The sequence below is a fragment of the Brachyhypopomus gauderio genome, chromosome 7 (assembly GCF_052324685.1).
Source record: "Brachyhypopomus gauderio isolate BG-103 chromosome 7, BGAUD_0.2, whole genome shotgun sequence".
NCBI lineage: Eukaryota > Metazoa > Chordata > Actinopteri > Gymnotiformes > Hypopomidae > Brachyhypopomus > Brachyhypopomus gauderio.
The window spans coordinates 14,233,135-14,521,492 of NC_135217.1; the positions used below are offsets into that span (position 1 = coordinate 14,233,135).

The window sequence follows — 288,358 nt, forward strand, 5'->3', positions numbered from 1 at the left end:
ACCGCCATGCTGCCGCCACACAAGACAGATTAGTTAGGGATTGCCACTGTTGAAAAATGGGCTGTAATGGAGATAGGCTATCAATAGCTTTAAAGTAAGGAGATTGCTGGACTAATTGCACTGACAACAATGCCCAGATTATTTGCATATATATCAGTGAATATATATGAATGGTGGCGTGTTTCTCTGTAAGGTGGCAGTAGCACATTTAAAAAATTTGTTGAATGAATTGAATTTGTTGAATTTGGATGCACTCATGGGTGTAGACTCACGGTTCAGTGGGTGGGTCGGCGATGAGAACATCAGGAACTTCATAACGAGGTCTGAGAGGCTTCAGCTCATTTATTTTAACACGTGTCATGTTGCCGTGCAGCCTGTACAGCTCCAGCAACAGACGAACCTATGCAGACATACACCGAACACACACTCATATGCTCCTACTAGAGATCAGAATATAGAGCACAATGTGAAGCTGAGCGTTCTGCATCACCTGCTGACCTTGTTATTGTCATTGATGAGCTGCAGGGTGATTCTGGAGTCACTCAGCTCCAGGGTATCCAGCAGTGCTCTGTATGGAGACTGACCTGGGTTCAGCTCCCTTTGCCGCCTACACACACACACACACACACACACACACACACACACGAAAAAAACACAGCTAGAAGCAGGACAAATGAAAGACATTTGTAACACATTGTTATAATGTGAGAATAAGAAACTAGTACTACTTTAAAATTCGAAGGACACCACATCGAGAAAATAATTTTTGTCATTATTTACTCACTTGCAGAAAGAACTTTGGTCGCATGTTTTGAAGTTGCTGCGATCCACAGCCTCAGCACCGAGACAAAGACACAGCAGCCACACCAGCACCGGCACCATACTAGAATACAATAATCTTAAAGGTAAAGTCGATACAAATGTCAGTCATATCAAGCATTCCCGGTGCTACTAAAAGCGCAATAGTGTGATAAAATTGTGTAACGACGAGACTGAAGCAAGAACATGAAACACACAGCTAGTCCTTTGAGGAAACTATGAAACAGCATAATATAAAACAAAGCAATATGTAACAAAGTGAATGGACTGCCGATTAGCTCGAAAAACAAATAAGGCGGAGTTGAACGAGCATGACCGTGGCAGCTAGCTAGATAATTAGCTAGCTAAAGCCAGATCTCTTAAGCCTCTGCTAAAGGTATCCTCACTCAGGATTCAACAATAGTATTAATTAGGATAACGTTATTCGGAAGTAAATACTAAATAACAAATTGGAACTGCATACAATTTAAAGCATTTTAAGCAAACAATTCATTTTTGATTTTTATTAGCGTGCAAGGCATTGTAAATATAATCCTACTAATTCTACCTGTCAATGGAAGGCGCCATATTGTCTATGAACTTTGCCCCCTGATCATATGTTCCGGATTTTATTTTTGAGACGGTGCTAAAATAACCCGATGCCTTATATCGTTAATTCGGAATAACTGGTTTTACTGAAACGTGCATAAAATGCTTAAACCGTTTATATTATAAAAAAGTCTAAACGTTTTTCAAACTTACCCGTTCTAGCTGCATCCAGCGCTCAGATGACGTAGGCGGGTGTTTCTAGAAGGCTGTTGGTGATTGGTTATGTTACTCCCCACGCTGATGTCGCAAATGACTTGGGCGGGTGTTTCTAGAAGGCTGTTGGTGATTGGTTATGTTACTCCCCACGCTGATGACGCAAATGACTTGGGCGGGTGTTTCTAGAAGGCTGTTGGTGATTGGTTATGTTACTCCCCACGCTGATGACGTAAATGCGTACATAAATACTGGTGGGCAGACATGAGGCGCTCTCTTTCATTGTCACTAGGAAGTCTTGCCTGTGCTGTTCGCTTCAATATGTAAGTTAATAGTTTTGTCTTGGGCGTCTCGATTGGTTCTTCAAATTATATTCGTTAATTTTTTCTTCTTTGAATAGATGCTTAAAATTAGTTTGATTTTCGAAGTTTTAAACACGTCCGCCGTTTTGGCCTGGTGTGAATCGGCGCGTGAATTGTACAGTACTTTCCTCTGGCTAAGCTTTGTGGGCAAACCTCCTTTCTTGGTATGCACGAAGTTTTTCAGTACTCGTGCGTATATGTATGGAGGAATAGAATCGCCAGTGTTATGTCTTCGGTACCAGCATGTTCCCATCTGCTGGTCCTATCCTCAATCGCTGGTACATCCATTACAGCTACCAAACCTAGTTTTAAAATGACGTTAATGAAATGTGCAGAAGAAAAGCTGTGGGAGTTGTTCTTAAACTGTGTTTTTGCTTCATTTTAGGCGTTTATGATGGAGAAATGTGCAAATAAGTAAGTTATATGCAATGCTTAGGTTTGATGCGTAGACCTGGCATGAACTCCACCCTCCTCATATTGGCACACATGGGATTCTGTGCCCATGTGTGTAATCTCGGGAGGAACAGTATCCTGTCATCATGGAGCTGGTTGTAAACTGGTTTATCATGCTAGCTGCCATGTTGAGACACTTCCTACATGAAGTAACATGGTTTAGTTGCATTCACATGCCTCAAGTGTGGATATAAATAACTTGTTACCAGTGAGTTCTCCCCAAATCTGATAACCAGAATGGTCAATTGACCTCTTAAGTGTGTATGTATGTGTATAGAGTTTGAAATGAGTAACGGATTTAATCAATGTGTTCTGTTTCAAAGTAGTTGTGTAATACTATCACTGAAGTGTCTGAAGCTAGTTGGCTGTATGTTCAGATGCACATGAGGCAATGACTGACATACAGGTCTTTTTTTTTTTTTTCCTTCTCAGGGGAGTGGAGCTTTTCACCATGATGGGTTCAGAAATTATGAAATCGCCGTGCTGTTCTTGGTAATCTTAATAAAGCTATAAAACTCAACCTGTCCGTTTTGCTCCAGCAGTGGTTTTTTTTTTTTTTTTTTTTTTTCCCCTGTTGCTATGCACCATGTGGGGAATTAAAGTGATTACTTGGCTCTCAGGAGTTGAATCTGTTGTGGATGTGCAAGGGAAATACAACCATGTCACTGTTTATGAACCATTTCTGTAGGGTGAAGTGAACCTTTGTACCCTTCAAGCAGATGAAGGCGAATGCCTTTTTTTTTTTTTTAAATAATGAAATCTTTAATAAATCCCTATACATACAGGGCTATACATATGCACGATGTTGCATCTTTAAGCCAACACGTCTATAACCTTTTCATTTATTCAGAGTACAATGATTCATATAGCAGTGATTCTCAACTGGTGGTTGACCCAAAAGTGGGTCACAGACACTTCTGGGTGTGTCGTAGCTTGTTTAAAAAAAAAAAAAAGTAATGGGCTACTCTTCTTTTAATGTCTGCAACGTCTACAAATTACCTTAACACGAATGCAAGTGGCGATCGTAAAGGCGCCAGAGCACTGCGCACTAGTTTTTGCAATAATTTCAATAGCTTATAAATGGTCCATCTAAGACCACTGCTGCAAGGTCTAAGGCACCTTCTACAAATGACCTTAACAGACAGAAGTGGCAGTCATAAAGACCTTGTTTTTTGCAATAATTTCATTAGCTTTTAACTGGTCCAAACAAGACCACCAAAGAACTTGTAGGTTGTTGTAAATAACCTACAACTAAAAGATGGCACCAATTTGTGATTCAGTTTTTGTCAAATATTTCAATAAATTGTAAAGGTTTTTAAAAAAATTTCTGTTGATTAGGATGCACTTAATGTACTATAACTTGTCATGCTCTTATGATGGACATTTTTAAAGCTATTGATGTATTTGACAAAATGTGCACTTAATATGTATACAACTTGTTTATCTTATGAAGGATCGTTTAAAAACTTGAAATTTTTGCAGAAAAACTGCAGTGCTCTGGGGCCTTTTCGACCGCCACACATCGTCCATGTTAAGGTAATTTGTAGACGGTGACAGTATTACATTTAAAATAACACGTCTAATTCTGAATATGCGAATGTGAAACCAACTTTACCACAGTTAAAATGAAGAGAAAGACATCAGGTATGTTGGACGACAGAGATCCTAAATAACAGCTGATCTGAGTCTTGCAATGCTTATTAGTTTGTATATTATGGCACCTAGAAAAAGTTATTGGTGCTTGATTTTTTCCTTTTAGGACCTACTGTATGGGTTTTTGTCTGGAGCCCAGCATGTGAACCAATTGTTGCCATGGTAACCACCAATTGTTTACCCTTTTAGTTTGTTATAACATTTGTACTGTATAAAACTGGGGCGCGACTTAATGACAATGAGAAAATGTGGGTCCCGGGCCAAGACCAGTTGAGAACCCCTGGCATAGAATCCATCCTGCTCAAAAGTTGCCGATGTTCATTGTACACTTCTCCTGTTCCTGTAGTTGCAAAGTGTGCCTTCATGTTCGCTCCAAATGAATCTCAAAACACACTGAACTAAAATTTAAGTACACTGAACAGTTGTCAATGGATGCATGTTTTGTTAATTTGCAGATGTAAACATTAGACAAGATTTTCCAATCCAAAAAATGGATGCTTCTATATGGAACAATCAAATGAATGTTAATCAATAGAGAGGTTCATTGAGAAATCAAGGCAGTTTGATTCATATGGGAGTCGGATGAGACCAGCAGTAAACATTGTATTTCATCAGGCACAACCTCATAAGTCCCTTGCATACTGCCCTTTCCTTTGCCCTGGAAAATGCATTAAGTGTCTTGCAACCATCACACATTATTTAAATATTAATTGTGCACTTTGACACTGCTTATAGGCCACCTTGTCTCCCTGCCTAACACTGGACCTCCCTAAATGAGGGATGGGATGAAGACACGTGTTTGACCAGTGTGACCATCAGTTCCTCTCATGGCCCTCCTCTTTGAATAAAGAATGATAGTCACCCATACTTTATCTCCTTAGGTTCACAATACTACTTTGCAGTATGGTGTGTCCATACCTTGCAACCTTCAAACCCCAAAACTCCCTCTATTACCCTCCAGTGGATCAAAAGTGTGTTATTATATATTGTATGCTTGCCCCTTGAAGATGTCACCTTGACATGCTCTTTTGCAGTTTAAAAGATCTGTAACAGAGGAATGCAAACTGAATCATGCGACGACTGAAAGTGGGCTGCAGCATTCCTGGGTTTTTTTTTTACATTTAAAAATACAAGGATTAAACTCCTGGAGCGACTGAAGCGAGAGAATGACGCAACCATCCATAAGCGTTGGAGAGACTGTAAAACGGGGAAGTCACAGTTGGATTTTAGACGATATATTGGTATTGACTTTGAATCTTTTGTTGAGACAATGTTGAAATAAAATTTTTAATGCATTTCCTCCTTTCCATTATTTGATAGGGTTTTGATGTCTCCTAATTTCCAGGTTCTATATTACGTGACATTTAGACATTAAAAACTGCCATTCACACTGTTCTGACACGACTGTGGTCACATACACACACACACACTGTATCAACATACGGAAAGCAGGTGGACTGCATGGAGTTCCACAATGGATTCTTAGACACTGTGCCACAGAATTAGCTGGAGTGCTTACAAACAGTTACCATAATTTTCAACCAGGGTTTTAAGTTTTTGTGTTTTATGTGAAATAGTGTTCCCACCTTGTTTTTTGAGTGACAGTCACCAACTTCGTGGCCTCTAACATTTGTTCCACCATGTTTCTCCACTGTGTATGTACAGTCATGGCCAAATGTTTTGAGAATGATACAAATATTAATTTTTACCAAGTCTACTGCTTCAGTTTTTATAATGGCAATTTGCATATACTCCAGAATGTTATAAAGAGTGATCAGCTTAACAGCAATTAATTGCAAAGTCAATATTTGCCTAGAAAATACCCCAAAACACATTTCAACTTCATTGCAGCCCTGCCTTAAAAGTACCAGCTAACATCGTTTCAGTGATTGCTCCATTAACACAGGGGTGGGTGTTGATGAGGACAGGGCTGGAGATCAATCTGTCAAGATTAAGTAAGAATGACACCACTGGACACATTAAAAGGAGGCTGGTGCTTGGCATCATTGTTTCTCTTCTGTTAACCATGGTTATCTCTAAAGAAACATGTGCAGTCATCATTGCACTGCACAAAAATGGCCTAACAGGGAAGAGTATCGCAGCTAGAAAGGTTGCACCTCAGTCAACAATCTATCGCATCATCAAGAACTTCAAGGAGAGAGGTCCCATTGTTGCCAAAAAAGCTCTAGGGTGCCCAAGAAAGACCAGCAAGTGCCAGGACTGCCTCTTAAAAGTGTTTCAGCTGCGGGATCGGGCTACCAGCATTGCAGAGCTTGCTCAGGAATGGCAGCAGGCAGGTATGAGTGCATCTGCATGCACTGTGAGGCAGAGACTTTTGGAGCAAGGCCTGGTCTCAAGGAGGGCAGCAAAGAAGCCACTTCTCTCCAGAAAAAACATCAAGGACAGACTGATATTCTGCAAAAGGTACAGGGAGTGGACTGCTGAGGACTGGGGTAAAGTCATTTTCTCTGATGAATCCCCTTTCTGATTGTTTGGGACATCTGAAAAACAGGTTGTTCGGAGAAGACGAGGTGAGCGCTACCACCAGTCTTGTCTCATGCCAACTGTAAAGCATCCTGAAACCATTCATGTGTGGGGTTGCTTCTCAGCCAAGGGAATCGGCTCTCTCACAGTCTTGCCTAAAAACACAGCCATGAATAATGAATGGTACCAGAATGTCCTCCGAGAGCCACTTCTCCCAACCATCCAAGAGCAGTTTGGTGATCAACAATGCCTTTTCCAGCATGATGGAGCACCTTGCCATAAAGCAAATGTGATAACTAAATGGCTCAGGGAACAAAACATAGAGATTTTGGGTCCATGGCCTGGAAACTCCCCAGATCTTAATCCCATTGAGAACTTGTGGTCAATCAAGAGACGGGTGGACAAACAAAAACCTACACATTCTGACAAAATGCAAGCATTGATTGTGCAAGAATGGACTGTTATCAGTGAGGATTTGGTCCAGAAGTTGATTGAGAGCATGCCACTGAGAATTGCAGAGGTCCCGAAGAAGGGTCAAGACTGCAAATATTGACTTGCTGCATTAACTCATTCTAACTGTCAAAAGCTTTTGTTACTCATCTGATTGCAATTATATTTCTGTATGTGATAAACATCTGAAAAACACACATAAAAACCAGAGGGCAGCAGATCATATGAAAATATATACAGTATTTGTCATTCTCAAAACTTTTGGCCATGACTGTAGACGGTTACAATTGGAATTTTGTATATTTCTGTTTTTATATTTCCAGTTCTTTGGATTTACTAGAAGCTCCTATATTTGTCTCATCATATTAAATCAATTTGGAAGTTCAATGCTAAAAACAATAAATGTGTTCTAAAGCTGTGTGTGGTCATTAGTCAATGTACATGTAAAGCATTTTTTATAGTTAATTTGCTATATAATTTAAACTAGTGACAACTGGTTTTGTTTTGGGTTTTTTTTTATAGCCAGAGCAGTATTTTTTTTACCACCAGCAAAAGCAGTTCCTCTGGGTCTACACATTCTGCTTATTTTTTCTGAGATGACATGCATAATTAATAAATTGAGAGAAGATGATTAACCCACTTTCAACTCGTATGAATAAACAGTTTGTCTAGCCTACATCCGGGTTTCAATAACATCCATGGCAAGGGTGGTCAAATCTGGTTTTGGTGATCTACCACCCTTTACATTTTTGTTCCAAACCTGTTCTACCATACCTGATCCAGTTAATCAGGTCCTTGTGTAACATCGTGTTATCAGAGCCAGATGTGGTATTGTAAGGTTGGAATTAAAGTTTTCAAGACCGGTCTTAGACACCCCTGCGTTGGGGAATATAGCTTCTACTTTGCTGTCTAAGCTGCAATAACGGAAAGTAGACACTACGTGGCACTGCGAAGTAACAAGTAATTTGTAAATATTATTTTTGACGGCTAGCTCACCAGCAACACTTGGATACCATGGCGGAAAGCGATTGGGATACCGTGACTGTCTTGAGGAAGAAGGGTCCTTCTTCAGCACAGGCTAAATCAAAGCAGGTTGGCGGCAGCTGTCTAAGGACCAGGCACACTTCCTCCCGATGCTTTAGCTAATCCTGTTCAAAACAAAGCACGACGGGCTAGGTAGCCTAGCGCTAGCTTTACTTACTCCTGATTAGATTAGTTAGCTAGGTTAGTATAACATAACTAGTATAAATATTTATCTAGATAGTTAATTATGTAGTTATTACAGTCATCTAGTTAATTTATCTAGCTAGTTAATAATGCAATTAAATTGTGTGTGTTTGATTACAATTGTTTATATCGTACAGCTTACCATGTTAGAAGACGGGACGTGAACAAGCATGAACATACTAAACCCGTAGTATACTAAACATACTAAACTCTACTGGCATCCCTAGTCAAATTCAGCTTATAAATTTCCAGGCTGTCATCGCTGCCCAGAGACGTGGGGAGGACGTAGAAACCTCCAAAAAATGTAAGTTTGATGTAGATAAATTAGTGAACGTATGTTCCATATAGCTACATAGATATGGAGGGATGTAATGCGATTAATGAACTTACATCTTAAAACGTTAATTATGGTATCAGTGTTGATGTGATGTGTCTTGGACACTTTTTAGTTGGACATAAGCTTTGATGCAACTGTAAACTTTCAAATGAGTAGTTAGCTCGTACAACTACAGGGCATGGTGTGTTTTCCAGCAATTAGGTATGTCATCCAAAAGCAGTAGCTGCTGTAAATTCTTGACATTTTATCTAAGTGACCCAATGATTAGTCAGAATGTAAGATTCTGATAATTCCCATTTCGGTCTGGTAACTTCCTTTCGCAAGTTTGTTGTAAATAAATTAGTATAGAGTGTATGATTCCAAATTCTTGAGCTTCTCATGTTGCCCAGGTCATGATGCCAAAGACCTCACTCTGAGGGTGGATATGTTTGTTGTGTGGCCATGTTTATAAATGTCTGAAAATTCGCCTTTACTGTATACCTGTTTGATTATGAAATGAGAAAGGAAACAAAGCATGGATGTTCCTATCTGCCAGAAGCACACCAGCTACGGATTTTGATGGATGCTGTATTGATCACCACAGAAGAAAGCATGGCTCTAAGTAATATGAGCTAGGAAATGGGTAATGTAAGACATGCCACATACTGTTCACCCACTTAACAAGTAAAATGTAGGCTCGCCTAAGCAGATGCATTTGTGTTTGTCTTGAACATCAAGCGTTCATTTGTCCCTTCCATAAATTTGATGCTGGTCATCAGTCGAAAGTGCCCTGTGTACGTAACGTTCAGTGGATGTAATGGAGTGTCGTCTAGACTGAAAGTGCCCTTCACTACAGGGGTCTTGCACCTCATGATCATGTCATGGATTATCATCAGACTGTGATTGTGATGCTTGTGTGATGTGTTTGTTCTTTTGTTTGTTTGATTTCTTCTTTTTGGACTTAGGGGCTGCAGGACAGAATAAGCAGCATTTGCTGACCAAGAACACAGCCAAACTGGACAGGGAGACTGAGGAGCTGCACCATGAAAGAGTGCCGTTGGAGGTCGGCAAGGTGATCCAGCAAGGCCGACAGAACAAAGGGCTGACCCAGAAAGACCTCGCTACTGTAAGTGAGCTTCATTTAACTTGGGTCAGGGGAAAATGAGACTTGTTTATTAACTGATCTCCTCATGTAAAATTTAAATAAGCTCATCTTTATTGTTGCAAATATAAAACATTGTCACATTAAAGTGAGTTCATCTTATTTGCTAGGAAATACGGTTTGATTTTCTAAGCACTTTCTGTACAAATCGTTTCCTCTCGCCAAAGTGACCAAGCTCCTTCAGACAAATAATGAGACTATTGTGTCTGTCCATCAGAAAATTAATGAGAAGCCTCAGGTCATCGCTGACTATGAAAGTGGAAAAGCAATACCCAGCAACCAGATTATGGGCAAGATAGAGAGAGCCATTGGTAAGGCATCTAGCTCCATGTGATGCCCTGCGATTGTATGAGCAACATAACATGCAGCAAACATTTACTGTTAAAGATAGTTAGTTAGATATTTAGACATGTGGTGCACTTTTAAAAACCCAGAGCACAGTGATCCTGATAAGACTTCTCTCATTTTTTAATGTAAAGTGATCCCATAGGAGGAATTAATTAGCAAATGGTTTTCTTTTTTAAAGGACTGAAATTGCGTGGTAAAGATATTGGACAGCCCCTAGAGCCTAAATCCAAGAAGAAATGAGGACAAAGCCTCGAAATCAGCCCCTCCCTCCCTTCTCCTTACTCCCCAAGAACTCCCTACACACCCAACTGATTTATGCTTCTGCCACAAAGCTTGTTGTCATGTGACCTGAATTGCCCACATGCATAGAGAAAACGATGCATGTGCTATCACTTAGCTACAGCAATGCTGTGTGTTATGATGTTAATTGCTGGTAGCACCCGTATAGAATCATCTGTATTCACTGCAAAAACAAAATTATTTGTTTTGAAAGCTGCCAAAATTTACTGATGAATCTCATGCACTGCCACCTGTTGTTTTGGAGTAGTGACACAACACCTGAGTACTTCAGGAGGCATGTTTATTATAATAGAGGACCCAGGCATTTGGTTGTGCAGGATGCATAAATCAGCCTTACCTGATTAAAACCCCTTTTGAACCTTTTGACCATCCCCTGCTCCACTTCCCCTTTTCCTGGGCTGATCTCACCTGGGTCCTACTTTAGGACCTGGTGCTTAGCTGCTTTTAGAAGCTGCATTATGAAAATGCCAATCAGAACAGCTATATTCAAAATAAAAAATGACACTTGCAAGACTTTTGGTAAATGATTGGCATGGAACCTTAAGATCAGGTCACCATTAATGAATGTAATTTGCGATGATGGAATAAAGTTATGGAAAAGCACGAGTTGGTTTTGGTATTGTATTGCTCAGTGATGTTACTTTGAGCTTTTTGCTTACTCTGTCATACAGCAGTTTCCAGTTTGATGCACAACATAAGGAGCACTACAAAAACAAACAGTAATCTGGTACTGATTTGAATTCCTTTGTCACAGAAGAATGTGTTAATCTTTTATTAAATACCTAAAAATCACACCTGGTACAGCACTTTCCTGACCAGTTTCAGGTCTGAAGTGGCATTGAATTTTCTCTCAAAAGCAATGTCAAATCAGATGGAAAAAACACCTTGGGCTGTCCAAGCTTACAGCATCATTATTCGAAATTCATGAGTGGGGTTACGGCTAACATAAATAAGCACAATTATAAAAGTAGGCTATTGATTGGGAAGGCAGTTTAGCATTTTATGCAAAGTGGTACTGCCCTTTGTAGACCAGACAATGAGACCTAGAACAAGAAATGCACCCATGATATGAAGACCTCAATTTTCAGTACATATTTGCACTTGTACTATATATCTGGGAAAAATGAATCTTTTAAAATCAAATATTTACAAAACACAATTTAGACACATTTCAGTTTTAACAACTGGATAGAAAGTTGACAGCAGATCATAAAGTTCACATCCAACAAAACAAGAGTCTTGCAATATGAGGGCTTGTGTAAACAGAACCCTGAGAATCCATAGTGACCAATCTCTAGCAAAACGACTTCTCTCAAGGTTCTTATTAAAACTGGTTTATGTATCAACAAGGACAGGACAAGAGAAGCACTCTGGTTTCACCTATTCACCACCAGCCAAAGAACACACAACGGAGAGGGAACATACACCCCCTGGATCAGAACAATACCAGATCTTTTGTTGTTGCTTGCATGATGGGGTCAAGAGGAAGCCACCCTCATTAAACGTAGTGCTACAGCATCTATACAATCCCTTATCCATTAGTGAAGATTCATCATCCAATTCATTTCCTTCTTTATTTGAAGACTACAGTGAGTTGTGGATATTATTGCTTGATGCTTAACTGATCTGCATCATACTCTACAGTCATTCCTGTATAAAAATTATCTCCATCCCGTCAAGTAATTTTGCACTCAAAAAAGCGGATTTTAGCACTTTAGCAAAAGTGAATCCAGGTTGAACTCATTTAGGCTGCTAAACAGCTACCTTACAGCTCATATGCGTGTATGACTTTGTAGAACTCTTAGATACAGTAACCGTGTTGCACCTCTGCGCCTGCTGTGCAGTAGAAGGCGGAAATCTAGGAGCTGTTTTGCTTGTGCAGTGTGACTGAAGGCTGTAGCTGGCTCCTCCACCCCTGTAGTGCATCACGTTGGAGTGTGTTACTGCAGCACACACATCTCAGCACTGTACTGGTCGCGGTGCTCTCCCGGACGCTCCACGTGCCTCTTGTCTGCAGTCTCTCCGTTCTGTTCGTGTGATGATGCAAGACTCTGTCTGATCTCCATTAACAAGTCTTTTCCTTCACTGGGTGGAAGGTTGCCTAAGTAGTATTGAGGGGCAAGTTCCACCAGCCTATATGGGAACACATGCAAGAGAGCCTATGTCAAAGGTTGCAGTTTCACACATTTCTACTAGTGTCATTCTAGAGTCATTTCTACTAATCAAATGTTACAGGTTTAGAATCCAAACCTCAGGGACCTCTAGGCTATCCACATATTCCCTCTGTTCTCCTAACCTGAACCTCTTTTTTGAAACTTTTTTGAAACCGCCTGGCTGCGGTGTAGAGGGAGCTGGCTCAGATCAAAACCTGCACTGACCGAGGGGCCCTGAGAACGGCGTGAACGACCTCTTGGCCCAGACAGCAATTTTCAATTTGCGGTCAAAATTCAAAAAGCACCAGCCGCAAGGCCACGGGCGGAACAATAGCAAGTGACAACTCTGCAGACTGGCTTACATGTGTGGATGGACTTCTGAAGCGGTGCAGATGCAGTTGTCATGGGAGATGGTGAAGTCGTGGTACAGGACCCATGCGGGAGGGTCAGGCAGAGGCTGGCGGCACATGTATGTGGAAAAGGGATGCAGGTGAGCCACGTGACGGTGCGTCAACAATAAATAGTTCCCCAAGCCATCTACGTCATGGGCGACCTAAAAGAGGACCAGAAACTATCAGGGAGGCTGCAGGATTAATGGTGACTCGGTCCAGAACAGTTGGTTCATTCCAACAGGGTACCTTAAGGAAGAACCCTGAGATGAGAGCCCGCTTTATATTTGTGATGTTGTCCTGGCAGCCAAAGGCTGGTGGTGAAACTGGCAACTCAATTCGCTGCATCACTTCCAATAGCTCTGCCCTGATGATCACAGCCAATTGAAGTGCAGAGGCGTTCAGGAAATTGGTAGCACACCATGCTTCATCCTCATTGTCTATTGCAAGAAATTATGATCATTACTTATACACTTTGTTGTAATTTGAATTGCTAGAACATTTGCACACATTTATCTCTGTTGTGTTAGAAGTTCTGAGGGTAGATATTCCCCAACCCTAATCCTAGACATTGTGAAATACTGGCACACAATAAGCCTCTCTCTGCACATAACTAGTATTGTCAGTAGTAGTAGTCAGTAGTATACTTCTATGGATAATACTCCATAGTAAAACATGCTGTATGCTGTATGTTAGCCCAATGTTCCAGTATGATTTTTTTCCCCCCTCCCATTTTATCTTGTTTCAACACTGATTGTCACTGATACATTGAACGTTAATATCAATTTGCAAATGCATTATTATAACGCTTCATAATTCTAAATAATTCTCACAAAAACTAAATATTATTTTGTGTGATTATACATCATGACGTATTTAAGTATTACATGACATTTTCTGTCATTTTGCCTGCCCCTCCGTTTGGGGTGAACTCACTCTGCAGGTATGCGTTGTAGATGTTGATGAGGGTGAGATGGTCTCCCTCCGGGTGCATAAACAGCCGTCTATGAATTGCAGCTGTCTCCTCTTTGTTTGGCGGAGGTGTCACAAAGCATGGGGAAGCTGTGAAAAGACAGCAGTCCTTCACTTCCATCAGACACGAGCAAAAGAGGCTGAAGAATATCCAAATCAAGCAGTCAATGCAATTTAAAGCTATTAATTGTACAGCTGTATACCTGCTCCTATTTGTGTAAAAGAATCATTTCTAAGTGAAATGGTAGGACATTCAGTTTATACTTGATGGATGTCCTGTTTACCGGTGAGCATGGCGGCTATGGTGAGCAGCTCGCTGACACAGTCAAACTCGCAGGCTGCAATCAGGGCTTTGGCCAGCGGCGGCTCTAGGGGGAGTTCAGACATGATGATGCCTACTTCAGACAGATTGCCATCGTCATCCAAAGCGGCAAGATAATCCAGGTCCTCCAGAGCCTGCATCAGAGCCTCTGGAGCTACAAAGAGAAAGAGACAGAGGGAGGGATAGACAGAAAGGAAAGAGAGAAGTTTTGTTAGGACTACAGCCTGAGGTGACCCACATTCTGTATAATTAACTGGACTATAATGACTCCTGAATTCCAATGACCGTAGCTGAAACGTTTATATCTGTGCTACCATCTTATCTTTAATGTTAATTTAAAGTAATTACTCACTTAAAAAAGTTATTTTAGCTAGTAATTTTAATTCCAAATTAAGTCACTAGGCATGAGATTTTGCAACTGACTGCACAAAACTCAAGAGTTCCCACCTGGCCGGTCCAGGAACTTGCACTGGCCCATATCTGCTATGTCCAGCCTCTTGAGCAGAAGGACTAGGTGGCTGAGGTTGGCCTCAGTGACTCCTGGACAGCGAGCTTCAGGCATCCCCTCCTCATACAGGGACTGGGGGTACAGACGAAAACACACCCCTACAACAGAGAAGAACTGCACTCACACATATTGTCAAACCAGACCTGTCATGGAGATCACTGGACATGAGGTACTTTTAAATGTGCAGTCTAACCCAGCTCAGGTCTAAACATAATGCAGAAATATTGGCCTTTGTTTCTTTTCAAAGACCGCTAAAAACAAATTCTGCAAATTTTTTGTCTACTGTGTTCAGCACACAAAGGTCTGAGTAGCATTACAACAGTTGTCTTCAAAGTGAACCTTATTCTGTGTTCTGGGCCTCACCCTCCTGATAAGGAAGTTGACAAAGTAGAGGACGATAATTATTGCCAGATTTCAAGAACTCTGTAGTCTATGAATGTAGCGGTACCAACGAGAAGGATTCACCTGGCAAACTGCTGTTCACTCTCCGAGATCGTGTGTCTGCCTGGTGTTTGCTGATTGGTCGCTGAAGCTGAGAGTCTGCTCGGATTTGTGGGTTGTACACCTAGAATTCCACAGAAGAACAAGAGCAAGTGTTTCTGAATGTAAACTACAACAAACAAACTTGTTTGTAGTAAACTTTGACTGCCATTAAAAAAATGTGCTTTTAATATTTATTCTATATTTGGCTTTGTGAACATTGCCCTATCGATCAACTCACTGTTTTGAGCTGGAGGCCGGTGTCGATGACGTAGCGGACGCTGGGCAGGGAGAAGGAGGCCTCTCCCAGAGCGTCTGAGAGGATGACCCTGCGACTCAAACCAGGCCCCTGGCCACCGTCCGGGTCCCCCTGCTCCTGTTCTCCCGCCTCAGGCTGGGCCTCCCCCACCTCCATGTCATACACGTGCTGTGCATCCCCGCCGAGGCCAGCGTGGAGCGGTAGCACCCGTAGCGCCCCCTGCTGGGGGCTGAGGGCCACAGCTTCCTTCTCCAGCTGGGCTGCACAATCGCCAATTTCCTGTAAGCAATCCAAAGACTGGCTGAACGGCATGAAAATGAGGATGCCCACTTTAATACTGGCTTGTTGTATAAAAGTAATAAAATCCTAGTATTGTGGAAATGTGTAACCGACACGGGGCAGATCAACTTTACTGTACAATTACTACCCAAGATGTTCTTTATAAACATACTGACCTACCCACATGGGGCAGTAAATTTAATATCCATGCATGCCACAGGCTGCGCCCACTTTAAAATGTGAGACTATTATAGGGCTGTTTCTCAACACCTTCAGATCAAAAACAAGATGTACCTGCTTTGTCACTTTCCATGACTATACAGCCAGAATGACTCCTTTTCACTACGAAACACTTGCAAGTAGTGACAAAGCAATATGCCACTACTTGCATATTTATGCATTTAAAAAAATATCTATTTTGATCATGATAGCATTGGAAAAGATGCAACATGCATTTTGGTACAGAAGATATTTTTTCCATGCAGTAAAATTCAGGACACTTATTCTGCATCTTTTAATATGGACAGGCTGCTAAGAGCGGACAGTTTTTCTTGTTTCTGTTATATCATTACAAAATTTCAATTTAATGCAGTAGTGTCTTAATTGGGCTCTTGAAAATAAAGTTAATATATTTCTGTTTCTATGCATCCATTACTGCACTAGGGAAAATTGAGTATAATATAATCGTTGAGGCTGTGCTAATATTGACAAAGAAGGAGTGGACCTTTGTGTATTTTGTATGAGGGAGACAGTAATTATACTGTAATGCATCAGAAATATGGTTGGAAGACTTCTATCAGATAAAATATTATTCCGCCTTGCCTTGTTTTACAGACATTCACTTGATAAAAGGGTCATTATATATATACAATTAAATACACAACAATTGCACAACAACAACAACTGCACATACAGAGCTATTTTGTATTACTGTACTTTTTGTAACATACTTAATATTTTAAGATTTTAACTACAAAGTATTCTTTGTAATTTGAAGACACTTGAGACCTGGTGAGATGCAGCCAATTCTGTGACATCATCCCCTTTGATGGGAGTGAGCAATCTTAGTGGTGTCACACACCAGACACCCAATCCACCCCCCCCATGGTGTAACACGGTGGTACCCAGATGGTAAAGGGCAGACAGACGTACATGGACGGACATGGTCCGCAGAGACAATCAGAGGTCGAGAGCATTACGTGCAAAATACGAGTGAAGGATTTGATAACCTAAGGACTCCATCAATCAGTCAGCTGTTAATTTGGATGTTGGGCTGCACTGCTACTAGACTCTTTAAGGCACTGCTGAAAAACACACTCATGAATACACTTTTAATCATCCCCCTGTGGGTATTATCAACATAGTTCTGGGATAATTATTAAATTTCTGAAGCATTTATTTACTTCTTGTCATAGATGACAATGGACCATGGAAAGCGTAATTCAAGCTACTGAAACTGAGATCCAGGGGAAGGCCAAGATAAGCCTAAGGGAAGAGAATGATGAAGGGCCTTACTCTGCTTACACGGGTAAAAGCACCACACTAAGCATCACCAGGCATCTACAACCGTTCAGAGCCTTTTTTCCCCAAAACATTGCAGTATTAAGATCTTCTTAAATACTTAAAGCGTATGAAATTTCCATTTTATTGTTTGTATCCTTTGTAAAGCATTTTGTGACAGTTGTCTTAGATAAATGCTATATGAATCAATTTTACTTACTTTACTTATTTTACTTCTTAAATACTACAGACAGTGTGTGTTCAGGGTAATATTTTGTTACCATTCAAAGATGATTGTTATGTTACGATACTTGTGAGAATCCTAGCTCGGTAAAATGTTGGCAAAGTTATGGATTATTGGGTCATTGTTATGAATTATTATTAGACCAGTCAGGGCTACATACGTGGGCACTGGGAAGAAAGACCAGTATGTCTCCAACTTCTCCCCGTCGGTGGAGATCCAGCACCATTTGGCATGAGGCCGCAGCTGTGTCTCGGCCGGCAAGCGGCTCTCGGTACACCGTCTCGATGGCGGGCTCTTGGGCCATTGGGGGCGTGGTTAAGAGTGGCACTCCCTCGCCCAGGAAGGCAGTGATGGTGGTGGCCGCGTGCGGGGCTGCAAGCACCACCACGTGCAGGTCACCACGCTGCCGGCACACATCACGCAGAAGACCCAAGAGTACGTCAGTGGCCACGGTGCGTTCCTGGGCCTCGTCCACCACTAGAATGCCGTACTGACGCAGGAGCGGGTCTGACATCATCTCCTCCAGGAGCAGAGAGTCTGTCACAAAACTAAATGGGGAAACATTCAGACACTGAGCTGGAGTAAGTGCATGCTGGAATGGCTCGGCTGCAGCATTTCAGCATGGAACATTCATAATCAGCATCGCAAAAGGTGGGAATGTGTCACCCGGCTTACCGCAGTAAAGTGTCTGGGGTGCAGCCATCATCATGGGGGACTCTGTAGCCCACCTCCAGGCCCAGACTCAGGTCCATCTCATCGGCCACACGGATTGCCAAGCTGCAGGCTGCTGCCGCATAGGGCTGGGAGCAGCACACAAGGCCCTGAGCAAACTGCATGGACAGCGCGTACTCCACACACCACTGAGGCACCTACACACAGCCAAATACAACCATCAGTACACTCTAGTGTTAGGCATGTGTAATGTGTGTAATGTGCCTGAAAGCTTGCTAATGGTCTAATTAAATAAACAACCAACATGAAAATAAACTGTTACTGAATACATTACAATTAGTTATGCATTTGAGTTTGTAAGAAATTGTTCATTGACTACCTCCTACTACAGGCTGAAATCCAAGAGTGTGTCAGTATGCGAGAGGGTCTAGTGGACATGTGTAACAGGAGGATGACTCCTTACTTGGGTGCTCTTGCCAATGCCACCCTCTCCACTCAGTACCACCATGCTGTGGGTTTCCAGGTGCTCCAGCAGGCTGTACTTCAGACTGCACACAGGCAGTGACCGCCGCTGCTCCAGCAACAAGTAATAACGTGAGGAAAAGGGCAGTCCGTCATACGGGTTCACTTCCAGGTCAGCCAGATCACCCTCCCCTCCCTCATCCCCCCCCTCGAGGTCCTCAGACAGCAGCGAGGACACAGAGAGGTTGTCCAGTGGCGGGAGGCCAGGAATGGCCTTCCGGACTGATGGTGAGCATGACATGTCAGCAGAGAAGAAGTCAGTGGCCAAAGATTTGCACCTGAGGAACTCAGGAAGTCACAATTACCTATTGAGGGAAAGAGATTTGTTAGATCCAAAATCATACAACAGAACGAGGCTTTTCATGTAGAGAAAATAATGAAGCAATCTTCCATCAGGAAGTCAGTCAAACTGATGTATGTGGACATATGAGGACAATGGGGTTTATTTTCACGTAACATTTTAAAATGCTGATCCCATATGAGCTCGCAGAGTTTAATCATGAGCCCAAGGCCAAGCAGGGATAGCCTGGCTAAGTTTAAATAAACAAAAACAACTGTTTTTAAATAACTGAGAAATTTGGCAACTCAAGTAAGCTGCCAATTATCTTCAGCTGTGACTCTCTGCTATTTTACACATTTTAGGTATGTCAGCATATGCCTAGTGGCTATCTGCACAAATGTTCTTCAGCTCATGTCCATGTTGTCCTTGCTACAGGTTTTTCATAACACACACAGCTACAAATACAGTTGGCAAACTACTTGAGATCTGGATGAGCCATCAGTACATATGCAAAGGTGAACACCATGCAAACCGTTCCTTGGCACATCTTTCTCTATGAGAAACATACACTATGAATATATATGAGCATGGTTTGTTTTTCTACCAAATGCTCTGTAGGGATGTATTCAGAAATAACTTAAAACTGTCACAACTTCAGTCACAAATAAAATATATTCAGAACTAGGTATAACTGGGGTAAATTCATTTGTTTTGTTGTGTGTGTTGCAGTTAATTGTGATTCAGTATAATTCCAAAAGCAATTTCAGAAAAAAACTGCACTGATATTAAAGCTATATAACGGTAGCAATGTCATCGGCGAGCCTGCAGTGACACCGAAATGTTAATATCATGACACATATAACACAGGCTCAGGGGAGGTGCGACGTAATGTAATAACTAAAACGGGAGCATCTAGCACAAAGGATAAACTGCAAGGGTACAAGTTTAACAAAGCAAAGCGGAGACAGTTCACTGAATGTCGAGAAACTAGTCCTAACAATACTCACAATCGCTACACAAAATATTAAGCAAATAGCTCCGTCATAAAAAGTAAACTGTGTCCGCAAAGGGCAGGAAAAACAGCTAAAATGTACAGAGATATTTAACGGGGAAATCTTAAATGCCTTCTGGAACCTGTTCTTTGTGACAACAATCCTGTGCAAATGAATGTTGACCTCGGCAACAGCCGACGTGTCATCTGACCGTCAAGTGCAGCAGCAACAGAACGAACCGCTTCGTTAAAGAATACAAAAAACGCAGTTACACTTTAAGACAACACCGAAGTGCGGTAAAAAAACAAATAAACAAAACCGACACTTTACCTGAAACACATGTCTTCAATGGGGAACATCGAAACCTCTCAACCACGCACGCATGGGCGGGTATGTTATCGATTTTAACGCCCGGTCATATCGGTGTAACACTGGAGTTTAAATCAACTATTGAAAGTCAGACGACTGCGTTACCAACTACAGTAGGCTATAATCGGAGTAAACAAAACATTAAACGGCATTATCTAATGGTGAATTGTCCAGGCCTCAATAATATATGACTGTTGACGTTGGTCATCGGCCATTGAGTCCTACCGAATCTCCGCCATCTTTGCTGTGCTCACCGTCTGCAGGTGGAGGTGGAGTCGAAGCACGAAGGAGGAGCCGCTACGTTGGGCGGCGTGCAGTGATAATAATAATGAAAGGCTGAACATATGATTTCAATGTAAATGCCCAAATATTCGTAAAATGCAGAAAATGCACATAATACAACTATTATAAGTAGTAACTATGATTATCGTTATATCATGTTTTTTTAGAGTAATAATCGTTTCATTTGACTTGTTTTATTACATGGTCACTTAACACTTTTATTTTAAATGCAAATTTTGCTAAAACATGAGCTGCATTTTAATGTTTAAAACGTGGTATATAAATAACATTCTGCGATATGTGTCTGCAAAAACATAATAGCATCACCTCATTTTAGTTGGAAAGGTCAAGAGTTTGACATTGATAAAAAAGTTAATAGCAATCTTTCCATTTTGTCCTGGAGCAGAGGTTTTCTAATTAATTGAATTCTCTAGACACATTCACTATTACAGCTTAATTAGACATGACGGATGGAAAAGCAGTGGCGATGTGGCGAGTATGATAGTCTCACTGTTAGTGAGTGACCTCAGTGACGGTCTCCTTTTACATGTATTGTTCAATCTAAATTCTTGCCCTGCTATAATTAATATGTTCGTTAGCCATTTTAGTTAGGCATTTAAGTATCAGTGTAACCTGCACCTGACACATGGAGGTTATACTGTGTGAAAAGTGTGATCTATTCAGCTAACAATGGAACCAACATAGCAACCATCGCTAACATGCACTGCCAAATGTTCACCACCCAATTTATTAGAAACATCTATTACATAAAATATATATGTGTGTTACCCTTACCGTGTCACACACAGGTTAATCATAATAAAACTTAGGACTCCGTCACCCTCAACTGGAGGGAAAACCGTTGGTAAAATTTCACCGGCGCTAGTTTACTGCCAGCAAAATAAAATTGTTGGACTGCAGAGGTTGAGATACACATAATTTATTTATTGTACAATACATAAAATACCATAAATTCCTAAAAGCACCATGCGGCACAGCCACAAGCTTTAGAAGCAACACAGCCAACATGTCCACATGGGCCCCACGTGTGATTTAACTGGGTATGGGTATGGGTTTTATCTGGGCATGGGCTTTTGAAGGATTCTGTTTAGGCCCCAGTTGAGTTACATTTGTGGGCCCCACTGGGGTTATAAATCCTGGCCCCAGCTGGGGTATAGTTGCAGGACCCACATGGGCATTATCTTTAAAACATATCCTAGTTTTTAAATTCGAACTACAAAACAAGCAGACATATTTACATAGTGCATAATTTTATATCTCAGCTTATGCAAAAGAATGGCAGAACTGCATATTCCTCTGGCACACAAACAAATGAAATGCATGCCGTTTCAGTTTAACTTCTGAAGCTATTTTAATAACTAAATTCATTCAAAATGTTAAAGTTAAAACAAAGTTAATGTACCCGCCTCTGATTTGAGGAATAAACCATTGGGCCAATACCCATCACCTCCACTCGTGCGCCCCCAACGAAAGTCTACAATGTTCTCCCACTGTGACAGAAAGTAAGATTTTTAAAGGGATTATTTTATATAAAGCCAAGTTTATCTTCCTTGGGCAGTCAGTTAGTGTACATCCCCTTCTTGGCAGTCAGTTCACGAACAACCCTGGGATCTGCTTGTTTTGCTGTGAAAAAATTAACTTTGTTGCCGCGCATGAAAGGCGACATTAGCAGGGCTCTCAAGTCTCACGCATTAAGCGTGTGACACACGCATTTGACCGTCTTCACAGGCTCACACGCCACACTTCCGATTTCACACGGCGAGAAAAAAAAATCTAGTTTATTTACCTCCGATTCATATCTATAGCCGGGTTTCCATCCAAACCTTTCGAAAAAATAATGCGCAATTTCCAAGTTTCGGCAGAAAAAAATGCGACTTAAGCCTTGTTTCCATTCATTACAGTTATGCGAATAAACTTTAGATCACGTGAGAGGACGCCAAAACAATAGTGGTTTTACGTCCATCTGGCAGTTATGCATTTTTGCACGTTGAGGTTTTGAAACATTTTTTTCTTTTTCTTTTCTATACATGGAGAAGTTAAATTCAATTTTTGCTCTCTCCAGAACTGTTTTTTGCATGCATTTGCCTCTTTACATCGCGATCATGTACAGAACCACATGACTTGAGGCATGACACGTCATCGTTTATGCGAAAAACCCTTTTCCATCCAGTTTTTTCGAATTTTGGCGATGCGATAGTCTAACTTTTCCACCTCCTCCTAGCGTAAAAATCTTTTTGCGATTTTTGGGGCTTTTTTCGAATTTTGGTCTTTTTCCATCCAGCTTTTTTCAATGCGCAAAGACTCGGTGGATGGAAAACCCACTTATGACGCCCTCCACTGGCGATCGATCGCGAAATACAACCCCCCCCCCCCCCCCCCCCCCGCTCGACAATTAACGTTCGCCACACCCCCCAGCCCCCCACGTCAACAACTCTCACACTCTGACATGAATCCAAAACTTGAGAGCCCTGGACATTAGTATCTCGTTCCCATGCGTTAATTATCTCGTTCCCACGCCTTAAATATCTCGTTCGCACGCGTTAGTAAGGCGTTCGCACGCGTTAGTAAGTCGTGGCTACGCCTTATTTTATTTTTTACATGATGTCACCTTACGGGCTCCGTACTTTTGCTATCTATCTATGTGTACAAGAACAAATTTACAAAAAAGGAAAACTACCTGAGGATATGATGCCTAACAATATCTTTAATTCAAAACTAACTAAGCTAGCTAGCTAGCTACTAGCAAAAATGACCGTTAGCCGTTAGTATTGATAGGTAGACCACGAGCAGTTAATTTGTAATCAGCGAAAAAAATACATTACATTTTAAACATCAAGTTTATACATTATCGACGTAACTAACCTAGATATAGTTACCTGTAGTTTTCCACTCGGATAACTAACTATAGTAACCCAGATCAGCTAAGACATAAATGCACATTTTCGATGTTGCTAGGCTAGCTAGCCTACGCTAGTGAGTTAACCTACCTTAGCAAACACTAGACTACTCAGTAGTTATCTAGGTTAGCTCACTAATTAGCTAATTGGGTTTAGAGAAGGTTTGCTAAAGGATTAAGGTAAAAAATGTACCGTTAGTTATTAAGTGATTCATTTTTACAGTTAATAGTAAGTCATGTCCTAAACAGAAGCGACATTAAAATATGCCTAATGCTGTTTAATGGCATAACGTGCATGCTGTTTCAGTGAAACTTGTGATCCAGAGTTATTTACTTTTAACTTATTAACTAGCTGGGCTAGTTAACCTATTAATCAGTTCAGAATGTTAAATATTTATGATTTAACACAAATGATTTACACAGAGAGGGATGTTTTTCATTGCAAAAAGTGGCTGTTGCGACTGCTTTAATTAAAATCTCTCTCTCTCTCTCTCTTTCTCTCTCTCTCTCTCTCTCTCTCTCTCTAAGATGTGAAACTACACAACCCAGCAACACTCAGTGAAGAATTTTTAATACACGACAGGTTTTATGGACATTTTTGGATTTTATGTATAAATTATTAATTCATGTATGTTTTCAATAAAAGGATTGGTTGAGCATTTGTTGTAATTTAAATGTAAGTATTATTAAAAACGGCTCATCTGTGATTGAAATTACTTATGATAATAAAATCTTCAATGCTGTGCTATTATCCAACAGTTTCGCAAAGTAAGAAAAGCAACTGAATATTGCTTTAGGTATGTACAGCAGAGACCTCACCTGAAGCCCTCCATGACTCCATGCTCTGTCAGACACAGGTCTGTCAGTCAATTCATTCTGCAGTAGTCAGAAACAAACCAGTAATGTGCAAGAAAGAACGTGACTAATGGCAGTATACTGTGTGTTCTACAGACAGGGGCCAAAGTTTGTAATTGTCCACCCATAAAATGTACCTCTAAAATTAAAAAGTGACAAGTCACTGAGTTTTTAGTTTTTAGGCCAGAAATACCCAATCTTAACTTCATCTTAACCTGATATTGTATTTGATCATATGTATGATCACGAGCTGTATATTAATGACTTACATCCTCGTGCTTAGACCACATAGTGACCAGTCTTCTGCCCAGATCAGTTCACACAATTAATATGTGCCCAATTAAGGCTGTTTGATTGAACTTAACAAGCAATGACGTGGTCATACCACGCTTTGAATAGAATGTTGGGGTATAAAAAGGGGACTTCTCAAATCTTACAAAAGAACATTAAATACAACTGATCAGCTGTATTGTTCCCTAACATCGGTCTTGACAAAGTAAGTATGGTAATTTGAAGTTTGTTTTTTGTCAGAACCGATGCTGTAATCTAATGGTTGGATGGCATAATCTAATTCAATATTTAACTTGTTTTGAGAAACCATTATATTAAAATGATCAAACCTGAGTGAATGTTATCTGAGTGAATGTTTGCAGTTACAGACTTTGGTGCCTTACTATCTAAATTTATCTGTTGATATTTCACTTTTTTCTGATTTTTCTCTACCTCTTCTGCAGAAATGTCCGGAACACCATTTTCAGCTTTCTGCCTGCTGTGTCTGCTGTCTGTTTGCATTGCCTGCTACATTTCAAACTGCCCCGTTGGTGGCAAAAGATCAGTGCAGGACATGCCCTTTCGACAGGTTTTTACACAATATCCTCTGCCATAACACCATAACATCAGTGCTAAAAATGTAGCGCAAAATGAAATAAGCTCTGTACTGAGACTTGAGTGGCAGGAACTACATGATCAATCCACTCTAAGTTAAATAAATGAAAACAGCAACCATTTGTATTGATATGTTAGTATTAATATACACACCTTTAACAAATTCTCACCTCTCCTTAGTGTATGGCGTGTGGTCCTGGAGACAAGGGCCATTGCTTTGGCCCGAGCGTCTGCTGCGGGGAGGGAATAGGTTGCCTGGTGGGGAGTCCGGAGGCTGTGCGTTGCCTGGAGGAGGATTACCTGCCCTCTCCATGTGAGGTTGGAGGGAGGCCGTGCGGCCCCTTGGCGGGTCGCTGCGCTGCTTCGGGGGTGTGCTGTGACTCAGGTCAGTGGGTCATGTAATTTTGTTTGTTGATTGATGTACAATTTCTGCAACATTGTTTATAATGAAAGCATTTATAAAACTGGGTACATTTTGCTAAAATATTTTTGTTACATGAAATACTTGTTTGGTAGAGATTTCAGCTAAATTAATGTCTTTTCATTTGTATAATAAAACATTAACATTCCAGGATTTAGACTCTGGGCTTTTATTAAACAAACATTTTAAAGAGTTTGGTTAGATTTTTCATATGAACATTTTCATTACCAATTAATGTGTTCTCATGATTCATCTGACATGTTCATATACATCAGAGGGCTGCAGCACTGATCTGTCTTGTTTGGATGGAGAAGGTGGCATCAGTCAACCAGCCACTGGCAAGGACCTCCTACTGAAACTTCTTCACTGGACGAACCACGCCCAACCCTACAGGCTCTACCAATGAGATTTTGCTTAGAAGATGACGGTCTTTGGAGAAACCAATACCAGCCATGATGGTTCTAAGAGGCCATAGTCTACCTTTGTACACAGATTTTGTACATAAAAAAATTCTGGATGCAAATCTAAGGGTTAGAAATTAATATGGTACTGCATTTTGCTGACAGTATTGACTATAATTTTCTGCAACAATTAAAGTCTGAGACTTTCAGTGTTGGTGTGCTTTACAGCTATATTAGGTGTACTGTGTGATTCACTCAAAATGTCTACAAATCAATGATACCACATTTAAAATGTAACACATGACCTGGGAGATCTGGGTAATAATTAACTAGGAACATATCTAATTATCTTCACTAAAGTGGGGCAGTCATGGCCTGGTGGTAGGGAACTGGTCTTGTGACTGAAGGGTCGTGGGTTTGATTCCCAGACCTGAGGCCATGACTGAGGTGACCTTGAGCAAGGCACCTAACCCCAACTGCTCCCCGGGTGCTGGGCTAGGGCTGCCCACCGCTCTGGGCGATCCACAGCCCCCTAGTAATCACTAGTGTGTGTGTGTGTGTGTTCTAACTGCACAGATGGGTTAAAAGCGGAGGACAAATTTTGATTGTGGTGAAATAAATCACAATTGACAAAATATGGCACACATTTAATAAACATAATGCAGTTCACATCAGAAGGTTCTACTTTGTCCTAATTATCTCATTGGCTATGATGAAGAGCCATTTATAGTGAATGGACAAATGATCTTTGAGTGTCTGTGTCACTTAGTAGCACAGAGACAAGATCACTAGGATTGCTGTTTCAGTGATCCTGCCTGACAAGAGTCCAGAAGGTCAAATCCTCTGAAGCACAAGCCCCATAAAGGTTTAGCAATAGAGATAATCCGGGTGTGTGCTCATACACACCCACACACAGTAAAGGCTGAGAGAAGGTGATGCATAGCAGTCTGAAGACAAAAAATCTGAAAGGGGAAAAACAATCAGATAAAATAAACTTGAAATTGTAAAATATTAATCAAAGAAAACAAAACAGTGGTTTTATGTGAAACACTGTTCAACAAATGTAATTTATTGTAAAAGGTTTGCAGGGTTCCTAATGGGTCCCAGAACCCCAGTGGGTCATTAAGGTTCAGTTCTCCTTGATGGAGGAGTAGAAGGGCTCCCCACGCTGCCTGGAGGAGTGCACAGCCTCCAGGAGCTCTCTCAGCACAGCTTCCCAGTCATCCCCCTGCTCCAGATCTTTACAGCGCGTCTCCTTTGTCTCCAAGGCTCTCAGCACTTCAGGGAGGTCGAGGGGCAGGCCGGCCTTCAGAACTGCCCCCACAAACTTGGCCGGGGAGGCAGTTGCCAGGCAGCACCTGGGTGAGGCCCAGGGAGAGTTTAAAGCAGATGGGTCAGGACGTAAATAGTGTCACAGAGTCATCATGACACATCATAGTGTGACTTTCTGTTTGCAGTTGGTGTGTCACGCTTGCATTCATTAATGAGAAATTGACACTGGCAAACAGATAGAGCATGTGTGTGTGTGTGTGTGTGTGTGAGACCTGTTTTCCCCAGGGCGGATAGGGGAGTGGTAGTGATGCCAGACACCAACAGCTGTATGAGGGCACACCAGATACTGATTTTCCTCCCAGCATTTCACCATAGTCTCAATTATACCCTCATCGGTGACAGAGCCTGAAGACAACACTGAAGACAGCTGCACAGACAGAGAGAGTGAGGGCAACATGGTTATATTCCTTAACAATGATCTCCTCAGAGATTTCTAAAGCACCTAACTGAGAAAATTATGAATATAAAGGCTTGGTACTGTATATCAGAGCAGACCTTTTTGTGGAGACTCTCAGACAGAGAGAGTCTATGGCTCATCTGAAACTGCTCCATCATCCCCTTCACCAGTGCTCCATCTTTCCCCAATAACATCCAGAATACACGCTCCATGTTATAAGGGTCCTAAGCAGATGTGAGACTATTAGCATGCCAGGATTATCTAAACCAGATAGGTTATATTGAAGCTACATTGACCACACTGCTCAGCTCACCTGGATATCAATGGCTGGAGCTAAAGTTTGCTTGACGCTGTGTGCCATGGAGAAGTCTCCTCTCTGAACTGTGCGGTGCATTATGTCGTTAGAATTCACCATGGCAATGAGTTGTAGAGGAACCCCCATCTGTTTTACAATGCATCCAGCTACAGCAATCCCCCCCCACACACACACACACAAACACACACACCACAAAATGTAAAACAATAGTTTTTACATTACACCTTAATAATAACAATTAAACCCAAGCAACTCAACCAAACCCAATTTAAATACCTGTACCTGTTATATTGCCTGCTCCCCCTGTGGGCACAACCACCTCCAGCTCTGGCAATCGGTCTCCTTCAGTCTCTTGCACTCTGCTCAACTGAAGGTAGGCATACAGAAAGTGGACCAGCTGTACCAGAATCCGTGACCAGTTCACAGAGTTCAGGCTCATAAGGCCATGGCGCTTCACCAGGTCCTGATCCACAAACAGCCTTCGCATGACCACATCAATGTCATCTGAGCTTCCATTCGCTTTAATTGTACAGTAGTTGGGGATGGGTTTCATGAAATTAAGATCACAAGAAAAATGCTAAGGTTTAATATAATAAATGTAACAAATCTTTGTACTGTAAATGCATTTTGGTTCCACTTATTAAGCAGAAATAAGAATTTCTTGTTCGGTCTACTCTGATGAATCTTTGCTACTTGCCTGCAAACACATGGACATTGTCCTCCAAGTGAGTGGTCATCTGTCTCTCCTGCACTGTGGTGATGCGGCCGCGGGGGAAGACCACAATCGAGTCCACTGTGCTCAGGCCTGACACGCTGCTGATAGCTGAGCTTCCCGTGTCCCCAGACGTGGCTGTGTGGAGCAGGTTGCAGAGACACAGATTCAGTTCTGCAGCATTTTAAAAAAGCCAGCCAGACTCAAACACTCTAGATACAAATCAGCCAAGTTTTGACAGTCTTTGTTGAAAAATTGTAAACCTGCTATCTATGTTGGAATGATGTCTGGCTTGTTTGGTTAGGTGGTGCATCTTTCTAAAGAGTGTAGCATCTCAGTCAAATAGAGTCATAGACAGGACCAAAACATGTAGATTGCAAATTCACAAGATAGTGTGGCATTTTTCAACCTGGCACTAAGGATCCACTAGGCTGTGTTCAAGGCACTCTTCTGAACGAAGTCATTAAGATGAATTCCTAACACCTGCTACAGGTGTGAGCTGGGCGAGAGCAAAAATGTAGACGGACAAGATTCGACTTTTAACTGAGATATGAGATACTGCGGGATTCGCTTACCTACAAGGATGGTGGCACGCCTGTCCTCCTTGTGTAGGAAATACTCCAGGAAGTGGGCAGCGCATTTCATGCCCAGATCTTTAAAAGCCAGTGTCTCTCCATGGAACAGCTCCAGGATGGACAAAGAGCCCTTTAGTCTCACCATCTTCACTGCATCCGGCACCGAGAACTTGGAAAAGGCACTTGATATGAGGGCTGGAATTAGAGGAGATAAAAAAAATAGTGATATAAAGAGTGTCATTTTGAATTCCAGTTTTGAGTTGAAAGTATCATGAACAGAGTTTAAGGTATCAAATATCAACAACTGGAAATTTTAGATAAGAGGCACTGAGCCAGGGATAGAGTCACAACTTGACAAAGAAAGAACAACTCCGTTACCTTCCAAATCATGTTTGGGGATCAAATCCTCAGGGATGAAGAGAGAACACACTTCAGTCACCAACTGCTGGTAGGACAAAGAGCTCCAGGAGCGGAGAGTGGCAGGGGACACATGGGGAATGGTTTCCGGCATGAACATGCCCCCGTCTGGGGCGTAGCCTGAGAAAAGCACTTCCCGAAACCCCCATCCCTGGACCCCTCCACGCGTGCTACAGTAGCGCATCTCGCTTCTACCTGCAGAATCTGTTGTGAATTTACAAAAGAAAGCTGGTCAATTAATATGTCATCAAATATCTGCAGTGAATATTTACATTAAGGTAAAACGAATGTTACTGAAGAGACTTATAAAATGATTCTAAAATGATTCTACTATTATATAACTATATTCGTTACAAAAAATATTTTTTGAAAGAACAATACCCTGCAAAAACCTTAGAAGACAACATTCTTTCTGATAGCACAATAATCCCTTCAGCAGACAGGGAACAATGAGGTTTTAACAGTGCTATTTTTATAACGGAATAGAAGACAACTCAGCAAGATGTTTTCCGACTCTCGTTATTGATAAAACAACCTGTGTCAACAAATCATAAATACACTAACTAGCAACAGGCATATTTGCATAGTAAAAAGCATATTTGTATAGTAACCTTAGTACCCAAACGTTTTATAAAAAATATAGGCTACTCCTGACTTATAAACCTAACTCTGTAGAGCGAGACAGTTCCAGGCTGCGAGACGACCGGCGAATAACACATTAAACTAGAGGAACGTATTTCAGTGTAACACCAGCGCAAAGGCCAAAGTTATTACGTGGGGACAGCCAATACAGAGCCAATACGGAGACACAACGAGCATAAACGTATACTTCTATTCCAAAATGAAAGATATAACTAGTTGTTCTAAAGCTTTTCAACGTTTCTTCAGCCGTATGTAGTATACAGTACGTAGTAGCCTATATTCAAACATAGGGTCTCTTTTCGATAGGAACATCTTAAAGGGTTTGGTCGGGGAAAAAATAATGAATAGTTTTTGTATCCCCGTAAAAGTTTTGCTACAGCTTTACGCTTTATCATACAAATTGGCCTGAACTGTTAACCTACGCTGGAGTCGTAACGGCATTCAACCTCTACGTCACCCAACATAGATCCTTATGACCACAGAAGCGACGAAAGGCTGTGTACAAACACCAGCGTTTAATCTATTAGCCAGAAAATAAGGGGAAATTCCGAGAATTATTGTCGAAGAAATAAGTTAACTGCTAATATTCTATATAAAAATTCATAGTGAAAATATCCGTCATATAAACTTTTAATGCTCCAGATTTCGTATATCAAGAATTGTGAATAGCTGTTTGATTATCATAATTCCTATGATAGATGGGCTGTAAGGGAAAATATATGACACGTCGTGCTATGCTGTATCACAAAAAAATATAGCTGAAGTTGCTGTTTATAGTTCCAACAACATTAATGCGAAGGAATGCAAAACATGAATCGTTCCGTCCGTTCTGTACCGTTGTAAAGAGCGCCGTACTCTGGTAAGAGTGAAAATAACATGTAAACATCTAAAATAGCTTACCTTTAAAAATGATTCTTAATCCGTGTATCATTCGTTCATTTGATATTCAACTGAAAATCAAAATCGGAAAATCAAAAAAACAATTAATTATTTTGTTTTTCGTTTTAAATACAAAACAAACAAACAAACAAACAAACAAAAAAACAAACCAGGTTTGTATTTTTCAGTTTTTTATTTGATGATCCAAACAAAAATAGCTAAATTAAAAATCGGATTCGGAGCCGAACTTGATTTTGATTTTTTAACTCGACCCATTTGTTTTATGATCTTATGATGCACCGTTTAAAAGCTATTGACATAATTAGACAAAAACTGACCTCCACAAATTGGTGCAAGGTAGAAATACCCACATAAATGTGCCATATTTTGTCAATTGTGATTTTTTTTCACCGCAATCGAAATTTGTCCTCCACTTTTTACCCATCTGTGCAGTTAGAACACACACACACACACTAGTGATTACTAGGGGGCTGTGGTGCACACGTGCCCAGAGCAGTTGGGGTTAGGTGCCTTGCTCAAGGGCACCTCAGTCATGGCCTCAAGCCTGGGAATTGAACCCATGACCCTCCGGTCACAAGACCAGTTCCCTACAATCAGACCATGACTGCCCGTTGTATTACAAGTTGTATTACACAAAGTGCATCCTAAATAACAACTATATAAAAGTTGCAGATTGTTATTTAGGATGCACTTTGTGTAATACAACTTGTTTGGTGGTCTTATGATGGACCATTGAAAAGATATTGAAATTATTGGAAAAAAAAAAACCAGAGTGCGCAGTGCTCTGGAGCCTTTACTACCGCCACTTGCGTCTGTGGTAACCGTATTAATGTAATTTGTAGACGGTGCCTTAGGTCACAATAGTACATTTTAAATAAAATGTTGTATACAACTTAAATATGTATATTCCTGGCGTAAACAAAGTTGTAGGTATTTATTTTGCTTGCCAGAAATGAGAATTTGCACATTTTGGCACTTATTATTGAAGAAAAAATTCCGAATATGCGAACGTGAAACCAACTTTACCGCAGTCAAACGAAGACCACGACGAACAACTTCCGGGGCACACAAATGAGTCGAGTTAAAAAATCAAAATCAAGTTCGGAATCCGATTTTTAATTTAGCTATTTTTGTTTGGATCATCAAATAAAAAACTGAAAAATACAAGCCTGGTTTGTTTTTTAATTTTTATATTCAAAATGAAAAACAAAATAATGAATGGTTTTTTGATTTTCCGATTTTGTTTTCAGTTGAATATCAAATGAACGAATGATACACGGATTTGTGTGCCCCGGAAGTTACTGATTTTCTTCGTGGTCTTCGTTTGACTGCGGTAAAGTTAGTTTCACGTTCGCATATTCGGAATTCATGTCCCGGGAAATACGGACGTTTGGTCACCCTATCGTACTAGGAATACATTTAGCAGCTAAGTTATTTTTACTGACCTGCGCGTTAGCCCCAACATGTTTTGCGTTGAGGTGGTAATGAAGGGTGGAAGTGCTCCTGTGATAAGCGAACTCCTTCTTGCATAAAGTGCACTTTTTGTGTTTGTACTTCCATCTGGAAGTTTCTTATATTTAAATTTCCCATCCACACTGATAAAAATACTGTGCTTTATCTACTTAAAAAAAATCAAGGCAACTTTTTGCATCAGATTATTGTGTAGATCAAATACGACTAGTCTTTGTATGAACTACTTAATTTTCTTTGTGCATGTTCAGTCAACTTGACTTTGCAAGTCCAGTCAACTTGACTTTGCAAGCCCTGTCAACTTAACTTTGCAAGTCCTGTCAACTTGACTTAGTGTTTCTTGGCATTGTTTTGTATTAATATAATCACCTTATGTTATCAACTTATATTTTGGAAGATTTTGAAATGCAAGTTCACTCAAAACAACTTGATCTAAGGACTTACTTTTATTATGTATACTCACTGGTGAACAGTCATGGTTTTATTTTTGTTATTGTTTTATTCTATCTTCAACAATAAAAGGACAAGGGCACAAACCCTCTACCTTCACTATAACATAAACTATCATAATAAAGAAAAAAACAATTGAGTATCGGAACCTGAGAAAGCATATTGGGAGAATCTGAGAGAGTTGGGACATAGCTGGGAGATTCATCATTCAGATGTGACACCAGGTCAGGAGCTCATCTTCCATTTAGCATGGGTTACCTCTCTGTCTGCTTGTACATCCGTTTCTAAAAGAAAATAAAACATACACAAAACATGTTAATTTAGCTGTTCATACTCCTTTTCCATGGTCAAATTCAAGCAGTTTTAAAGCACTTTCAAGGTGTATTTTCTATATTTTCCAGCATCTTACAGCTGTAGTAAATTGCATATTTATACAAATACACATACTCAAAATGATTTGTTCACTTTTCATCATATTAAAAGAGATGATACCGTGTTTGGTAATAGCAGAAAAATAAGTGTAGTACATAAACTTGTTGGCGTATTCAGTTAACTAGCTATCTTAATATATGCTTAAAATATATGGTAGTTTGGTTGGGTTTGCTCTGGTAGCTAACCAAGCTAGCATATAGTTTAACTAGATTTGCATTTCCTGAAGGAAATACATAGTGCTTGAAAAGAGATGCAAGTCTGTGTGTGTGTGTGTTTGTGGAGTGAGTATAGCCAAATTTCGATTACATTTTCAAACATGGAAAATGCAACATTAAAATTAAAGCATGTTCCAATGATTTCAAGCACTCGTATGACCGTGTTCGCGCTAAAATTACAAAATGCTAGCTTTCCGCCACTATGAGCCACTATTTTTATAGTCGCTTAGCAGTAGCTAGTGAGCTGTCGCACGTTTAGTTAGCTATCTGAGGTAACTGTTAGCTATGCAGGTTTCCTCTGGGTAGCTTTCTAACGTTTATACACACACACACACACACACACAATGATTCTGCTTTATATTATTTTTATTTATGCTACGATGCAAAATTTACCTTCCGTCAGGTGTTGTTTGTCCTTGCAGGAGGTTCTCCATTTCCACGAGTGTCTGTGGCCAGTACAATGGTTGTTAAAAATAAAATTTGAAATATGGAGAAACGAGGAAAATAACTAGTGGCTCCTCCCACTTCGCGGTCATTGGAAAATAGTAAATATAACAAAAAAACAGTTTGTTGTATGGGTGTACGTAGAAAGATTAGCTGAATTTACATAAACACATCTTATTAAGGACAAAATGCAAAATATCTTGTATTTTGAACAAATACAAATTAATTTCAAAACAAGATATTCATGTAAAGTTACAAACAATTTTTATTGTTAATATCACATATTTAATTATGTTACATTTACATCTGCTCAGATTGATTTTTTTCAGTGCTCCGTAGCCTCTTCAGTCATCTCCATCATTATCTTATTGTGCGTCCATATAATCCGTGTGTGCCTGGAACTCGTGCACTGAGAAACATTCCAGTCTCATGCGTTAAATGCGTAAATTTTTTTAGTTCGTTATTTTCCTGTAATTAATTAATCGAAATTTTATATATATATAAAATACACTGATAAAACAGTGTATTTGATGGGTGACTAATGTTTTCTGGTGATTATTCGTACAGCCCTTTTCTGTAAAGTTATATAAGGATTGATAATTGTTTTGCATGCATTACCACAGACTTCAATACAATAGTTCAGGTGTGGAGCAATCATTTCATTATACAGCATATACAGAGCTTTATCATTAAATAAATCCCTTACTTTGTACATCAGTGAAATAGATTTGGCAATTTTTTTTCTTATATGATTTGTGTGTAGTCTCCATGTCAGCTTTTCATCAATGGTGACACCCAAAAACTTTACCTCACTGACTCTACGTACCTCAACACCATTAATTCTAAATGGAATATCTATAGTTTTCTTTCTATTACCGAAAATCATATAATTTGTTTTATCCAGATTCAATGATAATTTATTAAGTTGAAACCAAGTTTGTATTTTTACAAATTCTTTCTGTGTCATATCCAGCATGCGTTCTATATCATTCCCCGAACAAAAAAATGTGGTATCATCTGCAAATAATATACATGTGAACAGTCTTGATACATTCACCAAATCATTCACATGTGAAATAAATAGGTTTGGACCAAGTACGGAACCCTGAGGTACTCCACACGTAATATTACAAAGTTCAGATCGTACATCATTTAATTGTACAAATTGTTTTCTATTTTCCAGATAGCTAGATACCCACTGTAGTGCTGTTCCTCTAATCCCATATTTATTCAATTTTCCAAGAAGAATATTATGGTCAATGGTGTCAAATGCTTTCTTTAAGTCAACAAATATGCTAACACAGTACTGTTTTTGATCAACAGCCATTGTTATCTGTTCCATCAGCTCAATGAGGGCCATTGATGTTGAATTATTTGTTCTAAACCCATACTGACTGCTACTTAAAATATTTTCTAATCTTTTCACAAATAATTTCTCTAAAATTTTTGAAAACTGTGGCAACAATGATATTGGTCTATAGTTTTTAAAGAGAGATTTGTCACCATTCTTAGAGAGAGGAACTATCTTAGCTAACTTCATATTATCAGGAAATATTCCAGTTGAAAATGATTAATTACATATATATGTGAATGGTTCTACAACACAATCAATTATATCCTTCACTAACATCATATCCATGTTAGCCCAATCTTTTGATCTTTTATCTGTAAAATTTTAAACAATGCTTCATATTTCCTCTTTATCAGTTTCACCAAGAAAGATGCTGTTGACACAACCCATGAGTGTATGGCTTGTATGATTATCATCTTTTGGTATTTTATCTGCAAGACTTGGGCCAACATTCACATAGTATTGATTAAATTCATTCACAATTTCACTTTGATCAAATATTTCTTTATCATCTTTTACAAAATACTGTGAAACACCTGAAGTTGTTTTATGATTTTTCAAAACACTATTCATTACTCCCCATGCTGCTTTCATGTTACCCTTACTTTTATTTAGTAAGGCACTATAATGTTCCTTCTTATGTTTTCTTAAAATCCATGACCACTTGTTTTTATACTTCTTGTATCTCTTCTGCTTCTTTTGTTCTCAATTTCAAGAAGCATGAATACAAGTAATTATTTTTCCTACAGGCATTTCTTAATCCGTTCGTCATCCATGGCTTATCAACAACATTTCTCTTAACACAAATTTTTTGCATACAATTTTTTTCATACAGTGTTCCCAAAATATTCATAAACACATCATATGCTCTATTTACATAATTAACATACACATCTTTCCAATTTTGTTTTTTTTAGATCATCTTTTAGTTTATCCATAGCTTTTTTTTTATCTATTTATCATTTGTTTTTTTATTAAAACTGTCTCTTTGCTGTGCTGATTATTTTTACAAATTGTAAACACTGGCAAATGATCACTTATGTCAGCTATCAAGATCCCACTTAGCACCTCTTCATTTCTTATATTTGTAAAGATATTGTCAATCACTGTATCACTGTGGGTTGTAATTCTTGTTGATTTGGTTATTAAAGCATAGAGTCCTAAGCTATACATTGTATTGATAAACATACTATTATTATTTGAATCGTTTTGACTTCTTAGATCAATGTTAAAATCCCCACACAGAAAAAGTGTTTTATTACAACTACTTTCCAGGAGCTCAGTGATTTTGTCTGTAAATACGTCAATATTAGAACCGTACACCTGTACATACAACTAATTATTATATTTTTGGAATTGTCATTTATTATTTATTTTTATGGGTTGTAATTCTTGTTGATTTGGTTATTAAAGGATAGAGTCCTGAGCTATACATTGTATTGATAAACATACTATTATTATTTGAATCGTTTTGACTTCTTAGATCAATGTTAAAATCCCCACACAGAAAAAGTGTTTTATTACAACTACTTTCCAGGAGCTCAGTGATTTTGTCTGTAAATACGTCAATATTAGAACCGTACACCTGTACACACAACTAATTATTTTTGGAATTGTCATTTATTATTTATTTTTATGTAATCATTTCCATTATACCATCAACACTTATCGACATTTTTTTCTAATTTTACACTTCAATTCAATATCAATATATAACGCAACCCCCCCACCTCTTTTATTGCTCCTATTCATATAATATAGTGTATATCCTTCTATTTCATAATTATTTATATTTTCTTCATTGAACCAGGTCTCTGATATAGCTATTATACTGAAGTGTCTGTTTAAATGTTTTAAATAGTCTGTTATTTTTGAAAATTTTGAATTCATACTTCTACTGTTAAAATTAATGATTGAGAAACCTCCATTTACCATTTCCTTGTCATTGAGTTGCTCCTCATTATAATATTGACAATCTTCAATCACTGGAAAAAAATCTGATTCACCCATAATATCAGCATCATATATTTTATACTCTGATTCTCGATGAGTATTCATATTTTATTTTTATATTTATCCAAGTCCAATAACACAGTACCATATTAAATTTTTTTTAAAAGAAGAATGAGGGGAAAAAAAAAGAATGGTTGTGTATCCAACTACTTATCATCTTCTAACCTATCTAGTTGCACTAAGGATCTAATCCATAGACCCTTAGCATTCTCAGGGGCATTTTTTGTTTTTATAAAAACTTTACAGTTTGTTGTCCATGTTGCCTGGATTTTATTCTGTTTCTTTAGTAATCTGGCTTTCTTAGCAATGTCTGCATTCTTTTTGGTGAGATGTTCATTAATATATACATTTGTACCTTTCAGATTTCTTCCCTGCTTCAGCAAATCAATCTTATGTTTTCTGTTATTGAATCGAATGATTATTGGTGATACAGCAGACTTTCGATTGATAGAGTATGACAGGCTTCAATATTCTCAATTTCAATGTCAATATCTTTACTCTGCAGGAATGTGACTACCTGCTCCTCTGTTGTACTTTCATGTTCTGAAATGTTGTCAGTCCTGCTCCTTCTCACAGCCTGTGAATAGTTCCGTGGTTTTATTACTAGTCCTGTTATCATGACATCATTCAATCGGGAATACTGCTCCAAATCAGCTACTCAGTTTTCCAAAGACTCTATTATTTTAGATTGCTCCATGTTTAGCATTTTAAGCTGCTTGATTTCATTTAGTAGTTCAGTTATAATTGTCTGTTGTTTAGTCAGTGTAGCCAACTCCCTGGACATCATGTTCATGGAGTCTTTTAGTTCCTCTGTATCTTTTTGTATTACTTTCATAGCCATGCTCTCTCTCCCCTCCACCGCGGGCCGTTCTCACTCTGCCACGAAGATCGCTGCACCTCACCGCGGGCCGTTCTCACTCCGCCACGAGGATCGCTGCACCTCACCGCGGGCCGTTCTCACTCCGCCACGGGGATCGCTGCACCTCACCGCGGGCCGTTCTCACTCCGCCACGGGGATCGCTGCACCTCACCGCGGGCCGTTCTCACTCCGCCACGGGGATCGCTGCACCTCACCGCGGGCCGTTCTCACTCCGCCACGGGGAATCGCTGCACCTCACCGCGGGCCGTTCTCACTCCGCCACGGGGATCGCTGCACCTCACCGCGGGCCGTTCTCACTCCGCCACGAGGATCGCTGCACCTCACCGCGGGCCGTTCTCACTCCGCCACGGGGATCGCTCTGTCTGCGCTGAGCGTGAGGGGAGCTGACGTTCTCGTTCACGTGTGGTGCAGCAGTCATCGAGCTCCGTTTAGTTATTATATTTATATAATATAAGAACTAATTATATATATAATATTTAGTTATTATAAGAGATCATTATAAACTTTATGATTTAGTATTTGTCCATTCTGGCTAAGCAGAAGGACTACAATGATGAATTAGTGTGTTTCAGTGTAACCATGTTTAGTTCATGTTAGGCATGTGTGCATGTTATCAAATATGTATAATTTGTACTTTTCATACTAGTCCTAGCATCTTCACTCCATCACCTTAAATCACACTTTAAAATGCTAAGATTATCTATAAAACCTAAGGTTTTCATAAATTTATATTTTTCATATGCATCACAACGCAAAAGGGAGAAAGTATTGCAAAAAAAAGGCAGCAACATAAAATGTGAAACACAAAGAAAAAGTAGTGTGACGCGCAAACAAAAGAAAGAACCGTAAAAGAGGGAATGTATTGCAAAAACAAAATAGGAACGTAAAATGCAAAATGCTAATCTTATATTTGCAATATATATTTTTTTCTCATCACCATTAAAGACCCCAATTTGACTCCATAAACAGCGAGGCCCACAGACTGAAGGAGATTTTGTATGGATGTATGGATTGTGTTCACATCAGCTAAATGCTGAGTGCTAAGTAAGAAAAATGCCTACCAGAAAATAGTTGCTTTGTGGTAAAGCAAAATGAAACTTTTATTAAGTATTTGAGCCTGGACTGGATCCTGAAGTACTCGTGGCCATAGAGAATCAACACAGTGACCTGGACTGAACTTTAACCTCAACCGTCGTCCTGTCCAGGTTGCTGAGGCTGTGTGATATCACAACGGTGCTCCCAGTGTTCCAGCTGTGGGTCATTCTGCAGTGGAGCAGAAGGGGAGAAAGGGTTGGACTGTGTGTAAGAGAGAGGGAGAGTGAGGAGGTGTGAAAGAACAGAGAGAGTAGAGGTATAATTTAGTCAAAAACAACCATTCTGTAGAGTAAACAAAATTTAGAGCCAAAACATTTTGTTTTCTATATTCTCCGCTGGCATTATTCACGTTCCTCCTTTTGATAAATATATATTTGCTACCATATCAGTGCTTCTAAACCACATGACCTATCTAGAACATTAGGCACTCTTAACAAAAATATAGTAAAGTGTAAACTGTTAACCTCATAGCCACAGAGTGTCAAGCTTATGGACGGTGTGGAGCTGATCCTAAATCTGCTCTCTGGGCCCTATGCTGGAGATGTCTGTGGGACATTCTTCTGATTTTGTCTCTGGTTTCCCTGACACGGTCCCCTTTTTTCTGCACTGCCAGTACTCATTTTGGCCAGGGAAGCTTTACAGGCTCCAGCTTGCCCTGGCCACAGGGCTTCTGGCACGACGTCCCTCCTAATATGTAAGAAAAACACTATAGTTAATACAATGGTAATAAAATGGCAACCCAGAGTACACATGTTTAACTTACTACAGCCTGTTTAGAAAAGTAAAAAGCTTACATGTCAAAATGTGTCAAATTTCAATCTAAAAATGTAAAATTTGTCTGTCTGCTGAACACGTGCTTGGTCTTCCACAGAAATAATTGTACCTGGCGTGATCTTGTTGGCACCTGGGCAGTGGGCAACTTCAGCACGTTTGTGCACATTTGTGCTGTGGTTTGCAGGCACCTTCCTCACAGCCGGGGCACTGGGATGGCTTTGGTGGTGGCCCTGCTGAATCCACTTGTGTTTCAAAGCCTCCTCTGGGGTGAGACGCTCAGCAGGATCCCACCTACAGGGGGCAGTGGGTAACGAAAACCACACATACACCATTGGCTTTGATAGACCTTTAGCAGAGAGCAAGAATTTTAATGCTCAGGCTGTGGCAAACTGATCAGAGATTACATACGTGAGGCAGCGCCTGATGAAGTCCAGAAACATGTGGCTTTTGGTCTTCAGGAAACTGGCCAGACTTGCAGAAACAGGGCGCCTGACTCTGCTTTTTCTAGAGTCTTCAACATACAAAAAACATTTTTAGAACCACTTACTTAAAAAAGACAAAAAGACATTGAAAATGTTCATTCTTAAAGAGAGCTCTCACCAACAAACTGTTTTGCTTTGGACTTGAGAACCCTGGATGGTGGCATTCCAAGAACCTGAAAAAAAAAAGAATAAAATATCTATGAACACTGCAAGAATCAAGTTCTTAATTAGAATTTAAACTGTATATCTAAAATAAGTGTGCTTTTACCTCTGTTATGCAGGCAAATATGTCAGACACAGTGTCTCCAATGAACAGTTGCACACCTGTGAACAGCTCAGCTAGGGTGCAACCCAGACTCCACATATCAAAGGAGCTATTATAAGACTGACCCAGGAACATCTCTGGTGCACAATAAGGATATGTTCCTGCAGTTGCATAAACTACAGAGGAAGACGAGAGAGAGAGAATAAAGAGAAAAATGGAAGAATAACATGAGTCTACTAAATATTTTATTATACATACACAAAGACTCAATCACACAGGAGCACGTTTATTTTACACACCTCTCTTATGCTCATAGCTGCTGAGTCCAAAATCAATGACCTTGATCCTGCCTTTTCCTTCCTGTGACAACAGGATATTTTCCTTGGCAGACAAAAACAACAAGTAAGTCTCTCAAATAACCAACTGCTTTGAGATTTTGTGCTTGTAGTACAGCTGATTAGACCCACTGTGTAGCCCTGGCTACTTGATTTACTCTTCAAGGCCCACAAGGTGCAATCACAAGACTGCAGTCATACTCACAGGCTTAAGGTCATTGTGGATTATCCTCTTCTGCTTTAGCATCTGCAGACATTTGAGCAGCTCTCGGGCATAGTGGCGCACCTCAGCCTCGCTTAAACCCTCAGACTTCTTCTTGATGACATCATAGAGGCTTGGCCTGAGCACAGACAGAAGCACATATCAAGTAAGAGGGCAAAACTGAGGTGAGGTTCAATGCAGGCAGCACTGCTACCCCACTCTCCAATGGCCAGTAAAGATCAGGAGGAAAATTAAGCTCTCCTCCTCCCAGGAGTCCCAATTTAAGAATGCACCCATGCGTCCATTCCATAATGCTCACTCACCCCAGCAGCTCAAAACTGATGCAGAGGTGGTTCCGGAATCTGAAGTAATCCTTCATATGAATGACATTGTAGGAGTCATTGGGATCCTCTCTCCTCAAGTCATCCAGGATCTTCAGCTCCTCATTTGAATATAGTTCAAAACTGAAAACAGGCCAAATGACAAAAAACAAAGTCAATTAATGTATTCTTAGTTCAGTCTCATTTTATGCAATAAATTAGGCTTCATGAATTACTCCAGCATTTGCAGATTAGTCATAGCATGTGTTTAAAAACAGAAAAAGATATCCAAGTTTATATGAGGGCATGTAGATCAAAATGTTGTATAACCTCGCTCTGCGGCTAAGCATTTTCACAACCACCATCTCGTTGGTTTTGTGATCCAAGCACTTGAAGACCTTTCCAAATGCTCCTTCTCCAACGATTCCCAGAATCTCATAGCGATACGCAATATGATCGTGAAGAACCTGTAAACATATCGCGCAAGAAGAGTTCATGTCTAATGATCCTTTAATGATTTGGTGAAATGACGATCTGGCTAAGCTACTGTTCATCAGACATGAATCAACACACAGGCTATGAAATACCTTGATATAGGTGCCACTCTCATCATCGTATCCCATGTTATGGGGCTTTTTGGAGGATGCCTTGATTTTTTGGGCATTCAGGCCGAAGTACCAGATCTCAGAGAAGCCCATGATCTCCAGTTTCTCATATGTGGTTAATGAGTTGTTGAAGTAGTTCAACACCTCTGGAACACACACACATAATAGAGCAGTGAATGTATGAGCAGACAGTGACCGTTTTTCCATGTACCATTACTGGTAGCTTAGTTGTAAATATGGATGGTAGACAGTTACTGTTATACTGATGTGGTCACATACAAAGGACAGACAAAAAGTGATCTTATACTATGACATTTTAAGTTCTTCAAATTCTCTCAATATCAGTTGTATTGTGTGATGACACAATATGGGGAGGAGACTAAACATTAAATCAGGACCTCCCCTGGTTTGATGGTCAAAAAGAAGTCATAAATCACATTTGCATTTGTGATTAACACCTCCAGAGCAAAAAACCTAGGACTGGATCTCCTACTCTGACTTCCTTTCTGAATAAGGTTTATGTTTCCACTTGTCCATCCCAGTCTCATACCTATGGGAGTCATGGGGAGTTGATGGCCTTCAAACTGTCTGTTGTGCTCCTGTTTGTTGCAGAGCATTTGGGTGGGAAGGTTCTCCTGCATGCTCCTTAACTCACAAGAGCTTCTCTGACCTTCATTGCCCTTTCCTGCTGTCTGCTCCTATTTCCACATTGCATGTACATCATTTAACTGACATTTCAGACCGACATCTAAAGACCCATACTGCTTTTTTGTTAAATCACCGTTTGGTATTTTGATCTTTACGTTATGAAGTACGAGTCTACTAAAGGTTTGACCACGTGATATCATTTATAAACAGTAATGGGATTTAGTGTAATGGTTGAATAAAAAAATTAATACTTTTTAAACAATAAAATTGGTAATATCTATAAGAAAAATCTGAATAAATTAGTCTAAAGGACGCGTAATGAGCATACCTTTTCCAGTGTGGTTAAGTCCTTAAGCATCTTTCTGCCAAGTTTTAAATAATAAACAACTCTGGAACTTGTATTAGGACTGTGAGATACTTACATGAAGATGCCCCTGGTGGATCGGAGGCAACAGGCCAACGTGTTCTTTGTTGAACTTGGCATCGTGGGTAGGCTGCAGCTTTGGTTTCACTGGCAACTTAGTGCCAGCACCCAGGCCAGAGTTCTAAATGAAGAAATGATAAATGAAGAAAATAAATCAAGAAATAAGTTAATGAGGTGTATCTCATGGGTTCTGTGACAGGAAACAACGTCATTCGTACCACTTCATTCCCCTGAATCAGCAACACTTCTTTCAGTCTGGTACTTTAACTTAGCTAGTGGTCATTTTACTTAAACCCCAAATAACTGGTTACAAAACATCTTGCACTTAGTTAGCTTGATCACTTATTTTCTCTTGGGATTCGGTTTGCAGTTACGGTACGGTTAAGATTAGTTGTCCTGCTGACACGCTGCCTGGTGGGCCACTGGGGGAATCCCTTCTTAATTAACTATATCAGTATACAGATTGATGGAGTCTCACCAGTTTAGGGAGCTGTCCACATCCTATTCCAGCATTCTTTTTTTGCTTAGATGGTCCAGCAGCAGGATTACCACCCTTTGGAGACAAAGAAACACATACAAGCTCATTGGTGCTCTGTCACATAATCAAGCTCATGTCAGGCCACAAAATAATTCTAGCAGTCGATATCCAAGTCAAAAACAGTAAGTACAGCCTGACTCCATGGTAGAACACAAACAGCCTAATCATGAATATGATCTTTTGAAGATCTTCATAAGGATATTCATAAAGAGGTTATTTTGCCACCGTCTCTAGAGAAATGCAAGAATAGTTATCGTGTGGAATCAGCATGAAGTATTCTGAAGACATTACTCGTAGTTTAAGGACAGAAAAATATATATGCTTCACAAAGTAACGCACATTTTCAAATCCACATGTTAATATGAAGCCGCAAATGAATAGAAATAATACTTTCAACATTTTACTTTCAAATGAAAAGATTTAAGTCCTAAACCGAGAACAGCAAAATAATAGATAATAGCCTATAGATTAATTGTTAACAGATCTTTGCGTATTTACCAACTTTGCTGGGTTTTTTTCCCCTGATCGATTAACCGTTGACTACAAACGTGAACACAAACTCAAGTTTGGTGGAGACTACAACAGAGGTACATTCTCAGTTGTAACGAGCATGTTTTTATGTTCAGTGGGATACTGATAGGCCTACATTACATTAGTTTGTTAGACAGAGGCAATAGCCTACACATTTGAGGAGTCAGTTTTTAGACAAGCCTAAAACAATCGAATAGATTATCGAATAGAATCGCGCGCACACCTCTAAAGCTGGCCATCTTTTAAAAATGATCCGTAATCAGTTTATGCACCTGATGATTGCTGACTAATATGCTGTAGACCTGAGATTCTTGATACAGCTTCAGTGCAAGCTAACACTATGCCTACGTAATCCTACGTAAAGTAGGCTACTCCTGCCTCGCAGTTGTTGAGCAGTGAGTTTTGAAAATTATTTATACACCCACTTTTCAATATCTATAACACTGCATGTTTATTTCTTACATTGCACCTACTTGGTAATCTGACATTTCAATACTGTGCGTTGGGTTTTAACATTTTTATTTTAAAATCTACAGTATTAAAATTGAATGTCATTAAGTAAACCTTTTGAGGAACACGCCAAAATACAACTGCAAGGAGATCGGTAAGAGCGTAGTTAAAATAACCAAGGAGAGAGACACAAAAAATGCTCTAAATAGACAGTAAAACATGATTCGAAACATGAACTTACAAGAAAAATAAAGAAGGGGAAAGACATCAGAGTGGATACAGAAATCAAAACACTATGCCATGAGCGAGGAACGCAAAAGGCAGTTGTTATATTTGAGTAATTTTCCCACTTAATAAACTTTGTTAATTGATCAATGAAAATCAAGTAATACATTTTAAACAATAAAATTGGTAATATCTATAAGAAAAATCTGAATAAATTAGTCTAAAGGACGCGTAATGAGCATACCTTTTCCAGTGTGGTTAAGTCCTTAAGCATCTTTCTGCCAAGTTTTAAATAATAAACAACTCTGGAACTTGTATTAGGACTGTGAGATACTTACATGAAGATGCCCCTGGTGGATCGGAGGCAACAGGCCAACGTGTTCTTTGTTGAACTTGGCATCGTGGGTAGGCTGCAGCTTTGGTTTCACTGGCAACTTAGTGCCAGCACCCAGGCCAGAGTTCTAAATGAAGAAATGATAAATGAAGAAAATAAATCAAGAAATAAGTTAATGAGGTGTATCTCATGGGTTCTGTGACAGGAAACAACGTCATTCGTACCACTTCATTCCCCTGAATCAGCAACACTTCTTTCAGTCTGGTACTTTAACTTAGCTAGTGGTCATTTTACTTAAACCCCAAATAACTGGTTACAAAACATCTTGCACTTAGTTAGCTTGATCACTTATTTTCTCTTGGGATTCGGTTTGCAGTTACGGTACGGTTAAGATTAGTTGTCCTGCTGACACTCTGCCTGGTGGGCCACTGGGGGAATCCCTTGTTAATTAACTATATCAGTATACAGATTGATGGAGTCTCACCAGTTTAGGGAGCTGTCCACATCCTATTCCAGCATTCTTTTTTTGCTTAGATGGTCCAGCAGCAGGATTACCACCCTTTGGAGACAAAGAAACACATACAAGCTCATTGGTGCTCTGTCACATAATCAAGCTCATGTCAGGCAACAAAATAATTCTAGCCGTCGATATGCAAGTCAAAAACAGTTAAGTACAGCTTGAGTCCATGGTAGAACACAAACAGCCTAATCATGAATATGATCTTTTGAAGATCTTCATAAGGATATTCATAAAGAGGTTATTTTGCCACTGTCGCTAGAGAAATGCTAGAATAGTTATGGAACCAGCATGAAGTATTCTGAAGACATTACTCGTAGTTTAAGGACAGAAAAATATATATGCTTCACAAAGTAATGCGGATTTTCAAAACCGCATGTTAATATGAAGCCGCAAATGAATAGAAATAATACTTTCAACTTTTTACTTTCAAATGAAAAGATTTAAGTCCTAATCTGAGAACAGCAAAATAATAGATAATAGCCCATAGCCCCCATACTCAAATAGCGGCCCGCTATCTATTTCTGGCCCGCGAGCTGTTTTGAAAAGTGTTTTTTTTTTTAGGAATCTTTTTTTTCAATCGCGCTACCCGCTCTTATTTTGAAATCGTGCTCCGCGATCTCAAGACGATGCCGGGGATTGCCTTTATGGCAACAACAAACAGGTAGCAGACGCCCAAATGCTTCCCCCCCCCCCCCCCTCCCCCTCCCCCTCCGTCGACAGTTTACGTTCACCCCCCCCCCCCCCCCCCATAACCGGCCCCTTCAGTGATTGAAAAATTTAAATGTGGCCCGTCATCATTTCTATTTGAGTACTCCTGGCCTATAGATTAATTGTTAAACAGATCTTTGCGTATTTACCAACTTTGCTTGGTTTTTTTCCCCTGATCGATTAACCGTTGACTACAAACGTGAACACAAACTCAAGTTTGCTGGAGACTACAACAGAGGTACATTCTCAGTTGTAACGAGCATGTTTTTATGTTCAGTGGGATACTGATAGGCCTACATTACATTAGTTTGTTAGACAGAGGCAATAGCCTACACATTTGAGGAGTCAGTTTTTAGACAAGCCTAAAACATAATCGAATAGACTATCGAATAGAATCGCGCGCACACCTCTAAAGCTGGCCATCTTTTTTAAATGATCCTTAATCAGTTTATGCACCTGGTGATTGCTGACTAATATGCTGTAGACCTGAGATTCTTGAAACAGCTTCAGTGCAAGCTAACACTATGCCTACGTAATCCTACGTAAGGTAGGCTACTCCTGCCTCGCAGTTGTTGAACAGTGAGTTTTGAAAATTATTTATTACACCCACTTTTCAATATCTACAACACTGCACGTTTATTTCTTACATTGCACCTACTTGGTAATCTGACATTTCAATACTGTGCGTTGGGTTTTAACATTTTTATTTAAAAATCTACAGTATTAAAATTGAATGTCATTAAGTAAACCTTTTGAGGAACACGCCAAAATACAACTGCAAGGAGATCGATAAGGTCGTAGTTAAAATAACCAAGGAGAGAGACACAAAAAATGCTCTAAATAGACAGTAAAACATGATTCGAAACATGAACTTACAAGAAAAATAAAGAAGGGGAAAGACATCAGAGTGGATACAGAAATCAAAACACTATGCCATGAGCGAGGAACGCAAAAGGCAGTTGTTATATTTGAGTAATTTTCCCACTTAATAAACTTTGTTAATTGATCAATGAAAATCAAGTAATACATTTTAAACAATAAAATTGGTAATATCTATAAGAAAAATCTGAATAAATTAGTCTAAAGGACGCGTAATGAGCATACCTTTTCCAGTGTGGTTAAGTCCTTAAGCATCTTTCTGCCAAGTTTTAAATAATAAACAACTCTGGAACTTGTATTAGGACTGTGAGATACTTACATGAAGATGCCCCTGGTGGATCGGAGGCAACAGGCCAACGTGTTCTTTGTTGAACTTGGCATCGTGGGTAGGCTGCAGCTTTGGTTTCACTGGCAACTTAGTGCCAGCACCCAGGCCAGAGTTCTAAATGAAGAAATGATAAATGAAGAAAATAAATGAAGAAATAAGTTAATGAGGTGTATCTCATGGGTTCTGTGACAGGAAACAACGTCATTCGTACCACTTCATTCCCCTGAATCAGCAACACTTCTTTCAGTCTGGTACTTTAACTTAGCTAGTGGTCATTTTACTTAAACCCCAAATAACTGGTTACAAAACATCTTGCACTTAGTTAGCTTGATCACTTATTTTCTCTTGGGATTCGGTTTGCAGTTACGTTACGGTTAAGATTAGTTGTCCTACTGACACTCTGCCTGGTGGGCCACTGGGGGAATCCCTTCTTAAATAACTATATCAGTATACAGATTGATGGAGTCTCACCAGTTTAGGGAGCTGTCCACATCCTATTCCAGCATTCTTTTTTTGCTTAGATGGTCCAGCAGCAGGATTACCACCCTTTGGAGACAAAGAAACACATACAAGCTCATTGGTGCTCTGTCACATAATCTCAAGCTCATGTCAGGCCACGAAAATTCTAGCCGTCGATATGCAAGTCAAAAACAGTTAAGTACAGCTTGAGTCCATGGTAGAACACAAACAGCCTAATCATGAATATGATCTTTTGAAGATCTTCATAAGGATATTCATAAAGAGATTTTTTTGCCACTGTCTCTAGAGAAATGCAAGAATAGTTATCGTGTGGAACCAGCATAAAGTATTCTGAAGACATGACTCGTAGTTCAAGGACAGAAAACTGTATAGGGGAGACCGGATATGTTTGTAACATGGGGAGAGCTGCAACACCATCAGTTCCACCGATCACGGATAAGATAGGAGTTATATGATCATTCCAGTATTTACCCAATTCCTCCCTGATCTCACATATCAAGGAATATCAAGGCTGGAAACGGGCACATGCAGATTCCATAGTGAAAAAACTGATTTTGAGGTGAGAAAGTAAATTTCTGAATCAAGACTATATTTTGTTTAGTACTTATAATTCATATGGTTTTATCTGCAATAGTATATTACATTAAACTGTAGTTTCTCAGGTAAATTGTGCATTTTTCCCCCTGTTAATTTCAAATCACCTTGCTAATACAGCTAGTTAAACAGTGGCTGACAGGGGTGGGATGGGTTGTAACACAGCTTTAAAAAGTGGTACAACCTTCACCTTACATACAACTAAGAAAACCTTCTTGATTTTTAATAATTTTAAAGAAAGACTGACAGGTGTGTGCCTGCAAATGTTTTTTAAAAAAGCATCTGATGGTCACAAAGAAGGGCAAGTCAGTCAGATCAGTTGCAAAGGCACATGGTATCTGCCATGTCTCTCTCACACACACACGCGCGCACGCACGCACGAGTAAAACAGAAAGTTGATATGAGTCATGGTCAGTCACAGAGAGAGAGAGACATTGTTCTGGTTTTTTTTTTTTTTTTTTTTTAAGTATTTTTTAAGCATTTTGCACGGTGTGTTTTTGCTTATTTTGTCTAATTGTTACAACTTACCCCAGCATGTGTTACAACCTACCCCGCTAGTGGTTATCATTATTATGGTTGTCATTATAATTTAAAAAGAGAAAATACAGTGATTGGACAATAAATGGCTTTACCCAACCACTAAACATGAGTGGAAAAAAGGTTTGTGTTTTATCATTAATATTCTCTGAGAAAAGAAAGCAAAAATTGTAAATTGTAAAAAAAAAGTGTAAATTATTAGCTGTGAAGACGGTCAAACGCGTGTTTTCCACTACGCCGGTTTTAAAAGTATTAGCGGCTCGCTAGGCTTGTAAACTAACCGCGCACCACGAAAATGTAGCAGTGTGTCGCCCCGTTTGTGCAGGTGAGCCCGCGGACCGGCTGGGGAGCCGCATGAAACCAGGCAAAGAGCCGCATGCGGCTCGTGAGCCGCGGGTTGGCCACCCCTGCACTAGTGTTTGTGTGTGTGTTCTAATTGCACAGATGGGTAAATGCGGAGGACAAAGTTCAATTGCGGTGAAAAAAAATCATAATTGACAAATATGGCACATTTCATTTTTTTTAGCTGGCCATGAAGATAATACAGGACTTCCTCTCTGGAACCTCAATAGGTCCCACAGATGAGCTAAGCGTCAGAGGTGAGATTATATATATTATGTATATATATAATCTCAGTGGGGAACCGTCAGGGCCTGCGAGCTGTTTTGAAAAGTTTTTTTTTTCTGGATAGGGCTATCCGCTCTTATTTTGAGATCGCGCACCGCGATCTCAAGACGAGGCTGGGGATTGCCTCCATGGCAACAATAAACAGATAGCAGCAGCAACACGTTTAAGCACCCCCCCCCCCCCCGCACACAGCGAGCAACTAGCTGATCGGGCACGGGGCTTTACGGACCGGAGCAATAATGACATGCCCAAAATTTGAGTATTTGAGTACCCCTGGCCTAAAGTATTCTTAAAACAAATATATATAAAATAATTTATCCAATTTTATTTTATCTACTTACAGTTTGACAATCGACATCTAAACAATTACAAAAATATAAGCAAATAAATTATTCAACCGTGTCTATTCAATCTGAGTTGGAAGGCGAGGGGTTAAGTAGAAGCCTGTGTCTCCCCCTATGAGGACTGTGATGCCTCTGCAGAATGTTAGTAATTGGTGGTCCCGCTGTTCGGTTATAGAGGGCCAGGCAGTTATAATTCAGCACAATACCAGTTTCAAATGATAGTAAAATTGAACAATCATATATTCCGTCTTATTGGGCGGGCTTAACTGTATGATAATTTCCGCCCGCTGTGGCGACGCTAGCTGTCGTTAGCGTACCACCGCTAGCTAGTTTCGATTCATGCCTTTGAGGCCATCGTGTGCGTCGTTTACATTACTGCTAAATAAATCTAATTTCGCGTAATGAGCATACCTTTTCCGGTGTGGTTAAGTCCTTAAGCATCTTTCTGCCAAATTTTCTGAAGATAAAGAAATATAATTAGTACAAGGCCAGAGATAGTATCATGACATGGTACAATAGCCAGAAGAAATATTTTTAACTTTACCTTGGAGAATCTTTCATACAACTCATTTTTATGATTTCTTCTGAAGAAGAGAGATTCGCGTGTTCAAACACTTCGAAGGTGCAATGAATACAATGAAGGAGCGAAATTATCGCGTTTATATACCTTGGCTGATTGTGCCGTCATCACTCCGCGGACGCATTGCCAAGCAACGGCATATATACACAAGACATTTTTGTATCGGTGCTTAAACAACCTGCAAAAATGCCCCTCAAGATAGGTAAGCTATTCAATGAATGAATTGTTAATCTCCGGTGAATATACAGACGAACAAATAAGGACAGCAACAACAGACTCACAACAAACTTCTAACAGTGTTGCCAACTCTCACGCAATGAACGTAAAGCTGGGCGTACACTGCGATTTTTGGCCCATTTCAGCCGATTTTTCACTCGTGCAACTATTTTTGCGATCGGGCCGAGTTTCGGCTCAATCGCGTGTCGTGCATCGTGTAGTTTACACAGGTAAACGAGGAGCGATTCACACCTCACGACCAACTCCCGATCAGAAATCGCAGCGTCGCAAGATTATCAAACATGTTTCAAATTCAAATCGCTCCTCGTGAGAGTATCGCACTGTTGAAGCAGCTCCACGAGTCGACGCTCCCTGCGATTTAGTCGTACACTTTGAGCTGGAGCTGAGTACACGATTTAAAATATCGTACAGTGTACGCCCAGCTTTAAGCCAGGTTCACACTACACGACTTTTCAGTCGTCAGGTTTTTGTGCCGTTCGCACTACACGACTGGTTGTGCTGTAATCGCGAGTCTCAGTTGTTGTGGCTTTCACACTACATGACTGATCGGCGACGCCGGCTCACGAAGACTCTCAGTCGCCGACTGGGCTAGATATTAAACATGCTAGATATCTGCCGGTCGTCCGCGATGAGTCGGCGACCACTCGGCGAGTGTCTTTCAGCAGTTCACACTACACGACTGAGCGAGCGCCGAGTGATCGCCGATTTGCCTCCGACCACAGTTTCTGTCGGCGATCTACAAAAACAGTCGGCGACTGAAAAACCAGCCTAAAATTGTGTAGTGTGAACCGGGCATTAGGCGCAGCATAAAGTGTGACTCCACACTTACATCAAATTCTGAACTGCAATGACAGCAGAACAACTGAACGCGCTGGAACTGACTTGAAATGAGCAAAATACAATTCGACAAACAAAGTGGGCTACAAAGTGCTTCATGGACTGGCTCTTATAAAATGACTAAGGTCAATTTGGGAACAGTAGAAAAGGCTGAGCTAAATAATTATTTTATTTTGGCCAGTGAACTGTTCAGTTCAATTGTTGTGGAACTACTTTTTGGTGGAAGGCACAGTCCGTATTAAAGCATATTCATTATGAATGACTTGAGGTTCTTGGATTTATTTTCTTCATTTATTTTGTAAAAAAACTGTTGTATAAAAGCAATAGAACACTCAAGGTCATGTGTTATCGTTAACATCACGGCTGTAATGATCTACAACCAAATCACAACTTTGATGTTATTCGCGATAACACTCCCTCTCGTGTTCTATTGCTTAAACATATATCTCTCTACACATTTCCCCCCCAAAGTATTATCACCTTCGTCTAACAGTATGCATGGACCATGTTATGGCCTGGTGCTGTCCAGCTCCTCATTCTACAAAACCTTTCTTGGATTTGGACTAGCTTTACGGTTACTTGATCCTGTTCACAGAGGTAACGGTCATCCAAGTGAACATGAGTGAATGAGTAATGAGTGAAAACTTCCTAAGCCTAAACAGCACAAAATCTGAAGCCATACTGATTTCCTCACCTGTGACTACCAGGAAGCTCAGCAACATTCCCTTCTCTATACTGGGCTTTGTTGTCTCTTCCTCTGTTCAGGTCCACAATTTTGGTGTCACTTTTTGACACATCACTTTTGTCATTTGAGCCTCATATTAAAAATATCTGTAAAACCACCATCACCTCAAGAACATCTCAAGGATCCGCCCATATCTTTCTTTTTCTGCTGCTGAGACCATTATACATTTATAACATGTCGTATATAGATCACTGTAATGCAGTACTACATGGTCTCACCAATCAGCTGTTAGACTGCAGTATGTTCAAAACTCTGAAACCAGGGTACTGACCTATAAAAGATCTTGGGAACACATTACACCAGTGTTGAGGGATCTTCACTGGCTCCCAGTACATTTGCAAGTCCAGTATAAAATACTGGAAACTTTCAATTTTTAGACGAGCCTAAAACTGTCTCTTCAAATGTGTAGGCTACTGCCTCTGTAATGAACTAATGTAATATAGGCCACTGAACCACTGAACCTAAATACACACTTTACATCCGAGAACCTCTGTTCCTCTGTTGTAGTCTCCAGCAAACGTGAGATTGTGTTCACATTTGTAGTCAATGGTTAATCGATCAGGGGAAAAAACCCAGCAAAGTTGGTAAATATGCAAAGCTCTTCTGAACAATTAATCTATAGGCTATTTTGCTGTTCTCAGTTTAGGACTTAAATATTTTCATTTGAAAGTAAAATGTTGAAAGCATTATTTCTCTTCATTAGCGGCTTCATATAAACATGTGGTTTTGAAATTTTGCATTACTTTGGGAAGCATATACATTTTTCTGTCCTTGAACTACGAGTAATGTCTTCAGAATAAGTCATGCTGGTTCCATACGATAACTATTCTTGCATTTCTCTAGAGACTGTGGCAAAATCCTCTTTATGAAGATCTTCAAAAGATCATATTCTTACTGTTTATTTGGTCTGGATCATTATGCTTACTGTTTTTGACTTGCATATCGACGGCTAGAAAGATTGTAGCGCCCTCTAGCTAGGGGTTACTAGACTACGCCACCCCTTAGATTTATAACTCACTTTAGGCGGAGTAAGGGGCACTGAAAAAGAAGGTGAGCATAAAACGTGAATGCGTACAAAGTACAAACTTTATTAAAAGCTAGATCAAGCCACATTCAATGAGGCAAAAAAGAAAAAAACACACAAGTTAGCCTATTCAGCGACCTGCTATGAGCCCAGGTTATGAGACAGTATGGGGTCAACTAAACAGGAGTACAATAACACGTGAATATTTCTTAAAACCACTGCACAGCAACCTTAAAACACTACAAAAATCACACGACCTGTGAACACCCCAACTATGGTTGACCCAAAGTTCCCCAGTATCTGCCACAGTTGTAGCCACAGCTGAATAAAAAAAAAGAAAATAATCATAACACTAAAAAGAAAATTTCCAAACCAATTTAATAAAGTACTTTACTCCGCAGCTCAGGCTCGACTCTAAAAGCTACAAATAATCCGTACAGAGTTAATGATTAATAAAAAAAAGTAAAAAAAAAAAAACTGGTCATCCAAACCCCAGAGCAGTTCCCAATAAAACCGTTCGTTATGGTAGAATGTAAAACAATCAAAGGTATAAAAATAATAAGAAAACAGCAGCTGGCAACCACTGACGCAGTGGTCTTCACTTCATCAGGGTGGGATACTAACTTCGCCCATGGACAGGATGGCAGCTCTAGTCTGATAAGAACACACTCATGGTTAACCAGGATAACTTATGCAAGCTGCTGCTTAACCACTAATTAAAAGAAACAAACAGTGCAAATCAACGCATAGAAAAATATGAACAATCCGCTTCTAAAAACAAAACCGCCTACCTCTCTGGTCACGTCACCAGGCCCAACGCGCAGACCGTTGCTATTTTTAGCCACACCGCCGTTCACAGCCGCTCACCCCTGAGAATTCCGTCATAGAAACGTCTCCAGCCACGCTGCTCCTACCATTAGCTTAGCCACCAAATCACTACTTCCTTAGGATCCCACAGGTGTCTATATATGTGCCTGGAAGGCCACACCCCCTCGTTAATGCCAGCGTTGCCCCAATCAGTGATGTCACTCACATACAAAAAATAGTAGCCCTAGATTAGACCGGCTACATATTTAGTGGCCTAACATGAGCTTGAGTTTATGTGACCGATTGCCATTTTGAAAATAAACAACCATTAAATAATGTGATGAAAAAGCAAATTATTTCAAATCATTACGAGTATATGTATAAATATTTAACTTAATTAGGTTTAACGTGCTGGGAATTATTTAAATGGATCTTGAAAGTGATGTACAAGTGCTTTAATTCCACCTTGTAAAGTTGTATGACCCCAGCAAACATGACTTGGTTCATTGCGCTGAAGCGCGGCGCCCGTGAAGTTACAAACTTCGAGAGGTGCACGACCTCGCGAATCGACAGCGTACGAGGCCCTCACACACAGGCAGAGCCACCGCAATTACGTCATTTTCGTAATGTGTTCAGCTGTGTCTAGTTTAGTCCTGTGTACTTGTATCTCTGTGTTTCGCCCGTTGTAGGTAATTTGTGGTTTGTTCGGTTTTGTGGATTAACTCTGTCATCACTGTTCTGGTATTTTTCGTCTCCGTTGTGTTTCTCCGTTGTGAATGGCTCTCCTGTTACAACTTCTGCCTGTCCCGTTGACCACTTGGACGGCTCTCCCGTTTTGACCCTGTACAAACGACTTCGCCTACGGAATTCCCCTTATTAAATCTCGCTCTTCTCAGCGTTTGTGTCCGCTTCCTCGCTCCGCAGCGCGAGCTGCGTTACAGTTCGTTGATATGAAGAAGTTCAAATTCCTTTTTGCACTTTTTTATTAAGCAAATGTTTTGTCTTTGTTGCTTATTAAGGACATGTTAATGCATTTATATGCAGAAAATAGATGTATGTTGGTGCAATAAACATACAAATCTGAATTCATTTAAAATGTGTTCTTATTGAGAATAATTAGTAGTGTCTTTCATATCCAATTATTTGAAGTGCGTGGTCATGTGGCCCTCCAATAGTGCTGAAAAAATGTTGGCCCTCTTTATCATGGAAGTTGCCCATCCCTGATCTACAGTAATGGGATTTAGTGTCATGGTTATGGAAATATGTAAGCATGTAACATGTGGTAATTGATAATTAATAAAAATTTGGAACTTGTATTAGTACTGTGAGATGCTTACATGAAGATGCCCCTGGTGGATCCAGGGTTGCCAACTCTCACGCACTGAGCATGAATAGTCACCAAGATGGCGCCGCAGATGGCGACACTGGCCAGAAGCTCTGTGCTTTTTGGAAGTTTTAGTGAGCAGAGCAGCCGCACTTGGCTGGAGATGCAGGCGGGGGAGCGCTCTTTAAACTCCGTCAGTGCGGACTCCGCACAGCGCTACCAAGCATTCATATGGCCAACCTCCGCTCGCTAGGCAACAAAATGGACGAACTTTCACTTCTGAACCGGACCAATAAGGACTTTTCTCTCTCTGCGGCGCTGTGCTTCACCGAGACCTGGCTCACTGAGGCCACCCCGGACAGCGCGCTGCAGCTCGCCGGCTTTCATCTCTACAGAGCGGACCGCGACGTGGAGACCTCGGGAAACAGAGGCGGCGGAATCTGTTTTTACTTTAACCGCAGCTGGTGTACAGACGTCACTGTGCTCATGAAGACCTGCAGTCCTGATATGGAGTCTGTGTTCATCAACTGTAAACCATTCTACTGCCCGCGTGAGTTCTCCTCCGTGGTGGTTGTCGGAGTTTACATCCCGCCAAGCTCGTGCGTGCGCGAGGCACTGCGCGCTCTCACTGACCAGATCATCACCACGGAGCACAAACACACAGACTCCGTTTTCATCATTTTAGGGGACTCCAACAGAGCGAAACTCACTAGAGAGCTGCCTAAATACAGACAGCATGTTACCTGCCCCACCAGAGAGAGTAATATTCTCGATCACTGCTATACTGTATTAAAGGGGGCATATCGCTCTGTTCCCCGAGCTGCTCTGGGCCTACCTGACCACTCTATGGTCCATCTTCTCCCAACCTACAGACAGAAGCTCAAGCGGGCAAAGCCTGAGGTTAGTACTGTGAAGAAGTGGACCAGTGAGGCAAAAGAAAGGCTTCAGGACTGCATGGAGTCAACAGACTGGTGTGTGATTGATGACACTACAAGCAGCCTGGATGAATACACTGACACAGTGACGTCCTACATCAGCTTCTGTGAGGACATTTGTGTTCCAACCAGGATTCGCATTAGATACAATAATGACAAGCCCTGGTTCAACGCAAAACTGAAGCAGCACAGGTCTAAAGAGGAGGCATTTAGGAGTGGGGACTGGGCGCTCTACAACAAGGCAAGGAACACACTCAAAAGAGAGATCAGAGCTGCTAAGAAGAGCTACTCCACCAAGCTGAGCAGACTGATGTCCACTAACGAGCCATCAGCCATCTGGAGATGCCTGCACAGTCTCTCAGGCTACAAAAGAACCCCCCACCAGACAATGGGGGTCGTCAACTGGCTGATGACCTTAACAGATTTACTGCAGGTTTGAAAAGCCCAGCTCCACCCAACCGGACAGCACCAATTCACACCCCCCTGACTCTCTGCCACCCATCCAGCCTGCCCTGAAGATCAGTGAAGGAGATGTGCACTCTTCAAAAAACAAAGAGTGAGGAAGGCACCAGGCCCAGACGGAGTGTCACCCTCCTGCCTGAGGATCTGCGCAGACCAGCTGCTCCTGTCTTCACAGTGATCTTCAACAAATCACTGGAGCTGTGTGTCGTACCGTCGTGCTTCAAATGCTCCACAATAATACTCATCCCCAAAAAGCCCACCATCACAGGACTGAACGATTACAGACCCGTTGCACTGACCTCTGTGGTCATGAAATCCTTCGAGAGGCTGGTTCTCACTCACCTGAAGGAGATGACCAATCCCCAGCTAGACCCCCTGCAGTTCGCTTATCAAGCAAACAGGGTGGTGGACGATGCAGTGAACATGGGTCTTCATCACATCCTCCAGCACCTTGACCATCCAAGTACATACGCAAGAGTTCTGTTCTTGGACTTCAGCTCTGCATTCAATACGATCATCCCCAGACATCTACACACCAAACTGACCCAACTCAGTGTGCCAGCCTCCACCTGCCAGTGGATCACCAGCTTCCTCACTAGCAGAGAGCAGCAGGTGAGGCTGGGAAAGATCACCTCAGGAACCAGGACCACCAGCACAGGAGCACCACAATGGTTGTGTTCTCTCCCCTCTGCTCTTCTCACTCTACATTAACGAGTGTACCTCCACAGACCCCTCAGTCAAAATCGTGAAGTTTGCAGACGATTTGACAGTCATTGGTCTCATCCGGGACAGCGATGAGTCTGCTTACAGACGGGCTGTTGAGCATGTGGTCCTCTGAAGCAAATACAACAACCTGGAGCTGAACACAGCAAAAACAGTGGAGATGAGAGTGGACTTCAGGAGAAGCCCCCCAACCCTTCCAGCACTCACCATCCTGGACAGCACTGTAATGGCTGTGGACTCCAACAAGTTCCTTGGCACAACAATTTCCAAGGACCTGAAATGGGACTACAACATCAGCTCTATCATCAAGAAAGCTCAGCAGAGACTGTACTTCCTGCGTCAGCTGAAGAAGTTCAACCTGCCCCAAGAGCTGATGGTGCAGTTCTACACCGTCACTATTGAGTCTGTCCTCACTGCATTCATCACAGTGTGGGGCAGCTCAGCTACCAAACATGACACCCACCGACTGCAGCGCATCATCAGGTCTCCAGAGGGGACCATTGGTGTGTCACTACCCACTCTGCCAGATCTACACACATCCAGAACCAGAAAGCGGGCACAGATCATTGTGTCTGATGCTTCGCACCCTGGACACCACCTGTTCCAGCATCTTCCCTCAGGACGGCGTTTTAGACAACTGAAGACTAAGACCACCAGACTAAAGAGAAGCTTCTTCCCACTCATCACACTCATGAACAGCTGAACACTACTACACAACATACAGTATACAGTCTGTCACATACACACAAGACTGTTACTTACAATCCACCCAGCTCGTCCCTCTCACCCTGTTCACCACCTGTACTTTCTGCTTCCTGCTTTCCTCCTGTACAGACGCTTTTCTGTCAGCTCTGCCTGTCCTTTCATTTATTTGAGTTATATCTACAAGTTCAAGTTATTTTTACAAGTTAAAAGGATCCATTACTCGTTACTTCACTTGGTAAGCTTTTTTACATTCATCTATAAAGGATTATTTAGCATTTTTTACATTCCGACAGTCCGACACTGCGAGTGAACTGTTTTTTGCGCCTCATCCTTGTGAGTGGTTTTTGTGCACTGTTTTATCAGCAGCTGATATTGTTTTCAGCTGTGAAATACCTGCCAGAACTTATTGGGTGTTATTTTTGCACTTTGGATTTTAACTTGGATATTTGAGCCTTGTGCCCGGTGCTTTTGCGATTATGGCTCATGCTTCCACATCATCTATTTGCTCTGAGTGTATCAAACTGTCTCAGAGGGTTGCAGAACTTCAGGAAAGAATCCATACCTTACATTCTATAAGGGAGGAGGAAGAATATCTGGACTCGATTCTTGCCACACAAACTGCTGACAAAACCGTCCCTGTGACTGGCAAAGAAAGAGACGTTTCTCTCCATTGTCGCTGGGATGTACTGGGGGCAAAGCCTAAGCTCATCTTGGCCTCAACTCCTAATCCCGTTAACAACAACAATGATAAGGGCTGGACTCTTGTTCGGGGGAAGGAACGTAGCAGAAACCAGCACAGCAGCGGCGGCAAGCAGCAATCTTCAGAACAGAACATTCTTCTCGATAACAGATATGAAGCTCTTGCCTCAACTGAAGTAGCAGAAACTGAGCAGTCTCATCACAACATACTGCCTCCCTCTCCAGGACATTAAGGACATCAAACGCACCCCAATCAGCATCAGAGATCCGACTCCAGTCTGGCTGCTAAGCTTGCAAATAACTCTGGCCATTCGCGGACCAACCACCAGGCTGCCAACTGTGTTAGCCAGCAGCATGCTAACAAGCATGCTAAGAGGGTTAGCCATCAGGATGCTAACCATGTTGGCCATCAGGGTGGTAACCATGTTTGCCATCGGGGTGGTAACCATGTTGGCCATCGGGGTGGTAACCATGTTGGCCATCGGGGTGGTAACCATGCTGGCCATCGGGGTGGTAACCATGTTGGCCATCGGTGTGGTAACCATGTTGGCCATCGGGATGCTAACCATGTTAGCCGCAGAGGCATTAACGGTGAAAGAAGACGAGGAACACCGCCACAGCCCAAAACGCTGCTAATTGGGGACTCAGTCATCAGAGATGTATGGAGCAACAGTATTAAGGCCTTTTGCTTTCCTCGTGTTACTGTCTGTGAAGTGATACCCATGATTCCACACATATTGCATGGCCATCCAGCCACGGAAAGACTGATTGTACATGTCGGCTCTAGCGATGTTTACAAACAACAGTCTGAGATACTGAAACAGGATTTTAACCATCTGCTCGACATTCTGGAGTTTTCCCGGTGTGAAGTGTTCATTTCTGGACCAATACCAACTGCACGTCGAGGCAGGCAGTGGTCACTTTACCAGACTGCTGGCTCTAAACAGCTGGCTCACTACAGCCTGTGCACATCGGAAGGTAAACTTCATTGACAATTTCAACATCTTTTGGAGGCGTCCTGAGCTTTTTAAACCTGATCAGCTTCACCCTAACAGGGCTGGGACTCAAATGCTTGTGGATAATCTAATGTATGGAATCACTCACATGCGGAATCTGCACCCAACCGCCAGCAGTAACGTCAGTAATGTCAGTCAAAGGAGCCCATCTCCTGTCAGAGAATCTGTCCACAGTCTCAGAGGTAAACTCCAGGAGATTGAAGAGGTTCCACAACACTACAGTCTGCAGTCTTGTAGGAACTCACCTACTTCTCCTGCACACTCAGTGATTTCTCAGGTCTGACACACTGGAACCCATGCTCCTAGTCAGTGCTACATTCCAGTTATTTTAAATAGCCGGTGGCATGGCTCTCAGAATCGAAATAAAAATGTAATCAGAAGAAAACATAAGGGTACAAAACATTGTAACAAACAAAATTTGATCCCAGTGAAATGCACAAGTGATGTAAGCGATGCTGATCAAACACATCAAGTCTTCAAAGTCTCCTTACTAAACGTCCGCTCACTCACAAACAAGTCTTTTGTAATAGCTAAATTAATTGAAGATTACTGTCTGGACTTTCTTTTTCTAACAGAGACTTGGCTTGATAGCAATGGAGCAATAGTGCTAAATGAAGCTCTCCCGACTTTAACTATTTTAATGTCTCCAGGGTAAATAAGAGAGGTGGTGGTGTTGCATGTTTTTACCATAAAGCATTCCGCTGTAAGCAGATCTCATTAGGGGAACATCCTACGTTTGAATATCTGGCAGTACAACTCAACAGTACTTATTCAGTTCTTTTGATTGTTATCTATCATCCTCCCAGACTACATGCAGATTTTCTTGAAGATTTTGAAGAAATGCTTTCAAGGATTTTAATTGATTTTGATTATGCTTTAATTGCTGGGGATTTTAATATTCACATGGATATATCCACAAATCCAATCACTTCAGAATTCATGAGGATGCTTAACTCTTTTGATCTCATACAGCATGTATCTGGCCCAACTCATAAGCATGGCCACATCTTAGATTTGGTCATTTCTAAACGTATAGAGGTTAATAATACTGAAATTACTGATGTTGCAATCTCTGACCATTTTGGTGTATTTTTCAACATGTCATTATCTACTAGAACACTCAGTGAAAAGCGCACAATAACCAAGCATTATCTCAGTGATGGCAGTGCCGTGGCCTTCACAGACATGATACAGTCCCTCCCTCCCCTCTCAGAAAATGGGAATGAGCTAGTTGAAACATTCACACACAGAGTTAGGAACTGTATTGATGCTGTGGCACCAAAGGTAACTAAAATAATCTCTGGTAAAATTAAGATGCCCTGGAGAAACACTCCATCTATTGTAAAATTTCGGCAAGATTGTAGGCAGGCTGAGAGACGTTGGCGAAAGTCAAAATTGCAAGTACATTTTGATATTTATAAAACAACATTGCAGAATTACAACAGTGAAGTGAAATCAGCAAGGAAAAACTATTTCTCTACCTTAATCAATTCATCCAATAATAACTCAGCTGTCTTGTTCAGAAGCATAGATCAGCTAGTAAACCCCACCTCCTGTGGCTTCCCTGAGACTGTTTCAGTTGAAAAATGTGAGGAGTTTGCTATATTTTTTAGGGACAAGATTACTAGTATAAGGCAGAACATAGCAACAAGCACTAATAGACCATCCACCCTTATATCAGTTACTCAGCCTAACTTTAATATGTCTTATTTCCAAGAAGTTGACATGGTAACACTACTTGATGTGATTTCATCACTAAAATCCTCTACTTGTGAACTAGACCCTTTACCAACAAGCTTTTTCAATCAGGTTCTGAGCTCATTAGCAAATGAAGTTCTAACGATTGTTAATCAGTCTCTGCAATTGGGAGAATTCCCTAAAATTTTTAAAACTGCAATGGTTAAACCACTATTAAAGAACAGAAATCTTGATCCCACAATTCTTAATAATTATCGACCTATAAGCAAAATCATTGAAAAAGTAGTGTCAATCCAGTTGAATAACTATGTCAAAGTAAATCAAATAAATGACACTTTTCAATCTGGTTTCAGAGCTCTCCACAGCACTGAAACAGCCCTAGTTAAGGTAGTAAATGACTTAAGATTGAATAAGGATGCAGGCAAACTCTCAGTCCTTTTTCTGCTAGATTTAAGCGCCGCTTTTGACACCGTTGATCATGAAATACTTCTTGATCGACTACAGAGCTGGGTAGGCCTTAGTGGCTTAGTCTTAGACTGGTTTATATCGTACCTAACTGGGCGTGATTACTATGTAGCATTAGGTACCTCTTCCTCCACACATCAAAAAATAACTTGTGGCGTCCCCCAAGGATCAATTCTTGGGCCGTTACTATTCAACCTATATATGCTTCCGTTACCACACATCATTAATAAACATGGTATTAGTTATCATCAATATGCAGATGACACTCAACTTTATATTTCGCTAGAACCTAAAGCCCTAAAATCAATTTGCTCACTGTTTGACTGCATAGATGATATACAGACATGGATGTCTGACAATTTTCTGCAGTTAAATAAACAAAAGACAGAGGTTCTTGTTCTTGGCAGTGATTCACAAAGGAATGATGTCCAGACTTATTTAAATCAAATGAATCTGAAAGCCAGACAATGTGTTAAGAACCTGGGCGTCACCTTTGATAATGAGCTCAGCTTCAAATCACACATCATGACTACATGCAAGACAGCTTACTTTCATCTTCGGAACATCGCTAAGGTCCGAGATATGCTCTCTCCTGCTGACAGTGAAAAACTTGTCCATGGATTTATCACATCAAGGCTAGATTATTGTAACGCTGTTCTATCTGCTCTTCCAAAGAGCTCTATTTCGCACCTACAGCGAGTTCAGAACGCGGCTGCAAGGGTTCTGACCCGCAGGAGAAAGAGAGATCATATTACACCTGCACTCCACTCACTGCACTGGTTACCTGTCAGCTTTAGAATAGATTTTAAGGTTCTAGTCATGGTTTTTAAATGTCTTCATGGTCTTGCCCCTCATTACCTAAGTGAAATGATGGGTAGATATGTTCCAGTCAGGTCTCCAAACAGTAATCTACTGGTGATTCCTAAAAGCCGATTAAAGATTGGCCAGGGTGCTTTTAGCCACTATGGCCCAAAGCTCTGGAATTCTCTTCCTGAAGAGCTCAGAGGCATTTCATCCTTGCATAGTTTTAAGAGCAGTCTCAAAACATTCCTGTTTAGATCCGCTTTTAGTTAAGAAACTCTATCTTAATAGTTTTATCTTATTTACTTTACTTTTTATTATCTTACTTACTTCACTTTTTACTTTTTATGTTATTTTAATATTTTTATCTTTAATTTCTTTTAACATTTTCTTTTTGTCTTTGTCTTATCTCCTTTTAATGTTTCTTTTATTTATACTGTAAAGCACTTTGAGTTACATGTATGTATGAAAGGTGCTATACAAATAAAGATTATTATTATTATTATTATTATACTGCACTTTATTAACTGGTGATGGTGCATAAGAATACACTGTACTTATTGCCCCTGCCAGAAATGATCCTGTTCCCATATTTATATGCCTTATTTGAATTCAGCTTAATTTATTATCTAATTCAGTCTGCACCTCAGTGCCTGTTTACTGCTGTACTCAGCACTTTACTATATATATACACACAACTCTGTACACTGTGTACAATGTATGTATGTATGTGAAAAAATTTATGTTTTGTGTGTGTGTTTCATGTGTGAGTAAATTTTTTTACTTCGGTAATGTTATTGTTAGTTTTTGTGCACTGGGAGCTACTGTTACCAAACAAGACTGCAGCTTTGGTTTCAAAGGCAACTTCTTAGTGCCAAAACCCAGTCCAGAGTTCTAAATGAAAAATGATGAATGAGGTGTATCACATGGGTTCTGTGACAGGAAACAATGTCATTTGTACCACTTCATTCCCCCTAACACTTCTTTCAGTCTGATACTTTAACTTAGCTAGTGGTCATTTTACTTAACCCTAAATAACTGGTTATAAAACATCTTGCACTCAGTTAGCTTGATCACTTATTTTCTCTTTGTGACGGGTAGGGTGAGCGAAAATAAATGGAAGCGATCACGCCAAGTCTCAGGGAAATAGGATGGTTTAATATGTAAAGTGCGCAAACCAAAACCCGTGAACTGATCCGAATTAAGGATATAATAACCAGCAGTCAACTGGTACAAAGACAAGACATATATAGACGAACAAACGACCCTCAGGTGAGACGGATCGCGGGCTCCGCCCACCTGAGGGACGAACACAATGCCACACCCACAGGACAAGCTGCTGCTGTAGATGGGGGCGACCAGTAGGGGGCCGCCGTACCGTGACAGATCCCCCCTCCAAGCCGCACTCCCCTCCACCGGCTGTGCGGCCTACAGCAGAAGCACACAAAACAAAGGGGCAGGCAGGCAGGGACAAGGGACACACCCCCTGTAGTCCCGGAGCTGAAACACAAAACAAACAGGTTAGCTCACCTACCTGGGCGGGACCCTGGACCGACTGGGCCGTCAACAAGACAAAACCACGCCCCGGTCGGTCACAGGGCCCTCATGCCCTAACCAGCATTAAGCCGCATAGCCCCACAGGTGCGAGGACGACGGGCCACGGCTCCTTGTCCGTCCGGGGTGTATGTGTGTGCAGATTACCTCCCTGGGGCGTGGCTACGTCACCTCCAGGACCCCGTGGAAGGGTCTCCGTCTTGTGCAGGAGCTCTTCAGACCGGAGCCCCATGGTCCCCAAACATCCGGGGGCCCCAACCCTCTAGGGAGGGGCTCTTTAAGACCGGGCTCCGGTCACCCCACACCATAAGGGGGCTCCTGCCAGGTGGAGACCTCCACAAGGCCCAGGAACGCCACGATCCACCGCCAGGGAGAAACACCTGCACATAAAACACAAATGCGCACACACACACCCACACACACCAACACAAAACACATACGCGCACTACCCTGATCCCCCCTACAATGGGGGAGGGGTCTCCATCTTAGCAGGGGACTTCCACCTGCTCAGGAGAACCCCCCACGTTCCTGGTCAGGGCCTCCCTCAGGAGCGACGCCCTCCGTGCCACTCCCCGTGGCATGGGACCATCACTGGTCCACCCCCAACACACACTCAAGGGGGAGGAGCATGTGTGGAATTACATACAACATATCACAGGCACGCGAGAACACACACGCAAAAACTAGACAAACAAAAAACAGTGTACAAACAATGAACGAACGGGACTCTTACATGCGCGCTCGGTTTAATTTTGTGACGTGCCGCTCAGGTTCGCAGTCGCTCCCCCACACAAAACACAAGACGACAGGGGAGCGAGGCGACAGTGACGAGCGGCACCCGCGTCACACACGAAACACTAAACATAACACCACGAGCACGCACACTGGTCCACACGCCCATTCACACGTACACTTCACCCACACAAAACATGAAGAGTATACAGGGAAGACGCCCTGGTCCTCGCCGTGCAACACACAAAACAAACGCACGGCGAAACTCTTCCGACACACAAACAACGGACATGAAGAGCTGTCTCAGGGCAGACTGCCCTGGTCCTCGCCGTGCTACACACACACACACACACACAACACAAAAGCACGGCGGAGCTCTTCAAACAAAACACCACGCAGACAAACACTTACCACGAGACATGACCATGAACGAAGGAGAAAGTAAAGGAGACTGGCGGCTTCCGAAAGTGGCTGGTTATTCTGTGACGGGTAGGGTGAGCGAAAATAAATGGAAGCGATCACGCCAAGTCTCAGGGAAATAGGATGGTTTAATATGTAAAGTGCGCAAACCAAAACCCGTGAACTGATCCGAATTAAGGATATAATAACCAGCAGTCAACTAGTACAAAGACAAGACATATATAGACGAACAAACGACCCTCAGGTGAGACGGATCGCGGGCTCCGCCCACCTGAGGGACGAACACAATGCCACACCCACAGGACAAGCTGCTGCTGTAGACGGGGGCGACCAGTAGGGGGCCGCCGTACCGTGACACTCTTGGGATTCGGTTTGCAGTTACGGTACGGTTAATATGTAGTTGTACTGCTGACACTTTAGTAACCTCTGCCTGGTGGTCAGCTGGGGGAATTCCTTGGACTCTGACCCACCTAATGACACCATCGCGGTGGCTCCACCACTGTTTTATTTTGCGTATTCATGTATTGTTATTAATATTAATACAAGCAAATTGGATTGTTTACATCTTTGTATGAACATGTTTTTAGCCTGTGTGTCATTATAAACCAGCATTAAGTTCATTAACACTATAGTTAGGAAATTTCGACAGCCTAAATGTCATTATAAAACATCATTAAGCCACCAAAATCATGACGTAATAGTGACTTGCACATGTGCAGTAAGCCTAGTTAGGAATTTTTCGACGGGTAGGAAAATTCGAGAGAACACCGGGTTCATACACCTATACAAGGTGGAAACACTTGTACAAGCATTGGAACGTCATTTTCACGGTCCATTTCTATATTTCCCAGCACGTTAAACTTGTATTTTTTTTTGTTTATACTACCACATATCATTTCGGAGACCACTGCAAAGAATGTGATGCGCCAAGTATTATTCGCCTCTGCCGTTTGCGCAGGTTCGCACGAGGTGTGCGGAGTCGCGAGCTAGAAAGAAAGAAATTGTTTTTTAAGATATTTTGTAGGATAGAGTTTTGTTTGTTAAGGCTCTATTTGTTCTATTATTTTGTACATCACTGTTCCTGTATTTTTTATTATTTATTTTATGTTGCACATTGCTGTTGTCACGGAACAGCTCCGGACCCTTCTCTGTGGGCGTGCCGCTACGTTGTCTGCGTGTCGTTATGTCCATGTTTGTACTTCCGTGGGCGTGGGTCGTCTGTGAGCGTGTTCGTTTGTTACACCTGTGCCTTGTCTCGAGGTCACATGGGTCCGTGTAATTCACCTATTTAATGTGCGTTCGCGCAGTGTCTTGTGCTCGTCTTTGTCTAAAGTTCACGCCTGTGTAAGCCTCCGCATTTGCGTGCTTGCACCGTATGTGCTGGGCTTTGCGTTTTTGTCATTAATAAATGTTCTGTGTGCAACACAAGACGCTCATCGTGTTTCCTCCTTGCTCCTACACGCCAGCGTCACAGAAAGACGAGCCGAATAAGAAGAAGTATGCCAGGATACGCTACCCGTGCCCCAAAGGGGAGGAGGAAGAGCCGACGGCACCACGGCTCTTCCCCGGTTTGGTGTCACGAATCCCCCGTCACCGAGCAGACTATGCAGCAGGACCCCATGTGTGCGTACCTGCTGTGCGCGGCTCGAGAGACTGAGGATGAAGAGATGGCAGAGAGTATCCGCCAATCCGCGCTACGCATATGGGAGGAGAAGCACCCTCCCGTGCCCCTAGGGCTGCCACCCAGGGCGATGGGCAGCAGCGGACCGGAGGATAGGGGAACACCGCTCCTGGACTTCCCGGAGGAGGAGTCCAGTGAGCCGTTTATGGTGGGGGTAGGCGCCTTTGCCCTCACTCCCCCCAAGCATGAGTTCGGGAGTGAGGACTCCGGAGAGGAGGAGAGTGAGGGTGAAGCCAGCTGCCTTTCCCCCACGTCAGCGACTCCCCTGACGTCGGACGAGGAGAGGGAGACCAGCCCCACGCCATCGGTCTGTTCCGATGCCAACGAGCACCCCGAGAAGGCGGAGGGTAACGTCAGTCCTCCCCCATCTGTATACTCCGACTCAACAGTGTATTACGGAGAGGAGGAGGATGTTAGTCCCCCTCCGTCCCTGCACTCCGAGACAACGGTGTGCTACGGGGAGGGAGGGAGCGACAGCCCACCTCCGTCCATTGGTTCATCGTCCTTGGTGAGCGAGGACGAGAGCGAGGGGATGGACAGCGCCTCGGGGTGTTCGGGGAAAACCGTCCACCCAGAGAAGAAGGTTCCTCAGTCCCCATCAGCGGCGAGCCGCATGGATTGCTCCTGCTGCCCGACCCCGGAGGTACCCATGTCGCTGGGTCGAAGCGTCGCCGACAGCGAGGAGGAGATGGAGACGTCGAGGGGCGAGGTGAGGGCATCCCCAGGAGCGCAGGGGGTTCCGGGTGTAACCAGCGGTCCGAGGTGGTGTCACGCGCCCTTGGAGCCGCCGCGGAAACCCGCCCCCGCGCGGCGCAAAGCCAGGACTCCGGTCGCGCCCAGAGGGAGGACTAAAGCTCCTCGGGGGAAGCCACCAAGAGCAGGACCAGCGGGAGCCCCGAGTGGCGCAACGCGCATGCGGAGTCGGAACCCGAGAACCGGAGGGACCCCGTCGCCGGTACCCGCCTGCGGCGTCTGCACCTCCTGGAGGGACTCCGCCGCCTGTTCCGCCTGCCGCGCCCGCCCAGCCTGCTTTCCCTGGAGGGATAGCGCCACCGTTTGCGCTTTGGCAGGCAGCCGGAGCGATGCCATGGCTGCCTGTCCCTATATGTTTGTCTATTCCCCTCTGTCTCCCTAATTTCCTTTCCCCGTTCGTGCCTCTAGTGTTTCATGTTCCAGTGTGCTTGTTTGTGACTGTGCCATTGTTTAATGTTTTCTCCCCTGTCTTCCCAGGGAGGGTGTGCTAGAGCTGTTGGCTGCGGTTCTCGCCGTCAGGGGTGACGGCTCTCGGAGGCTCGTGATCCCGGTGGCTCCGGACCTGCCCGTCAGTGTTGGTTCGGGGCTTTCCAGCTGCGTGGGACGCTCCGGGAGTAGCGAGCCCCTGGCGGAGGGTTCTGTCACGGAACAGCTCCGGACCCTTCTCTGTGGGCGTGTCGCTACGTTGTCTGCGTGTCGTTATGTCCATGTTTGTACTTCCGTGGGCGTGGGTCGTCTGTGAGCGTGTTCGTTTGTTACACCTGTGCCTTGTCTCGAGGTCACATGGGTCCGTGTAATTCACCTATTTAATGTGCGTTCGCGCAGTGTCTTGTGTTCGTCTTTGTCTAAAGTTCACGCCTGTGTAAGCCTCCGCATTTGCGTGCTTGCACCGTATGTGCTGGGCTTTGCGTTTTTGTCATTAATAAATGTTCTGTGTGCAACACAAGACGCTCATCGTGTTTCCTCCTTGCTCCTACACGCCAGCGTCACAGCTGTTTTAATAGTGCACATTGCTGCCACCAAAAAAAAGCCACTAGATAGCAGGTACCCTCTGTGACCTCTCATCTTTGTTATTATTATTTGTTTGTTTTTGTTGTTTTACACTGAGAACAAGATTGTTACATTTATCTTAATTAAATTATTTAAATTTGACCATTAGTGCCTAACGTGGTGTATTACAGATCACTTGTATCACTTATATCAAACTTTTGAAATAAGATATTATAAATTTAGACTAATCTAAAACTGGCGTAGGCCTCTCTGCTGTAAAAAAAAAAAAAAAAAAAAAAAAAAACGAGAATCGAATCGTGACTAGGGTTACAAATATGAGATTTTCACGGTATGATAACCATCTCAGAAATTATCGCGGTATCATGGTTATCACTTATAAAAATAAGCTGTACACCTGTTTATATAAATACTGCAAAATTAGAGTAACCTAAATGTTTAAATAAAAATCAATGTCTCTTTAGAAAGAAAAATACTTCTTTGTAAACATACATGTGAGAAAAGGTGCAGCAAAATTCTTGAACAGTTCTCCTGAGATCAGACTTTTAGTGCAGCAGTCATTTGTGTTTAATATTCATGCCAGATTATGATGCAGAAACGTAGGCATTTTAATATATATATATCAGTGGGGAACCATCAGGGCCCTCTACGCCCTCTCAGAGGGCCTGAAATATTCTTAAAACATAAATATATATAATATAATTTATCCAATTTTATTTTATCTACTTACAGTTTGACGATCGACATCTAAACAATTACAAAATATAAGCAAATAAATTATTCACCTGTGTCTATTCAATCTGTGTTGGAAGGAGGGGTTATGTTAAGTGGAAGCCTGTGAGCCTGTGTCTCCCCCTATCAGGACTGTGATGCCCGCTGTTTACAGAGGGCCTGGCAGTTATAATAGGCCTTTCTCTCGCTTCCGGGGTCGACGTTTCCGGTCTAGACAGTTCTGTGTAAAATCATTTCCGTTTGGAGCGTTCGTACTTCTGCCATGGCGCAAGTGACTAGCAAGTGTTTTTGCAGCGTACCGCTGTGCTCTAATTCCAAACAAAAACAGCCTTATTTGAGTTTCCACTCGTTCCCAGCTGACGAGGAACTCAGAAAGAAGTGGTTGATAGCCATTAGAAGGAGTGAGGGGCCGAATTTCCAGGTTATTAGGAACAGCACGCACGTGTGTAGCGCACATTTTGAGCCGCAAGACATCTACGTTACGGCAAAGGGCAAAACGTGGCTGAAGAAAGGTGCTATACCGCGTTGTTTCAGCTGGACTCGGCCAGAGAAGCAGTCTGTGTACAGCAGAGTGAAATCCCGCCTAGAGGCTTTCCGTGCACATCCTAAGTACAAGTCTGTCTGGGCTTTGGGTCTAGAGCACACACACACACACACACACACACACACACACTATGCTAGGATACCATAATCGGACACAATTTTGTATGCTATAATACAAGAAATGGGAATAATCACCAACCTCTTGGAATGTTTTGTACAAATATGCGTGCCTTCAGGTGTTTGGTCAGATTCGTTGTGTTAAGCTAGGTTTATACTTTCGCGAGTGACCATAGCGCGCACGTCCGCACACCTCACGCGACCCTGCTCGAACCGCTTGTCCGAAACGATATGTGATAGTTATAAAGAAACACCCCTCAACAACAGGGGAAGAAACATTTACCTGACCAATTTTAATGTTGCTTTGTTTCAGGTTTGAAAAGTGCTGGAATTTAGATTAAAGTGCTTGAAAATGCTTGAAACAAATAAAAAACCATGAGCTTTGACCTCTAGCTTGAGTGGTTCCTCACTTTTTTTTAAGGACCGGTAGCACCGAGCCCTTACACGGATCTTCTTATCTACAACATTGGACACTGAACACACAAAATCATAAGACACAATAATGCAGGTACTTATAATAGTACAATGAAACACATGCTTTATTTAAAAATAAGATAAACAGTTTGATGAAGGCATAAATGATAGAATGTTGAGTGAGCATGGAGCTAAGACCCTAGCTAGGCATGCTAGCCAGTTAACTTGGCTAAACTAAACTACAGAACTGGATCCATTTACCTTCATAATCAAAAATAAACTGCTCGAAAAAAACTTATATCCTTTATCGAGTTTCGCTCGTTTGGTCCTCGTTAGCTCCTCGACGGTTCTGGCAACATCGTCCTGCCAAAAGCGTGGAAGGTCAGCCAAAGATGGAGAGTAATAAAACGCATCCCTCCTCCTTGCGTGAAAAAGGCTTATTCAGCGCAATACCAGTTTCAAATGACAGCAAAACTGACCAATCATATCTTCCCTCTTAGTGGGCGGGCTTAACTGTATGATAATTTCCGCCCGCTGTGGCGACGCTAGCTGTCGTTAGCGTACCACCGCTAGCTAGTTTCGATTCAGTCCTTTGATGCCCTCGTGCGCATTGTTTACATATTCCGCTTCCGAGGAACACGGAGCTGTGAACCTTATTTTTTTGGAACCTTATTTTGCTTAAGAAGCTATCTAGTACATATTGTAACGTATTGAACAGGCAGAGAGGGATCCAAATGCGGAAGAACACCGCTTTTATTGAAATGAGACGCTGGTACAGAAACTGGCAGGTGAATCAATAGCACTAGGACAAGTAGCAACAGCGTTTTCTTGGCGTGGTCAGGAGAGTCCAGGGTCATAGGCCTACCGGGGGAGCAGAAGTCAGGAGGTACAGAGGGACTAGGCAGGAGACGGGAGAGCAGACAGGTAATAGAAAGGCTTGGTACGCGGCATGTGTCGGCAATACTTCGCGACTGGGGAGTGGAATGAGGGCGTATATGTATAGTGCACAGGGGGCGTGGTGATGAGCGTCAGGTGGAGATCAGGTGGCATTCCTTACACATATGCTATTGTTTATTGCGTTTCTAAAGCTGTACTGTCGTCTCAATTTAAATTTTTTTTAAATTACAGTTAATTATGAGAGGAAACAATTTTTTTTGGCGGGGGGTGGCAGCGGGCCCAGGTATAATGGTCACGGTTCGCTACTGATATATATATATATATATATATATATAAGGCACCCAACTCCAACTGCTCCTCGGGCGCCGGACTAGGGCTGCCCACCGCTCTGGGCACGTCTGCACCACAGCCCCCTAGTAATCACTAGTGTGTGTGTGTGTGTTAAAAGCGGAGGACAAATTTTGATTGCGGTGTAAAAAAAATAAATAAATCACAATTGACAAAATATGGCACATTTACTATATATATATATATATATATATATATATATATATATATATATATACACACACACACACACACACACACACACACACACAGACACACACACACACACATTAAATGTACTCTAAGAAGTAAAGATCCGGTATGTAAAATATATACAATTATTTAAGTTTAAATTATCTGATTAACTGAACCTGGGTCAGTGTCTGATCAACAACTGTTGTAAACGTCCGTTTTACTGCCAAGTTGGAATATAACCAGATACTGCAGAAAGAGAGGATTTATTTCTGACATGATCCTCACAATAGAGATATCTATTTTAAGGTTTTCACACCGAGTCTGGTTTTAACATATGAAAAACAGGCACATCAGAATTGGAAAATGAACGCATGTAAATTAATGGCGTCTTTCACATCCAGTTCGGCAAGGACCTTAAAGCCTGGTTTATACTTGACGCGGCGCGAGGGTCCGCGTGGCAAAAATTACGCAATTGCAGTGGCTGTCGCGTCACGAGGTTGTGTGCCTCTCGATTTTTTGAAACATCGCGAGAGCTGCACGTCATTGGAATGAAAGAAGTCATGTTTGCAGGGTTCATACACCATAATTCAAGTACTTGTATGGCTGTCACGTCCAGCCCCTCCCTCCTCCCTGGTCCCGCCTAGCTTCCCCGTTCCCATGATTTCTCCCTCTGTCTGCCACGCCCCTGTCCTCATTGTTCCCACCTGCGTCTCATTTCACCGTCATGTTGTCTGTGTATTTAAACCCTTCCATGCCACACTCCTATGATGGTCATTGTTTGTACGTGAGTCCCACTTTGCTCTTCTGTTTGCTTCATGATGCATGTATTCAGTACGCCTGTTCTTATTATTGGTTTCGCTTTTAGTCCTCGTTGTCGGTTTTGTTTCATTCCGTTTAGCTCTTGTGTTTTTGTTGCATAGGTTCCCTGTCGTTAATGGTTATTGGTTGTTTGTTCTCTCGTTATCCGTTCAGTTATTCGTACATGGTTTGGTGTTTGTGCCCAGTTGTACACAAACAGTGCCCCTGTAGTCGTTGCTTCATTTGTGTTAGATTCTCCCCGTAGGGGAGAGTGAGGTGAGTTGTGCCAGTTTTTACTTAAAGTGACTTTAAAGTAAGACCATGACAGTAATGCTTCCAACTAAAATATGTACATATATTTCCGGATGTGGTGCGTCCCTGGAATCCGTCACTTTGGATGTGAAATATAGTATTTAAGAAATACAGCTTTTTGAAAAAAAGTGGTCTCCTGGCACAACTTGCCCCCAGTGTGGGGTAAGTTGTGCCATTAGAGAGAATACATTGGGGTAAATTGTGCCATTAATTACTGAAGTAAAACAATATATTTTGATCTCAAGAACTGTAATGCTATATAAAAGCGAGACAAATTCAATAAAAATTACTAATTTAAGGTTTATTTAAAGTTACTTTACAACATCAAACGCCAATTTTCTACAAGCCTATTTTGCCTCATGAGCACACCAAAAGTCAATTTTCTTAAACAAGGCCTAGCACTTCAGAACAAAGTTCAGTTCAAAATTAAACAAAAACAGTAGCAAATATTAAAAGTTTGGAAAAAAGCCAGTTGTCAAAAAGCCATGGAAAAATAAACCTCACCAGCGAGGGACTCCTTCCCAGAGCCAGTGAAGGATGAAAGATCGAAAGTCACAAAGAAACCGGTGGCACTCTGCACCAGAGTGATGTCTCCAACCACATCCGAGTACTAGTTCGGGAGCGAGGACGCCCCCCTCGTTATGCTCTGAGGAAAGGGGTCTGCACGCATGCCCAAAGAACCTATGGCGAGGGGGCACTCTGGGGATCCTGTGGGGGGATTCAAAGGAAAACCACCAGCTCCTGTAACCCTAGGATTGCCAGGTCTGCCAATTATGGGCCTCCAGGCATGAAGGCCTGCTAATCTGTTTCCCTTCGTGTCTGTGCCTGTGTTTCTGTCTGTCTCTGTATTTCTCCCCAATCCCTTTTTCGCCGTTCATGTTCAGTGTTCCTGTGTGTGTATTCGGGAATGTCCCTGTTATGTCTAACATGTTTCCCCTGTCTTCCCAGGGAGGGTGTTCTAGGCAGCCTCGTGGTGGACTCCCCGCCTCTGGGGGTGGCGACTCCCGGACGCGTGTGGTTTCGGTGCCCCCCTGGGCTGCCCGTCGGTGTGGGTCTGGGGATTCGCTGGGTGCTCCAGGAGGAGCTGCCCCTGGTGGGCGGGGGTCTGTCACGTTACAGCCCCAGACCACTCCCTTTTGGGGTGGTGTGCTGCCACCATACTATTGAGCGCAACTCGTCATTGTCATAAATAAACGATGAACACTCATCTTTGTGTCCTCAACCCCTTGCACATTACCGTGAACTTATGAGAAACCTTCAGATTTAACTCGTCTGTCAGGAAGAAGCGAGATCCTTGGATGATATTGTGGTCCTCACAGTTTGCACACACCTCCCAGGACATATCCCGTAGGTAGATGGTGTTTCATGTTTGTTAACCTTCTAAATAATTTGTTGCAAAATCAAATTCAGCATCACTGATTACTAAAGTATTATAACTTACAGCAAATGAAGAACAAGGAATTGTATAGTTTCATCACAATTTATTGAATGGGAGATATCTTTATTCGTAACTCAAATCAGAGTAATTCGCAGATATTAAACATTAGCTTTGTTTCCTTCTCATTAGGGCAGGTAATTAATTTAAGAAAGATTACGTTAATTACTGCTTTCAGAGCTTTCAGCTTCATAAGTACCAATCTCATCAAGTGCAAATGACACACAAGATGCCCACAGAAATAGGTGTGCTCTCTCCAGTTCACACCACTTGCTTAGCTTATGGTGGCACTAGAGTATGCAAGCATTCAAAGGTTTGTTTGCTATGAAAACTTTCTGATGTGTCACTTGACCTTTCCTCTCTAAACGGCTGCAGTCTTGTAGCTGAGGGCATGCTCCCGCATGCTGTGGTAGACATTCTCGTTCTGCTTGAACATGCGCAGCTCCATCTCCGTCTGCGTGCGCATGTGCTAGGTAAACACACAGGTTTCGCCTTTTACAAGTCGAACTGTTAATGTGTCACAAGCACTGGGTACTAAAGCTATAATACTGTAACAAAACAAAGCATGATGTACTATACAGCTCCATTAATTAATCTGTTTTCACCCATGGAGGAATACATATAAATAGACAAAAATAAATACATTTTAGACCATTGATTGGCCATTTTAGTCCTATTTTGATATCCAAAAAAAATGCAACAAGCCACTTTTGAATGGGGAAAACAGTGCTATAGGTTTATAACACTTTGGAATAATAAAGAATGGTCATTAAGTTATGAAACCTTTAAAACATATGCAACTTAGCAACTACAGTTCCATGAACAATATCTGTTAATGCAGATGTTTTACCTCTAGATCCTTGGTGATTGGGTGGTGGGGTCCATGGGTAATCAGGAGGATTGCATAAGCTTTACAGATCATGCCATGGCCCACTTCGATCAACCCTGCATGCCAGTGTGTGACACCTGCCTTCATGATCGCCATACCCAGCTGGGCATTGACTGGGGGATAGAGCTTCCTGATGAAGGGAAGAATAGATTCCTAACATACTCCAAACATACTCCTAACAAAGATTCCTAACATACTCAAGCATTCCCTTAGTTATGGCTTTGAAGACCTGATTTTGCACTTGCACTCTGAAACCTTTACAGTTACCTATATTTTAATTGATTTAAAATGTATATACAGGTGCTGGTCATAAAATTAGAAGATCATGAAAAAGTTGATTTCAGTAATTCCATACACTGGACCTCAAGCAACATGGATTCTGTGCATCTCCTCTCAATACACAAGTTCACTTTTTGAACGGAATTACTGAAACAAAAAAACTTTTAGTCTGTTTTAAACTGTCTAATTTTCTGACCAGCACCTGTGTGTGTGTGTGTGTGTGTATGTATACACACACACACAGACAGTCCTATAGCGATGGGACATGCTTACGCATAGCCCTCCACCATCCTGCCTGCATATTCTGCGGCTTCCTGGAAGTGCTGCTGGAAGGACAGCACCTCGCTGATCATCCTGAGCACACGCAGCAGGTGGAGGTGCGTGTCTGCCAGCACGGGCTCCTGCTTCTCCAAGCACTCCTGGCAGAGTTCAATCACCTGTTCCAGGGACACGTCAAAACAACACCAACAAAAAATATCAGCTAAAAAGAGCACGAAAGACTTGTTTGAAGTTTCTACAATGTTACACTGCTGCCCATAAGATTGTTAAATCTTTAAACACCAACATTTTGTCTTGATAGGCTTTGGACATGAATTTATTCTGTTGCCAAGCAATGTTCCTCCATAGGAGCGTGTTGGATCTGAGGGCCTACCTCAGTCAGCTTTCTCTTTGCATGAGCTTGCTCTATTTTGGACAGTGCCTGCAGACTTAAGTCTGTCACCTCTTTCACCAGGTCAGCAGAGGGCTGAAGACACAGAACGAAAGCAGTGGAAAAATTAGCGTGAATTAAAGTTCATCACTAAAATTCAGTTAACAGTTGTCAAATTTTGTTAACATCCATTGACCATCAATAATTACCCCTTAACTTTGAAATACTGCATGTTTGTGGATCTTAGGGACAAGAGAGCCTTAAATTAAAGGACTACATTTCAAACAAATGTACTCCAAGAAAGTTTTTTTGCTATATATTGAAATTGTGAAAAGTTTCTTAGAGTGCACTACTGGCTATTTCAAAAGTGCTGTTAATTTTAGAAACTCACCTGGGCATTCTCATAATTTCGTCTTGCATGCTCTAATAACCATGCCTAGTAATGGGGCAGGTATAATTCTCTGGAACTGGGCAGTCACATTCCTCTGCATTATTCATCAGTTCACTTGAAAGGCAGAATCAGGCCACTGTCTTTTACAGGCCACATTATATATGCCTCTGTTCCTTTTTAACTTGCATGGCACACACATTCTATTGCCTGACAGCACACCTTTTTGCCGCCAATCTCCTTGACGCCCATCATGAGGTCATCCTTGATGCCTTTGCTGCAGTATTCACACTTGCAGTCAAAGTAGTACTGCTTCTTCAGCAGCTGCTTTCGCTCCATGGACACGTTAAGGAAGTCCACATAGCTGACCGTCAGTTCCTCGCCTTCTGGGATCTTTCCTAGGGCGCGCAGCTCAATTCTGGCATTGGAGCAGTACATAAAACCCATTCAAAGATTTAGGTAGATAAAGATGGAAGAGAAAGCTATGAGTATGAGGAAAGAAGCAGTAGTGGATACCAACACCAACCATTGTTAGCTAACACAGCAATAGTGGACACCAACATCAATCACTGTCACTATTACAGTCTTTGACCTTTTGGTTATAAACATGTTTTATAGCAGTGGTTCCCAAACTTTTTCTGCCGTGCCCCCCTTTAGTAGATAAGAATATTTTTGCACCCCCCCCCTACACACACCCCCATATTGACACGTGCACATGTTTTAAGCCTGGTTTATACTTGACGCATCGCGAGGGTCCGCGCGGCGAAAATGACGTAATCGCGGTGGCTCCGCACGTGCGCGAGGCCTCGCGCGCTGTCGATTCGCGAGGTCGTGCACCTCTTGAAATTTGTAACTTCGCACGCGCCGTGCTTCAGTGCAATGAACAAAGTCATGTTTGCAGGGTTCATATACCTTTACAAGGTGGAATTAAAGCACTTGTACGTCACTTTCAAGGTCCATTTCAATATTTCCCAGCACGTTAAACTTAATTAAGTTAAATATTTATACATATACTCGAAATAATTCGCTTTTTAATCACATTATTTAATGGTTATTTATTTTCAAAATGCCCAATGTTAACGTCTTCATGTTCTCTCATGTTTTGTTCTGGAATTACAAGAGGCTTGTATTTGTTAACGTAATACAAGAGAACTGTTCAGTCAGACAGATATTTGTTGTGAAACGAAGTAGTTACAATTTCAAACATTTTCAAGTACTTTAGCCTAAATTCCAGCACTTTTCAAACCTGAAACACAAAGCAACATTAAAATTCGTCAGGTAAATGTTCCTTCCCCTGTTTTTGAGGGGTTTTTCTTTATACTACCACCTATCGTTTCGGACAAAATTACAAAGAATGTGACGCGGCTAGTATAAACGCCTCCACCATTCGCGCATCTATAGAGATCTATGTATATATATAGTGTGTGTGTATATATTTATTTATTTTGATGCCTGGTGTAGCGTGAGGTAAAAATGTTCTTTCACCGGTTTTGCAGGGGTTTTTTATTCTCCACTGCCACCTATCACCACCTATCGTTTAGGACAGTGGTTCCCAAACTTTTTCTGCCGTGCCCCCCTTTAGTAGATGAGAATATTTTTGCGCCCCCCCTACACCCCCCCCCCCCCCCCCCCCCCCCCCATATTGACTAGGGATGTGTTGAAAACTTACAAAAACAATAGGTTCACAACTTTGGTCAAACATGAAAAAAATTAACTGCAAGAAACATTTTAAATGGTTCAAGAATTCTAAATGTAATTTAAAATAAATAAGGAGATGAAATAAGAGAAACAGCAATACATATGCGGCTAGTTTGCAAGCGCAGACATCACGCAGAGCACAAAGCATGTAACGGCCAGAAATATGTGTACTGTCTCTTTAAGGGAGCGAGTTGAGCGCGCGTACGGAATATTGTTGTTTTTTTAGCTTTCTGCCGTAGACCGAGTCAGACCACTGCTCTTTATTTTATTTCTGTAAGTAACGCATTAAATGAGCTTTGGACAACTCACCAGTTCATGTATGAACAGTGAAGTATTGCTGGAGCCCAGGTTTATTTTGGTCAACCAGCAAATAAACGGACTAAGTGGAATACCACCAGCGCGAGTATTAGGGTTGAACTAACTCCGAAAAGCAAGCAATACAAGCATAGAATTAGAGTGAATAGATCTGTTTTTATGGATCGGCCACATTGTCCCCGATACCCGATCTAGAATTTTTTCAGTGTTACGCCTCGCCGCCGATCTCGGCGGTGACGCGTTGGTTTAAACGTAGTGAGGACTCAAACGCGACCCGATAAAACAAACGGCAAAAAACTGCCAAATGAAACCTCCGCGAATGCGGGAAAAAATGAAAACAAAAACCCCAGAGGGAAACAACAGAAAGACAACACGGAGAATCTCGACGTGTGCAAAGACCAGGTAAGTAAAACAAACAAAAAACACGCGGAAAGAAATACAACGCGTCCAAAAAAGAAAAATGGGAAAAAACGAAAAGTACACGGAGGCAAACTCGACGTGTCAGAGGGGAAGGGAAAAAATAAGAAACAAAAGAGGAAGCTATGGTAACAAGACCAATAGCTTCTACCTGGTTACCTGCCAGTCTGTTAACCAGAACACTGGAGAACAAACCAACAAAGAACAAAGAGGGAAAAGACAGAAGGAAACAAAAAACAACCTGAGAACACTCAGGGTTGAAACAGGAGAACTAGAGAAACGAGAGGAAATCCAGAGACGAGAGAAAACTGGCTTGGGCTGTGTGTGCATAGAACAACAAACAACTTCAGCAATGAGTTGCTGAAGTCGCTTGTCTTAAAAAGGCTGTAGAACAGGTGCATCCTATCGGGCTTGATTGCCCCTGGTTACAGCTCGCGGGCTCCGCCTAGTGGCAGCAGGAGTCACGTGCCTGGGTCGAACCCTGACAGAACCCCCCCCTCTGGGCCCGAGTCCCCGCGGGCCCAGGGCCACAGCCCTGTCGCGATAAAAGGAGGTGATCAGGGAACGATCCAGGATGCGCGCCCTGGGGACCCAAGACCGCTCTTCAGGCCCATAACCCTCCCAATCCACCAGAAACTGGTCCCGCCCCCTAACCCGACGGACGTCCAAAAGACGTCGCACAGTGTAAACCGGACCCCCACCAACCATACGCGGCGCAGGAGGAGCCGGGGCGGGAGAAGAACCACACAAGTACGGACGGAGGTGGGACACGTGGAACACCGGGTGGACACGCATGGACGGAGGGAGAACCAGACGGTAGGTAACCGGGTTGATGCGACGGTCTATCTTAAATGGACCCAGGAAGCGAGGAGCCAGTTTTTTAGTACCACCCCGAACCGGTAAGTTTCCAGCCGCCAACCACACACGCTGCCCAGGACGGAAGGACAGCGCAGGGAGACGGTGCTTGTTGGCGCTGCGGCAATAGGCGGAGGAGGCCTTCAACAAGGCCGAGCGGGCCCTTGACCATGCCTTGCGGCAGCGCCGAAACTGAGCCCTAGCGGAAGGCACAGCCACGGCTTGTTCGTGGTCTGCAAACAGCGGAGGGGCGTATCCGAACAAGCACTCGAAGGGTGACATGCCCAGAGCCGAATGCCACAGCGTGTTGTGGGCGTACTCGGCCCACAACAAGTGGTCAGCCCAGGACGCAGGGTTAGAGGAAGCCAGGCACCTGAGGGTCTGTTCCAGGTCCTGGTTTACGCGCTCAGTCTGGCCATTGGACTGGGGATGGAAACCCGAAGACAGGCTAGCGGAGGCGCCGAGAAGGGACAGGAACGCCTTCCAAAAGCTGCTGGCGAACTGGGGCCCTCTATCGGACACCACGTCCTGAGGGAACCCGTAATTGCGGACAACATGGATGAGCAAGAGAGACGCGGTCTCCCGGGCGGAGGGCAGTTTGGGCAGGCCGATGAACTTACTAAACTTGGAAAACCTGTCCACGACCACGAGAATGGTGGTAAGTCCTTTAGAGGACGGAAGCCCGGTGACGAAGTCAAGGGAGATGTGAGACCACGGTCTGGAGGGTGTGGGTAACGGGTGCAACAACCCCCTAGGCTTGTTGCGTGGCGCCTTACTTCGGTTACACACCTCGCAGGAGGCTACAAAGTCGCGGATCTCCTGATCCATAGCTGGCCACCAAAACCTTCGTCTTATGAGCTCGGCGGTCCGCCTAGCTCCAGGGTGCGCTGCGTAACGATCAGTGTGTCCCCACAAGAGGACCTTGCGCCGGACGGTCGAGGGGACGTACAGACAGCCAGGAGGAACACTACTAGGCCCGGGTTCATTGGCGAGTTCGTCCTGCACGGTTTTTTCTATACCCCACCTGATGGGTGCCACTACAACCCCCGGGGGAAGCACGGTTTCCGGGGAACTGTCAACATGAGGAGGTTCCCACTGCCGAGACAAAGCGTCGGGCTTAGTGTTTTTAGAACCCGGACGATATGACAACGTGAAATTGAAACGGCTAAAAAACAGGGCCCACCTAGCCTGTCTAGCGTTGAGACGCTTGGCCTGCTGGAGGTACGTCAGGTTCTTATGGTCAGACCAGACCAGAAAAGGGTGACGAGCTCCCTCCAGCCAGTGCCGCCACTCCTCTAAGGCCATTTTAACGGCCAGGAGTTCTTTGTCCCCTACGTCATACCGCCTTTCCGTGGGGGTGAACCGGTGCGAAAAGTAGGCGCAGGGGTACAGCTTAGGCGGTTTCCCGACTCTCTGAGAGAGAACCGCCCCAACGCCCAAATCAGAGGCATCAGTTTCAACAATGAAAGGGAGTTCGGGGTCCGGAACCCGCAACACCGGAGCACTGGTAAAAAGACCCTTAAGCGTCTCGAACGCCTTCTGGGCTTCAGGGGTCCACGTGAATTTCCCCAACTTCTTACTAGTAAGGGCAGAGAGCGGAGCAGCAAGGGAACCAAAATTTCTGATAAACCGTCTATAGAAGTTTGCAAAACCCAGAAAGCGTTGAACCAAACGAACGGACGTGGGCACGGGCCACTGAGTAACGGCTTTGATTTTGGCGGGGTCCATAGCCAGGTGACCCTTAGCGACTATGAACCCCAAGAAGGCCACCTCGGAGACGTGGAACAATGATTTCTCCAGCTTAATGTAGAGGTGATTCTCTAATAACAACTGGAGAACGCGGCGAACATGTTGCTGATGCTCGGTGATGGTACGGCTATATATCAGGATGTCGTCGAGATAAACATAGGCGTATTCATCCAGAGCCTCCCTAAGAACACCATTAACGAACCTCTGAAAAGCCGCGGGTGCGTTCATAAGACCAAACGGCATGACTAAATATTCGTAATGACCAGAGGGAGTATTGAAGGCGGTTTTCCACTCGTCGCCTTCTCTGACTCTCAACAGATTATACGCGCTCCTGAGATCTAACTTAGTATAAACCGTTGCCCGTTGAAGGGCCTCGAAGGCGGAAGACATAAGAGGCAAAGGGTGACGGTCTTTGATGGTGATCTTGTTAAGTCCCCTGTAGTCGATACAAGGACGGAGACCCCCATCTTTTTTTCCTACAAAGAAGAAACCTGCACCAGCGGGAGAGGTAGAGGGACGGATAGTACCCGCAGCGAGCGCTTCCTGAATGTAGGTTTCCATAGCCTTGTGTTCAGGTAGTGCCAAAGAAAATAAACGCCCCCTAGGAGGAGTAGTGCCAGGTAAGAGATTGATAGCTATGTCGCAGGCCCTATGCGGGGGTAGGAAACCCGCCTTGCGTTTGCTAAATACGTCTTTTAAGTCGTGGTAAACAGCAGGGACTTTTTCTAAACCCGCTATTTCCTCTGGTCTCTCCCCGGGTTTACTGCAGCGTGGCACCAAGCATGATTGTTCGCATACTTTACTCCATCGGTTGATAGAAAGGTTGAGCCAGTCAACATCAGGGTTGTGGCGTTGAAGCCAGGGAAACCCCAAAATCAGCTGCAGTTTAGGAGCAGCGATGACATAAGGGGTGAGTGTTTCGTGATGGTTCCCTATAGTAACCGTTAGAGGAACAGTCTGGTGGGTAACATCACCTGAAGTGAGCATCTTGCCGTCTACGGCGGACACTGAGAGAGGCTTCTCTAAGGGAACCAGAGGTATGGAGAGGGAAGCTACTAGGTTGGAGTCGATGAAATTACTAGTGGCCCCCGAGTCTACGAGAGCCACAACCCGGTGTTCGTCAGAACCCCTCCATGAGACTACTACGTGGGGCATCAGACCGCAGTTGGGGACATAAGCACCATGACCCGTCGGTGCAACCCCATTAACTTGCCGAGTCTGCCCTTTTCCCTGAAGTTCGGGGCATTCGGCGATCCTATGACCAGCCCGGCCGCAATAGAGACACTTGCCCTCTCGTAAGCGAGTTTGTCTTTCTTGAAGAGAGAGACGAGTGTGCCCTAACTGCACGGGCTGTTCTGAAGTTTCGCCGTTCCCCTGAGCAGTCTTGAGTACAGGAGACACTGGTTTAATACTGGACGGAGCGAACAAACGGCGGTGTTTGCGCTCCCGTAACCGATTGTCCAACCGAACTGTGAGTTCTATAGCGTCATCTAAATCGCTGGGTGGCTCTCTGAGGGACAGTTCGTCCTTTATCTCTTCGCTTAGACCTTCTGTGTATATAGCCCCCAGTGCTTCTGAACCCCAGTTGCTCTCTGCCGCCAGAGTGCGGAACTCTAATGAGTATTCTGCCACAGTAGATCTGCCCTGTCGTAAACGCAACAGTTTCGACGCGACAATACCTCCAGAAGCCGGATGAAAAAACGTCTGCCGCATAGCCCTAGAAAACCGTTCGAAAGAGGAACAGAGTTCGGGTTGATTCTCCCACACGGGTGTAGCCCACCGTAGTGCTCTCCCTGAAAGCAACGCCATCACATAAGCCACTTTTGCACGCTCTGTGGGAAAACGGGATGGCTGCTGCTCGAAAATCAGAGAGCACTGTAATAAAAACCCCCTACACTCGTTGGGATCACCACTATAACGTGCCGGAGCGGGCAATGCGGGTTCTGTACGGGAATCGGCAAGCAACCCCACAGCTCCGGAGAAAACCGGAGGACTGGCAGCTGTCACGGGCGGATCTGGCTTTTGAACCGCGAGAGAGATAGCCTGGAGCTGGGTAAGTACTTCCCGAAGAGATTGCTCGTGCCTGCCGATAGCCTGCCCTTGCATAGCGAGGGCATTCCGCACCACGTCGGCTGACGGGTCAGCTGAGTCCATAACTGGCTGAAGTTGTTCTGTTACGCCTCGCCGCCGATCTCGGCGGTGACGCGTTGGTTTAAACGTAGTGAGGACTCAAACGCGACCCGATAAAACAAACGGCAAAAAACTGCCAAATGAAACCTCCGCGAATGCGGGAAAAAATGAAAACAAAAACCCCAGAGGGAAACAACAGAAAGACAACACGGAGAATCTCGACGTGTGCAAAGACCAGGTAAGTAAAACAAACAAAAAACACGCGGAAAGAAATACAACGCGTCCAAAAAAGAAAAATGGGAAAAAACGAAAAGTACACGGAGGCAAACTCGACGTGTCAGAGGGGAAGGGAAAAAATAAGAAACAAAAGAGGAAGCTATGGTAACAAGACCAATAGCTTCTACCTGGTTACCTGCCAGTCTGTTAACCAGAACACTGGAGAACAAACCAACAAAGAACAAAGAGGGAAAAGACAGAAGGAAACAAAAAACAACCTGAGAACACTCAGGGTTGAAACAGGAGAACTAGAGAAACGAGAGGAAATCCAGAGACGAGAGAAAACTGGCTTGGGCTGTGTGTGCATAGAACAACAAACAACTTCAGCAATGAGTTGCTGAAGTCGCTTGTCTTAAAAAGGCTGTAGAACAGGTGCATCCTATCGGGCTTGATTGCCCCTGGTTACAGCTCGCGGGCTCCGCCTAGTGGCAGCAGGAGTCACGTGCCTGGGTCGAACCCTGACATTCAGATATTAATATCGGAATCGGTGCATCCCTAATTGACACATGTGCACGTTTTACTTTCAAGCTCCGCGCCCCCCCCTGCAATAGCTCCGCGCCCCACCTAGGGGGCGCGCCCCCCACTTTGGGAACCACTGGTTTAGGAGAACACTACAGTGAAGCTTGCGCAAGTATAAACGCCTCCACCGTTCGTGCAGGGTTGGGCGAGGTGGGTGGAGTCACGCGCTATGGTCACTCGTGAAAGTAAAAACATTTTACTTCCAAGCTCCGCGCCCAGTGGCGGATTTAGCAATTTGGGGGCTCAAGGCGAATTTAGCTAGGGGGCCCATCAACATTAATATGCGAGAAATAAGTTAGCTAGTCAGGGGGCCCCTACAGTGGGCTGCAGTGGGAGGGGCCCAAGGCAATTGCCTAGCAATGCCTCTATGCAAAGACCGCCTCTGTCCGCGCCCCCCCCTGCAAAAGCGCCGCCCCCCACTTTGGGAACCACTGTTTTATAGGAGTTCTGAGTTCATGTGGGTGGTTTTTGAATGCTAGAGACAAAATCTTATAGACGTGCTTAAAATGATACATGAACTCAGTCAGTTCAGTTGAGTTTTGTCTTACATTGTTCAGTATAATGTAATTTAGTCCCCAAATGTAACAAAGCATGAAGAAAACACTGTTGTACAAAAGACTGTTATTTATTTGTTCTGAGCCTTTAGTTTATTGTATTTATTGATGGGAGTTTCACCTGCATTTCTTATATTCGAAATGACGCCATAGTACCAATGTCCAGTTAGCATTGATTTTATGTAACGCCACGAATTAGCGATATGTTACGGAGTCTGCCATTTCCACTATATCGGGGTGACAGGGTGTAACACGATCTCTTACCTTGCTATTAATCGTGTGCGTTCATTGAAAGTAAGTGCTGTTTTTGTTACTGTTATTTGCTATTTGTTATTGTGCATCTATCTCACCGAGTTTTCTGACTGATGAGCGTTTTTAAGTATGCCTTTCTAGTCTCTAAAAGAAGCTAACACTAGCCATGTAGCATTGTTCCGCGATGTATAGTCTGTCTATGGCTCACGTGGTTTGGCTAAATGTGTAGCATAATGCTTAAGCAATGTACTAGTCATGTTTAACTATGCATTTTGTTTACAATTATGTCTAGTATATTGTAGACATTTATGTTTCTATTTGTTCTTGTTATGGCTTACAGAAAAACCACACACACACACACACACACACACACACACACACACACACACACACACACACACACACACACACACACACATATGCTCATAAACACACATATTCACCAATTCATATGTGGAGAATAAAGGGGTGTTAAGTGCAAGACTGGGCCAGCTCTCTCTCTCTCTCTCTCTCTCTCTCTCTCTCTCTCTCTCTCTCTCTCTCGTCATCTCAACTCACCTGGATGTATGCAATTGTAATCCTAACCCGATCATCTGTAGTGATTACAACATAGCCTAACTAGTTCACAGTCCTCCATACAACTGTATTTAATTCATACATATATTTCTAAAGATGTTATTTGCATTGACTTATGTAAAGCAATTAGCAGTACTTACATTACACATGCATAGTCCAAAGGTATAGAAAAATGGGTTAAAGCAAGACCGGCACACTTAATTATCTTACAGTAATGACCTATTCACAAACATGCTTTTAGTCCAGCCTTGTATAGACTGACTGATTAAAAACATACTCCACAATGCACCAGCCTTTGACTTTATAAGTGTCACCATCAACAAGGTTAGACTTTCCAAAGTTTTAAATAAAATTTGTCATACTAAGTAATCAGTCAGCAAAAAGAACTGGAAGAACATTTGTCATCAAGAAGAGATGCTGTGAGTTCTTCAAGTTCAAAGGTTAGTTTACGCCCTCTCACCCACCTCCTCTGAGAGTGGAAAGCTGTGTCCAGAGCAGTCTGACTGCAAGGGAAGGAAAGAGTCTGGCTCACAGACAACCACAGAGCAACTAAATATTTTTGCTTTGCTAAAGTTGACTGAGCACTATTTAAAAACATCAGATTAACTTCTTAAAATCTGCATCATCATCATTCTTATTTTATCCTGGGTTTACATAGAGGACAACCCTCATCTTCTGTGCAGCCAATAGCCACAGAGGATGTAAAGGAGAAACTGCAGAATAAGAAGTGAATTATAAAGACTAACTATCAAGTAAAATCAAGTAATAAAAACAATAGTAATAAATATTACTATTCAGTGATACTGCACAATTGTCAACACACCATTGAAACAACTGTACTCCATTCATTTTACTGTAAACTGCTTGACTTGCTAAGCTTACAAAGAGCTGTGAAATATGATGAAGAGGTTCCAACACTCACTTGCCATGGTTGAGGATGACGGTGCAGTTTGGGCAGCAGTCATGGTTGACTAGACAGAGGTTTGGGAAGATACCCACTCCCACTGCCTGAAGCCCCCTCTGGTCACTCAGAGTGAATGCATTGCAGTTGATCTGAGGACAGACCGAAATGAAAGCCCATTTTCACACACAGTAGCCCACCATACCAAATACACCAGGTTATTCAAAATAAAACACTTACTTTGGGATCAATTCTGTATATAGAAATTAGACTTTCAGTTCTTCAACTGGTTGTATTTATGTTTGAATGCCTACTTGGTACCGTCGGTATGTAACTAATTGGTTGTACACTCTGTATTCTATTTAGAATTGTTAGTCTATTTAGAATTGTTAGTTTAGAGTTATAGGTGGATAGTGAAGGCGTGCCTACCACACCAAAGATATGTGAGATGTAATCGACTCCATACTGCTTGCTGTTGCTTTGCCAGTAGTCCAGGAAGCTGTGGACAGCCACCTTGAGCTCTTTAAGGTCTTCTGGGGTCATGTCAGAAATGTGGTCCTCCAGGAGATCCAGGGTTGTCAGCTGATTGTCTGACACCTTTCCTGTATGCTTCCGTGTGCGCCATAAAATACGAGCTACCAGACTGGGGTGGAACATGGTGAATGAAGAAAACATAACAGCAAAACTCAGTTTACATGAAAGATGCATAAGCTAACACCAAAGGGTAGAAAATGGGAATGTGAGTAGACAAGTGACCAAATGATTGGTTTAATGATGGTTTTTGAAAGCTGATTCCTTTGTAATTCCTTAGTTACCTGAGCAGCTGGTACAGTAATGTTTAGATACTGTACAGTAATGTAATGCTTAGATATGAAAATCTGTAATCTAAAGAGAATCTATTTTGAGCCATGGGATAGATCTCTACTAAAGTTACAATATCATTCAACCCCAGGGCACAAGAGTTCACAAAGTGAAATGGGACCTCAACATCATCAGCCCAATCCAATCATTTGTGCCTGAGAAATTTAAGCAAGTATTTTCCAAATCTTTGGAGCATAAATCTATTCCCAGCTTTTCATCCAAGTGGATTCACACCAGGTTTTATAAATGAAAAAGATGTTCATGTACAGTATATCAGTGGGTGAATGTGACTCTTGGCCCCACCCACCGCGTGTTCTCATTGGGTGCTTTCCCGAGCCTCTTGATGGCTGCACACTCCTGCTTGTGCTCCTCCCAGGCAGCACGCTGGCAGGTGTGGTCGCAGTAGTAGGCAAACTTACACTGAGCACAGCGGTGCAAGTCAGCCTGTCTACGGAAGCAGCTGTGACACACCTGCATGGACAGACTGCAGGAAAGACAGTAGAGGGTGGGAGAGGGCAGGGCGGTCAGAGACCAAAACACCGTATCCTCTGCAGCATCTGTGTGCCATCAGAGAGCAAACTGTCTCTACTCAAATTTGGAGGGTTGGGTGTAGAAAATGAAAGAAGCCTAGATCAAAAGAATAGACAGCTGCTTTACAAAATATTTCTGCATGAGGATGACTCATGTGATCTGATATTCATCTAAATCAATATAACAAATATTTTTAATTGTTGTAAAATCATGTAAAACATTCTATTTATTATGAATTAACTGTGAACAAATTCCACAGTTTGCAACGTTTTTATATTAGTTTATCAAAAATGTTTTTTTTTATTACTTGTTCTTATTACTATATTTCTAATGTAAATACTCTACATAAAAGGAAACATTATATAAAGCTCAACCTATTAACAACATTAATGATAGCTTTATTCATTTTAAGTGTGACGTTTGGCTGAGCGGCGAAGGATGAGACGCAATCCTCGGCTTTGCAACAGGACGTCACTTTTATTAATACACACATAGCGCACATAGAACAGATAACGTACACGGCAACGTGTAGACTTAGACAACGACGAGCACAGGACACTGCGCGAACGCACATTAAATAGACAAACCACATAAGCACCACGTGATTACAAGACGAGCCACAGGTGAGACGGATTATCACAAGACACAACCGCACCCACGGAGATCCACAGACGCAGACTAGGAGACGTAGACGACGTAGACACACGCCCAAAAGGGAGGGGCCGGGGTCCTCAATGTGACATTAAGAAGATCTATTTAATTTTAGAAGACTTTATAAACCAAAGTTTACAAAATGCTTTGAATTAAAATAACGAAAAATTAATGAACAAAAAAAGATTAACAAATGGGATAAAATGAAAGTAAGAAATTAAGATAAAACAAAGAACACAACTGTGACGGGCAGGGTGAGCGAAATAAAATGGAAGCGATCACGCCAAGTCTCAGGGAAAATGGATGGTTTAATGAAGAAAGTGCGCAAACCAAAAACCCATGACATGAGCCGAAATAAGGATATAATGGTGCAAAGATGAGACGTATATAGACAAACAAACGACCCTCAGGTGAGACGGATCACGGGCCCCACCCACCTGAAGGACAAACACAACACCACAACAACAGGACAACTGCCGCTGTGGACAGAGGCAACCAGTAGGGGGCCCGCCGTACAGTGAGAACAACAATGAAGCGAGAACGTTTAGCAGTTTAATAAACAAATGGGTCCAGATAACCTTCCAATGCCTTTTTTATTTAAAGTGTTTATCTGTCAGCCTTAAATAAACATGTCTGCTTGTCTGAGTGACTTTCTTTTGCCTTTGTATAAATCAGCCCAGACGAGCAAGCGAGCCTCTCCCTCTAATTTACGTCACCAATACCAGACAAAGCTGACAGGCAGATGTTCTTCAGAAGGAGCTTTATAAGGGCAACAATGAACTGCAATCTTGTCTCAGGGACACGTTGTCAAATAAGGACCCATCAGGGAGCAGGACAGAGGGGTTTTTTTCTTTTATCTTTAGTCTAGTAGTGCCATTGGCCATTCCATGACTGCTGCTGCTTCACAGGGTAATGCATTCCCAAGCTTTTGTGAATTTGAATTCTCTGGCAGCCATGATTTTGATATTCCCAAAACAAGCATTCATTTGAAGGGGACATTGGCAAAAGGCCTCTTAATTATTTATTTCCACTGTGCCAACAGAGACATGTGCCATAGGGAACTATTTACATCTCATCAGTGTAATCCGACAAACTCAGGAAATAGTGGATGTAGCCAGTTATGTAATAGCCTATTTTCAGACGATACTGTACTATGATGACACACATGTCCTCACTCACTCTTTCTCTCTCTTTCTCTCCATTTAATTCCTTCTCTTTGATTGCTAACTGTAATGCCATCCATAGTTTCATTTAGTCAGGCCATAATGGAAACTAGTGTTTCTGTTTACAGAGTCTTTAAGTGGTTAGCTCTGTGAGCTGCACTGCTCTGCAGAAGCTGCCTACTAGGCTAACCTTCATTACTTTTTAAGGAGGTGAAATGGTAATCCAGTCACATGAGAATGGAATCTCTCTCACCCTTTTGCTGTTATTAACCATTTACAGTACCTAAATAAGACTAGATGTGAGAGCAGGGCTGTACAATTCTAGTTGAAGCATGTGTGATGGAAATCATTAAACTGCTAGACCAATGATGTACCCCTAGAAAGCTGTGGGTAGAATTTACACCACAAATGAATTTGATTTATGTAACCATATTTAACTGATTTCATGCTGTCTTTTAGATAGACTCAACTGTTCCCAGTTTAACAAATGCTCTAATAAAAGAAAAGGAAAAACATACAGGCAGTTGTACTGCCTATATCTAGAATTAATCTATCAGCATTTATCACAGGATATTTACATAATCACCTTACATAATCCAGACACACAGAAGAACAAAAAGCAGCCACTGTCAAGCACCTGCTGAAATAGGTGAAGCTACAACCTGCCTGATTGGAGCAGCTTGTGCTCTCTATTTACGTGCTAGACTAAAAATCCCCACCTAGCCAGCTAGACTTTCACTGCAGCCACTAGGCTACCCATATTGACCCGTCATTCACAAACCAGACCAGTGATTGCAATTTCTGGTATTGGGAATCTGTCATTTATCTGTCATCTGCCAGTTATTTCCTGCTGCCTTACAACCCCATTCATTTAAACCACTTACTAGATTGCTATTCTATATACACCGGCCAGGGTACTGTGTGGTGAGAAATGTGTCCTGAGAGCAATAAGGCCTCTTGTAAAACACTAAACCTATCTGTAAAGCTCAGGGCTCCCTAGCAGAAGTCTCCAGATCTGTTTTATCAGGTTACAGTAACACATGACCCATCATATCTGCCTTGGTAATAATAATTTCCAAAATTAGTAATTACCAAGGCATGTAATTGCTAATAATGTTTATAATAATAAACAATAATAATGTTAACTTTATGCTAAATGTACATAAAACATATTTTTATAATGATATTACCAACAGTCTCATCTTTCATCTTCATAGTCAATTACAGTACAAGACCTGACTCTGCATTTCATTAACTGATAATAGGCTGCAAATTGCAAGGGCTAACATGCTACTTGCCCTCTTATAGACAGAGCTATAGAATACCACAACAACCCTGCTGTGTGAGATGACTCATGTTTTCAAAGCCAGAGATAGAGATTAAATGTCTATAGAGAGCATTCCAAAGCCAGAGACCTCTTCACCGAGGTCAATGCCAAGGGTGACTTCAGTTTCATGGCACAGTTTTAACTGATCACGTATCTGATTTGGAGTTGTAATTGGAACACTGAACCTTAACATCAGATCCAGTGAAGCCTTGTTCTGCAAAGCCTGAACATGCCATGTGGATGCTAACGTCAAGAACTGTAAGTCTACATAAACCAAATTTTTATAATCAATAGCAGTAACAGTGAACAGATTCTCACTGATGCACAGAATTCATGGAAAAACTACAATAACCGTGTTTTGCTTCAATGTCATGATATTTACGTCCATTATTATACCATGGGTTTCAACCTATTTCTTCCAAAACTGAAGGCAAACCTTTGGATTGTCACCCTAACTCTTGTTTAGGGTTGTTCACTCTCAATTATAGCTGTACTCAGTCCAAAAACAACATACCTACCTGTCAAAGACCACAGCAGCAAAGCTGGCTTCTGAGAAGACCACTTCACCAGCTCGCATCTCCTTGGTCGCCCGGAGGCCGCGGCCTTTCTCTCCGGCCGCAAACACCTCCACGGCGTCCATTTTCTCCAGGGTCATCTTGTGGAGAGAGAGTGCTGGCTGCTGCTCTTGCTGAGGAAGAAACTGCACACAGTGCACACTGACTTTCCACAGAACGTACCTAGCCAGTAACCCCCACCCCCCCCCAGTCCAAAATAGACTCATCCCATTCTTGCAGAGATGTACCATGTACCCCAGGAAGGGGGAGTTGGAGGTTGAAGAGGGAGTGGGTAGTACTGATGAGGTAGAGGAAGGTGGACACATGAAGTGCATGCGTACATGTCCCACCCTTCTTTGGGAGAAGTTAGACCTAGCCCTGAGAGTATTTTTATCCAGCAGCTGTGTATGCCTGTCACAGTGGTGATGTAAAACGGGTTGCCCAGCCAGATGGGAGACCCTCATCTCCCACATTGGTCTCCCATACAGGTTCCCAACCTAGCCACATTTTTTATGTTTGATTATTTGCCTTAACACAGTGCAATAAATACCTTGATAGCTTGTAGGAGTATAACTACATTTGGTCAGTTATGGTTAATCAGATGGCACAACAGAATCAGTTGAAATGTATTTAATATATCATGCCTTCCTCACAGTATGTCAGAAATATCCTATGGCCTTTCTTCAGCATATGATGTGAATGTATGTAGTGAAGTTTGGGGAATCATGATGGTGTTTATATTTCTGTAGAAGCTTTATTCATGGTATCCATCAGTGATTAATCTTTGGAAAAAGTCATCTTTCCAAACAGGCATAACTGTTTCCATAATCTCACTGAAACAAAAATGTTTACAGTGTGGAAAGACTTTATGGGTTTGTTTCATGTTTGACCAGATGCTGTCCAGAGGCTCAGATGGACTGGGAAAAATCAAGACATGTAAAAGATGCAACCATATGGCAAAATGTGGTACACGCAAATGACGAAGAAGTATCTGAGATATCTCAGTGTGACCTTCAAAACAAGCAGCTTGTAGCCATTGAATAGAGATTTTCCAACTGAGGGTTCCACAAGCCACCACTTCTTGTCACCATAATAAAATCTAATATCCATGCCATTTATAAACCTTATGTTTTTTTCCATATGAGACCTTTGACTGCATAATACAAGATCATAAGTGATACTGTCATTTTAATACTCAATAATGTACTATGCACCATGTTGTTTGAAATGTGTTTAGTATACAGTATAATGTAAGAACACACTGAAGAGATGATCTAATAGATGTTCCCTGGCTTATGTCAGAGATGCTGGCCCTTTAAGATGAAGTTTTGATTATCACAGAATGCCAAAATTGTCATAAATATAAGTTACATGGCATTTTCCTTTACTTTCATTTCTCTTTTCTACCTTTTCTATACTGTGCAAAAAGACATTGTAGAAAAAAGCACAACAGAACTGGTTTCAAACTTTAAAAACTTAATTTGAAATCTGTTAGATATTTGAAAAACATTTAAAAGGAAAGAGTATCTTTAATACTTACAAATACAATGTTACAATAAGTATTGAAGGTTAACAATACACAAAAAAAATATGACAATACAATCATTCAATAATAATACCAAGTCATTTTTTTTTTTTTCTTGTGGCCCACCTCCACCCCCCCATCTTTGGAGGACAACTTTGTTTTTATGTACAGTTCAAATGACAATTATAACAATTATAACAATATGCAAAGTGATAATTATTGGGGTTAGGTGGACCAAGAAAAGAGGGGGAGAGAAAGAATAAAAAGGGAAAAGACAGAAGGGCAGGGGGGAAAAAATTATATATAAATAAATAAATAAATAACACAACCAGCTCGAATGACCACGAATGAGCAAAATAAATCAGAAAGTGTACCCAAGACATATAGCACAAATGACTGGGATGTATGTGTATGTGTGAGTGTGTTTACGTGTAACCTAGTAGTGCAACATAGGATAAATGTATAGAATGTACTTGCCAGCAAGGGTAGAAAGCTGCGACAATATTCCCCCAGAGGGCAGAGGTAGGCGGAGAAAGACCCGGGAATCCCACCCGCCCACGGCCCCCCCAGGAGCAGTGGAGTCCCAGGGCCGCACTTCCCAGTGACTCCCGCAGGCGGGAGAGGGAGACCCCGGACAGCGCCCCCACAGCCAAGGAGCCCAGGTCCAGGGGAACCAGAGGAAAGCCCCCCCCCAGGATGCCTAGGCCTAACCCTGGACCACAACCGCCCAGGGGAGCGGGCCAACCGCCCCCACGACGGAGCTCCAGGCCAGGCCCCGGAACCCCAAGGCGCCCTCCCTCTGGAGTGGAGCAGTAACCACAGGGGAGCAGCCAGGAGTGGACCGGGCCTGACCAGCCCCCGACCCAGAACCAGCCGTCTTCACTCATACACTCAAACTCATATATACATTTGTCCCTATACACCCACACAACCCCTTATATACCCCCCTACCATGCACACATCCACACCCATCCCCATGTACATACACACACGTGCCCCCAAACTCACCCTCACACGTAGACCCTCACACATATACACCTACACACACATTCATCCCAACATAAATTCCTCCACACATTCGACCACACACAAATACACTCCTGCGCACATGGGCACACCCCCAAATGTGCCCACACCCCAATATATACACACATACCCATATATTCCCCCCAACATGTACTCATTCATCTACCTATACAAAAAGAGACAAGGACAAAGACACACATTATCCAAACTAACACACCCTCCGCGGCGGGGGCAAATGGCTGGACCAGCAAGGATCGGTAGTAGTTTCCAGGACGCCACCAGCCCAGCCCCACTCTAGCGACCCACCCCCGCCCCGGCAGGGAGCAGGAAACGGGTGAAGGAAGGCCTTCCCACCCCTCCACCCCCAGTGCTGTGTTGTGTGTTGGTGTATATGCATGTATGGTAGTGTGTGATACTATGGTGTAGTTAAAATTGAGGGGACAGGTGCTAGTACAGACGTGGGCAAAGCCCCGGGTCACTGGCCAGTTTTTGTCCACACCGTCCCCTCAAAGGCCCTCAATGTCTAAGGTGCAGTAAAAACTGAGGGACAGACAGTGGTGAGGAGACGGGTGAACCAAGGCAGCAGGCCCACCTCATCAACCTTTGGGTAACATGCCTGCCCCCCAGGATCCTAAATGTACAAGGACTGTGTGTGTGTGTGTGTGTGTGTGTGTGTGTGTGTGTGTGTGTGTGTGTGTGTGTGTGTGTGTGTGTGTGTGTGTGTGTGCGTGTGTGTGTGTGTGTGTGTGTGTGGGTGGGTGGTAATGCGTAGGACCAGAGGAAATGGTCCATTGAGCACTGAGCTTCACTGAACCCCCCCCCCGGCGCAAGGCAGGGAGTGGTCGACCCGGGGAGACTGCGGGGGCAGCCCTCTCCGTCACTGCATCCAAGCCCAGATCCCCACCACCCCCACCACAGAGAGCAGCCGGTCTGGACATCCACATACACCTAAACACATATTCTTCTTCGCATACGTATACACCCACACACATTCATCCCTTTCATCCACCAAGTCACTTAAACTTCAGGGATATCAATCTGTCCGGTTAAAAAGCATATGGAATTGTGAAAAAATTTTACCTGCATTGGTGCAAATGGAAGTGACATTAGCAAGACAACTGCACAAAAGGGCTGATTCTTCTCTACAGTACTGTAGTTTTGCATTGCATGCCAGTATGAAGCTGTAGCCCATTCAGGTTTCACAGGTAGTCCAACTCCTCCAGGACTCAACATGACAGACGTGAAAGAACCGGGAGATGCTGTGAACATTATGTTGCCTTGACCCATCATGTTGTTTGGCACTGGGTCAGTAATAGTCTTGGGAGGCATATCCATGGAAGATTGCATAAACCTCATGATGATAAACCACATGATTACAGTACCCTGACTGCTGTTAGGTGCAGGGATAACACTGTGCCATGAAATTGAAGTCATCCTTGGCACTGACCTTAAATCAGTTAAGAGGTCGCTGGCTTTGGAATGCTCTTTATAGACATTTAATCTGTACTCTGTATCTCTGGCTTTGAAAACATGAGTTATCTCACACAGCAGGGTTGTTGTGGTATGTTGTGGCATGTTAGCGCTTGCAACATGTAGCCACAATGATTCCTATTATTGGTTAATGCAGAGTCAGGTCTTGTGCTGTAACTGACTATGAAGATGAGGTAACTGAGAACCATGGACTGGGAACCATGGAATGAAAATAAAACCATATGTGATTTGACTTATGTGATAACTTATTATTTTCTTTTTCTCACGCCAGTGTCATTTATAATCATTTCCATTACAATGAAAGTGATGAATATACAATAAATCTGTATTATTTTAGCAAAATAATAATTGGGAAACAGTAACTGTAGAACCATTCAAAATAAAAAAAATTGCAACTATAATTCCATTGATATGATTTAATTGCCAGAAAGATTTTAAACAAAAACTAATAACATAAGAAATCCATAACAGAAACACTGTACAGACTAGCCTACAGTAGCAAAGTGTGAAATCTGATAAACACAACCATCAAGTGATCTTAAGGCAATAAGCATCTTGATGGGGTAACCTCATACCCGGAATGAACTGTATCCACAGATTGTACAGCTGCGTGTTGGATTGGTCAGGTTGAGATGCAATTCAATATACTGTATATAACAAGCACTATGTGTTTAACAAAGCAGCAAAATAAAACAATAAGGCCATTATTTATAAAATTATTTTCAAACAAATTTTAGAAAAAGGAAATTGTAAACACCCACAATGACAGACAGACATTTTATTATACCCCCAGTGTCCATCATACATTAGTGGACTAATCTATAACCACACCCATCAGACTGCCATACATTTCTTTTCCTTTTTGTTACAAGTAAATTCTAATCCATATGTATTTACAGCTGTTGTATTTAGAGTTCAGCTGCACTGGGGTGTATACAGTGTGGAGATCAGCTCTTACACGCCTCATTATTGACTAATCTTTTTGGACCAAGTAACTGCTGTTATTTGGTAAGTCAGTAACTGGATTCTTTGGATATGGGAGCCTATTGTCCATTTAAATAAGATGTAGCTTATAGAATTACTGCTGAATACATGCCCTTTAGGAAATTATTGAAAAATAATGCAAAATAATGAGAACAAGGTTTATCAGTAACAAAATAATGAGAGTAATGATTATCAGCAACAAATGGAAAATAGTATAGAAGGCTTATGGCTTGTAATTTGCAATATATAATTTTCAACTGTATTTCTAGATCATGAAATATTAGGTCTTACAATTATTTTCCATAGCTGATACTGTCAAAATGTGCTAGATCCATTATAGCTGGGATTTGAAGTGGAATATTTCATCAGTGTGATGAACAGGTATTTTACCATTTCATATGGATAAGAATGAGTTAGAGATCGAAAGAAACATATACTTCAGCATCTGTACTGTAAAGCAGCAGGGTTGCCAACATTTCAAGATCAATTGGAGTGAAAATTGTTGACGGGTGGGGGGGCAATGTAAATTGTTGACTACACAAACTACATTTTTTTTCACCGTGAGAAATCGGATGTATGGCGTGTGAGCGTGTGAAGACAGTCAAATGCGTGTGTCTCACGCTCATTGCGTGAGTTGGCAACCCTGAAGTAGTTCTTGCCTGATGTCACTGAAAAGGCCATAGTAGTGCATTTAAATTCATTGTGTTCAACTTTTAAATTCAAAATGGTCAAGCACTGATTTAAATGTATTTTCATGTGACAGGCACATTCACTAATTTAGGAACAGCACTGACAATATTTACACCAAGGTACAGTTTTCAAACTTTTCAAAGCTCCTTTAACAATACAGCCATTGGAACACCAGCATCACACTGATCAAACACTCCACTTCAAAACAGCCATGGAATGAAACAGATACAACACAGTGCATCACTGATACCAAAGAACTAAACTACTTCTACTACAATTTCTGCTTTCAGTATTGGTCCTTTTCTAATCAGTGCATTTCTGTTGTTACTGCACTTACACATCAAAAAAATCTACGTGAGCTCCAGAGGGGTAGTTATCCTCCTGCAACACCTTTATTAGCTTACTGACAGATTCCTCACAAGTGAGCACATGGCCATCAGAGTACATAGCTGCGATAAAGTCCTTCAGTTTGGTGTCAGCCGTGGTCGTCCTGGCTTGCAATAGCATATCTGTGTCGAGAGGGCCTGGGAAAATACAATGGAGATTAAAACAAATAGGTGGCACTGCAGGACCTACTGTTCAGCTGAAGGTAGACCCATGTGATAAGCAGCGATTATTGGTGATCATTAAGATATACTATACAAACGAGGTCTATACGAAATCCTCCAAAAATGTGGAGCTTCTAATATAAGCCCACGTCTGGCCGCCTCAATTAATTTCGAATGCTGATTTGTCATATACATAATATGTGACAATGTCAGGCACTAGTGGGTGTGTTCTGCGATGTCATGGCATGCGTAGTATATTTTAGTCTCGTTTTATTTTTTTAATATGACGGAAGTATTGAAACACCCACACCCCCATTTGTTACGTCCCTGGTGTCAGGTGTTTTACACGTCTACCTGGGGCATAGTTTAGAACCCGGAGGTCCTTCTCTTCCTCAGCCAAGACTCGGAACATCATATCGCGCGCAGCCTTCCCACTGCAGTAAAGGACCCAGGAGGCGTACGGCTTTACAGCGCATACGGAACTGATGTTGACTATGCAGCGCCGTAGTCCGATGCGATGCGGAAAGGCCCCCAGTATCCCCGCAGTCAAGCACAACGCTGAGCTCACGTTGAAAGACCAGTAGGAGTCCACGTCGTCCATGTCGGTGAAACTTCGTGCGAACCGCGACACATCGCCAAGGGAGGCTACGGGAGGTGAAATGTGGGCGATTCAAAAAGTTACATTAAATAAAGTTACATTATACATTAAAGTATACATTATGATTTACATTTTAATGGAAGTCAAAAATTTGTGTTCCGTTCAATTATAAATTACAATCTTATGATAAGTACACATAAGCATATAAAGTATATAGGCTATGGACTACATAATTTTATGATGTAAATGGGCGCCACCGAGCTAACGCTAAGCAGGCTGTAGGAAGAACATTCTACTTTACATTTAAATTGATCATCACCTGCGTTGTTGAAAAGCAGTAGGTGGTCGATGTCAGAGCATGAAATATCTTTGGCCTGTCTTACAACGCTCTCCACTCCCTCTTTGTGGCTCAGGTCTGCCACTACACAGCGAATTTGCAAACCGGCTCCGCCAGCTTCGGACGAGACCAAATCGTCCTGCAGATCTTGAAGCTTATCTCCAGATCTAGCAACAAGTAGAAGAACTGATCCCGATTTTAAAAGCCCTGCTATTTCTTTAGCCAAGCTCCTACCCAGACCTTTTGAAGCCCCGGTTATAATGCAAAGCGCTGTGCCGAAGTCTGTCGCCTTTGACGATGACATATTTTCGAGTACAATGTAATCCTGGCCGAATGCCCGACGACAATACTTTATAACTCAAAAATGGTTTCGTGATAAGTGCGTCGACACCTCCTCAGTTTTAAGATACAAATTATCCACTGTTGTGTGTGAACTCCATGAACTTCTCCAGCCTTGTCCAATGATCTTCCTCCACGCCCCCAACACCAGGCGCGCTGTTAGCCGACAAACAGCACATCCGAAAAAACGGGCACGTAAAACCTTTCACATGCTATAGATTATTTTTAGTAGGCCTAAGTATTTTACAAGATGATCGGATAAATATCAGGATCTAGCAGGGTTTCAGTCGAATCTGAAATTTTGTTCCCTTAAAAACGTGCTTTTCTTTTGCATATGTATGTGCGTCCAGTAACTGTAAAATTGACTCCGATTCACATACATAGCCCACTAATCAAACAAATGTGATTCCTGCATTCACAAAGCTTGTCATAACCTATGCTAGCTTTAGAAGCCAAATGAATCATTCCCAACGAACACCATACATAATTGAATGCTTACTGCATCGCACCACCATATGGTAAAATATAAAACAATGAACATTTGTATTAATGTTAAATTCAAACGAAAACATTTTACAGTGCAGTAAGCTATATATAAATTTCCTTCGGGATCAATAAAGTATGTATCTATCTATCTATCTATCTATCTATCTATCTATCTATCTATCTATCTATCTATCTATCTATCTATCTATCTATATGTTTCAGTATTCACAAAAGTTTAAATAACTTGTGTCTGAAGTTCAAGAACGGAATTAAGAAATTTTGTAGTGAAGTAAGTGACATTTCGAAGTGAAATATGAAATAGTGATATACCAGCTTATTTTTATTTCCCGTCTGATGTCACGGTTGTATTCAGAATCCACATCCCTGTAAAATGCTATTGCAAGACGTGATTACAACTGCCAGATGTATTTTGGCACACAGCTGTTTTCACAAGTGACCCAAAGCGTTAGATAAAGGAACTGAGGAAATATTGTATGAATGTACCTAAACAAGCAAAAGTGGAGGAGCAGGTGTTCACGCTGGATCAAGTGACTGACCTATGTTTCCAATGTACACTTCAGAAACAGCAGGTGGCAGTAATAACACTTCGATGGCAGTATATTAACGAAGAAGCACAAGAACGTCTTACAAAAAAATCACATGGGTGCGCGCAAGCATGGCTGTGGATATGAGATTACCGACTGTTCGAAAAGAAATATCTCTGGCAGGTGCTTATTCCAGTACGGATGGTAAACATTTGGTTGTTCCTGGAGATGTAATCACATCCGACATAGGTTTTATGAGGTAATTACGCATTCTCTGTATTCGCCGACTGGTAATCATGATCATCATTTATTGTTAGCTTCTTAACTAGCTGATTGATATTTACATTTTTCCGTTGTTTGCTGAACGTAATCATTATCGTTTAGTGCTGAAATGAAAAACCAAAACAAATAGATGCATGTTAGGAGGGTCTCTTCAATTGTAACTGTACTTAAGTTTTTTAATCGATTCTACCCGGAATCGGAACCATCGAAAGTGACTGGCACAACGTCCTCGTTAAATCATTTATCTTCTTGTTATTGCATTTTTCAGGGGGCATGGGACGTACATGGATGACGAGAAGCTAACGGCTTCAGTGGCTGGGGAGGTTGAACGAGTTAACAAACTCATCTGCGTGAGACCCCTCAAAACAAGGTAAGCGAGCTCCCCACCCATTCAGTGAAAAAGTGAATTAGTTTATAATTAGATCCTCTACTGTCTTTCTTTTCAGGTATAATGGTGAAGTTGGCGATGTAATAGTTGGCAGGATCACAGAGGTTTGTGAACAGGGTTCTTGATATATATTTTTGCTATAATAATAATGGAGCTTGAGAAGTATCCCTTTTAATTATAGGTTCAGCAGAAACGTTGGAAAGTGGAGACCAACTCTCGACTGGACTCCGTACTGCTTCTGTCTTCTGTCAATCTTCCGGGAGGAGAGTTGGTGAGCAGACACTTTATGCTTTATATTAAAGCTGCTGTAAATGATTGATTTTAAGAACACTTCAGCTTTATTATTACAGCAATAGTTGATTTGAATGGGGAAAACATTCCAAGCAAGGGGGATGGGGTAATGGACAGAGACTCTGCAGGTGGTTCAGTCTAGTGGAATGTAGCACAAAATGTAATATCGTTTATAGCTTTAATGTATAAACCTTCCTGGTCTGCCTTGTGGGTTAGTAAGAGTTGTGAGTTATATTGCTGTACAATAGCAACTGGTATAAAGTTGCTTACTAAACTTTGATCTTGTCTCAGAGGAGGCGATGTGCTGAGGATGAGCTTGCCATGAGGGACTATCTTCAAGAGGGAGACTTGATAAGTGTATCCTGAAAGATGCTCAGTTGTTCTTAAATGAATCTGCGTAAATCCCCTATTTCACTGCTACCATATTGCTCCTTATTGTACAAGGATTTCCTTGACCTGTTAAAGGCAGAGGTCCAGTCTGTATTTTCAGATGGTGCACTGTCCCTTCACACACGCAGCTTGAAGTACGGCAAGGTTTGAACAGCACCTACTGGCTTCCCTTTAACTTAGATCACAGGCAGAATACACTAGAGTCCATATTTGGTATAATTCCCCCCCATTAAGTAATTGTAAATGAACATCACATGTGCAAACCAACATTGGTGTTTTTCCTTGTATTCATTTCCCATGTAGCTTGGACAGGGTGTATTGGTGCAAGTGTCCCCCTCTCTTGTGAAGCGACAGAAAACCCATTTCCATAATCTGCCATGTGGGGCTTCCATAATACTCGGCAACAATGGTTTCATTTGGCTGTACCCCACACCAGGGCAGCAAGACGAAGAAGCAGGAGGGTACTTCACGAGCCTGGAGGTGAGGGAAACATCAGACATAAAATAACTCATATGAGCTCTGTGTATTGGCATTTTAGCTTGTATTGCCATGTGTTTTTGGCATAACTCTTTGATTAGAATCACTATTGTTTTGCCTGTTTCTGGTCCAGCTTGTCCCACTACCAGATCGAGAGGTCATTTCTAGGTTGAGGAACTGCATTCTTGCCCTGGCGGCCCATAAAGTGCTTCTCTATGATACCACTGTGCTCTATTGCTATGAATCCTCCCTCTTACACCAGGTACTGTGCAATTCCATGTCCTTGGCCTAACATTATGAGTTGAACCCTCATTACAAACTACTGAAGTTTCCAATAGTTTGATTCCCTGATCTGCTTGTCTTTTTATAAAAAAAAAAAAAAAAAAGATGCACCTTGTGTCTGTAGCCATACAGAGGGAATGTCCTTGACTACGTCCTAAAAAATGTGTTATCTGTCCTTTTGTAGATCAAGGACATCTTAAAACCAGAGACTATGGACGAAATTGTAATGCTGACACGGCAGCGACTGCTTGAACAAGAGGGCTAGAATGTCAGTAACCAACAAAGTAAAGTACCAAGGCTCCTCGCTGCAAATGTTGTATTTACTCGAAAGGATGTACAATAACGTTAAGGGAAAAACTGTACTTTTCCTGTCTCTTCTGGATTAAAATGACAGTGTAAAGTGGTTTGTACACGGCACCACTTGATATTTTTATGCTCTGCTCTTGAGGAACATCAGTCCTGTCCTATAATCATGTCCCGGTCCTCTTTTACCTGCTCATCTAGCCAGCTGTATGCTTCATCACTGTTTTATTCTTCCCAAGAGAGTAAAGAACGTATTCCCCACATGCTGGAAGATCTGCTGTTCAAGAATGTTCACCCTGGCCACACATTCCACCAGGCTCTCTCCTGAAGTGTTTAGATGTTCACTGCTGAGGCTTGAAACTTGCCCTTGGAACTGTACCTTTTACATTATTTTTGGAAGTGTGTTTGAGCAGTAGATGGCGCTTACCCTAAAACAATGAGGCAAAAGTTAATATTAGAGTCATGTATGATTATAGTTGTAATTTAATATGTTCATCATTGGAGTTCATGTTTTGACATTTCATGCATGTTATATTGGCGCAATGCCGGAAACGGTGAACTTGTCAAAATTTCCAGCTACATTCTAGCTTGTATTTAGCTGCCTTGAACTGTTTTGATACCATTTTCATACAGGGAAAAGTTTTGTATGAACAAGCGCAGATCTGCCTCCATTTATGTTGAGTAAAATGAGATACGCAGTGAATGACTCTGTGTAGTACTTGGAATATTGATGCATTGTGGAAGTAAGTATGGGCACCTAAAAGTAGTAAAACTATATAGGATGAGATTTGTTACCGCAAGAGGGCAGTCCTCAAGTACATTTTCGGTTTTTCGTACAGAGTGCCCTCTTGTGGCAATTTGATATTCAAAACCACTCAACTTGTTTAAATCAATACATCTTTGAGTATCAGATCAAAATACTAATCCCTATAATCCAGTTGATGCATTGTATAATGCAATAATGTAACATTCAGAGCATTCACTGATTTCTTGGAGCACAAAAAGAACACCACTCCAGTTAATCGGTTGTGTGCGTGTCAGTTAAACAAGAAGAGCCATTATCCAGACAAACAATCTATTATTTAATTACGATGCCAAGTAACTATACTAGTGATTGTAAATTCACTACTTTGTAGTGCAGGGTTATCGAAAAGTTGTCTCTAATATTTCTTTGCGTTGCTATAGAAATAAACTCTATTCCACTATACGAACTTCGATGAAAGCCAATTTTAAGGTGATGGTCTTTTATCATTAATTTAGTGTAAACAATTTTAATCTATTTATTTATTTCTTTTTGGCGGAAGAACGCACAATCTGACGTCAAACGCAACCCTTCTCAAAAACCAGCCCACCTTGCGTACGGAAATATGGCGGCCCCTGCGTCGACGACTACTCGATAGACATTTATTCCTCAAAAAATATTTGAAGTTTAAGAAATACATTAAGACACAAATGGTGTTAACACCAAGAGTTTGTACCTTCCTTGTGCACACCGGTTGTTAGGGAAAGGGTCTGACAGCGTCCGGACAAACGCGAGAGAAGCAGAGGCTGAGAGTGCTGAGAGCCTCCGGTCCGGGTGCCTAAGCACGGGAGGCAGAGGCGAACGAAAAGCTTTGGACACGGAAGTTGAGGAAAGGAATTCGGTACCAAATAATGAGCTCTTAATCGTCCTGAATTGTTTTGGGATAAGCTACCCTTTGGATTCATACGTTACAATTCTGCTTATGGGCTGCTACAAAACTTGCCAACTAACTTAACCTGTTGTTGACTAACGCGTGAACCTGAAGTGAGCCAGGCAGACCCTGAGGACTTGTTAGCTAGGAGATGCTAAGTTTGCTGTAACATTCGAAGTAACTTTAATGTTCAGTTGTAGGTGAGTACAACATTTAGGCATCTCGTTCCTCAGACCCTGTGCTTCCTGTTGCTGCCAGTGGTTTGTCCTGACTTGGAATCCTGTGCGTGTGGAATGATAGTTTGCACAAGTAAATATCATAATATTGGGTTCACATTCATTTCGTTTGAGATACGTGTGCTAATCAGTTCTTTTTTTATTCCCCTGGAGCTAGCTAATGACTACTGCTACGATTGAGCTCTTTTAATCATTTCAAATGATATTCAGGTTTACTGTGAAGTGTCAGATTACCTTTACATTCTCAATGCACTAGACATAGGTCTATACAAAAAAGCCAGATTGGTTACAAAATAAGTGCAGGTGCAGTTTTACTGACAGTAACTGAATATTAGCTCTATATAGACTATTGACTTGTACAGTTCCCAAAACAGCTGGTGGTGTTGGCGGGAAGTCCTCACTAACTGTAAAACAAGATGGTCCTTACCCAATTTGACAGTGTCCTTATATCTGATCCGCTTATTACTCTGTCCCTAGGCATTTTAATTTTGTTTTGATTTCTTATGTTCAGTGTATTAAGTTTTTAGAACTGGTTTTAGAACCATTAGTAACTGATAATGAAGCCAGTTACTGTTGTACTCCAACCCTGCCAAACTCAGAATGTAGTGGAGGGGTTTTTGTTTCTTTGTTTTTAAACCATTTACATCCTCAGCTTTATCACTATTCTTGGGTGGTACGATGAGACTTTTTCTGTGTATGAGATTGACTTAATAGTTGTGGAGCTGTTGGCAGTTTGTGCATGGTAAAGTGTTAAAATTCATGCCTTCAGGCTAGAATCTGAGAATAGTTGGATGCACAATAACATAAGAGCAGAGCCCCCAATGCATGACACCGACAGAGCGTCAAAGCTCTGGACACAGGGTCTGCCTTGCCACTGTGGAGGAAACGGAAAAAACTACGCGTTGTCGTGGGATTTGGTGGGATTTGGGATCTGGCGGTCCTGTCTCCCACCCTGCAGTTCAGCCAGCAGCAGGTCTGACGGAGAGCGCTCTTGTTGAGGTGGTCCGCGCCACGGAAGGTCCCGTTGGCTGCGTGCAGGTCCACCACCTGCCCTACGCTGAAGCTGTGATCATCATCAGCTGCCCTTATGGGGCAGCAGCCGGGGAAGTTTGTTGGGGACCAGAGGCGACCAAGTCTGCCTGCTCTGAACTTCATTAAAGGGGGTGGGAAGAGAGAGACAGCGAGGCATGGCGCGCAGCACCTCAACGTGTTCGAAGTTCACGGTAAGGAAAATGTCACTTCCTCCTCTTCTCCTGTCACAACTTCAAGGTCGCTTGCTTCTAGTTTTAAAATCGCCTTGAACTCGTCATGTAGTAGCAGAATGGAATAGTAGCAGAATGGATTAATTCATTATCATTACTCCTTTAGTGTTATGTAGTTTACTGGACTTTATGTATTCTTCTCAGAGCTGGTTTGTTATTGTCATATTTGAGGCTTGTAAATACTGCCAGTAAACTCTAATAAGATCAAGTGAATCACCTCCTCTCTGAGTGATAAATAGTCATTGAGGTTGGGATGTGCACCAGCCTATTTTCCTCTACATGCAGCAATCTAAATCCAAGTACATAAAACAAACAGCACAATTGTGATTTATAGTCGGCTGTGTTGAAGCAGTGTAAGCTTGAGAGAATGGGACAAACTCAGTTAAAATGTAGGCTAGGCTAGTGATGGAAAGAACAAAAATCTACATCCCTAATTTAATTTTGTTTAAATGGATTTAAGGAGTTTCCATTTCGACTAAACAATGTTAATTGATCATCCAAATATTCTAACTCGTCCCTCAATGTTGGCAAGCACGAGAGACTTTGCGTCCTGCTCTAGAATGGCCGGTCTCATGCAGCCGTGACCTGGATGTGTGGGCGACTGACAGCAGGGTCAGTGCTGCCTGCCTTTGTGTTCCAGCCCGGCTGTCCTCAGCAGTTCCTCTCCATAACACCACCATTGTCACGGCAGGCAGAGAGATCTCAGATTCTTGGATTCCGACAAGCCTTGCGCAACAGGAGGTCGATAAGTTTAAAAAAAAAGAGGCGAAAGAAAAACAGCAAACCTTCTGCCGTCCAGCAGCGAGCAGAGAAAGAGCAGCAGTCCTTGTGAAGCGGAGGGAGGATGAATGGCGGTGTTATTTTCACTGTGTGGGGTGTTTTTTTGAGCGCTCTCCTTGGGCCGGATGAGGGGATGTGAGTCACAAAGTGAGATCGGGGCCATGTCTGCGGGGATGCAGAGTGTCGTTACGGAGACGCCTCTGGCCTCAGCCGTCTCTCACCAAGCAGGTTAAGACTGCACACGCTCTGTAGCGGGGCAAGCAAAGGCCTGTCACACTGCACTCTCGCACGCCATTTACTCTCTGAAGAACCCATATGGTATGGGGTCTGGAGACGGCTGTGTTTTTTTCCATATTGTTTCATATTTGGGTGCTATCTGGTCGTTGCTAAGCTCCTGGGGTTTATTCATACCTGTAAAAGCTCTTAATTTTTAGCTCTGTGTGTCTGAAAAGCCACACAAACAAGTATGTGGTAAACCTCACTTGGTTTAATGCATCGGCTCTGATGGTGGTAGCTTTGTAATTCGGTGCAGTACAGACTACTGGTTCAGTGGCAGCATAGGGCAGTCCATCATCCAGTATCTCCTTCAAGTAAGAAGACACGTCAGAACACTTCCTCAAACAATAAAGGAGAGCTCAGAAACCTGTGTGGTCATAAGTAAATTATGGGATGCCTTTGAACTTCATTCATGCCTTTCAGGTATTTACCCAAGCAGAGTATATGCTCTCTGTCTGTCGGCTTTGGCGCCGTAGTGGTGTTCTATCTGCTCTCTTAGCTTCGTGTTCATTCCTTGCCCACATTACCCTGTAGACCAACAGTTGTGCTGAACATGTATGGACTGTGGTGAAGTGTACCCTGGCGTTTTTTCACTTCCTCCTCCCATCTCTTAGCCCCCCCTCCCCTTTTTTTTTTGGCTGGAACTTGTGGAATCTACACAGTCTAGACACCAAAGCTCCCCCATGATTCCTGTGGGTCCCAAAGACATTGGTTGGTTTTCTACGAGGTGGCCTAGCCGCCTCCTGGTGAGATCTGCGACTCGGCTGGGCACAGCTGTTGGGTCGCAGCGTTCCTTGCCGTCCCCCCAGCCGCGCGGCTTCTCCTGTTGACACTGGATACGGGCTCGACTGGAGTATGTCGTCATGGATTCCTTTGTCTTGTGGAAATGTTGTTCAGCTGCGTGTATATCTGTTTCTCGCAGAAAAACTAAAGCGGGGGAAGTCCAGTCAGTGGCGTCTGCGCTGGGTTTCCTCTGCTAGCATTCTGGTTTCATCGCCACTTTTTGTCCAGTTTTGCCCAGACTGACTTGAACTGTAGCGTGGGTGGCCTCTCCAGTTCTGGGACTTTCCTTCCAAAATATAGGCCGATAACTATGCTTTAGAACTGCTACTTACCAGACTTGTTGACTACAGACTGTGAATGCAGGGCTTCTAGCATCAGTACATCTGCCACTTCTCCTCTCACTGTCAGGCTTGTTCTGTCTCCCTGAGCATGTGTTCCAAGCAGAGCTCTGGGTGGGTCATTCTACTCTGCTCATGTCTTTACCTCCTGGGATGCAGTTGCTGGCAACTTGTGCCACTTGTGCACAAGTTCAGCTAAGGACTGAAAAAAGCAGGTGGTCATAACATGGTGTCCTGAGGCACTCGGCAACCCGTGTGCATTTTGTGACCTCACAAGCATGACCCCTTGACCCTAGACCTGCTTGACTCCTGGGGTTGCGTACTGAAAATGCTGCAGACTCTGCTGAGTCCGCCATCATAGTTTTATTAGGTTTCCTTTGGTTTAATCAGTCCGTGAATATCAATTTTAACCCAGTGCTCACTCACGTAATCTCTTCTATTAAAGAGGTTACAGCACACTGTGTCTCATGTGTTGTTTAATTACAGGGCACTTATTCCCTGAAATATTTACATTGTCCTTGTGCACTGTGCAGCCAGTGAAAGAATAAAGTTTTGGTTGTTTTAAGACCTCGGAGAGCCACAAAATTATATCTTTTAGTGTTGAAAAATGCATTGAACTGAGGAAGGAGTTCATTTGTGTTTTCATTAAAACCTGATATCTGTGGTTTGAGAAAACAGTACACATTAACCCTAGTGAGTGATGGCAACGTTTGGTAAACTAATCGATGTAGACTTTAATGTCTCTGCTTAATGTGACCCTCTGTCATCCACATACCCACTGAGAAGGATCCACTTTAGTCTGTGCAGAAGTGCATGTAATGCAGCTTCTGTGGAGTAATGCTGCCTGTCTTGAAGGCACAGTTGAACATAGGGCAAGCCACAGCAGTGGAGTCAGGAATGTGACCTCCCATGCATTCCTCTTCAGTCTAACTCTCTCTCTCTCTCTCTCTCTCTCTCTTTCTCTCTCTCTCTCGTGTGTCTATTTAAATACATATACACACACATTTCTGACCCTACCATCCGAATGTCGCAGCAGAAATCGAGAATCATCAGACCAGGCAACGTTTTTCCAATCTTTTATTATCCAATTTTGGTGAGCCTGTGCAAATTGTAGCCTCACTTTCCTGTTCTTAGCTGACAGGAGTGGAACCCAGTGTGGTCTTATGCTGCTGTAGCCCATCCGCCTCAAGGTTCGGCGTGTTGAACGTTCAGAGATGCTCTTCTGCATGCCTTGGTTGTAACGACTGGGTATTTGAGTTACTGTTGCCATTCTATCAGCTCTGGCCATTCTCCTCTGACATCTGGCATCAACAAAGCATTTGAACCCACAGAACTGCCACTCACTGGACTCACTCTTTTTCGGACCATTCTCTGAAATACTCAGCCAATCTGGCACCATATATATATATATTAGTGGTATGCACAGTTATGTATTTACATCAGTAAAGAATTTTGACAAAGGAAGCATTTTACTGCTTAGTGTTTTACTAGTTTGATCACTATATTTGCCCTTTGTTTGCATATGTTTGTTTCACGATTCCTCTCGTAAGTCATCTGATTAGAATGACTTAGGTTTATTAGCCTAAGATATTCTATACAGCCTATATCTGTAATCCAGACCAGTATACTCAAGAATTTATAACAGGATCATGTGGCTTTAAATTCCATGCAGTTTTATGATTGCATTAACCATGTGTACCAATACTGTAATGCAGAGGAAGTGTCACCTAATTATGCAGCACTTTTAAATTGGAGCTCTTCCTTTTGTGGACTATGCTCTGCATATAGGTGTGTGTATGGACACAACCGCTCATACACAGAGAGAGGAATTTACTGTCAGGGTCCCCTGTGCAACTCAGCAGCACAGATGTTGGGTCAGGCTTTGACCCTGCTCAACTCTTACCTATGATGTGAATTCCAGCCTGTGATAAAAATTCCGTCTAGTCACAGCTTGTTAATACTGTATGCTTTTGGAAAGCTGTGGTTGACAAATGCTTTAGAAATCTGCTTTCTATTTACAGAGTTATTTATTTATTTATTGTTGCATGTGTTCTTGTTTTTATTCTTACTTTGATTATTTAAATATTTCTGCTGCCCCATCTGTAAAATGTTGTTTGGTGCTTTGCATTTTGTGCCCATGTGTGGTGTTTATATTACTGCTGTTATTAGCCTCAACAGGCTTCTTTAGAGGCTAGGCTTATTTATCCTCTCTACTTTCTGTATTCATTTGTATTTTGTTCATCACTGCCCCCCAGGGTCATGCAGATCTTTGCATTTACACAGGGAAGAATTGGCAGAGTTTAGCCGAAGTCCACGTTGGCTTCTGTGCCTGGAACTGTAGCCCGTTCCAAGGTTGCAGGGATTCAGCTGGAGCTGTTCAACCCTGAGACCAAAGTGAGTGAAATGTGCCGCCTCGTTCTGTTCCTCTGTGCTCGGCTGCCTCAGCCAGAACATCTGTGGGGTGTCCCGGCACTCACCACCACAGTAAAGGGGCTTCACCTTCTCATTGGCTCATGTTGCAGTTAAATACGTGGTGCCTGGAGGTCAGCTGTCCTGGTGAGGCATAGACGTTACTAGGGGTCAAGGCCCTGTCACAAGAAAGTCTTAAATTCAGCCTGAAAATCATTGTATTCAATTTGAATTTGTTACATTTCAAAGTAAGAAAATATAATATAAGACAGAAATGATTTGCAACATAAACATTACCAAGCTATTAAATGACCCTCTGATTTAAAAAGGAATTGTTACCATTATGGTATTGACTATTACTGAAGCAAAAAAGGCTGCAAGTTCAACATGAAGTAAACTGTTTATTCATTATGCTTGTCTTAACATAGTGGTTTTGTCCAGTTTCATTAGCTGCTGGGGATTCAACTTGAACAAATGGTTAACATACTCTGCAAACTTGAAACTTGGCAAACATGATGGTTACATAAACAGTTGTTAAGTCCTGGTGTTGCTTCCAACCTCTGGGAAAGCACGATGCATGTCTTGGAGGCCTTATCAAGGTGCTTGGGTGATTCTGTTCTGTTGCTAGGTGACAAACATTTACTCCCAAATGAAGATTAGCCATCTGCTGCTTCAGTCTTTGGCCCTCCTAGATAACTGTTTGTTGAACTTGAGGGTGACACTGATTTGATGAGCAACTCTTGATGTGTGCACCCTTGTGTAGCTAGCTAACAAATGGCATAAAGAAATGTTGGCAAGTTGTGTAACAATGCCACCTTTAAAATTAACGGATCAAGATGTGTCTTGACAAGTTATGTGTATCTTATGGAATTCTTAGGTTTGAAAAATAATATATATATTTTTCAATTGGCTCCATCACAAAGTAAATTTATTTCAGAAGGTTAATAACTTCAAGCAAGAGTGTCTTGGGTGTTTGTTTATGTACTTTGTCTTTGGCCATGGGATACACTTTTATGGCCAGATTAGGCATCCTTGTCTTAATTAGGACACTTGTTCTTAATGTATGTAGGCATTTGTTTCACCAGTGAATCTGAGCTACATCTTCTGTTTACTTCACTGTCCCATGAATATTTTATTGCCACTTCTCATTAGTCTTATCAATCAAGTGGTGCTGAATGCCAAGTCCTGCTACTGAGATCTTTGTGTTGTTGTGTGCAGCTGATTTCTGAATTGGGAAGAGGAGAATAGCTAGCAATGTTAACATTGGCTCTTATGGAATTACACAGCATGTCTAATCATAGCATTTGTGGAATGAAGTAACTTTCCCCACTACTAGGCTCAGATTTGCTCTATAGCTCTCCAGCATCAGTCTGTTGAGTATCTGGGGTGACAAAGGACAAACTGAGCCCAAGTCTACAAGGCCCCTGACACCCAGAGGGAATTCTCCAAAGGACCCTACATAAACATTGCCAAATAGCTACGCTGGTTGCTGGGTGACTTGAGACATGTGAGTTGATGGCGATAACCTAGGGCACAGCTTCATGAAAATGAACACAGCTTGTCCTCCCCTCTCTGCATCATATTAGAAGGGCTGAGTTACTGCCCTCTTTGAACAGAATTTGTAAGAGTCAGAGTTGAAACTGGTTGACATTTCTACATTGTAAGGTGGTGTTGCATTTGTTTTTAGGATTGTGTGTATTTGCAAGATAATTATGTCAGTCATAAATTGATGTCCAAAGAGGCTTCTTGCACCAGGCTCACATTTCCTCCACCCTTCAAGCCCGGTGTTGATGCAAGCCCTTGAAACCCTGCAGCCATTCCAATTTGGTAAAATGGTTCACATTTAAAAGCTCTTTGAAGGGCCAATCGAATTGTATGAGGCTAGTAAGTGAGCAATAGGTGCGCCTTCATTCTCTTGTGCCCTAGGATTTGGAAAAAAGAAGAGTGAGAGAAGGGGAGGCGAGCAGTAAGAACCCGTACTGTGTACGTCAGCTAACTGTTAACATACTGAGACTGGGATTATATAAATCGCATTGGAGTGATTCTCCTATGAGCTCATCACTGAACCATGTGCTTCATGTTTCTCCATCTGCAGCCTCCCTCCTCTTTCTCAGAACCTTGCCTCTGCTCACTTTGCTTTGTTACTGTGTGGAGGTTCTCATCAGTTGAAGTTTCTTGTCAATGGTTTGAACATTGATTGTAGAGCTAATGCCACAGATGATGTAAATCTTCTGCTAACCATTTTAAATATCAATAATTGATATTACTGTGAAGCTGGATGTGCTACTTCAATGAAAGTGTTTATAAGGATGCATGTAGAAAAGCCACACCTGTGGAATATTAGTGCTGTCAATTCCAGGTTCAAAGATTAAAAGTCCTCACCAGGATTTTGCTCAAGCTTGCTAGATTTTCTAATTAGCAATCCAGGTAAAATTAGTGGAATCAACACAATCCAGGAAGCCTGAGCAAAATCCTGGTGAGGACTTTTAATTTCTGAACCTAGAATTGACACCTCTATGGAATATACAGCTTGATGCAGATGTCCTGAGTCCAGGACTTTTCACCAAAGTCTTCCAGGCACATAGTTTAAAACCTTTGCTGAGTTTATTATTATTGATAATAAAGCACAAGCATCTTCCAAAGTCCTAAGGCACTAGCCATTTTTGAAACTGTTGTTAATCACTTATAAGCATTTTTTTGTAATGCTCCATACTGAAACAAAGCGAGTTGACAATGGAATAAATCATTTTAGTCCTGGAAAATTTGCATGCAGTTTAATTGATTTAGTGCTTAGATTGACTGACCTTTTTTGGTATGTAGAGTGCAGTTGCTTTTGAACAGAGATCAGCTCTCTTGTTAATGAACCAGGAGAACTGAAATACCATCGAGCCCTTGCTGCTGTAGGTGGTGTGGCTCATTTCATACTCCAGTTCCATTCTCATTTCGTTGGCTAGACTATAAAGGTTGAATTGTATCATTGTCATAATTTAAGTCATTTTAGCTCCCTCATGACTGGAAAGTCAAGGGAATGCATTAACTGGCCTGTGCGCCTCTGGGCTTGAGTGCCCTGGGTTCCCGCCTGTCTGGAGACACCAGTGGACTGGTGTAGGGGCTGGTGATGTCAACTCCAGAGATGGTCCCAGAGAAACAGTAATGCTCCTTTTCCACATTCTCAGACTGTAGCATGGAAACCAACATTAGCTAGGAGCGGCACCCTATTTGGATCAGACCGTGAATACGAGTTGCTCGGGTTTGGTTGATACAGACTTTTTGTGAACAAGATTAATGTAAGAGAAAACAGTAAATATTCAAAAATATCGGCACTTGTGACACAAACCTTGTGATAAGTAGCTTGGCTTGGTTGCTTTATTTAGTCAACGTTTTAAATCATTCACTGGTCCTGAATACTGTCACAAGGCAAATAAGCAGAATTCTCTAAACATGTACAAAGTATTAACACAATTACTATGATGTAAAAGGAGGAGAGATGAATTGTTTCCTGTGATCTGCATGCCTGGAAACTGTGAAAATATTATTTAGACAGTGGATCAATGGATCTTGGGTCCAGCAACAAACTGCTACTATAGGGCAAAGAAGAATTGGAAGCTGTTACTTGGCAAACCTTTTACTGAGTGGAAAATAAACAAAAAAGGAAACCCCTCCCATCCATGTATCAATTACCTTTGTCTTAACTTGACTTCTAACTTGTGTGACAGGGGGAATATGCTACGTAAGGGATGGCAAACACAAGTATCCTACAAAAGTGACAAACTCCAGCACCTAGTCTATAAAAAATACATGAGTAATAAAAAAAAATGCATAATTATTTCTTTAAATCTCTTAGGCTTCATAGCGGGTTATGGACTGGACCAGTTTTGGAAATTTTAATAGTTCCCAAATCCTCGTCATCATACTCAACGTTACACTACCCAGCCATACTTCCATGCTATATTCTTTAAAGTTCTAAACATTTTTCCAATAGAACAGGAGTGTAATGGTGACTGAAGGAGAGAGGGGGAAAATGTGGATCTGGGGGTTGTGGGGGGAGGGGCCTTCCTAAAAGTGCCTTGTGACTCTCCAGCAGAACGACAAAGGCAGATTCCAGCTCCTGCCTTCTCACAGCATATCATTTCCCTAAGCCTGACTTGTGGCGGTATTTCAGCGGAGAGTCTTGGTGTCCCTCTCTGTTGATGTGTGTGTGTGTGTGTGTGTGTGTGTCGGTGCGTGGTTGTGTTTGGATGTGTGTTTTGGGGGAGGTGGGAGGACCTAGCCAGCTGATGTCATTCAGTCCAGCAGGCAGCGCCTGAAAGAGGTCCTTTGTTGGCACACAGCAGCACAAGCACTAGGCTTCTCCTGCTCTCGACTGGCGGACGACGGGACGGCACCATGGCAGGACCAAGACGGCATCTCTCTATATCATGTCGTTAGATTCAATACTTGACCAAATCACGGGGTCGAGTAATCCTCATCTGGATGGGTATTTTTGTTCCAGCGAAAGAAGAGAAATCAAGCCAATCTGGCCCGGGTGAAAAAAAATGGAGCCTCAGGGGTTGAAAGCTCGGCGGTACAGTCATAAAGTGAAGGCTGTGCAGTTTTGAGATGTGGATATCAACATTTTCCTTCCATCGCTAATTTGTCTGGGTGTATGTTTCGTTTTGCTGCTTTTTTTCTTCACTTTTAAAATATTTTTCCCCCCTTTAATACAAGTTTAAACGAATGAACTTTTGGATAACGGACAGATAAGTAGGAAAGACTTTTCTTCAAAGTGGAAGTGTAAGAAAACCAATGAAAATGTTGGAGATCTGTTTGAAATTGGTGGGCTGTAAATCTAAAAAGGGCCTCTCTTCCTCCTCCAGCTGTTACTTCGAAGGTAAGAATTTGGAATTGCGTCGGAGCAGCTGCGGAAAGTTAGCATGGCTGTGTGTGCATGTGTGTGTGGGGGTGGGGGGGTGCAGGGGTTGTTCTTTGGGAAGAATTTCAATTACAGAGGAGGGTAGTCGGAACAAGAGCCAAGAGAGCAGGCAGCAGAGGCGAGTTGGGGTGGTAGTCTGAAAACCACAGGCTTCAGCGGCTTCACCCCGAGGCCTCCGAGCCCTCTTCCCTGCCTGGCCGTTTGGAAAGTGGAGGAGGGGGAGTCAGGACTAGAGGAAAGCCAGACACTCTGACTCTCAGCGAAAGAAAGGGAGGAAAAGAAGTTAGGGAGGAGAGAATACTAGGAAACCTGACTCCTGCCTGCAGAGGAGCGTTTAAACATTTTAAAACTGTGTGGAGTAGTTCATGGTCACATGTGGAGACCCTGAAGTGTTCTTTGTTCTACTGTCTTACTTCTCTACATTTTATTCTCTGTGTTTTATATTGTCCACGGTGGTGTGTTTGAAAAGAGACCAAGATTTTCAGCCTTTCCTCTCTGGGCTTCCTGAACCTTGAATAATAAAACAATATTTAGCAACCTAACAGTTTAACAGTTCTTCTGGTGTAAATAAGACACTTCAAAAGATTTTGATTTGTCAAAGGGCATGTTTTATCCACATCTTAATTTGTAATAACATGGTTGATAACATAATAATAATATTGATATGTAGATAGATGGCCTAATAAAAATAATGAAAAGAGTATGTATAGACTGCATTAAATGCTGCAGTCATGGTGAGGATCATATGAAGAAAATGATTTAGTGGTTTGTGAAAAGAAGAGCCACCCATTCTGAAAATAACCAAACAATATCCTAATAAAAACAGCCTGACCCGTCTTTTATCTGGATGAAAACATCTGCCCTGTGCTTGTGCTTGTATCTGTCTCAATGTCCTGTTTTCAAAGGCAGCCCCCCTCCCTTCTAATAGACAAGGGTTGAGGGGAGCTGTGCTGTGATGAGAGCAGGTCCCAACCATGACAAAAGATACCCCCCCCCCCCCCCCTCCCTCAGGCGTCTTGCCTAACAGGGGGATCGCGGCCAGCTCCCTTTTCGTTTATTTATCCCCTTCTGTCGCTGCCTCGTTCTCCTGCCAGACAGCGCACCTCCTATAAGTGTCATCTTACAGTGACAACTGTGCTTTTAGACACACGACTGTCCAACGATGCTCTTCTCGCACTGTCCAGAGCTGACAAACATTGAGGATAAAAGACAGATTTACCTGCAGGACATTATCAGTGACTGTTGTACCAGTGTGGGAATTATCAAGGAGATAATGTTAAAAGTAACCTTTCTTTTAAAAAAAAAAGGTTTTTTGTTTTGTTTTGTTTTATTATTCATTGACCTATCACCTATCAACAGTCCATCAACTATATTAAACCATTTGTCAGGGAGTATTTACTGTTGCTTGTAACCTGAGCAGGTTTTCATTTTAATTGCACAGTCTAAGCCCATGCATGTGTGTGCGCGTTTGTGTGTTCTGTACGTGGTAGGGAATGTGTGAGAGGTGGTGGGACCCGTGCGGGGGACAGCTCAGTTGTCAGCGTGTCATGTGAATCACTGTGTGGTCTGGGCTTCTTTTGACATAAAGGAATTTCAGCTATTCCTCAATGTGAGAGAGCAATAGATCAACATTTCAGGCAGGTTACGGTTGTTTATATGTGTCACCGTGGACAAGGTTAAGAACAACTGACTAGTAGAAATTGTATGTGGTTTTTACTCCTTCAAAAATCAAATGTGCTGAATCTTTGACACTGAACTATTGCTTCACTCCCTTGGTCACTGCTCTGGTCACTTGTGTATTATTAGTTACATGCCTGCTTGTCATCACTGCCACCAAATTAATTTCTGTCTGCTGCATCTTGCAGAAGCTCTTCAGCGGCCGGACTTCGAGCCCCCTGGTCTGTCTGAGGCGGCGCGCTGGAACTCCAAAGAGAACCTGTTGGCAGGGCCCAGTGAAAATGACCCCAACCTGTTTGTAGCACTGTACGACTTTGTGGCGAGTGGTGACAACACACTCAGCATAACTAAAGGTAAGGCTGCACATCATTGATCAGGCTGTTTTAAAACCCTTTCCCTGTAGCCATTTCAGAATGAAGTTAATAAGTTGTGAGATCAGTTTACATTGCCAGCGATGAGTCAAGTTTGTTTTTCTCTAGGATTTCTCAGAAGCTAGTCTTCATAAGAAGTGGAAACTTTGAATGCCTCCTGTTGGCATAGCAATAAAGAGGACATGTCAGTAGTCATTAAGAGTAATCATTATCAATAATAAATATAAATCAAATAAAGAGAATATATGACCTGTTTGTCTTTCCCCACTCCAAACATTTTTAGTGATTATTTACTCTCCACTTCTCAAGTTCAGAACTGGCTGAAATGCCCCATTAGCCAATTACCCTCTCTGGATTTCAGCAAACCTTACCCATAAACACAAATATTGAGCTTCCCTTACTGAAATCCACGCCAGAACCACCATAAGATGAATAACGGGTATCAGACCAACGTAAAATGACCAGTAGTCTGCTGGTATGCTGTAGGGGTTGAAAGGTCTAACATGTCTTCTCACAAGAGCAAAGTGATGCAACTGCGTGGTAATCCACTTTTGCCTCACGTGCCCTCATACGTCTCCCCTCACGTGCCCTCATACGTCTCCCCTCACGTGCCCTCATACGTCTCCCCTCACGTGCCCTCATACGTCTCCCCTCACGTGCCCTCATACGTCTCCCCTCACGTGCCCTCATACGTCTCCCCTCACGTGCCCTCATACGTCTCCCCTCACGTGCCTTCATACGTCTCCCCTCACGTCCCCTCATACGTCTCCCCTCACGTCCCCTCATACGTCTCCCCTCACGTCCCCTCATACGTCTCCCCTCATACGTCCCCTCATACGTCTCCCCTCATACGTCCCCTCATACGTCTCCCCTCATACGTCCCCTCACGTGTCTCCCCTCATACGTCCCCTCACGTGTCTCCCCTCATACGTCCCCTCACGTGTCTCCCCTCATACGTCCCCTCACGTGTCTCCTCTCACGTCCCCTCACAGGAGTTCTTTCCACTCAGCTTGTTAAAAACAGTATGGTTCCTGCAGCTATGGTCAGTCCAAATGAAGCTGATCATATTATGGAGAGTTCATATTTTATTAAGCACACTGGGGTAGATTTCGGATTTACACTGCCCATCAGGTGAAGTGGTCAGTACAACTTTCAGCAAGTCACTAAATTACTAAATTCAGTAAATAAATTAAGTTATCATTTGATTATTGTTAAGCAAGACAGCAGTGTCGTGAGATTCAAAAGCTCAGCAGTATGGTAGCAACAAATGAGTTTGCAGACAGCAATGCTAACCACAGTAACCTTTTACTGGCACATGGAAAAACCTGTACTGTCATGACGCAATCTCGCAGATTCTGGTGTTCTGGAGTCACAGCCCTACCAAGGTGTTGACTCACCACGGGGCTGTTTTAGGTCACATCCGGATGTTTTCATGTGACTCAGGAGTGTACATACCCTTTCTTGGTAATTATGTCAGGAAGGCCTTGAGTTGACTGGGCTTTCAACACTTTTTAAAACATTCTTTCACTTTTTGTCTTTGTCTGATAAATATAGATTATTTATCTATAATTGGCTAATTATACCTGAATCTGGTTTTGAAAGGTTTTGAAACCTTTCATCTACACTCAAAGATCACCTTTTACAAAACATCTCCCTTGTACTGGTGAAGAGTTTAGAAACTGTAGCCTCTTTAATGCTATGCACAATTTATTAACTGCCCTTTACCATTGCTGCGTTGAGAATTATCTTCCACCTTGAAAATACCCAAATAACAGTGGTCCTGACCAGAGAAACTGACCATTAAATGAGGGTCAAAGGATGGTCAACCCAAGCTGAATATTGCCATCTTCTGGAAATTTAGAAACTCACTTTTGAACATAATAAAATAGGAAATATCAGTTTCTAAAAATATTTACATAATACAAAGGTCTGCATGTAACAGTGGTCCATTAACAAATGCATCAGAGCTGCATAACCCCTGCTGAAGAATCAGTGTGTCAGAAAGCTTCTGCATTAGCTTGCTCTTCCAGGGCGAGACGCACTGGTCTGTAAGGGTGTGTAACAAGGTGCTACGCTCTGGTCTCTTAAGGTGAGAAGCTGCGCGTGCTTGGCTACAATCACAACGGCGAGTGGTGCGAGGCGCAGACCAAGAACGGCCAGGGCTGGGTGCCCAGCAACTACATCACGCCCGTCAACAGCCTGGAGAAGCACAGCTGGTACCACGGGCCCGTGTCACGCAACGCCGCCGAGTACCTGCTGAGCAGCGGCATCAACGGCAGCTTCCTGGTGCGGGAGAGCGAGAGCAGCCCGGGCCAGAGATCCATCTCCCTGCGCTACGAGGGTCGCGTCTACCACTACCGCATCAACACCGCCTCCGACGGCAAGGTGAAGCTTCACACGGCACAAAAAACACCAGAATTAAACACTGGGGAATTGCTTTCTATAGGGGACCACAATTAAAATGATAGGATAGAAAGATAGAAATCTTTAAGCATTCTAGGCATTTTTTAATTTACTGTAGGCTTGATGAAATTATTTTCATAATTACAGGTTAACAGCTGAGACTTGACATCTCAAATGGTTGCTTACAATTAAAAACTTAGAAAATTATAACAACAGATTAAAGATTGGGCTTCGTACCAGTAGACATTTTTTTGCTACCTGAGAAATTTTGAAGATCAACTTAAACCTCTATGGCTACATTTCCATTTGCATATTTAAAGCGCATCATGGTACAGTAGTCCAAAACAAGTCACAAAACAACTGCAGTTCCTTCTTGCATATGAAGCAGACTCCCTCATTAACGTTACAGCTCCAAATACCTCCATGAACAAATGAGGCACCCTGTAGAGAGCATCAGCTGAGTTGAAGTTCTCAGTCACATTTTGCCAGTACGAGTTTTATCTGGACACTTTGCCTGAAAATACTCAGCATCATGTGCCTTCAACCCACACAAACAGCCACCCACTGCAAACTCATCTGGCCCATTAAACCAGTGAAAGGTAGATGCCTCAGTCCTCCCATCCCCACATGCACCACAGCGCATCATGTCTGCTGGAGCTCTGGCTTCCTCTATATGCTGAGATGAACTTGTGGAACACCAGTCACGACAAGAATGCTCATGGCAGACACCACACTCCTTCCACACACCCCCCCATCCAAGTATCTGCCCCAGACAGAGAATCCTCTCGCACCAAGCTGGGCTTTAAGCACTCACCACCACTTTGAAATTGTAATCTCAATCGCACTTTGACCACAAAACACAGGTTGACTGGGTGATTAATGCAGTGGTAGTCTGAATAGTCCAGATTACTCCATGATTTATTAGATTTCGTTCTCTTGTGGCTTTTGTAGGTCATCCAGCTATTATTACCTAATTTCAGGCATTCCACCATCTTGCTGGTGTCACTTTATTACTAAGCTTTCTGTTAAAGTTGAATAATAATAAACAGCAGTATATCACTCATTTTTATGAGTCCTGGCTTGCATTGTGCCTTACATTTCATGCCAGTTTCATCATTTAAAGTCATACCACATTCTACCAAGATAAACCACGTATGAAATATTACAGGGTGCCTTCTCTGAAAACTAGACCACTTTGGTCAGCTTTCTTTAGTTCGCACTCATAATTGTTGTAATGAGGAGACCTAATCATCTTCTCTTTTTCATTTATTTCTTCGGCACAGCAGAGCCAAAGTGCTGCGGAGTCGGCTCTGCCTTCTTCAGTGTGCTATGTAAGAGATACAAATGCCAAAAGTGACAGTCGGCATGAACTGCGAGCTGCTCTTACAAATCTTTCAGACAGGCATTGCACATAGATCATTACCAATCCACAAGCATTACTCATGACCCACTAATCTCGCCCAGTCAGACCCTAAACCCAGAAGGCTGCTCGAGTGGCTCACTCCCTCCATCTCTTCCCCTCGCAGCTGTACGTGTCGTCGGAGAGCCGCTTCAACACGCTAGCCGAGCTGGTGCATCACCACTCCACCGTGGCAGACGGCCTCATCACCACGCTGCACTACCCCGCACCCAAGCGCAACAAGCCCACCATCTACGGGGTCTCGCCCAACTACGACAAGTGGGAGATGGAGCGCACGGACATTACTATGAAGCACAAGCTGGGTGGAGGCCAGTATGGAGAGGTGTACGAGGGAGTCTGGAAGAAGTACAGCCTCACTGTAGCTGTGAAAACACTAAAAGTTAGTAACAATCAACATGAATTGTTTTATAAATGGGTACATGCAGTATCATGTCCTTGCCCGTGCTCATCATATGATATGTAGCATTTTTTTTATAATTTGCATGGAATATTTACACTTACGGCATTTGGCAGACGCCCTTATCCAGAGCGACTTACATTTTATCTCATTTTTATACAAGTGGGCAATTGAGGGTTAAGGGCCTTGCTCAAGAGCACCTCAGTCATGGCCTCAGGTCTGGGAATCGAACCCACGACCCTCCGGTCACAAGAGATATTCTTGGTATTGCGGCTTGTCATAGCAGGAGTAATGCTTCCTTCGTCTTTCTTTTGTGCTGTGTAGGAGGACACGATGGAGGTGGAAGAGTTCCTAAAGGAGGCTGCAGTCATGAAAGAAATAAAACATCCCAACCTGGTTCAGCTATTAGGTGAATTCTGGGGTGGGGACGAGGAGTTTTGTGTAGAGCCATTTTATTTGGTCTTTCATGACTACAGCATTGAAAATAAGCTTTAGATACTTCTTCAGCTAGACTTATGTAATGAAAGGGAGCGTCTTCAAGAACATTGTGTAATTGTAAAGACATTTGTTATAATTTCCTCCTCTTTTTTTGCTGAGCCTCTGAAGACTAACTGCCTTGTTTATCTCAGGTGTCTGCACTCGAGAGCCTCCCTTCTACATAATCACTGAGTTCATGACCCACGGTAACCTGCTGGACTATCTCCGCGAGTGTAACCGTGAGGAGGTGAATGCTGTGGTACTGCTCTACATGGCCACTCAGATCTCCTCTGCTATGGAGTACCTGGAAAAAAAGAACTTCATCCACAGGTTGGAGAAAGTAGAAATACTGACCATGAATCATATTAGTTCAATATGCTACAAGCAACTATGCTTCTAAAGTGGTTGTGCAGAAGCTTGCTGAATAGTAGCAGTTTGTGTTTAGTAACTACAGCCGACATACTTTTTGTTCAATTTTTGTAGTTTAGTTACAGTTAGTTGTTTTTGGCAACACAGAAAACATGACTAGAAAAAGTGACAAGCACTATAATTTGTTATTCATACATATTTGATTAATTTTAAGATGTTCACACTCATAATAGACACAGAAAATGATTCTGTTTGAGGTCTTGATTATAGTTAACAGGTTTCGTCTGTATTCCTTCTATAGAGATTTGGCTGCCCGCAACTGTTTGGTTGGGGAGAACCACTTGGTAAAGGTGGCCGATTTTGGTTTGAGTCGCTTGATGACCGGGGACACGTATACGGCTCACGCAGGAGCCAAGTTCCCTATTAAATGGACTGCTCCAGAAAGTTTGGCATATAATAAATTCTCTATCAAGTCAGATGTTTGGGGTGAGTTGATGAAATTATGTTCTGAAATAATAAGATACATTGAATGTAAATTGTGGTAGTATGCTGTACGGTATTTACACAGTGTATTTATAGCATTGCACACTGTGGTTTTGTATTGTATGTTCCTTGATTGTCCTGCTTGTCACTCAGCTTTTGGAGTTTTGCTGTGGGAGATTGCCACCTATGGGATGTCCCCATATCCTGGGATTGACCTGTCTCAGGTATATGAACTGCTAGAGAAAGACTACCGCATGGACCGGCCTGAGGGATGTCCCGAGAAGGTCTATGAACTTATGAGAGACTGTAAGTAGCAGTTGGGTTTTTTGAAGCAGTTGAGGTGATTGTGCAGTGTAATATAGCACTGACACTACCATCCATAATAAAGACCTCAATTTGCCTTGGTATACTTGAATGTGATCATAAGCTGCTAATCTGTTGGACTAATGTTTATTTTTTGTCCAACAGGTTGGAGATGGAACCCAGCAGAGAGGCCTACCTTTGCTGAGACCCATCAAGCATTTGAAACAATGTTTCAAGAATCCAGCATTTCTGATGGTACATCATCAGTGTGCACAGAATGAGTGTGCTTTGCTTTGGCTTTTCTCAGTTTTACCTAATAAGCTGTTTTTACTCTGGCAGAGGTGGAGAAAGAACTGGGGAAAAAGGAGAAAAAGCTGTCACTTGGCCCAATACAGCAGGCCCCAGAGCTGCCCACCAAAACCAGGACACTACGTAGAAACATGGAAAAAGACGGGGATAGCCCTGGTGAGTATTCTGACAGTACAGATCAGGAGGGTATACTATGCAGCTATAGGCGAATGAGTGGTTACATTTGTTCTGTTTGTATTATTTCAAGATGCTCCAGAGGCCGAGGTAGCTGTGTCCCCAATGCTTCCTCGAAAAGAGAGACCTCTGGTAGATGGCAATCTGAATGAGGACGATAGGCTGCTGCCCAAGGACAAGTCCAAGAGCAGTCTCAATCCCTTCAATTTAATCAAAAAGAAGAAGAAAACAGCTCCTGCCCCTCCAAAACGTAGTAGCTCCTTTAGAGAAACGGATATGCATTTTGACCGTCGAGTCCTAGGTGATCCCAGGGAAGATTTCAACAATGGCTCTTCATTTACGGAGGCCACTCAAAGCATAGAACCCTTAAAGTTCTTTTGTGTAAATAATAATGGAGCCGGGGGTGTCACTAACGGGGCCCCCACATATCCTGGTCAGATCTTCCCTCCACATCCACGGAAAAAAGGCACACTAGCAACACCCAGTGGGAAGATGGCTACGACAGCCCCAGGTGAGGAAGATACCTTATCCAACTCTAAGCGTTTCCTGAGGTCATCATCAGCATCCAGTATGCCCCCTGGATCTGACCGTATAGAGTGGAAGTCAGTCACGCTTCCCCGTGACCTGCAGTCTCGTCACTTTGACTCGTGCGCCTTTGGGGATAAACCTGCCCTGCCACGCAAGAGGGGAAATGAACTAAAAACTGACAATGTCCCACGTCGCAGTACTCTTACTCCTCCTCCCCGCTTGCCCAGGAAGACTGACGATGCTTCAGATGATGTTTTCAGGGATGCTGAGTCTAGTCCAAGGTCAAGCCCACAAACGCTAACCCCCAAGCTGAGTCACCGGCCACAGACCGATGGTTCCAAAACTAGTGCCTTGCAGGCAGAGCTTCTCAAATCCAGTGTATTTCCTGCCCTTGGGGCAGCTGGTGAGGAGTGCAGAGCACGCAGGAACAAACATCCCCTAGATATGTCTGCTCAGAGGGGAAAGTTTGCAAAACCAAAACCTGCTCCTCCTCCACCACCACCTTCAAATGTCAAATCTGGGAAGAGTTCAAGAAGCCCCACTCAAGACCTAACTTCTGACACTAAAATTAAAGGCACTCCTGACCTAAGCCCCTTGAGCCCCGTCTCAAATGAGCAAGGAAGGCCCCTCCTGACTGGTGCTGATGGCACCAAAAAACTCAGTTCCTCAAAAGGACAGCCATCAAAGGGCACTTCCAGTTCTCCGACCAGTCCATCGCTGGTGGCTGGGTCAAGTTCTCCCGTTGATCAGGCCTCAGCCACTGCTTTTATCCCTCTCATGACTACACGGCGCTCCTTGCGAAAAACCCGCCAGCCAACCGAGCGTTTTTCCAGCTCGGCCATCACACGGGAGATGGTTTTGGAGAGCACGGAGCTCCTGCGTACTGCCATCAGCAGAAACTCGGAGCAGGCAGGCAGTCACAGTGCAGTTCTGGAGGCTGGCAAGGACCTGTCCAAATACTGCGCGAGCTATGTGGAGTCCATACAGCAGATGAGGAACAAGTTTGCCTTTCGCGAGGCCATCAACAAGTTGGAAAGCAGCTTGAGAGAGCTGCAGATCTGCCCTACAGCCACTGGGGGCACCAGCACACCACAAGACTTTACCAAGCTCCTGTCCTCTGTCAAGGAAATAAGTGATATTGTTCAGAGGTAGCGCAACAGCCTGAGTCTGGCATTATTCCTTGTTTCCTACACTTCAAGGTAACCATCAGAACAATGAATTCCATCAGAACAGTAAATAGAAAAGGGGTGGACCTTTTCTGAATGGCTGTGACATACACTTTCACATATTGTTTTCACAAAATACTGGAGGACTCAAAAAAGTCACTTGTTACTGTGTAAAAAATTCAAAGAAAGCTTCATGCCTGGTGAGTTTACCATCAGAGATTCTTGAAAAACAACTAGGTTGGCTTATCCAAGACCAAGTGTTAATTACTTGAGAACAGTTGGATCCTGAATTCCACTTTGCTTGTTCCTTTCATTTCCCCTTACATTTCTCAATGATGACCTTATGTCACGTTGCTGGTGACATTATCAAAAAGTCAAGTTTCATATGCAATATCTTCTAGCACCAACTGCTTTGAAACCAAGTTAAATGTACCTTTATGGATCCTTATAGATGCATTTTAATTATAAGACTTGACCAGCTATGCTTTCCATTTCTTTTGTGGTTGCACCCATTCTTGTAAAGGCCTTTGATGTGTGATGATAATAGCCCCATGATGTGAGGAATGGTTGTCCATATTGAGACCAGTTAAGTATTATACAATCACTGTGCCGTGAAAGTTCCAAATCAATAAAGTTCTTTCCACTGTGCTGCTGGCCTTTTAAACAAGTGCCTTAAATGCTATTGCTGGAACAGCATGCAGTAGCAGTTAGACTACGCCACCAAGAATCAGCAACACAGCTCTGAAAAAAAAACCCTGAACATTATAAGTTATATATTTGTCTACATCAATGGACATGGATGTTTGAGTCTGAACACTACTGTCTCCAGGAGCTGGAGAAGGACTGGTAAACAAGACCAGCATCATGAGGACCTATGTATCTGAATGTTTTATGTTGTGAAAGAATACCAGCTACCACTCAATGATGTCATTTCCTAATATTCTGCACACCACTCACAGAACTGCCAAAAGGCTTTAAGGATTAGAATCACTAACGTCAAGGACATCCCTTGAGTTCTTTTGCCGCAAGTCTCATGGTTCAGTGGCACTTGTCTTCTAAAAAGGATTGACATATTGAGTGCTATGAAAGTATATACTTAAACCAATGAACCTTCACTGCTACGTCAAAGTCACTAAAAGGTTCCTGTTTTATTTGTATAATTAAAATGCAGTTGTTTTACAGTATTAGTGTTATTGTTTCCAACACTTAGCCCTCTGACTGCGATGCTTGAGGATAAAGCCAACCACAAGCTGACTTTTTCAACATGGTACTGCCAATGTTGATTTCTTTTTATCATAAAAAAAACATGCCACTACTCTTTGTATGCGAGCGTCAGTTTTGTACACTAATGTGCTCGTCTCTGTAAATATACATTTTCTTTTTTTTTTTGTTTCTTCCTGTAACCATGGTGCAATTTGTTGCGTAAAATACAAAGCTGTTTTGCTACTTGAAAAAGTCTCCTTTTCATGGTCACCAGAGGATGGGCAGAGGATTCACATTAGCTTGGTAAGGCTCACCGTGACTGGTGCAAGGTGAAACATGTCCATGTAATTAAAACTATACTAGCCAATCACTCCTTTAAAAAAATATTCAGCACCTCCAAAAGAATCTTTTCTCTCTAGAACATTTTATTATTATTCAAATCAAAATGTCAACATCTTAATCATATACACGCAAGAATGCATTTTAAATGTTAGCACAGCTCCTTCAAAATGTATACATATGTATACATTTATACATACGTTTTAAGTTTGTATGAACACACAGCCAGTAGTGGTGATTCAGACAGCAGAGAGGGCAGGGCAGCAGGACTAAACCCTAAAACCTTCACTCCCCCTACAGCAAAGCAAACATAGCAATCACCTTTCAGACAACATGAAATCCTCCTGGTGTAAGAGTTAAGGACATGGATAAAATGATAAAGTAAATTTGTTTGCTCTGTTTGCCACATATATGCAGATCTGCAAACATAAGTGCTGCACCAGTCCCTGCTTTGAGTTTGCTACTTTCAGCTAGCAAACCTGTACTGTGGAATTTGAACAGAACATCTAGTGCCCAGAGAGTGAGTCTGTCCATACACACATTTAGTAAGAAAATGTTAAGTTTCCTAGGTAAGAGATAGCAGTGACTCACAATTAGCTATACATTAGAGCCCGTGCTGTTGTCCCCCCCCCCCCCCCCCCCCTTGCATCATCACCAACAGATATTTAGCCTTATATACAGCTGCTGAATAAGAAAAGCATTTCATATGGTACATGAATGAAATTATAAAGTAGATCCCGAGCACTGCAGTGGAAGCTGTTCTGCGAGGTCTGTGGTGTTACTATACAAGCCTATATGACAGCAGCCAGTCAAATGTACAGACAAAACATATGCAAAGCTTTTTTCTGCCATACTTCTCAAAGATCTAAAATAAAATATAGCAATATTGTAAAACAGCATGTTTTATTTTGACAAAGATGTCCAATCTGCAGTATGTTAAGTGCAGCAAAGTAAGATTAAACAGTGATGGTAATATTAACATTTAATTATATAATAAGGCAACAAAAAATGCTGGTCAAGACAAACAAAGTTCTATTGGATGTGGTCAAAAAGGAAAGGAAGGTGGAGGGAATCGTTGCAATGAAATGATCAGGGGAAGAAATAATTTAAAAAGTGGGGACAGGGAGGCACCTTTCTTTAAAGTGCGAAAGACAGATGATAAAAGACCCCACTCCAGCCCCAAACAAGAACTTACACACACACACACACAGTGTGTGTGCTGCCTGCTACCTACCCATATACAATTACACTGATGAGAATTCCCCCTCTGCCCAAATCTTTTCCATGTTCTGTCTGTATATAACCTGCATTCAATGTCTAAGGTGGCTGCTCTCAACAATTCAGCATTGTATGTACTGCATTGGGAAGCAATGTTCTGAGACCTTGACTGGGCGTTCTCTCTGTAAGTCACAGGCGATGGACAGAATGAAATACAGGTCAGAAATCTCACTGACCAACACAAACTTAACCACCACCTGGTGAACCAACACTGTCCAAATGACTTCAAAGTAAGTCACTGAACTATTGTGTGCCACGTTTTCCCATAGCCACATCATACCTGACATTATAATCATTTCAGTCCCTCAGAGCTGAGAGCCAGACTTAATTATTCATCTCAGTAAATCCTGTTTTCATAAATAATACAGGTATTAGAAACTAAACCACGCAGGAGAGACAGATGTACATAAATCACCCAGGGCTACTTTCTACAAAGCCCTGGATTGAGAGATTCTCTTGGATAACCTTTGAATTGTTATTGAGCTGTACAATGAATTAATAAAAAAAAACCAGCCTGCTTGGTTCAGCTCTTAGTCAGTATGCTCAGGTTTTCCTGCAACAGGACTGTACCACATGATGTATCCAGTGACAGTGAAGAGTGCCAGATGTAGTCAGCTTGAAGGAGAGGGGGAGGGGAGAGACAGGTGAACAAGTAAGCAGTGAAAGAGGGAGAAGACGACAAACAGCCAGTCATGTCCGTCGCGCCCTCCCGGTCAGCCTTTGCTCATGCTCCCCCTGTGGGTCAGGACGAGGTGGGTGTGGGCCTGGATGGGGTGAAGGGTATTGGGGGTGGTGGTGCTGGGTGGGGTAGGTGGGTATGTAGGCCTGTAGTGTTGGTCATTAGCAGCCACATCCTTCCCTCTGAGGCTGTGGCTCGCTGGTTAGCCGGCCGCCCTGAGGAGCAGAGGGCTTGTGCTGGACCCCCGACTCTGCTGCGTTTAGGTCCAGGCTGCCATCCTGGATGTTTTGGTAGATCTTCTTCGCCGCCTCCAGGAAAGCATCCTCCACATTCTCGCCTCTGTCGGGCAGCAATGGGACAGCAGTCAGTCAGGGCCCGTTCACAGGTCACGAGAGTGGCGCCCAACAGAACCCTACTTACTTTACCCACATTGTAGTGTGTTAAGATTGGGGCTGGGACTGAGGTCAACCTGAGGATTTGGAAGTGGCCAGTACTGACATTACTGTTAACTTACGTTTTTGCACTTGCTTCCAGGAATAGCAATCCTGCAGGGAAACGTGCACATATCAGTTGGGGTTGATGTGTTCCGGCTAAAGCTGCAGCATATCAAATCGTACCTTTCACTGTATGTTTTATGAATAATGTTTTGCATCAGTAATAGTCAAGTCTGGTGTGAAGCATCTCACCGTTCTCTTCTGCAAACTGCTTGGCTTCCTCATACGTAACGTCTCGCTGAGCTTCCAGGTCCGCTTTGTTGCCTATGAGAATGATCACCTACAAATAGACAAGTTTCCACACTTAAAATAACAAACAAACAAAACTAAACACAAAATGTAAAGGAAGTGGTGAAAGTTCCATCATGAAGTCCGTGTGTGTGGGGGTGCTCACAGTATTGGGGTTAGTGAGGTTCCTTGCATCAGTCAACCAACTGCTGAGGTGGTTGTATGTGCTTCTCCTGCCATACACACACACACACACACACACACACACACACACACACACACACACACACACACATGCACACGGGAGCACAGGGAAAGAGAGAACACTGGTTGTCATGACAGCAGACGTCCTGACACCATCATGTCTACTGTAGCAAATCTTTGGTGAAGCATAAATCTACTAAAAACGTTTATTTGACCACATCCTGTAACATCACGTGTTCAGATACAAAACAGCTAGTGTATTCAACAGCGTTAATTCAATATATAATACGCTAGTGTAAACAGTGTTCCCCCGCGAAACGGAACCTGCATCCCTGTTCAGAACATTAGAGCCTTTCTGGGCCGGCTGGCCAAACCCAACAGGGACAGGGTCCTCCTCAGGGACAGGGTCCTCCTCAGGGACAGACAGCTGCTGTGTCGACTTGGCAGGTAGCTGATAACATTTCTTCATTCTGAGGGAACTGAGGGGCAGGTGCGGGGCGACGTGCGGGTGGAACATCCTTACAGCGCTTTCCCAGCTCAGGCCAACCAGAAGGGGGCGTACCTTGTGATGTCGTACACCATGAGGGCCCCGGCGGCGCCCCTGTAGTAGCTGCGCGTGACCGCCCGGAAGCGCTCCTGCCCCGCCGTGTCCCAGATCTGCAGCTTAATCTTCTGCCCGCTCACCTCGATTATTCGCGTCCCGAACTCCACGCCGATTGTGTGAGGGCAGTCCGCCATGACTGAGGGGAAAGCAGGGGTTCATAGGATCTTATACAGAGACGAGACCTTCCCCACAAAAGAGAATGTACACAATACAAGATTTCGGACACACACACTATACGATCCATATATTTGAATACGATCATGTAGCGGCTTTGAGTCTTTATTCCCCATAGCACAGTTCAGCAGTCATGCAGTGCAATACAGCCCCTACTAATCAGCGTTTACTAAACATCTGTTTTATTTACATTCATACGGCCTTGAATGAATGATCCATGTGGATGACCCTCTCAGAAGGCCTACAGTGGTCAACATTAATGAAACCAAAAGGCACTCTTAGCCTGACTACATTGCTACAAGTGTCATTCCTGTTGTAATTAACTTGGGTGTTTAAAGCTAATAACAGTAATTACACCAGGTCCCATTCACTGTGCATAGAAGCAGGGCGCTCCTGCTGAGGCACACAGAGACTACATCCACACACACACACACACACAATGCTTGTGCACACACACACAGACTATACGTACATGCACACACGAAGACTACACCTGCGCACACATACACAAAGACTATACCTGTCGATGTCTGTGTACACACAGAAACAGGTTGGGCCCATGTTCAAAGAGGTGAGTATTTTTGAACGCATAAAGATTCACACAGACATTTGCCAAGATGTGTTCCTGCCTGTTCTGGCAGAAGGAGACAAATAACCCTAATGAAAGTGAAGAGACATTCTACCCTGTGTCTGTCACATGTTGAATGCCAGAACAGCTGGGTTTACCACTTCACACACTGATGCTGAATTTCTATGCCCTCCCTCTCCCTCTGATGCACCCTGCAACCTTTCATTTTTGGTTTTTACTTCAGTGTGCAAATGAGGAGAGGGGACTCTTCAAACCTGAAGAGACACACACACACGCGCGCACACACACACACACACACACACACGCGCGCACACACACACACACACGCGCACACACTCCTTCCATTTGTTCTGCGCTCTCAATGGGCCTTTTGTGCGGGTGGGCGCAGGATGCCCCGGGTGAGTGTGAGCAGCACATCTGCACTTCCGCTGGCCTATTGAAGCCAGGCTCTTCCCCTGAGAAGCGCCGACGTGACGATGCACTCCGCCACACGGCCAATCAGGCACTATTCACCGTCAAGAGCCCCTTCACCACATTAAAACCATCAACCTCGCTTGCCTCACACATGCGTCTGAATGACAGCGGGTTCACACTAGCGAGTGTCGTACTTACATTTCTTTTCTGTAAACTGGTGAAGCAAGCATGACTTCCCTACCCCCATGTCCCCTGAGGAAAGAGCAGAAAGGAGGTGTTAAAGTCCACACACAACCATGACACCTGTGGCCCCGTCTGGTGCCAATGATGAGAAAGCACTCGATGACCAGCTCTAGGCTCATGATGGGAGTAACAGGGAGCAGGGGGGGCTGAGTAGTCATCACAGGTGAAATATGAACAGAAGACAGGCTGCCAGCAGATGGCATGTAATACACCTGCCCACAAGAGGTGGCGCCGTCTGACCTGCGGATTACCTTCACACACACTCAGTTTTACTTACCGATGATGATGTACTTAAAGATGTAGGAGTAGTTGTACGGTGCTGTGGCCATCGTGGCTCTGAAAACAATAAGAGCAAGAAAAAACTAAACATAAGTGACGACAGGAAGTCCATACTAGAGGTCTGCACTCCCGCGGTAATCCCGCAGGACCCGTCAGAATATCTTGCGGCGCGGGACATAATTTAATTGTTACTGGTGGGAGCGGGAGTTTAATTAGTCCAGGCGATGCGGGAGCGGGACCGCATATTAGGGCTGAACGATTAATTGCATTTGCGATAATCTCGCGATATTTTAAAACACGATTCTCTAATCGCACAGGCTGCGATTTAAACTGGTCACGTGACTTGGGAGCGAGCCGAGCCGAGTACGAACGGAGCAAACCCGAGCAGGAGGCAGGGAGGTGGAGAAGTGAAGTTAACACAGCGCACTTTAACTTGTTGCACAATGGCTTCAGGCTCGACAGAAGCTGACACAACTGAAAGTCTAATACCAAAGAGGGCAGCACATCAGTTGTGTGAAATTACTTTGGCTTTTAAAAAGATGCTGCTCAACGTCAGGTACCCTGCAAAACGTGCCTTGCTACTGTTGCTATGACGCGAGGTAACACTACAAACCTTCTTCAGCATTAAAAAAACACCACAAAGCCTCGTATGATATTTGTAAGGCTAAAATGTCAACGACCAGTGCTGCGTCTTCAAATACGCAAAAGTGTTTCTCTGCGATTATACAGCCTTAGTATGCGGTGAGCAGCGAAATACCGTAAAATCACGCATATAGGCGCAATAAGATTTAAAGCACGGATGAATCGCATAGCTTCACCGGTCCAGCAGACAGGGTTCACTGACCGAACCGTTTGAAAGTGTAACTCCTTATGGATAGAATTCGAAGAAATAACTGAAATAACGCTGAAATAACTCGGGCAGTAACGGAGTTCATAGTGAAAAACATGATGCCCGTTAATATAGTGAACAAGCCCGGCTTCACGGCTTTGTTAAACACACTGGATATGCGCTACCAAATGGCCTCACGCACATATTTTAGCCAAGTTGCTATACCTGCAGGGCTGCCAACTCTCACGCATTGAGCGTCTTAGACTAAAAAGTTACTAGTTCGCTCTGGCGCCAACCACAGGCGATCGATCACGATATAATAATAATACTTAAATTTAGTCCATTCCACTCCAAGCGATCTTGAAAAGTTGGCAACCCTGTATCTGAGCTGTATAAAAAATACCGGAACAGTTTCCTGAAAACAGTGGGAAAATATCGCGATTTTAAATCGCAATCGCAATTTATAGATAAAAAATTGCAATTAGATTATTTTCCAAAATCGTTCAGCCCTACCGCATATACATGTAGAAAAATCCCGCCAATTAATAAATAGTCTAGACAATTATAATAATAACAACGCATTGATTTCCATGCATAAGGAACAGGACGAAAACATCTAATCATTCAGTAAGTAAGCAATAAACTAATTCAATATATTGGCTAAGCAACTGATCACGTGAACATGAAGTGTGCATCATTTTGATACAGAAATGGCAGAGACTGTAGAAGGTCAACCAGTTTCAGCTGTGGAAAATTTAATTAAAACAGGTGAATACACCACAATTAAGCCAACTACAGGAAAGTCTGATGTATGGAAGTCATATTCCATTGTAATTATTGGAGATGGAAATTGTCTACCATTTGCTTGTTGTGATAGATGTCAGAAAGTGTTGGTGGTCACCTGACGGCATGTGTTTGGACTGTGGTAAGAAATGGCACAGCGCGATCCATCAATATATTGCTGTTTTAATAAATACATAAGAAAATTTCAAGTACTAAATTTAATTAATTCAATTCATATGAGGATTGCGGGCGGGGGCGACAGAAATGAGTATGTGGCGGGCGGGTGCGGGATTAAAACAAGCGATTTTTTGGTGGGAGCGGGCGGGAGCGGGACTAAAACAAGCGGGATTAAAAAAGCAGTCCTGCGCAGACCTCTAGACCAGACCACCATAGTGCATCATGGTTACCAATGCTGACGAGGCCATGTGTTCCGCACTGGAGTCACTTCAGTGCTGAGCTGTGCTTTACCGTGACAGGACCCACCCAATCCAACACTGGATATTTCACTGTGATTTACCCACACTTTCCCTACACGTGCACATCCTGAGCACCAGCAGCTGGGCAGAGTCAGTGTTCAGCACCTGCTTGCAGGCATATGAAGCAGTCTTGACCTCTTTCTGCAGGTGAATGGGGTATGGCTTTCAAACTTCTTGGCAGCAATCACACAAACATTTTAGCTGACATAATTCAGTCAAATGGGCTCATCCAATCTGTGTATAAACTTCAATTTCCAATGAAACATAAATAAGAATGTTTTGATCCACAGTTAATTATTTTTGGCTGTATTAATGCCTTCACAGCACAATTTCTACAGTACATACATACAATTTCTTTCTGTAATCGGACTAAAATATTTTATTACAACATTCAAATTAAATTAGTGTCTTGGGCCCTCAAGGAACAATTAAATTAACTCATTAAACTAATGCCATGCCAAAGACGTTTTGTCCTCAAGGGAAGTCACTAGTGAAATGAATAACTAATGAATCAAGAGCTGTAAACAATGGCAGAGAGCTGCAGCTATGACATGCATGAGTTCCAGTCCGCTCCTGATGAAAAATATTCTAATCACTAATCCAATTCTGTTATGCAAAGAAACAGACTGCACAGGCTGTAATAAGATGAGACAAAAACCAGACTGCCGAAGAGCAGATGACTGTTCTATGCTCGAAGTGCTTCAGTTCCAACTGTAATGTGAGCCGTAGTCAGTCAGGCTTGACAAGAACAGAAGAGAGAAAGGATGGCATCCTTATGTTAAGGGTCCTTGTTGTTGGGCTCAGCAGCAATCTTAGTTTGAGTGGCTACATTATATGATCCACAATCATGTAAGCATAGTTGCTTAAATGTTACCTCAAGCACAATGCAGTGAACATAGCATGAATTACCTTACCATAGAACAAATTATTCAGACTTCCCACAACAGAAGAGACTTTTCTGAAAAGGGTTTTCCTAACCAATGGCGTTTCCCTGTAGAGCAGTCAAACCTGTCCCTGAGGTTACAATCATTTCAGGATAACTTTTTTTGCCTGCAAACAATCTTATCTTGCAAAGCAAAAAACTGAAAAATGTGTCACGATAGCAGTTTCTGGTTGTGCAATGTTTCAGATCCTTGCTATGATGCCCCAACCACACCTTTCAGAAAGGTCCCCGTGTCAAAGATTCAGTGAGCCCTCAGTGCCTCCTCAGACTTCTCCTCCCCTCACATGACCCTGCACCATGTGCTGCTTTCATTAGACTACATCTGTGACATGGCACAACTCTGTCAGTCTCACAAACAAGTTGTCCATGCAAACTGCTTCAGGGACCTTCATGTATCTCACCAGTCAAACAGCACACACCCACTTTCATGGAAGCAAGTGTCCTTACAAAAGCAGACCCGAGACAAATCACAAATCTGATTTCACATCAGTGGACAGCAACCTCTACTAATAAATTCTTGCACCACAATAGTGTAAAACTGAAAACAACTGTTTAAAAAAAACCTCTTAACAGGGTTTAGTTGCATCTAAAGAGAGGCAGTGGAAAACTTGTGATCAGGATGCAGTTTCAGTACTTCCCTGTTTGGTTCAAACTACTTATTTTTCTTTCACATGCCTTTCATGGCCTTAGGTTTTTATAACGCGTCAGTGAGCGCATTATTGTGCGTTAATACAGTTCCTCACCCTAACCAATCTAGCCACCCTGAACTAGACGACTTGTTCGCCATAACTAAGATTACACCCGTTGATGCTCCGGCCTGCTCGTCACAGTCCAGTAAGCAGTTACATTTGACTCAATGAAGACCTAGCTAGCTAGCTAACCATTTAAAGTAGACACTAACTTACACTTTTTCAAACCCATCGATTTGGCAACTGATTCTTTAGAATAAAGAAGCAGGTTACGGTAACGTAAACTACACTACAACCGCTTAGTCTGTGCAGTGACAATGGTATTTGGAGTTGCTATTAACTACCGAGCTAATTTAACCAGTCAGGCAACGTTAGCATTGCTAGCTAGGAAAAGCTATGTAACTAGCCAGCTAACACGGAATCATATTTGGATACCCATTGTCGAAATTACAATAAATGCGCGTTTGGAGATATCGTTATATGTGCACCGACGTATCATAGCAATCTTACATGTTATACAGCGTGTCATAAGCTGTTTAACTACACACCAACAGTTACTTCCGAGGAGCTGGCTCGCTACTATTAAACATTACCGACTTAACTGTGAACTTGCTAAACATCTCCGAATAAAATCATCCTCCTACCTGCAATAAAGCAATCTCGATTGAAGAAAATGTATATCTTAACGATATAAAAACAATTTTAATGTTATAGGTTACATTCCAAATACGACCAAAATTGGTTTGGGTGTCGTCTAGTCACCTTCTTCCTGTTTTCCTAACGACACCAACTGCCCACCAGTGTTCATTCTGCACCAGCTACCTTGCTAACAAAGCTATGCTGGGTAGTTAGCTAGCTGGAGAGGTGGGTAGCAGGACACATACCTGAGTGAATTGGTTATCTAGCTATGTTGCTGTATTTGCTAGCTAGCGAGCTAGTTAGCTTGCTAACCAGGTGTTGTTTCTCTAAACATTCACTCTAAAAGGTATGCTGAAACATGAATGGTGTCGATTTCGTAGAGACAGACAACATTTCAATCATATATTATATGGTATGTGTCCTTACCAAGGATTTTGTTGTTTATTTCAGTGCCTTGAGCTTCCCGAAGGGATCTGCAGGTTATCCTGGGTTGGAGAGAGACTGACTATCCAAGATGGCGCCGCACAGGGTTTCCTCTGTCGTATACACTGTGATCGTGGGACAAAGGACGTCTATGCAGGATATAATTTCAGATACATTTTAGATAGCATAAATGTGATTGCTGTAGAAAGAAATCTTAAAATGTATGGTTTGTTGCTGTTGTGGAAGGGTACGACAGGTTACACCTGGTGGGCTAGTGACTAAAAACTAAGATAGCTACACACACCAGTGTAACCATCATTTGCAGCAATTAAGAGGTGGACGTTGAATTTTACTGTAGCGAAATGACAACCTCTTTGAGACGGTAGTATAGATAGAATGGATGCAGGACCGTTAACTCTTCGTTCACTCTATCGCTTATGTCATTTAATGCAACGTCCTTTAATTAATTTATGCACGGTCGTATACCCATTAAAATAATTAGAAATTGTGGATTTTCATTGATAATAAAGACAGCATAGGCTAGATATTAAACATGTTATGTTCTTTTACAATGGAAATGGCCACAGTTTTTGTTTAAGGGACAAGATATTCGTGTAAGTCTCGCGTTTTACAAGAGAACGTTGGCTAATTTAATGTAGGCGTCGGGTGATTTGGTTACATGTGGTCCTTGGAGAAATAATCGTTTGCCACTTCAGTCTATATGTAAAATAGTTTTTTTCATACTGTGGTTGCTCATCCATACAAACGTTTAAGCCCTTCCATTAGTGTGGATTCTTTGCGTAGTGGTGGTTCATTAAAGACACAGTACGGTACAAATTTAGGCAACCATTTTGATTTTTTAAATTATCCAAACAACAGCATGGTGTCTTAAATGTATTTAATACGGTTTAACAGTTATGTCCATGCAACACATGGATCACTGACAGCACAAAATAGCTGCATATAAATGTAGGATTTAATGTGTTAAACGATTACATGAAATACAATTTTGTACAGGACCATGAAAGACAAATAACACGTTATCATATGGATGTAGAAATTACATACCTTAGTCACGTGCTGCCGGGACGACTTCACTTATTTTACACAAAGTGATACATATCTAGCAATGATCACAGTGATTGGAACAGAGTTATTGAGAAAAAAATCATAATTTCAACTTTTAACAAATAAGCTTTGTCCTCATGGGAAGTCACTATTGAAATGTGTGAAAAAAAACTTTTAACCCTTTCCCTGAGGGCCCCCTTTCCATTTAACATAACAGGCTCATTTACCAAGTTTTTAAAAGAAATGACAACTGATCTGAATGCCCAACTATCAACCTCTGAAAACGCAAGTGATTTTAAAAGGTAACATTATTGTCCTATAATTCTTGTGAGCACAGTACCAAATTCTACAGACATGGATAAAATGTTTCCCAACCTTTGTCTTTCCTTCAGTTCCCACTTCTTGACTGTATTTGGGAGCATAATGATAATTATATCCATAATTTAAACCTGCTTAAACAACAAACAAATATATAAAATGGTAAAACACTGTTTCCATAGAACTTTCTCACAGCTGCATCCACGTTGTCAAGAGGCTAACCAGCACACAGATATAATGCAATGTGCGCGAGCGCCAGTGGGGGGCCCTGTTACATAAGTCCGAATTACAGCAGTGAATGCTCACACCCGGCAGCTCCTGTTGCTGACAGTGGCGGGAGGTAGCGCAACCACTTGTCAGGACAATTCCCAAAGCCGCTGCAGAGGAAGGAATTATAGGACAATGATTATAGCAGCATTCTAAAATACAATCCTGAATTTGATAGCTAATTTATTCAATTTAAATAAAACCCATTGGGGTTATTCCTGACCCTTCACTTCAGAGTCAGGAGTATTGATGTGATAAGTCAGTTATATTTACACTATTTCTTAATGATTATAAACTATATGGCAGGATTTAAATTTAAATTCCAGAGCTGAATACTGTCACATGGAAGAATATAGGATGACTGCCTCAAATATTTCATTCATATCTTTTGCTTTTCAAAGGTTTACTCAGACAGACTCATACTACTTTTGTGTATCATACCTGTTGCCACAGATACCACTGGTAGTGAATGTAAGATGTTTTGAGAGTGATGTCAAAGTATTTTATCCACTCAGTCTTAGTTCACTTAAATCCCATAAATAAAATGTTTAATAGTTCTGTCTGACTCTAGTTTTATCAGTTAGAGTATTCACAAAGGAATATTTAGTGCACATAAACTTCTTCCTGGGAAACTATGAAATCAGCAAAACGAGTTAAGCAGCAAAAATTAACGTCTTGTCAAAATGCTTAAGCTAAGCAAAGAAGTCAAATAAGGTGAAATCAGAATTCCCTTCATCCTCTTTCTGCTCAGATTTCTTTCCATTATTTGTAAGACTGCATCGAGCTAGAAATAGGCTGTTAGTATCAGCTGTTAGTCCCTGCTTTACAGGTAATTTCTAGGACGTGCAGTTTGCATTAATACACAATGTCCAAGAAGCAGGCCAGAAATTCAGCACTTGGTCATAATCAAAGCCGTTAAGCATGTTATGCAACTCCCCTCTTGCAGGACTGAAATACTTCTTTGCTGGGATTAAAACAGTGCGGGTCCAGATCAAATCCAAGACGGTGCTCTAAAGCCTGATATGGCTGGCTGGGCCTTGTTTGAGACACCGGCCCGTGAGCATTTTAGAAGCCTGTCATCAGCAGTCTGTGACACCATTATTCCCCGAAACCTGTGCTTCCTCAGCCATTGGTCAAACACGGCGTGCTCTTCAAACGTATGCAAGATTGACATGGCCTCTTAGGTGGACATCAGAATGATTCATTATTGACTATGTAGGTCTTTTGGAAACTGGGATCTGCTGCATGCAGAAAGTTTAGCAGGACTCTGTATAAATTTGACATAGTGAGGTGATCATAAATGTATATCTGTTTATTTCTAATAAAGATGAGTTTCATCCTACATCTTATAGTAAATATGTCTATCGTGTCTGTATTGATTGTTCTTCATGGAAATACCTTGCTTTTGATGTACAGCTTTGCAACATGGACTTGTATATTATCATTATTACATGATACTAATCATATTATACATAAGTATAGTATAGTCTCTTGTCTAAGATTAGAAGGTGTAATTTTGTGTAGAATGCATTAACAGTCCTTGAAAGTGGTCGCTCCACTCCTAGGATTTAAAATGATTTAGCCCATGCAGTAAATGTAGATCATTCAGGCACATCACATAAAAATCTAAATGACAAGGAAAAAAGATTTTCCTGGATATTTTAGCCCAATAAAACAGTCAGTGCAATTTCCAGCAAACTCTGGAAGACATAGTTTGGTATATCATTTAACTGATCTTTGAAATTGAAATTGCATATTTTTTCTGTGCAGATGTTTTCATTCCACAGACCAATATTATTATAGAACATTGAGGCTACTCACTGCTCTGTGTCTTGATGCAGAAGCGATGTTTAAAGCCTTTGTGGGAATGAGTGCAGGTGATGACCTCAGGGTTGGTGCAGCCCACATCCACATATCTCTGACCATGGATGATGTTACAGCCATAGCACTGTAGTCCTTGGACTTGAAAGGAAAACAACAACTTTTGTTGCACAACAACTGTCCTGATATTTGGATCCAAAACTCCATGTGGGTCCTGCTTTGAAAATCACATGTGAATGGGGAATTTGTGGCTTTTTTTGTTTTGTATACAAACACTAATGTTTAAAGATGATAAAATAAGTACTCAGAATCAACAACTTTGTGTTATGGTACTGAAAGGCAATCACTGTGTTTGATTAGGCAACAAAAATGAATGCTGTACTCCCATCTTGAAAAGGTAATTTAGTTTCTCATATCTTGTCTGGTTTCCCTCCAAAAGTGTCTTCAGGTGACCTTCAGTGCTGACATACACACATAACATTGAAATGAGCCTTTATGACATTTTTTAGAAAATGAACATGTCAGCATGGTTTCTTCATCTATCACTGTCACCAAGAAAACAAGATACGCATTATAACAAAGGGAAGTAATCAAAGAGAAAAGCAAAACATAAATTACAGGTTTCTCAGGTTTCTATGCAAATTTTCGTAGTCGATAATAAACATGCTAATACAGAAGAGAAAATTGTTTTTTGGTTGTTTGTTTTTCATGCGTACTCTGAAGAGTTCTTTTCCATGTGGGAATGAAGCAAGATTCCATGGTCATTTTTACTATGCCAAGCATACTGGCTTACTTATTAAACATCAGGACATTCCTGTTGCATTCCAGTCAAACCATTTTGTTTCATCCAGTCAAACAAGCTCTCAGCTTGGGGGGGGGGGGGGGGGGGGGTCGGAAGGTTGGGGGTGAAATCAGTATATTAAAGCTCCAGAAACAGGTACTAAAATGGCCTCTTTGAACCTACTATACTATCAGGATCTACTTCACGTTGCTCTTTTATTTATTAATTCTTTGCTCTGAGAAGATTTAATGACGCAACAGTTAATGTGTTGGACCTATTTTCGTTATGTACCAAAATATTTTATTGCTACTAAATAGCACAATATTAAGCTCAGTCAGTTCAGGAAATTGTTCAGCTTGGGATGATTGATGCATCTGTTGTATGGATGGCTAAATTAATGTGATCTCATTTAATTTTCCAATAACTCATATGGATGACCAACATTAAAATCATTTTATGCAATTAATAGGTTTTCATTTTAGCATAAGTAAATGGATAAGCTTGTGCATTTTAGCACAAGCTAATGTTAAGCTTGGCATTGATCCATCCTTCCACAAAGAAAGCACTCTCATAAACATTAATGCAGTACAGGCGTGTATGAAAGAGTCGTTATATGGATTTTCCATGCTCACATAAATGTATTCATTTAGATTGTAGCCACACTCTCATGCCACTGTCACACTGTTGTTGTTTATTTATTTAATTAATGCAGAATTAATTCAGTTCAGTTGAATTAATATTTTACACCTTTTCCCCCAAACCCCAACCTTTAGACCAGGGGTAATCAATTAAATCTTTCCGCGGTCCATTTTTGGCAGATAGCTCAGACCTTAGGTCCGGGTCCGCGGTGGCGAACGAAAGTTGTTGAGCGGGGGGGGGGGGGGGGGGTGTTGGCGAACGAAAGTTGTTGAGCGGGGGGGGGGGGGGGGGGGGGGGGGGGGGGGGGGGGGGGGGGGGGCGAACGAAAGTTGTTGAGCGGGGGCGAACGTAACACTCGTCTGAAAATAAATTCTCCGGTTTAAAATATAGTCTCCCGTTAAAATTTTTTTGGCATTTGGGTCCGTATCAGGAATGTGATTGGGTCCGGACAGGACGGCGTTCGGGTCCGGATCCGGACCGCGGTCCGCCATTTGGTGATACCTGCTTTAGACTGTCTGTCCCTTTGATAAATATTGTTCATAGTGAAGAAAATAATATTCAGTCACATCAAAGTAATGTAATCTCTCACCAACACCCCCCCACACACACCACCACCACCACCACCACCACCACCAACACCAACACCACCACTCCACCCCCACACACAAACATTAGCACAAAATCAACTTTTTATCACTCACTCACACACTCACTCACCTTGTGTTGCAAAGAACGCTGATGCTAAAGTCAGTCCAACTCCGTATAGCAGCCAAGTCTGTAAAGTCATGGATGCTCTGGTGAGGTCCGTCAGGGCTGGAAATTTACTGCGCGGCAATGTGCCGGCGTTTGCATCCGAGCTCCTATCAGACTAGAGGTCCATAGAGCGCGCTTATAGGCACAAGCCTGTTAAACCCAGACTCGCAGTCTGAGCGCGAAGCACAGGCGGGGTGCTTGCTAGCAGCAGGGGGCGGGAAACGCCTCATTGAGCTCGCGAAATAAATCATTTTTCTTCCAGTTGTCTGGTCACGTTTTCAGAGGTAGCCTACAATCTAGTAAGACGCATGTCTAAATGAAATTTGTCACTGGTCCACGTTTTATTAATTTTCCTGCCTTGTGCTCGGCAAGAAGAATGCAAATTCATACGAAGGGAAATAAAACCAAGTGTCTCTGCTTGAAATTAGACAATTATTATTTTTATTAATTTTAATAATCCGTGTTATCTAATAGTAGCTATCACAATGTATTGATGCCCAATGGTGTTCACAATATGGTGAACTTGAAGACGAGTGAGTGCTATGACTCTCGACAGCAGGTTCTATCTGTTGAGTGTATCGCCCTGCTTTCGCTTAGTAGAGACATTCTAATCAAGAATTAAAGGCTAAATCCTTTCTTAGAGTGTGTAAAGCTGCGGATAAGTCAGGCTTTGGAGTAAACCCAGTCCCCTCTGCACTCAAAGCAACATATGGCCGCGCTTGATAGATGATAGACTACAATTCTCTCATAACGAGACATAGGCCTATATTACACGGATAGTGACATATTTCATTCAGGTTATTCAATGTTGACTTACAACCCAGTGTCCGATTGGTATGAGTTTAACGCACCTTTGATTGTGACAGGGAACTGAGGTGCAGTCTTAGTTGAGTTTAGGGCTTTTGAAACCCTTATCAATATTCCACTCACAGCTTTGTGAAAATGGCATGTTATTTTCCTTCACAGAAGCTATTATACTGTCAGTATGTTCCCCGTACTAGCATGTTCAAGTGAGATGCAATGTAAAAAAATCACCCCCCCCTCCAAAAAAACTAAACAAAACCAGTATCTTCCAGAACAATAAATAAATAAAAAACACTGCATATTCAACGTTTGATACAATTAGTTTAATGCGGTTCTTTATTTGTTTGGCATTACAATGTGAGATGTCAACAAAAATGTGTTGAAGCTAGCCTGCCTCTGAAGCGAGGGTACCAGCACAGCTTGTGAAGTGTTTGCTTCACAAGCTGAAACGGATGAGCTGTGGTCTCGGATGAAAGCGCGCCTTTGCTCAATAGCTTGCTACTTATCTAATGTCACACAAAAGCTCTTAAAAATCCCCTTTAAGTCCCTAGCAGTGACGGTGAGGGAGTGTGTAGCCATAGAGCTCAGAATAGACCTGCTGAAATTTTTATGAAACTGCATTTAAAGGAATTGGAGGCATAGAGCCAGAGCCAGACAATTGCAAATAAAGAGCATAAATGTGAAAAATGCTCCAGTCTCGACTGCCTAGCTTCTATTATATTTCTCCATTAAATGTCTGTTATGAAGTTAACTTGGGACCTTACCAAATAATAAAAGAAAATAAAATAAAAATCTCTAATTATAATATTGGATTATACCATACAATTCCACATGTATTTGGTTGGCATGACCGAATCGATACTAAGTACTAGTTTAGTCATCCAGACCTTCTGGAATATTGTGGAATATTTTTGTCACACACACTAAAACTGTTTCTTTAATGCTGCTACTTGCCATGAGATTAACAACTGAGAACTATACTAGACAGGGCGGTATTTACCCACAGATTATGTAGAGTAAGTTTTATGAGAGACAGAGACAGAGAGAGAGAGAGAGAGAGAGAGAGAGAGAGAGAGAGAGAGAGAGAGAGAGAGAGAAGGGGGGGGAGAAAATGGGAAACAAATTCTTTGCAATTTCATGCTGCAAAGAACCATTTTAGCACAGGGCCAAGAGTATAGTGAAGGGCTGGATCAACATCAACACTGAAATGTTTGCTACAGAAATACCAGAATAAATGTACACACCGACAATTACCAACTGACAATGCTTTAAATGAAACAGGTAAGTATAATCAACCATTCATGGTACATTTGACAAATGATTGTGAAAAAAAAAACATTCACAATAGAACACACAGCCTATCTGAGATTGCATTAGGCTCTTTGGAATGACCTCCCTGATAGGTGCATGCTGTTTGTCCAATAAAGGACCAAACAAAGGCCATATTTATTAAAGCACAAACACACTCTGGAATGATGCCTACAGATGGAGCTCAAGGGGAAACCACCATCTGTGAGTTTTGAGTAGGAAGCACTGTCATGCACATTGTGCCATGCCAGACTTTGGGTCCAAACTCTTATTACTCTATGTCCTTGTCACCCTAAGTGAAATTTCATATGTTCCATTCAGAGGCTACATGAAACATATTTTAGTATCATTAACACATTTTATTATTTTAACTAAAATCATAATTTAAAATTGAATCATTGTTTAAGGTGTCCAGTTTTAAAATTATGAACTAAAATAACTAGTAGTAATTCTAATTATTTTAAATTATGTTTTATGTATGAGTAGATGTTAATGTTTAAAATCCAATTATGATCAAGATTATTACTGTGACGCTGGGGCTGTAGCAAAGGATGAGACACGGAAATCCTTCTGACTGACGCCACGGTTGCTTTATTGACAGATAAGCGCATAAAGCGCACGAAAAACATAGAAGCCTTCACACAACGTGTAAACATTAGACAACGACGAGTACAGGACACTGCGCGAGCGCACAATAAATAGACAAACCACATTAGCCCCACGTGATTACGAGACTATTCACAGGTGATACACATTATCACACGACATAGCCATCACCTCGGAGTTCCACAGACGCAGACAAAGCACGTGGACCACGTATACACATGCCCAAAGGGGAGGGGCCGGGGTCCTCAACGTGACAATTACATTGTTATTTTTTTCATCTGGAACAAGTATGCACTAATAAATGTAATTTTTAATTCATTCAGTACATTACAAATTTTAAATGATTGTTTTGAAGCTACATAGGACATGAACAGATATGCACAGTGTATTTGCTATCAAAAGACCTAGATGTGAATTAGAATAGAATGACATTGTGTTGTAAACAAGAGGGCTGGAACCAGTCTTCTCGTTAAGAGCCCTGGAGCAGTCTCCTCGTTAAGATCGTTAAGTTTCCTCAGCAATTCACTGGCTCGACACACTCCCTGCATTCATTTAAAATATTCCAAGCAAGAGCATGTTAACATTTTGCTAACTTGCATAATGATATTCATTATAGATTTACTGTGGGTATATGATTTGAATCAAAGTAGTCCCAGATCTTAATCAGCATCCAAGAAACCTGGCCCTTTGATGACTTATAGATGCAAAATTTTAAGCAGCTGTGTGCATCTTGAGAATTAGATAGTAATATAGACATGGATTTGAAACTATGACATCCATATCATCTGACATAATGCAGTAACAGCTACCATTCATCCATGAAGCATACTTCATGAGAACCTTGCCAGACATGTATACTAAAGCTATGTGTACTAAAGCCAAGAGTACTAAACACATGTGTACTAAAGCCATGAGTTCATTGAGAGGAATGCCTGATCCTGTACAGACAGCCGGCCAGACCTTCCCACTCCAGTGGTCATCATCTCTACTATGACCAAGTATGACAAATGAACAGACCTTCCACAAAATTGCCAATATAGGTGTTGATTTGCGTGGAAAGCAACCAGTGAGGTCAGTAACGCATTACTTAGCTCATTACTCTGACCACTTTTTTCAGTAACGAGTTATTTTACATTTACTATTTCCAATCCAGTAATCGGATAAACCTGATTACGCATGGACGTAATTGAACATAATTTCCGATAAGTATTACGACAGATGCTGCACCCTTACGGCTGCCAATCTTACGCATGCGTGAGACACGTTGGTTACCCCAGCTCATTGGGATTGTTTTTAACAGACATAACGGTTAGCACAGATAATATTTACCACCCAAAGCCAAATATATGTTGAATGTTTGCGTCAAACCGCGATCAGCATTCCATATATCGACTTCATATCAACGTCACTCCCCGAGACACAAGAAGAAAGCTAAAAAATGACAAAAAATAGTAACGCACAGATACTCGGATAAGTAACTTTATTGGCATTTGCCGCACAGGCGTATTGCTGCCCCCGACAGGCCAACTGCAACAGTTGAAGTACATAAATTTGGCAGTTTCTGTCACTACCCGATTTGAACCAGAAACCTACTGTATTGAATGTTCTCTGTGGCTGTGTTCGAAATAGCCTACTACATACTACTGGTGTACTGCTGGGCCCCAAAACAGTATGTAGTATGCAGTATGCGAATAAAAAGAATTACATTTTTCCAGTAGGCGAAACATCCCCAGATGACATACACTTTTGCAAAATATTCCAGTACGTACTGCATCCTGCAGCCAGGTACTCTTGCTATGTTCACGTGACCCCATAGCAGAGCCGGAGTGGCTAATCGGGAGATTCGGGAGGATTCCCGATGGGCCGGCTCATGTCAGTCTCTAGTTTGGGCCGATTGGGAGGGAAAAATAATTTTGGGCCAGATTTGGACATGAAACTCCCGGGCTGAAAATGTGTCCCACTCCGGCCCTGCCCCATAGTATGCTTTGCTTTTGTCACATACTGGAAACTGTACTGCATACTACTATACGAGGACCAATATGCAATATCCAGTATAAACTGAGTGCAGTATGCAGTATGTAGTAGGCTATTTCGAACACAGCCACCTCTCCTTTCTACATTGTTAACCCACCACTGTGGCTTGTGTGTCAAATTTACATGCCATGTCATAAATTTACCCGCATTTCCCAATGGTGGGCACTAATTTCCCACCCTGGTGAGTATTGGCAAAACTGATTTTTGATTATTGCAGCATGACTGATTTTGTCATTGCAGCAGCTGCTGAATGTAACTAATAAAATAACCTGTAATCTAACTTTTAAAAAAAGTAACCAATAAATGAACTGAGTTACTTTTAAAAGGAGTAATCAGTAATCAGAAATTGGATAACTTGTTCAAGGTTAGTAATGTTTTTCTGTTTTGTTTTTTTTGTTTTTAGTTTTCATGTGGGCAAAGCCTGAAAAGAGCTAATGTTGTGTTTTCTGTTTCATCCATGGATGCTTTAGAATTAGGTCAGAAGAAGCAGAAATGTGTTTTTGTAATTCATTATGCATTACATCACTGTGTCAAATTCAAAACTGAGCTGCACATACATGATTTCAACTTGCCCATCGGTTACAAAACTTAAACCATGACATAAAATGATCACATAGTCCCACTTAAGTGATCTCCTGTTAAGTGTTTCCAAACCAGATCATATTTTATTTTTCCAGTTCAGAGCATTTGTACAAAAGTTCTATTTTTCAATTTTCCAATATGCTATTTGTTTAGAAGGGTAGGATCTTGTATTCAAAGATAGATTAGGCTTGACTGAAATTTATATGATCTCCGTAAACAAAAGCTTTTAGCATTGTTTAAAATCTGGAGGGGTTCTTAGTAGATCTAGTGATTGAAATCAGTAAACATTAACATCAATTAAACCATTCATAACATGACAAGACCATAACTTAATTATTATGCCATTTAAGGCAACAAGAATATTATGAGGAAAGAACTTACATATGCAAACTGTCATTGACACATGTGGTTTCGCTTCTCCTCATGCAGACATCTGTCATGTTTTTTTTTTCTCTGTCAGTACTATAAATCCTCAGTTTTGGAGCTATGTTGCAAACAAAACCTTAGAAGGCTCTGACATTTGCAGAGTGTTAGAAATCGAGGGAATGGTTAGGGTTGTACATTTTGTGCTTTATGACCTTAAATAAGAGCCTGTTCTCTTTCGAATTTCCCTCTGTAAATTTGGAATGACTCAGTACTTGGAACAGATCATTGCCAAAACCCTTTCTTAAAAGGAATTCTACAGTCATTCAATCTCTTTCTTAAGGTAATCATTTGAGATAGTTAAACTCCAATGATTAGTCACAGTTTTAATCTCTTTTCCTCTTATGTGAATCCAGGTGACTTACATTTTTATTATTTGCATCCTTGGTAATGATGAGTTATGAAAATATGATGTAAAATGATTATCAAATAACCTATTGTCTTATTTTCTGACATTCAAATGTGGTCTTTGATAACTTCCTGTTCTATTTTGGTGAATAAAGTGACACAAAATGAAATGAGCCAAAATGACTCTCCCATTCCTTAATCAGGCAAAGGCTATTTAAAATTCAGTTTTAATAACTAAAACTGTGTTAAACCTGCTTGAAAAAGGTCTCAAGTGTTTTTACTCAAATGCGCAATGAGGATGAGAATTTTCAAATCAAAACTTTCCTTTAAATATGTGGAACTTTGTTTTCTTCCCTGGGACACAGTCTCTGAAAGAATGATTAGATTTCATCTCCATTCTTACAAACTACTTAGAAGCTTTGGCAAACTGTACTGATGTCATCTAGTCAGAGAACTGGATACCACTGGATACACACAGTATGAGAAAAAGTGTAATAAAAAAGAATGTTACATTTATGGCATATAAATGAACCATTTAAAGATGAGCTGTATATTTGGCTTATTGAGAGAGTGGTGAGTTGGTCCTGTATAGTGTCATGCTTAGTGTAGCTGGAAGATTTATGTGACAGCCACTTCCGCTATATGTAGTTCAAACCAATAAGAGCTGTGGCTGGTCAGAACAAGGGCAAGATGTCTGTCATTACACAGAGGTTGTTTTTGAGGCACTGCTCTGTACCTCTGTTAACCCTATTGAATGAAGTACACCAACCTTGTGTATGTATGTATGATTAATGTATTAATGTGATTAATTAACAAATATGTATGATTAAATAACGAATGAAAAGGAGTGAGATATAAAGAATTAAAATACCCATGTAACATATTAAAGAAAATCAAAGGAATGGTTTACGTTCTGTAGCAATAGTGAATTTAAATTGGTCTGTATGGCCATATATCAAGTAATGCTAATCTGCTCTAACACAACTGGCTCTGTAGCTGTCAAATTGGAACATGAGAGACTATAGAGAATAAACTGATGCCAAAGAGGGCAAGAACCAGCTGTTGTGCCACTTGCAGATGTCTTCAGGCTGGAATCTAAAATGAACTACTGAGCTACCTTAGTTCTGAACATAGCAAGTAATTTTTTTAAATTAACCTGTAGATAAAGATTATTGTACACAAAGAGATGCACAACATCTGAAGTCTAAAAGACTGAATTGTTAGAAGTAGCACACTATATTTTCTAACATGAACAATTGATTCATTACAATTCATTACAAATGAATGTCACTGCGTGCAAGAGTCAGGCATAGGTTTTTGTTATTGTTGCTGTAGTCATCCTTTTTGGGGTCAATGAGTCTTCTTTACAGTGCTGTCCAGCTTCATATTTTCAGTTCAGACCTACTGTAAAGCATACATAAACACAGAAAACATTTTATTACACTCTACAGCTGTATCTAATCAAATATTCCTAATGGACTTGTATGACCAACAAATTAACGAATTAAAATCCTCATTAAATTAGTACATTCTGTGCTACCCCAGACCCACTGTAGAAAGTCTGACGTATAATCAGAACAGGCATTTTGTCTGCAAATGCTGCCACCTTGTGCGCATTTACTGTACTGGTTTTCAGCAGTAAAACGTCATATTGTGCGCCGACTTCGTAAAAACCGAACCACACGTGTTCCAAAATGTCGTCCTGTGTTTTGGTCTTATGTTGAATACCGTTTAGTTATAACTTATTTTAAAATTACATGTTGTGCAGGAGATTTCTGCCGACCACTCTATTCGTCTCACTTGGAGGTAAACAAAGGATTGTTGTTTGTTTTAGTACAGGACATAATGGCACAACGAAAAAAAAGGCTGACGAAAAAGAAGAAGCACACGGGACACAGAGAGACTGATGGCGACTCAGATGTAGAAGATTTCAAATTGGCATCAGAAATGACAGACGACAGTGTGGTGAGTACCTCGGTTAAATAACTCACATGATTCTTTCAACTGTATTTAGTGTCGTTATCGTTAGATGAACGATTTTGTTGGGAGGTTGTTCTGTTAGCTAGCTAGCTAACTAGCTAGCAAAGTAGCTAGCTGGTCAAAATACCGACGTTTTTGTGGCACTGTGGGTGGACTATTCTAGGTACAAATCATATAGTTACTGCGAGCTACAGATGGGCCTCCTCTTTCATGTACAAACATCGTTCGCCAATTGTATCTTATCTAGTGATAACCTTTTCTAATTTCTAACGCCTCTCTCGCATTACTCTCTTACATCTAACTCCTCTCTCGCATTACTCTTGCATGTAACGCCTCTCTCGCATTACTCTCTTACATGTAACGCCTCTCTCGCATTACTCTCTCACATGTAACGCCTCTCTTACTTATGGTCCTCCGCAGCCCGTTAAAAAGCTGCTTCAGTTTCCAGCCTCATCTGAGTGCCTATCGGACGTGGAGCCAGATACGAGAGAGATGGTTAGAGCACAGAACAAGAAGAAGAAGAAATCTGGTGGCTTCCAGTCAATGGGTACGCCAGTTTGGAAACTTTGTTTACATTTATTCACTGAGTTCCCACCAACTTGTTAAACACCATGTTATGCTTGATCTGTATAGGTCTTAGTTACCCCGTCTACAAAGGTGTAATGAAGAAGGGCTACAAAGTTCCAACACCTATCCAAAGAAAAGTATGTATTCTGTTTTTAGGCCATAAATCTTGCACTCTTGTCATAAATTGTTGCTCAGATTGCTGTTGCTTTTTACAGACTATTCCTATAATTCTGGATGGAAAAGATATCGTTGCCATGGCAAGAACAGGAAGTGGGAAGACGGCTGCTTTTCTGGTGCCCATGTTTGAGAGGCTTAAGGCTCCACGGGCCCAGACGGGTGCCAGAGCTCTGATCCTCACACCCACCCGAGAACTGGCCCTGCAGACCATGAAGTTCACCAAAGAGGTCAGTAGATCAATTTCTGTTGAATCAGTTAAAATGCATTGTTCTTTTCATTTTTGTTTGGTCAAGGTAACATTTTAATAGTTCTTAGGAGTTAATTTGGAATTCACTTATCTAATTTAACAGCTGGGCAAGTTTACTGGACTGAAAACAGTGCTGATCCTTGGTGGAGACAGGTACCTTATTTAGTCCTTTATTTCACTACCAAACCAGGCCTGTCTGTGCCAACCTTCACATCTCCTTTTTCCCTTTTAGCATGGATGATCAGTTTGCTGCTCTACATGAGAATCCGGACATGTAAGTGCATTCTGAAGTCTTCTCAGATAACAGCTGGGATAGAACTGGAAATCGGTGTCCTATATTGAGCACCATAACTGAACAAAATCATGCAGTGAATAGGATAATTGACTTTTTGTGAAGCTTATACTTGCTGCATGTTGATTGTTCCCTGTGTGACACAGCATCATTGGTACTCCGGGGCGTCTGATGCATGTTATCATGGAAATGAACCTGAAGCTGCAGAATGTGGAGTATGTAGTATTTGATGAGGCAGACAGGTAAGGACTTGGGACCACTGACTGGCCCATTTGTTCTTAAAATAATGTTCTCAGTGCTTGCGTTACTACTCTGATTTCTTACACAGATTAGGCCTTGATTTATATTTAATACTCTGTTTATTTTCATAGTATAACTTAGTAACTTGTTACCAGTATGTTCCCATCTAAGGGTAAGATCGTAAAACCAGATGTAGTTTGCAGTGATCTAGTCTTAAAACTGGACGTTTGAATCAGTTTTTTTTTTCCAGGCTGTTTGAGATGGGCTTCGCTGAGCAGGTGCAGGAGATCATCAGACGTCTCCCTGAAGCACGCCAGACCCTGCTGTTCTCCGCCACGCTGCCCAAGCTGCTCGTGGAGTTTGCAAGAGCAGGTAAGGCCAGCCTCCTTGTCAAAGTTTGAGGAAACACGAGAGGCCGTGTCAGGTTTCATGTTTGATGTGGTCTGTGATGACACGAGACACGACTCCGTACTCTCCCCCACAGGACTCACTGAACCAGTGCTGGTTCGTCTAGATGTCGACACTAAGCTTAGCGATCAGTTAAAGGTAAAGTGAAACAAACAACGCATAAAAAAGATACATGCAAGTTGCACCCAGACCACCTTAATTTTCCCCTTCCCCCTCAGCTGGCCTTCTTTAACTTGCGCCTGGACGACAAGCCAGCACTGCTGTTGCACCTCCTCCGCAATGTAGTCAAGCCTCAGGAGCAGACAGTGGTGTTTGTAGCCACCAAACACCATGTGGAGTACCTGAACCAGGTTTGTTTCAATGTACTTTTAAAATTTTGTATGAGGTTTACTCCATAAAATTAACTAGTGTAGTTTCTTCTCACTAATGTAAAAAAAGTTCACTTATTTGTTATGAACTTTTTAATTTAGTTATTTTTTTCTTCTTCATTCAATGTCAGTGGGGAACCATCAGGGCCACAGGGCCCCGTAAAATATTCTTAAAACATAAATATATATATATAACATAGTTTATCCAATTTAATTTTATCTACTTACAGTTTGACAATCGACATCTAAACAATTATGAGCAAATAAATTATTCACCCGTGTCTATTCAATCTGTGTTGGAAGGTGAGGGGTTAAGTTAAGTGGAAGCCTGTGAGCCTGTGTTTCCCCCCATCAGGACTGTGATGCCCGTTTACAGAGGGCCTGGCAGTTATAATTCAGCGCAATACCAGTTTCAAAGGACAGTAAAATTGACCAATCATATCTTCCGTCTTAATGGGAGGGCTTAACTGTATGATAATTTCCGCCGCGACGCTAGCTGGCGTTAGCGTACCACCGCTAGCTAGAAAACAATTTTTTTTTCGGGGGGGATGGGAGCGGGCCCAGGTATAATGGTCACGGTTCACTACTGTTCAATGTATATACTCTGTTGTTGACTCCCATAATGGCACGTTATCTGCATTGTGTCTGTGTTAGCTGCTGACTTCAGAAGGAGTCGAGTGTGCCTACATCTACAGCGCTCTGGACCAAACTGCCAGAAAGATCAACATTGGTCGTTTTGTCCACCGCAAAGCGATGGTCCTCCTGGTTACCGATGTAGCTGCTCGTGGTATTGATATCCCGCTCCTGGACAATGTCATCAATTACAACTTCCCCTCCAAGGCCAAATTATTCCTCCACAGAGTCGGTACGTTTCTTGTTAGTTATGCATTTTCAACATCTTTGTGTGGTTTAGCACTAAAACAGACAGTGAGCTTCGTGGAGCCCATGATGTGATCTCCTCATGTGACTAGGGTTTTGCTCTGATACTCTTTTCATTTTGGGGTGCAGGTCGTGTAGCCCGTGCTGGCAGGAGTGGAACAGCCTTCAGTTTGGTGTGCCCGGATGAAGTTCCTTACGTGTATGATCTTCATCTCTTCCTTGGGAGACCTGTGAAGTTTGCAAACCTCGATCACCCACAGGGTATCAGACCTTCATAAAATTCGTTCACATGGCTCAATATAAATAAATTGTTAACAACGATGGAGTAAATGGTGGAGTTTCTGTCTATTAAAAAGAAACACTGGAGCTTTTCCTTCTCTGCATTTGTTTTTTACCTTATTCCTGATAATGTAATTTTCCTCTTTCTCTTCATTATATCCTTTTTGGGGGTGGCTCAGATGATGGTGTATTTGGTCGGGTTCCACAAAGCATCTTGGATGACGAAGAAGCGCATCTTCTCATAGCCCACGAGAACTCTCTAGACCTTCAAAATCTCAGAAGGATCTCCGAGAATGCATACAAGCACTACCTGAAGTCACGACCCAACCCCTCGCCAGAATCCATCAAACGAGTTAAAACCTCTGACTTGTTCTCCATAGCTGTGCACCCATTGCTAGGTTAGTATGAGTTTTTAATTCATTTGATGTGTTTAGGTATATTTCTGATGCCTGCTTAAAGTAGTGTTTGCTGCGGTTGTTTCAGGATCAGGTCTTGAGAAGATGGAGCTGGAGAGACTGCAGATGGTTGACACCATCAAGGCTTACAAGTCAAAATCTGTAAGTTTATATCGTATAAAATAACACATTTTTGTCACTGTATAGATTTCTGTAGATGTAAATTTAAGCTCCATATGCCTCCTGGTCTGTTCTCTATAGACTATATTTGAGATCAACTCCAGCAACAAAACCAGTGCAGGAGAGGTGATGCGGGCAAAGCGGTCTCGGGACAGTCGGCTGGTGGACAAGTTTAAGAGGACAAGGGAAGAGCTCCTGCAAGAGAGCCGTCTGAATCAGCCAGCACTTCAGGCCACTAGCAAAGTGGAACTGCCGCACAGCGAGGAGGAGGAGGAGGAGGATCTTCAGGTGAATACAGACGTTGACCTGCTTAGCTTCTTGAAACTTGCTTTGATGTTAGAAGCAAGATAGAACTTAATATAATTTTTAGTCCCTCTTCAGGCTTTAACGTTCAGTGAAAGTTTGTGTGAACTTTTGACTTGTTTCAAGTGTGTTTTTCTGGCTGTGATGTCCACTAGGGGGTGTTCTCAGAGGTGGTGGGAGGAAAGAGACGGAAAAAGGATGAAGAAATGGAGGTGGACAGGCCTAAGGGCAAGAAAAACAGGCAGTCGGGTCGAGACGAGGACTTTTACATACCCTACAGACCTAAAGATTTCGATTCAGAGAGAGGGTATGACCATGCTTGAGATCTGAAGCTTAGTGCTGGTATAGACAGGCATGTTTAGGGTGTGGATACCAAAATTGTGATTTCATTACAGACTCAGTATTGCATCAGAAGGGAACACCTTTGAGCAGCAGGCTTCCTCCGCCGTGCTGGATCTGATGGGTGACGAAAGCAATTCGCTGAACCAGCACAAGACCATAATGAAATGGTGAGATGTCAACACCTTCACACATGAATACAGCAAAGCAGATGTAAACTAGCAAAAATGCAAACATGGAACATTCCTCTGATGTCTCTCTTTGATTGTTTAGGGATCGCAAGAAAAAGCGCTTTGTCCGTGACACGGGAAAAGAAGACAAGAAAAATAAAATAAAAACAGAGAGTGGACAAGTGGTCAGTGCCAAGAAGAAGAAGAAGAGCTTGTATCCTTTCAGCTGCTTTATCTGTAGTTAGATAGATTTGAAATGTGAATAGTGGAGATGAACTAAGGTGCAATTAGGATTTATTCCTTCACTTAACCACAGCTATGAGGAATGGAAGAAGAAGTACAAGGTGGATGATACAGTTTCTGATTCAGATGGAGAAAATGGACCAGTCAGAGGACATTCATTTGGAGGTATGAATGCATGATGATTCCTTCTCATATTCTGTATAAACCAGGGGTACTCAACTGGCGCACCGGACCTCAGGTCACAGGTATCTGCCAAAATTGGCCCGCGGACAAATTTAGTTGAGTACCCCTGGTATAAACCATAATAAGTTTATACAGTATAAACATATAAATAAAATGTTTTATTGGACCATTTTCTAAACCTTATGAATTTGCATTCTTCTAGCCATATTTTATTATTTTCTTCTAGCTGCTTTTTTCATTTCCAAGATCAGATTACAGCTAGTTTTAGAATATAGAATGATGGACGTTCCCTTATTGATGGAATGATGTGTCTAGAAGTGCCCCTGCATTTACATACTTTGCTTAAAATACGCTAAAAGATATTTTTAATAATTAACTCAGGTCGGCGGGGCCGACGGGGGGGAGGCCCTCAGCCTCGAGGCGGGGGTGGCCCGCGGGCCCGTTCGGAACTGAAGAATCATGAGCAGATCCTGAAACAGCGCAAGCACCAGGCCAAGCAGCGGTTCGTGCAGAGCGGCGGCCTGAAGAAGCTGCGTGGCAGAAACAATCAGCGGGTGCGCGAGGTCATGAAGTCCGGCTTTGGGCGTGGCCAGTTCAAGAAGGGCAAGATGAAGAAGAGGCTATAAGGGCCATGTGGTAGAATTACGGCCAGTTTCTAATTTTCTAAAGTTTCTAAAACTAGTTTGCCAAAGTAGCTTTCATCTTGTGGGTCTTATATAAAAAGCCTGGACAGTGACTGTACTGCTTTAAATGTTTTGCCTTCAGCAGCATATGATGTGAACAAAGCAGGTAAAATCAGCTTTGAAAATGTTCTGCCTCATGTCTTTCACCTGTGCTGTGGCAGTTTGACGAGTGAACTGTGTTAGGCAAATAGTAAAGGGGCACATGGAGCTGGGCGATGTCAAGTAGTAAAATGTTACAGAGACGCCATTTACAGAGTGAATGTGAGCTCACACACTGCTGCATTTTAAGACCGGGACCCCAGTTCATGCTGAACAGCCTCCTCAATATGCCCATTTTTATCAGATAAACAGTTTTCAGGGAAAACCAGGTAACATTGGATATTTAATTAAATGTGATGTAACCCCCTCAAGGAACCTTTAAAACCTTTATGGCCAATGGCATGAGTTATATAGTTTGTACATGTGTATTTTTAAATCTTTCACCAATACAGATCATAATGATAACATTTACTGACTTTTGCGTGTTCTCTTTTTTTGTCAGAGAAAATGTTTTAGGGTCAACCCGAAGTGGTAGCCTGTAGAAGTATATCCACAAGATGGCAGCAAACCGGTTTGCTGTTAAAAAGCTAGTGTAGGCATGCAACCGTAGACTTTTCAGCTGTGATCTTTAACTCTTGCATGCCAGTAAACAAAATATCAGTGGTCACTGACGTGCTTGGTTGTTGGACATGAAACAACAGTTTGAAGAATAACCTTACGTTGAGAGAGCAGCTAGTTCTACCGCAGAAGTATGCAGTCTTGCTGCCGGGCACATTTAAGATGTTTGGTGAGGCCCATCTGGATGTACTTAGATTATTGCTGTACTTGGCGATATGCAGCCTGCTTTATCGCTGTGTTATCTACTACGAGTTGTGCCTGGATCTGACTGACTACGATGATGATTTGCGAACCTGACCAACGATCAGAATCCTACGTCTACAAATAATACACTACCGGTAAAAGATCCAGACCTGACAGTAGGTCCAGTCCAAAACGTATGGCTTGAAATTATCCGTGAAATAACACTTCCACAACACAACCGATAAGGAATATCGATGGTAAGCGCGGAGACCGCGTACGCGCGCAAGCCCTCACATGCACGTGCCTGTGGTAACCAGATTGACGCACTCGCCCCTTTAATACTGTCATCGGACCTCGGCTACGGACCTCCTCTATGTATGCGTGTAAATTAAACTGCTAAGTCGGCTACAGGAGTACATGCGCCTTTTGCCCTTTACGGTCATTTACGTTTGTTATCGGTGACAAATCAGTGTTCAGTAATGTTGGGCATCCTGAGAACGCAACGAAAATTTATGTTAACTATCCATTAAAACTTTTCGTGAATGAAGTATTCAATCATTTAATTTTAGCTTTCTCGTTTTAATTGAAAAATTGAAAGTCGTCAGTCTAAACAGTCGTTTGGCTCCTCAACACTGACTACACCGGCCTTATTAATACGGGTGGGTAAACTTGAGTCCGTTGTGCTAGCACCATCTAATTTTTTAAAATAAAATTATTCGATTCGGTAGGCAGCCACAAGTACAGCATTCAAACAATTAATGCAGCATATTTACAGAAATTTAAAGACTACCCACTGTCAAATGTGTCTCCCTATCAGCAATTGAAGGAAAATGCCCGTCCTTGAAAGGGGACCTGTATGTGAGCTATTAAAACCTCTCAGATAGGACCTAATGCTTGAGACAGACGGTACTCTCGAGTCTTGCTATCGGCTTGCTCTTTTCCAACCCCTGCTCTATCCTGAAGTGAAGAGGACCTACTACCTTATCTTCTTTCCCAGGGCTGACACAGCGTCCACTTGAGATAGCACTGAGAGACTACTACTGGCGAGAGCACAGTAACCTAGTAGTCTATATGCTGCAGGGCTGTGAGAACTGCTTATTATAAAACTACATTGTGTGTTATGGACCGTGCGGTGCATCATTGGTCTAATTTTTGAAAGCCATATAATTGCAGCCCATGAATGCTACTTTACTATTGTTTAACCAACGTAAGAGGTTGTTGTCTTACTGATGGACACTGATCTCACTGGCATTCAACACTTTTTATAAGTATCTTTTCTTCATATCATCCTTTAAGTTAAAGGCCAGAAAGACCTGCTGGATAGACATTTCACGTTATTGCCTTTGCCCTGACTGTTAAACTTCCAGGGTGAAGAGTTGTTGACATGGAATCTCAACAACTGATGTCATGGCTCATCTCGTTTGTGTCATGGTGTAGCTACATTTTATAGTTCTTTGTGTTTAGCAAACAGTTGTTTCTTGATTAGATTGCATTTTGAATGGAAGCCTCTTCAGTAAGTAGTATTTGATCTGGTCGTATTAATTGCTCTGCTTTGATATACTTGTAAATCACAATGTAGTAGACTATGCATAAATGTATCCTAATATAGACTCCTCTGCATACCAGACAAGAAAGAAAAATATATAATTATATTAAAACAATAATCATATAATATAAATATAAAATTTTTTGTAATTTGTAGTTTTAAATAGGCCTATCCATTCTTGCTGGATTTCTCAATCTATATTTTTTTGCAATATTAAACAGAACAAATATAAAAAATAAAGTCTCTGTGCGACTCTCTGTTGTAAAATTAATAACATATGGATTATGTATTACAACAATATGCTAGTTGTAATACATTTAGAAGCTTTAATTGTAGATGCGGTATCAAATTTAAATGTGATTGTAAACATTTTAAATGTAATAAAAGCACAGGATATGGATAATTGTGGGGTCATCACATACATCTCTTTGATTGAGAGCTCCACAACGTAATATTTGTTCTTGCTGTAGCCCTTCCATAATGCCATATATTGTGCACATTATCCACAAGATGGCACCAAGGAGCACGATGAGTATCGTGACTTCAAAAGCATCGTGACCCGTCCCCTCCTCTACTTGATAATAATTCAGTATATGTTTCTGAGTCAGATTTAAGATACTTAATCCATCCCGTTTGCTTCATTTGATTAATCCTAAATTTTGTTATGGAAGTTCTTTTTCCCCACTGTCACCACTGTGTTTTTGATGTGGACTAACTTCATTAGGGGCCATAGGATCCACTCCAGAACATTTACATGCTTGTGCACATCTTTAAAGGCCTCCAATCCCCTATAGGGAGGAAACACACAGTGCTGCAGTCTTATTGGCCAACAGGAGCCAATGGTGTCCTGACATGAGATCTGTTCTTCTTGTGTTGAGTGGGGGAATGTAGACTCATACCCGCTGGGCTCAGACCAGCTTTGTGCCGTTTAATGGCTCAAGTGGGCATAGTTATCAAAGACCTTCTCCTAGATCTATGAATTCCAGTTGTGAAGTTTGTATGACTCAACAGAAATACAGAGTAATCACGACTAGTGGTAAACTTCCTTTCAGGCTGTAAATCCCCTAACACTTTCCATCCTGTATGCTTGGGTTAGAATCAAACATTTTCAGCATGCAGTCATGTCCAAATTATTTTAGGAATTTTTGTCTATTTAAAATACCACAACGGGTTGTATTTCCCTTCTTACCTTTAAACTTTTAAGTATGCTGCACTTATGTGACGACTGTAGTTCTTGCTTCCCTACTGCCTTCCCATTCTTTTCCATCCGTTTCTCTGATGATGTGCTTATGGCGTCCTATACACAATGAAATCTCATTCATTCTAATAAAGCAGTGGGAATTAAACCTGTTCTCCAGCTTCTGCTACCACCTGTCACTGACACATGATACATGGGTTAAGCCCACTGTGAGGCGCACTGTAGGAAGATCTGCTCAAGCCTCTGGTCCTGCTGTGATAAATCTCCACGCACCCTATTCAGACAGTTAAGTGAATTTAGAGTGCAGGCATTTAGTTACACCACATGGAAAGAGCGAGAATGCCCCCTGTCTGATCACTGGAGTCCACTAAAGCACGCAAGGGTCTCTCCTCCTCTGTACTCTCTTCCCTGTGTTCCCTCGTTTCATCCTTTTATCCGTTTTTGTTCTTGCTGTCAAGTTCAGGGTTTTATAGTTGAGGGCTCCTAATAGTTTTGCAGAATGTGGATGAGAGATGAGGTGCATAATCATTTTGATCAAGCACTAAAGAGTTTTGAACAGTTACGCTCCGCAATGGGACATGGAGAAACCCTTACATTTTCACTCACCATCCATAATTTACCATGTATAATATAAAATGACCCCAGTATTCTACTCTATTAATATAGATTCTTAATAGTTGACAATAAAACATACATCATGGTAGTATGCAGCTCAAGTGATGGAAAATTGAGTAATGATTTCTATGGGTTTTGTTTACAAAATCCTTTGGTGCTTTGGCCTGTTGTAGAACATGTATGGTTTAGTAGCAGTGGTAAATGTGCAGGGTGGTGGCCATGGTCAGAAGGGTTATTTTGGGGGATCTGTGGTCTGATGCGAAAGCCCTTATAAAGACGTCAGACTGGCTGCCAGAGGGAAAAGTGGTTTATCACTCTGACTGCCGTGTCTTGCCAGGCTGACTCATTTGCATCTAGTCAACACCTCCCATGCACTCGCGGCCGGCTTTCCTATAGCTTCCTACGGCCACCTGTAGATTCCATGGGCTCTCCACACACAGCAAGGCCAGGAAACGAGCCCCTTCCCTCCATATGGCTTATATTATTCATCAAGAATTCATGGGCCTCTGGCTTAACCGTCGTTGAACACTAATGTGTTGTTTGTGACGTTCTCCTAACGCTCCCCTTGCTGAGGTGATACGGTGGTGAGCCTTCATAGGCTTTGATTATGTGACTGCTGTCAGTTTTCTTCCTTTATTGATAATTATCTTACTCTATTTAGGTTGTTTTATGCTTCAAATATACATGCGGTTCATTGGTTAGGGTTTGGGTTTCTTTCCTCTCTTGATCATACACAGATCTAGCCTAATTCTTTTTTATTGTGTGATGGGCTTTTCATAAATATTCCTTTAGAATTTACCATGCATAATTAGTTTGACTTCTTAAATCAACTAAGTCAGGTGGATTTGTTACATTACGTTAATACATTATGTAGGATATTCAGCAATGTGATTTTGAGACATTAGACCAGACAGCACTTCTCTACTCACCATCAAATTGTTTGGTGTTGCACTTTGTGACCTGGAACAGTTTACCATCACAGTTCACAGCTTTTCTTCCTCTTCATGACTCCACAAAGCAAACCAGTGATTACTCTTTTTTGAATTTATGGTTGAAAACTCATTGTGTACACAGTGATATAACAAATCTGCGTTTCGTGTGCTTCCTCGGGTTGCCTTTATTCTGCTGATCTGCCTTCCTCTCTCTGGTTTGTTGTCTGCTATAGCCGTGTATTCTCAGAGTCTCCCCAGCCACTCTGATCTGCCCCTCACACACATCATTATTCACTACAAGGATCAGAAGAGGCGGTGAAAATCAAAATAATCATCGGACTCTGTTGCTTAAAGAAAGAAAGAGAAAACCATCCCCAAGATAACAAGAGCGGTTGGGTTTCAGTCTTCAGTCATGAGAGACATTTCAAGAAGATATTTTTTGAATACATTTGAATACTGATTTGAGTGAGAAAAGTGGGTGGGGGCGGATGTCCACTCCTCCATTCTAGTAAATGAAAGGGTTATTTCAGTGTGTACTAAATGTTTGTTTTAATGATCCAGTTTATCTAAAGCTTTGTGAGATTCAGTTCTAATACTAAACTATAACTGTGTAAAATGTATTCCCAAATGTCCATTCTTGATTTGTGTAGGTTCTCAGCTTTCTCACTCCTAGTGAGTGTTGAAGGCAGAGGGTTTGATATTTTCATGCTTTATTTATTATTACTATTCGTAGTGCTAAATGCAATTGTTACAATAAAATGGTATGAATGATCTTATTACAGTAAAAATTTATTGACAATATGTCAAGAAACTTATTTAAGAGCAAGATAGCAATAAAGGTGCTTTAATTAGAACATTTGCACCAATTAAAAAAATTTATTTTAGTACACTAATTTTTAGTCATTTTGTTCCAGCTACTCTTTTACCAGCCATTAATATTATGTATTTGTAATTGTAATACTAATAGATGTAATTGAATGTTATTGTACCTTTCTTGTAATCAGATGTATTTTCCTGCAATATATATGTAAGATATACTTAAAAGCATGATCTGTTTTTCATCCTTCTCTGATGCTTTTAAAGTAGCTTGTTGTCTGTAGTGTTTTGGCCAAGTAATTTGTGACTGGATTAATTACCATACGGGGGCAGTGCAGTCATCGGCTCTGGAGTTAGTATGCTAGTGCTGGTATCAATTAGCCTTTTATCAGCATTTCTTTTAATGTGATAAAATGGACCTTTTAAAAAATATTTTAGACTATGTTTTTCATTCATACATGGAATGGTATGATGGAAATATTATGCTTTGCATGTGCAAACCATGAAATCGTTTTTCGAAATGCACTTTCTTTGTGTCATTTTTTTATTAATCTGTGGCTTTGAAACCTGGCTTAAGCCATGATCTCAAAGGACCTAACATCCTGTTACCTTGTCTAATAAAGCCAGTTATGGGAGGGCGGGTGACCACCAGCGCCGAGTGGCGCCCAGTGACCCTGAGAGGGGGCTGGGAGGCCAAGAACCTGGACATGTTGTGGAAGTGTGCAGTGGACAGGGGCAGACAGGACGTGACCCGTGAGAGGAAGTCTTGTGCCCACTAGGGGAAGGATTCATTCATCAAGCCAAACTGAGGCCAGTGGCCGAACCCTCAAACAAGCCGGGGGGATTAACGTGAGACTCACATTTAGGAATCGAGGCCTGTCCCTCTCAGGAATTGCTTGAATAGGTTGTCTGAAGTTTTCAGCAGTTTGGTCACAAACTTGGATGTTTTTGGTATGCTGAACCATACACTTGTTCACAACATATTGATACTTCAGTGACACCTTACTTTTATATTGTTTGATATCTGCTTATAGCTACTTATGCTTACTGTAGGCATGTTGAATTGATTAGTGTTGTTTGATCAATGTTCAGATTTTGCCATTGTAGCTGCCAGGCAGATATATGACAAACAGCAGATCTAGCATTCATTAACGTTTTTATTGAAGTTGCCCTTACTTAAACTGGTGGCATCTCTATCATTGGTCATTCTTTTGAAGCTGCGGTAACTCATCAGAGAAGGTTCATTACTCCAGCATCAAGGGCAGGCAGATCAAAGAGGCAAGGTCATTTGTATGTCCACAGAATAACATGGAGCCAGGTCAGTTAGGGCAAGTAGCCTAGAGGTTGTCAATTAGATTCCAGCACCACAGATCTTATACATGTATTCTGTCTTCCTCTTTTATTCACAAACCAAACCATTTTGTTTAAGAAGAAAATCCCGAAGAGGCAGTTCCATCTGTAATGCTGTCACTTCAGAAATACAGTTGAGGGTATTTGTAATATCTGTTTGTCTAATTTATGAAATTGCCTATAACAATCCTTAATATAATGCATGTGTTGATGTTCACATTATCAGCATTATGGCCAACCACTGATACATTTACAGAAAGAAACGACCAATACATAGAGCGCAGCTCAGTAATAGTTTTTTTCAACTAATATAATTTACCTCCTGTTTTTCTAGGGTATTCAAACTCACATGCCAGTCCTTTTGACATCCATCAGTATGGGCTGGTCAAATAACACAAAAGGAATAAGTACCAGATAATAGTACTATAGTAATAATAATAATAATAATAGTACCAGAAGCAATAGATAGTAATAACTTTTTAAATATCACAAATGTGTAGATATACACAAGCATAGTAGATATCCATGTTTGGAGGGGTTGTTGGAGCAAAGCCAACACCGAACATCTCACACTGGAGAGGAAAAACACTGAAATGCTTTGCCCAATGCTTTAAATGGGAAATGGGTTCTGTGGTCAGCTTAGACAAGAACTGTACTGTGGGCATCACAGCTTCAGGACTACTGCCTCCTGTAAAGTGATGAGGGAAGGATCTTTGATGTTTTGTGCCTGCTTTGCTGTCAGTGCCCCCTAGGGCCCTTCTACATATCAGCAGCATCATGAATTCTCAAGAATACCTGAATATTTTTGTCAAAACACATCCTAGCTTTGTCTGCTAGGAGGTTACAACTAAACTACTTTAACCATGAAGATGGATTACTTGTGATGCTTTTAGGGGGGCATTTTTTTTATTTTGGAGAAATATGTATAAAGGTTTTTTTTGTCTTGACTGAGTCATTTATTATAGAAAATACTTCCATGTGTTGTAATGAACTTGTTTCATACATTTGATTACAGTTTTGCTATAAAGTATGATTTTACCTATACAAAATTAAACTATGTTAAATGAAAGTACCAGAAGAATAAATAGAGAGTGTCAGAACACATGAAACAAAACAATAGTTATAAGATACTTATCCTTAATTGCAACATTTTGATTTAGTGCCATAGTAGGCCTAATTTGTTCTGTATAGCAATTTTTTAAAGCAAATCTGTCTGATCTGTCACAGTTTCATGTTCACATTACTTTTTGGTCAACCTTTGTGTCTCAACACCAAACCTTTAAACCCACTGTGCCTTTTTGGCTTACTTGAAAGTGTATGTATTAGCAAAAGATTAAAGAATGCATACATGGCTCAGAGCCCAGTGGGTTTTGGATTCGTATAGAGACGCCAACCAGGGGGTTCCTCGACTTGGGGAAACAAGGTCTAGGTGCTAATTAACACTGTCAGTGGTTCCTTGAAGTGAAGTTCAGATTCAGATAAGCGGTCCAAGGAGTCTGGCTTGATCGGGCATCTGGTGCTTGTTCCCTCACCTTGATGGGCCTGTGGTTTAGGACGGGGGTTCCTACTGTGTTCCTGTCCTGCTTCCAGTTCCAGCATTAATAAAGCCTAAATCAACCCAACACAATGAATAAAATGTGTGGTAAATTTCAGTGTATGGCAATTCAGAGTAATGTTAATGAAACTTTTTAATTAGAGAGATTGTTATTGATTTTCAAATGATGTACCCGATAATTAGTTCTGTTGCAGGTGTGTTGGCCTGAAAGGTGAATCTCGCCTGAGATTTTGAAAATACTCTTTGGTAGAAGCTGTAATTTCTGTTGAGTTATTGTTGGCTGGATAAACATATTGGAGATCAAAAATGTTTGAAGTAACTCAGGGCAGCTTGTCAAATGTGAAATTATGGGAGGTTTGGAAAACCACGAATTCACTAGACTACAGAACATATTTTCTGTGATTTAATGAGTACCATTGATAGACACTGGGAATCTGGCAGCCAGATTCTATTCTTAGCATGATTTACGCTGTACAGTTTATATATATATTACCTATTAGCATAAAATAAACAGGCCAAGTGATGACAATAAAAAATCACCATGAAGTAGGAACTAGTGCAGTCATGTCCACTAGTATTGACATATTATCCACCAATGACACGCCAATAAAAACCACTTCATGCTGAACTTATGCAAAAAAAAAAAACAACAACAAGACCTTGTTTTCCTTATGTGCCCCATCTCCTTCACCTTCTCCACTGTCACTTTAGGAGCCCTTGGGCTCATCACCGTTGTAAAAATGTCATCCGGCTGCTTTGGAAGCCCTTTCTTGTCTTTTACAGTTAATCCTCTATCATTTTTTAATGAGGCAATGAGTGTGCCATAAAGGGTGTAGACCCATGTTCCTGGGGTTGCCAGTAATGTATCCAACTACACTTGTGGGAACATGGCAACCCGACCATGTCAAGCCTCTCTCTCGGCTGACTGGGACAGAGCCAGTCTGTTGCTGCAATGACAGTACATGTTCTAAATCTGAAGAATATTTGCTTCTAGTGGACAATGGCAGATAATGAAAGCCATTCTGTGATTATAGTGGCTATGATGATGTCAGGTGGATTAGAATAGGTTGAGGCCACATTATTAAGATTTGTAGCAATGTGAGGATGACGATAAAAGAATACAACACCTAGATCACAGTGCTAGCAGCGCATTCTCAGTCTTGTGGCCTGTTCTGGGTGCATCCCCACAACTAATTGTCAAGCACAACAAACCGGCAGCTCCTGAGATATTGTGTTCCACACCTGGCTTGAACAAAGCCAGCGAGAGAAAGGCAGGCTGAACCCTGAGGAGCGATAAAGAGAACTGAAAGTCTGCAGTGAGTTACCAGGCCAGCCCTGTGGCCTGGGTTAGTGCGGGTCTGGGGAGAGAGGTAGAAGTGTGCTGAAGCTGCAGGGTGCCATGATGGGAGACAAAGAACAGGCATCCGCGGCCATCCACCCTGTCCTTCTGACAGGACCCAAACTAAGGCCTGCAAGGTAATGGATGGGAAGTCCTGCCCCAGCCACTTCAAAGGCACTAATGGATCACTGATAACACCATTATACAGCATCTTTTTTGGTTGTTTTTGGTTTCGCTTTGTGGTTAACGCTTAAGTTGAAGTGCTCACTGGCATTATGCCACCATGAGTTTGTCAATAAAACTGTCAAAATACACTGTAACAGCTACACATCTATGTGTAGCTATATGATTTATTGTGTGTGCGGATGTAATCAGGACAGTTCAGATGATCTTCAATATTTGTTTGTACGTCATGTATATTTTTACCTGCTTTTGTTATAATTAATAATATCTGATTGCTTTTGCATTATGCTCTTGCAATGTGCATTTCTAAATTTACTATCATTTCACTGTGAAAAAGTGATAGTAGATATAGAAATACACTATATCCTGTTCTGATTTTGCAGCAGTGATTCTGTTCGGGTGTTTTTAGCCAGAGCTAGGAGTGCAGACTCACCTGGGTGTGTGAAGACACTGAATGAGTGAACACCACTGTAGTGTACTCCTCATGCATGGCTAACTCCTCATGCATGGCTAACTCCTCATGCATCGGTAAGGGGCATGTCTGGGACAGCTTTAGCCATGCTAATGCACTTGAGATGTTCTTGAATTTAAAAAAGCTAAAGCTTTGAGCAGGCGCTGAGTGTTTGGTTCACAGAGATGGTATGGTATGGTATGGTTCACAAGTCAGCCAGAGCTTTTAAAATGGTTACACGTTAATGGTTCATTTTTAGTGGAAATCACATTTTGATGCACATGGTTGTTACTCTCTCTGCAGCTGTTTGCTTCCTTTTGAGATCACTCTTGTGCACGCTTGGTCAAATCTTGGGTGCAGTAGCAACTTCAAATAATGGTTTACTTGACTGTTTCAGAAAACTGAGGGCAAAGATGTTTTTCTTTTGGTGTGTAGGTAGAGGGTCTGAAGTAAACCGGATGTCACTACTGTGATATTGTTTTTCACCTGTTCATTTATTTACTGAAAGACATTAAATTTTTTTCACAGATTGCTTGATGTTAAGTTATGACTAGAGATTGTGCAGTCAAGTAAGCTTTTAATTAGGTTAAAGTATCACCTCATTTATTTGGGTGAGTGGTGAGAATGTAGCACTGTATCACATATGTTGAGTGAATGTACAAATGCCACAGAGGGGTTAGTTGCTTATTTACAGTTTCTGTCTTGACTTCTCTTAACTGATGACAGACCACAAGCCAGAAACGTCTTGGTAGAGGTGTAATGAGCAATTCTGAAAGCCTGCGTCTTTTTGGCAGGTTTCATGAGGGAATATGCAGACTACATTGATTTTGAGGCTAGAGTGCATAACCAAATTTAATCAAACTGAGTGCTCAAAAAAGGACTCATAATTTTTCATGTCATGTTGTGTTATTTGCACTGCAATGATGAGCTTTTTAAAAAGAGTGTTTACTTAAAATGATCTAGAAACCACGTTTTTTTTCTGGATTTACTTCTGCTGTCATTCAGTTGCTGTCATGTGCATTTCTGGAGCGATTTCACATTCATTTGACCTATGTTGATTATGAAGTCTATTGTACTCAATTAGTATGAGTGAGCTAAGTTATGGAGACAGCTTCGGTTATGATGTGAATTTGACTATTTGTGGTTTTTACTTTCATAATTGACATTGATAACTGAATTCATAAACTCTTAAACTGACAATAGCGCATTTAACTTACCATATAGCTGGCACAGATTTTTTTTTTGTTTTGTTGCATGTTGTTGAATGTGACTATATGGTGCCTTTGAAGTATGGTTGTATCTGTTACAGGTTTATGCAATTTTCAGTGCCATTCATATAGAAACACAAAGACCCTTTAACTTCGGCTTTCATTGGGGATCAGTTTGGCCGGCCTGTGAACTTTTACTTTTATTGCTGGCATCTTGGCCAGGTTCCTAACAGTCTATGTCAATACCAGAGATGGAAATTGAATTCCCAGTGCGTTGACTCTCACAGTGGTTGGTGTGTTTGGAGAGGGCAGGTGCAGTTTATCCCAGATTTAGATGTGCCTAATAAATGGTGTTTGGGTTTTTGGAAGGACAGACAATGAGCAATTCTGAGATTTTTAGGAGAATTGTAATTTTTTGTTGTTTTAAATCAGTTGTAGGAAGTTGGTGTATCTGATATACTTCATAGTCATAATGGAAACTGTTATTCTTAATACTTATACATTATATTTTTATAAAAGAGATTTTTATTCTTTTCCTATTACCATTTCTTCATGCCTTAGAAATAAGCAGTCCTTCTTTAACAGTGGGTCATCCAGAGGATTTAACACTGTACTTGTTTTTCGTTGGGCTGCCACCAGGGGGAGTTTGGCAATCACTCCTTCCCTTCTACAGACTGACTGCCATGAAATGGGGTGGTGCATGGAGGAACTGGAGTGCTGGATAATGGGGGATGGGGGCTTGCTTCCACGAGCAGATTCTTCACCAAACATCCTGCACACGGATTTGTATTCATTGCACCCCTGCTGCTATTGATATCATTACGCAGGGCTGTCCAGCTGGGAGGAGGAACCCCGGCCAGGGGATGGGAGGTTACACAGCCGGCCGCCCTAATGAGAAGTGACTTTGGCTCCAGGTCGGTCAAGCGTTCGTCAGAATCCAAATGGAGCCGTGATTATCGGAGCCACACTTTCCCAGTCAGCGAATTAGATTAAAGATCGTTAATTGCAGATCAAAACACATAAGCTCAACCCCCCCCCCCCCTCCCTCCCCCCAAGTACATGTGGTACTTTTATGGTAGCGATGGTGGCGACAGTGGCTACTGGAGCAGAAATTCTAAGCCCAGTAAAAAAAATGGAGAGTCATGTCACCAAATCTTACTGGTCAAACTAAGGATACATTATAACATTAGGGTTATAGTTATTATAATTGGATATGAGTTTATTTATTTATTTTTAGAATCATATTGTTATTAGTTGAGAACACATTCATAAACCACACATTTGAACATACACATTTGGCTTTTGAATTTGGATATTCTTTTAAAGAACATTGCAAACCACCATGATCCACACACCCATTTCAAGGATATTTATATAAACACTGAAATCTAATGAGTTTCTGAAAATACAATTAATGGTAATTACAATAAAATCTCACCAATGTTGGCAACAGTTGTGATAGATGTGCCACTGCTGTACAGTGAAAAGACTGTAAAGGGCTATAAACACCATCAGAATGCAAAGCTGAATTTGTTTTTGCATCTGCTCGCTTAATCACACGTATTGGAGTTTTAAAAACAAAACTGATTCCAAAACAACTTTTGTCAGTGAATTTCTCATAGCAAGAGCTCTGTCTTGATGGGGCTTGAGGGTGAGGCTGGGCTAAACTCTGGCCTAATAACCTCACTGGTAATCCCGTTTGGGCTCTGCTGCTACTGCGCCCATAACTCACAGGCTCCACCTGAGGAAAGCAACATTCAGCTTCAGGAGCTCAAGGGGTCTGAGTTCTTCATCTTTTGTGCAAACTGCTCTTTCATTTTGTGCCAAGAACCATCCAAACAATGGCAGCTTAATGTCACCACCGCTGTGTGTGCTCTGTTGCTCTTTCACTTCCTCACCCCTCAACACTCACAACACTGATGTGGCACTTTTCTCTGACTGGTAAAAATGTAATAGTGACATGAACCCATTTTAACATGTCATTTTAGGGTTTCTCTTTGCTTCCCTCAGATAGCATACAGTCCTGGTCAAAACATCCCAAATTGCATAATATTTTAATGGTCATGTTAGTTTGAAGTGTATATCTACAACATTTTAATCTTTTCATGTGCTTGGGGGGGGCTACAAGATGACTACATAATTTAATTTCCCCTGTTCCCAGCTTTTTCCCACAACCACTGAAGCAACAAGCAATGATGAGCAAATGGTGGCTCTGGTCTCAAGAGGGCATATTTTTAGTTCTTGATAATGACCAATGATTTGTTGCTATCAGATACCAGATATCATAGTGGCCATTCTGTGCTTTTTAATGTGTCCACAAATAACACAAAATGGAAAGTTTAAAACTCACAAAATGGGTGATCCTTATTCAGTGTCCACAGTCACCAAGTGAAATAAAATCTATACCTTGCCTGCCATTTTCAGTGTTTATGTACATGATCATCATGCTTTAGACTTATTGACTTCCTTTAGGATCTTCTGTTGATGACTTCCTTTAAGATCTTCTGTAGATTACTTCCTTTAGGATCTTCTATAAATGACTTTCTTTAGGATCTCCTGTTGATGACTTCCTTTAGGATCTTCTTGGAGATGACTTCCTTTAAGATCTTCTTGGAGATGACTTCCTTTAAGATCTTCTTGGAGATGACTTCCTTTAAGATCTTCTTGGAGATGACTTCCTTTAGGATCTTCTTGTAGATGACTTCCTTTAGGATCTTCTTGTAGATTACTTCCTTTAGGATCTTCTTGTAGATTACTTTCAGCCATGTGGAGCTTGGGGAGGAGTGGTGCTTGTGGTAAGTGGGGGAGGGGGTGGCACAAATATGCTGTGTCTCTGCACTGGATTGAGGTTCCTCCATCAACCAACAGCAGTTTGTGGAAGAACAGAGGGATGGAGAATGGAAGGGAGGAGGGGATGCTTGGCTAAGGGGTCCATGGCCCCTTAATCGTTTGTTGGAGTTTCCACGCTGGTGAGCATGTCATGTCTCCATTAGCAAGGGTTTGCTTCCTCCTCTTGCCCGCCTCTTAGCAGCAGGGGGCTCTCACTCATCCCGCCCGACTATTCGCTGTAGTCTGGTGCCATGCAGACTGTCTGCTGTGTGTGTGTGTGTGTGTGGGAATAGGCTGAAGATCTTTGGGCAAGACATTTACTTAAATTTGAAAGGGAGGGGCATTGTCTGCTTTGTACTGTTTAGTCAGGCTTTTTGCATCCAATCATTAATTTGTTCTTTGTTTGATGTTTTCTATTTGTTACAGTTATTTCCTATGTTCTTTTACTAGGATAGTAATTTTATGTGTTTATGTTATTTTCTGAGTACCCTCACCAAGCTCACAAAATCTATGCAAACATCTACACAAATGTAGATCAAAACGGTCATACCGGAAATAATAGAATAAAGTTTTAGTGTAGATCACTAGTTTTACAAATGTATTTCTTTTGTGCAGCTTGCACTTTGTTTTTTGGTGATGCCATGCTGATCCTCAAAGATCTTTGTGAACCACTATCATGTGTGTGCCAGCATCTTGAGCCATAGTAATGTATTTGTCATGTGGCATGTCATATGGTATGTCATACGGCATAACAGCATGTCTGTGGTGAAGCTGTTTCCCTATTTTATGTTAGTTTGATCTTTGACCTCATTTTCTGTGACCTGCCAAATGGCTCATCGGATCTCTTCAGCCTTTTCACTGCAATGGTAAAAATGGCAATACAGCTGACCATATCCAGCCAATTAGCATGTGGCCAGAGACTGTTGTGGCATAATTGAGCAGGAATGATAGGGAGTTCTTGTCAGCAGGCAGGAAGCTTCAGTGAGGGCATGTTTTATGTAGTGCATGAGTACCAGCAGAGAGTTGAGCTTGTTGCTCGCTGTCTCAAGTTTTTTACATTTTCATTCTAATAAATCACTAAAAATCACTCTGCAAAGGACTCCTAAAGGCACAGAGACAATAAGCAGTACATTCTGATGTCTTCTCAGTAGATCATAGTATAAAGATTTAGTGGTGATTTATATACTGTGCAGCCTATGGGTAATTGGACAGTAATACATTTTTGCTGGCCTGACACCCATTATGTATTAATGCCTGTGAGATCAAGGTGAATAAATAGAAACAAGCTACAGAGTAAAAATGAAGGATGTTTTACATGGAATTAGCCATAAAGCATAAATAATTGTTGCAAATGTTCATAATCCTAAATTCAAATCAAATCAAAATTGTTTTATATAACACTTTTTACAACAGTTGTTGTCACAAAGCAGCTTTACAAGTGTCCGAGCCAAGGGCGACAGTGGCAAGGAAAAACTCCCTAAGAGCTTGAGGAAGAAACCTTGAGAGGAACCAAGACTCAGAGGGGGGACCCATCGTCCTCTGGCCAATGCTGGTCACCATGATTAAATTAATAAAATCATAAATTTTATAGTCATATTTGGTAATTGGTTTTAAATCTATTGTTTGACATTTGTGATCTACAGACATCAATAGGCTTTAAGTCTGTTACGAATTGACCAGGCAGAGAGGGATCCAAATGCGGAAGAACACCGCTTTTATTGAAATGAGACGCTGGCACAGAAGCAGGCAGGTGAATCATGAGTACTAGGATAAGTAACAGCGTGTTCTTGGCGTGGTCAGGACAGTCCAGGGTCATACCGGGGGAGCAGAAGTCAGGAGGTACAGAGGGATTAGGCAGGAGACAAGGTCGGGGACATAAGCGAGGGTCAGAACACAGGAAAGCAGACAGGTAATAGAAAGGCTTGGTACGCGACATGAGTCGGCAATATTTCGCGACTGAGACGTGCTGGGGAAGGTGTATATGTGTGACTGAAAGGGGGCGTGGTAATGAGGGGCAGGTGAGGCTGGTTAGGGAAGATCAGGTGGCATTCCTTACAAAGTCATTTCTCTGCTAATGTTCTATCAAGCCATATTCAGTTATTGCTTGAGTATTTTGTCTTTCACTTCCAGTAAGTGAAATTCATTTTCAAATAATTACAAAGTACAATTCAAATTCAAATAATGTCTAATTAAACTCACATTAGTAACCTTCCACTTTGGAGCCGTTGTCCTCCTGTACGGTGAGGTTTTAACACATGTTGTGGGATCTAAGACATTAACATTCAGTACAAATCAGGATTCTATTGCTCTTGTCAACAGTTATAAACAAAGACAATGTCTTTGGTTTCTTTGTAAACTACACCTGTAGCCAGTGGCGCAAAAAGGGGGTATGCAGCGTATGCGACGCATAGGGGCGCTGCACTAGAGGGGGCGCCAAATCGATGAGATATAATACTTAATTTGTGTTGAATCTTACGTTCAACACCCCCCCCCCCCCCCCCCCCCCCGTCAACAACTTACTTGCACCAATACACCTCTGAAAGTAAGTAGTTGCAACCCTGCCTGTAGCTCATAGCATCATATATCACAGATGAACCGTCCAATCGTTTGGCTCACAGGCAGTGAATTTTTGGTTTTTTGTATGAAGCTTCCCGCTGTTTTTTCTCTTGATGTGTGACAGAGTTGTATAGTAACGAATAATATTTGGTTTTAACTGTAAAAACTGGGGGGACTTTTTTCAAAAGCCCCCCCAAATTACGCCCATGAGAACTACTGTACTTAAGTACTAAAATGCTATATCTGTACTTTACTGGAGTATTATTTTTTCTCCTACTTCCACTTTTACATCACTACATATTTTCCATCAGTTTAATACTTTTACTCCGATACATTTTTTACATGCTGTATAGTTACTCGCAGAGGCGGTCTTTGCATAGAGGCGTGGCTAGGCAACTGCCTTGGGCCCCTCCCACTGCAGCCCACTGTAGGGGCCCCCTGATTAGCTGACTTATTTCTCGCATATTAATGTTGATGGGCCCCCTAGCTAAATTCGCCTTGAGCCCCCAAATTGCTAAGTCCGCCACTGGTTACTCATTACAATTATAAACATGTTAGTTGGTGCTGTCACCGGGTCAAGCGATCAGGCTGTCTTATGAGAAAACTGTGCATGCTCCGGTCGCGTCTCGTTTACTCTGCTTCTCCCTTCACTCAACACTTGAGCTTCGTAATCTAGGTTCCCTTGACACGTCGTGACTGCCGCAAGGGTCCTCGGGGCAAAAATGACGCAATCGCGGTGGCTCCACCCATGCGCGTTGGCCACGCATGCAGTCGCGTCGCGAGGTTGTGCACCTCCCGATTTTTGTGCGTGCGAAGTTACAAGGTGGAATTCATGCACTTGTACAGCACTTTGAAGGTCCATTTTCAGTATTTTCCACACCTTCAGCTTAATTTACACATTTATACAAATACACATATACTCATAATTATTCCAAATAATTTGCTTTTTATCTCATTAAAAGAGATGGTACCGTGTTTGGTAACAGCAGAAGAGCAGCATAAGTGCTGCATAATAAGCTTGTTGGCGTTTTAATGTACATATATTGGCACCTTCCACACCTTCAACATCGAGTGATCGTGGCGGTGAGGGTGAGGAAGGAGACCACCCTGGCCCTACCTAGAGACAGTGTTTGCGTTTGCTGGAGTGAAAGTAAATGCCTATAGGATGAAGTGCCATCTCTGCCTTCCTAAAGAGGGTAAAATATTGGCCTTCAAAAATTCACCTTTGAACTTGAAGAAACACAACAATGTAAGTTATAAATATAACACACAGAAGACAGAAGACACACCAGCTTTAGCTGTCAGTAAGCACTAGTTAGGTTAGATATCTTAGCTAACTAAACTAATTATGTTCATGACATGCTGCAGTATTCACTTAACATTAGCTGGCAATCATAAAGGCGATGTCACGCTGAGTTGTGTTTTTAGCAACAGTAAGCCGTGTCTCTTTTCATGCTGACTAATCATGTGCCCATTTTTATAGTGTAGTGTTTTTATAGGGTAAGAGCATTTATTGAGGGTAAACGCAGGGCAGTAGGCTCACCCTTAGAATCTGACGGACGGATTTTACGTCCAAAATACACCTCGTTTTCTCAGTTAAATTAAGGCAAACTTGTACTTCTGCGTCAAACCTATGACATAGCGGGACATAGGTTATCTGTTTCTTGTGTACGAAGTGTTAAGCCCAGTTTTTTAAGTTGCTACTTGTTTTTACATACAGAACACTTGTATTTGTGGTCTTTATAAGTGATATATAAAAGCAATTGATAATCAAACTTTGACGGCTTTCTTTAATTAAGTCAATACACAATACTTGTACTTTCAGTACTTGAGTAATACATTTTAGAATAAACTACTACTCAAGTGAATTTTTTGATAGAGTACTTGACACTTTTACTCAAGTATGGGTTTCTAATACTTTATACAACACTGGTCTCTGATATATACATTTTATACAAATACATTTTACTCTTTCACCACAATGACGACAGATATGAGGTGCAATTGTGACATATAGAATTAACTTCCTGCTGGCTCTGAACTAATAAAACATCTGATCAGTGAATTAACCAGTTTCTTATGCTATCCTAAAACAGAGGGTCTATGGAATTAATCAAATCTTCACCCTGTCTAGATTTAAATACCCTTAATTAATTACCTTAATCTCTTAGATTAACTATGCAGAATGGTCTTGGTGATTTCTGATTGATTGTACCTGTCCCCATCACCTTTCTGAGAATTTTCTCCACGTTTGGGGAGTGATGTAAATAAAGCAGGGCTCTGAGCTTTCTGTCACAATTCTTACTGAATTGTAAGTGAACGTTGTCCTGGAATGTTCAGTTCAGCTGCACCAAACAATTGATTCATGGACATCTTCTTGGACTTTGAAAGTCTTGATGGAGAATGACATCTGTTTTTTTCATGTCCCACCAGACTGCCACCAGATCCCTTGTGATCCACTGTCTTGTAGCCACTCCTTGAGAAGATCAATAGTTTACTAGAGTGGAACTACATGGAGTGAGTTTCCATTTTACTCCTTGTCAAACTGAAACTCAACTAATGTCTTCCTGTGTTCCATGTACTGGGTTAATATCTGTTGCACACAAAGAGATTGTTGTTAGGATAAAATATTTATAAATAGGATGATATATTTTTGATCCATTGCCTGAGACCCACATATGTGGAAACTCATAAAAGCTCCTAAAAATGAATTGATGACTATCCTATGACTGAATCCGAATAAGGGGGAAAATTCATACATTGTTATATTATTAGTCATAGTATTACTAAAGTATTTTACTTTAATAAACTGTATTTATATGATGACAACATAACATTGTGTACATTTGTGATTTATTATATACCTCATATAGGTGTACAGTTATCAATAGCTTTCCAAAATAGCCCTGATCACATTCAGAGGGCACACCAAACCAAACGCTAAACCAGCAGATAAGACTGACAAAGTGCAGATGGTGTTATTTATAACCCAAGTATCTACTTACTGTCCATCAAGGCAGATAAAGAAAAAGGTCTGAGAAAAGGGATTAGACCAGACTCATGCCAATCATATTCCAGCAAGCATTCCTCAGAGCAGAAGATACTTTGTTAAGTACTTGTTAAAAGTGTTATTATGTAGGAAGCACATAAGCATCTCCCTTGTGTCCAACCCCAGGGAGAGGGGGAATGTGGGAGGGGGGGAGTAGGGACCATTATGTGCCACTTCAGACACTTTCATTAGTGTACATTAACTGTCCTTTCCAGAAGAGCTCTTGTGTATATTACAATGACAGCCAAAGTTATTATTAACATGTCCACAGCTATATCAGACAGGCTTCTAAGTTATCAGTACCCAAATGGGAAACATGAGCAAATACTTTGATGAATAAAGTAACTATAATTTTCCCCATACATGTTTATTGAATGAGCAAAATGTATTCCAGGATTTGAAATTGTTATTTTTTTCATTGTTGTTTTTGATTTTTTTCAGTGAAGTTCTGTTCACTTAATTGGGGTTTCAGTTACATTTTTTTTCTATAAGATGTTATATGTTATATAAAACTTTGTTTTATAGTGCATTTTGTAAACTTTTGACTGTATGCTGATATTAAAATGTACAGCTGTGAAACATGAAACTAAGCATTTAACATCATTTTTCCTTATCTATCATGATTGCAGCCTTTCAGCATAAAGAATTTCTTTCTAAACATGCACAGGCGGTTGATCCTCAGAAGTAGACTAAACGAACATGGAGGATTTTTCAAACATAAGTGCTGACCAACCACCTGTGCTTTAATCAATCTCTACCCAAGTCAAATGAATGAGAGATAAGCACGAAACTGTATATATGCTCCCAGATAAGACTTAAGCCTTTGTAGAAATTACACAGTGGAACAAAAGGCTTCACTACTGATACTGAGTGCTCAGCCTGGCCTTCTTACATTATTTTTCTCCACACTTTTCTTTGCTAATGTAATTGCTTCTATTTGTCTTCCCCTGATAGTGTTTTGATTTGTCATTCGTCTGCATTCCAGGCCCAAGGCTGAGTCAGAGCACTGGACTTCAGCTCTGCCATTTCTCATAATTCCATCAGTCATATGTGACACTGGAACCACTTGTGGGACTCCCCCACACTTATGTTGATCCAGCACACTACATCTTTGCAATGGTGACTTTTAAAATCTATTTTGATATAAAATGTCTCCTGATTTCTGCCTGAATTTAATTTGTTTTATTTTTTAATTCTACTACTGTAACCACCTTCCATGTGCAGTTAATGTTCAAGGCTCACTAACTAATACTGTAGGAACTGGTGCATCTCAGAGAATCTAATATAGCTTAATAGCTCAATGATGTCATAAATAGAGCAATAGAGAATTTACATCACAAATTCAGTGCAGCCCTGAACCATTACACTGACTGGATGTTCAGCATCACATGTCCATAGATCTTTCTAACTAAAGGCCTTTGCAGGCTCTGCTTCGACATCAGCACTGCGACACTATGAGGCCTATATAGATGTTATGTTTTGCGTTCTCATTGTCACATGGCAGGTCCGCTACTCGGAGGGGGTTAAGAGGGAAAGCAGCCCTTAAAGTGTGTGCCGCTTAACCTTGACCTGCGTCGGGCTCTTTTCAAAGTGTCTGTGTGTGTGACTGCAGCTGCCCCCCTCGCCACTTCACAGAGTGTTTACATTCTAGCAAGAAGTCTTTATCTTCCCCCAGCCTGGGATCCCTCTCTGTGAGTTTACACAGTATGAGTGCACACACACACACACACACACACACACACACACACACACACACACACACACACACACACACACACACACACAGTCTTGCTGTCTTTCCATCTCTCTCTTTTTCCTTTACTCTCAGGGTTACACACACTTGCATACAGGGCCCAACAGCCTCTCATAGAGATGGGAGAGAGGAGAAAGCTGTCACATCCTCATTCATTTTCACTGCAGTCAAGGCCAAGATCCCTTTCTACAGTGTAGCACTTTGAGTCCAGCAGACCTGTTTGTGTACATGATGCATGATACTCATGATATGGTATATATTTAGACTGCTCAAACAGTTTTAGGGTTAAAACATGTTTTCTCAAGTCTACATCACTGTACTGTACTTTTCCACCAGATCAGAGGCTTGTTTCATTCCAGATCTTTTAACTAGGCCCTAAGAGACGAGCCTATTCATGAACAAATTCCAGCTATGGGGTTGTTTAAATGATCTTCACTAAACCTGGGGCTTTAAATATCTATAGTGAATGAATTGGAAAGTATATTAATTTGTCAATATAATGTATTAAATTCAAAACTGTATAAAATACATATATAAATGATTATATATAAAACTCTGCAGTCCCTTATAGATATTGAATCTTGAAAAATTCTGAGAATGTTTTATATAAACTTCTTGCTGCATTGTTTTTGATGATAAATACTGTATATTGTATGTTGGAATGTTTGAACCTTGCTCAAACTGCTAAATGAGTCTTATCATCTCAACTGTAACAGCACTGTTATGAGCCAATCATGTTTTGTGTCTAGAGATTGTGAGGACATGATTGGCGGGACTTGATGTCTTGATGTCACTGTGTAGTCCTGTGGACCTTCAGTGGTGTCATACAATCAGCATGTGACTGCCTGCACTACCCATCCATCATGATAGTGCTTCTGGTATGGATAGCAGAGATGGGGAGTCCTCTTCCCTGTTTGTATTGTCACGCACCCTGTAGTCTTGTTTATGTCAAGCAGACATGGCAGGTCTCTGGTAGGGGTGGTTAGCCAATTTCAAACCTCAACATGGTCCACCATTTACTACCACATGCACAATTTCTGCATATTTAATTTAATTATTTGAACATATGCAAAGTATTTGAAATGAATATAAGCAGAATTCAAACACAAATGGTACCATCCATCAATTTCATGTGTACAATTCCTCAACAGCTTTTTGCTCACATCAAAACAATGCCTGCAGCAAAAAGAACAGTCCTTCATGATACCTGTCAAAATGAATGTCTCCTCTGCACTATCCTATGCTTTACCCATCACTATGACTGATGGTATCTGTTTTTCACGATGTGTGTGTCGGAGGAGAGAGACGAATACTCTGTCATCAGAGCATGCACGAGGGCCTCTTCACTGACCCGTCTGCTGCACTTAATTGGAAACGCAAACTGAAAACACAAATTTCTCAAAGCCAGGCAGAGGTTGACAAGCTGACTGAGAGATTATTCGCTCGCGCTGTAAGGTCTTTTGATAGTCCAGGCATATTTATTTAACGCCAGGCTGAGGGCTGGAGTGATGAAGGGCCCAGTTTGTTTGTAAGGCAAATGTGGTGCTGGACCACCAGCATGTAGAGAATAACAGTGCCCCTCCAAACATACACATACACAGACTTAGGCCCAGAACTCTGAGGTGAGTATGTGCTCTAGGAGGGTGAGGGCCGAGCTGTTACCAAACCCAAACAAACTGTCACTGATGAAAGAAGACAAGTGGATGATGGGCCAGGGTCGTCAAGCAATGACATCAGTGTAGGGTTGGAAATCATATCAGGGTTCCTCGGCAACCCTGGCTGTTACTTATGTCTCTCATATAAAAGTATATCCTTAATTCTTTGCTGCTGATAATCTATTAACAAGTCACTTTTAACCAACTTTTTATATTCAGGTTTGATACTTGACATTGTTGATATTGTACATTTGAAATTATTATTTACTTAGTATATCTCAGTGTACTGCTGAAAATATTGAATGCAATAATTTGCTCAAACATGACCAAATGGCACTTTTATTTCAAACAAACCTCAAAACCGTTGATCTTAATAGTTTCTTGTGCTGTATTGATTAATAGGTTCTTCTAAAACTAATTTCAGGCATCTCCAAACTTTCACATGAATGTGCAGCCTCTATGTCTTCTTAGTTCTGTATTCACAGACCAGCTCTCTCTAGACCAGCAGACACCCCTTGTGACAATTCCACTCTGCACAAGCCAGCAAGCACTTCCCTGAACAACCCCCCCCCCCCCCCTTCCCCAGCTACAGTGCACATACACTACTAAAAACAGAGACATGCAGTCATGCGGATTGAGACTGGAGCAATATCGAGTGTTGACATCCAACAAAGCTGCTTGGGCTGAGGTGAGTCAAGATCGAGGCTTCACTTGACAGTGGTGGGTCATGACTCCAGTCTGTAGCAGGAGGAGATTTTATTGATAGCATCCAATCACACATTGTCCTCTTCTGAAGCTCATTGCTGTCTCATGTGGTGTACCAAGTCAGGTGCTCCCACGTACAGACAGCCCAGAGGTTGCTGTTACCACCAGAGAGCAAGACTTCCAGACCGCTGCATTTAAGATCAATTTCACTAAAATATCAGCTTGAGCAATGTCAAGGGAGAGACTCACATCGATCTCTGAATTGTGCAAATAGAGTGAGTATAATAGAGTTGGTGTTTTTAGATAGTAATTTATATGTTTATCATCTGTGACAGCAAATGCAATTTTAAACTGGTGAAAAGACATGCCGATGCTAATGGTGGTTTGGTTAGTTTATCTATTGGTGTTTTAGTTGATACATCCAATGATAGTTTAGTTGGTTTATCAAATGATGGTTTTGTTGATTTATCTAATGGTGGTTTAGTTGGTTTATCTAATGATAGTCTAGTTGGTTTATCTAATGGTAGAAGGTCCATTTGTGTTAGAGGATTTGTCGTGTGCCTATAACTGAAATGCACCAACCACAGTTCATTCATTAGAACAACATAGTTAAACAATATATTATTCTGTAGTAAGTGTCAAAAATGAAGACCAATGAAAAAGCCTCATAGAGTTGTTTGTCAGTTTTTGATGCTGTGGTCAGACCCACTATCAAACCCACAATATCGGTCACAACAAGAGTTGTCATTTCTGTTTTCTATCACTAGGACTGGTGCCCTGTTGTTAACTGGCGAGACTCATTGACCTGTTGTGTTGCCTCTTCTTGCCCTCTGGGGACACTGTGTGGGCTCATTCACCAGATAGTTTATTGATCCTCTGGGGTCCAGACACATAGTTCCTGTTGGGCTCTGCCAATCTTCAGATGTTCTTCTCCAATAACTCAGTACCAGCAAATCCCATTGTCCATACAGCATGCAAGACTCTGGGATGGGAAACCCAGTCTCATTCACCCTCAGCTTTTATATGGCCACATTACTACCGCCTCATGTCACTAATGACCACTGACTGATAATGACTCCCCTATTCATTCTGCTCCAGTTTCTTGTGCCCAGCCACACACACATTATTTAAGTACATCATCACCAGGAATCATCACCATGGTGTCTGTGAGATCTCAATACTTTAATATGTGTTTTTGATGTAACTACTGTGAAGGATGCCTGAAACCAATGAGGCTAGCTGAAAACTGGTTAACTGTTTGAATTATGCCCAAACCTGATATGTGTTATGTATATATGTGTAGATATTAGGGATGTGGAGATTGAATCGGTACACATGTCTGCGATTCGACTGCACCGGTAGATTCAACGTGCATAGGGTTTAATTTGTGGGCGAATTCACGATGCATCGCCTCTAGCCTTTTTGCATCGGCAAATACCATGATTAAATCGGGTGTTTTGTTTTCCAGTATCTATTCCTTATTCTAACATTTTCAGAGGCAACATATTTTTTATTTTTATTGATTTCTTTTTTTTTCCGAGGCAACATAAATGCACCGTCGTGTCCTCAGGTACTGACGCAAACACGCAGACGTACACAACAAAGATGGAGGGAAACGAGAACATTAGCAACGACAAAGATATTTAAAGCACCAAAAAAGACACACAAATCGATGTGGTCAACACATTTAAGCGATGTGGTCAACTTGACAAGACGCACGCAATCTGCAAACAATGCCGTGGGGCTATCAAATTCGTTAGTAGCACAACGAACCTGGCGACACACAAGACGGCACGGTGTGGACATCTCTGCGTCCGCTACCCCCTCGTAAGTCTAGCAGACAGTAGTGTTGCAGATCATAATATTCACTATGTTAATAGAGAGTAAAGTAGAATTGTGCTATTGAGTTAAGAAAACTGATGGGTTAGGCCAATACATCCTCAAACCTCAACTAACTGTATCGAATGATCACTTATCAAACCGAATCCTCATATAATAAGTCATAACGATATATATCATTTTTGAATCGCATATCGTGAACAGGAGTGATTTGTATCGCATCATATCGACAAGGGGTTTCAGAGTATCGCAGTTATATCGCATCGGTGGCATCGAGATGTGTATCGAATCTAGCTTAGTGGTGAAGATATACATCCCTAGTAGATATGTGTGATTCATTAAAATTATATAAAGAATATTTCAAAACTCAACACTGAATTTAACTGCACTAAACTATGCACTACCATAAAACTGCTGTAAAGCTATATAGTACCATAATAGATAAACAAAATTCCAAAAATTCCAAACTGATTCTCCAAGTTTTTCCTCAACTTCAAATATATTTGAACCATATTTGTGAAAGCACCCCATTCCCTCAAAGTTTTTTTCAACTTCTCCCAGACATATTTTTCTTCCAGCAGAATATGCAGATGGTGGATTTAGTGGTGACTGCACAGAAAGCCTTCCTCTGAACAGCTTGTTCAATGAGAGATTTTAATGTACAGGTTTTTGTCTGAAGAAAACAGACCTGGCCTGCAGAGGTCAATTTATATGTAATTTAGTCCCCTCAAAATGTCCCAGCTGTACCTTTATAAGAATTCATGATAAGAGAATAGAGAGTGAGAGTGATGCTGTCAACAAATAATGAGAAAGACAGAGTCTGAAATGACGCAGACCATCTATGTAATACCAACCCACCCTCCAAATAAGGACTGAACCTCAATGTTTTCCATATGGAGGACAAACGCAGGTGAAAGAACTAGCTGGGTGTAGCACAGCACCCCATGGGGCTCTTACCTTGTTCCACAGATGGCCTGTAGGTGGAGGGAATGGGGTGCCTTATCTGCCCTAATGATTAGACAGCTGGAAGCCATTTTCCAGACCTAGAGCTAGATTAAGCTTTGAAACCTTCACTGGCCCATCCAGCCATCTCATGACAAGGACGAATGAAGGCACTCTGACATACATTAAAATCTGATATGACTGCATTTTAAATCAATGCCATCATTTCACCACATGATTCTGCTTGGACCTCATGAATCACATTATGAGAATCTCAATGATGAAATGAATTTGTGATTAGTCCTGAATGTTGGTACACTGGTCATTGCTTAAATGATGATGAAAGCTGATAAACAAGTTATTTACTTTAATTAATCTTCGTCCTTGCTTCTTTACAGGCTATTCTAGCTTGATAATGATTCATTAGTTATGCGCTTGTATAACATTTTCTAAGTTAAAAGCTGGCGTCCTTATTCACACTGGATGACTCAAAGTGTGGATAGTGGACACAATCAGTCTTTCTGATGTTGAAAAGCACCTTGATGCCACTTTTATCTGCAGGTATATTTATCTACACTGTTGCTTTCACCATTTCCACCAACCTAAAAACTTCCATCAAGTGGAAAACATCCTTATATCGTTTTCATTTAGTCTGTACAGCTCCTGCGTGCCTAAGCTCAGCACCTCTCTCTGTTTCTCCCCCTCTCAACACCCCTGTTCCTCCAGCTCCAGACCTGGCCTGGGTGCTGAAAGACTAGACATAGGGATGGGTGGAGGCCCCTGTTCCCATCTCAGCACTGCTCGGTGCTCTGTGCCGTGCTGCACGTCAGTGACGTGATGCATGTCTCTACTGATACGCCCAACATCTTTACATGAACCAGGAAACATGCTGTCTGATGGAAGCTTGACCTAATTCGCTTCTCCTTGGTTGCTCACTCATATGGTCTGAGTGAATGCTGGAGAGAACCTTCTACACTTTCTACTTACCTCCAAGCATACACAAGCCTGATTTCACAGTTTAATTCTGAAAAGAATTTTGCTGGACAAATTGATTTAGTATTTACATGAATTCACTCATTTTAGACATTTATGAGTTAGTATGTAACCATGGAAGCAAAATAACCAAGCTTGACGCTTCTATTCAAGCGTGGGCTGCAGGATTGCTCATACCTCAGGCCTGCCTTCAGACAGCTCTGTCCGACGTAACCTTGTGAGGGGCCAGAGCTGTCTGCAAGTAAGATGCGTTGCTTCTATGGCTGGGCCATCGACTGCTACAGTTTGTCCCGAACAAGCTTTTTTAAAGCAGCTGTGTAACTCCTGCAGTAGATAGATTTGTCTCTCGGACTCTTCCTTTTTGAACCAGCCATCCATCAAGGGCTGTCTGCATTTCGGTATATCTTAATAAAGTAATCCCCCCCTTGCTTTTTTCTCTCCCCGTTGGAATGCTCTTGTTCTTTCTGTTCCTCTTTGCTCATTCAGGGCATCCCAACAGTGATTTGTTTTCTTTGCAGATTCTGGGTTGAGAGGGGCCATGACTTGTCATGACTCCGTATTGCTTTAAAAATCTTTAGTTTGTTTACTGATTGATCTTGTGTGCTATAGCTATAGTTATGGTCTAGCCAAAAAAGTACAAATAGGGGATTGTTCCTGTACAGTATGAATGAAATAGTTACCACAAAATGCACAAGCCAGCTTACAAAAGACAGCTTCAGTAAGATTCCTTTAGAAACACTAATTTACTCATGTACATTTGTATTCCCCTATACAATTTACTGTTACATTCTAATTGTCTGATGTTTTTGTTGTTTTTGACTAGATTAGTCAAGGGTCCATGTATGTAACTAATAATAATGCTAACTCTGACTAATCAAAATCTTAACAGTTGAGGCAATCAGTTGACTCCATGATTTTGAGGACTTGCTTTGAAAACTGACCCTGTCCTAAAATGTCTTTTTAAAAAATCCATGGTGTAATCTGTCTTGGCTTACACATGCATGTTTGTTTGATCGAAGGATGCGTGGGGTGGGCGTGACGATAAATCAGACGTTAAGCAGTAGGCCTAGCGCTGTGGGGCTACAAGGTTAATGAATTTCTCTGGCCGGGGGTTGGGGGGTTGGTGGATGTCGAGGATTTCAGCGATGGATAAGACTGTTCGCGTAGGAGCAGGTAGTCCAGAGAGGCCCCATCTATCAGATCAAAGGCGTCTGCAGGGAAGGTCACTGCGTTTGGCCGAAGATCGGCCCAGAGAAGAAGGGAAAAGCAGGGGGGGGGGGGTGTTTGGGGGGAGCAAGACAGGGCGATGGAACTGAGTCTTCCTGCAGATCTGCTTTCACTGCTGGCTGTCATTCTGCACTTTCTTTAAGCATTGACTAAACTGTAGACTGCATTCTTTGTGAAAGCCTACCTGAAATGTTCCAGATCATTGCCTGAAATTCTGCACAAATCATCAGTTTCTTGGTTCACGTACAATATTACATTTATAGTGTTATTGTTGTAGATGGGTAATTGAACTATAGGGGAATGTTGAGTAGAGATTGATCTTTTAAATTTTTTTTTACATTTTCTTCCTCAAGCAAAATGAAATATGAATCATTTGCTCATGTCATTTTTATATTAACACCTTAATGTATGCAATAATAAGTTCCTCTTCAGTGAATATCCCTACAAACCCTAAAGTCATCAGACAAAATCTTTTGAATCTTGTATTTACTTAGCTTTACTTGGTTTTGGCTCAAAGATAAATGATTTACAAGGCATAACAAATGTCTGATCATTGAAATGTTTTCTCAAGAATATTAGTGTTGCAATAAGGGTTAGACTAGCACCTCTTTAAATTCAGAGATTTTCCATTTAACACCAATAAAATGTGGGACTTTTTTGGGTTACAGTTAGGCATAGAACTAAATTGTAGTGCTGATGGTGAATCACCATTGGATATATTTTTTAGTCTAGGCTTAGACTTAATCTGGCTATGGGATACTGGCTGGTAATGTTTACACAGTATTTGGATAAAAATATAAAAATATCATCAAATGAATGCATGCAATCATAAATGTAAAATAATACCTAGACTAATATATACACAGGAAGCAACTGTAGAACTGTATGCATTGGATGCAGATGTATATGATGTAAGATTACAGATCAGATTGTAGTACTGTGCACAATTATACTCCTCCACCTTCAATGATCTCTTATTTATTCTTTATTTATTATTATGATCATTTATTTCATGGCTGTGTTTTATGTACATTTGTATTTTATTTACATCCCAGTAATTACTGTTAAACTGTATCTCTTGTATGTTGCTTTTTCAGTAACCTGTTACTTTCCCTAACAAAAGAAAATAAAAGAAAATCTAAGAAAACAATGCAAAAAAGAAAAAACATTAACAAATATTTCACATATTTAGTACTGTTGTAAATACAGGAAAAATAAATACTATTAACAGGGAGTAATGCGGTTATTATGAGCTATTTCCAAAGTTTGTCTATACCTAATTATTGTTTTTCCTTAGTGTGTTATTATATGCCTCTCTGGAGGTTCTATAGCCTTCAAAAGAGCTCTGAGGAGGGGGCATAGATTTCTACACACTCACTGGAAACAAGAAGTCACGTTATTGTTAGAACATTAGACAAAGTGCCTGTTTTGAAAATGATCCCTGTGTGGTTTTGCATGCTTTCATACGATTCTGCAAAAAGGTATGACTTAGCATATTAGGCATAATAGTGCTATTAAAAAGTACTAATCTGTTCCATTAAATGGAGATTATGGGGTAATTGGGTGGGTACAGGACCAACCTTTATGCTTAGGAAACGTTCCCTAAGTGTTGTGAGACAACTGTTGAGTAGCATTTTGTAGCAGCCCCTTTAGTTTGGTAATAGATGTAAAGGGACACATGATACATTCAGTTGGGTGTAACATTTCCCTGAATGTTTAAAATCATGAAGTGTATTCATCTACACCAAGTGAACATTACAGCCCACCAGAGGCTGCATATTTGACATTGATCTGTTCATTTATCTACAAAGCTTTCAAGTGGTAATATAGCACAAATGGTAGAACTGGTGGGACGTCAACTGGAAAATTTTGTCTCTCATAAACACATTTATATTTATAAACTACATCTTAAAGAATCTACATAAATTCCTCCAGGATTTCAGAATAAAAACAGAAAGCGTAACACAAACATAAAAAATAATAACTATAAAACTGGACTTATTTTTTCTCTTTTAAAAATTTGGTTTGTTTAGTGTTTATTTAGCTTGTATTACCCTGATTTACAGAACACAATATAAACTTGCCAAGAAATTCATTGCTGTTTTAGCCAGTTTGTCTTACTTCTGAGCTGATGCTTATAACATCTCTCCAAATCAATGATATCCCCTGATAATGGAGAACTTAGCAAAAAAGACACACACACACACACACACATACACACACACACACGCGTGTGCGCACGCACACACACACACACACACACATACCACACACATATATATATATGCATTGCAGCAGTTCTTGCTCCACACTTCAGCTTCTATACTAGAAGAATCCAGTTAACTCCCCTCATTCCATTCTGGCATGATGCTTACACTGTGTACAGCATGGTACTGGTGGGGGGACAGGGTGCGGGGTATGCCATGGGTGTACAAGTACTCGTTCCCCTGCAGGGTGGCACTTGGTGACTGGATCCCTGTTCCAGGGCTGCACTGACGGCCAAGAGTCTGATGCGGCATTGAGCCCTGGTACATGGCGTGGGCATCACCTATCTGTGGTGAAGTGTGGCCTGCCACCCCACTCAGCCTGGACACTAGAGGGCCAGAGGTGAAGTGGGCGGAGAAATGCTGGTAGGGTAACCGCTCCATTGGTTGCATGGTGGTCACAGAACAACTACTGTAAGGAGAGACACCAGCCCAGGTGTTGCAGCTGATATCTTCCAGGCTTGGAACAGGATCTGTGGCTTGTGAAGCACTAGCATACATGCACGCCTGCCGCTGTCCTGATTCAGTCCGATAGGGGGCACCGGTGAGGGCCAGGCTCTGAGAGTAGCTGACAGGACGATAATAATGGTCGTCTTCACTAGACGAGCTCTCCATGTAGGCCTTCTTATAGGAATGATCTCCTGTGTGACAGTCATCCTCAACTACAGGAGGATGGAGAAGGAGTAAATATGTTACTAATGTGGCATGATAGTACTACATCGAATTGTGCTGAAAATATGCAAGATATGCATTTATCATGTAAGCTATAACAGACATGATCCATTATAATGTACAATGTGTCATTTATAATGTAAGTTATAACAGACTGGATCCACTATATCTATTTTGTTTTAAAAGCATGGATCTTGCTGCAATGGTTATCAGTCTATCTACACTTACTGTTTACATTGACAAAATACTATCAGCAGGTCTGAGACAAGCTCTATCATATACAAATTTAGATATCAATTATCCCACCTTTTCTCTTGATGCAATGGTAGTCTTGGTTGTGCTCGTGGGGTATTGGGTAGGAGTTGGACTGTGGCAGTAGATCCTGGGAAGAGCTAGTAACCCCATTCTCACAGGGGTACTGCGAGCTCATGCCACTGGGTGTGGGTATGCCCTGGACATCCCCACTGAACGGACTCTGGCTTGTGCCCACCCTCTGACGCACTGTGCTTCTAGGAACCACTGGATACTCCTTGGTGCTGTAAGAACAGACAAGGATTCCCTTAATCTCAGACATTAATCATGCTTTACACACACTTACAATACATATTTCAGTCCTGGAAATCCAACCAGCTTGAATGGTCCCCAGCTTCCCAAGGGTAATCATGGTCTGATGGTTGGGAGGGTTGTGGGTTCAATTCCCAGGTCTGAGGCCATGACTGAGGTGTCCTTGAGCAAGGCAACCCCAACTGCTCTGCGCATGTGTGCACCACAGCCCCCTAATAACCACTAGTGTGTGTGTGTGTGTGTGTGTGTGTGTGTGTGTGTGTGTGTGTGTGTGTTCTAACTGCACAGATGGGTAAAAAGTGGAGCACAAATTTCGATTGTGGTGAAAATCACAATTGACAAATATGGCACATTTCACATTTACATCTGTTATCAGCAGTGTTGCGAATAACGCCGTTAAAAATAACGACGTTAGGTAACGGCGTCACTTTGTCAGTAACGGGATAATATAATTAGTTACTTTTCCTGTCGTTACAACGCAGTTTACGTTACTGGTCATTAAAAGCGGTGCGTTACTATATATTGATATACTAACAATAATCCGAGCGGAACGCTGCCCAGGCTAGTGAGGAGTAACAGATCCCGATAGGTCACAGTTGTACACCTGTTTAACTTAACAAGTCAGTAAGCGATTGGTTAAGGCAGCGTTATGATAGCCAATCAGAGCTAGTGTTTTTACATGCGCGCCGAAGCACGCCAGTGACACGACACAAACGGAGAAGAGGCCGAAATGGCAACAGGTGCAAGCCGAAGAAAATTTTGCATTTTCAAGGCGATATAAACATTATTTAAGAAAATACTTGAAGTTCCTGAATGTCTACCAGACTGGGTATTTGATTTATTTAATTAAGAATAGAGGTTTTATTGTTGTTTACTTCTGTTGTGAACAAACCAGTTGTCTCAGGTTGAGAGAATTTAATTTAATTTGATAGATGTAAATGCACTTTATATAGTGTAACTGTTTACTTTAGCTTTTTTTTTTTTTTTTACAAAGATTTGGGATTTTAAAGGATTTTATCCTGCACTGGTCTGTGGATGTGCAATAAATATCAAAAGTTAAACACCTTTCTGATCTACTCATTTCAACTGACTGTAAAAACTGCTTTTTCAAAAACATACTTATTCATTGGCATATAACCTTTTTTTAACTGTAACGCAAATAGTTACTTTCCCTGGTAACGAGTTACTTTTATTATAGAGTAATTCAGTTACTAACTCAGTTACTTTTTTGAACTATAACTCAACTATGTAAGTTGAGTATAACTCATATAACTATGAGTAACTATAACTAATTACTTTTTTAAAGTAACCTTCCCAACACTGGTTATCAGTACACATCACCTATTTATTTTAGGCTCTTATTCTTTTGCATAGTCTGTAGTTGAAAGACTAGGTTCTGTTTCACTCAAATTAAGACGTGAACATCATTAAGGGTGCTACTTTCCCCATGCTTTCCCTGCTTTTGCTTTGGGGTTTGGAGCTGGGAACCAACTTGGAGTCCTATCTAAGATCAGATCTGGGCAGTGTTGCGAATAACGCCGTTAAAAATAACGGCGTTAGGTAACGGCGTCATTTTGTTAGTAACGGGATAATATAATTAATTACTTTTCCTGTCGTTACAACGCCGTTGACGTTACTGGTCATTAAAAACGGTGCGTTACTATATATTGATATACTAACAGTAATGCGAGCGGACCGCTGCCCAGACTAGTGAGAAGTAACAGATCTCGATAGATCGCGGTTCTCGGTGTAACAACGATTGTCTAAAGCCTGGTTTATACTCGACGCGCCGCGAGCGGCGCGAGGGTCCGCGCGGCGAAAATGACGTAATCGCGGAGGCTCCGCCCGTGCGCGAGGGCATCGCGCGCTGTCGCGGCGCGAGGTCGTGCACCTCCCGAATTTTGTAACTTCGCGCGCGCGCCGCGCTTCAGCGCGATCAACAAAGTCATGTTTGCAGAGTTCATACACCTATACAAGGTGGAATTAAAGCACTTGTACGGCACTTTCAAGGCCCATTTAAATATTTTCCAGCACGATAAACATAATTAAGTTAAATATTAATATATATACTCGAAATAATTCGCTTTTTATCACATTATTTAATGGTTGTTTATTTTCAAAACGCCCAATCTTAACGTCTTCACGTTCTCTCATGTTTCGTCCTGGAATTACAAGAGGCTCGTATTTGTTAACGTAATTTCAACATTTTAATGTACTTTAGCCTAAATTCCACCACTTTTCAAACCTGAAACACAAAGCAACATCAAAATGCGTCAGGTAATTGTTCATTCCCCTTTTTTTGAGGGGTGTTTCTTTATACTACCACATATCATTTCGGACAACATTGCAAAGCCATATTTATGTTTGATGCCTGGTGTGTATATATACGGTCTCTGGTCAGGTAAAAATGTTCTTTCACCGGTTTTGCAAGGGTTTTTTATTCTCCACTGCCACCTATCGCCACCTATCGTTTCGGAGAACACTGCAGCGACGCTCGCGACGTTCGCGAAAGTATAAACGCCTACACCGCTCGCGCAGGGTCGCGCGAGGTGGGCGGAGTCGCGCGCTACGGTCGCTCGCGAAAGTATAAACCAGGCTTAAGGCAGCGTTATGGTAGCCAATCAGAGCCAGTGTTTTTACGTGCGCGCCGAAGCACACGACACAAACGGAGAAGAGACAGAAATGGCGAGTCAGGAGCAAGCCGAAGAAAAATTAGCATTTTCAAGGTGGCGATATAAACATGATTTAAGAAAATACTTGAAGTTCCTGAATGTCTACCAGACTGGGTATTTTAATTATTTAATTAAGAATAGAGGTTTAATTGTTAAGTTTACTCTGTTGTGAACAAACAGTTGTCTCAGATTAAGAGAATTTAATTTTATTTGATAGATGTAAATGCACTTTATATAGTGTAACTGTTTACTATTTATTTATTTTTTTTAACAAAGATTTGGTATATTAAAGGATTTTATCCTGCACTGGTCTGTGGATGTGCAATAAATATCAAAATTTAAACACCTTTCTGATCTACTCATTTCAACTGACTGTAAAAACTGCTTTTTCAAAAAAATTCTTATTCATTGGCATATAACTTTTTTTAACTGTAACGCAAATAGTTACTTTCTCTGGTAACAAGTTACTTTTATTATAGAGTAATTCAGTTACTAACTCAGTTACTTTTTTGAACAAATAGTGAGTAACTATAACTAATTACTTTTTTAAAGTAACGTTCCCAACACTGGATCTGGGGTGCGTTTCCCAAAACGTCCGTAACTCTAAGTAGCCTAATTCGTAACCTCGTACTTACGAATATTTTTAAACTTACGTCGTACTTATAGTTCGTAAGTTAGAATCTCCGGACCCATTCGTAACTCACTAGGTTCTTCTTAACTCGAAGCTCACGTGCAGGCGCTAATTTCACTCGCGCTGGTTTTAAGCACGGCATTACAACGTTTGCGTTTGTGTATAATAGCCTAGTATTTTCTTTCGAAGTAACTACATCGCATATACCACATTAAGTGTAAACAAAAATCAAATGTACTACTTTGAATTATTTAGCATTAGCTGATATGTTCCCAATATTTAATTAAAGCTCTCCGTTCATCATCGTGCAGTTAATAGCGTTTCAGACTTTCACAATGAATGTATTCTTTGCAAAGAAATTGCTACAAGTTGGGCCATTAAGCTCGTTTTAACTTAACCAATACAATTGATTAATCGGTAGAACATGTAAGTAACTTGGGTTAAGCCTAGCAATTGTGCTTGTGTGATGAACATGGCAACTCTTCAAAAGAGTATTGGCTTTGAATATAACACATAATTTAAGAAGACGACGTAGTCCATGAAGCCATGTAGTTCGCCGGAATGCTGAATTTTTCCCTTAGGCCCATGATGCAGTTACTGGCAGCCCTCAGATTTTATGCCACAGGTGGGTTTTCTGCAGACTGTTGGTGATGCCCACGGACTAAGCAAAGCTGACGTATCTAAATGTGTGCATGCTGTTACAAAAGCATTGCTTCGCCATATGTGTGTGTGTAAATTTCCAAATCCACTCATAGATTGAGCCGCGTAACCGACGCGTGTTCCATTGTAGTAGCCTATTCACCAAACGATTCTTCGAAACAGCTTTTATTGAGTAATTTCGACGAATAGACAAATACAAATAAACAAAGTACAAATTATAAAGTTATCTGTAACTTTATGCTATCACTTTATGTTGTATGTCTTAAAGTAACACGACGCAAAGAGACACGGTCGGAAAACCATGCGACTCCCTCGATCCTAATCCACAAACTAAACCAGCGGGAAAATTCCACTAGCCCCACTTGAGCATGCACGCTACGCATCTTGACGTCTCATTGCGTACATAAACATATTATCCCTTAACCTATAAGAAGCGCCTTTGGCTCCTACAGTGTGTGTATATATATGTGTGTGCAGCGCCGGCGCCAGAACATATACAGTGAGGGGGCGTCAGAAAATTTCGGGGGGGGGGGGGGCGAACGTAAGTTGTTGAGCGGGGGAGGGGGGGGGGGTGCGTGTAACGATTGTCGAGCGGCCGAGGGGGCACCATGTAGCGATTGTTGTAAAATAAATGGGTCTTATTTTTTACATTGAGGGGGCGCGACACCTCGCCTGAGGGGGCGACACGCCCCCATTCGCCCCCGTGTGTGTGTGTGTGTGTGTGTGTGTGTGTGTGTGTGTGTATGTATATATATATATATATATATATATATATATATATATATATATATATATATATATATATATATATATGTATATATATATACTCGTAAATGTGGCGTTCTTAAAGTTACGTCGTTCTTAAAGTTGTTCGTAAGTTTCTAAGATCGTTGGTTATCGGGAAACGAACCCGTTTTATCTCAGATAAAGAAGTGCTTAAGGGTAGCAGGACTTTATCCAGTGCTTGGCTATAGGACAAAGGTGGTCTTTCGATACCAGTGACATTACATGGTTTCAGTTTGCTTATTTGCTAATGATGCATATAGTAAATTATTTTATAACTGGTTCCCATGGGAGACCAGTGCATAAAGTCTTTTTTAAAGACAGAAACAGGTACCCTTTAGAATGTTCCATCCTGCTCTTGGATTAGGGAATGTGCCCTGTGGAGTGGTGATAACTCAGGGCTATTGTATGCTAATAATAGGACAGTTCAGAGGATCCCTAGGGAAGAAATAACTGTTGACTATCATGTGAGCTTTAAAAATTACTTTAAGTCTACAATCATTATCAGAAAAATCAATAGAATGTATTACCATCAGAGTCTTTTATGAAACATATTCTTGTTCTTTGGTTGGATAAACGTAATGGCAGACAATGTTAACTGCATCATGGAAAGTCTACTTCCATTTTTCCTCAAGTATCTCAAAATCTCCTGTTAGAGTGGACAACGCCTTTGCTGGCTGCTGGGAACTATAAGACCAGGTTTTCTGCTTTGAAAATGTGTTTTTCCACACTATATGGACGTGTGTTAAACAGCAGTCATCTGGAGTGAATAAGAGAAAAAAGGCATGTGAGCTTTGCCTCCAAAGGACTGAGTGTAGCACCGCCACAGACAATTGTTCAGAATATCCATGAAAAGTCAAGCCTTTGCATGGAACTGAGATATTACTGTGGTTTTAAGGCCAAGCCAGATCAGCCATGAAAGCCATCAGCCAAAAGACTGGCCTTCCTTCAAGAGCTACACTTACATCACAGCCATCCCATTAGGAGAAAGGACAGCTACTTTTCTGAAAACAACCACTTCTGGTTTGTATCTATGAAGCTGTTTGTTCTCTCTATTTCTCTCTCTCTCTCTCTGTCTGTCTGTCTGTCTGTCTGTCTGTTTCTCTGTGTTGGTTAACAGAGCTAAGTTTGGTGATAATTAGGGAGCTTGTTACGTTGTTGACTGTTCCTGTAAAGCTCACCCTATCTCATCATGCCAGTCAAACTTATTTTCAGGAGTGATCCTTCAGTAAAACTTAGGTATTTATGACACCTATATCTAGTGGAAATTTATTAGATTTCTGTTAGCAGTTATAGCACTATAGGAGCACTGATGACACAGTTTAGTTATTGTACTACTTAATGTAACAAATAGGAGACCAATTTTGATGCCATACATAGTAAAATCATATTTGCTATGGGTAGACTTGACAAATTTTATAGAAAATGGTTGTGCCGATTCGCCTTGGGCCTTGATCATTAGATCATATCAAATACAAGGAAACTGTTTTACTTAAACTATTTGAATAAACACAAATCAAGGCAGCATATCCTGCATTCATGAGAATATTCCTTACCTCTGCATTCGTGACATGCGGTGTAATTCCATGTCATCACTGCCTCGGAAGCCCTTTGCGAATGGATTGTTCTCAATTTTCAGCTGAGTAATCTGCAACAACCGATGATACCACTTTATTTGTCCAACATTGAAATTCACAGATATAAGTGAAATGAACATTAGTGAAAAAATTTATAATAATAAGCAGTTCATTTCTTTTCTTTTCACTGACTGAACACGGACATATTTTTCTAATGTCTTTAGGCTGTGGAGAATATAAATAAACAAGGTCGATGTCCGCACGCACGACTGTTTGGTTGTTGCCGCAAATAAATATTGGTCAGTCTTGGAACAGCTAGGCTTAGAAGAATACTGGAATAATACTTTGTAGTAGTCTAATAGTCAACGTTTTAGTTTGCTCACTACCCATATGGATAAAACTATTTAACACATGACTTCCAACCAAACGTGAATAAAGTGAGTGACAGCATTCTGTGCGTAACTATGGAGACTACAGTGGGGGATCAGCCATTACACTGTAACAGGCATTACAAATGCGCGATCATACATTAAAATAGTATTACATACACAGAACACAACAAGTACTTTTAATAAAATATATAAATGCGTGGAAAAAGAAACGATGTCTAAAGCCAGTAAGGGTCGTTGACGTCTTAAAAGTGATAACTATGCGCAACCGAAATATAAGCTTGGGAGGACTATAAGAATATCCCCGAATACGCACCGCGTTCCCTGGCTTTTTACTTGTTGGCGGGTGTGGTGTGTTTCCCAACAAGAAGTGAGCTTTGACAGCCGAGTTGGCTTTCATTTGAGACCTTGTAACAGATCTTCATGTTGGGACGCGCTTTTAAGGTGTCGTAAACGCACTGAAGACTTGGCACGTAGTCCTATTTGGCCTCATTCAAATATTGGAATTTGGTTTGGGGTTATAATGCCAAAATAAACGATATAAGCGGAAGAGAGCAGGATGAGCTTTCTCTACGGCCTCCACACAGAACCTGTTATTTCAACAGCTCAGGGACATCTCTCGTACAGTTGTACAAGCTTATGAAAAGTGTGTGTGTGTGTGTGTGTGTGTGTGTGTGTGTGTGTGTGTGTGTGTGTGTGTGTGTGTGTGTGTGTGTGTGTTGCGCGTGTCTAATGTTTTCAGTTTGTAATGCTGCTATATTGTCTAATTAGCATAATAACATTTGTCGACTTGGTAGCATAATATATTCACATTTTGTACACAATCGTGGCAGCTTGAATCGGTTACCAAAATTATCCATTCTAATGTTCGTTTATATCCATGCATTTTGATCACACTCTCCATGAAAGACAACAAATAAATAGCGACAATTATTTCTCGAACCTATAATGAATAATAGGAATAAGAATGAACGAACGAACCTAGTTTTAGACTTCTAAACACATGTTTTAGGAAAACACAATCTTACTTTCCTAAAATCATAAGGCTAAATAATAAAGATCGAAATAAAAGCTCGCTTCTGGAACTCGTATAGTAACTTACTGAATATGATCATTGTCTCCCAGTGAGCGCCCCAGTTAGATGGATTTCCTGTTCTAACAGGCAATGAATTTTGATTGGCTCATTGCACAGAGCCAGTCGTTACCGCCCACTGCGTGTTCCTCTTAACCTTCTCAAGCACCTGACGCATACATGCTTAAAACAATGATGCGATACAGACATAAAGATTGTTCCCTAAAACGACGACCAAACAATATCTGACAATATGTCTTCTTCTACATATAATAAAGCTAAGCTGCTCAATTGTTTCAAGTGGCATTAGTCATAGACCTCCATCAGATATCGGTCAGTACCACTTAATATAACTGCTCCGACTGACGTTTGACTATTATCATACTGCCTGTTATTAGGGCTCACCCCCCCCCCCCCCCCTTTCTCACACACACACACACACACACGCACGCAAACATTCACCAAACTTTTATTACAGCAATATTAAAATTTGGTTTTACTTAGTTACACATTAGATTGATATGCATTGAACATGCGGATGATTGATTTAGCTAACAATATGAGTAAGGCATGTTTAGTGGTAGGTGCAGCCATATAGCCTAAATAAATCAATCAATAAATAAATAAATATATGCAAGGGGTGGTCACACCACGCTAAAAACTATTGTGTTTTTTTGTTCTATTCGTTAAAAGTGGCCTGAGCCCTTTAGTGACTGGATAGTCCGTTAAGTACTCGTCTTAAAGCCTAAGTCTTACTAAGCTTTACATCCTTTAATAAAGCTTATTATGAAATATGTTTGCCATAATCACACCACGACAAGTTATTTAAAAATGTTTAAAACAAAGTAACGTTCTTAATAGAGGCCAGATGTGCTTCACAATGTAGACTTGTAGACGAAAAACAAGATTTTATCTTTTGTTTTATATGCAAAATCGAATCTTGATTGCATTAGGTGTTCATATATACTGTAAACGGTATGTTCGGGTTACAAATGATTTCTGCAATTTACCGGTTTTAAGCCGATGTATTTGATTTTTAGCTTTAGCTCATTTCCAAACCCTGTTTGAAGTTTATAGTTTCTAGACAAGCAATGGAAGTATAAAAAAACATTATATGCTGGTAAATATATTTTATCGTGCAAAAAACTCACCTTGTGGTTCTGATAAGACGTAACCGCAATAAATGCTGTTTCGGGAAACACGTGGGTGCAGAATGCAGTGTTTTTAGATCCGAATCCATTATTTTCATCCGCTTTCACTATGTGGATCCTTGGCTGATATTTATGCATAGAATTCAAAATAATCTGCAAGGAGAAAATATCCAAATGATTTGATCTGAATAGCAGTTGCTACAGAGACCAGTTCAAAGGTGTTCATCAGAAACATATTTTTGCAGCAGGCTTTGTGGACGTACACATCACGAGAAATATATTTTAATATATTTTAAATGATCACAAGTCGTGCGCTACAACTCAAAAGAGCAATATGACGATCTGTGTGCTTTTTCTGTTCCTCGCTGTGGTGTTCGAACACATACTCTTTCCCTATACTTTCTCGCTGACCTTCTCTGACCCTCTTTGACTAAAATAATCAGCGCTATTTTGATCTTGCCTAGCGACACGGAGACGTTGTTCGCTCAGCCTTCGACTCTACTCATAAGGCCTTCTTATCTGAAATCCAAAGCCTAATTTTTACTGACACACTTAGGAGTCATGGTCATCTAGAAAGTTTTGAGTATTCTATATAATTCTATATAATGATTCATTGTAATTATGTGTAAGTAATGCAAAAGAGGGTCCAGTGTACAGAGTATCTATTGCACAGTTTACAAAGATTTGCTCCAGAACTGCTGCATAGTATTTGTAAATCTGTGTTGATATCAGGCACAGGACTAGTTTTTCTGGGATGTTTGTGGTGGGACCACCCAGTAGGAGTTCAGCATTTGTCTGAGTTTGCTGTCCTGTTGTGCTGTATCTTCATTTGCCCCAGCTCTGTATGATCGTTTCTAATGATAGCTAGATATCACAGAAGGTCCTGAACGCTTGTCCCTCTCTTTCATGTTCCTGACATCAGAGAGGTTCTGAAATGCTGCAGATTAACAGTCTTCATATAACCTTGTCCATCACTCATCTCACACTGTCATTAAAATGTAAACATTTTGAAGCACAGATATGCAGGCTCTGCCATTTTTACTTAAATATTTCTAGATGGGTGGCTTGTGTGTCATGGGTGGGTGGGAGAGGGAGAGAATGTGTAAGCATAATGAGAAAATGATGAATTGGACTAAAATGTTCAAAGCTTTTAGTGAGTAAGATGAGAAAAACTAACGCTTTTCATTTGGAAAGCTCAGCACGATCCTGTTCTTCCCAGTTAACTATCATCTTTCAATATAAAGATTTTTTCAGTGTGATCTGCTTTGTAATAATTGTTGTTTCTCATCAAAAATATTTCTCTCATGATGCAAGCCTAATTAAGACTGATGTCAAAAACACTGCTTTGTTTTATGTATGTCATAACTGGATCCAGCCTACAGCACTGCATGCTTTGCTCCCATGTCTGAGGTTAGTAATTATAAATACGTCTGAAATTATTTCAACCACCTGGAGCAACAAGCCAATGGATTGTTATTTTGGAAGAGAAGCCATACTTCATTTATAAATCCCAGGGTGCTCTTTCAAGAAAGCATGCCAAGAACCACTGCAACCAATCAAAACTGCATTTCTAGCCAGAAATTTACAACACTGCTCACTATCCAACTGGACTCCAGTTTCACTCTACCAGCTGGGGTTTGGCAAGACAACAAGCATGATCAACATAAATGCAAGCCAACGGAAACTTGTGATCAGCACTAAATAGTGACATGGGATGGTATGCTGCATCTTCACTGTGCAGTATTATATAAAAACTCAAAACAACCCAATTCTGAGCAACCTCAAAGATGTATCAAATAAAACAGCACGATAGAGTTTCACATTCAGTGGTAACTTACCTTTGACATTGTAATATATATGCGTGTGTGTGTGTGTGTGTGTGTATGTGTATCTTGGATTTTGAAGCACATGATACTACTAAATATGATATCTCTTATGTAAAGGTGTTATTACAGCATAAATGTTTAGTGTGTTAATTTCACCCACTCTTTTGTATGTCTTTTGAAATTTGCACATGTACACTTACTATAATGAAGGCATTAAGCTACATTTCAGGTACTTTCTTACCAACAGAAATATGTTACATTTGTGTCACTTCACTTTTGGTGTCAGTTTTCATCAAAAGCTAAAATCTCGTACCAGTATTTACAGTAGAATATTTACGTTCGATTATTTATGTTAGAATATGCTATACATATAAGAATATGATGTACCCATTTGCGTTCTACATTTATCAGTACTGCTGTAAGTTTGCGTTTGAGTTTTTTTTCGATATTACGCATGCTCTGGCATTTGTCGCTAGCGCCAAGGGGCGTTGGCGCTTCTTTACGTGCAGACGCTTGGCGTGTGCCCGAACGTCTACCCAGACGCACCTACATTCATATATTAATACATTTTATCTCAGCAACAGTGGTCAGCAATATCATTCAACGAAAAAGCAACATACATATATAAACGGTAGGGAAAATACAGTTTACTTACATGTCCAAAAGGATCGAGGTGGTTGTTCGTCAGTTTAAGTTTCTGGAAGGAGACAAGCTGACGCATCCAGTGCGCGCCGGTGGCGGGAGAGTCGGGGTGCACGTACAGCCGGCCCGGCATGGCGGGCTCAGCCTTCCCCGTCACCGACCTGTGCACGGCGCATAAGGCAGGGCTTTTTCATAAGTCATTTTTACCACAAAGTTCACATAGCGCCACTAATCACGTGAAATTATTCCGCATGCTTTACTCTTTTCTTAATATTAGGTTATGTCTAGAAAGCAATCACAGGATCCAAAGTTTTAATCCATATTCATGCCAAAATAATTGAAACAGCATGTTTTCCATATGTAATCTAATTTACACTCTACTTTTGCATGGGGTATTAGCGTGTGTTGTGGCATATCAGCACAAATTCTTCCATCTGTTAATTTAAAAGACCCACGTATTTCGTAAATAGATGAAGCGGATAAAACAGTAGCTGATTAAGAGTGTCATTAGTAGCAGTCCGTACACTGGACGGGTAATTATCAGTGATATTGGCATGCCTTATCCTCCCTAAAACAACCTTTCATTTAACATCACTGACCCAGAAACTGGTGTCTCAAACAACCAAGAATATAACACCAAGGAGTGCATCGTTTTCATGTCGATGATGGGAGCGATGTTTTTGAAGTATTTTATTTATTGCTAATCATTTTACCAGTTTATTCTGTCTAAAAACCTGCTCATTTAGAGACATTGTGCTAATTTAACAAGGACAGGTCTTGCTACACACCGTTTAAGGTCCAACCGGTGGGTTAGATTGACAACAAAGCTAGCTTCCATGCTAGCAATTTAAATAAACAGCAAGCACGCATTTACAATTTGCTACTTGTTAATAGTACGTAGATGACGAAATAATAAACTAATGAAAACTATGCAATACTGCATGTGAAGTTTGCAAAATAGCTTTGTTAGTCTTCGGTAGCCTATATGTAATTTCTTTAACCCATTCTGAAAGTTTAAAGAAGTTTTCATAGAATACTTGAAAGTGGCTCTGTACTTCTTGCAGATGACAAGAGATGCGTGCGTTTACCTCCACCACAGCCAATAAACTCTAAGCATTACTTTCTTACGAAGTAAAAAAAATAATACGTTTTGATCGAATAGACCTAAAACATTTAGGCTGGACTAAAGAGTAAAAAATAATTAGGCTAAGACGCGGTTCTCATATAAAGAAAGGTCATTCGAACATGCATAAATGACTTTCAAAAATATAACAAATGTAGTTATGGTTGTCTTACGAACCATTTATTATCGGCGAATTTATAGCGATGGTCGTCCGCTGGCACGACATCCATCAGAAGAATGTATTTCGTTTTGGGGTTCAGCCCTGTGACCTTGACTTTAAAGCTCGGGAACATACGCCTGTGGATGAATGAACATTATAAGATTAAAAATAGGCATGCGCTGCCTAAAATGTTAAAGCTGGTGTATCTGTTTACCTGCAGGCTTTAAACTTTTTTGTTTTATGCAATTCAACATATAATAGTCTATAGCAGGGTTTGCACAATTTGTCCAAGAGGTGTGCCTACTGAATTAAGAATTATTTTGATTTTCTGACTCTTCAGGTAAACTTTCTCCGTTGCCCTGACCTAAAGATATACTAACAACACGTGCAGTAGGAGCATATTATTCACTTATTCATATTTTCTCTGAGGTAGGAACGCGTTATCTTTGTTCTTTAGAGATATTGATTTTTGTAGATGACATCATTAAACAGTTTAAGCTTTCATTTACTCCTACACAACTAGCTCATTTTGCTGCGTTGGTGTTGATAATAGGTTTGAACTTGATAGCAACCAACAATTCTGTGAATTAACTTCCTTAGCGTCCGTCAGTCCGTCAACGTCGTCGTCCTCATTAGTGTGCCCACATTTGTCATCCGTGCAGTTTATCTCTTTCCGTGACGCCTGTTTATCTTGCTAGCATGCAGTCGATGCGCATATATGTGCATGAACAAAACCCTACACACCACGTTTGGCCCTATTAATTACAGTTTTAGAGACTGTGTCAGGCCGATTGGAGCCAGGCCCAGGGTGTTATGAGGGCAGGCCTTCGGAAATTGGTTGGATGAGGTGAGGAGGAATGGCTAATGTGTGTCAGCTAAAACGGAGGGGAAATGAGCTAAGTATAAAAGCAGCATTATGCTGCTGCGCTGATGAGAAAAACGTAAACGTCACAACTCAAACTGCACAAGTCTACTGCGACTGGAGCGTCCGAAATAATAAATACCCGAGGCCACAGGACAATTTGTTAACCTGCAGATGGACCACCGACTTATTGAGGCGCGTATACCGAGGACAGAGTTGGCACGTTGCGCGCGTCTTTCATAAGGACTATCATTTTAAATTTGATGTTACGGATTTGATCAGCTCACAATTTAGCCACGGTCAAACTGTAAATCAAGCTTAAGCCAAGCACACGACAGCATATTCCTGTTACGTTTAATACAGATTGTTTCCTAATAATTTCATTTTAGGTAAATTGAGAAAACACTCATGTCAAGATTTACATATTCAGCCTAACAGTGAATCGTAAATACTCTTAAATGTTAAAATACCAGAAATGATTGGAAAGGTTCGTTACAATCACAGCACCACTCAAACCACTGTCATTGTCGTAAAACTGGCTTATAAGAGTTTGCCTATGCTTGATTAGAAAGGACAAATGGAAAGCGACTGGGAAAAAAATACATTGCTCTAAATCTGAAGTTGGGAAAACTGCACTTCACGACATAATCCCATAATCTCTTTGGCCAACAAAATATCATCTGGCCACGTGAGGGTATAAACGGGCGTTAGGGTTAAGTAAACCATGGAGTAATATATGCAGTAATAGGTTCACTAGCAGTCATCGGCCATATTGTGACTGGATATTTAATTCTGGAGGGATTCCCCCATACTAGTATATAAGATAAAAAAATAAAAATAGTGATCGAAGAGCCGAAAGAGTAACGAGCTCTATTTCAGTCCGATTTTAATTCGGTTTTCAGTAGGAGAGGTTCGAATTAAATCACAGCATATTCTCTTTTCGTTGTGGTTCATTATGATGGCCACTGGCGTGCAAAGGATAGATGAAGGACTTAGAGGTTCACATCGTCGTTAAGCAAAATGCAATTGCCGTATCACATTCGTTCTATGGAAATGAACTAGCGATACTGAGAAAACAGACTAGACCATTAGCGACCTACCTCCCTGCTTTGGTGATGATCATTTCGGTCCCTACTTCATGGAACTTCATCCACAACTCTCGCTCATGTAAGTAAACCTTTATTCCCTCCATTCCCTGTAAGGGAGCACCAGAATGGGTTACGAGCAAAATATGACATACATCTGCAGAAACCATTAAACACCAAACACAGACGTTTCATTAGGGAGGAAGTGAATAAATGAAAAATCATTTAAATCAATTTTCAGAAAAAAAGTCACGGCAGAATTACATCAAATAAAATATCTATAAAAACGTATTAATCGAATATTAATTTCTGTTAAAGAATAAGTAGAAAATATCCAACCTGAAATAAAATATTAGTATACGTTTTAAAAATTACTCATATTTTATATAAAAATTACTCTAACACGTCTTCTGAAAACAGAGGCTCAGAAAACCTATAGGAAAAGACTTCCAAAGGAAGCACTGCTACTAATATAAATTCCTTAACCTGCAACAATTTTGTTTCGCTTTGTGCAGGCTACATGTACATAGGTCCTTATAGCACCCAAGTAGCTTGTCAACGTATTTTACGATATAAATAGACTGTATTGGTTCTGTAGATTGAGGAGCGGAGTAATATTTAAAAACAAATAATACAGTATGTACTCGAACCCATCATTTGAGTGCATCTTGATTTAGCATATACTAAGTGTAACACACACACACACACACACACACACACACACACACACACACACACACACACACACACACACACACACACACACACACACATACACAGACACAAGTAGCTAGTTATAACCTGTTGAATGTAAGTTGTTTGGGACGATGGAGATTTGCTGGCGCTTCCATTCTGTTTCTCAGATTTATTCTCGTGCAAATCCTTTGAATCGGTATCATTTGGAGAATTTTGAAGCCCAAAGCCCTCTTCGTTGTCCGCCATGTCAAAAGGCCTATTAGCCACTGCTTTACTGTGAGGCCTAAACGACAGAAATATTTGATCAAATCATAAGATCATTCTAGAAAGTCATTGATAAGCATACACATTTCTGACGACGTGTTTTGCCCACAGAATTGAACATTAAATGCATCTCTCTAAGCTAAATTTAATAAACAGTTTGCATGTTGGAGACAGGCATGTTTGCATGTTGGAGACCTTATAAATCTAATATAACCTTATGAATCACGAAAGAAAGTAGGCTAAGCCTGTTGGATAGGTTGCATTTTCTTTTCTTTTTTTCTTTAGATAACAGATTTACATAGATTTTATTGCGTATATGTATGAATAGGTCACTAACTGTTTTGTGCTCTTTACAATTAGACGACATTAAATGTAATCAGTTTACAAAATTAGATTAGTTTAATGAAGTCTTGATTTATTATTATTATTATTATTATTATTATTATTATTATTATTATTTACTTGTTATGTTAGTATTAATCTGTTTCTTATAAGCGCAGAATGAAGGAGATAATATTGCTATCTGATGAAAAGGAGCATACATTATTCAAATCTTTTAAACTTTCATTGGACTGTAGCACGAAACTCAGCACGAAGTGGCCGGTCAGTTCGTGATTAATGGTGGTCGTGTTTCAGCAAGGACAACTGAACAAACCATGCTCACAACTGAACACTCTTTAGAATGTAGACTTACACAGAAGTACACAGTTCGACAGGTTCTAATGCCTCTTTAAGTATTGATGCTGTGCATAACAAGATAATTTCTCACGCTGGCCTAAGTGGTGGATAGCGTTCACGATAACAATAACTTAAGTCAACCAGTAACACTGGAAACTTAAAGTAATTCCCAGTACTGAAAAAGGTATTACCTTGTACACAGATGCGAAGCGTGCAATGTCGTGAATCCGTGACCACGTCGAAGTACTTTCTCCCAAATATTCTTTTTAATAGCGACGTTCCTTTTAATGCGATATATATTCCAACCGTGCAGCTCACGGAATGTTATTATGGGAGGCCATGGATTTGCCTTGTGTCCACAGTCAGGAAATAATTATCCGCCAAATCGTCAAGCGAACGTAAAGCTACCGAGCAAAATTTCAAGACTGCACCGAGATGACGACGAACAAGCGCTCGTTGCAAGACGTACACTTCAGAGCACGGTGTCGTTTTTGGGTGAACCCAGCCTGCTCACACATACCATTGTGGTATTCCTCTAGGAGACGAGTGTGTCACCGCCTTCCTCCGTCTCTCTCCTCCTGCTCCGTTCAAATGGTCAGCTCTAGTGATACGCTGTGGAAAACGGAAGCGCGAAGACGAAAGCTGCTAAAGCGAAGTGGACACGCCGTGCAGGAATAGTATTGGTCAACTCTCGGTATACGTGCCCTTCGTATCTCCACCCCCTGCCCTCTTCAAAAACTCATCCTACTTTTATGAGACAGGACTGATTTCAAAATCAACTGAAAAGTTAAATGATTCACAATTACAATTACATTTATTAATAATTTAATTAGAATAGATTATTCGAAAATTTAGGACGTTCTTCGTATATCATATTATTTGCTGATTTTGCTTTTTTTGTAGTGATGTAGTGATGAACCAATTATTCATCGGTTCACCATGTATAGAATCTTTCGTATAATGGCACAGCTGAAAGATATATGGCTGCAGTAGCGTCATTTCAAATGATTGCACAAATGTCGTGTATTACTATGTACCACAATGCAGATGTGGAAGAATGTGTGCATGAATCTCCTTGTAAATCTTTTGTTTTGATCCTGTACAGGGGAGGCCACGAGATAAACAGACAAGTAGAAACACGTGGTGTTTTTATTGGTAGCGCAATCGTTGTTACACCCAAATGAAAGTCACTTCACGGCAAAAGATCTCGTCTTAGACTTAATCACGGACGTAGTTTTGGGGGGGGACGGGGGGGACATGTCCCCCCCACTTTTTCAAAAGCCGGTTTTGGTCCCCCCCAGTTTTTACAGTTAAAACCAAATATTTAAGTAGCGACGAAGTCATGTCCCCCCCACTTTTTAACGGTTAAAAAAACAATATCCAAATAGCGACAAATCTAGCACTAGGATCATGCAGCTCCGAGCTCCCCCCCCCCCCCGCTCAACAATTTTTGTTCACAGCGCTCAACAATTTTCATTCAACCCCCCCCCCCTCCCCCCCCCGCTCAACAGTTCGCCACCCCAGGTTGTGTCCCCCCCACTTATGAAATCAAAACTACGTCCATGGACTTAATTCAGCGTGTACAGTCAAATTCAAATTCAAGACTACAAGAAAATATAAGAAGAAAGTACTAGAGAGACGTTCTGAGTCTAGTTACCAGACTTTTAATAATAATTTTATGTGTGTAACAAATATGTATGTAACAAATTTGTTAGACCCCGTCACTTCGTATCATAACTGTCTAACCGATTCGATTCGTATTGTCGTATTGCCTTCATTCTGATCCACTTCATGCAGAAGGTTTATCAGCAGGTTAAGACAAATTATTGAAATGTATGAAGCCCAAATCAAAAGATTACTTGGTCATCAAAAGGTTACTTGGATGCTTGTATAACTGTATCTCTAAATTTTCATAAAAATCTAATGATACAGACTAAAGGTATGACTATCCTTGCCTTGCTGTAAATGTAGGATATACGTCAATTTCATACGTTTTTCCACTCTGAGCATTCAAATGTAACAAAAAATAACATACAATAGCACCTAGTAACACATATACATTCCTCTAGTAGCCTAATAGCACACAAACAACCCACGAGTGTAATTTACTGTAAGTTCAGTGGTGAAACGGCAAGCAACTGTGACGCTATGAGAACATTGAATGTAGCACGACTGAGATAACTTATATACACCATTACCTAGTGACTTAAATGCTCTCTTATTATGACCAGTTTATCGATCGCAACAACGTTACTATTACAACACCTATAGCTAGCTGTAGATTAGATTATTGCATCAGTCAGTGTCTGTTAGCCTACAGACTGTGAAACTCACAACAGACCAACAAGTGGACGATTCACGTACGTATACTTTGTCTAGTAGAGATGTTAGAAACTAATGGTATTATGTCTCTTGGGGCATTTTTAAATGATGGGCATATCTGTCCATTGAACAGAATAAGTGGATTATTAAACAAGGGTCGGTTCGGTACGCTAAAGAATCCATATGCTACATTCATCCTCACCGAAACTCACATTGGGGCAACATGATACAGTTTCAACGCGCAAACTGCATATTATATTTGCTACACTGGAAAATATTAAAAGAGTCACGTATTATTTGATCGCCAGAACCAACAGAAATATTTATTTTCAATGTTCCATTATTCAAAAAATAAGTCATATCTATTAACCAATCATATATCAACAGGTGTCAGGGAAAATCTCAAATTAACCTGGAGATAAAGCTACTGAACAAACCCATCTGTCAAATCTAGGCCTAATATTTACAAACATTTGTAAATATTTTTCTCACGTTGTGTCGCTAAAAGTTTAAAGCAATTTCCCCAAATGCGTTTGTAGAGTAAGTAGGCTACTGAAAAGACAAAGAAGCACGTAACATGTTTTGCGGAATTCTGAGCTATTTCACAGTATAACCCCATTGAACAGATGCTGACACAGTATCTTATGATCTTATGTAGCATTTGCATTGAATCCAAACTAAATTAGTATATGCTGACTTTGATTTGAGATGAAAACAACCTTAAATCTGTGTACTGTTTTTTTAAGTATCAACTCGTGCCTATAAATAAAAGAAAAAAGAAAAGAAATAAATAATCGTGCTTTAGGACAAAAAACGTTTTCCACTTAAGTACTCTAACAAATTCAGAAACATATTTTAATATCTTTATTAACTTTAACATTAACGCTTAAAAGACGATTTAAAACCTTTGTTCTTTAATCGAAAAAGATCCTATAAAACATAAGAGATATTATGACCATTGTGAAAACTATTAGGTTTGTGACTTCAAAGGGAGTAAGTCTGGATTTGAATTCGCAATCATTAAGCGTCGTTATCTAAATAGGCTATTTAGTGATTCATTGCTCAGTTTGAATGCGCCCCTTATAGGCTATACATACGATTACCATGTCAAATATGTTCATGTACCGCACTACAAACGCCTAAAAAGCAAAAAGCACAGACATATGCAAATCGTCAATCAACCACTGCTCACAGTGTTTGATCCAATTAAACCGTTCTTATTTGAAATAGTGCTACAGTCTCAATTGCAGGCATGCTACAATGCAGTGTAACACGCCACAAACAAAAATCGCAACAATCAAGTTCGTTTCAGGATAACCTGGGATTTTGCTGAGGCGAGATAATAGTCAATCTTTAGCACAAAAACTAGTATTTGATGCGTTTCGTGTTTGTTTTAATAAATGGTAATACATTGACATATCTGTATTAAAATACAGCTTTTATGCATTAACAACGAAGATTGTAAAATACATTTTGTTAACTGTTGTATTTAATAAAATAAAATAAAATAAAAATTGTAGAAAACAGAAACAGGATACACACACACACACACACACACACACACACTCACAAATATATATATATACGCTAAAAGTTTGTGTAAATGTTAAATGTATTAATTTAATAGTTTTTTTGAAGTACACTCAGACGACTGTTTACTGTTTAAGCATGGGCAAGAATAGGTAGAATCGGCTAGTGTAGGGAACCACAGTAATTCACGTCTACAGTCTCAACCATGGCAATTGTAATATAATACATTTTTCTGAGAAATAAAACTATAACTTACGTATAAGGACACATAACTGCATAGCTGTTACAATTCTTAATAATGAGTTTTTAATCAAGAAAATATATGTTTTACCCCTAAGAAATACTATTGATATATTGAAATGTCAACGTATTTTTTCTTGTTTTAAACCTTGAAAGGAATTTCTTCTTATTATAATGAACATTGCTAAAATTGTCAGTGATATATGATATGATATGAATATGAATAATATCTACAATTATAGGGGAGACAGATGTTTAAGATCATGTTGAAAGATAAAAAAAATGAATAGCAATTGCTTCTATATATTGCACAATCACAAATCCAACCCCTTAAATGATCATAATATTCATACACCATTTCATGCCCAGTGTACCAAGTAGTTACTCTGAGGAAATTTAACTATTTGAATTTAAATATAAATAAGAGCAAGTGCCTTAAATTTGATTGTAATTCATTTAAGCGTAAGAGGTGAAAACAAAGAGCTGCGTCCCTCCAGCGAACAGACGCGTGGCCGCGTGCTTCCGCGTGCGCCCACAACACGAGCACGTGAAGCCTGATCACATTGGTGGGCATAATGAGCGGCCCACATGTTCGCGTAATCAGAGTGGCTGGCGGCGGCAGCTGTGTGAAGGCTGCATGGGGCACATATTAACTTGGTTAAGCGCTGTAGAGCCTTGCTGCCAAAAGGAAGAAAACCAGTGCAAACGGCCAAATGAAACGCAGCCTAAAGAGACCTACCACTGGCGCAGTTTCCGTGAGACCTGCCATTCTTTGGGCATAACTTTGAAATACTTTGCGCAATATTCTATGTAATGCTGTAAAACACACGCACACACACATACGCACGCACACCAGCGTCTTCATCAGGGCAGGTTTGTCATATATGCAAGATTTAAGTGCGTATGTCTGTGCATGAACGTTTGCATGTGTGTGGCATTCCCAGGGGTGATGGATGGATGAGCCATGAGGAGTTTGGTCTGATTTCCAGATCTGAGCAGGTGCTGGAGGTGCGTTCAGGGTTTTCTGAGGAACAGTAGGAAGAGGAGACTAAGCTGTTCTTCGCTGCACTCTACTCAGAAACCAGAAATAATCTACGGGGTATATTTTGAGCTTATTTTGAATCATTGGTGAAAGGAAGAAAGCTCAGCACCCAATATATCTTCCATATATGAGAGACATGTTCTTAATGTAGAGAGCTGTGGGATAGACTTTTAAGTTTAATATCAACACAGTGGTCATATGCATCCCATTTCTAAGAGAAAGAGTGCAGATCTAAGATCTGTTTTTGCTTTTTATATCCTAATGAACATGGTTAAATGGGCGAGGATCGATGGGTTGGTAAGTATTTGATCTTAGAATATGCAGCACATAAGCACATGAGCACAGAAACACACATGTATTAAAACCATGTGGACATGATTGAAGAAACCAGTTCAGTTCATGGGAGCATGCTTTGCATTTGCCTATTACACGTTTCATTTCTGCCCAAATATGGTGTATTTACTTATTAAAGCAGTACCTTTATCCTGAATGTTATAGTTCTAGATATAACACTGCTAGCACTACATTATCCTCCTTCACATCCAGTCCAGTCGGCCTCAGCATGTTCAGCCCAGTTGTGTTGTCCAGGACGCCTGCGTGTGCGGCCCGTGCTGAACTCGTGGTCGCACGTCCAGGTTCGCAGGATTTGACATGGCCACACATGGCCATCCACTGGGGCTCCCACCACACCACCGTCCTGCGCCGGCTTGTTCCACTAAGGCCAGGGTGGATAAGGTATCGGGGGCCTTACTGGAGCGTCGTCCCCCACACCTCGCACCTCACTCACAACTCCACAGCCTGTCTGGGGCCAAGGGCTCTGGGGCTGGTGGGCCCGGGCTGACACATTTCTGCTAACAATCACATCACACACCGGACCCACATTCCGTTTGCCTGGTCCTTTGCTTTTTTTTCCATTCACTTCCACAGACCCCCCCCCCCCCCCCCCCAATGGGTCGATCAAGCCACTCCCCCTATACACACATGCACACATGTACACACATGTACAATTGCAACCCTCAAACAGCCGGTAAGTGCTCAGAGGTCATAGTCATTAAAAGAGCCAGAATGTGTTCTGTGTGTTCTGATGTCATATACATACACATCCTGGATTATGATACAGAACCTTCATTGACAGGGGTGGTAAATAACACTGTGTTATTGCGATTATTTCATGATAAAATGAAATAGTGGACCACTTCCGCTATTAATCATAAATGAACAGAACTTTAAATGATATACCCGTCTAACGTGATTAGATTAATTGTACTGTTGTGTTATAGTGGCCTCTACTGGACAAAAAATAGAATGTCCTCAGTGCAGCTACACGATCTCGGATAAGTTGATCTTTATAATAAACGCAGCAAATGAAGACACCTGATTAACACGAACGTGTCTGAACGCATGTCTGTGCACTGTAGAAGGGAAGTTTGACGAAATTAGCTTAAATGTATTTTTTTACTTTAATGTAATGTGATTAATAGTTGTAAATTTGTGATGAATACACCTGGAATATGATTTCAATAAATTTATTTGGCTAGCTATTGGCCCTGTGCCTGCAGTGTGGATTTCGGATTATGAAGAGAAGCACATACCTTATTTTAAGATATCGAAGGTATCGTTAATTACAGTAATTAATTAATACATTCATTTGTTAATTGACGACTTTATCTAAATTAATAGACTTTATCTATTAATTGATCAATCTATTAATTTATTTATTTACTTTATCTGTTATTTATTAATTAATATACTTTTAAATTAATTATTTATTTATTTTTATTATTAATTTATTTTTGTATGTGTTTATTTATTTATTTTGCCAGTGTCACTGTTGACTTGTTCATTAGGGACTTGCACCTGACTTCTCTGCTAAGCTTACTTCTGTAAAGCTACTTTATGACCACAACTACTGTAAAGAAAAAAAACATGACACTGATACATTTGTTCTTCCCACTTTGACCCATATAGTCAACCATTGGTGCAATGGTGCAATTGACTTTTTAAAAATCTATTATTTAATTCTTTAACTTTTTTATCTATTCTTTTTTTTAGAATATATATATATTTTTATTATTTTAAACAAGTAAAAGTCCTCCCCAGGGCATGTCACAATATACTTCAATAACTCAGATACAATAACTCAAAATATTGAAAGAAAACCCAGAAAATAAATAACTATTTAATCAATTATTTAACTTTTTAATAAATGAGTTATTTACTCTTTATTAATTTATGTCTGCTCAAAACTGAAAAGCTCTATGCTGTACTATCCTGTATCAATCTAAGCAGATACAGATGAAAAATAGCTATTTGGCTAAATGTGGGATATTTACATCATGGCAACATGTGTGTCGTTACGTTTAATAAATAAATATAGTAAACTAGGTAATAGTTGTTAGATAGATGTTATGGTGTTCAGAGGGTTACAACAATACACTACTATGATTATTTTTGTTTAGATTTGAAGACAGGAACAGGAGTGGAGGAGGAAGCAGTCCAGGATTTAAATGAATGGGCCTGGTTTAAAATGGTACTTCCGTTGCACAGATCGACAGTATAGTGAAATTATCAGAAAACATGTCACAGTTTAGAATTTTGTAGAGAAACGTTCACTAAGTACGATACACACGGTGTCTTGTATTTAGTCCAATCGCTCCATCTTGTGGTGTTGCAGAGTACTACTACACATTCTATGCGTGAAAGGGAATCACATAATTTGGTAACACCCACTCATACCTCATGGAAGGTGTTCCAGTTTCTGTATAAGGAAAGAACTTCTAAAAAGAGCAATGGAAAATGTATGAATTCTTACAGACTGCAGCAGTTATGTGGGTGTATTCATTTGCTCATGAAGCACCACAAATCAGTCCATTTCGTACATTTCTCACATCATGGTTTACATTGGCATCACAACAAATGCATTCCTCAAAACAGTTTGTGCAAACAGCAAAACTCAATGAAATATCTGCAAAAGTACATACTTCACTCAAAATTCTTTGTTTTTGCCTCAAAAACAAATATTTAGGTCAATCAATTTGTCAGTGCCATCAGAATATCTAGTCTGTGTGCCATTGCCTATGAACAATGCAGTCAAAATAATTAGTAATGTTGTCAGTGCAAGTATAAGTCACAGTCAGTGCAGACTGTATATTCTGATGGAAATAAGTTTTTTATTTCAAGAACGCTGCACATTCTGTGGTATATAAATGAAACAATACATGTTACACACAAAATACAAACTTACACAGAAAACAGTAACTGCGAGTAATAGAAACTGATAGAAAGAAATTGGACTGGAATCAAATTTGTACAGCAATATTGTTTGACTGTATTGTTCGCACTGCAATTTGTTGACAAAAACAAATCTGATGGAAATTCAGAAAAGACAGACAACTGACTGGAAAAACTGCAAAATTAGAAACTTACTCTACACATTCAAAACAACCTGAGCACATACTCTCCTCTTGTTGAGGTGTGAAAACGAAACCTATGAGTTCATTTTGATGTTCTATATGGTATAAGAATGCAAAAATGCAATACAAAAAATTAAATAACATCAGAATTTATGTCAGTGTGCAGCATTACAGCAGAGAGCACATTTCTGAATTTACATACATGTTTTCTCTATGAAATGTTTGAATGATTGAAGACACAGTTGTTCATTCAATATTCAACTGCACCCAGCGACCAGCTGACTTACATATACACATGGTCCACAATTGTTGCCCTTATTTCACTGTTGTCCCCTTAGCCTTACACCACACAGTCTTACTCCTCTACACCACACAGTCTTACCCCTCTACACCACAGTCTTACCCCTCTACACCACACAGTCTTACTCCTCTACACCACACAGTCTTACCCCTCTACACCACAGTCTTACCCCTCTACACCACACAGTCTTACCCCTCTACACCACAGTCTTACCCCTCTACACCACACAGTCTTACTCCTCTACACCACACAGTCTTACCCCTCTACACCACAGTCTTACCCCTCTACACCACAGTCTTACTCCTCTACAGCACACAGCCTTACCCCTCTACACCACACTCTTACCCCTCTACACCACACTGTCTTATACCTCTACACCACAGTCTTACCCCTCTACACCACACTGTCTTACCCCTCTACACCACACTGTCTTATACCTCTACACCACACTCTTACCCCTCTACACCACACTGTCTTATACCTCTACACCACACTCTTACCCCTCTACACCACACTGTCTTATACCTCTACACCACAGTCTTACCCCTCTACACCACAGTCTTACCCCTCTACACCACACAGTCTTACTCCTCTACACCACACAGTCTTACCCCTCTACACCACACTCTTACCCCTCTACACCACACTGTCTTATACCTCTACACCAAAGTCTTACCCCTCTACACCACAGTCTTACCCCTCTACACCACACAGTCTTACTCCTCTACAGCACACAGTCTTACCCCTCTACACCACACTCTTACCCCTCTACACCACACTGTCTTATACCTCTACACCACAGTCTTACCCCTCTACACCACACTGTCTTACTCCTCTATACCACACAGTCTTACCCCTCTACACCACACTCTTACCCCTCTACACCACACTGTCTTATACCTCTACACCACAGTCTTACCCCTCTACACCACAGTCTTACCCCTCTACACCACAGTCTTACCCCTCTACACCACACAGTCTTACTCCTCTACACCACACAGTCTTACCCCTCTACACCACACTCTTACCCCTCTACACCACACTGTCTTATACCTCTACACCAAAGTCTTACCCCTCTACACCACAGTCTTACCCCTCTACACCACACAGTCTTACTCCTCTACAGCACACAGTCTTACCCCTCTACACCACACTCTTACCCCTCTACACCACACTGTCTTATACCTCTACACCACAGTCTTACCCCTCTACACCACACTGTCTTACTCCTCTATACCACACAGTCTTACCCCTCTACACCACACTCTTACCCCTCTACACCACACTGTCTTATACCTCTACACCACAGTCTTACCCCTCTACACCACAGTCTTACCCCTCTACACCACACAGTCTTACTCCTCTACACCACACAGTCTTACCCCTCTACACCACACTCTTACCCCTCTACACCACACTGTCTTATACCTCTACACCAAAGTCTTACCCCTCTACACCACAGTCTTACCCCTCTACACCACACAGTCTTACTCCTCTACAGCACACAGTCTTACCCCTCTACACCACACTCTTACCCCTCTACACCACACTGTCTTATACCTCTACACCACAGTCTTACCCCTCTACACCACAGTCTTACCCCTCTACACCACAGTCTTACTCCTCTACACCACACACTCTTACCCCTCTACACCACACAGTCTTACCCCTCTACACCACACTATCTTACCCCTCTACACCACACTGTCTTACCCCTCTACACCACAGTCTTACTCCTCTACACCACACACTCTTACCCCTCTACACCACACAGTCTTACCCCTCTACACCACACTGTCTTACCCCTCTACACCACACTGTCTTACTCCTCTTCTTGGCTGTTCACCCTGTACTGTACATGGCCTCATGTTTCCATTATGAGACTTTGTGATACTGCCGTGTTTAGCATCTATAAATGTTTGCCAATAACAGTAAAGGTTCATGAGATGCACCTCTGACCTGTGGTTGAGACCATTGGTTGATCAAAACCTTCACAAATTCCCTTTCTTACTGTAACCACTTTTGCATGCAATGACCTAGGCGATGACCTAAAGACTAAATGTTTTGGAGGGCATAAGCAATTGATCATGTAAAAAACAATTGTCCATGTTCATATACAAAATGTACAAAAGCATTTGCAAAATGTGAAAAGAGAAATGCAATTATGATGTGCACAAGTGAGATGTGGAGATTGAATATTTTGAGAATTTCAATTCTGATAGGAGAAATGAACCAAATCGACTGAGAAAAACTGTAAATATCCGGTATTATTTAATTTATTTGGTTTATTTCTCGGATCAGAACTGCACTGTGTCTGGTCTCAGGTTGGTCCCTGGATGTTCTCTGACAGTCTGAGTTTCCCAGACAGATCGTGACATCGCTTAGTCCACGCCATCCTGTGCCTTCCCAGTTCTTCCCTCTTTGGCCTGGGAGACATTTGGGACCCTCCCTATACTACAGTGCCTCTCTTGCATGGGCATCCATGAACACCTCATGTAGGCTGCACGTGGGGAAGGTCAGCTTAATGCAGTTCCTAGACACAATGACGCTACTAGGTCATGTGGGAAGTTTGACCGCCTGTGCTCTTGACCCCCACCAGCAGTAGCCGCAAAACCCTGAGACAGTTTCCATAGATCCAGGCCTTGAATTTTCCTGCCTTGTCAACTGCTGCCAAACATGTGCCCTTGGAGGCAGAAACCTCTTGTCAGAGGTCTTCATAGGAAAAACAGCAGAGGTCAGTCACCATCTCTTTCTTCAGCATCCATACCTGAGCGTCTCTGGCTTAAAGCACCTATGTGCCCTGGTGATGAGTTGCGTCTAGAAGATGTACCTGGGTAGACGGTGTGTGATGAGTTGCATCTAGAAGATGTATCTGGGTAGACGGTGTGTGATGAGTTGTGTCTAGAAGATGTATCTAGGTAGACGTTGTGAGATGAGGAAGTGAAAACTACTGCTCCAGTGACAGACCCCTTTGTTGCTCTCTTCACTTTGCACTGCCAGCATAGTTCAGGGTTCTCAGAAGGCTCCCGTGGTGGAAGATGTTTCATGGCCTCAGCCACTTTAATTTTAAAATTCAAATATTTGTAAAGCGCTTTTTACAGCATCACAAAGCAGCTTCACAGAAATCATATATACGGGAATCTGGGTCCAGGTCCACACTGCTTTCCACATTTTTGCATGTGTACATGGTGGTCAACATCACAGTCAAGACATAAGTGCAGCTTGTTCTTCAGGGAGATCAAGAGAGAGAACCAGATGTTGTATAGGCTTCAGAAAACATCATTGGTTTTCCCATTTTGACCTATAATGTCCCTCCCCCCATCTTTGTCTTGACAAATGGTGTTCACTGGCTATGTAAACTATTTGATCTCTTCCAGAAATTATGTTCTAATGGTGATCCTGTCATTTGTGATCCCAGAGACAATCCTCATGATCTTTCTCAACTTTGATCCTTAGCTAAATTTTTCTGGCTTTTCTATCCAGACAGTCATAGCCTGTTGGATATGGACTCATATTCTTCTTCCAAGAGTGTGACTTCATCTACAAAATCTAAGTTGATTGGTGTTGATGCAACAACTGGACTTGACATACAGGCTCTTGAGGACAGCAAAAAATGCTGAATGGGCCCCATACAACCAAAGTCTATGCTACTGTGATTCTTGATGAATGCTGTAAAATGTCTTCCTGAAGTTGACAAAGGTGAACAATGTTACTTTAAATGTTATTCAGTGATGTGCAATATGAATGTTTGTTCATTGCATGATTCTCCACTCCAGAACCTGGCCTGATCTATCTTTAGTTGCTGTGCTCCATAAGAGATCCTTTCAGAAGACATTCCCGGTACTGTGAGAGGGTTAACACTTCCTGGGGATTTACACATTAGGCATTTAAAATCAGAAACTCCAACTACCCTCCTGCCTCCAGCTGGATGTTACTTAAACATTACCTCTAGTGGTTTGTCCTGTCCTCTTCGTCAACATCCATGTTAAAGGCATAGGTGACAGGTGGGTTATGTTGGTGGTCTCCTGAAAATGTCAATGCTACCAGTGCCAGAACTTTTCATTGCTTCTGTATTCTCCTTTCATTGCTAAGCTTCCAGGAGCGATCTTTAATCCATCATTAGTGGACAGCAGCCTTGAAGGCTGTCTATCAGGCACATCCTCAAGGGCCTGGAAACAACTTACACTAAAAAGATGAGGATGTTGGACATGGCAAGCCCTTTTAGCTTTTCAGTGGTTGGATTGGCTTTGACTTTTGTGGCATTTGATTGAACTTGATTTTGAGAGGAATCATATGAAAGCTGAAACCCTCCCAAATGAGATTTAATTTACGAAAATAAATTTACTTTACTGCAGAAATATTGATCATTTAATGAACACAGAAAGGTCAGATTTTGGCAAGACAAAAGTTTTGTCGCCCATAGAAAGTAAGGTGAAAATGAAACAAATAATTCACTTCATATACAAATATATGCTTCATAACACTGGTGAATGACGTTGTGGTGCTATTAGAGCCATATTTAATATTTTGTGTGACTTCCACGAGCTTGAAGGACCGCATCCATGCAGTTTGACAATGATTCATACAATTTATTGATGAAGTCATCAGGAATAGCAAAGAATGCAGTCAAATTTTTTTGGTTTTGTCTTCCAAGCTTCCTCTTTCATCCTACCCCAAACATGCTCAATGATGTTCATGTCTGGTGACTGGGTTGGCCAGTCCTGGAGCACCTTGATCTTCTTCGCCTTGAGGAACTTTGATGTAGAGATGGATGGAGCATCCTACTGCAAAATTTGACCCCTTTTATGATTGGGAATGTAAGATGTAGCTAATACTACTTGATATTTTAGGCTATTGATATTGCCTTCTACCTTGCAAATGTTTTGCACACCCCCATACTGAATGTAACCCCAGACTATGATCTTTCCACCACCAAACTTGACTGTTTTCTGGGTGAATCTTGGATCCATACAGCCTCCAGTAGGTCTCCTGCTGTATTTGTGGCAGCTGTGGTGTAATAAGTATAGTTTGGTTCAGTACAAATCAGTACAAGTCTAGGGCCGGTTATAATGAAATTTAAGTAACGTCACACCTATTTCTGATTTCTACTACATTGCCTCTGATTAACCCAGCAAAGCAGGATTTGAACCTAAGAATCTTTTAAAAGCAGCAGGATATGTTCACCCTGATATAGCTAATGATGTTGTGTTGTATATATGTTCATGTCATTGCAAATGTTTCTTGCAAACAAAACAAGCATATTTGTCTTTGAAAGGAACATTTTTATGTTATTTATGTTATTTGTTTTCATAAGTGGCCAAAGACTGATAAATATGCACTCTGTTGCACTCTGGTCTGGTTCATGTACTATTTCTCATGAAACTGTACTGCTGTTCTACAGAACGAGGGGATTGCCGTAAATGCGTTGTTCCTCCCGTCAGATGTTGCTTTTTAGCCCCATCTTGTGGTCGCCCATGAGTACTTGTAAGTGACAGTAAGTCCGTAATCTGCAACATTTAGCAGTTGATATGGATAATGCCAGTTAAATACAAGCAACAAATTGCTGCTCAGGTTTGCCTCTGCGAAAACAGCAAAGGCAGGAGGCTAATGGTATGTGACACAGCTCCGAAACAAGGCCACTGCTGTTGTGATACGGTGTGTCTAATTCAGTGGTTCCCAAACTTTTTCTGCTATGCCCCCTTTAGTAGATGAGAGTATTTTTGTGCTAAATGTTATCATGCGAGTTCTGCCTGCAGTTTCCCCACACACATTTTCCATTTGTTGTGATAGTTACTGTTACTATGAACTCAAAAGACATTGTACACTTTTAGTCTGGAGCATGTTTCTGAGCTAATTTTCTGACACTACATTAGAACAGAAAAGTAGTGGAATGACCACTTAAATAAGTCAAGTACCTACACTACACAGTTCTATGCAGTTCTATACATTGAACCTATGATTGATAATTCCAGTTTCTGGATTTTCATGGTTTCCAGTGACAACTAATTAATTGATGTAATAACCAGGCAAACACTACATGCATTTGAGGGGCAATTTCAAAAGTTTATTGAAAGTGGTTTTACAAAGATGAAAGCTGATTACTGCATCTTGTTGTACAAAGATAAAACAAAGGTTTGTCTATGATTTTCTCATATCATATTTCTTGTATAAAGTGTTTTAATAAATGTGTGTCATTTACATAGAGGAATTACCAAGAGAAATAGAAGGGCATAAACATAGGTATAACCTTCTGGAACTCCATAGCAGTTCAGTTTGGTGTTCTCAGTTGGGAGAAATGATTCCTCTCCAAGATTTATTTTGCAAGCCAGTTTATGTAGAAAGAATTGAGCAATAATATTTGACCTGCTTGCTAATGAGTCTTGGCTGGAGTGGTAGTTCCTGGCTTCGTTGTGAAATGTCGATCATCTTGACATATTTCCATTTTATGGAGAATGCTAGATTTTACAGACTGGTTAGATGTGATACTCAGTGTGACATCATGTTGTAAAACTCATTCCCACTTGAATAAACACTGCACATACTGCAGAGCTCTACTGAACAATGTATGCCCCACACCCCTACTCCAGGCAGCCAGTGAGGGCAGTGCTCATTAGCATACAAAATAAATGCCCAGATGAGGCATTTTATCTTCACAGTGGAAAAAATGAACACACCATAGAAAACCTGAAGTACTTTTCCCAGATGTTTTCCTGGAGAGAACAGACAACTGTTTTAAATTATGACAAAAGAGAAAAATTGTGTTTTTGAATGACACAGTAGATTCCAAAAATCTGCTACCAAGAACTGAAGAATCTGGTGCTGGGATGTTTTTAGCACTCAGGAGAGGAACCTGGCCTTGAATTGATCCCTAAGCTCCCCTGACTTTCTTACAGACAGCTGGAAAATATGTTTACATGGAAGTCCTTCAAAACTGGAGCTCTAGTAGTAGCAGTATTAATGCATACAGAACCAAAGCCGAGTCAGGTGGTAGTTATTACATGGGGAAAATAGTGAAAAACCTGAAGTATTTTAGCATATTAAACTTGGCTATTGTATCAGACATCAAGAAATGTTTAAACAGAAAGAAAATGTGATTGATAAAGACATTTGCAGAACCAAGATTAAACCTTCATCTTACATCTTCACACACACACACACACACACACACACACACATATATATATAATGTTTATATATATAGTGTTATATAATGATATAACATTATATATTTATAATGGGAAAATGGATGGTTTAATATGAAAAGTGCGCAAACCAAAAACCCGTGAGTCGATCCGAATTAAGGACATAATAACCAGCAGTCAACTGGTACAAAGACAAGACATATATAGACGAACAAACGACACTCAGGTCACCCCGCCCACCTGAGGGACGAACACCACATGACCAAAACAGGACAACTGCCGCTGTGAACGGGGGCGACCGGCAGGGGGCCCCCCCACAACGTGACACATACATACATACAATTTGAAAATGACTTTATGAAAATTATATAGTATTATATATATATATATATATATATATATATATATATATATATATATATATATATATATATATATATATATATATATATATATATATATATATAATTAAATATAATACTTTATAATTATATATTATATTATATATAATAATTATATATATATATATATATAATACTATATAATTTTCATAAAGTCATTTTCAAATTGTTAAATATATAATTATATATATTACAGTTGACATTTGGATGTGAGATTGACATTGAATGATATGGAGTGGAGTCTTTTAATGAACATGCACAGATCTTAGAGTAGATAATAGAATACTTAAAGAAACTGGGGAAATCATGACTGAGGTGCCCCTGAGCAAGGTCCTTATCCCTCAATTGCTCACTTATAAAAATGAGATTAAAATGTAAGTCGCTCTGGATAAGGGCGTCTGCCAAATGCCCATAAATGTAAATGTAAATGTAAAACCGTTTGGTAGAGCTATTCTATAGGACACCAGTAGATGGCGAGCAAAACACGTGAAATAGCTGTACGTCGTTTTCATTTTCTCTTTTGGTGGGGGTGTGCGTGTCAGAGACCGAGAGAGACTACGTACTCCTACTCAGTAACTCATTTGTTTAAACTCTCTCTCTTCCTTCAGATGAGTTCATTTTCCTACAGTGTTTTAACATGTGGACTTAAATGAACGCAGTAAACTGTGTTCATTCAAAACCAGTGTATTTTGATTTAACATGAGATAGGCTATAGCATTAGAATTTTCCACTTTTATTCGAACGTTTATAAAATTGTAATAGGCGTATTTAACTGAGTGTCAGACACAGTTCAACCAACACTCCTGCCTTCACTAGTCGTATACTGCGGCGTTTTATTTAACTGTATGAAACAAGTCATGGAGCTTCCCAGGCCTGTGATCGCCTAGGATGTAGACAAAAGGTGAATAGGTAATCGAATATTTGTGGTATGAAAATTATCATGAGACACTGTGTAATATCATTGATGGCTTCCTGTGGATCTTTGGTTATTTCGATCTTTGACCCAGGCACATCCCTTAACGAATATCTCATAACAGGTGATTTTACTTAGACTATTGCAGTATCATAAAGTACTTGCACATTGTGATAGGTGGTTACGACGGCCTTAAATGGCGACAATAACTAATCAGATAATGTTTTCTCTTGTTAATTGACCGTTTTAATGTGATGCCATTGGTAATTTAGAATTAGTTTGGTCAAATTTTGTTTTGAGTGATCGGATTAAGAATTTGTTTTTAACCTTCACATTTCTTTCTGATTGTATGGATGTAGTTTTTACGTTTAAAGTAAATAAATCAGTTTTGAAGCTTTTTTTTATCCACGTATTTGATTATAACTTTAAAGCATAGTTATTATGCTACACTTACGTACAAATTATATTTTCGATTAAAAAGTGACAAAAGTTCGATCTTTCCTAAATTGCGGCGCCTAACATGATAAAACAACATTCATATTTTCATGGACCGTGGTTCACATAAAATCACAGATAGAAAACCAGATAGAAAGACATATTTTATAGGTCTCATGGAGCGATCTTGTGAAAGACTTCTTCTGAAGCGCAACGATTATAACACTCGAGGAAACATATTTATTATTCAATGTCCCAAAGTAGCAAAAACCGACGCTTTGTGTTGAACCAAATTTCTTTTATTTATTACTTTGGTTGGTGATTGATTATTGTGGAATAATTTACAAAATTCAAACAATTCCAACCCTTATAACATTTCAACGCTACATTGGGTTGAGGTACGAATTTATTGTACTTTTCTGGTTTATGGCAGATGTAAACTGGTCAAATTCATTAAAAAAATGGTTCTAGACTTATCTTTTTTTGATATCACTGAATAAAATTCATAACCCACATTACCTTCTTTCAGTTTAAACAGCCGTTTCACTAGCCTATGTTTATCATCGCAATGCTCTTTGGCATGTACTTTGCCCTGTAACCACTGGGTGGCGATAAGCAGCTGACATCAGCAGGAAAACTCCCTTCCAACATAAGGGCCTATTACAGACGCGCCGTCGCCTGCAGAGTAATAAAATCAGGTAAGATATCGAAGGCGCCAGGTGAGCAATAGAATGAGCAATTGAGATAGTTCTCGTTGTGTTTACCTCTATTCTCTAGCGCCACTGTCGTTACTTATTAACCATACTATATACAAATAAAGATATGTGCGCGATAAACCTGTAACTCTAGGCGCAACAGTGGGCTATCACGTTATTTTACATTCTTTAAGGTTCACATCGGTCAAAAAACACAGTCTACTGGTTTCATGACGCTCTTTATAAAGCTCCATGTAGGTTAATGTACATGGAAGAATTCCAAGTATGTAAGTTCGGCCGAGTTAATGGTTTCGTCTTTTTTCTTGTGCTATTTTGAAGAGATAAGTTTACCTTTATAGGCATTAAACGGGACCTTAGACACCTTTCTTCAGGTATTTCAAGTCACATCTCCGTGATATCTCCGGGATATGCTACGCGCTAGAATTTGCACGATAAAAACAACACACACACACACACACACACACACACACACACACACACACACACACACACACACACACACACACACACACACACACAGCCTACAAATAAAATAGTAGTTCTTTTCTATTCGGAACTGATGATGATTCATGATTAATCGTTTCATATTTATGAATATTTATTAGATTTTATGATTTTTAAAATTCCTTCTTTCATTGGTCAAAATCTAAATTTTCTCATTTGCATCGAAGACGTGTATTGAAACTGTAAATAATACATCGGTGATGTATGTGGTCTAAACTGTTAAAAATTAAACCGGAAAAATTTATGACTGCATAATACAACGTTGTTTTGAACACAGGTATATTTGTTATGCTCTGTCTTTCTTTTAAATGAATGAAATTCGTCATCAGTTTGAAGCCACTGGCGCAATGTGCTGTCGCCTTTAATTAGTTTGAACAGAAGCACTTAAACACAGACAACAGTAAATGGAACGATGGCACGTGAATGCGTCCGCTAGAACCCAGCAGCGCGGGCGTTTGGGGTACATTACAATCCATAGTCAGAAGGACGTAAATGAGAATGTCATAAACAAGGATAATACCTCACCTATTTTTACACAGGTATATCAACAATAAATTAAGGACAGAACCCCCAGAAGAAATGAACTCCATCATATTTACACGCAATATCCATATGAAATAATTACATAAATATTTTGTAGCTACAGTATATGTCACTATTTACATTATATTCTTAATCATATCCGTCGTTTTTAGAATCCCCTTTCCCGATTAAATTCAATGCTGGATTCAATATGCAGTTTTTGTACCACGTGGTAACCAACAATCTCAAATTATTTAACCGCCCGTGTGTCTTGTGACCAATTGGGGCAACTTTTGGACTTGTTACTTGATTAAAAGCATTTTGTTAAAAAAGGCGTTTTTTCATCAATTGATTACTATTCTATACATGAGGTGAAAGTAAACCCGTGCAAGTACTGCCTCATCTTGGTTATTTCGTTTTGTATTTAACTCTAATTGATAGGAATTCGATAATCCAAAAAATACCCTCTACGACAGTAAACTGGCAGTCGTGGTCTTATGACATGCAAACACTTGCCTCCATATGGCGGTAATGACAGACTTCAAATAGATAACTGAAAATTCAAACACAGCAGTCTTTATAAGATAAAGATATCTAAATAAACTAAAAACATAAGAGTGCATATTAAATTAATCCATTTCACCCCAGAAACTTGACAAAAAACATAGATAGGACAGCAGCATTTTCGATCTGTGACATATCCTTGTCAAGCTGTTCGCTTTCAATACTTCTACGGTAGCCTATTCAAATGACAGGAAAACGGTACTGTTTTAACTTAACAAAACAGAAGCATACGTACTAAATGTTTGTTTTTGTATTACCAAAGTGCATTTTAAAATCTAACATTTTTCACAATAGGTATAGGTCCGTATTGTAAACCCGCTTTCGCTAGGAGGGCATCGTCGTACACAGTCCTTATTAATGTACTTAGAAGTCGCCAGGGGGTCATTCTTGGTGACAGCGGCCATCGCTCACGTAAACCACGTTACGGTGACACGCTTCGTGCTCTGTCTTGCTTTGAATCGAGTCCGCTGACCAGTCGCTGAATACTCTGCAACTCACTGCTTGAATCTTTCTCGGAGCACGTCTTTGGCGATAGGGACACGGAACCAGATGACATGGTCGAGGATCGACTAGTGACCTCAGAAGTGGAGTCCAAAGTGGCCGAAACAGGACTCGCGGCCATACCGTCGCCCTTCAGATCGATGGCGCCGCTTGCCATGGAAGGTATGGCGGTAGTAAGCAAAGTGCTGTCCGGGACGCTCTGTAGGGAGTAAGGGCTGTACCTTAGCCGAGGACGCACAGCGTTAAGAAAAGGGTGTCGGTGAACGGAGGATGTGGCGGCCGAACTGGCGGCAGCTGCGGCTGCCATGTACGTGTAAGGATATGGGAACAGACCTCCAAACGGAGACATGGCCAAGCCCTGCACACAGAAAGGACAGTAAGATATCTTTGTAAGAGCAGTGGAGAAAGTCCCGCGGCATGTGTAAGCAAACAAACCAACCAAAGTATATAAGCTTGAGGCCATTTCATAGGTCCACACTGAGCTAATGCTTAACTAGTGATTTGATGTCACACTAAAGCCCAAAAGTGTTTCCAAACAACGATGAAATCGATGAAATGCCAAGATAGCATAGATAGTTCCAAAAGGCAACATGTAGGCCTAGTGAATTAACATTTTCACAATTGAAAACTATACATCGAACTAGAAATAATAAAATCAGCATATTGAACTACAAAACACGTCATCTCTGTTTAACACACTAGAACAATCTGCTTCATAACCATAGAATATTTTCTCCTTAAACATTTTTCTCATATTTATCCCAAGGTTTCCATAACTATGTCCTCAAAATCATTTGAATTTAATCTGTTCACAATACTATACTATATTATACAGCGAGAAGTTTATCATTGTCCAAACTTTGATGCTATGAAAATATTATAGGTTGCATTGGTTAAGATTATGTGACATTTCTCCCAAATGTTCTTTTTTATTGTTGCTATATATATATATATATATATATATATATATATATATATATATATATATATATATATATATATATATATATATATATATATATATATATAGAGAGAGAGAGAGAGAGAGAGAGAGAGAGAGAGAGAGAGAGAGAGAGAGAGAGACATATTCAACATTAATCATGCCAATTTAATTTACCTGTGATGCCAAGACATGTTGCTGCAGATGAAAAGGCACTCCTGGGGCTCCCGTCAGGCTTTGCGATGGTGACGCCATGCTAGCCGTGTCCATGGTGCTAACTCCTCCGGAGGATACAGCTGCCAATAAAGGTCCCATCCCTGCAGCCATGTTTGAAAACGCGCCTCCCATATTGAACTGACCGGGATGCAAAAGGAAGGGATGGGCGCCACCCAAGTGATTGAAGAACTGTTGGCCAGCCAAGCCTGGTGGAAATCCAAAACTGTGCAAATGGCTCTGGTTTAAGTGCGCGGCAGTGTCTGTCTGTACAGTCAGTGGCATGTAGTTCTCTTTGCTTATTGACCGGCAATCGTCCGCTTTGGTTTGTTCTCGACTGGGGCTTTTGAGGTCCTCGCTGGACCGGGTAGTACTGGAAATGACAGTAACGGGACTCTGCCGTGAATCTGCCCTGCTTTTCTCTGTCCTGCCGACACTCTCTCTCGGTCGGGCGACAGATACTTCGGAGTCACCTCCGAAGAGGCGGCCTTTACCTAAAGTGCCATCGTGGTCCTTGGCATCCTCGGTAGTAGTGGATATTTTGCTAGAGTCTGGCCCTTCCTTTAAATTTCCGTCTTTGTCCTCGTCTTCACTGTCTTCTTCGCTGTCACAGAAGTCTGTCGCAAAAACAGCAAACACGTCATATGTATGCAGAACATTTTTCACACAAGGCTAATGCCTATTTCCTCTTAGTCATGTGCATCTTAATCGCACTAGCCATCTATTGAAAATACAGTGGAACACAAAATATAAAAAGCATATGTGCTAATATCAGCTGTTTGATGTCGAGCATTAAAAAATATTTTGTATGCATATAAATATGCAGGTCTATGAGTGAATATAATCAACTAATCGAATGTGCAAAATCACGTTTAAGCCCGCCCCCCACCCAAAATAGTCTATAAAAATACTATTAAAAAAAAATCGTCACTAATAATCATCACGTCTTCTATTAAACAGGCCTGCTACATAAATAACTAATTAAAAATAAGCATATAGAAAACACCTAATAACACACAGTGATTTGCGCTCTCACTCTCTCTCTCTCTCTTTCATGTCCTTAATTAAACTAAGTTAAACGTATTTTTGTAAGATACGAAGCGGTTAAGTATTAGGAAAAAACAGGATTGGTCTAATGCTACCAGACAGCTAGGCTCGATACACCAAGGTGCAGGTTACCTTTTAAGTTAGGTTGCCCCACGGTCGACACTGCGGGAGATGAGGCCTGGCGAAAACTTTTAAAGGAAGCCTGTTCGCCGGAGGACTCGTCAGATGTGCCGTTCTCTCTTTTTTGTTGCTCCTCGTACGATCGTATGGATTGCAAGGCCAGCTGTTTCCTGTCGCGCAAACACCATTCACATAATTGAAGTTGTACCACTGATATGTTCTGTTGAACGATTGACTGTGAACTAACCCAGTAGTATTTACCAAAAAATGTAATATATGTTTGGAAATATGCCTATAAAAACGTTGAATTTATTCAATTTGATGTCTACAGGTACTTTCATTTAGCAAGTAAATTCAAAGCAGTATGAAAAACCGATTATTTTTGCTTTTATTCGTATACTGATCAACTGATCCCTAAGCCTTAGCCCTTAGCCGAAGTTTTACTGCTTGCTACAGAAATGATTTACCTAATTTTCGCAGTTTTACCTTTTCTCTCGTCTTCCATTTCCAGTATCGCGAAATCCTTTAGCAAAGGGATTGTGATCAATTTTTAGCTGTGTTATCTGAAAAACGAAAAATAAGCGATTAAACAAAGTATGTCTGTATTGTCTACACAGTTGCATGAACAAAGTTCAAGGTAATTAAAACGCCTCGAGACAAATAAACTGGCCACATGATTAACAGCAATGTTTGGTGCAATGAATGTTCTAAAAGGTCTAGTCTACGCTTCTGTTTCGGAATGCTTCGATCTCGCCTGTATTGAGTTATTGCTTGTGCCTTTTTCCAGTTAATTTTCACATAGCCTGATATAGGTGGTCTGGGGAGCTATTTCCTCCACTCATAAAAAATACGTTTACGTTCACAGCCTCAAAACACTCCACACCCTCCCCCGCCACACACATATTATTTTTTAAACTCTCTGACAAGCAGAAAACTGGGTGTGTATCTGTTCCCTGCACAGCAGATAAATTAACTCACAGTCAGCATACTCTTAAGTGATAGCTCTTCTTTCACGTGAAAGTATACATTCAACCAAATCAAGAATGGAGCAAACACACACACACACACACACGCACGCACGCACGCACGCACGCACGCACGCACGCACGCACGCACGCACGCACAACCTCCCTCTATTTCGTCGTAACAATGCCCTGTCCATAATCTATCTGCCTTTCTGTGCTCTGCTCTCGTCACTTTCTCTCACTTTCTCCTACACTCACAGATATAATGCAGTGCACAGAATGTTCGGATTGTTTGCCAAATACGACCCTATGTGATTTCACATAGTTAAGATAACCTGTAAGACATACATTTCTGAGATGTCTATCCATACTCTGAAGGTATATGGATCATGGAAAGATAGGCTGCTAAACACAATTTCACAGTTGTGTACAGCTATACAGAACACATAATTATAGAACACTTCCATTATCGGCGAATTCACATGGAACATAGAATTACGAATTACGAATCATGTACTTATTTTAAGGAAATCGAATAAGTAAACATAGTCTAATACACGCCATGGCTTACCTTGTCGTTTTGGTATGCAGTTACAGCAATAAAATCTGTCTCGGGGAAAACATAAGTTCGGAACGTACTGTATGGGAGTTTCAGAATGTCGTTGGCTCTCACAATGTGAAATCTTGGCTGGTATTTGTGCATGGAGTTAAGAATCGTCTGCAATACAATCCACAATGGGTTTTTTAATTATGGAGGCATTCAAAAGTAGAATCCAGATTTAGTGTGCAAAACATTTTCAGAAAACTCGTACGTTTACCCCATCTTACACACTGAGGCCTAACACAGTTCAGTCATCAAATCGTCATACCTCAGAGAGTTTTTAGTGACTTATTTGCAGGTATTAACGACAAACATTCATTAAAACCATAGACTAAAACACAACAAAATATTTAGAATTTAATTTGCTAGTGAGTAAATTAATAATAATAAAGATTACAAAAACAATAATGATGAACGTTATATTAACGGCATCAACGCACACACGATACTACCTACTACTCACTTCTACTAACAACAACAATAATAATTATAATAATAATAATTATTAAAATAATTTCCACTTACAAATCCATGCTTATCTGAGATATTGTTTGTGAGTTTAAGTTTGTGAAAGTTGACGACTTTGGACATCCATTGTTCGCCAGTGGCCGGACTGTCGGGGTGAATGTACATCCGCTTTGGCATTTCGGGGTCAGCCTTGCCTGCCACCATCCAACGCGAGTTGTGAAATTTATATCTACAGTCGTCAGCCGCTACTATATCCATCAACAGAATATATTTGGCTTTCTTGTCTAAGCCAGTGCATCTCACTTTAAAAGGAGGAAACATTCGCCTGCAAATAATAAGAAAAACAAGTTTGTTTAATTATCTTAAGTATAACCTGTTGATTTTAGGAAAACGGAATTGTGTTTAGACTGGTTGGGCCTAATCTGCACGTCTTATGTCTGCGTGTTGACAAATATTAAAAGCGGTGTACGGTAAATGATTTTGCTGTTGATGCTTGGGTAGGCCTAACTGTAGAATGTGTGCCAGATCTGTGGCAGAGCTTCAACAATCCACAACCAAAACACCAGTTTCAAGATCCGACTATATTTAACCTAGTCCGTCTTGTTGTTTGTTTCCTCTCCGAAAGTACAGTAGTACCGAGCCTAACTGAATTATTAAATATTTACTGTATATTTCCTCGAAATATTTTCTAGAAATGTACAACTGTCAATCCAATGTTATTTGTTATTTTAACTCCATTGATCGCTATTTAAAAACATTAGCAAATAGCAAGTGTAGATTAAAGTGCAGATTAAAATTACATTCTGACAAACTATGTAGTATCTAGACTCATAAAGTATGATTAGGTTAAATTGTTGCCACGGGCAAATCACACGAACATTTTATAGTAAAGGTTGGACGACATTTAAATGTTGTAAAGATTACATCAACCTGCTAGCTATCCATATATAAGATAACACGTTATAATAAAGTAATTCGCAAGTTAGTCTGAGTATCTTACATTCTGATAATAGCTGAATATAGATTAACTGAAACGTGTGAGTCACCGTGAGTTCTTATGTACCCAAATCAATCAGTGCAGTCAATAGAGTGGTTTCTGTGTCTACCGATCATTCAAATCAAGATCATACGCATTCTGAAATGACTTAATGAAAGTTAATACACGACTTAATCTGCTTTTCGCACTCAATCACTTAAGTTTACCTTCCTGATTTAGTGATAACCATTTCTGTTCCGCACTTGTGGAACAACTCCCAAAGTTCTTTTGCTTCGAGGTGAACTTTTGGGTCGTCCTCCACCTCCTCCTCTGGCTCAAGAGTCTTTAGAGGCCTAAGATGAGCAGCGGCCGCGGCAGTCTGATGTCCCAGCGACGAGAAATGGAGGCCGGTCTCAGCAGCGCCCATCAGCTGGTCCATAATGGGCTTACCGAGCGCGCCCGGCAGCGAGAGGGAGCCATTGGGCGGCAGCGCGAGGGCCGGGAAAAACGGCGGCTGGTGACCCAACATTGCACTCATGGCAAATTCCGGACCCCGGTGAGGTAAAAACGGGTGGTATGCCATACTTGATCCTTGTATGACTGGATCTCTCATCAGGAAGCTCATTCAAGTCCAGAGAGAAGATGTGTTGTGCCTGGACAGGATCAGCTGCTATTCTAATAGTGTTGGATAGTCAAATTCTTTATCCAGTTTGGATGTCTTTTCCAAAATCCAAGTTGTCCTTTGCAAATGTAAGCATCCACCGCCTTGAGTAGCGACTTGGTTTATTTTGAGAGTTTCAGAAAAATAAACAGAAACCGGATAAAAAATGACAAAGGCTATCCATTCAGTCTTCGCTTGCTTGGATGTACAGTTTATCTTAAAAATGCGCCTGTGTGTATGTCGAGCACTTTAGTCATAGGGAAAAAATAAGATCAAAGCGATCGAGTCACTGCGATTTTATTTGCAGCGTATGTCCGTCCCTGCCGCTGTTGTTCAAAATCGACATTCTTCTGAATATGTGTTCACTACGACTGCCTTCAGGTCTACTCAAAAGAGATGTGTTGAAATATCTCGGTGGCTCAGAATAATTCCCTTGTCTTTACTTGTTCGTGGTATACACCTTCACACGCGCAGACACACTTTCCCTCTCCCCCTTCCACGCGCAGACACATTTCTGTAAAGAAGTATGCGACGAGAAGAGTCCGTTGATGGTGCGGAGGTGGCGAGGTCCCAGCACCAAGATATTCCTAGTGCTTCTGAACTCCATAAGCTTCAAGCTGTATGGATGTGTTGCGTGTTACGAGAAGCTGGGCTCTGTTGATTGGCTCTTTGACGCTTTCGGACCAATTGTATGGCTTCGTAGGCGTGGTTTTAACAGGTCGGGTGGAGGGGAAAGACTTCAGACTTATAAAAAGGTGTTTGGAAACTCTATTGCTGCCGCGAGACAGCATTGCCTCACTCAATGTTGTGTGAATATGTCAACATCATTAGAACGGGGGAGATCGGTCGGTCTGTGGGACCCAGCGAAGGAGTGTGCAAACCAAAGCCTCGCCTCGCCGTGTCCGTAAGAAACTACTGTCTCGTGCGTATAGCGTCACGAATGCCCCCCCTTTCCAGAAATTCAATATTTTCTAACCTTATAATTCTTTAAAACAAACACGATAAGGGTTCAGTTCTGTCCTAAAATTAAACATCATTAAAAATAACAACTTTAGAAAAACTATATGTACATGAGAAGCACGAATAGATTGAATGGATTGTCGAATAGACATTTGTCATTACTGGAGAACAGCAACATGCATTAATATTTAGTTTCTCTGTAACCAATGGCTATAATCTGTGTGACTGTGATATTTGCGTCAGTAATGGTCAGAATAATTTTCATTTTTCATTTTAACAGAATTTTCTTTGAATGTTCCTGTTCTATTGCATCGTTATTGTATGAAACAGTTGCTTAAATCTAAATCTAAAACCAAATAAATACTTGGTTTATGTGTTTATAACCAGTTACATTTTAAGGTTTTTCCGTGACATGGTGACATTAGACACGTAGACATCATCACCATCGTGTGTTTGTGTGTGTGTGTGTGTGTGTGTGTGTGTGTGTGTGTGTGTGTGTGTGTGTGTGTGTGTGTGTGTGTGTTTCCAGTTGTTCACTGTATGCGTGAGGTATGCTTGTCTCCCATAGGTTAATTAGTTATGACCAAACGTGGACTGGTATTCAAGAAGACTTATTGCATACCTCTGTTCTTTCGATACTTTTTTCAACACAATGTTTTTGGAACCCAGGCTTTAATCCATAACCTGATGTTGTTATCAGGTTTGTTGCAAACATTTTGGTTTTTGGCAATTGACTATCCAGTTACAGCAGCAAACTGAAGTCGTTGGGTGTACAAGCTGTCTGCTTAACACTGGAGACAAGCACACATGGTATGATTCATTTGCACGTAAACGACAGTTGTTTCGGCCAGTCATTTTAGATTGCACAGTGGAATTAAACTACTCTCGCCCAATCACCTGATGTCATTCTGGACAATGGCCTAAATATCCTGTGCACTATTCCTCCATAGCTATTACTAATCCAGACAACGTACCTTAACCATCATGTTGTTAGGGTGTACAGACTCTACCTCTACTGTTTAGACTGGGATTAGGAATATATCTGTTTTATGATATTTCAATTAATAGAACTAGGTTTTCCATACAATAGATAGGCACAAATTATGACACATAGCCTTTCTCTTCTTCATTTTATAGTAACTTCTGGGCATTTCTGTCTGCACATCCTGCTCTTTAGGATAACATTTCAAAATTAAGTCAATATCAGTTAAAATTTACACCAAAAACAGTTGGAATGAATTGTGCTGCTATAGTCTACTAAATGCTAGTAATTTTGTGGACTACTTTGTTGGTCTTCCAAGAAGGTCCGACTGCAACCTTGACCCTTCGCTCTGGTCTCTCTCCACGTGTGTGTGTGTGCGCCTGATGTTGCGTCTGTTCTGATGTCAAGGCAATGTTGTTTTTTTATGTAGAAGGTCTACATTGCAGTTTAGTATGAGGTCTCACTAAGTCCGAAGCATTTTTGACACAGAGGCACCGTTTCATTTTTGACATCCGCCAGAGTAATAAAGTAAGCAACCCTCAGGAAGCAGTCAATACACTGTCTAAAGTTTTACAGGGTTAGCGCTCTCAAGACTCCGAGTGGCAATAAAACAGCCTCACCCAACATTGCTGATTGATAAACTGTTTCAATCAATGCTGCATATATGTAGTTCGATAGCATGCATTCTGCTATCTGGCAAAGTGTTGGTTTTGGAATTTATGAAGCGCACAATATATTAAATATCATTTTTAAGATTCTTTGTTCTTTGTAACTATTTAAAAATATTTGTTTTACCTAAAATATATTTATATCTTTAACTTTGGTTTATCATCAGTAGTTGAGTGTTTGTGTAGATGAGAGGGAATACATTTACTCAGATGTACATATGCTCATTCATAGCAGTATTGGTCCTCATGAAAATGTAACATTATGCATAAGAAAACATGTATTGTGCACATAATTAGCCATGGAAAGGGAGGGAGGGAAGGGAGGAAGATTGTCATTCCCGGGCAGTACTGCATCTGAAGCTGAACGAACAAGCAGGAGGCATCAGACCCGAGGTTAGAGAGAATGTGGACTATGAGTTATGGTCTGTGTAGAGTCATACGTGTACACCCTGACTTGTGTGTACACCCTCCAATTGATATACACTACATCCTATTGTCTGTAAGATATTGTAATGACAGATGCTTTGTGAGTGCTTAGCTCTGCCCTCATCTCTCTTATTTAAAGCATATCAATAATTGGCTACTGATTAATGACCAGTCCAAACATAAAAGGAGACATTGCACTGAAGCTGTCTTCAGCACAGCCTGCAGCGTGATTCACTTTACCTGTCAATGATTCAGACCTGTCAATGGTTCAGACCTGTCTGTCATTTTTATTTGGGTCCACCCCTGCTTTCATCGGTTTGTGCAATAAGTTGTTACTGGTATTGATGAAAACTATGTTAGTTAATTAGGGGATGTGTTCATTGACTTAATTCCAAAGCGATCCACTGAGATGTACACAAGTAAATGGATGTGGGTGAAAGCCCCTCAGATCCACAACTGACTCAAGTAATTAGAGTACACATTTAGACTTGCAACACCATATAAGAATTAATTTATTTATGTTCAGTTATTATAAGATATTACTTTTAGGCAAAGTAAAAAAAAAAAATCCTGTCTCTAATTAGCATGTTGAGGTTTTCACCCTTTAACTGTGTAGCATTACTGTGTGTAATTATAAGCATGTTCCAATGATCTAAATGACAAAATGCACTCTAAATAATGTTATCCATTCTTCCTGATGCTTGGAGAGCTTCTTGTGTGAGAAGGTCCATGTTTCTTGTATGTGGATCTTCATATTACACATGGCCTTGTTTTTGGAGTGCTTACTGCGTCTGTGTGGTTGTGTTTGAAAACAGCTGGACTTTAAGGCCACTTGTACTGACAACATTATAAGACAACTTACGTCGTACTCATTATGAAAGACGCAGACATCTGCAGCTACAAAGTATGTCATCTCAGTCATGCTTAGTATTGCACTGAGCCGACGTATTTATGATCTCACATGAAACATCTTTAATTTTCTTCAGTAGGTTGATGCTACTCTCAAATTGACACTGAATGTAGAGATCTCTGCTTTTGTGTCTACAAAGTGGCTTAGAGCAGAATAGGAAGGTGCCTATATTTGTTACTATGTGCTACGGAGTCATCTTGAGTTACAGCAGTTCAGTATTTATGTGCGGACAAGCACCTATGAAATGGAGACTTTACGGAGGTCATGAAGGAGACTATTGCACTATGGCATTTTTAAAGACACATTTATCTGTAGGTATGTTCGTAGACACAGAAATGCAGTCTCCTTAACAATGATGTCTCTACTCTTTGTTTTAACCAACTTGTAACTACCTCAGCTTCGTAAATACCACCAGTTAAGTTCATCACATGGGTGATAAATAAATAATGTTGTTTGTGCCCACTGCTTTAGGAAATTCAGGAGCTAGTGAACCAAAACACAAGATCTAGGACTCATCTGTTGTCTTGGTAACTCTATAATGGCACATATGCACATATGCATGTACTCTACCATGGGCTTCAAATGGATGTGTTTATTATGTAGCATAGAGGATCATCCTGCCTATATGTTTAGCCTGCATTCAGTTGTAGGAGAAGCCCACCCTTATACGGTTCCAGGTAATGACTTAATGCTGCAAACTTGTTCACAGTGCCAAGTGCCCCTTTATTCATTTTAAGAGAAAAGCATGGGCCTCTTGTTGTTTCCTTGTCTGGAGGCCATATGACCTGGCAGTGAGACAGGACTGGATCTAGAGGGTACACGAGATATGGCACACACAAGGTTGATGTACGCTCAAGGTAGCCTAATTCTCTTACTGAACAAAACAATTACAGAATGTAGAAACTGATATCAGTTGAACAGTGAAGCGTGATCACTGACCTCGCAGTGTTTCTATCTGCTCACATGCTGAATTGTTTCTGAACCTAAACAATTTGTTTGTGGTGTAGAATTGTGCTTCATTTTGGGTATGTTTTCAAAAGCCATGTGCAGTCAAATATAATAATGCAACACTTCAAGATGGAAATTTCACTTTAAACTTGAATTTAAGTGTTATCCTTATTGAGGATTTCATTTTGAAACGGTACCATAAGTCAAGTTAAAGGCAATCGAAGAGCAAACTCTGTAGGTAATTTAATGTGCAATAAAATGTGTTAATTTAATATTTGATAAGCATTGTTTTTAAATGATCTCTATTTTTAAAAATAGGGGGAAAATCAAATTATGACAAATGTATGACCAGATTTTGTACACAAACCATTATACATCTGATATTCTGTGGCCAGTAATAGGGAAAGTTGACATTCGAAGGCTATGTCCAGTAGGCGTTTTAGCCCATTATGACTACTGGATTCTCTCTTATGAATCTTATGCTCTAGGCCTATATCATGCTCAGTCTGTTGTTATGAACATTAAATAATGTTCGCCTGTCATGTCACGGTAATATTTATGTCATTCAACAATTCAAACGCTGTTTTTCACTCTTAGAATAGTGATACACTGATCAATTAAAACCCCCACCTCCGAATGTCTGATTCGTCTGTAGTTGAAGTTTGAAACTTTTAGCAGTATTCGGGTTTACCCTAAAACTCGTAAAAGAGAGTGAGATGCGGTCGGCAGTGCCTTTCATTCACTGAAACACCCCAGATGTTTTGCATGAAGCGGTTCTGAACACATGAGAGTGCTCTAATGGCGGCTGAATCTAAGTGGACCAATACACTGCAATGAAGGATGGATCTTCTCGGCACCTGAATTTTTAAGGAGAAACGTAAACAATAGAGTCGTCATTAAGTATCTCATGATTTCATTTTTAAGGAGATAAAGTGTAGACGTGTCATTTTCATTTTGTTGCTATTTTCCGTCATTCCGAATCTTTAACTATGTAACAAGCATTAAATAGGCCATGCCTAAATAAAAAACGAAAGGATGCAGCCTGCACGTTCTAAGCTTGCTTCATGTTATTTCATGCTAATTTTAGGGGTCCTTATTATTGCAACTTGTTAATGATTTTTGTCATTTCACTGTGTGTTGTTGGCATTTCTATAAGACTCTGTTTTACAGTTTGAGAGTGATATTTGGTGAACTATTTGTCTTGAGCGGCCACTGAACTTGGTCCCCAACTCTCCCAGGTTTAGGGTAATTCTTTTCGGCCTCGCGAAACCATGTCTGGCAAACCAATTAAAATACGATTAGAAACCCTCTTGGTTTTCGGAACAAGGCAGTGAAAGCCCATAACCTTTCATCGCCGAGGTCGTACCCTAGTAAGATCCATAGCCCACACCGGAGACTGCAGACCTTCACGAATGTTCTTGGTGAGTGATTGTGATCCGAGAACCTTTGACACACATAACAAATTAATTGGTGACTGTATTAAAACAGAAGGTGGTATTCCAGTTAAATAAAGACATTTGACCATTACACGGTGTGTCCCCAGCCCGTAGTTCGTTAGTGAGGATTTGAGGTGGATCGGCTTTGGGTGTGCCAAATGAGACGTGTGAAGCACCGTGTCTATGTGTCGTTTTGTGAATTGGAGACAGTTCATGGGAAAAACTTTGGGAAGACCCGTGTTATTGCAGGACCTCATTATCTCATTTCTCTATTCATCCTTAGGGAGCGAGTCTTAATCATGAATGCCACGGGGTTTTGCATGGAAACCTCTCTCTCTCTCTCTCTCTCTCTCTCTCTCTCACTCTCTCTCTCATTATCTCTCCATCTCGGTCTTCACTATTTTAAAATGTAGGCTATAATACGTATAAATGCACACTGTTTAAGTTTTTAGATAACATTTAGTTTATATGTAGTTTATAATTAGCAGCGAGTTGGGGTATGGTGTGTTTATTACGACCAGAAATACTTTCAATCTCAGGTATGTATTTGGAATGCTGTACACCGTCCACAGGCTACAGTTCAACCTGTTGCATTACTTTATTTTGGATTTGATCATTTCTATACTATTTTGTTTCGACTGCTCATTCTGTAATATTTTCCGCTGATGCCTCTTAACATTTGGTGGCTAGTGAATGATCAAGCATATAACGTGTAATTATTTTAAAAGCTCTAAGATTATTGACTTTAATTATTAATTAAAAGTAGCCTATTTATAATATGATTGCCTTGACGCAGATGGTCAAATTAACATTCTATTTTAACACCTAGTCATTTATAAATGTACAAACACTGTACAGCATTGACCAAACATTTGATAATAGATTTTAAACATAAGCTACGAACAACCTCGTTATTTATTTTTTGTTGATGAATGCACTGGCGGAATAGCACTAACGCGTTGTCTGTCAGACCTACTATATGCCCCCGCCCGCCAGAATCAAAAGTGCCCTAAAGATTGTCAAAGAGATTTACACCTGCCTTTGCCTAAACAGACAACCTCTCAGCCCATAGACTAGACTACTGGAGCCAGGTTGTCTGGAACCCGTGAGCCACTTCTCTCTAAATCCGGATTAAACATGATAAAATGACCAGTGAAACGGTCCAAATGCAGCTCTCGCGTGTAAGATAAAGCTTCAGTGAACAATCGGTGTTTCGATGAAAAACCAAACATAGGCTATAAAGTAGCGCGGAATTGTAAAGCGGAATTATAAAGCGCAACAATATTCCATACTTGCCGGTTCACTGCTCTGCGCTCAGACGTGTACGGCTCTCCCTCTCCCGGTCTCCGCCCCAGTGTGCAAACACCAATGTGTTTTATGTCATGGCTATGAGATTAGAGGACTCCAGCACGTTTCGGGTCACTGGTCTAAAGACAATTCCCGGTCATACAGCGTAATATCTCAACAAGCCTTAGACTGGACTAGAAAGTTGCAATGTAGCAACATTCCACAAATTCCACTAGGCTAATCAGATAAGTTTTCATGTTTCGGATATTTTATGTTAGAAGGCATATTAGTGGCGTGAGCACTGTGGGTAGCAAACAATAAAAAATCTCTTACATTTCCACACATCTGTATGACATTTTATTCCTTGCGCAGCTATTTGTAGCCTACGAAAAATGAATATTTTAAATGTTGTTTAATACAACTGTATTTTGTATTGTACTTTTAATAACAAACTTGATGAGTTAAAAAATATGTTTTAAGTAATATACTGAAGCCTGTCACTATAAATCCAGTTGTAGAATCATTTAGTTTAAACGTTATGTATGCAATCTGTTGTAAATCCTCATTGATAGTTAATAAGCACATACAGAAGCTCAAAGCCTTTGGATTTTTGACTTTGAATAGCTCTGTTTAAAGGTCCAACGATTTTATTCTTGTATTCAATTAGAGAAAAAGCGACGAGCGTTAGTTTCAAACGATTTCATTCCAACTGTTTGTTTAGACTGGGTGAACTGAGTTATTGCGTCTGTGTGCGCATGCAAATAAAGTAGAAATTTTCGCGCGAGTTTAATTGTAGCGAAATATTTATTCCTCTTAATATGTCGGAAAAGCGATCTTATGATATAATCAATGTATATTCTGTAATATAGTTATTGTTAACATTTAAATTAGCTATGGGTTTAAGTATTACGGCGATATTTATTCACGCATCAGTTCAAAATCAAACGTTGGCCCAATAGCTAAAACAGATTACAATTGTTTAGTCGCTGGATGTAGGCCGTATACGTCAAATACGTCTTTCCCTGAGCCTGGCTGTCCTTTCAAAAAGTGGCGGGTTCAGGCCTCAAATCCTGTAACGCAGTGAAAACAATTAGCGGGATTAAAATGGACATCTACAGACCATTAACTCATTAGGTGCCCGTGTGTAATGCAGCAACCTCTTAGTAGCCTGATTGCTGCCCAATCAATTGATCTGACATCTGCACGGCGTGGTAGAGAAATAATTACGAAATTGGTATCAATAATAATAATAATAATAATAATAATAATAATAATAATAATAGCAGTAGCAGTACTACTGCTGCTACGACTGCTATTACTAGGCTACAACCTATAATAATGTGCATAAGTAGACTTAAGATGCAGACCCACTAATACAGCCTTCTTTTTTATTTTAGGTATCATAGTATCATTTTCAATATAGGGAGATAATTGAATCTTAATTATTTTCTTTAAATTATTCTTTCATTTTCACAAGTTACAGATTTCAGATGGACATGAATTGTCAGTTTTGGTTCCTTCAAAGCCCAGATTAATTGACTTGTGTCATTATGTGGGTATTATGTCATTTCTTATGGGACTGCATCAATATTTTGTTCTACTGGTTAATATACATCTATACATTGGTGACACTGGCGATATGTCACTGTAAGAAGAAATGGTACTACACAGCCTGGTTCCACTCAGAAGCATTTCATGACGTATATAAATATAATTCAGTGTGATATGCAGTTGCCTGTGTGGAAGTCTCTGATGTCTAACCCTAATTACTATGCATCAACAAGTTTATATATATTAGAAAAAGCACTGTGCCCTGAGTAACAATGAGTAACAATATGAGTACCAAGCAGCTTTACTGTTCTAAAGTTGACCTTCACCTTCAATGACAATGATTTTGACTCTCACACCAGTGGTATATCAGTTTATTTTATCCTCACTACATTTTCTTATTGAATGGCTTTATGTTGGACAAGATATAAATGTTCTTTCCTTAAAATGTTATTGGCTGTATAATGGACAAAAAGGGATCACATATGTGAGAATCTCACATGTAAACATGGATTTCAGTGTGATGTTGTGGTCAATACTTTAGATCATTAATTAGTTCATTAATTTACTCATTACTTGCTTACTCACTAACTCAGTTACTCATTCACCTAGTAGCATATTTGTATATTTAGAAAATATTAGCACAGAGCATTTTTCATGCATAACTTCATATAATACATTTAAAGAGAAAGCATTCCGTCTAACAGAGGGCAGTGGGGGAGATCCAAACGTTCATGTGAAGCCCAGTCGCAGCACTGACGTGATTGACACTATTGTCCACCAATAAAAACATGAGTAAGAAAGAATTTTAAAAGATTTATTGAATCCAGCGAGGGCACACCAATGATAAATAAATATCTGCTCCTTGACTTGGGAGGCATTATAAGAACCAATCCAGTGAGAATACACCATTTTATAAAGAAGGTCTTGGGAATATTGATCTTAGATTAATTATTTACGATAATACTTTAGATTACTATGTATACTATTTGTTTTTCATTTCCTGTTTGGATTTAACATTTATAATATGTCATAATATTGGACATATATGTAATAGTAAAACTTAACACATCATTTGAATTCACGTGTTCAGTTTAAATCTGTTTACAATGATCTATTTATATGAATAAAATAGGCAATACAGAATTGAAGAATTAAGGAAAAGTGTAAGTAATCATTTGTGTGAATTAAAGAAAATCGCACCACTTGTAAGCAATACTGAGTAGAAACGTTTCAGTCGAATGTTTCAGTCTTACGTGTAATGACGTTTTGACTGCAGCGTAAAGATACGTGTGTTGTGTATTAACTGACGCAATTTTTGTATGAGGTAAATAGATTCTTCTTCTTGTAAAAAGTCAAAGCCTCTGTGGCTTTTCGGGAGAAAAACTTGCATGCTCTAGGTCTCGAGGACCGAACAGGGCTTTTAACTTTAGTGTAGCCTAAGCAAACATATCGCTCAGTATGGTACTTGCAAAGATTTTCCTTGTTTGTACTTTTTTACAGTTTGAGATTAGGCAAATGCTTACAGCTGTGGCATAACCTACACATGAACCTCACTCTTATAGAACATCACAAGGTTAACAAACCATCAAACGGCGTTGAAGACTATGTATCTTGCGAAAAGCCATCCTAAAATACTGCGACCCTGTCGCTGACGGAAACAATATGTCTACGCTCAGAGCGACGAAACGCATTTTAGTTAATATAGTCTTTCCTATGCCATTCATTTCGAAGAGAATATTCAGCTTTCACTTTCAGTAATTGACAATATTATTTCACTAGTTAAGTTAAATTAGTCAATTATGGCCTGTAATGTAACTGCTTAGCGTATTTTGCTTAACCGTTGCTTGACATATATGATGGAAACCTTTACAAAAGCTCGTCGTTACCTCTATGCATTATAACCTTTCCGTGTCCTCGTGTTTCTTTATCTTTGACAGAGTGTTCATCCCTAAAACTGAATTTGCTAATATCAAAGTGCAATAGTAATGAGTTTTTGAATATACTGCTTCTTTGCAGAGATCCTCTTTGGTGTCAGAAGGTTACATAAACCACATGGTTGGTGTGACCAGAAACATGAGCCAGACATCATTCTTGGAGTCTGTCCCTTTGGGTGACGAGAGGGGGGGGGTTGCCAGTTATGGACATGTTACTTCGCCATTTGTTGAGCCCATCTGTGTGTCTGCTGTATGACCTGCTGCATGAAATATTCAAGGTCCAGTGAAAATTGATATGATGATCTTAGTCAAGACTTTTGTTCTTTCATTCTTTGACTGTCCATGATCAACAACTGGACAGGCAGGCATCAAACACCGTATTCAAAATTCTAAGAAAATGGCCTATCACATGTTCTGTCAATATCCTGCTACCTATATAAGTTTTTAGTTCATTACTTATTCCAATTTAAAATCAGCTTGGAGAAGTAACCAGTATTAACACTGACGTAGAATGACATGTGACTGAATCAGTACAATAAAAAAGTTCACAACTGTCAGTCATTATTTCCAACTATTTTCTTTTTTTCCACCAAGATATTTTACCATCAAAGATAAAGACAAATGATTAATATTAATTACATCATGAAATATCCCACTGTCCAAGCACATATACATACACATGCACACATGCAGACACACATACACCCACCCACCCCATTTTCACCAGACAAAGTCTTCTGGCAACACCAATAATTATTTATTATATCCTCTAATAAGATTGTTTTTCCCTATCATATGTGCAACCACAAGGCACATCCGTCGGCACCAACAAAACAACAACTTGTTCGTACACAAAATGCGCAAGCCATATTGTCCACCTACCCACGGAGCAGAGCAGTGACGTGCTGCCCGGAGTGTCTGCGGTCCTCCGCCTCACCTCTGGAGTGCACGGGGCAGCGCACCAGCACGGCGGGAGGAACAATCTGAGGAAACTGGGAACAATCACAGTCAGGCTCCAGCAAGCTGCCATAAAAAAGCACACTGCTCCTCACATACAGTCCACTCTGAGGCTTGATGAAAGATCAATGGCTCGCCAGGACTGAGACATTAAAGCTTAAAGCACTGCCACTGCACCCTTCTGAGCAGCAGGAAACAGCCTAATAAAAAAATGAAAGACTTTGCAAACCAATTCCTTTGAAGCAAAGAGGGTTTGATAAAACATTGCCTGGATTTGGAGAAAATATTTGGTTATGGGTTATTTGTTTTGTCATGTTTGTAACTTGTATCTGGATCTGTGTATGTCTAGGGAATGTGCACATATGTAGTGTGGCTTATGAGACATTAAAGCTATTTTTGTTTCTGCACTTGAGAAGATTTGGTTGGGGGATGCAATGCCTAATGTAAATATCTAGCAGCAGACAAACAAATTGGGTTTGTTCTAAGTTTCCATGGCTGGCAGAGGCATGGTCGCTCTCCAGCCGGGAGAGGAGGGGTGAATGACACCCCCCGCCTCCCCAAAGTGGTGCAGCATGGTGTAGCCTCCGCATGTACACTTTGGCATGGGTCATAAGCAGGACTGCTCCTGCTGGTTGGAATGTGCCAGTGTCTGGAGATAGAAGGAACCATTCGCCCCTTCACAGGGCAGTGTTGTCAAGCCAACCTCAAAAATAACTAATCTTGCCACTCAGTTTCATTCACTGGGCCCATGTCACTACTAAGGGACTGAATGTACATTCTGGGTGCAGCCTGTCTTATTTCAGACTACTGGGTGAGTCACAGTGAACCTTAGAGCACTCCTAACCAAACTAAATGAAAACTGAATGTTTGTTGGATGTTTGTTGTCAGATCATAAGAGCCATGTGGTGGATGCACATCTGTGTAAGTTCTCAGTTGTATAAGAAACCCAAAAATGAGAGATTATATAATATATATTTTCCCCAGCATAACCCAGAGCTGAACTGCATAAACCCTGGCAACACCGCATATTATGGAAATTCCTCTATAACCTATATGCAGAATTTATGGTCTATGGTTATAGAGTGAGGCATATTTATTTGTAAAGTCCGTGGAGAGGCAATCCTAATCTTTAGATTGCATTCCTGTCTGCTTTGCAACAAGTTCTTTATGGCTGTTTGTCAGGGCGAAGAACAGATTTTGTCAGGTGGAGATGGGGGTTCAGAAGTTCATGAGCAATTCATACCAGAAAATTCCACACAATCTTTACATTTTCATTCAGCTGCAGTATTGCTCCCAACCCTCCCCATTACATGCATATAGTTTGAACAGGATAAGTCCATCTTGTCGTGCATGACTAGATGTAAGAAGATAGATTTCTCCAGTGCAAACTGCAGTCGTTTTGTTTTGATTTTATTTTTTCTCAGGTATTTATTTCCATTCTCTTTGAGGAAACACACAAATGACTGCTATGAAGTCACTATTGATAATTTTAGTAGTCTTACTTGTTTGCTGCACTAATGAACAATTTCATAGTTTACATTCTTAGACAAACTTGCTTAGATACAATAAATGAACTCTAAAATAGTGATAATAGTAAATACTTTGGAGAAAAACAATGCAGTAGTGACTTTTGGAAGTGCAGAACGGTTCCCTCTTACTGTTCACTGTCGTCATTTTATAAAGATTTTTAAAAGTTGATTTGGGCAGTGAATAGATGAGCAGAGGCAAATGAGGCACAGATTAGAAGTTCAAACAAATAAAATACTAAAAGAAAAAATATTGATGTGATTAAACATATCATTGAGCTCGCACAGTAGTACTTCAAGAAAATGAATTCATCCATGCAACAGCAGTTTCAAAAGTCAGCAAGCACCTGTGTATTGTTTACCTTATGTATAATCCAGCACATGAAGTCACACTTGAATTACAATAGATGTCTTGCTAAAATAAGCATAATTTAAAATAAAACCAAAAGGATATTTTTCTTGGGAGTTGTCCATGTAAACAAGTAGAATTTACTTTTAATGATCTATGAAAGAATTCATTGGTGCAGAGCCATCCTGAAACCAAGCCACGAAAAAAGACAGGAAGAAAAGGTTTCAGAGGCAGGCATCAGTATTCCTTACAGGCTAATTGCAGGCGCTAGGCCGTTTGAAGATGCACAACTGAGCTTTAAGTGTACAGGACAAACCGTCCATCCATCCCTGGATTAAAATGCTAGCTAATTGCCTCGCCATTTCTGATGGAAGATTGCAGCTATAGAATTACTATCTTTGTTTATGCAGGCTTGCTGTCCAGGTCCCTTTCAAGAGGACAATTATGGGGCGAATGCATCAAGAAGACTCACCACATATTTCTTAAGGTGTAAGATGAAATGCCATTCAGAGCACAGTAGTGACTTGATTGAATAATTGATCTGCACAATTGTAATCTAAGTCCATGCAGGCATATTTAGCTGGTCTAGGGATGTATTATGTGTACATGTGGCTATGCTCACATCAACACTAGTATAGAGTGTATGATTATAACAGTGTTGACTGTTATGATCACAGTCAAAGTGCTGACTAATAATCACAGACAGTAATCTTTGTCTACTGAATTACATGCCACACACTGTTGTATGGCAAAACTTGATTTGATATGAACTCACGTTCCTCCCACAGTACATGCTGCTCTTTCATGAAGAGTATTCAGGGCTTACATAGCTGGTTGGCCAGTGCTATTACAAGTTAATGTGCTTATGGGAGCATTTTATTCAGTGTACATTTTTCAAGCCGACTAGGTGTAGGTGATTTAAAGACCATATTAATGCAACACCATGGTCTGGGAATCAGAACAGAGTTAATAATCAGACTTCTGTGTGTTTTTGGAAGATTTGTAAATGAAGTTTGCTCTGAAGTCAGTGAGGTAGAGAGCATTGATTGTGATCTTTATTGCCATGAAGGACCAAGCAAATTGCAGTTATCTTTTATCATTGCATAAAAAAGCATGCTTATATAGAGAAACCAGACAAATTGGCTAAAACCCAGAGTCAACAAATACTCTAGTACTCAAGGCTGAATTTTTAAAGGTGTGAAGGTGGCTCAGACGAGTGATGGTAATCTTGCGTCAACCAAAAGTTAAATTTCTGAGGTCACTGACTGGTGCTTACTTGCATAAATACAGAGACCTACTGACTGTAGCTGCCCATAGGGAACTGCTCTTAATTAGTCGCAATTTACATAAACAACTGTGAACATACATAAAAGCTCTTACACAGTGAACGTGTGTTTTGCAACACAGTGAACGTGAGTGTTACATTTTCACTACAGATGCATTCCCTATAAGCCCAAAGCAATACTTCTAAGAGTCACGTGTGCCTCTGATTCAGCAGGCTGAGTTGTAACAAGATAAATGTGTCATCAACAAAGAAAAAGATGTGCCTTGTCTTCAGTAAATCAGCAGAGCGGGGCAGCTTTACAATACACTAAAGCAGAGTAGACAGTGATGTGGGCTTTCTGCCTCTCTATTGCTTTGCCACAACGTTCACCCTAGTAGTCACAGGCTAACAAAGATTATCGAGTGTATAGTTTGTCAAGTCTTAGACAAAAGGGACTGTGCAGAGGGGCTGGTGGCTTGACTTTTGACTACGGCTAAATCCCTAGCGATTAGACTGCTTAACTGAAGACTGAAGCTATAAACCTCATGGCCTTTTTTTGCTCTGGTTCTCACCCCGTTGAGCCTCTCTGGTGTGGGAAGTCACTCTAAATATTCACCGTCGAAAATCTCCTAATTGCTGAGTTAACAAAGTCCTGCGCAGAATGGCACTGAGAGCTGTTGTTCTTGGCAGTGGCCCAGGCTGTGGCTGAAGCTGAGCGCTAGCCTGGTGGACCTCCAGCAGATGTGCTCTTTAGCGCAGGAACCGCTCACTGCCGCCGACCCTTTCAAAGACGCACAAATAGGTGTCACTGCAGGGTTAACGCGACCAACAAATGGAAGTCTGGTTTCCTTTTTGATGCCAAAACTGATGCTGTTTTGATATGCAGAGGGCGAGCAAGCGCTGAAGCAGGAGTATGAGAAGAGATTTGTGTGTTTATCTGGTAAGTGGATTCTCAGATTGTTTTAGTGGGTCTTATGCCCACTTGCCCACACCAACAGGCACCACACCCACTATGACATTCCTGGCAAAGATGCCATCTTAACATTACCATGTCACACAGTCACAGGTCTTTCACTAGCAAATTATGTATTATATGTATTATGAATTCACATTCATTTCCTATTTTTGTTATTAGTGTTATATTTAAAAATCATTTATTGAACTCTATAATAACAGCAATTTTACTTTATGAATCAAACATAGCAATTGCTAAGTAGTGAAAGCCATATTACTTCCAGTTACTGATCTGAGGATAATTTGGCTGTATTGTCTTAATGAACTTTATGTGTGATGGTGTCTAGTTAAAAAAAGCCTGAATGAAAGGCACAGTGGTAGTCAGCAGTGAGCAAACATCTGTTTGTCATGTTATCACGTTAGTCCCTGCAGGAGCCTTGCAGCTGCACACTGGAGCCAGAGCCCACTCAGACTGCTCTGGTCCTAATCACATTTGTTCATTAATTCATTTTCTGCCCACTGCTCACTCTCTCTCTCTCTCTCTCTCTTTCCCTCTCTCCCTCCCTTCCTTTCCCTTTCTCTCTCATTTGTGTTTTCATTCCACTTTGTCTTTCTTTTCTTACTCTGCCTTCTGCTGGCAAACCTTTAACTAGCCAACACTGACCTTTCAGCGGATGCCAGGAGACTCAGTGAGACGATGTCTTCCTGTCGCACACCCGCCCACCTTCCCCAGGCTGCCGTCTTCTCCTCTAACAGAGCCTAATGCAGTTAGTGTAATGCCTCCTCAGTGGCTGTTATAAAACTGATTTGAAACTTTCATTTATTTATTTATTTTTTGCAGAGACCACCACTCAGCCTTGCCAAACACAGACACAGAACAACAGGGGAACGGGGCGGGGCGGGGCTTGGAGTCACCGTGGCGTCTGCAGACAATCTAATTGGTATTGACATTCTTGTCTCGGAGGGAATTTGACATCTAAGGGCAAATCATTCTATTTAGTCGCCTGAATGCTCACAAAGGCGGACCGGCACAATCCGACGCTGTTCAGCCGCCGACGCAGACCAGCCCGGCAATCGATCCTAATCCGATTCTGGGACGAGGAAGAGAAAAATGAAAATAAAATCAAAAGCACTGTTAGGGCAATATTAACAAGGGAGTACAATCTGGGTGGCGGGCACCGCACTAATGCACTCCCGCTGCAGTATTGTTAATGCACGGCCCAGTGTAATTCCCCTTCGGTAAAGGTGCCTGTGCCTCAAAGAAATCTGCTGCCCCAGCTAAAAGCGCCAGAGGCTGCCAAAAGAAGCTCATTTTCTGAGAGCCCCAGCATGGCCTGGGCCTGTGCCGCCTCGGACGCCCTGATTTCATTATCCTCACTCCCCAGAGAGCGCATTTCTCTTTTTTTGTGACAGAGTGGACCACTGTAACTAGGGAAGAATAAGGTGGTTCATCGTAGCACAGCGTGCTGGCCACAGAAGACCTCTGCTTGGACAAGCACAGTGTCCCCTTAATGCGTTCTATTGGGCTTGACCAGATGGCATGTTTCATTTTCAAAGCTGCATGAATTTTTCACAGAAAAGTTATTAGATGTTAGATTATAATACCCAGCTTAAGACTTTAACAAAATATGCCATAGGTATAAACGGGGGTTTAAGGAAGTAATAATTACTCAGCACTATTTGTATGCTTTCATAACAATAAAGAAGAATGAAAATAACTGTCAGTCACTATTATTGTGTGGGATATTCCAAAAAGAGCAAGATAGCAACATTTTTCAGTAACCCACTGTTCCTTCAAACCAACCTCACTTTCAGTAACCTACTGTTACCATCCAACCAACCTCACTTTCAGTAACCTACTGAAAGCTCATTTTCCAGCACTGTTTCTTCAAGATCCCAATTGGACAGGCCCCTCTAGTCATGCTGACTTGGCTAATGTTCACTATGTCTGATAGGGTTTGATTTACACAGGTTGAACTGTAGAGCTAGTGTCTCCTGGTCTGAGGTATAAACAGGTTGGCCAGTCTCATAGGCTTCTTGAGTTGATCAGTCGCACAGATAGACACCATAAACGTCTGTCTCATGGCCTGTGGCTGTGTCTGCTTGGTGCCTGATGTTATCATAGAGACCAGGCCAAAGATGTGGAGACATTCCTCCTATTGGCTATTGACTAAATGAAGGCCTGTTTTTCTACTTTCATGGTTTATCAGGCCAATTAGGTGACCGGTCAGCAGAAGTAGACAGTGGTGCAAATTTGCAGGCACATAATTGCTATATTTTAAAGTCAACTAAACAAATGGCAGAGTCTGACATCACAAGCTTGTGTGTCAAAAGAGGTATGGCAGTCCAGATACACACAGGTATGGATATAGTGATGAATACCAGTGGAAGAAAGAAGAAAGGGTAATAATGGTCATAATGAAATGATCCAGAAATACAGTCATGCAAACAATGTTACTGGTCTGGCAAAACGAAAGCCTGCCAAGGTATGTCTTAAGTGGAGTTGTCTGGAAAATATTAAATCATTATTCCACCTGGGGAAATTAAATATCTATAAACATGTTGAATTAACCTGCTTGCTGCACCTGGTTCTATGACTAACCACCATCTATACGTAACCAATGTTATGTCATATTTGTCATTATAAGTAGGCCTACTGCAGTGTAGTATTTGATTAAATAACTTCTTTTGTCTATGTTGTAAAATTACACTCTCATACACAGTTTGTACTACGTCCTGTGATCTTTGTTTTCGTTTAGCCAAAGTCAAGAGGTGACAGTCAAGAAAAGCACACACCTTAAACCCTAAAGGGCTGGCTAAGAGCAAGGGTAGTGTCTGACGCAAATCCCAACACGAGTGTGCCTAATTATCTTCGCCACCCTAATTAATTCATAAGGCAAAATAAGGTTTCTGTTTCTGTTGTTGTTAATATTTGAATTCAACATGTGCCCTCCCTACACACACTGCAGGTATTCTCTGTCCAAGCAAGTTTTAAAGTAAGCTCAAGATATAGTCTTATTGCAGTCACAATCACAAACCCCTTCGGTCAGTAGAACTGAAATAGGATCAGATTTCCCCCGGTTCCCCCGGATATAGCTATAGAGATCCACACATAGAGACAGTGTGAGATATTTTGTGGATATAGTCCTTGATGTGAACAGGCCTTATTGTTGAGCTATAGACGTGTATGTTAATCAGGGCCTCAAGTGAGCAGGCGTTCTCCCTGACATCGTATCTCCCACCAGGCAGCTGCGCACAGGCCATACGTCTCTCTCCTTCACCGCCGCTGTGGTAGCATATGGCTCAGGCCTGATCCGCTCCTCTGTTCATCAGCGGGCATCAGCACCTCTGTGCACGGGTATGCCAGCAATTGTTCAGGCTAGGATTAGTTTTTGTATCGCGTTACATCCTTTTTGATTTCTGCAGAGTCGGGTGGTGTTGTGCGTCATGCTGCAGGGAGAAGGGTGGAGGTGATGGGGTGGGGTGGGGGGGGGGGGGGGGGGGGGGGTAGGAGGTATTTCAGCACACGAACTGAACACAGCAGGTTCAGCCTGATCTTCCAGACAGAGACCCTCAGCCTGGGCAGATCTAAAGCACACATTCACATTCAGGTTGCTTTCATACTGAGAGTTGAGGGTAGAGTATATACATATTTAATTACTCATTCTGTATTTTAATGCAGACACTTTTAAGGTTTATGGCATATATTAATTATTAAAGGACTATTGGCTGTATCATTAAAATTTTAATTTTATTTTAGTATAGTTGATGCATTATTATCCAGAATCGAATGTAATTATTTTCCATAAAATTTCTTCAGTCACTCTAGAATCTTCTGTGAATGTTGCTATTGGCATATCTAACAGAAACATTTCCGACAAATTAAAGATAATCATGTTGGCCGATCTAAACTCTCGTGTGGAAATATTTCACTGTTAAATAACATTAGAACCACTGAAGAGAACAGGACCTGCAGAAATGTGCTTTTAAAATATCTGCAGTTCAGACTATGATATTGTTCGCCACTACAGAGTGCCTCACATACCTTTAATGCCTTGCCCACATTTCAGGCATTAAACCAGCCCCATCACCCCCAACTTCCTGCTCTTCACTTTGTTTGCTCTGCCTCCAGCTCTCCATGGGACTGTTGCTGGCGCGCTGCACAAGGTCTGCTGCCAACGGCAACAAACAAGGCGGCAAATTTCAGTGATGCTATCATCATGAAAAATGACCTCGTGATCGCTTCCTCTTTGCAGACCCTCTCCTAAGCCCTTCTGTATGAAACCAGACCTGGAAGCAGTTCAAATCTGTGTTGAAGAGAGAAGGCTGGTGGCCATATATTAGTGCGGCACCGCAACTGCGCAAGCAGGAGGTTCTAAATAGCCTAAATGAAATTGCTTAGCATAGCTGTAGCCAAGACTCAAGCAGACCATATGTCAGGTAGGTTTAATATCAGCGCTGCAAGAAATGCAAAGAGACTGTTAAATGCAAAAAGCTGTTGTGGAAACAGGTGGAGCACTTAATAGTTCTTCTTTTTTCATTGCAATTTGTGAGATACTACAGTTAAAATGCCCAGAACTAGTGACACAAACATCTTGCAACCTTTAAAACATTGTTTAACAGAGCCCATGTAATCTAATACCTGCTCATTATGCTGCAAGCACTGCCAAAATGTCTCCATAATGATTCTCTTTTTGTAATATGATGTCTTAAAGGTGAATCAAATATGCTTCATAGCAATTTTCTTTCCCAAGATGTATACAGCAGCTGTCTTTGGCCTACTTAGCCATCTGGATGGTCAGTCCATGGAGATGTTAATGCACTTTATGATGAGGGGAGGATGAAACCTTTGACCTTCACAGCCCTTTGACCTCTCTGGGCAATATTCCATGGGTTTCCTATAACTAACATATGCTTACTAGTCCGATATGTTAAGAGAAATTTATAACCACAAATCTGTCAATAAGGCCTTTTACCACTCTCTGAGTAACAAATGTTTAGTTTTCCATGGCTTACAAACCAGAATACATTGTGTCCTGAGTATCAGTACTAAAATCAGTTATTTTGGAACATAGAAACATGGAACATGGAATATGGAACAGAGAAATCCAGTTCTATATCAGTTCTAAACAGAATGAGCATTTTGTTGAAAGGGCAAGGTTCACACCTGTTCCCACTGGAGTTGTTACGATGCAAAGAGTGAAATCGAATAATGACATTTATCTCCTTACATATTGCTGTGCGAGTCCTGTAATCCCTCCGTACTCCTGGGTACCTTGAGTCCTCTGTGCATCGACATGTATGCACAATTTCCCATGAGCACTTGTCCACTGTTTGCCAGGTTGCTGCCTGATGGGTGGTGGGTGATGAATAGCACCAGGGCCAACATCCTTGGGCCCTTTCAATAGAAGCCTATGAGCAATGACAGATCATTTTCTCAGGCTGAGATTTAATTAGAAACCACAGCGTGGAGCACCTTTGACCCTGGGGCTGTCCCGTGCTAATCACAGTATGAATTTCAAGTGTATTCACTGTAGGACTTTAAAATAACTATTTTTATCAAAAGTCTGATTCTCATTAAGATTTTTATTCATTGGTAGGAATCAAGCAATGAACTATCAGTGGTCTTACTAGGAGACTAAAGTAAAAAAAATATTCTCTTATTAGATGAAAAAAAATTCTTTATGTCATAAATTTTTTGACTATAGAACAGTTCTACAATCAGTATGTTGATCAAATTTAAAAGCAAATTGATTGCTAAGAATTGATAGCTAGGAATCTTTTATGGCTTCAGTAATTATAAATAAAATAGACATTGGGGTTAAACAGTAAGTCTGCAATGTCTTCTGATAAGTCTTAGCCATACACCGTTGGTACAAGACACTCCCTGTATCATCTGCTACTCCAGTAGCCATTGACCTAATGCCCTTGCAGTCCTGACCTCTGACCTCTGATGTTGACCTCTTCGCCTGGCCTCTTATTTTTTGGCCCAGTGTCGCCATTGACTACCTGCCAGGCACCTGCTCTGAGAAATGAAACAGTAGGGAATGCGTCTCTGGGGACCTCTTCAGCCGCTCAGACAACAGGCTACCTCAATCCCTACCTCTGAATGGGCCTTGAGTGGACCTGGTAAACCAATCTCCCTAATTATCTATTGAAAGAACATTCTTTTTCCTTTCAGAGTCATTACCCCCATTTCAATTGCTGAAAAGTAACATGGAGGGGCAAAAAAGAAGGGAGGGGAAAACACTCCACAGACAGTGTTCCTGGTTTGCACCAAGGTTAATTGTTGGGAAGGGCAATGGGGGCGAAGGGACCAGATGTCAAATATAAATTGGAATAAAGGTGAAGGGGAAAGACATAGAGGAGAAATGGAAAAATAAATGCAAGCTTTCAGATGCCACTTGTTGCCTGCATATGGTGCGAGTGTGAAAGGCAAGACATATGCCGAGCTTCCCAAACGACAGGCTAGAGTGGCAGCGCTGGTAGAAGAGCCCAAACATCCCTGCGGCAGGGACTCTGTGATACTAGCAGGCAAGCAGCTGTGTGGAACGACCGGCATAACAACTTAGGAGGTGGACTTAAATTTGGTTTTTGTGTTTAATATGATACCTATACCTATTTCAGGGATACCTATTTCATGCAAACACAGTACTACCATTCATTATGAACTTTGTCTTTTTGTTTTTAGTTGTACAGAAGTTCCCTAAAATAGTTTGGCATTGCTACAAGGTCTTAAGGAGTAATAGAAATTAATTGCAGTGTGGCGTAGGATGGTCTCCATGTGTAGGTTTGTGTGTCTGTGGGTCAGAGCAAGGTGTTGGGTGGGTGGGAAGAAACCGCTGTGTTGTTCTCAGAAAGTACTTCAGATCCATGCTTGGAGATCAAGAGGATGGGAGCACCGTCAAGTGGAGAAGATAAGAGGTAACAGGAGCTTCTTTGATTTCAAAATAGGCTAAGATAAACACAGCAGAGACAGTAACTCTTGTGAAACTGTGATCTATTTTCTATAAATACCTCAACAGTCATAGGTAGGTGTTAGTCTGCACTGGTGCGTGTGTTCTATCTAACATATCTTTGGAGTGCCAGGAATCTTTGGGCACTCTTTGATGTGATGTTGAAGTGTTTCGGGAATCTAAGAAATACAGGAACCAGATTGCCTTCCCTGGAAATGGATCCATCAAGCATGTTTCATCACTCAAAATTTCATATCACTTGCTTATATTGGAGGTGGCACTGATACCTAGCAGTCTCCAACCAGTGAATTTGTTAAGATTCCATGTTCACTGGTTGATGGCTTTGAACTCAATACTCACACAAGGTTTGGCTCATATCCCCTTCTCTGGAAATGTTCTCTGGATCTTATCCCAGCATCAACAGCGGACTGCAGTGATGAATTTCACTCAGCACTTCACAGTTCTTTGGTCTCTTGTACCGATATTGATTATAGTATCCTTATGGCAATCATTTTATTTCAATCAGGTGCCTATGCAAAAGTTTTCCAGAATGAATGCATTGTGAAGACATAATTACATTTTTCATGCCACAATTATTTTTACTCTTCAACAGTTACATGAAGAGAATAAAGTTGTGAGAGTGCTCTCTGTGTGCCCACTTAGGCATAAACATTACCAAAACAACACCATAAAACCATCTAGCTCCTCTTCATCAGCTGCGACTTTAGCCACCATCCCAGAGTGAAAGCTGTCACTAACCAAAAGCTGGAGATAGATCTGGTCTGTTTGATGGAGCATGTATTCGGAATGCTTATTCAGAAGTCTATGTCCAAAAACACGACATTATCATCCCTGGGACCAGACGTTGCAGGCGGGCCATGGCTGTGTGGCTGCTGGGCTGCAGCCGAGTGCCCAATACCTGGAGGTTCTTTGCTGCACCTGGACTGTTCATTCTGAACTGTTCTTTCTGGACTGTTCTCTTTAAGTACGAGGCCTCGCCTCCAGCCTGCCGAGCCCTGCCTGGCCCACCCTTCACTCTCACTCTTTAGGATGCCCTCTGAAGACAGCGGCTCCACTGTCACATCGTTGGTTATAAATGGCAGGGCTGCTCAGATCTAAGAGGCTGTGTGCTGGATAGCAGGCAGCATGGGCTGCCACTTTTGTCTTAGCCTGCGCAAAGTACTGAATATTGTTTTTTTACTCTAGGCTTTGCTCACACTTTGACCCCTTCTGTCCAGCATTACAGAATGGTGTGATAAGATTGAACTTTTTTTCAGATTCTGATAAACTCCTTTAATCATTAATTAGTACCATAGCTTTTTGCCCTTAACACACACTTAATTATTTAATCATGTAAATGTTTCTAGTTCTTCATCACAATAAAAAATTAAGATGAAGGTAAGATGTAATTCAAAGCTTTTACAGATTTTGGGCAGAATAGTATCATGATTTAAGATCTTAATAAAGATATGGACAGGTAAGATGCAGCCTTTGGCTTTGTGATCAGTGATGACACTTGTTGGCCTGTAATCTGCCCACATCTGTTTCTAATTGTTAACACAAAACTGCCAGAGCTGTAGTCCCTGTGGACTCCTGTGGACATTTGAGGAGACAAATTCATCAAATACCATCTCATGTTACAAAAGGTCTAGTTTTCCAATCACCCAAGCCAATACATATGCCTACTATGGGCTGGTTCAGACTGTTTCTTAAACCAAACTGATATTTAATGCTTCACTTATTATGTGACTTTAAACTAGTTTTTTCTTCAACATCTTCGCATGCCCCCACCCCCAAATTAACCTTTTACTGTACTATACTTACTGTACTGTGCAAAGTCACTAATTCTTATGACCTCTAAATCTCTGCCAACATGTTTTGACATGCTATGATATGTTTGCTTGAGGTGCTGAATTCCTACAAGCTCACTTCACTTAAAAAAATCACCAAGTATTGATTGGGTTGGACTATTTTTAAATATGAAAGTTGTGGCAATATAAAATTTGACAGCAAACAAGAAGGCAGTGTGCACTGTTTCTAAAACCATTGGTCATGAACTCCATCTGTTGCCTCTATATACATCGTTAGACTCTCTTAAAGGTAACACTAAAAATTTATGATGATAGTTCACACCTTGCACAGTACCTTTTTAAACTTCTCCCAACTGGTGAAGGTTACTTTTATATTCTGTATATTTTATGTAGAACATCTTGGTCCTTGGTCCATCTACTCTTCTGCTATGAGACCGTTAAACTGCACCCTTCAGTTTTCCTACAGTTCTAACAAGGATCCTCTGCCCCCAGTGTTTCCTATCTGTCTGTTGTAATGTGTATTTTGTGTGTTTGTTCATATTTAAAGAGACTGTGTGTTAGCTGTGTGGATGTTTGTTGTTTGTGCTTGAGTGGTAAGTGAAACAAATTCCTCTCAGCCAGGCATTGACTGATGTAGCAATTAAGTATTGAAATCTGAAATCTGATTTTAAAAAATGCATATGGGGAGTCTCACCCTATACACTTACCGACCAAGTCATTAGGTACGCATTTCTCATAAGGGAATTGTATAATTTTACAATACCAAACTCAAATCCATCTGTTGCCATGTGCAATTTGTTATGTGCCCTCAGCCCCATCATCATGGTCTTTTTCAGCCTACAGAGCTGATGGGACATTGGTTGTCAGCACAGCAGGGACTCTGTCAGGATGGTGCATGAGAGTGGGAGGTGTCATGGTGTGAGGAAATGAAGCACAGCAGCCTTTCTGGGGTCTTCACACATGTCACTGTCTCTGCAGCACTGAGAGCTTCTCACCATGAAAAAGATCCGATAGTCACTGGTGAAACACCACCAGTGAGAGAGTTAAAGAGTTCAATTTCCAGCAAATATGGCAATAGATGGATTTTTGTCTTCAACTGTATACTGTGTTTCTAATAAATAATGTTTCAAACAAAATGGATGGCAAAGTGAATATAATGAGTATAATGATATCAATAATGTAATATATTGTCTTTAAATCTCTCATGATTTGTTGGTAAATTATTAAATAAATAACTCTAAAAAGAATGTATGATAAATTAGTTGTTAATTCTACAAGTGTAAATAGCTTGTACAGTTATTAAAATCCAGGGAGGATCAGAGGCATGTCTGAGAAGCAGACCGTTCTCCTGTAGGTCTTATCCCTCGTGTATTGGTATTTATTTTGGAGTAATTTAGATCATTTACGGAAGAATAACATTGCACTAAAATGCAAGCTAAGAAGGTCAGGGGAACAGACAAGGTCCTAAGGTTGAAGCATGACTGCAATTTGTTTTAACTGGCTGTGGAAATAAGCACAGCCAGCCTTTACACTGGGCAGCTGTAAATCCGGGCCTCCGCTTAGACGCAGCGTCAGTAACCCCCCTCCACTTATACCTCCCAGGGGTGCCTTCAGCCAGGGAAATGGGGCCTTTCTTCTCTTTATTTGACATCCCCGTCATACACTCCTCCAGTCCTGCCATCCACCCCAACCCTGTGTCCCAGGTCCCGAGTCACATGGGTACAGACGTCCAAACTGTGGGTGGACAAGGACACTGCGCAGATACGGATTATAACAAATAGCTTCCTCCCATTCACAAACAATGGTTCTGGGAAGCAATGTAATTCGAGCCCACGGCTGCCTGACCGTAGCTATGGAGATGCTTTGGGGCTGCCAACCCATGCTGTTATGTCAAGTGTGTGTGGAGTGTGCCCACTGTGGGTCAGCAGATTTCTGTCATGCTCTTTGGATTTCTGTAATGGACATCCTGGGGAGGGATGCAGCAGAGGTCTTGCTAGCCTATGTGATGTTTTCATTAATAAAGTGGGAAAATATCTTTTTTGCATCCTGCAGAGAGCATGGGCAGGACAGGAATGAGAGGACCTTGTAGGAGAGGAAGATGCAGATGTGTGAAAAGGAGAGAAATCATTTGGTTGAGCTACAAGAGTCAGAGGAGAAGGCCCTTCACACCTCAAGTTCAAGGCCCTGGTGGACCTGTCCCTGTGTGCACTGTCCACTTCTCTGCAGCAGGCCTTAAAAGCTCTGCATCCTCATGTCATTTACTGAGAGGTTTGGGCTACAGCTACATTACAAAGAGCCACAGGGCTCTGTCAACTGTGGTCAGCTGACAGGTTTGCTCTGGGGGCCAATGGTGTTAACGCTACAGGATTTAAAGAGCTACACGATGTCCTCACATGCAGGCACCCAAGGTAAAAAACAGAACCAGTCTCTGCAAGAACATACACATGTCTTCTTCAACACTATAACCACTTGAAGGTCCTGGTCCTCATAACTAGTCATTTCCAATTGCATGTAGACCAGTGAATTCAGCTGAATGGGGCTTTATTATTGCAAGTGTCTGGATCCAACGGATCCAATTCTTGTTTTCTGTGCATTTTCTGTTTGGTGTACTGAATTAAAGCTAGAACATTTTTCTGATGAGTAAAAGCTAAATTCACCCATATAGCTTTATTTCTTGCTATAAGCACTAGTTGCCTTCGAAGGCAGAAAAATGAATTGAGTGACACTGTGCTTGTCCATGGCAAAGCGCAGTAATGAAAACAAATGGAGGGTCTTATTCCCGATGGAGCTTAAGGAGGAACTTAGTCATCAAGCTAATTTTATTCTTGTCTGGCCGAGAGACTCCATTTCCTTTGGGTGTTTTTACAAACGCTGGTCTCCAAGTTGCTGTATGATGGATATGGCTGCCTGATGGCCGGATGGCAGATGCTGGACCTGTAACACAAGCCCAAATTCTGACCCCCTCAAGTTGGGCTCACAAGTCATGCCCAGTACTGTGAGTTCAGATCAGTTTATGCAACTGGTGCTAGATTATTGGTCTGCACCAGTGTTTAGACTAAACATGTCCCATACTGCTTGTTTTGTCTTTTATAAAGAGATACCATCAAAACAGGTGGAAGGGTAGGGATTCTAAAGTCATTATTATAACATTACTGTAGAGGTCTATAATAGAGGATGTTAGGATAGAGGTCATCATAGAAATGGCCACTACCACATAACTGTTTGTGTCCTGAGCAGTTAGTGAGTTAATTAATTTATTCTTAATGAGGTACTAACTGTATTTGAGCATTTCTTAGTTTCTCTGGCTGCAGCTGCATACCCATAGTAGATTTATTACTATGGGTTGTATGATACCCGTGAACCCATTATGCTCTCTGAAGTTTATCTCAAAGTTATGAAAAGTACAATGTAAATGCACACTTTTCAACCTCTGCAATATTTTACTTAGTTATTTATTATTAACTAATTAACTTATTTATTGGCTTGCTCACTGGGGGCTAGGACTCGGCACTTGTAAAGCTGCTTTGTGACAACAACTGTTGTAAAAAGCGCTATATAAATAAAATTTGATTGATTGATTTTTGTTCCAATAATATGTAAGTGATGCTTTAACTTGAATTGTGTCCCCTTTCCCTTATATCTCTCCATTTGCCCTTTTGCTGATGTTTAGATTTAAACAGTGAATAAGGGTCCCTGTATAAAAGCCCCATTAGATTCTCCTTCTCCAGCCACCAAAAGCAGCACCACTAGGATAGGGAGAAAGACATGCTGAGATGGTTAGCATAAGTTGACGGATATGTTCACAATATTCTGGAAGGATGAATGGGCATTTATTTCTGCAGTGCTTTATTTTCACTTTGTGGCAGGTCCAATACTGGGAATAGTCCAGAAAACTTGGAGGCCTTTTGCAATCGAAATTTTGACTCGTCAGAGCTGTGTCACGACGCTCCCTTATTCACAATCGAGGTTATATGCTATTCAGCATAACTCCTTGACCCAAACAAGACAATACTTAAATACTTAATTCCTGCTGATTTACTGGCACACATTCACATTGCAATGAAAAGGAAAAACAGAAAAAAGCTATCAGTACACAAGACAAGAGTAGGAGAATAGGGTCTCTGAGCGGAAACATGCTACTCTTGGAGCCTCTTAAAAACAGCACAGACATGGAAGAGGCAGCTTTTAGTGTAACTCGCCAATGTCCCAGCAGACACTTTGACCGACAGTGATAAGAGCCAAAAGAAAGGCGGTTTATGATCAGCATAATCAATGTGACATTAGCAAACACATAATGGACAAGTGGGGTGGGGGTTTGGGGGACAGGCGTTAGAGTATATGCTTAATAAAATTTCAACTGGCAAGTTGTTCCTCGGCGATTACCGTTTCCGGACCTTTTAGAGGGTTTTTTTCTGCCTCTTGCTTTTCTTCCCTTCAAGAAGGACTTAACGCGATCACAAGATCTCCGTAGCACCCACTTTAAAAGCTATCAAGTATGCATCTAAATTCTCAGCTGACATCCTTGTGCTTGTACGTCCAATGCTGCATTAAGGGGGCTGCCTCCCTCCCACTGCATGTTAATCATAACACAGTAAACCTCTGCCCAAGATTAAAGCTATCACGCGCCTCCAGTGAGACACACTTGAGAAGCAGAAAGAGGCAATAAAGTGTTCTTCAAATAGCAGAGAAGAGCTTAATGTTTCTTGTTTCAAGTCTGTTTCTTTAAGTTTTCCTCCTGATCTACAAACCAATAGATGGTAAATCACAAAGTAAAGAGTGACAGTTCATAGGGTTGGACAAGGAAGTGGCCTCTCTTGTATACTTCCATTTTCTCTGCTGCCATGTTGATGTAAAGGAATCCTCTGTTTCCTGTAGGCTTTGCTGCATTCAAATCAGTTCAGAATTATTGCCACAGTAAGTAACTCTTATGTTTTCTCTGAATAATAATGAATAAAAATGAGCAATGAATAAAAAAAAAGCCTTTATTTTGTTAATCTAACTACATTAAAGTTTTCAGCAATTAACGGGCAAGGTGTTTTCACAAAATCCTCATTGACATCAGACAGAGAAACGGGTAAATAGCCTTTTCTTTCTTTCCATTTCTTTGCCGTTCTTATTTCAAGGCTGTAATGAGGCACTGTCAGTTGGCTGCAAATTCCCTTGGCCAAATTGTTTATTTATTCCATAACATTGTCAGTCCGAGGACCAAATCACACTGAATCAATTTTGTGTAGGGGTCTCAGCCTGTCGAGAACACCCCAAGGTAAACCACAAATTTTGCCCCTATTCTGGCCAACAAAAGGAGCATGCAGTGGCATTCACAAAAGAGCGGCACACACTCAACAAAATATGGTTGCCAACCTTGGTGGAGAACCATAGAAACAGCGTGCTATATGAGTGGGCCCAGAAAGATGGTCTGGGCCTCACAGCCTCTTGAAAACCAGAATGAGAAGTGTTATTGCACATTTTCCCCCTTGTATTATTAAAACCAAGGTGAAATACATACGGAAAGAAAGCCCTCTCAATACTGTAAGACAGCACATTGTTTCTAAGACACTTTTTTCTGCTCTTGTGATCAATATTAAGGGGTTTATTTGTGCCACCTTTGCAATGAGAACATTCTCCTCAAACCAGGGTATGTGTTCCCAACCTTCCCTTTCGTGTCTAACTATGATTTCCTTTCAAGCACCAATGATGTTTGCCACTGTCTTAAATTGAGACAGGCCATAAAAGATGTGAGGAAGACAATAGATTTCTGTAAATGTTCTACATGGTTTATGACTGAATAAACCACTGCATTCCCATCATGCACGGAACAGTTTAGAATAGTAAAACTGTGGGAGCATGAACTGAACATCACCTTCCTAAAATATCATTTGACGCCTGTACGGCTGCAGTTTTTCAGCCTTCACTGTTCGTAAGACTTGCCGCACCAGCCCTGCCTCAAGTCAAGTAAGTTAACACAAGGCATGTCCTGTAGAATATCTATCAACAGCTTGCATGACCCACAATCAGCTTGAATTTTCCTCCTTCGCATGCTGTTTTTTAAGGTCTAATTTTTTACTGTGTGTGCTGTGGCAGGATAGTAGTGTCATACTAGAGGCCAGGTAAAAGCACCCCCACCAGAACTCTCCACACCCAGTCCCGGGACAGGAGCTGCTTCTCTCTGTTGTCCTGCTATAGGGAAAGACTCTGACAGCTAGACCCAAGCAGGGTTGAATCAATTAAGGCACATCAAATCAAGAATTCATGCACTTTGAAAGCGACAGATATTGGCTGGGATGGTCAAAGCTGTCAGCCTACTGCTTCCTTTTTACCCTGCAACCCCCTCCCCCCCAAACACACACACATCCTGTGCAAGTTGTGAGTCCCCCAGCTTCCAAAGATCCACCTGAAACTGTGGGTGATGCTGTGATGATGAGGCCAAGCTGTTGGTCAGTTAATGAATTCTTGGCATCAGAAATTTTGTATGCAATTTTCATCTCTCTTCTGTGACCTTCTGTTCATCTTTCTTCTGTTGGTTTGTCAGTTCATTTGATTTTACTGGCTTCTGTAATGCTCCAGCATAGTTAATTACATCTAATTGTCGAACTTGGAGGGGAATTTCCCAATTATGAAAAAGATTTTTCACTTACTATAGTAAACTGACATTACCAGAAGAAAAGAAAAAAAACTTTAATAATCCAGTAATTTTTGTGTCACACTATGCACCTAGGATCACTAGGCTACTTTTTGGTTAGCACACGGCTTTCATTCTTTACATATAAAATTACTTCATATGCCAAAACGATGCCCAAATTCTTTATACATCACACTTTAATTTGCCTATGAAATGCAAGATATAATTGATAGAATATGACTACTGTGTTGTTATTTTAACATTACCCAGAAGGCTTTATTCGAGTCTGATCGAATTCTTGGGAAAAATCAGCTGCTGTTAGGTCATTTCAGAGCCTTTGGAGAGCAGATGGGGCACCTGATTGCCCCACTCCAGCTCTGTTTAAGATCCATTCCCATCGCCATTTCTGTCATTTCTCTCAGTCTTGCCACAAACACATAGCAGCCACTTGATATGTTTGCACGGGGATTTAGGGATGAACATTATCGTGTTTTCAGAGCGAACATCTGGTGGGGGTAAAAGGTTACAGTAGGGATCCCAGCCCTTCACAGAATTCCTTCCATCAGATAAATCACCAACAAGTCACTGTGAACTGGGGGCGGGTGGGGAGCAGGGGGGGCATTAACTCAATCCTGCCTGAGCACTCTGAACCCAGGTCCTCCGTCAAACTGCCTCTCAGCCACTTAAAGCACAGAAAGTGCATTAGGCAGGCACAGAGACGCCCATTCATTCAAGACCAAATTGCTGACCGTCGCTGTCCACGCAGATCAGGCCGCTCCTATTTCGTAGTCAGTGTCCCTTAGTTCTGTTGTACACATTGGCATTATTAGCAGTACAGGAAAAGTATGGTCGTGTGTTTCAGGAGGGCCACTCTCCTTTCGCCAGCGATGTTGTGCACCAGTGATTCTTCACTTCAGAGAGCAAAGTTTGGGCCTCACAGTTACACTGCCAGACTTGATGCTGTAACGCTAATGTGGATGAGCACTTGCTATCAGGACAGTGCACAGCACCTAGAGAACTCGGTCATAATGGAGGCACAACTACATAAGGCATCCATGACTCAGGCACACGTCACGAGCTGTAAGCCTTGAGCCTGCATTGTGTGAACTGTCACGCGAAACACTGTCAGAGCCAACCATAAAGCACAAGGCCTTACAGTGCCCTCATGTCCTTTTCTCATTAATCCACTGTAAGTAAATGTGGATTCTCTGGCCTGAGTTCATTCTATTGTTTAGGTCTGCTGAGCGCATAGGATGAACTGAAACCAGGATGTATTAGAGAACCAGCAGGAATAGGTCAGGAAGGCAAGACGCCATTGGCGTGACTCATCTGATGGTGGTGGGAGATGTAGGGTGGCACACCAGGAAAACTTCACACCCTTCAATGACCAGGAAGTACTTGACAGCTCCTCTGGTCTGACTTCTCCACTTCCTTCCTCCTGTGTAGGTTTTGCATCAGTCAGCCTCCTTGCAATGTTGATTACAACTGTAAACTCTCTCTCTTCCACTTGAGCTTTCACACAGACAACCCCCTCCACCAACGCCCTCCACCAAGATCTTTGTTTATCATTTTCTGTCTCTCACTTCCTGTATTTCCTCTCAGCTGGCTAATGGCCCGTACTGAGTTTCTGTGCCTGCATATTTAGTGTGTTTGTGATCTATGACAAGTGAGGTTTTCATCCGCTCCGTGCAGAGTGAGATGAGGTAGCAGTCTCAGATGGAGACTTAAGAAATTCTCCACATTTTTCCTTGGTCTTTCTATACACAGCAGAGAGAATGGCACTGTGCAAGCTCCCTTTTAACTACAGAAATTCCTAAACTATAAGCTTGCCCTGCAAGCAGTTTTGCTACATGTTTTGTCATTGTAGCTGATTTAGGATCAGGTGCAAATTTTGTCCTCAGTTGCAACTGCATCTGCTGTCTACAGATCTACCCTGGGATCAATATCTCAGTGGAAACACAATTTAATAATAGTGCACAATTGACAACTTTAATCAAACCAGAACAGACATATGATATTTCATAAACATATGTGTGCGTTACAAAATTAGTCTAAAAATAGTTACACTATTAGAAATAGTCTTCTCCTATAACCAAAGACGGTGCAGTAAGGATTCCCCCTGCTTATGTAACATTTGTTCTATTATATTAACTTAGCTTCATTGCCATAGTGTTTTATGCTTTAACATAAGCACTATGCTTATTGGGTGGACAGAACAGATGACAGAACAGAAGAGAAGAAGGGATCAAAAACTGTTCTTGGGTGCCATGGAAACTCCAGTGAATAGCCCATTGGTTCTGATGTGAGCTCTTCTTCTAGGCTGTGTTTAGTGGCTCACTGTGCACAATCTGAAAACTACTAATTGGCCCTCACTGAATCATCTGATTACCTCTACCAAGTATTTGTTAGCCATTTCTCCAAGGCTTATATGCAAGTCAAGTTAAAGTTAAAAGCAAGAGCAACTGTTGCTGTCAGGTGTTGACCAAAGGAACAACATTTTCCCATTCTGAGCCTTGGTTGCGTCCTCTTGCGTCTCCTTCCTTCTTCCTTTTTCTTGCTACTATCCTTTTTGGCTCACCCATTAGGGTCCTGAACCCAGATTTTCTTTATAAATGAATTCTACAAAGCTGCTTTGTTACTGCACAAAGCAATGTTATAATTATGCTAATAAATTTGAATTGAATTGAATAAGCAGTGCCAATTTGGCACCATATTAAAGTTCTTTTTCGAACTGCCATGCCAAAAGCCTCTGCATGCTTTTGCGTTGTGTGAGTGATTCTGCCGCCATGCTCTACTATATTACAGTCTGACAATAACCTGCCAGTGAAAGACATGCTCACAGTGGAACAGATGCATGCCGCTATCAGGGTCACAGCCTTGGTCTTTACTGAGAAGAGGAAACATGATAACATCCATGGATTTGTGCCTCATTAATTTGTGGAACTTAACATCAACCTCCACATTGCATCATGTGGTGGTTCAAGACCTTCTGTCTGAACATGTAGTTTTATATTGACATAAAGACCTAGAAAAAAGCAGCAGTGAGTAAATCCAAAGAATGCCTGTTTTTTTTCTGGAATTACATGATGGACACGTCGGCTTCCTGTTTGTTTGTCACAAAGCTGGACACTGTTTCACAAACAATAGGGCAAACAATGGTGCTTCCAGAAGAGCCCATTGACATGTGAAGCACAATGAGTGCATGCTGGGACTTTTATCAGAAGTGCTGACGGATGTCCAGGCCCCTGCTCCCCTCGGTGTGATGTCTGTGTCTGCTGGCAGGCTGTAGGCCAACTGAGATGAATGATGCAATAAGGCCCCTGCCAGGAGATACCCCTGACCCACTGAGCTGACGACGTACAGCATAAGTAGGACCCTGTGGGACTGATTGCTCAATCTGCTACCTTCCTCGCCCCCTGAATATATCCACCAAGACCTCCTGCCCAGGGCTTAGTACACAGAGCTGAGAGGAAACCAAAGCAAGTAGTGCTACCAACCTCCAACCCCCACCCAACCCCTTTAACTTTCACTGTGGAAAGCCAGAGCTGTGATTTCTTCTGTTGCTTGTTGGATTGGCAAACTGAGGTATTATAGACTTATGAGACGGTTTGCCCTTACCTTTGAAGTAACAAATGGCTTCACCAAGACCAAATCTAGTCTCTTGGTTGTGGCCACCTATAAGAGACACACAAAGAAGCTCTGGTGTGTATGTCTCATCCTGATGAATGGCATTCCTCTCTTGGCTGGGGCCACTGCAGGCTGCCATGTCTCGGATGGTCGAGACTGGCGACATGGACCGGAGACCGACGGAGAGGGACGGAGGGGCCTGAACAGATGGGAGTTGTCTGACAAATTGCTCCCATCCAGGGCATGTGGCTCTCGAGGGGGACCCCAGGGTTTAAACATGGACTTTCTCCGAGCGGGGTCATTTATTTTGGGTGTCATTAGCCAATCAATCACCAAACTTGTGCTTGTGGCTTGAGGTTGCAGCCCAAAGCATATAAAGAGGGCAGGGTTTCAGACTACAGCAGGGATTAATGGTCTGGACCGCCACTCCTTGACCGGCGTATAACCTCCTGTCATACCACACCCCTTCCCAGCTCTGGCCTGCTGTAGATGCTTTCTGTTTGGTTTCCCTGACAGTCTGGACTATTTGGCTGCCAAGCTGTTTGGCTGTGTAATTTGCAGGGAAGTGCTAGCTTGTTGCTTGGCTGAGCAGTTGATTATTTGGAAGACACACTACTTCATTTTCTCCTGACATACAAAGGGAAGAAAAATGAAGTGGTTGTTCTTAGTTGCTTGCTATGACAGCATGGAGGGTTTCCATTTGTGGCCATGTTAAAGATGAGTGACAGGACTGTGGAATGGGCTAACGCATGACAAAAGCAGCTGAATGACAAGAACAAGTAGAAGACTTCAATGGCTTACCCCTCTGACTGATACAACATGACAGTGTGGAAAATTCATGCAGGAAGAACCACTGTTGCCTCTCTGGTTGCACTAAATAAAACATTGTTCTAATCAATAAATTATGTCTCTGAATGTATCATCATTAGACCATGTATTTTAATCTGCAATGTGATCATGAAGTATCAGCCTGTGTTAATAGAATGTAATTCTCAGAAACAAGCTTTGCAAGACAAAATTTTCCTTTGCAACAAAGGAGGACATTAATTGAATGATTTAAGATTTGATTCTATTTAGGAACCTCTGGAGCTCTGGAGCTGACATGTACACAAACATTGCTCACAGAGTCTGCTGTCCAGATCACCAAATTCTTCTTTAGGGAAGATTAGCTATGCCCTAATTTTCTTTGAAATTTTGCTAATGAAGTCTTGTTGATATTCTGAAGCCTAGCTTTGTTCAGTCATATATGACTAGGTTTCCTGGAGAGCTGCACTACAGCTACAGAAAACTGTTAATTTTGTCATGTACCCAAATATGAGCATATAGCCTAACCAAATATGTCATTAAGCAAATATGTGATTAACCAAATATGAGTCCTTCACCACACATACTGTGTTATTGGTATTCAATTTATATTTCATAGTCATGTAAACAATCTTTTGTCTGTATGTCATTTTGTGAGGTCTTAGAGGGTCATGAGCTGAACTTAACCACTTATTAACCTACTTTGCTGTCTATCCACTGAATACTTTGTTTTGATTATGATTGCTTGAGTCAGCAGAGCACAAAGAGCAAAGGTCAGTTAATTACATATATTCACCATCATTTTGGACATCATATTTTTGTCAACATATTATTTGAACAAAAATCCAGTAGATTTCTTCCACCAAGTTCTATTCTGTGAAATGGTTTACCAGGGGACTATTATTGGGGATCTTTTTTTTTTTTTGAAGATCTGTCCATCCAAATAAGTCAGAGACAGATGAAAGAGGCCAACGCAGCAGCAGCTGCACCACGGACCGTCCCTGTTAGTCCCCATAACTGATGACTGCTGGGTAGCTGAGAGAGAGCAGAAAGATAATGACGGAAAATGCTGATGAATGCTGTAGAAACCGGAGATGCTACGGCACAGCTGGGGTTAAAACAAAGCGGGTTCAATCAAGATGGAAGAGGATGACGGGGGAAGAGGGTGGGTGCTGGTTGCGTCAGAGAAGGGCGAGTCAGATGGATAGTCAATGAAGTAGTTAATCATTTTTTCCCATCGGTCATGGATCTAATATGTGCTAAAAGGCCACAGAGAAACGAGACAGCTCAGCGATCAAAGGCAAGTGTGGCATGAGATGAGTCAAGCAATGTTGAGTGATGGAAACCAGGGTAGATAAAGAAAGCATACTCAAAGTTATTAGAGACAAAATCACTTGTGCAGGGACCCTATTTGATCTGTTATTCATTTGAAGGAAAGAGATGTGTTGGGGTCCTATGTGGTTTGCTTTCCACCCGTCAGAGACATGACATGAAGGTTTGTCTGGTTTGTTTGCATTTTTATTAGTTGGATAAAGAGGAGCTCAAAACACATTTTTTGGCTCACTATAAGATGTGAAAACACTGAGCTCATAAAAAGGAATAATATATAATAAATGGGTATACATAGTTTCCCATGTAAACATCAGCATCCACATCGTTATCATATATTGTATATTAGTGCTGGGTCTTCTAAATACTCATCTGGACAGCATCCATACATGAATCCACACCTGTCCATGTCTTGAGCATGTGAGTATTGTGCAATACTGCACGTGTGTATTTGTGATCCTCCGGTGTGTTCTGTGGAGCCTGCGATGGCTCTAAGGAGTCTGAAAGGCCCAATTTCCTTGGTCGTCATGTGCCTAGCAGAGTTGTCAGACATGGGGCCTGCACTGGCCTGACATGTTCTAACCTGTGGCGGTGCATCCTGGCCCCATTCCCCAGTTACCATGACACCTGTCACTCACCTGTCTTCCAATTCATCAACCTTTGACATGAGGCAGCCTCTCCTCTGCCCCCACAGTGACTGGGGACCATGAGTGTGGGAGGCGGCTGACTGCCCTCATTTCTTAGTCACACGTGTTTATGTGTGTCTGTGTGACACATTCTTAGGCGTTGACTGACAAGGAGTTGATGTGGCACAGGTACAAAGAGTGTACATGGCTATCCTAAAGGCATATCCAAGTACACATTTAACATAGGTCCTTCACATCTTTGTCTAAATTTTCATTGGGATTGTGGAGCATGGTTTTTCCTTATTTTGTCACCTAAAATAAGGTATCAATCAAGTGTGCATTATTGCAATATGTGGCTTAAAAAGGCTCCACATTGTCCATGTTGTCACATGCTCTTCAGACAGATCCCATTTTATGCCCTTCTTTTTAAATGCATCCTGTTAAGAGAAATACAAACATAATCTTGTAAAGGCCTCCAGAAAACTGCCTAAAAAGAAGCCCCCAAAATCAGTGCCTCATCTGAGCAAACGCTCAAAAGGGTAAATTCTCAATACAGTAAGGTATCACTATTCCAGAAGTTCAGATATTTGATGCGTGCTGTCTGAAATATTGGGCAGAAATAGGACAGCTGGCATACAGCAGCATCTGGCCTGGTGAGTGAGACTCAGCTTCACATTTTTGTGGAAAAACAGAGGAGACAAAGAGGGAGCCGGTTGCATGAGCTGTGCCCCCCCGCCCGCCCCCCCCCCCCCCCCCCCCCCCCCCGCCCCCCCGCCCGCCCCATCTCTCCTTGAACCAGGCTGGCTTTACTGCCACGTGGCATATGGTCTCAGACAAACTGTCAGACTTGTTTGGATGCGCTGAAGAGTGTCTCCACGTTGTGTCTCCACGTTGTGTCTACGTGGTGCCGATTCGGCTAGCATTGGGGTGGTGTGGCTTGGGTCTTGATTTGAGGAGGAGAGAAGGTGGAGACTGGGGCAGACTAAGGAGGGGGAAGGCCAGCATGTTGTCGTGGGGGACAGTCCGGCCAGCATTGTGCCGATATGGAAAATTGATCAAATTGTGGAAAGCAAGACTTTGTGCCAATTATATGGGTCATGTCAGCATCCCTCTGGCCTCTGCCGGTCATTTTAGGGAAAGAAACCCTTTCAGCACGTGTGTATACTTTCTGGGTTTGTGTGTGTGTTTTAGCTGTGTGCTTTTAGCAGTTTGCATTTCTACACAAACACATTGTGCAAACAAAGGAAGTACTCATTGATTTTCAGTAAACTGACACTTCTCTTGGCCTAATGCATGCAACAGTCTTCTCCGAAATCTTAAAGGCTTTTTTGCTGTATCATGGCATCTCTGATAAAATCTATGATATCATGCAACATTCCTATTTTGAAGACTTGAAGTTACGCAATGTGCAATAAATCTCAAGCACTCTTGGAATGTAGGTAGATTTTTTTCTTTGGGCTGAAGTCTAAAACTGAAACTGCCTGCTATTGCTATCTTTTGACGTCATAATCTTGTAGTATCTTTGAAAATTAGGGAAGACACACAGTCTTGCAAAAACCATTCTGGCATGATTATCATAATACATCTTAGAAATAAACCTGGAACATTATATTGTTTTTCCACTGTTGTTTAACAGTAGTCACATTTATTTTCTAACAAAATATTTTGGTTAAAATGTGGACCCAAGAGGTTTTTACACCTGAGATTTTAGAAATACGTGTGACACGTGTGATACGTATGACAACATTTACAGCCATCCAAAGTTAGATTGTGGTCAAACATAACAATGACGAATGAGATTTACACACCTAGTCAACACTGCATGTTTCACACTAGGTGTATAACACCTCTCTGGGGACCCCGCACTCTGAGCTGTAATTACAAATGCACTGTGTGTGGGCCATGTCACCACTCACCATTGCACAGTGACAGGTCAGGCCTCCACTACTGGATCAAACACCAGTGGCAGCCAGGGAGAAAAAACCTAACCCCTAGACCTTTGGGTACCACAAAGCTGTAGATCAAACAATAAAATACGTCTGCAACCTTATCGCACAAGTCCTGCCTCTGAGCAGAGTTCACTTTCCAAATCTTTTGATATTGCAAATTACAGGGTGATCTTTTTTTGCATTAATCTGAATCACTATGCAATTACTTATTGTAAAGGCTTGGACAAACTGGACCGATGCTGCAATATAAACTAAAGGCTTAATAACTCCCTCCCACATTGCAATGTATGCAGATTTTTCAAATGAAATCCTGAGACACTCAGAACAGAGGAGCCCCTTGTAAAGTTGTTTATTCAGATGATGCATATTATGAATAGACGTTTACTCAAACAAAATACCGTATTATCCGGACTATAAGCCGTTACTTTTTTCCCCACGCTTTGAACCATGCGGCTTATAATAAGGTGCGGCTTTTCTGTAGATTTTTCTTCACCCATCTGGGGGTGGAGCAGAAAGTGAATCAGGTGGTAGGTCAAAGTTGTCAATCAAAGAAGAAAGTGCTCAATTTCATTTAGCACATGCAAGCAGTAGGCACAACGGAGAATGTTTTTCAAACCAATATGTGTTGTGCCAAATTCCGACCCCCCTCGTTAGCACACGCATCAAGACGCTACAGATGATAGTTACAGTGTTTATCTGGAGTTACAGTGATTATAACTTAGTTCATTGAGCACTGTAGTTTTGTCCTAACTACATATTTAGACATAATACTGCTGTAATACTGCGAAGTCATGTGGTCAGAGGTGAACTTCGGTATAGCCAGTATGTATTTTATTTAAAATAATTAACACCCTTGAGAGTAGCTTTGGACATAGATAATGCCATTCCGTTTGCTGTGATGGATAATTAAAGTCCAGCTCTTATTTATGCATAGAAATGTAAATCGACAACAGCCTAATATGTAGCGTCTTTATGCGCGGATAAACAAGGGGAGTCAGATTCTGCCGGGAAGTCATAATTCGAAACTACACCGGCTGAAACCCAAATCTGTCACACGTAAAATGCTACAGGCACCGTTCAGAAACGGATCAGTTCAGTTAAATGTATTCAGTTCAGTAGATATGTTATATGTTATACAACATTTTCCATTGTTTTTTACTTTGTAGGTGCAGCTTTTATTGAGGTGCACTCCATATACAAGAAAAAATGGTATTTAATATAAAATTACTGCAGATCCTCTTAGATGGGTCTTTAGCTCTTGCCAGTAAAGTTAGTGCCATTCAGGTGTGATTGCATGATTTTGAGGTGCACAGAACATGCTGGGATGAATACTTCATGTCCCGACCCCAGACCCAGGAGTACAACAAGCAGCCAGTAGAAGCATCAGATGTACAGTAATGAAACTGCCCTGTGCCCCCAGGCCTTGCATTACCATGGATCTGTTGGATAGTCTCACTCCAAGAGAAAGTGCATTGATTTAATAAAGCTTCTGGAAATGAATTTGGGTCCCCAAGCGCTTCTGTTAAAATAGCAACCTTGAATTTAGTGTATTAGTATTAGTATAGTGTATTAGTATATACTAATAAAAAAATTAAATATACAGCTGATCAGGTGAGGTCACATTTCATTATTGAGCAACATTGATTAGGTAATTATTATATAATCATATCATATTAAGATCTCTTCAAGCATAGGGATAATGTCATGCAGAGCAAAATGGGGTAGAAAAGAACGTTACTTTAATCTACAAGACTAATGACTATTTTCAGTTATTTATTCATTTTTTTCTCTCTGTAAGTTCAAAGTTCCCCATAATACTCACTCTGAGTGTGCTGTGTTAGACTAGCTAGGTTTTAGTGTCTATGTTCACAGCAGAGCTGGGGCCCCCTGGTGTGATAACTAGTGCGATAAGTAAGATGGCTTCCTTTCTTGTGCTTGTGTGGCCCCAGGTGTGTGTTGTGACTGCGGTCTGCCATTACAAGTGGGTGCTGTTACCTGCACCAACACCTCGTCAACTTCAAGTGGCTGCATCTGGTCTCCTACCCTTCAGAATACTTGGTGGCTAGTCAAAGTAGGTTGGCAGTCCTAAATCTGAGAGCTATGCACACATCTTTTTCTATTGACGTCTGAGCAGCCCCCTTCCAAACCACTGGTAAACTGGGTTAGTGGGGATCGCCCATCACCATCAGAAGAGTAGTGGTGGCCTGTGGCTAGCCCTTAGTAAACACACACACTAACTTTAGCTCCCTGACCACCCTGCAGCACTCATTCTGAAAGTCTTAAAAAGCACAGGCTGCACAATTATCTTTTATGATCTGCCAGGGGAACACTGACCGTGTGCGGCTGGAGAATGGCTGTGGAAGACAGGCCACTCTGAACCCCCTGTCCACAGACCTTCCATAAATGGCCAACCCTTGGAAAACTGCAGCTTTCAGCCTTTTACTGTGGCACTCAATTCCACTTTTGCTGGTTGCATGGCATTGGATACTACATAAAGCACATGAGGGATAGTGACAAGCAAATCGCTTGAGAAAGAGTTGTTGCTTCGTTTTCATTGCTGGTGGGAGGTCTCTTGTTTAGACCTTTTTGGAGGGATCTATGCAGCTTTAACAGTAAATCTGCAACAGATCAAGTAACATGGTCAATATGTATTGGCAATACTTCACTTAACTGTTATGTTGGGGCAGGAACAGGAGGGTCCCAGTATAAATGTGAAGATCAATGCTTCAGGATAACCTGGTCCACTCATCTCATTAGACCAGATACACTAGACCTGCTGGCTCCAGAGCTAAGGACAGAGCTTTGCAAGTTTGTGAGAGGAAGTAATCACACTTTATTTGGGGCTTAACTGAAAGAGTTGTCAAGGAAACATTACACTACTCTTTGCCAGAGAGTATTTCTAATGTAGATGTTATTAATTTTTCCATTAAGCTGTCAGCAGGTAGAACTTGCTGATAAATGTGGCATTTTGACAGTTTATGACTGTAGGTATTAGCTGTAGGTTGTTTCCTAGATTTAATGCTAGCAAACTGGACTCTCAGAGCTCCATTTGATACACTTTCTGGTGTCTACAAAATAACACGATTAGAAGTGCATTGTGAGATAATTACCTCACACATTCCTTTTTATAGATGCTTTCCAATAGCTGCCCTCAATTCTCAGTTAATGTAATAATTTTCCTTGAGCTGCCTTAAATAAATTGCATCAATGTATTGTTATGTGGTGGGTAAAATTATTATCTTTTCTCTAAAAACAAGCATGCTACAATTACTGGTCATCCCAGAAGTAGTGGTGCCCTGGTACTTCTGGTACGCATTTGTTGCTAAGATAACAACTTGCAACTAAAACGTTTAATATGATTCAAGGACAAACTAACCATGGAGCATCCACCACCATGCTTCACACTGAAGTAGGTCTTTTCTTCTATGGTTGTTTCTGCTTCATGCCAAAATCTCCCGCAGTGTCTGGCCAGATAGACTTGTTTTGGTCTCTTCTAGAAATCATAATTGCAGTTGAAGTTGCTACTAATGGCATTGGCACACTGTGGGCAAATAAATTTGTGGTTTAATGAAAGTAAAGCAATAGCTCTTGCAAATAGGATGGAGGCAGATTGTTACTAATTCTGGACAAACTTATTGAAATTTGTGACAAAGTTACATTAGTAGTCAGTGTCACTTTTAGCTATTTTACTATGAAGACTGCATTTCATATCATATTTAGTGTATGCTTGAATTATTAGAGTTTGGTGAATAACATTAGTTTTCCCAAGACCTGAAATAACTGACAGCTCCGGTATTAGATTAGTATGGGCTTTTAGCATCACATTCAATGATGATAACCAGTGTTGCGAATAACGCCGCTAAAAATAACGGCGTTAGGTAATGGCATCATTTTGTCAGTAACGGGATAATATAATGACTTTTCCTGTCATTACAACGCCGTTTACGTTACTGGTCATTAAAAGCGGTGCGTTACTATATATTGATATGCTAACAGAAATCCGAGTGGACCGCTGCCCAGGCTAGTGAGGAGTAACAGATCTTGATAGGTCACAGTTCTCGGTGTAACACCTGTTTAACTTAACAAGTCAGTAAGCAATTGGCTAAGGCAGCGTTATGGTAGCCAATCAGAGCCAGTGTTTTTACACGTGTGCCAAAGCACGCCAGTGACACACAACACAAACGGAGAAGAGGCAGAAATGGTGAGTCAGGAGCAAGCCGAAGAAAAATTAGCATTTTCAAGGTGGCAATATAAACATTTCTTAAGAAAATACTTGAAGTTCCTGAATGTCTACCAGACTGGGTATTTGATTTTTTTAATTAAGAATAGAGGTTTTATTGTTAAGTTTATAAACCAGTTGTCTCAGGTTGAGAGAATTTAATTTAATTTGATAGATGTAAATGCACTTTATATAGTGTAACTGTTTACTTTTGCTTTTTTTTTTAAAGATTTGGGATTTTAAATGATTTTATCCTGCACTGGTCTGTTGATGTGCAATAAATATCAAAAGTTAAACACCTTTATGATCTACTAATTTGAACTGACTGTGAAAACTGCTTTTTCAAAAAAACCTAGACATATAACTATTTTTTTTCTTCCTGTAATGCAAATAGTTACTTTCCCTGGTAACTAGTTACTTTTATTATAGAGTAATTCAGTTACTTACTCAGTTACTTTTTTGAACAGGTAGTGATTAACTATAACTAATTACTTTTTTTAAGTAATGTTCCCAACACTGATGATAACACACCATTTGCTTTTATTTTATAATTCATAATATAGTTTTAGCAAGCTATAAATTAGTATGCTATAAATTCTGTGTGTCATTGCTGTATTTTGGAAGCCTCTGCCAATGTCGAGGATCTGTGTTCTGCAGTGGGGGATGGTTGCTGGCTGGCGTTTCCTGAACTGGTTAGCATGCCTGAAATTGATGCTCACTACCCTCACTCCGTGGCTCCACAACTGCAAACGAGAGACAAATGAGACATCTCACACAGAAGCCTCATCAAGCTTAGTCACTTCCTGCCATAACATGAGGTGTGTAGCATTCAGATAATATGTTTAATAAAACATGATGCTATTCCATATGAGATTTTTGTCCAGTTACCACATTTTCTGTGTAACCAGCACAGAAGGTTCTATACAATACTGACCGGAGATCTCATGTGGCTTTTAGTTTACCATACATTACACATGATTGTTTTTTATGTAATGTGTAACCTGATATAGATGCAAAAGGGTCATTCCAGGATTTTGGTACATTTCCTGTCCCACCACTTAAATTTCAAATGTACATATCCAAAATATCTAAATGACCATTTTTTTAACAAGGTACTTGTTATAAGACAAACTGTAAAATTTGGTGGAAAAATAAGCGCCTTAGATATTATTCAAAAGACCGAATACCTTTGAACCACCTCAAAAATTGCCGTTTTCTCTTGTCCCACACATTGGGTGACCAACTCCTTTGCCAAATTTAACAATTAAAATAAGCTCTAAATAAATTACTTCCTCTTGTATATTGTTGAAATGCATCTCCTTTACTTATGAAAACAACTTCTTTGGTCTACATTGTATTGCATGTCACAGTTTTTACACTATTAAGTTGTGTCCCGCAACATGCGCACAGCCCTGTTACCATAAGGAATTTTATCTGGCAGAGAAAGGGTTAAAAATATTTGTGTACTGGCACAAAGGAATTGGCATCACAAGGACATTTCCTGCCCACATGGGAAGAAAAATGGTAAGTGCTCTAACAATTTTCAAGGTTTTTTTCCAAATATGTTTGTCCAAGTTGTGTGTGTCACTCAGTGAATGCAACTCTGTTCCTCATATTGTAAGACTAATATTGAGTACAGTCAAAATTTACTTTATATACTTATATAACCATATTTGTCCTTGAGCTTGTATACATAGCAAAATTTTACAGTGAGCATCTGTTCCTGAGGTAGACCACAACTTAGCTTAAATTTGCAACCCTGTTAATCGCAACCCTGTTACTGCATACCAATTTACATCTAATAAAGAAAAAACTGCTTCCATATCTGAGCTTGACGAATCAAACTTTTTGATAGTTTATAACCTGTAGATAATAAATATATGATTTAAAATGATCAAATTGAAGATCAAATTTTCAGAAGTGACCACCCCTGAAATGTACCAAAATCCTGGAATGACCCAAAAACTGTTTTAGTATTTATCATAAAAAGAAGCAGCGGGGCTGTGAGGCAAGGGAAGTGCTAAGGAGGAACTGAGCATGCCATATTCTCTGGGAATATGGAGAATTTAAAAGATAAAGTGCACAATGCAAAAACCTTTGATGTAATCCAAATTAAGGATGCAATAACCAGTAGTCAACCTGAACATAGACGGGACATATATAGACAGACAAACGACGGGCAGTAATGTTGGGTTGTGTTCGTCCCTCAGGTGGGCATGGCCCATTACGAAGTTAGCCACCTATACCTCTGTACAGTGACAGCGACATTTCCTGTTGGAAGCTGAGACATGTGTTGCTATATCTGTGTTTGTAGTTTGTTTCAGAACCATTCATCACCATTCCTGAAAATTCAATTTGGAATGTTTCTTGTTTTGTACTTGCTTTTTTTTTTACCTTTTAAGCTCTTCAAGCAGTTTTCAGATTTGGATATTGGTCAGCGTTTGTGTTTGTCTATGGGTGCTTAGGGACACTAAGCTAAATGCTAATGGACTATGGCAAATGGTTTGCTGCATGTATTGCTTGTGCACTTGTTTGTTTAGAAATATTTTTTTCATTTTGGTACTACATCTGAAGAGGATCTACCACCCTTCATGACTTAATATGATTTGTTTTGTCTCAATTTCTCATTGAGTTCACATGGTGTTTGCAAATGCACATAATGGCATCTGGACAGGGACCCTGCCTTTGTAATAATTAAAATGTTTGTGATTTTTTTTACATTTTAATTTTTCTCAATGCCATGCTTGCAAATGGCTACTGGCAAAGAATTTACGTTCATTTGTAGCTGAGAGATTCGTAAACTACATCATTGAAATCCCTTAGTAGATGGCTTAGAGGAAGATGAGTACCAAACTGGGATGGTGTTAGCCAACAATAAGAACTGCTACCAGCACCTCCTCCTCAGAATATTCTATTATTTGGCTTTGGATAAAAGTTGGAACAGAGGATGACCTAACTGGAGGAAAACTAACTTAAAGAGCTTTACCTGGAATTTTACAACTTTTGAAATAAGAGTAGGATATCACTCAGAGGCATCTTGAATGGTTGAGTAAGGAAATAGATCTGGACGTGTAAGAGAAATTCTGTGGTTGACTGTTTCAGAAGAAGGGATATTCAATTAGATGCACAATTTCAAAACCAAAACAGATTGCATCACTTTACAAGAATAGATGGACAAGCAGGAATAGTCAGGATACATGGTACATCTAACTCTAGACTGTTCCCTAGAATCCACATCTAGCCATCACTTCAAACTCCCCCCAAACGTGGACTTTTCTAGGTTTGGAGGATGAGATGCATCCCATCACCTTTATTTAAAAAAACAGAATGAGTTTTTAGCACTCTGCCTTGTGAGCGATGTTGAGATTCTGACATTACCCTTCTTAGTTATTAATGCCACTGCCAAAGACTGTTGGATTACTGAGCAAAAGCATGCAAAAACCTGAATAAAGTCTAAAAAAATTCTAATAGCAAGGTATCTGTCACATTACGGTCCCCAACCCCTCCCTTTTGGGCGTGTGTTTACGTTGTCTGCGTCTACTCATCTACGGCGGTGGATCTCCGTGGGTGCGGTTACGTCCTGTGATAATCCGTCTCACCTGTGGCTCATCTCGTCATCACATGGGGTTTATGTGGTTTGTCTATTTAGTGTGCGTTCACGCAGTGTCTTGTGCTCGTCGTTGTTTGAGCCATTCATGTTAGTTGAAATACGTTTTATGTGCGCTATCTGCGCTGTTATATGTGAATAAACGTAACATCTGCAACGTGAAGAGGATTTCTGTCTCATCCTTCCTCGTGCCTCTGGACGTTACAGAATCTATGAAAGCATTTGAGATTCCACTTTCCAGCTGACAGTATTGTGCCTTCACTGGAACCAAGACATCTCTGAAAATATATTTCTGAAACAAGTTGGAGTCCATGCTTAATAATATTCCTTCCAAATGCACAAAAGTGAAATATGGAGTCCCGCAAGGCTCCATCTTAGGTACACTATTATTAACATTATATATGCTACTATTAAGCATAGTTATAAACAAGCATGGTGTCAACTTTTACTGCTATGCAGATGACACTCAACTTTACATATCATCTGAACATGATGACAAATCCAGATTAGGGAAAATTGAGGCCTGCGTAAGAGATGTTAAATGCTGGATGTCGCTAAATTTCCTCCACATTAATGATGACAAAACTGAGGTTCTGCTTCTGCGTTCAAAGGCCTCAAGACAGAAAATACCAGATCTAATGCTAAATCTCACAGTCAAGTAAGTAAGTAAGTAAAATTCATTTATATAGCACTTTTCACAGGCACAAGCCACAAAGTGCTTTACAACGGAAAATAAAATAAAATAAAATAAATCAAAAACACAGAAACACACTATAAAACAGAAATAAAATACAGTGCACAAGGTCAACGGCTGCAACCTCCACCACTAACTAAACGCCTGCATAAAAAGGAAAGTTTAAGGTTGGAGCAACCACCTTAAATGCTCGGTCTCCACGAGTCTTTAGACACGAGCTTGGCACAGACAGTAAACTCAGGTTGTTTGACCTGAGTGATCGCGATGAAGTGTAGGGGTCAACCCCATTACACTTGACTCCGTTGCCAAAAATCTCGGTGTTGTATTTGACTCTGACCTATCATTGATAAATACATAGAAAATACTAGTAGGATAGTTTTTCTACATCTCCATAACATTGCCAAGCTGAGAAATGCATTATCCAAGCATAATGCAGAAACAATAGTGCATGCCTTTGTTAGCTCCAGATTAGACTACTGTAACTCATTACTGTCAGTATGCTCAAATAGGAATCTAAATAAACTTCAAGAAGTTCAAAATGCCACAGCTAAGTAGAACTACACAATTTGATCATATTAGCCTTTCATTGGCTCCCAGTTAAATTCTGTATTGATTTTAAAATTCTTCTGTTGACCTACAAAACACTGCACGGGCTTGCTCCTGATTACCTTCAAGAACTCATCTCCAATTATGATCACAGGGTGCTGGCCTCTTATTAGTTCCAACAATTAATAAGGTAACAGCAGGGGGAAGAGCCTTTTATTACAACCCCCCAACCCCCAACTAAGAAATAACATTGCAGAATGTGTCTGGGACTCTGACACAATATCAATCTTTATGTCTAGGTTGAAAGCTTGCTTATTTAGTTTAGCATGTTGTAATTAATGTGCCCCTTTAGATAAAGGTTACAGATCCAGGGGTTCATGGGCAAAGGGTTTTATGGTAAACTGGGAGTGCTGGTGCTGTCATCCTGTCACTGCAAGTGCTGACTCAAGTTTGTTGACAGTGTAGTGGATGGATGCCAATGTCTCAGATGCTCCCAAGTCTGTTACCTTCTTGTTCTGCCCTTTTAGTTAGGCTGTAGTAATTTAATGCTGGAGTTGCTGCCACACTCCAGAAACTTTAAATTTCCTCTGTCCCATTGTAACGAACTGGGCTGAGCAGGTAGGACGCAGATGCAGATTTATGGAGCTTTAATATAAAGGACTAACACAAAAGATAACAACTCATACAAAGACCAAAGATAATATGAAAGGTAACACAAAAAGACACAGAGAGCATGAACTACATGAACAAAAACCACTACTCACGACTAGAACATTCAACTTACAACTTATTACTGACAATGTACAATAACCCACAACACTAAAGACCAAACACAGGACTTAAATACACTAACTAAACAAGGGACACAACCTGAAAGCAATAACGAGGGGTAGAGAACAAGGCAGGGGTGTGAAAACAGAGACAACTAGGAAATTTCAAAATAAAAGACACTCAAACACGCAGAGAACAAAACAAAAGACATGACTGACAGGGGGGAGGCAGGACCACGTGACACCCATATATAATCCCATACAGAGCTAATTGTCCCTCTTTTCTCTTTCCAAATGGCTGCCATCCTACCTGAGAAATACTGAGATGAGGAGAGACGAGCCTTTCCTGCTATCCACCCTGAGCCAGCCACCTCCTGACTAACCAGTGATGGATGAAGCTTCAACCCACTGTCCTGCCTAACCAGACATGGATGAAGCTTTAACCCACTGTCCTGCCTAACCAGACATGGATGAAGCTTTAACCCACTGTCCTGCCTAACCAGACATGGATGAAGCTTCAACCCACTGTCCTGTCTAACCAGACATGGATGAAGCTTTAACCCACTGTCCTGCTTAACCAGACATGGATGAAGCTTTAACCCACTGTCCTGCCTAACCAGACATGGATGAAGCTTTAACCCACTGTCCTGCCTAACCAGACATGGATGAAGCTTTAACCCACTGTCCTGCCTAACCAGACATGGATGAAGCTTTAACCCACTGCCTTGGTCCCTCTCACCAACCCAAATTCACCACGGCCCTGGACTATTATTGCTGACCATCAAGAAGTCTAGGACTCTTAAGAATAAGAATTACATAGAGAATACATGTATATAAATATACAAAATGATGAGAATTACATTTCATTCCCACCAATTCTTTATGTATCTGTCTAATTATTGTTGTCATGGTGATCGGCGTCGGCCAGAAGAGAGTCTTGGTTCCCGTCAAAGTTTCATCCTCATGCTCTCCTCATGGAGTTTTTCCTTTCTGCTGTCGCCCTTGGCTTGCTCACTGGGGGCTTGGACTCGGACAATTGTAAAGCTGCTTTGTGACAACAACTGTTGTAAAAAGCGTTATATAAATACATTTTTATTGATTGATTGATTGTTTGGGACTTGTGCTGTGTGTTGTTTGTGGCTTGCTCTTTGGGGAACCATCATCTCCATTTCTGAGAAACTTTGTTATAACTTTATGCTAGGATCTAAGTAATTAAACATGAGTTTGTGACCCTGCATATTCATGTAGCATGAATTTTTGGTTTAGTACTTATTCTTTTTTTGTGTGTGTCAATACATTTTGAGTTCTATGTACTTCATAAAAACAAACATGTGAGTCCTCTACTTTCAGCCTAAAATGCAGGGAAAATACTTAAAGATCACTATGAGACAGATATCAGAAACAAATTCTGCATTAGGATTAAGTTTTGAGATCCTTTGGAAAGAGCTACATTTTGATATTTTGTTGTTCTCTTTGTGTCCCTTACTTTACTCCCCATTTTATTCTAGCTGTCTGCTTCACCTCCATTCCTGCTGCTTCTGGGGATATATTTGCTATGATATGTGAAAAGTGTCAGGTACATGGGCCTGAATGAAAGAAAGACCGCTTCATCACCAGCATATTAAACAATATTCTCTGTAGCAAGGAATGGTTTTAAATAGAGAGTGAGAGAGAATGAGAGTGAAAGAGAGAGTGCTATGAAAATGGTGTCCTAATTCCTGCTTTCAGCAGGCTGCCTCCCCTTCATGTCTATCCCTGGCTGAGGAGAGGAGCACTAGAGCAGGGAGAGTGGCCTTGGTCACTGGGATGCAGTAAACCAACTCTGATTTCTGCCCAAAGCCATCAGTGTCACTTGGCTCAACGTGTCAGTCTGTGAGAGCATCAAAGTGTTTGGTATAGAAGGTCTGTCGCAAGCAGTAATGGATATCATTTTAAAACTGCTCCACTGCTTTAATGCCCACCTTGTTGGAGGATGCCCTGATCAAAGCCCAAATAGAGCAACAAGCTCAACTGTGAGCATCAGTTCCACAGTTAAATTTTCTTGTTTACGTAAAAAACATGATGCATTGCAGTCTGTAGAAAATGTGCTCACAAGCAGTTTATGAACCATCCTTTATTCTCTCCAGTTGTGGTCAATACTGGTTTCTGTGTTACACATCCAAATAATAGTAGGGAGTACAGCTGTCACTCTGTACTCACTATTATTTGGGTGTGTAACTCTTTCACTGCAGCATTAGCATTTATACAGAGTTGAGACATTACTATGTGACATATAACTATTAATCAAAGAATATTTGACAGTTATCACAATTTTCCATGGTAAATGATGAGTTAAGAGACTATAACTGTATATTTAGAAGTGACTACATGTATCTGGGAATGTATAGGTACATGAAGTATAATGGACTCTATTTTTTATTTATTAGAAAGCTGTGATGAGCACAGACTGGAGAATTCAGTACAGTTACAATAATATTAAGGATATAGATATGTTTCTTTAAAGTAAGAAGTGTAAGCTCCATGGTCCGTTCATTTTATATTGTCAAAATATGCTTTGCATGACTGATATTTGTCTGCTTTTGACAGTAGGTGCTAGGATTACATCTCTTATATATACTGAAAATTCATCAGGTCGTGAGAGAATTCTGACATCTAAAATGTCTCTTCAGATCAGCCACAGTCCATCGCTTCAAGAATGTTTTCATGCCAATGTGGCTTAAATAAGCCTTGTGTTTCTTTATATCCTGCAGGGATTTGATTATGAGTGGAGATTTGAGTAAATCTCCAAAAACAAAAATTATGTATTTATTTGCTATTTTTGTCCTGGACATGTCTGGAGATGAACTGCAGGCTGTACAGATTAAAGGGTGGACTCTAAGATGACCTTTCTGGTGTTCTGGTATATGATCAGGATTTGTGGCATATTGTTGTTTTACTTCCCTTGCTCATTATCATCAACCGGAGACCTCACATGTTATGAAAGGTTAGATGATTAAACAGAGTAGAAAAAAACATGGAGCTGTACTGTTTCTTGAGTCATCATCTGTTGTACTGTTTCACCTCTGCATCTGTTTTAAAGGTTTCACTAACCTTGTCAGTTGAATCCTGTGAATGGGAAATGGGTGAATGTGTAATGTTTTAGATTTGAAACCATTTCTTGCTGCAGAGAATGCTCTTTAATCTGCTGTTAATGAAGCGAACACTAACACATGGTGATAATGGCCTGCTAGACGACCAGGCTCTTTGATTCACACCCGTCATTCACGAGAGGCCTGCAGGAACACTTACAAACACGCGCACATACATATGAGCTGGTGGTCTTCACACAGGTCACACTCGATTTTCATTATATCCTAATGCCTCAAACTAACCCTATTGACAATAATGTCATTACAGATATTTTTTGGGGTGCAAAAAATTATGCTCTCATGTTGACTAGTTATTTTAATACATTACATAAATGCAAGCAGAAATAGAAGATGCCTGTATATTAAAGTTATTTATATGTTTTTTTACAAGCACAATTTTAAGCAAAAGTATGTTTAAAGCATTAACTCTCAATTTAGACAATTCTTCCTGTACAGAAACTGGACAAACACAAATGAACCAAAAAAAGGAAGTTACTAATTGCTGGTTGGAAGTGAAGCATTGGACTCATGTTTCTGTGAGTGAAATGTCAGAAGAGACAACATTATTCTTAGTAAATGCTTTCAAATAGAAATATAATATTTCATTTGGTGAGCTTTATAAACAATCTTTTACAATCAATATCTGAACAGACAGAATGTTGTTTTCTCTTTCCATTGTCATGCTGAACATATTTAAATAATTACATATTGTTCTCTCATGTTTAGGCATGAACCAGTGCATTTGAATAATGCCAGTAATAATGAAGTGTAAGTATAATACATCTGCATCATGTTGTTTCTTTTATCAGAAAAATGCTTGAGATGGGGACCCTGGCTTGTTTAAATGTAATACAAATTAATTGCTAGAACAGATTAATTGTAATACCATTCTTTTGCCTTTGACTCACACCTGGTCAGAGAGATGTAGCACCAGTGCAGCATACATCCTGGATTAGGGAGGAGGCTGGCACTTGACAAAAACATTTACCCTGCTGGTTCTTCTCTTTCCTTTTCCTTCCACCTCCTTTGCCTCCATGCCTGTATGCTCTCCAGCTAATTATCCAGAATTAGAATCTTCTTTCACACCAGTGGTGTCAGTCTGCTTTAGCCTGATTTGTCTGCTCTCATGACTGGGTGCTAAACTCATGACAGCTGACGAGCTTGGGGCAGGCAGAAATTAATTGCAAGTGAAAAGCTGACAGGTCTGACATGGCAAAAAAAAAAAAAGCCCCTTTGTGTTGGCACAGCAGACGGGTGGGGGATGGGTGTAGTGGGTGGCATTGGAAGTCCAGTTTGGATGCCTGGTATTCCTGACAGTTGGTGGTTTGTGCATCGGGAACAGAGTATGAAGGATCAGGCACAAGTAAGTAGAGGTGCAATGTCCAAAGCAA

At 41.2% G+C, this 288,358-nt stretch overlaps 14 protein-coding genes, 1 long non-coding RNA gene and 1 other non-coding gene across 33 annotated transcripts in view; 7 read left to right on the top strand and 9 right to left on the bottom strand.

Moving 5' to 3' along the window:
- The window catches only part of LOC143518993 (neutral alpha-glucosidase AB-like), a 13,801-nt gene extending 12,314 nt beyond the window's left edge, over positions 1–1,487 (bottom strand). The window contains exons 1-5 of the mRNA XM_077011966.1: positions 1,367–1,487; positions 785–898; positions 499–658; positions 273–400; positions 1–9 (exon numbers count right to left, since the gene is read on the bottom strand). The exon at positions 1–9 is cut by the window's left edge and continues 171 nt beyond it. Of these exons, the coding sequence (XP_076868081.1) occupies positions 1–9; positions 273–400; positions 499–658; positions 785–898; positions 1,367–1,386 (431 nt within the window). The 5' untranslated portion in view covers positions 1,387–1,487. The remainder of the gene's footprint in view (positions 10–272; positions 401–498; positions 659–784; positions 899–1,366) is intronic.
- Positions 1,488–1,803: 316 nt separating this feature from the next.
- On the top strand, positions 1,804–5,324 carry LOC143519001 (uncharacterized). Of its 4 annotated transcripts, XR_013132330.1 has the most exons (4): positions 1,804–1,883; positions 2,308–2,336; positions 2,808–2,867; positions 4,764–5,324. It is a non-coding gene; the product is annotated as an uncharacterized LOC143519001 (long non-coding RNA). The 4 variants fall into 4 exon arrangements; XR_013132327.1 differs by having other exon boundaries at positions 1,830–2,583; positions 3,858–5,324; XR_013132328.1 differs by having other exon boundaries at positions 1,830–2,583.
- Positions 2,075–2,208, top strand: LOC143519801 (small nucleolar RNA SNORA57). The gene has a single exon (XR_013132543.1). It is a non-coding gene; the product is annotated as a small nucleolar RNA SNORA57 (small nucleolar RNA).
- A 2,374-nt stretch (positions 5,325–7,698) lies between the features above and the next one.
- Positions 7,699–11,998, top strand: LOC143519000 (endothelial differentiation-related factor 1 homolog). The gene is made up of 5 exons (XM_077011981.1): positions 7,699–8,054; positions 8,442–8,493; positions 9,471–9,631; positions 9,885–9,978; positions 10,194–11,998. Exons 1-5 carry the CDS (start codon positions 7,977–7,979, stop codon positions 10,253–10,255), a joined length of 447 nt encoding a protein of 148 aa, XP_076868096.1. The 5' UTR covers positions 7,699–7,976; the 3' UTR covers positions 10,256–11,998.
- Positions 11,073–20,553, bottom strand: dqx1 (DEAQ box RNA-dependent ATPase 1). 2 transcript variants are annotated; one of them, XM_077011968.1, is made up of 12 exons: positions 20,482–20,553; positions 18,557–18,920; positions 18,097–18,290; positions 17,582–17,969; positions 15,381–15,677; positions 15,125–15,224; positions 14,599–14,757; positions 14,114–14,305; positions 13,794–13,919; positions 13,107–13,297; positions 12,831–13,021; positions 11,073–12,448 (listed from the first exon to the last, which is right to left on the bottom strand). In XM_077011968.1, the coding sequence occupies exons 2-12, from the start codon at positions 18,854–18,856 to the stop codon at positions 12,256–12,258; spliced, it is 2,331 nt and encodes a 776-aa protein (XP_076868083.1). In that variant the 5' UTR covers positions 18,857–18,920; positions 20,482–20,553; the 3' UTR covers positions 11,073–12,255. The 2 variants fall into 2 exon arrangements, with proteins under 2 accessions (XP_076868083.1, XP_076868082.1); XM_077011967.1 differs by having other exon boundaries at positions 20,218–20,526.
- Positions 20,071–26,248, top strand: oxt (oxytocin). 6 transcript variants are annotated; one of them, XM_077011978.1, is made up of 6 exons: positions 20,071–20,277; positions 23,984–24,038; positions 24,215–24,312; positions 25,045–25,169; positions 25,376–25,580; positions 25,892–26,248. In XM_077011978.1, exons 4-6 carry the CDS (start codon positions 25,047–25,049, stop codon positions 26,020–26,022), a joined length of 459 nt encoding a protein of 152 aa, XP_076868093.1. In that variant the 5' UTR covers positions 20,071–20,277; positions 23,984–24,038; positions 24,215–24,312; positions 25,045–25,046; the 3' UTR covers positions 26,023–26,248. The 6 variants fall into 6 exon arrangements, with proteins under 6 accessions (XP_076868093.1, XP_076868092.1, XP_076868094.1 ...); XM_077011977.1 differs by having other exon boundaries at positions 24,215–24,252; XM_077011979.1 differs by lacking the exon at positions 20,071–20,277 and adding an exon at positions 22,993–23,123 and having other exon boundaries at positions 23,984–24,131.
- An 817-nt stretch (positions 26,249–27,065) lies between these two features.
- On the bottom strand, positions 27,066–31,340 carry thnsl2 (threonine synthase-like 2). 4 transcript variants are annotated; one of them, XM_077011970.1, is made up of 9 exons: positions 31,309–31,340; positions 29,728–29,970; positions 29,350–29,544; positions 28,760–28,912; positions 28,345–28,581; positions 28,060–28,208; positions 27,845–27,970; positions 27,562–27,716; positions 27,066–27,375 (listed from the first exon to the last, which is right to left on the bottom strand). In XM_077011970.1, the coding sequence occupies exons 1-9, from the start codon at positions 31,337–31,339 to the stop codon at positions 27,147–27,149; spliced, it is 1,518 nt and encodes a 505-aa protein (XP_076868085.1). In that variant the 5' UTR covers position 31,340; the 3' UTR covers positions 27,066–27,146. The 4 variants fall into 4 exon arrangements, with proteins under 4 accessions (XP_076868085.1, XP_076868086.1, XP_076868084.1 ...); XM_077011971.1 differs by lacking the exon at positions 31,309–31,340 and adding an exon at positions 30,831–30,911; XM_077011969.1 differs by lacking the exon at positions 31,309–31,340 and adding an exon at positions 30,434–30,807.
- An 8,313-nt stretch (positions 31,341–39,653) lies between these two features.
- On the bottom strand, positions 39,654–56,382 carry LOC143518210 (dual specificity tyrosine-phosphorylation-regulated kinase 4-like). Of its 3 annotated transcripts, none has more exons than XM_077010680.1 (20): positions 51,353–51,415; positions 51,220–51,265; positions 48,698–48,772; positions 48,218–48,340; positions 46,276–46,350; positions 45,796–45,918; positions 44,192–44,266; positions 43,712–43,834; positions 43,192–43,339; positions 42,624–42,787; positions 42,367–42,503; positions 42,040–42,180; positions 41,720–41,855; positions 41,479–41,560; positions 41,183–41,355; positions 41,033–41,087; positions 40,841–40,943; positions 40,542–40,723; positions 40,123–40,345; positions 39,654–39,826 (listed from the first exon to the last, which is right to left on the bottom strand). In XM_077010680.1, exons 1-19 carry the CDS (start codon positions 51,376–51,378, stop codon positions 40,275–40,277), a joined length of 2,058 nt encoding a protein of 685 aa, XP_076866795.1. In that variant the 5' UTR covers positions 51,379–51,415; the 3' UTR covers positions 39,654–39,826; positions 40,123–40,274. The 3 variants fall into 3 exon arrangements, with proteins under 3 accessions (XP_076866795.1, XP_076866794.1, XP_076866797.1); XM_077010679.1 differs by having other exon boundaries at positions 39,654–39,859; XM_077010682.1 differs by lacking the exons at positions 51,220–51,265; positions 51,353–51,415 and adding an exon at positions 56,376–56,382 and having other exon boundaries at positions 39,654–39,859.
- A 19,440-nt stretch (positions 56,383–75,822) lies between these two features.
- smyd1a (SET and MYND domain containing 1a) lies at positions 75,823–93,495 on the bottom strand. The gene is made up of 10 exons (XM_077011982.1): positions 93,283–93,495; positions 89,400–89,576; positions 88,661–88,874; positions 88,253–88,383; positions 87,795–87,833; positions 78,212–78,407; positions 77,605–77,697; positions 77,226–77,389; positions 76,635–76,803; positions 75,823–76,253 (listed from the first exon to the last, which is right to left on the bottom strand). The coding sequence occupies exons 1-10, from the start codon at positions 93,417–93,419 to the stop codon at positions 76,146–76,148; spliced, it is 1,428 nt and encodes a 475-aa protein (XP_076868097.1). The 5' UTR covers positions 93,420–93,495; the 3' UTR covers positions 75,823–76,145.
- A 4,266-nt stretch (positions 93,496–97,761) lies between these two features.
- spra (sepiapterin reductase a) lies at positions 97,762–101,014 on the bottom strand. Its single transcript, XM_077011984.1, has 3 exons — positions 100,500–101,014; positions 99,937–100,227; positions 97,762–99,558 (listed from the first exon to the last, which is right to left on the bottom strand). The coding sequence occupies exons 1-3, from the start codon at positions 100,819–100,821 to the stop codon at positions 99,368–99,370; spliced, it is 804 nt and encodes a 267-aa protein (XP_076868099.1). The 5' UTR covers positions 100,822–101,014; the 3' UTR covers positions 97,762–99,367.
- Positions 101,015–101,946: 932 nt separating this feature from the next.
- Positions 101,947–105,003, top strand: exosc2 (exosome component 2). The gene is made up of 9 exons (XM_077011983.1): positions 101,947–102,146; positions 102,438–102,539; positions 102,616–102,661; positions 102,739–102,828; positions 103,140–103,205; positions 103,314–103,382; positions 103,542–103,718; positions 103,849–103,977; positions 104,182–105,003. Exons 1-9 carry the CDS (start codon positions 102,019–102,021, stop codon positions 104,260–104,262), a joined length of 888 nt encoding a protein of 295 aa, XP_076868098.1. The 5' UTR covers positions 101,947–102,018; the 3' UTR covers positions 104,263–105,003.
- Positions 105,004–105,647: 644 nt separating this feature from the next.
- abl1 (c-abl oncogene 1, non-receptor tyrosine kinase) lies at positions 105,648–127,802 on the top strand. 2 transcript variants are annotated; one of them, XM_077011985.1, is made up of 11 exons: positions 105,648–107,432; positions 118,835–118,999; positions 121,107–121,402; positions 122,947–123,219; positions 123,562–123,646; positions 123,867–124,044; positions 124,385–124,569; positions 124,720–124,872; positions 125,035–125,124; positions 125,209–125,334; positions 125,426–127,802. In XM_077011985.1, exons 1-11 carry the CDS (start codon positions 107,297–107,299, stop codon positions 127,030–127,032), a joined length of 3,294 nt encoding a protein of 1,097 aa, XP_076868100.1. In that variant the 5' UTR covers positions 105,648–107,296; the 3' UTR covers positions 127,033–127,802. The 2 variants fall into 2 exon arrangements, with proteins under 2 accessions (XP_076868100.1, XP_076868101.1); XM_077011986.1 differs by lacking the exon at positions 105,648–107,432 and adding an exon at positions 116,131–116,927.
- An 854-nt stretch (positions 127,803–128,656) lies between these two features.
- Positions 128,657–138,853, bottom strand: rab14l (RAB14, member RAS oncogene family, like). 2 transcript variants are annotated; one of them, XM_077011987.1, is made up of 8 exons: positions 138,560–138,853; positions 133,773–133,831; positions 133,451–133,504; positions 132,034–132,211; positions 131,434–131,500; positions 131,232–131,319; positions 131,060–131,090; positions 128,657–130,884 (listed from the first exon to the last, which is right to left on the bottom strand). In XM_077011987.1, the coding sequence occupies exons 2-8, from the start codon at positions 133,822–133,824 to the stop codon at positions 130,707–130,709; spliced, it is 648 nt and encodes a 215-aa protein (XP_076868102.1). In that variant the 5' UTR covers positions 133,825–133,831; positions 138,560–138,853; the 3' UTR covers positions 128,657–130,706. The 2 variants fall into 2 exon arrangements, with proteins under 2 accessions (XP_076868102.1, XP_076868103.1); XM_077011988.1 differs by lacking the exon at positions 138,560–138,853 and adding an exon at positions 138,139–138,279.
- A 13,110-nt stretch (positions 138,854–151,963) lies between these two features.
- On the top strand, positions 151,964–158,747 carry ddx54 (DEAD (Asp-Glu-Ala-Asp) box polypeptide 54). Its single transcript, XM_077011990.1, has 20 exons — positions 151,964–152,273; positions 152,709–152,835; positions 152,922–152,992; positions 153,071–153,259; positions 153,383–153,432; positions 153,512–153,553; positions 153,718–153,813; positions 154,062–154,183; positions 154,296–154,357; positions 154,438–154,569; positions 155,242–155,452; positions 155,596–155,727; positions 155,925–156,143; positions 156,229–156,302; positions 156,402–156,608; positions 156,779–156,930; positions 157,019–157,132; positions 157,236–157,346; positions 157,449–157,540; positions 157,940–158,747. The coding sequence occupies exons 1-20, from the start codon at positions 152,154–152,156 to the stop codon at positions 158,182–158,184; spliced, it is 2,568 nt and encodes an 855-aa protein (XP_076868105.1). The 5' UTR covers positions 151,964–152,153; the 3' UTR covers positions 158,185–158,747.
- A 30,050-nt stretch (positions 158,748–188,797) lies between these two features.
- tbx5a (T-box transcription factor 5a) lies at positions 188,798–208,245 on the bottom strand. 2 transcript variants are annotated; one of them, XM_077011992.1, is made up of 9 exons: positions 208,114–208,224; positions 206,757–206,934; positions 205,971–206,065; positions 204,026–204,145; positions 202,739–202,886; positions 200,258–200,410; positions 197,625–197,716; positions 191,065–191,294; positions 188,798–190,748 (listed from the first exon to the last, which is right to left on the bottom strand). In XM_077011992.1, exons 2-9 carry the CDS (start codon positions 206,895–206,897, stop codon positions 190,162–190,164), a joined length of 1,566 nt encoding a protein of 521 aa, XP_076868107.1. In that variant the 5' UTR covers positions 206,898–206,934; positions 208,114–208,224; the 3' UTR covers positions 188,798–190,161. The 2 variants fall into 2 exon arrangements, with proteins under 2 accessions (XP_076868107.1, XP_076868106.1); XM_077011991.1 differs by having other exon boundaries at positions 188,803–190,748; positions 207,785–208,245.
- A 17,437-nt stretch (positions 208,246–225,682) lies between these two features.
- On the bottom strand, positions 225,683–234,931 carry tbx3a (T-box transcription factor 3a). The gene is made up of 7 exons (XM_077011993.1): positions 233,697–234,931; positions 232,551–232,818; positions 231,996–232,142; positions 230,946–231,022; positions 230,472–230,629; positions 229,257–229,909; positions 225,683–228,497 (listed from the first exon to the last, which is right to left on the bottom strand). Exons 1-7 carry the CDS (start codon positions 234,092–234,094, stop codon positions 228,060–228,062), a joined length of 2,139 nt encoding a protein of 712 aa, XP_076868108.1. The 5' UTR covers positions 234,095–234,931; the 3' UTR covers positions 225,683–228,059.
- Between the last annotated feature and the right edge of the window lie 53,427 nt (positions 234,932–288,358).

Bases quoted from the DNA above. Each gene is read 5' to 3' on its own strand.
- tbx5a (XM_077011992.1), bottom strand. From the start codon at position 206,897: ATGGCGGACAACGAAGAGGGCTTTGGGCTTCAAAATTCTCCAAATGAT. The intron at 206,066-206,756 runs GTTATAACTAGC...GCTCCCTTACAG, and splicing joins AAACAACTTACATTCAACAG to GGAATGGAGGGAATAAAGGT. The intron at 204,146-205,970 runs GTAGGTCGCTAA...ATTCATCCACAG, and splicing joins ATCATCACCAAAGCAGGGAG to GCGTATGTTCCCGAGCTTTA.
- ddx54 (XM_077011990.1), top strand. From the start codon at position 152,154: ATGGCACAACGAAAAAAAAGGCTGACGAAAAAGAAGAAGCACACGGGA. The intron at 153,433-153,511 runs GTACCTTATTTA...TTTCCCTTTTAG, and splicing joins CTGATCCTTGGTGGAGACAG to CATGGATGATCAGTTTGCTG. The intron at 154,358-154,437 runs GTAAAGTGAAAC...CTTCCCCCTCAG, and splicing joins AGCTTAGCGATCAGTTAAAG to CTGGCCTTCTTTAACTTGCG.
- tbx3a (XM_077011993.1), bottom strand. From the start codon at position 234,094: ATGAGCTTCCTGATGAGAGATCCAGTCATACAAGGATCAAGTATGGCA. The intron at 230,630-230,945 runs GTAAAACTGCGA...TTTGCGCGACAG, and splicing joins AATGGAAGACGAGAGAAAAG to GAAACAGCTGGCCTTGCAAT. The intron at 228,498-229,256 runs GTAAATTAAATT...TTCTGTGTGCAG, and splicing joins AACATGTCTTGGCATCACAG to GGCTTGGCCATGTCTCCGTT.
- dqx1 (XM_077011968.1), bottom strand. From the start codon at position 18,856: ATGTCATGCTCACCATCAGTCCGGAAGGCCATTCCTGGCCTCCCGCCA. The intron at 14,758-15,124 runs GTGAATCCTTCT...TCTCTGTTGTAG, and splicing joins AGTGAACAGCAGTTTGCCAG to GGGTGTGTTTTCGTCTGTAC. The intron at 13,298-13,793 runs GTGAGTTCACCC...TTCTTGCAATAG, and splicing joins CTACAACGCATACCTGCAGA to ACAATGAGGATGAAGCATGG.
- exosc2 (XM_077011983.1), top strand. From the start codon at position 102,019: ATGGCTGTGGATATGAGATTACCGACTGTTCGAAAAGAAATATCTCTG. The intron at 102,829-103,139 runs GTGAGCAGACAC...ATCTTGTCTCAG, and splicing joins ATCTTCCGGGAGGAGAGTTG to AGGAGGCGATGTGCTGAGGA. The intron at 103,978-104,181 runs GTACTGTGCAAT...GTCCTTTTGTAG, and splicing joins AATCCTCCCTCTTACACCAG to ATCAAGGACATCTTAAAACC.
- LOC143519000 (XM_077011981.1), top strand. From the start codon at position 7,977: ATGGCGGAAAGCGATTGGGATACCGTGACTGTCTTGAGGAAGAAGGGT. The intron at 8,494-9,470 runs GTAAGTTTGATG...TTTTGGACTTAG, and splicing joins CGTAGAAACCTCCAAAAAAT to GGGCTGCAGGACAGAATAAG. The intron at 9,979-10,193 runs GTAAGGCATCTA...TCTTTTTTAAAG, and splicing joins CAAGATAGAGAGAGCCATTG to GACTGAAATTGCGTGGTAAA.
- spra (XM_077011984.1), bottom strand. From the start codon at position 100,821: ATGTCATCGTCAAAGGCGACAGACTTCGGCACAGCGCTTTGCATTATA. The intron at 100,228-100,499 runs GTGATGATCAAT...CACCTCCCGTAG, and splicing joins ACTGCTTTTCAACAACGCAG to CCTCCCTTGGCGATGTGTCG. The intron at 99,559-99,936 runs GTAGACGTGTAA...GTATTTTCCCAG, and splicing joins GGTTCTAAACTATGCCCCAG to GCCCTCTCGACACAGATATG.
- rab14l (XM_077011987.1), bottom strand. From the start codon at position 133,824: ATGGCCACAGCACCGTACAACTACTCCTACATCTTTAAGTACATCATC. The intron at 132,212-133,450 runs GTAAGTACGACA...CTTTCCCCTCAG, and splicing joins CCAGTTTACAGAAAAGAAAT to TCATGGCGGACTGCCCTCAC. The intron at 131,501-132,033 runs GTACGCCCCCTT...TGTGTATGGCAG, and splicing joins ATGGTGTACGACATCACAAG to GAGAAGCACATACAACCACC.
- LOC143518210 (XM_077010680.1), bottom strand. From the start codon at position 51,378: ATGAGTTGTATGAAAGATTCTCCAAG. The intron at 48,341-48,697 runs GTGAGACTCCAT...TTCTTCATTTAG, and splicing joins GTGGACAGCTCCCTAAACTG to AACTCTGGCCTGGGTGCTGG. The intron at 41,856-42,039 runs GTGAGTGAGCAT...GTCTGTGCTCAG, and splicing joins ATCAGTTTTGAGCTGCTGGG to GCCAAGCCTCTATGATGTCA.
- smyd1a (XM_077011982.1), bottom strand. From the start codon at position 93,419: ATGACCCTGGAGAAAATGGACGCCGTGGAGGTGTTTGCGGCCGGAGAG. The intron at 89,577-93,282 runs GTAGGTATGTTG...TCTTTCCTGCAG, and splicing joins GCTGCTGTGGTCTTTGACAG to TCTGTCCATGCAGGTGTGTC. The intron at 87,834-88,252 runs GTGAGTGTTGGA...CTTCCCTTGCAG, and splicing joins GTCATCCTCAACCATGGCAA to TCAGACTGCTCTGGACACAG.
- abl1 (XM_077011985.1), top strand. From the start codon at position 107,297: ATGGGGCAGCAGCCGGGGAAGTTTGTTGGGGACCAGAGGCGACCAAGT. The intron at 107,433-118,834 runs GTAAGGAAAATG...TGCATCTTGCAG, and splicing joins CAACGTGTTCGAAGTTCACG to AAGCTCTTCAGCGGCCGGAC. The intron at 119,000-121,106 runs GTAAGGCTGCAC...TGGTCTCTTAAG, and splicing joins CACACTCAGCATAACTAAAG to GTGAGAAGCTGCGCGTGCTT.
- oxt (XM_077011978.1), top strand. From the start codon at position 25,047: ATGTCCGGAACACCATTTTCAGCTTTCTGCCTGCTGTGTCTGCTGTCT. The intron at 25,170-25,375 runs GTTTTTACACAA...ACCTCTCCTTAG, and splicing joins AGGACATGCCCTTTCGACAG to TGTATGGCGTGTGGTCCTGG. The intron at 25,581-25,891 runs GTCAGTGGGTCA...CATATACATCAG, and splicing joins GGGGGTGTGCTGTGACTCAG to AGGGCTGCAGCACTGATCTG.
- thnsl2 (XM_077011969.1), bottom strand. From the start codon at position 30,485: ATGTGTTATTCGCCGGTCGTCTCGCAGCCTGGAACTGTCTCGCTCTAC. The intron at 28,913-29,349 runs GTAAGCGAATCC...TGCTCCACACAG, and splicing joins GCGTGCCACCATCCTTGTAG to CCACGTCTGGGGACACGGGA. The intron at 28,582-28,759 runs GCAAGTAGCAAA...GTACAATTAAAG, and splicing joins CAATGTCCATGTGTTTGCAG to CGAATGGAAGCTCAGATGAC.